This window comes from Lampetra planeri, chromosome 22 (genome assembly GCF_965212315.1).
Source record: "Lampetra planeri chromosome 22, kcLamPlan1.2.h2, whole genome shotgun sequence".
Classification (NCBI taxonomy): Eukaryota; Metazoa; Chordata; class Hyperoartia; order Petromyzontiformes; family Petromyzontidae; genus Lampetra; species Lampetra planeri.
Window position 1 is genome coordinate 7,165,259 of NC_136128.1, and position 243,793 is coordinate 7,409,051.

General features: G+C 45.8%; 5 protein-coding genes and 1 long non-coding RNA gene across 18 annotated transcripts; 5 read left to right on the forward strand and 1 right to left on the reverse strand.

Annotated features, from left to right (window-relative positions):
• The first annotated feature begins 26,370 nt into the window (after positions 1–26,370).
• LOC144725111 (protein phosphatase EYA1-like) lies at positions 26,371–89,643 on the forward strand. Its single transcript, XM_078604582.1, has 16 exons — positions 26,371–26,522; positions 29,935–30,047; positions 40,687–40,753; positions 45,536–45,672; positions 47,093–47,242; positions 48,625–48,719; positions 49,761–49,932; positions 50,736–50,884; positions 52,354–52,437; positions 58,433–58,522; positions 79,044–79,102; positions 81,041–81,204; positions 82,194–82,308; positions 84,610–84,731; positions 87,382–87,482; positions 88,991–89,643. Exons 1-16 carry the CDS (start codon positions 26,371–26,373, stop codon positions 89,069–89,071), a joined length of 1,851 nt encoding a protein of 616 aa, XP_078460708.1. The 3' UTR covers positions 89,072–89,643.
• An 8,608-nt stretch (positions 89,644–98,251) lies between these two features.
• Positions 98,252–103,469, forward strand: LOC144725112 (gametocyte-specific factor 1-like). The gene is made up of 5 exons (XM_078604583.1): positions 98,252–98,594; positions 100,535–100,667; positions 102,191–102,280; positions 102,380–102,452; positions 103,403–103,469. Exons 1-5 carry the CDS (start codon positions 98,352–98,354, stop codon positions 103,467–103,469), a joined length of 606 nt encoding a protein of 201 aa, XP_078460709.1. The 5' UTR covers positions 98,252–98,351.
• Positions 103,470–104,354: 885 nt separating this feature from the next.
• LOC144725130 (uncharacterized) lies at positions 104,355–111,586 on the forward strand. The gene is made up of 3 exons (XR_013586622.1): positions 104,355–104,431; positions 105,350–105,433; positions 109,998–111,586. It is a non-coding gene; the product is annotated as an uncharacterized LOC144725130 (long non-coding RNA).
• Positions 111,587–115,611: 4,025 nt separating this feature from the next.
• MYB (MYB proto-oncogene, transcription factor) lies at positions 115,612–145,987 on the forward strand. 5 transcript variants are annotated; one of them, XM_078604303.1, is made up of 17 exons: positions 115,612–115,960; positions 117,355–117,444; positions 123,225–123,345; positions 127,116–127,187; positions 127,442–127,534; positions 128,200–128,420; positions 129,627–129,852; positions 131,324–131,395; positions 133,007–133,114; positions 133,269–133,550; positions 134,611–134,934; positions 135,610–135,758; positions 138,129–138,237; positions 138,817–138,927; positions 139,774–139,902; positions 140,983–141,108; positions 143,462–145,987. In XM_078604303.1, the coding sequence occupies exons 1-17, from the start codon at positions 115,938–115,940 to the stop codon at positions 143,582–143,584; spliced, it is 2,379 nt and encodes a 792-aa protein (XP_078460429.1). In that variant the 5' UTR covers positions 115,612–115,937; the 3' UTR covers positions 143,585–145,987. The 5 variants fall into 5 exon arrangements, with proteins under 5 accessions (XP_078460429.1, XP_078460430.1, XP_078460431.1 ...); XM_078604304.1 differs by lacking the exon at positions 143,462–145,987 and adding an exon at positions 142,283–143,265; XM_078604305.1 differs by lacking the exon at positions 117,355–117,444.
• A 7,247-nt stretch (positions 145,988–153,234) lies between these two features.
• Positions 153,235–226,519, reverse strand: AHI1 (Abelson helper integration site 1). Of its 9 annotated transcripts, none has more exons than XM_078604311.1 (29): positions 226,340–226,519; positions 223,421–223,497; positions 222,764–222,906; positions 220,949–221,029; positions 219,892–220,110; positions 217,897–218,060; positions 217,014–217,294; positions 215,520–215,715; positions 214,082–214,274; positions 212,342–212,440; positions 211,986–212,171; positions 210,778–210,924; positions 208,730–208,862; positions 205,624–205,747; positions 203,647–203,885; positions 202,202–202,308; positions 197,255–197,373; positions 196,591–196,721; positions 188,012–188,152; positions 186,422–186,666; positions 182,235–182,277; positions 178,905–178,975; positions 172,551–172,677; positions 169,342–169,400; positions 165,757–165,825; positions 165,033–165,201; positions 162,874–162,968; positions 155,824–155,882; positions 153,235–154,180 (listed from the first exon to the last, which is right to left on the reverse strand). In XM_078604311.1, exons 2-29 carry the CDS (start codon positions 223,428–223,430, stop codon positions 153,961–153,963), a joined length of 3,870 nt encoding a protein of 1,289 aa, XP_078460437.1. In that variant the 5' UTR covers positions 223,431–223,497; positions 226,340–226,519; the 3' UTR covers positions 153,235–153,960. The 9 variants fall into 9 exon arrangements, 7 of the variants coding, with proteins under 7 accessions (XP_078460437.1, XP_078460434.1, XP_078460436.1 ...); XM_078604308.1 differs by having other exon boundaries at positions 162,859–162,968; XM_078604310.1 differs by having other exon boundaries at positions 162,859–162,968; positions 226,395–226,516.
• A 2,149-nt stretch (positions 226,520–228,668) lies between these two features.
• TBPL1 (TATA-box binding protein like 1) lies at positions 228,669–243,389 on the forward strand. The gene is made up of 7 exons (XM_078604316.1): positions 228,669–228,933; positions 233,252–233,439; positions 235,062–235,144; positions 235,855–235,918; positions 237,540–237,643; positions 238,762–238,856; positions 241,274–243,389. The coding sequence occupies exons 2-7, from the start codon at positions 233,299–233,301 to the stop codon at positions 241,348–241,350; spliced, it is 564 nt and encodes a 187-aa protein (XP_078460442.1). The 5' UTR covers positions 228,669–228,933; positions 233,252–233,298; the 3' UTR covers positions 241,351–243,389.
• Positions 243,390–243,793: the final 404 nt, after the last annotated feature.

A 243,793-nucleotide genomic window follows, 5' to 3' on the forward strand; every position in this document is an offset into this window, starting at 1 on the left:
TCTCCCCGTGGTCGCGTGGATTTTTCTCCGGGTCCTCCGGTTTTTTTGCCCTCCACATTTAGAAACACGCGTTTAGAGTATTTGGCTGCTGTAAATATCCACGTGATGAGCCCACTTCGTTGAGCCTTCATTTGTGGCCAGGTCGCTTCTGAAAAAATACCTATATAGCTGAGTGTGCCTTACCTGGTAAACAAAAAATAATAGTTCTTCTAAATAACCTTCAACAAAGTTTGTATTTCACGATGTTGCTCCCGTTTATTGAGAATACTCCACGTGAGAAAAGTATGTTTCCTCTTTCTAGATTTGAAGTTATCGTGACTGCAAGTATCCATACTCTTTGTTTTTTTCCGGTAAAGTCACGTAGGTGAAAACAAAATAAAATAAAAATAAAACAACTAAATTAAATATATATTAAATATGTATATATTTCCTCTTGCAAGAATCCACGCAAATCTCTTTGCATTTTCACAGTTTCAACCGTCACATCCCGAAATGTCTCTTAAGCGGAGAGAGCAAAACGCCAACTTGCTGTGAGTGGATCAGGCTCTCAGCCGACTCCGGGCAACTTTCCCCTCCAAGCCGACCCGGCGGTGACCTGAAGTTTGTAAAATTATCAGGTCGTAAGGAGGTAGGTTCAGAGGTCAAGTTGATGCCGCTACATGCCGAGCGTAGCCAAGACCGACTTTGAAGTCATTCTGCGGCATTGTTTTTTAAGTTGGCCAGCCATCCAAAAAATATGGTCACATTCTTAGGTTTTTTTCGGTAAAGTCACGTAGGTAAAAATTTAAAATTAATAAAAGTAAAATATAAATAAAATAAAAATCACGACGTTTCGGAGGCAACACAAGCTTCCGTCTTCAGGTGGAACCGTCACAGCACGATAGCTGCATCAAGTGAGAGAAATTCCAAGAAAACAGTCCTTCTTCTTGGTTCTTACGGTAAAGTCACGTAGAAGGGAAGTAATAAAATAATAAAAATACAAAATAATAAAATAATTCTCACGACGTTTCGGCCACAACGCAAGCAGCCTTCTTCAGGTGGAGAACAGGTCTGTCAAGTAGACAGAGTTTTTTTATTACTTCCCTTCTACGTGACTTTACCGAAAGAACCAAGAAGATGAATCCCTGCAGTCACGAAAGCTTTAAATCGAAAAACAGTCCTTGTATATATACTGGTGGAGGGTGGGAGGAGCCCACCCTCAACCCCATCGCACGCTTTCAGCTGCACTTCTGTGGCCGTCTAGAACGCTCTTCCTTCTGATATTCAAAAGCCACTGAAGCTATTCACTTTTAAGTCATCTAGATAGAAAACTACTTTCTTTAGTCTTGAGTTGAAGCTTTCGTGACTGCAGGAATCCATACTCTTTAGTTCTTTCGGTAAAGTCACGTAGGTAGAAAAAGAATAGATCACGACGTTTCGATCGTCATCAGGTGGGACAACCACAGCAGTGTTTTCTTGCTGTGGTTGTCCCACCTGATGACGATTGCTTGTGTTGCGATCGAAACGTCGTGATCGATTATTTTTCTACCGACGTGACTTTACCGGAAGAACCAAAGTGTTTGATTTATGATTGTCATCTCTACGTACCGTAACTTTTTTTTATCCAGATGTGCTTTGAAAAAATATCGTTTCTCGTCTCATTTGGGCTCTCACGTGGGTATAATTAAACGATATTATTCTCATCATCATCATAGAGAGTGAAATAAATGTGTGAATATGAAATTGGTAAGAAGGAAAGAAGCCAATACACGTGTGTATGTTTAACTTCTGTCGCACCGTACGTAGCCAACCGTGTTAATTGGTGGCTCGGAGCCTTTAAGCGCTTAATACTTATTGTTAGATTTTTTCGGTAAAGTCACGTAGGTAAAACATTAAAAAAGTTAAATAAAATAAAAATCACGACGTTTTTATTTTATTTTACTTTTTTAATGTTTTACCTACGTGACTTTACCGAGAAAAAACCTAAGAATATGAATCATTGCAGTCACGAAAGCTTCAAATCTACGCTTAATACTTCTAATACATACATAGACGAAGGGAGAAAATAAACATTAAGAGGAATATCCATCACGAGCTGAGAGAATCAAACGCACAATGTCGAGGAAGATTAAAAACTCGTACAAAACGCAGTGTCAAACGAACGTACGCGTAAATTGCGCAATACATTTTTTTTTGGTGTCGCGTGCAATTTTTAACGCGGAAACCCAAGGCGCGCACATCAGCAAGCTCATCATTTATTGAGAGGCGCAGTAGCGCTGTGCATGGGTCTGACGATGGCTGGGGATGCCTGACGACCCACAGTCGCACACGTGCGACTTCTTCTTCTTGTCGTGTGCCGATACAGCCTCCTGGCGGTTGTAGGCAAGTGGGTGGTGGTGGTGGTGCTGGTGGTGCTGGTGGTGGTGCTGGTGGTGGTGCTGGTGGTGGTGCTGGTGGTGGTGATCCGTTTGGTTGTTGTTGTTGTTGGTAGCGTAGAGGTTAGCGCTACGCTGCGCTGGGAACCCAGAGACCCGAGTTCGATTCCCGCTCGCGGCCAACGCCGGTGACGATTACCTGAAGCTGTCCTGGGCCTCCCCTAGGTCGACTCAGCCTCAAATTACTACCTGCTGTGGTGTGTTAACATCACGCCGTGCCCGGCCTTCATAGGTGCTCCCACACAGCACTTGCCCCAACAGTTTGTACAGGCTATACGGGAGACCTTTGTCTTTGCTTTGTTGTTGTGGTAGCGGAGGAGGGGTTGATGAAAGTTAATTGTTGTGGTGGTGGTGGTGGTAGTGATTGTTTGTGTTGGTGGTGCCTGTCATTGTAGTCATAGTTTTGGCAGTTGTCGGCATTCGTGTGCTGGTGCCAGGTTGGTTGTGATCGAGGTGGTGGTGGTGATGGTGGTTAATGATTGTTGGCAAGATGGTGGTGGTTCTTAGCAGGTTGAACGGTGTCGTGGTTTTCGCCTGGTTGGTTTGTGGTAGCAATTGTAGTTTGCTCATTGTGGTTGTAGGTTGTAGTTGTTGTTGGTGGTGGTGGTTGTAGGTTGTTGTTGGTGGTGGTGGTTGTAGGTTGTTGTTGTTGGTGGTGGTGGTTGTAGGTTGTTGGTGGTGGTGGTGGTTGTAGGTTGTTGGTGGTGGTGGTTGTAGGTTGTTGGTGGTGGTGGTTGTAGGTTGTTGGTGGTGGTGGTGGTGGTGACGGCGACGCTCGTAGTCGAGGGAGTCACGTGGCATCTGCCAGCACAGCGCCATGCATAATGCAGAGTCCATCAGCAGGGGATGCCAGCCAGGGGGATTGGGTTACTCGCACTGTCTCCCGCTCTGTCTGCAGACACTCCATGATCTCGAGTGCAAGCGGTGGGCCCGTTGCCTTGCGGTGACACAGCCCCAGCTCACACCCACCATTGGGAAAACTGCGACAATATTTTCATGAATACCCCTCGCGACTGTGGGCAAAGAAGCATTTGCATTTCGTATTGGGCGCTTAAAGCTCCCGACAGCTTAAACAACAATCTCTATTTACGTCTAAATCTTCAGCTAAAAAAAGCACCCACCGATGTGTAGTACATTACCTTTAAATGCACCGTAATTGCAGAGATTTTACCAGACTATAAAATATGGTTTGGCATAAACTTGCTGGTTGTACGTGTGACTTTCGCATTGGTTTATATGCTATGAATACTGTATTTAACAGACTAGTTTACTGGCTGCATATATCATTTATCTGTCGTGTTATTTACAAGAATACAGGAGACCGATATATGAAATCACATGCGCCTGGCTGTAACAATCATGCCCTCTAACCAATTGAGATGGTCATTGTTTACACTGAAGACTGTAAACACATTCCTGCGGAGGGAGCTGGTAGGAACGTTGGGTTGCTCGTTCAATGGCCAGAGTCAACGGCGGCGTGGTGTATTCCGCAAATATGCCCGACTATGAGGGCGAGCACAAGCCGGCGTGAGTAGGTTAAACGTTGAGTTTTATAAGGGCACCACGGGGTGACCAGCCCCTCCCCACCCAGCCCCACCCCTCCCATTTTTGGATGCACGACGGACGGACGGACACAATAATCCCCTGTGGGCTGGTGTAACCAGGAGGTTCCTACCAGTGTTATCCTTCACACCTGCAACAGTTGGCGATTATCAAATGTAAGTGCAGGCAATTTAAAAAAAACACCGCTGTTTCATGGGGTCGATTCGTGACCAGTGATATCTCCATCAGATGTGGCTATTCCCTCCTGCAACAATCTACACTGACCAGTCTGGTGAAGTATGGTCGAGAAACCCCATGTCAAACACCGTGGGGGACACATCCAGAAATTGGATGAACAAATGACTGAATGTCATTGTTATGCAACGTCGTCGCCTTAGACTAATCCAGCCCCATAGGGGTAACCGAAACAAGTGCCATCGGCGAGCACCTATTAAGGGCAGTAAAGCAAAACTAACATGCCTTGCCACCTTTGGTCAGTGAAGATGTTGTTTGACACTGTGCACAATTGTTTCAGCCAGATCGAGCTCTAGCCCCGAGTCCATGGATTCGTTTCCATGGGTGTTGAACGTGGCCAAGAATTGAATCTGGCACGCAAGGATCATCACGCAGTCAGGGAACCAGGGCACTGTTGCTCCTCCTAATACAGGCAAAGATCCCCCGTATAGCCTTAACCGACGTTTGGGGCAAGTGCTGTTCGCAAGCACCCATGAAGCCCGGCGGGGCACGGTAACACCACGCCCGGCCGCCTTTGTCTTCCCAGTGGCGATGTTTACACACTGCACCAGGTACTCGTTTTAGGCTGAGTCGACCTAGGGGAGGCCCAGGAACGGTTCAGATAATCGTCACTGATGTTGGCCGTGAGCAGGAATCGAACTCGCATCGGCGGATTCGAAGCGCAGCGCGCTAATCACGACGCTACCGCTCCTCCTACGACAAAAACAAAGATCCCCCAGTATAGCCTTAACAGACTGTTGGGGCAAGTGCTGTTAGCGAGCACCTATGAAGGCCGGCACGGCACACAAAGGGGTGGGTGGCCAGTACCACGCCCGGCCGCCTTTGTCTCCCCCAGTGGCGATGTTTACACACCGCACTAGGTACTCATTTTAGGCTGAGTCGACCTAGGGAAGGCCCAGGACCAATTCATATAATCGTCACCGGTGTTGGCCATGAGCGGCAATCGAACCCGTGTTGGCAGGTTCGTAGCGCAGCGCGCTAACCGCTACACTACTGCTCCTCCTACTGCAGACATACACAAACACATTGTATATGTGTTATGCATCTATACATTTCCATAAACTGTTTAATCCTTACTCCTAAAAGGAATCGGTGGGAGGGATCAGAGGGGGTGTGTTTGGGCTGCGAGGAAGGGTGGGTTACGGGTGGAAGAGGGGTGCATTGGGGATGGGCATGACATCGTTGTGTAACTAAAACCCAGTTGTCGACCGGAGATTTTATGCTGCATAGAATTTGCACTCTCTCACACACAACACACACACACAATAACACACCCACGTGTTTACACCAGTCCTGGTCCTCAAGATTAGTTCTTAGCCTCGCGGTCTGGCCCGAGGACATGTTCCCAAATCTCTCGGCCTTGGCCTGCGTGGCCACGGATATCCCTCAGTGGGAGGACGTTAAAAGAGATGATAGCAGCCCAATTCGTTAAGCTGCTATCATGTGTGGCCAGATCGCTTCTGAAAAAGAGCTACATGGCTCAGTGAGCCTGACCTGGTGATCTAAAAAAAATCTTTATAGTTTACTTTGGTGTGGTTCCAACCTGGTCACGTGCAATGTATCAAAATTATAACGCTCATAAAATGTCTAAATATCGACTGACTTCTAAAAAAATATATTGAAAAAAAAAATAACGCAAAACCTTTTTTCTTTCACAATATGCAATTGTTAGGAGGTGCATTAGCTGCCCAAACATTTCCAATATTGGGTCACAGCGTTTGGAGACATTTGGTGGTACCGGTTCTGGCTGCCTTGGCTGTGGCTTACCGCTCCTGCGTGCTGAAACTGCGCGCGCTGCATACGAATGATGCCATTTAAAAATATCAACATTGTTATTTCTCAATATCTCACTTGTCATTCAAATTGTTTTGGCGGTTACCGAAATGCAACCAGCCAAGAGGATCCAGCCTTGACACGGGCCTCAAGCTTATTGGCTTCCGGCCTAGGCCTCAAGGGGTCCCAGCCTTGAATCCAAGACTCGTTTACACTTTCTAGATTTGAAGCTTTCGTGACTGCAAGGATTCATATTCTTAGGTTTTTTCCGTAAAGTCACGTAGGTAAAAAATTTTAATTAATAAAAGTACCGAACCTCACAAAAATAATATTCAGGGCCTACCTTGGCTCCTCCCACCCTCAACCAGTATATATAAAAATACGGGTTTCTTGGAATTTCTCACTTGATACAGCTATCGTGCTGTGACTGTTCCACCTGAAGACGGAAGCTTGTGTTGCCTCCGAAACGTCGTGATTTTTATTTAATTTTACTTTATTAATTTTAATTTTTTACCTACGTGACTTTACCGAAAAAAACCTAAGAATACTCGTTTTCACTGCCCGCTAGCATCCACACCATTCAAATCTGGCCCAGAACCCAGGACGATCCAGCCAGCACAATCATACAAAGGGGGCTGTGAAAAGGAATACATGACGTCACTGTAATCATGAGTGAGATCGAGAGGTTGATTGTGGCTTATAGTCAAGAATAATGAAGGAGTGTGAGCTAAAGGATGGAACGCGTCCGAAATGATGTCCACCACGGATATGGATTGATTGTTTCAGATGGTGTGCAGGTGCTGGATTGATCATTATAAAAAGCAGGAGCGTGGGAGATGCTAGTGGCTTGGGCAGGGCTTTGTCCAGCAGTGAGGTTGATCATGGTTGGTGAGGATTGGAAAATAAGAATGAATAGTATGGGACCTTTTTCGCAGTATCCAAAAATATGAAATTAATATATTATCAGAGCGTGTTTGTTTGCATGTTTTGCCACAAGTATGTGTGGTTAGTGCGAACTTGATACCTTGCAAAAGGTTATCTATTTCGTGTTTGAACATCTTAACACCTGTTTTTTTGCCAGAAAGTGTAACACCTATTCTTATTTTAAGAATGAAAAAGGCAAAACAATCAAGTGAATAACATCATTATATAATTACTCAAAGCCACTGGAGCCCATACACTTTTACATCTAGATTGAAAACTCATTTCTTTAGAACAGATTTTTTTTCGCTCCTAGTATGTTATCCATCCCCGCACCTCCGATTAGCACGGTTGGCTACGTACGGTGCAAAAGAAGTTCAGCAAACGTTGATACATACCTGAAAAAATACAACCAGGTGTAGTCTCACAATACAAACGCAGAACGCTTATATTATCAGAGCATTTTTTTTGTTTGCATTCTGACCACAAGCATTGTGGTTAATGCAGACATGATTCCTTGTAAAAGGTTTCAGTTTGGTATTTTAACATCTTAACACCTGTTTTGTTGCCAGAAAAAAGGGGGAAACCCTATTATCATAATTGTATTTTTTCACGTGCTATATAGCCAGATAATACAACAAATCGCTCACCTTAAACACCCAGTCGTTCATAAAAGTCGAAGGCAGTATAGTACTATAGCAGTAGAGCAAGTGCAGAATCACTGAACCGGAATTGATGGCTTGAAAGCATTTAGCGCTGGGCCCTTTAAAGTACGGGGCCCGTAGCATATGTAGCTACTTTTGGTACTAAGAAAAATCCGGCACTGCATGCCCCGGTGCATCAACTCGTCTGGCTTCTACCTCTGGACTGGCACCTTTAGTAAGTACTCTGTACATTTATGAAGGCGCAACTATTATAAGCTCGGGTATCGTGAGCGTGGAGTATGCTGGTCAGAGGCCATGTTTCTTCACTCGAGTAAACAATGCCGAGATGACATGGTGATGTGACTTGGAATGCTGTAGCCTTTCCCTTCTCAAGTGGCCACCGTCCAGGCAAAGCAAGTGTCGTCATGCGTTCACGTGAGGTTCTTGACAGCCAGGTGACACGACGGGTTTACCCCTCGTGGTTGATCTGCTCCAGAGTGCTATCTGTGTGTCTGGATTAAGGCTCTTCGTGTGTTCTGTCAGCGACGCATCCTCTGGATCAAGTGGTCCGTACACACAACATATTCTGGTTATTAGTCGCGTGCAGGATATATCCCTGCTTTCATTTTGTACAACCCCCGGCAAAGCTCTCCCTTCCCACGTAACATGCTTGCTACCATTGAATGAAAAACAAAAAGAACCGCTTAGCTCCATAGGCTTCGATCTGAAATCAACTCAGTGGTTGAGATGTGTTTTGTCCATATGCTGTGCACGTACAAAAGTTATCGGACGGCCCACGAACTTATAATAATCTACAACAAGCTGACTGGATTCTTAACGACGCTATAGAGCCCTGTAACCTCATGCCACTCCCCCCACCGCCTCCCACCACCACCTCCAAAAGGAAAATCAACCTCCGCCCTTCATTCTTGCCAGCTCCCACCCTCCATCCTAGCCTCCTCCTCCTCCCCCCGCACCTTAAAAATGTGTTTCACTTCTGGTCGTAGACGAACAAGCTTTCCATCTGCACTCAGCGGGATAGAGAGAGAGAGACAGGGGTAGCAAGCTGCAGGCGGAGATAAAGCAAGCGACATAAGCGAGGCGAGAGGATAGGGGGAAAACGAGACGGGTCCCAAATTTGTCGCTGTGAGGAATGGAAGAAATGAGATATCGCTTCAAGAGAGGAGCAAGGGAGTGAGAGAGAGTGGGAGAGAGAGTACGAGAGAGAAAAAAAACACGTCGTGCAAAGAGTGGCATCACAATGTATGGAAGGAAAACACGTGAAAGGAGAATATACGAATGAATGGAGAAGACACGAGGGGCTTCAAACATTTCGTAAAGAACAGAGTGAGAACAAGAGAGCGATTAATGGGAACGAATACCATGGATGGATAACGTTTGTGAAGTCGCTATCTCTTCGTCAACTCGGACGAGCGGATCAAGATTGACAAGGCGACTTTGATCGTTTTCTACGTTTACATTACGAGCGTTCTTCTTATTATTTTGTTTCTCTTCTTCCGATTATCATTCCGTAATCAAGGTCTTCGATCTGCCGTCTACTTGAGTAAACTGAAGCACAACTTGGAGGAACTCTTCCACCCGACCCCTGCCCCCCAAATGGGCCTTCTTTGGACGAACCCGCGGATCTGACACCACGTCCGACATTGGTAGGCACATGACCACGCCTCTTCAGAACTTACTCTATTCTTGCTATTGCAGTGCTATTTTGCGAGCGGCTATGCCCTGATTGTAAGGTAATATTGTATATACGTCTGACAATAAACACTGGAGTCTTGTCCGTAGTGCGGGTTTTTGGAAATTGAAATTCAGTAACAAGCCCGATCTCTCTCTCTCTCTGACGGTCAAGTCAACGTGGTTCCAATGTTGCATGCGGATATTGTTAACCTGTAGGGAGTCAAATTAAACTCCAGATCCTCAGCTGAACGGATATTATAATATTTGTTTGCCAAATGGCAATTTGTGCTCGGTGAATGCGGTTAAATATGCGTGTGTTACGATTGCTGTAATGTTTAAATGTTTGCAATGTTACCGCATGGGCATGTGCCTCGATGCTTTGCGTTATCGTCGTATGTTGAAAACTAAACATTGATCAGCCGATATTGAATGACACAGTATTATCGATATTGAAGTTAACGTGAACGTGCAAGTAGCATTTATATACCAAATGCTCACGTCACTTACACCATGATGATGATTTCAAAGGCTACTTTATCACGATGCAGTGTGCTCCGCTAACCAGTGGGAAGGCATCATCACATTTTTGCTTAAAGGTCGTTCTACCGTTAGCACAACTATACATTAACGTGTACAAACTATCCGTCAAGAGCCTTCGCACTGAGCATTGCGATTGGCGTAGTTGTAGTCGTGGTGTAATGGGAACGTTTACAATCTTGCAGCGTCTACCTTGTCGCGTGCATCGTAGAATCGCCATGGACACGCGTGGAAAGTAAATTGCACTCAAGTGCAAATTCTGCTTTGGTAGAGAAATGTTGCAGTGCGCTGTCACATCGCACGGGCGGGTATTTTAAGGTCAAACGGCACGAAGAACAAAACGCGTTTGCTTATCTTTGCAGACCGTAAAAAAAAAACATGTCAATCATTGCCGGATTATCCCAGTAGCACAAGTAGCTACATCTGTAGCAGCTACGGGCCCCGCACTTTCAAGGGCCCCGCGCTAAATGCTTTCAAGCTATCCATTCCGGTTCAGTGATTCTGCACTTGCTCTATTACTATAGTACTATACTGCCTTCGACTTGTATGAACGACTGGGTGTTTATGGTTAGCGATTTGTCGTATTATAAGGCTGTATAGCAAATGAAAAAATACAATTACTTTACTATGCAAGTTACAAATTTGTGTTTTAATATGTATATGTTTATTTTAATTTATGACCCCTTTATAACATATGCTACAGGCCCCACACTAGCTTAATCCGGCACTGATGTCAATGCAATCGGGGTCGTAACCGTGCCTAGTTACGATTACGAATCAATAGTATGTAGATTACGAATCAATAGTATGATTCGTAATCGTTGTCTGCGTCGGGTGAATGAGGGTGTACAACGTACAATTTAGCTACGTGATCTGACCCAAAATGTATTGTAAATATCTTCACATTGTGTCGTTATCTCTTTATAATCTTGTAACTCAATTTATCTGCGTATTCACTGCTTATTTCCCCAAAAGAATATCATCTGTTTAGTTTTTATCTCCGTGAGCTCTAAAAAGGGATTTGTGTTATAAAGGACGTAGTGTACTTGAAGAGTACGTACCAATCTTACTTATATGTGTATATATCAACATGTGCTCTCTAGCGTTCAACGCCTAACGTGCAACAACTGCCCATTCAATGTAGCTATGTGCTTATTTATTTTTTAAACGACAAAGCGATTAATGTACCAGCATTAATCACGCAAATATGTTGTGCATTTTGCACACACAGCACGCCGAATTAATATATAAAATGTGCAAAGAACATAGCAATTGGAAGATGTTATCTTCAAACGCACGTGTGTGACCGTGTTACCATCAGCCAAAATATGGTAACGTCACACATGCGTGGATATATGTGAGTGTGTCTACGAACGTAACACGTTTGCATTTCACTACTGAGCACATTGCGATTTGCATCTACGATTAGCACGGATGACGACGTACGGTGCGAAAGAAGTTCAACGTACAATACAACGTTACTGCATCGCAGTTCCAGAAGTGTAATATACATGCGGGAAGCGTGTATTTGATTACAATGTTTGCACGTTGGATATTTATTTGATTAACGAATACCAATCTTTTGGCTGATAGGCGACATTCACATACGGTTTATACCCCGTATTCTTGTACGGGGGAATTGAGTTTTGCAGGTCCATACGGCGTACAGCCGTTTCAATACGGGCAAAAAAAAAATGTGTCCTATTTGTTTGTGTTTCTCTCTTGTGATGGAACTTTGTAGGATGAACGTTGCGATGTATAAGGGGCAGGGGGTGACCAATACGGTCTGAATTGGTCTGTAATAAGGTAGGGGTACTGATAAGGGGTTGACATGTATGCACTCAAAATTCTATATTTCCCAATGGAAACTATTGATCCCGAATAATACACTGATCATCCATCCACTCCCCCCCCCCCCCCAATTTAAATAACACTTATTCATAAATGAGTTAACATAGAATCGTCCAAACGTATGCATCACCAGCACACGCCTACACAACTCAACACACACATTGGCAATATTAAAAATACGGTATTGTCGTAAATTCTCACCGGGGCAAAGATTGCTTGAGACTGTTCAGACATTTACTATACTACCACAGTGCGCGTTGCATGTTAATTAATTCTAGATTTGAAGCTTTCGTGACTGCAAAAACCTAAGAGTTTGCATGTTAATTGTTTAGATCAGGTGAGGGTGTGTGGTAAACACGTTTAACGCGCACACAAAGACTAAGATGCCCCCCCCTCCACTCTCCGTATAGCCTTAACAGACTGTCGGGGCAAGTGCTGTTAGCGAGCACCTATTAAGGTCCGGGCACGGCACACGAGGATGAGTGCACATCGACATGCACGTACACGAACACGTTTGTTTTTTTTATAATAATTTTAGAATTATAAAACTGTGCGTAAAAGAGGCCGACCTACTGATGCTTCTGCTGTTGTGGAGTGACTCATGCAGCCAGCTATGGCTACAGGGTTTGGTGGTACATGTTGTTTTTGTCGTTTATTGTGAAATTTCGGACACAGTTCCTATGATCACTGTTACATTGCCTATGGCTTTATTTTGGTGATTTCGGAAACGTTTTTTGGGTTGGCCATGTTTGTTTTTTGTAGTACGGAGTTAGAATGATGGCTTTAATCTAAGTTGTCTTGTGGTTGTTGTTGTTTGACTTGCGTCCCACTGGGATTTTTGCACAGCGTTGGTGCTTTTAACTTTTAACTGGAAGACTTTACAGTTTTTTCCTGGATTTTTCTGTTTGCGCATAGTCACTTTAAGATGTTTTCTTGTTCATGTTTTAGTTTGTTGCGGTTGCACCCGATTCAAGAGCCGAATGGCTCACAGGGCTATACCTAATAAATGAAACTGAAACCGAAACCGAATTTCTGGTTTCGGCCTAAAGCGAAACCAGACCGAAAGTAAAAAAAAATATTTCGGCCGAAACAGAAACCATGCCGGAAGAGGCCATTGCCAACTTTCGGCACCGAAACCGAAACCGAATTTCGGTCGGCCTCGAGTGCGCAATATGAATACGGACCCGAAGTTGACGCTTTATTTGTATAAGCAGAAAAAAGGCATCACCAGCAAGGAAGGGACATTTATAATGAACATCTTGACATTACAGGAAGAAAGAACATCCACCTAACACACGGACAGGCAAAGGCTGGAAAGCTAAGCCGAAATGTGGCAACAATTATCCATAGTCTACGTTTATATCTAATGTGCGTATGTATGTTTAACTTTGTTCGCACCGTACGTAGCCAGTCACGCTAATCGGAGGTGCGGGGGGAAGCACAACAAACTAAACGCAAAAAGCAGTTCTACATAATTTGGTATCTGTGTGAGTCTATGGGTATCTGTGTGGGTATATTTGTCTCTGTGTGAGTCGTTTATGGATCTCTGTGTGTCTGTAGGTCTCTGTGTGAGTCTGTGGGTATCTGTGTGAGTCTATGGATCTCTGTGTGAGTCTATGGGTCTCTGTGTGAGTCCATGGGTCTCTGTGTGAGTCTATGGGTCTCTGTGTGAGTCGTCTATGGATCTCTGTGAGTCTATGGGTCTCTGTGTGAGTCTATGGATCTCTGTGTGAGTCCATGGGTCTCTGTGTGAGTCCATGGGTCTCTGTGTTCAGTTCATTTCATTTATTTGGTATAGCTCTGTGAGCCGTTCGGCTCTTGAATCGGGTGCAACCGCAACAAACAAAAACATGAACAAGAAAACATCTTAAGGTGTGAGTCTATGGGTCTCTGTGTGAGTCTATGGGTGTCTTGTGAGTCGTCTATGGATCTCTGAGTCTATGGGTCTCTGTGTGAGTCTATGTGTCTCTGTGTGTGTCGTCTATGGATCTCTGTGAGTCTATGGGTCTCTGTGTAAGTCTATGGGTCTTTGCGTGGGTCGTCTGTGGGACTCTGTGTGAGTCTGCGTATGTACTGCATGTCGAATTTCTTTCGCGCCGTACGTAGCCAACCGCACTAATCGGAGGTGCGGCGGGAGGGAAGGACGACAGACGAAAAGCAATTCTAAAGAAAAATGAGGTTTTCAAACAAATCTCTTTGGAACTAAGAGCAACATAAATAAACCACCACCACCACCACCGCCCTTCTCCGAAATGAGTGACACGGTCACCCGAGATGGAACTTCCAAACGTCGACGACGAACGTCAGTGGCACGTCGTGACACCTGAACCGCCGCGCTGTGGGTGAAGTATGATTATCAAACACACCCCCCCCACTACCAAAGACAAAGATCCCCCGTATAGCCTTAACAGACCGTTGGGGCAAGTGCTGTTCGCGAGCACCTTTGAAGTCCGGCCAGCACCACGCCCGGCCGCCTTTGTCTCCCCAATGGCGATGTTTAAACACCACGCACCAGGTACTCATTTGAGGGTGAGTCGACCTAGGGGAAGCCCACGACCGCTTCAGATAATCGTCACTGGCGTGAGTGGCCGTGAGCAGGGATCGAACTCGGGTCGCCGGGTTCATCCAGCAGTGGGTCGACAAAGGGCTTGTACATCATTACAGCAACGGAGCGTGACGCAGTGTAAATGCACATCCAGTACCATACACCAATTGGTTACATCCCTTCGTATAAATCCACTGCTAGGCGAAGCCCACGAATTCACGCCATTGTAGGTCATTGGTGTTGCTTTACCATTCTTCACCACGTGAAGTGTGATCAAGGCAAGACTGGTTCGGATCGCTTGCCACTGATGTTAACCGGGAATCATCCGAACTCGGCTTTTCGGGTTCGTACTTCACAGCGCAGTGTGCTAACCACTGCGCCACCGCTCCACACGCATCTCTAATGGAACACGCGTCGTGTATACGTGCACCGATACAAGCAAAGGACATCGTTAACACGCGCAGCGGACACTTATACAGCACGTACAGCTCTTCTATTAGCCCACTGCCGTAAAGGTCGTGGGGGTCAATTGACCATACTTCACCACGCTTCGTCAGTGTCGGTTGGGGAGCTTAGGCGAGGGGCATAGAGGGGCCGTGCATTATTGAACTGCAATAGCATCCACCGCCTCTACAGGCGAAGACAAAGATCGATTGTATTGCCTCAACAGCCTGTTGGGGCAAGTGCTGCTAGCTAACACCTATTAAGGGGGGGGGGCACCACGCGGGGCCGCCTTTGTGTGCCTCGTGGCGATGTGTGCACACGTTTGCACATCGCACTTGGGACTCACGTGCGCGCTCGTTTGAGGCTGAGCGGCAGGATAGGTTCAGCTAAACGCCAACTGGTGTTGGCCGTGAGCGGGAGTCGAACTAGGGTCGCCGGGTTCGGAGAGCAGCGTAGCGCTAACCGCTGCGCCACCGCTCCCCGCAACACACCAACCCACACACACCAACCCACACACACCAACCCACACACACCAACCCACACACACCAACCCACACAATCAATACAACCCATGCCACCACAGCCAAATGGAAGACTCTGGGATTTAAGCTTCTCCAACACGCCACGTACATTTCGATTTAAAGCTTTCGTGACTGCAGGGATTCATCTTCTTGGTTCTTTCGGTAAAGTCACGTAGAAGGGAAATAATAAAATAATAAAAATAAATACAACATAATAAAATAATTCTCTATTTTATTATGTTTTAAATAATTCTCTATTGTATTATGTTTTATTTTAATTATTTTATTATTTCCCTTCTACGTGACTTTACCAAAAGAATCAAGAAGACGCCACGTACAGTCCACACTCGGCTCCCAGCGATTTCTAAACCAAACTACGAAACATGTTTACTTTTTTTACACGCTTTTATTTAACTCTGTTGTTGTTGTCGTATCCTCAAATCTTGTAACTCAATTTTAACCCACTTTCCCAATGTGGTATCGACTGTAATCTTGGTATACTTATGTCATACTGATGACAATACTATATTCTATCATAAAAAATGTATATTTTAAAACCATCTTTTTTATATGTTATGTTTCGGCTTGGGTCTAATTGTCCACGCTCAACTGACGTTGCCTGTAAATCACCACGGCCCCCTTACGTTATGGCAAGCTTCGGGGCCACTTCCTGGAGTCGTGGAGTTCTTCCATTACTCGTACGGTACATTTCATTAAAGCGTGTTTTGAGAAAAAAAAATTATATTACTTATTATACCAACTAAGGCTCACCGAACTTTATAGTTCTTGTTCAAAACCGACATGGCCGCAGATGATAGCCCAACGAAGTGGCTTATCACGTTGAATTTTATAGTAGCCAGATACTCGAAACGCAACGACATTTTTTAATACGGAGGTAAAACCCGGAGGTCCCTGAGAGATATTCGCTCGACCACGGGGAGAGAGAGAGATGCAAACTCGAAATATACAAGCAGGCGCCAGGGTCGGGATCAAGCCTGACGACCTCCTGTATACCAGGCGAGGTAGTTAACATCTTCCCACCGTGGTGCACCTCTTAAGGAGGAGCACGTGGGTGGGCAACGACTCCAATAAGATGAGCAAGTGAAGACTTGCATACCTCTCAACCCGTACGGTTTACCCCGTATTCTTGTTACAGGGAAATTGAATTTTCAGGTCCATACGACGTACAGCCGTTTCAATACGGGCGAAAATTATCTTATTTTTATCTATTTGTTTGTGTTTCTCCCTTGTGATGGGACTTTGTAGGATGAACGTTGAGATTTATAAGGGCACGGGGGTGACCAATAATGTCTGAATTAGTCTGTTAATAAGGTAGGGGCACTGATAAGGGGTTGGCAGGTATGGCAAGCAGAGAGACATTTATTCCTTCCATGTTGCACATGGACACTCCGGCCCTTGTGCATGGCTGCGAGAAATGCGGGCTGACGATATTTAGACTGTGTTGAGAAATAGGCGAGAGCTGCCGTGATCCTGAAGTGAATACTCTCTTGTCTGTATGCGAAAATTCCAGGAAGGACTTGCACCAAAACCCCGTATATACACACACAACACATATAATCACCCCTTAACCACACTGACAATATGAATGACAATAAATGACATTTATTTTCATCAGCAGCTGTTGTGGGTCTCCCACAGGCAATACAAAATGTGCGTTACAAGCAGCCCAAGTGAACACACAACTTTGGTACATTTGCATATTTCACTGCTACGTGTCAACAAATCGTCTCATCACCTGCGCGTGCAGCAGTGATGGGGTAGAACACGTGAGACCTTATTTTGTACTTCTGGCAGCAATAATCATAACCTTGGCCTTAACCACAACACAACGGGAGAACAACACATCAACGCAGTACTCAGAACCATGACAACGGCATGCCACTAACTCTCTTGCACCTTCCGTGTTTTAGATGAGTAGCCTCATTTTGACAGGCAAAATGGATGATTGTCCTAAACATTTTGCAATTATTAAACAACAAAACTATATAACTGGCATATTTTCACTTATCCTTGACGCAGTTTTTTTGTTTCATGTAAAAATGAAATGCATTGCAGATGCTCAAGTGTCAAACTGAGTCAAGTTCAGTTCGCGTAAGACATTACCATTACCCGATTGTCGGGATTAGCAGTAGACGCAGCAGAAGGTAAGACAGGACGCACTCGCAAATGTCTGGGTCGTTTTAGAAAGAAGGAAACAACAAGAACAACATTGATACGGGTACCGTAAATACGAGGCGGCTGGGTAGATGTGCGATGTCACGCAAGGCCGTAGCCATGGAATCAACATTGGGGGGGGGACCAAATCTTCCAGGGGGTCTGGGCCCCCCCCTCCCAGAAAAAAATCTAAATTTGAAAACTAATTTCCTGCCTAAAATATTAAAAAATTCACAAACACATGGGATGGACTTTTTATTTATTTTTTACAATAATGTCTAATAGTGTCTAAAACATTTCTGTTTTTTCTTTTTTCAATGTTCTTGTTTCATTGTATGTAATGGCAGAGATTCCATAATCACAAACATATAAACAGAAATCTATTTTATAGCAATATATTGGGGGGGACATTTTGAGCATATTTGAACACGTTTCCCCCCAATATATATTATAATTATATATATTATAATTACGGTCTTGGTGTCACGCACATACGAATCGAAGTGCTCCACGTTGCCTCGTCTCGCAGACGGTGAACAACTCCGTGCTTTTGTCTCGACGAATACACGTAATGTGCGCGTGTTGTGCTATTATTGGTTTGTGAACAGTGCCGCTGACGCGTTTTTCTCCCCCAGTTACTCGCTAAATCTATTCGGTGGACTGCGTAACACGTACACCCAGTGGCACGTACACAGTGACACCACACCCAGTGACACAAAGACAAAGATCCCCCGTATAGCCTTAACAGACTGTAGGGGCAAGTGCTGTTAGCGAGCACCTATGAAGGCCGGAACGGTACACGAGGGGGTGGGTGGCCAGCACCACGCCCGACCGCCTTTGTCTCCCCAGTGGCGATGTTTACACACCGCACCGGGTACTCATTTCAGGCTGAGTCGACCAGGACTGGTTCAGATAATCGTCACTGGTGGTGTTGGCCGTGAGCGGGAATCGAACCCGGGTCGCCAGGTTCATAGCGCAGCGCGCTAACCGCTGTACTACCGCTCCCCACACACACAGTGTCACACACACAGTAACATACACAGTGACACACACACAGTGACAGTGACACACAGTGACACACACCCAGTGACACACACACAGTGACACACACCCAGTGTCACTACACACAGTGACACACACCCAGTGACACACACACAGTGTCAGACACCCAGTGACACACACACAGTGACATGTAGAATGAGTGGCACGTAGACTGCTTTTTTGTCAAGAATTCAAATCACTGGAACTGTAACCATAGCAACCCCCACCGTAATTCAAGCGATGGAATTCACTCAAATTACCCGAACCTCACTGTGTCGTACCAACTCGAAACGATTCTAGACCATCGTATTATGGAGGTTGTGTTTGGACGCCCGTCTGAGTTGCCCCATGCGAAACGGATTCATTCCCGAGTTAGTCCAAAAGCACAGCTGTTAACCCATCACGGTTTAGCCCCCGTATTCTTCTTACAGGGAAATTTAGTTTTCAGGTCCATACGCCGTGCAGCCGTTTCAATGCGGGCACATGTTTGTGTATTTGTTTGGGTTTCTCTCCCTTGTGATGGGACTTTGTAGGAAGAACGTTGAGAATTATAAGGGGTACGGGGTGACCAATAGGGTCTGAGTTGGTCTGTAATAAGTTAGGGGCACTGATAAGGGGTTGACGTGTATGCCAAAGAGACGTAAATACAAACAACACCAAACGTGGACCCCGAAAACGCCTCGCATGTACACATTTAAACCGAAAAAAAAAAATCTGCATCTTGTCAAGTTTCACAAAATACGGAAAACAATTAACACTTTAAATGATAGCGTTTTACAGTTCACCGCGAAACACCCACACGCACACGAGTCTAGCAAGGCGTGTTGTGTGTTGTGTGTGTTGGGGGGTGTTTAATGTGTTTTGCCGCACGGGTGCGAGTGAGTCGTGAGAGTTTGTGTTGGGTGCGTGCAGGCGCGTAGAGGAGGGGGGTGGGGGTTAAGCGTCGCCTTTAGCACCTCCTGTGCTCGGGGAAGCGGTGGGTGGTAGTGGTGGGGGTAGAGATCAAGGGCCAGGGGGGGTACGGAAGGTGAGTAAGGAGTACTGTAGAACTAGAACGGAGGGGGGGGGGCGCATCAGTGTCGGGTTAAGCTAGTGCGGGGCCTGTAGCATATGTTATAAAGGGGCCCGAAATAAATAAATAAAACACGTAAATATTCAAATACACATTTTTTACTTGCATAGTAGAGTAATTGTATTTTTTCATTTTGATATACAGCCAGATAATACGACAAATCGCTCATCTTAAATACTCGGTCGTTCATAAAAGTTGAAGGCAGTACAGTGCTATAGTCATAGAGCAAGTGCAGAGTCACTGAACCGGAATTGATAGCTTGAAAGCATTTAGCGCGGGGCCCTTGAAAGTGCGGGACCAGTAGCAGGAGATTCCGGCACTGGGTTGCAGTGTGGGGTCGGTAGGCAGGGAACTCGCCCCGTTTGCTTCTTGCAGCAGGGCCAATCGATCTGTTGGCTGCACTTGGGTCTCGCAGCCAACGTTTGGCGCTGACGAATGATTGCCCACGCGTCGTGGCTGGAAGCACTGCAAAAAATTGGGGCCCCAGGTGATGTGCTGTTGATATCATCATTGGTCGTATCGTCAGTGCAATGGTTGGTGCACTCGCACTGAGAACCTGGCCCTCTTGCTGACCGCTTTCAGATGCGCTTCTGCGGCCGTCTGGAACGCTCTTTCCGCACGATATTAGGACGGTACTGGAGCTATGCGCTTTAAAAATCTAGATTTAAAGCTCATTTCTTTAGAACTGCTTTTTTGTGTGTTTAGTTTGTTGTCCTTTCCCCCGCGCCTCCGATTAGCACGGTTGGCTACGTACGGCGCGAAAGAAGTTCAACGTACATACAATAGAATGATACTGTAATACATCTGAGCTTGATTGCCAGCTGTGGCTACCATCAGTGGCGAGTGATACCTGAGCTCTTCACCCCTCCCTCCCCTACTTTTGAGAACCCAAAACAACCGGCGTGGCGAAGTAGGATCAATCAACCCTCATAACCAGCACGACATGGGGAGGCCTCCGTCCAGCAGCGGATTGACGGAGGGGTTTCAAATATTTCCAGGATTTTTCTTCAAGATAGAATGTTGCCACTCTGCTGATCGGATACGCGATATTCGGTGCTCGGTTGCGGTGTTGAAGCATTCTAATTCCTGGTGGCAGACACAAGATATATACACAGGCTTTGTCTAACAGCACCTCAGAATCTTTACCAGAATCAGAAACTGTATTCATCCTGGAGAAATCCGATGAGCTATGAAGCTCTTTTTCACAGATGTCCAGCAGGGGCGTGTAGCAAATGTAGTGAATGACAATGGAATGTATTTAGCCAGGGAATGCTCCACTTAGTCCCAAGGCTCTTCAGTGTCTGCGTAGTCTCATCTGAGTAGATGCTCTCATATTTTATCTCAAAAATGGCAGCAAAAAGCATTGATGGCTGTACTGTTCTGATGAGTCCTAACAAGTTAACCTTGTGGCGGTACCACAGTAACCCCGGCTCTCGCATAATGTCCGTGATGCAGTCATTTGTAGTCTGTTGATGGTCGGCGATGCGGCAATCGACTCGTCTCGACGAGCTGTACACGATGCACTTTTCAAAGTTGCATTTTTCCATAACGGATTTTTTTCATGTTAATGTTTGGCGTTTCGACATCACGGAGTAGCACCACCGATTTCGGATTCATTGGTTGCCCCAGTCGCAGAGTTAAGTACACCCCTGGAAAAAATATTGTCCCAGAAATAAAACATTTAATTGCCTCGGCCTTTCTGTATCATTTGGTACCCCGGGGTACCGCCAAGAGGATCAAATATGAAACCGGTATGCAGCCAACCTGTTCTTTCCGCTGCCTAAATGTTTTTTTAAAATGCCACAATATCAAGCAGGTTTTTCCTTTCAGCTCGTGGTTTTCACAATGCTCTGTGCAGAATGTGTGCGAGCATAATTCTGGACACGTGAAGCATGCTGGGGTTACTGTTGTGCTGTGCTGTTCAATATCATCTCCTTTTTGTTTTCTTCTTGGTTCTTTCGGTAAAGTCACGTAGAAGGGAAGTAATACAATAATAAAAATAAAACACAATATTGTGTTTTATTTTTATTATTTTATTTTATTAAAATAAAACACAATATTGTGTTTTAACACAATATTGTGTTTTATTTTTATTATTTTATTACTTCCCTTCTACGTGACTTTACCGAAAGAACCAAGAAGATGAATCCCTGCAGTCACGAAAGCTTTAAATCGAAATCACCTCCTTTGTAGACCACTGCACGGTGTTACATCGCAAAATGGTCCCTTTTCAAACGCGTGCGTTCCTCGCTTTAAAATCGCGCAACCAAAAAAAAAGAACTCGCGTGCGAAACATTACACTTACGAGGAAATCTATTCCCTCGCTACAGTAATCATCAATACATATATGCGCGAAACAACGCGTGATGAGGGAACTTACAGCGGGCGATTTCTGTACTCTGTGTTATCGAATTGCTTCATGTTCCCTCGAGACCGCGGTGGTGGTTCTTACAAGGCTCGATGGTGCCACTTGGGCAGAAAAAGTGGATTCATCTTGATTTGAAGCTTTCGTGACTGCAAGGATTCATATTCTTAGGTTTTTTCGGTAAAGTCACGTAGGTAAAAATTTAAAATTTATAAAAGTAAAATAAAAATAAAATCACGACGTTTCGGAGGCAACACAAGCTTCCGTCTTCAGGTGGAACCGTCACCGCACGATAACTTGATACAGCTATCGTGCTGTGACGGTTCCACCTGAAGACGGAAGCTTGTGTTGCCTCCGAAACGTCGTGATTTTTATTGTATTTGTATTTTACTTTTATTAATTTAAATGTTTTACCTACGTGACTTTACCGAAAAAACCTAAGAATATGGATTCATCTTGCCTCAATATTTAAGAGAAGAAAATTCTTCAATCAAATTATCCCCTCCTGCTGCCACTAACAACCGAGTGAGCTGGATGGACCAAATCCACCAAACTCCCTCGTTTATAATCTTTCTCACGTTCTGATGTCCACTCGGCCTATACAATGTGCACTCGCCAATGGCGTCAATGTCACCACGATAACTGCTGGCCACATTCCCGCTTTGCGAGGCCCTGCCAGCCACGATGAAGTTCACAATCATCTCTAGTATTTCCCCCAACCCCCCCCAAACCCACCGCATCGCCAAAGCAGAGTTATAATATCAAAGAGCTTCTAATGTTTGCACTCAAATAGAGAGGGCGCACCTGCCCTGGCATATTAGCAATGGTCACCTGCTGCGTGCCTCAGGCGAGCGTGGCCGCAGCTGTATTTGCATCTGTGTTTGCATTCATCCACAGAGACAGAAACACAGCGTGTGCACGACAGCGAGCGCTAGAAATACTGGGTCATCATCTCGCGGCTATTTCCGAGCACGTGGAGTTGATAATCGAGCTGTTTGTTGTATGTATACGCGTGGGTCACTCAGCGTTGGACAATGTGCTTTTTTATTTTGAAAATAACAACAAAGTCAACTCATTTCTTGTCGATAGCGCCGCCTTAAAAATTGTAATAATAGCAGGCGACGTTTCAAGCAATGGCCCTTCTTCGTAGCATATAACAATGTTTTACTTTTTTGTTTAGAAGGACCATTACCCGAAACGTCACGTATATATTTTTATTTTTAAGTCCTTGTTATTTACAAATGTGTTGAGTTGTGTCGTTAATTGTGCGTGTGCACCACTGCCAATGCAGCAGCAGCATCACCAAATAATTTGTTTAACATTTTGTAGATTATTCTGACAATTGCATGCATCTACTGCCATGCACGTGAAGTGTGTGTGTGTATATACTCAACATGTTGTTTTTTAAAGGAAGATCTGTCAAAATACAAGGTGCAGGGTACAATGTTTTTAGATTTAAAGAATTGGGTACAACATTCAAAAAATTGTCAACATTTAATGTCTGTGCTTGGCCAAAATAAAAACATAAGATACTTATAAAAATATAAAATATTATAATTAACTTATATTTTTTCAGTAATAATAATGTACAGACCTTTGTCAACCTACTGTTGAGGGAAGGCCTCATCACACCATGTCAATCATGGGGGTTGTTTGACCATACTTCACCACGCTGGTCAGTATGATTTGTTAAAACTGACCCACGGGACCACTTCAGATATCACTTGCCACTGATGTCAACTGTGGCCATAAATCGAACTCAACATACACCGGGTTCGTAGGTGCAGTGCGCTAACTTCTACTGATCCACCCCGCGATCCCGCTCAACAAAAAGTACCATATACGTTGCTGAATGATAATTGTAAAATATTCGTTGAATATTAAACATTTACACACAAAGAGACGGAGACACACGGTACCCACAAAAGAGCAATCATTTTAAGGCGTTTATTAAAACTGAAATATATTTTGGCTGATAAATACATCGAGGCATCTCAAAAATATATCAACTTCATCTTCTTGGTTCTTTCGGTAAAGTCACGTAGAAGGGAAATAATACAATAATAAAAATAAAACATAATAAAATAATTCTCACGACGTTTCGGCCACAACGCAAGCAGCCGTCCTCAGGTGAAGAACAGGTCTGTCAGACGCTGTCTCCCCGACAGACCTGGCCTTCACCTGAGGACGGCTGCTTGCGTTGTGGCCGAAACGTCGTGAGAATTATTTTATTATGTTTTATTTTTATTATTGTATTGCTTCCCTTCTACGTGACTTTACCGAAAGATCCAAGAAGATGAATCCCTGCAGTCACGAAAGCTTTAAATCGAAATAGATCAACTTGCTCGCGACAAGAACAAAAACATTGACTTCAATTCTCAATCCTGATACTTTCCGCACATATTGGCCTTCACAGACACGCACGCACACACACTTGACTTCTTCGAACTTTTCAAAGGGAACAGAAGCAACAATGAAGCGTGTCCACAAACAAAACAGGTAAAGCGATCCACGCGCGGGGGGGAGAGGAGGGGTGGAGAGAGTTTATTGTCCGCGATCACTTCTCGGGGTCAGCTGGGGTCAGCCGGCCCAGCGAGTTGCCACCCCACCGCATGAAAGGCATTCCGCTGAGTTGACCTGAACCCTGGAGAATCCACGCCAACCGATCCAATCCGCTCCGGTTACCTGTTACCGATGGCCTTCGGTTTTTTTTGGTGTTTTTAGCGTGCACGTCTTGCCCATCGCAGCAGTGTATACGTTTCGTGAAATTGCGAGTGTGTGTGTGGGGGGGGGTAGTGTAGCGGTTAGCGCCAGTGCCGGATTAAACTAGTGCGGGGCCTGTAGCATTATGTTATAAAGGGGGCCCTAAATTTAAATAAATATATATTTAAACACGTACATTTTTTACTTTCATAGTAAAACAATTGTTTTTTTCATTTGCTATACAGCCTGATAATACGACAAATCGCTAACCTTAAACACCCAGTCGTTCGTAAAAGTGGAAGGCAGTATAGTACTATAGTAATAGAGCAAGTGCAGAATCACTGAACCGGAATTGATAGCTTGAAAGCATTTTGCGCGGGGCCCTTGAAAGTGCGGGACCCGTAGCTACTACATATGTTAGCTACTTGTGCTACTGGAATAATCCGGCACTGGTTAGCACGCTGTACTACGAACCCGGCCACCAGAGTTCGTTTCCCGCTCACGGCCAACGCCAGCGACGATGATGTGAATCGGTTCTGGGCCTCCCCTAAGTCGACTCAGCCTCAAATGAGTACCTGGTGCGGGGGTGTAAAACATCGCCACTGGGGCGTTGGCCGCCCACCCCCTCGTGAGCCGTGCCGGCCTACACTGGTGCTCACTAACAGAACTTGCCCCAACAGTCTGTTACAGGCTATACAGGGGAGCTTTGTCTTTGTGTAAATAAGTGTATTTGTGTGTGTGTGTGTGGAGCGGGTGGTCTGACGGTTAGCGCGCTGCGTTACGAACCCGGCGACCAGAATTCGATTCCCGCTCACGGCCGACACCAGCGATGATTATCTGAACTGATTCTGGGCCTCCTCTAGGTTGACTTAGCCTCAAAATAAGTACCTGGTGCTGTGTGTGAACACAGCCACTGGGCGTGGTGCTGGCCACCTACCTACTTATGCACCGGACCGCCCTTCATAGGTGCTCGCTAACCGCACTTTCCCAAAAAATGTTGAGGCTAAAGGGGGGATCTTTGTCTTTGTGTGTGTGCCACAGATGCCCGTCTCTCAATCTTTGCGACCACCTTGCTCATTCTATTCCTATGTAAGAGTTGGAGCCATATCAGTCGCTATACCGATTCAATGGCCTGTTAATAAGACGGGGAAATGCTCATTAGAAATCAGCGGGGTATCTATAAGTGGCTCAGCCTGTGTATTTATAAAGGAGTGTATTGGTAGCTTTTGGAGGAGCGGTTTCGCGTAGTGACCTAAGTTTGAGTCCCGGCCACGGCTAACATCAGTGTTGATGTGTGAACCTGTCCTGGGTTCCGCCCCTTCACCAACTCACACTGGCCAGCATGGTGAAGTATGGCAAAAAAATATCCACGACCAAAGAGTCTTTTATTCAGCAATGAATTGACAAAAGGTGTGAAAATTATAATTTATTATAATAATTATCTGAGACAGAATAAGTGTCTACATGTCATTCAATCATCATTGTCATCATCATTATCATCATCATTATCAACTATTTAAAGCAGGTGAGAGAGCCCATTAAGACGAAATGTATCTTTTCCAATGCAGACCTGGGTAACGGATCAGAATCAGAATCTTTATATATCCCGGAGAAAATCCGATGATCTCCGAAGCTCTTTTTCACAGACGTCCAGTCGGGATGGGTGCACATCTAAAGCAATAGTTCAAACATCGTCAGCAACCCCCAAATAAAAACGCAACGTGCAACAACTAGCATCCGTGTTAAATGATAACGTATAACTGAAATTAAATTACGATCCGTTCTATGCGACACAGGGCACAGTTCAAAAGCACTTGATATCGGGATATCAGTCTAGCTAAGTAAAGGATTGCTGCTCGATCAATCTAAGACATGGCTAACACCCCCTTTCATCCCATTCCAAATGGCTATCCCCAACCTCCCCCCACCTCTTTCTCTCCTCGCTACCTCTTCCCTATCTCATCCCAGGCCACGTCGGGAAACGCCAGCAGCCAAGCCAATGACCTTCACGACAGCTCCTTCTGGTAAGAACCCCGGCTGCACCTCTGCTTGAGCACGGTACGGCGACGAACGGTGCGAAGCAAGTCAAGCGCACGTACGGTGGACGTACGAGGTGACCATCTTCTTGGTTCTTTCGGTAAAGTCACGTAGAAGGAAAATAATAAAATAATTCTCACGACGTTTCGGCCACAACGCAAGCAGCCGTCCTCAGGTGACCTGTTCTTCACCTGAGGACGGCTGCTTGCGTTGTGGCCGAAACGTCGTGAGAATTATTTTATTATGTTTTATTTTCATTATTTTATTATTTCCCTTCTACGTGACTTTACCGAAAGAACCAAGAAGATGAATCCCTGCAGTCACGAAAGCTTTGGTACGAGGTGACGTCGCCAAAATAATGCCAACCCGTAGTTTGCTTTTCCTCGGTCACCTTTATGTCAATGAAACTGATGCAAAGAAAGAAGTTGAATGTTAACGTCGCGAAAAGTCATGCCCCTCTTACACCGCACAGCCCAGAACAAGACCACCCCACCCCGTCAGATTTCTATTTGTTAAGCCCGTGGAAAGATATTGTATTTGCTCCACGGGCCGCACTTTGACAACGAGTACAACACACGAAAACAACTCAACACATTCCTCAATAACACTGTGGCTTTAAAAGGGGGGAAGATATCAGAGGCGACGCATCAGGCAATGGCCAATCTTCATCGCACAACACACAGTGCGGTGAAACTTGGCCCATTGTATACTTTTCCCTTTATAGCACAAGTGTTATTCACGAATGTGTTGAGGTTTTGTGCTTGGTAATGTGTGCTTGTGCACCGCTGCCGACGCAGCATCACCACCGAATAATGAGTTTACTTCCGTAACGAGATGCCGATTGCACTTGGTTACACGATGCTGATGTTTTTTGTTGCCGCGATGGAATGCTATCCCTGGTTGCAAGTTGGATGCAAGTAAATCGAAAGAGGCAAACCGTGTCGAAAGACGGTCAAATGTCCCCGATATTGGCTTGGACACCCACAACTCTGTTGTCAGTTCAATGAAAAGTTATTGGGTTCAAATAAAATAATACAAATATTTTGAGGTCTCTTTCAGACATCATGTGCTCTCTGCACTGGTAGGATGCTCAAATAGCAGGCCAACTAATACACCACCCACCCAATCACACCACCCACCCACTCACACCACCCACTCACTCACACCACCCACTCACTCACACCACTCACTCACACCACCCATTCACTCACACCACCCAATCACACCATTCACTCACGAAACCACCACCAACTCACTCAACCCACTCACACCACTCACTCACTCACCCCACTAACTCACACCACTCACTCACACCACTCACCCCACTAACTCACACCACCCACTCACCCCACCCACTCACTCACACCACCCACTCACCCACACCACTTACTCACCCCACTCACTCACTCACCCTACCCACTCACACCACCCACTCACACCACCCACTCACACCACCCACTCACACCACCCACTCACACCACCCACTCACGCACCTTAGCGCAGTTTTCTCTCCGTGGGCTAAAATGCAACACTGCCACCATATAATGTTCTAACTTCACACACACACACACAATTCAATTCGTTGGTATGCTTTGCGAGCGTGAAGAATCCAACCGGATTGATGCATCACTCCGTGCCTTTATTATTAGCAGATGAAAGCGGCACAAACAGCAGCGAGATAATATCGGAGAGGCCCCGTAGGAGCAAGGTCACGAGGGATTATGAAAACAATGGCACAGATTTCGTCGCAATGCCCAGCGTGTGCATGAAAAGCCAGGAGTGCGATTCAAGGACCGGTATGATTTCCATTTTATAGCTTGTTATATCAACTTGTGCGTAAACCCGCCGCGGTGCATTACTTTATTAAAATCAATCATTACGCTTAAGGCACACAGCATGGAATCCGCTACCTGCGTTCATCATTGACCTTAGACGCGGGGTTTGTCTTGAGGAAACGTGCCTCACGACTGGCACTCATCCCGGTGTGTCCAACAAGACAAGAGTGTGTGTGTGTGTTTGACTTCTTTCGCACCGTACGTAAGTGGCTTCATCGGTCACTGTTACGTGTGTTCATTGGAACTCTTTGGGGAACGCAAAGTGAGCCACTGTGGTCTGCGCTCCTTCAACGGAGGAAGAACAGCTTCGGCTGTTCAGTTAACACTTTACTATAAACTGGAAATATAATTTTTTTTAAAGTGTGTTATGGTAACCGTAGATTAGACTTGTTTAACTTGGCAATGTTAGGCATCATGTGTTTGTTTGGTCAAACCTGCTGATTTTTAACCTGGCCATTTCATTTCTTGAAATTGTGATGTTACATTGACCGAAAACCAAAGTTTGGAATGTATTGATCTTAAACAATTGTACGACACTCTCTAACATCGTTACAAATATCTTATTATTTTTTAAAGCTGTTATGGTGGCGAGTTTTTAGGCCATTTCAAGTCACTGCTGTGAGTGGAGTACATCAGTGACTTAAATGTTTGACTAATATTCGGTCACTTGTTATTAAAAACTCAAAACACAGACATTTCAACCAGAGCACTTAAGAGTTATTATAATAAACCAGGTGCGTATCTAAAAACAACGGTGATATTTGTTGTTGAAAGAAAGGAATTGGCAAGTAATCAAATGTGACACGGTACATATATACAAAAAAAAACATTATAACACAGGTGGCAAAGAAACTTTCTTTAGCTCAGTACATGAAAGTAATTCATACATATCTGTGGGAGAGAAAATATATAATTAACATGACCCCCATTTATCATGGCCGCGTACATGTTTGCGAACATTCATCCAATGTTCGGTTGGCACAGAATACGTTCACCACACCAGATTTAACTTTTTTTGGGTAAATTCTGCATTTCCCCTGAGAATGCTCTGAAAGGCGTAAAAAAACATTTTCTCTCGTGATTTTTTTTGTAATCCATTGGGCAAGCGTGGAGAGTTTGGTGGCATTTCTTTCTCTCCCACTCTGGGTGCATCTGTCTCGGTCACGCTTGGCCAGTCAACCACGGAATAGACAAATGGTTACTGGGAACTTAATTTTATTTTATACGAGGTAAGGCCCACTAGAGCTAGAGAGCTCTTTTTTTCAGAAGCGACCTGGCTGTCACAAATGACAGCTCAACGAAGTGGCTTATCACGCGGCCAAATACTCTGAATGCACGTCGATTCTATACGTGGAGGAGAAAAATCCACGCGACCACGGGGAGAACACGCGAACCCCAAATATGCAGCAGGCGTCTGGGTGGGGATCGAACCCGCAACCTCCTGCACACCAGGTGAGGTAGTTAACGTGTGTCCACCACTGCGCCCCTTTAACGGCTCTTCTGCCTTCCGTGCCAACACTGGAAATGAGGACACCAAAGGCACTTTTTGTCCCTGTCTGTGCAGTATGGTCATGCAGGAGCTGCACATCTCCCAGGGTCAAGTGAGCTGCGCGGAGTCGCCCCCGGGAATCAGCCTGCAGTCGTCCAGCCTAGGAACGCCCACGCAGTGCCCCACCGGTAAGAGGGGGGGGGGGGCGACAGCGGATGCACCCCCGCGATCGACGTGGATTTGCGAGCGAACTGAACGCAGCCTCTTCTTGGTTCTTTCGGTAAAGTCACGTAGAATGGAAATAATAAAATAATAAAATATAACATAATTAAATAATTCTCACGACGTTTCGGCCACAACGCAAGCAGCCGTCCTCAGGTGAAGACCAGAATGATTTTATTATGTTTTATTTTATTATTTTATTATTTCCATTCTACGTGACTTTACCGAAAGAACCAAGAAGATGAATCCCTGCAGTCACGAAAGCTTTAAATCGAAATTAAACGCAGCCTGTTGTCAAGATGCTGCAAAGCGAATGGCGATAACAAAACATTGGCGTTGTGTGGATCACTGGAATAAGAGGTGGCTCATACTTTCAGCGCGTTTTTTTTTCGTGTGATACTCCACTGAAGGTGGCACGCAAACACGGCAAAAACTCGACACGCTTGTCAATAGCACTGCCCTAAAGGGAGAATTATATATAATAGGAGAGGTTTCGGGGAGTGGCTCCTTCTTCATAGCAGAGAGCACGCAGCTGCGAAAGTCAGTCATAGGTAGAGGAGAATCTGAAGGTCTTGAGTGTGGACTTGAACAGAGGCAGGGAATAGGCAGCACAGATGGCTGGGGTTGTGGGCAGGGGGGGGGGAGTTGCAGGCTACAGGGGCAGCCGATGAGAAGGACGAACTTCTCACTGAGCGAAGACCGACTGGTCGGCTTCGACAGAAGACTTTGCTTGCTAGAGCAGAGGACACTGGAGAGAAGACAGCGGAAGGTGGGGGGCAAGTCCTGTAGAGCAATTTGAAAACGGTGAAGGGCGATCTTTACGGCCGAGTAAGTGTCGCAATTGTGTGCGATGAATCGCACGCGCGATTGAGTCCCGAGTCAATGTGCTCGCCGAAGGCCTCCTGTAAAGGATGCACTGGGAGCTCGGCCTGGGTCCCTGTACATTTATTTTTATTTTACCAGGCAAGGCCCACTGAGCTGTATCGCTCTTATTCAGAAGCGACCTGGCAAAAAATGAGAGCTCAACAAAGTGGCTTATCGCGTGCAATTTTCTAGCAGCCAAATGCTCGAACACGCGCATTTCTAAACGTGGGAGGAAAAACCGGACGACCCGGAGAAAAATCCACGCGACTGCGGGGAGAACTCCAAATATGCACGCGTCAGGGTCGGGATCGAACCCACGACCTCCTGTATACCGGGCGAGGAAGGTAACATCTCCTAGCCACCGTGGCGCGCGGATGATGGCGGTGGTGAGAGGCGGCCGGGTCGCAGGGTATCACGAATTAACGAGCCGCGTTGACGTATCGGCAAGGGACCGCGTCCCGCCGTTACGAGCAGTGCCGTGACCCAGAGATCTTCCTGCTGCGTGGCGAGGGGGGTGCACGTGAGCCGTTGGAGTGGAGCGAGCGAGGAGCGGGTGGATCAAAATCGCTGGGGGTTACAAAAGTGAAAAGATTTTTTTTTTCCTCTCAAGGGACCACAGAGAGGCACATTGATGATTGGGATGTTTTTTTCTTGCAGATGAACAGAAAATGCTTGACCGTTTCTCTATTACTGCGTGAATGTTGATGAGCTACACGCCGAACGACTGCGCCTTGCCCACTTTCTGTCGGCCTTAGAGTTGCATGCCACGAAAGGCAAATTACATGGTTCAAGCGAAGCCGCGGATCGTATATCTGTAAGTGTTTAGCACAAGACTTAAAGAAATGTGGAACTTTAGGCTGACTGCAATTGGAGTAAAAAGCAATCATCCTCTGCAGTCATATCTGGTGACCACCCAAAGCAGTGACTCAGCCATTTATTTATGTATAGCCCCTTCTAGAATATCACGAGAAATGCATCAGCGGGCCATGATCTCCAACGTTTAAATGTAGGAGATCTTCCTGATTGAGTAATATATATATCACTAGAAATGCATCAGTAGCTTCATGATCTTCAACGTTTAGATGTAGGAGATCAATGACCCACCGATGAATTTCTAGTAATATATATATTACTCAATCAGGATTATATATGTGAAACCACTTTTTGATGCTGTTTAGGCCAGGAAAAAATGGCAAAATTAGTGGTACCATTTTAGAAATTTTTATGCCAAATTTATGTTGCAGAGAGCATTTGTCGTGGTATAAAGTTATACAAATTTGGAAAATTACCTCTAAATTACTCGGTTGGGATGATATACATCTGTCATCGCCCCCGACTGCAAAAAATTGGCAGGACCTTCCTGAAAAAAGTCTTCAATCAATAAATCACTCTTTAATTTATTCGCCAATATCACCCTCAATAAAGTAGGCATCAGTGCACATTACAGCAGAACGGGGTCGTGAAATGTTAATTACCTCGCCTGGTATACAGGAGGCTGTGGGTTCAATCCCAACTCTGACGGCTGTATATTTGGAGTTTACATGTCTCTCTCCCCATGGTCGTATGGATTTTTCTCCGGGTCCTCCGGCTTTTCCCTCCACATTTAGAAACATGCATTTAGAGTATTGGGCTGCGATAAATGTCCACGTGATAAGCCACTTCGTTGGGCGAACATTTGTGGCCAGCTCGCTTCTGAAAAAGAGCTACAGAGATCAGTGCTGTCCAAGGATCCTGGCAGAGTACCCGCAAGAAGCAAGCGCTGCGTTAATGACATAATTCAAACTGTTAAGAGTTGGCTCGGGCAGGGAACATCACTTCGATGGGATGATAGCCAATGGTCAAGAATAATAACAGTGGCAGCCAAGGAACAAAATACGTCAACAAGAAATCTTCTCACCGAAGAGACGGAACGGTGAAATCAGATCACGTGCAGGCGCTGGGCAGATGATCATGAGAGCTTGCGTCAGCCCGAGGAGGCCATCATCCAGCAGTGGATTGCCCCTGGCTGATGGTGATGATGGTGATGATGATGAAGACAACGCTGAGCATGACGCCAGTCCATAACACAGTGACAAGCCAGACTCCGGCAAGAATGGGCTTCCCACGCACGCTTGCGTGCAAGAAACTGAACTCTCTTTTGTGCCGTCGGCTTAAAATATTCACGAGCAGATCTTTGGCCGAGAGGGCATGGCAGACACGTGGACCAGGGCTGGGACTTGACAAAGGGGGCCAGAGGCAGAAATGAAATGCGAATCGTCAGTAATTGAGTGGAATGGCGGAGAGGAGAGGGGGGCGTGCGGGTGGCGTTCGGGCTATTAATCTAGCGGCAGAATAAAGAGTCTGATCATAAATTATGCACGCTCTGCGTCGGGGTCTGTGTGCACACGGAGGAGGCTGAGATACAGGGGGGTGGGAGGAGAGGGGGTGCTAACTGAGAGGTGGGGCTAGCAACGGAGGGGGGCGTGCGGGTGGCGTTCGGGCTATTAATCTAGCGGCAGAATAAAGAGTCTGATCATAAATTATGCACGCTCTGCGTCGGGGTCTGTGTGCACACGGAGGAGGCTGAGATACAGGGGGGTGGGAGGAGAGGGGGTGCTAACTGAGAGGTGGGGCTAGCAACGAGCTCGGACATAACAGACGAGAGGTGTGACCGAACCACGTCGCACATGCGTGCGACTGTAGAAGCTGAACGGAATCGGGCCCAGTTCTCGTATCTGCAATGGCAAGGAGGGAGGCTCCCCCTGGGGGCACGCCACGTGTTGTTGTAATGGGGGTTTCGGGGGTGCTGTGTGGCGAACAGAAGATGATGTGGCTTTGCAGCAGAGGTCGCAACCGGGTACCCGATACCCGTACCCTACCCGATACCCGGCTACCCGTACCCGGCCGGTACGGGTACCCGTTTGCGACCCTGGTGCGGCCGGGTACGGGTACGGGTAGGCCGTCAGTCACTGGTGAGTCACCGTTTGTCAGTCATTTCCCAACGTCTTGTCTCTTCTCACAATTCAAGTTCCTAGAATCAACCCACCCGCGCCTGCACATGGCTTCATCCCAGAGGTCGCAATCAGGTACCCGATACCCGTATCCTGCCCGTACCCGGCCGGGTACGGGTACGGCCGGGTCCGGGTACCCGTTTGCGACCCTGGTGCGGCCGGGTACGGGTAAGGAATCAAAACCCGTTTGCGACCTCTGCTTTGAAGCAGGGCTGTCGTTGTCTGCTTCTGTGCTTCGTTTGAGCGTCATTCCCCTCGCACGCTTGGGGGTTCTCTCTCTCTCTCTCGAGTAATTCCGCTTTCCTCCCCACGTGCCACTCACAGACGGGAGGAAATTGACACCAAATATCTCAAAATACGAGACGGAAAACCAAAGGTCTTGAAACTCAATTGACGCTCACACCCTTACATAAGTGATATACAGTGCAGTATTTATCACTATGATTATTGTTAGGCAACGGAGGCAAACCATTGTCACGGGAGTGGGAACAAAGCAAGAGGCTGAGTCGACCTAAGGGAAGCCCAGGACCGGTTCAGATAATCGTCACTGGTGTTGGCCGTGAGCGGGAATCTAACCCGGGTCGCCAGGTTCATGGCGCAACGCGCTACACTACCGCACACTACACACACACACTACACACACACACCACACTACACACACACACCACCTACACACACTACACACACACACACCACACTACACACACACACCACCTACACACACTACACACACACACCACACTACACACACACTCCACACACACACACCACCCACACACACCACACTACACACACACTACACACACACACACCACCCACACACACCACACTACACACACACACTACACAGACACACCACACTACACACACACTACACACACACCACCCACACACACCACACTACACACACACACTACACACACACACCACACTACACACACACTACACACACACACACCACCCACACACTACACACACCACACACACACACTACACACACACACCACCCACACACACCACACACACACAACACCCACACACTACACACACACTACACACACCACACACACCACACTACACACACTACACACACCACCCACACCACACTACACACACCACACTACACACACACTCCACCCACACTACACACACACCACCCACACCACACTACACACACACACCACCCACACCACACTACACACACACACCACCCACACACACCACACTACACACACACACCACACACACCACCCACACCACACTACACACACACACCACACACACCACCCACACCACCACCCACACGTGGACGGAGTAAGCGTGAGAGAAAGAGAGGGGGGGGAGAGGGGGGGGGTGAGGGGGGGGGGTGAGGGGGGGGGTGAGGGGGGGGGGGGGTGAGGGGGGGGGGAGAGGGGGGGGGGGGTGAGGGGGGGGGGGGGTGAGGCGGGGGTGAGGCGGGGGTGAGGGGGGGGTGAGGGGGGGGGTGAGGGGGGGGGGTGAGGGGGGGGGGTGAGGGGGGGGGGGGGGGGGGTGAGGGGGGGGTGAGGGGGGGGTGAGGGGGGGGTGAGGGGGGGGGTGAGGGGGGGGTGAGGGGGGGGTGAGGGGGGGGGTGAGGGGGGGGTGAGGGGGGGGTGAGGGGGGGGGTGAGGGGGGGGGTGAGGGGGGGGGTGAGGGGGGGGGTGAGGGGGGGGTGAGGGGGGGGTGAGGGGGGGGTGAGGGGGGGGGTGAGGGGGGGGTGAGGGGGGGGTGAGGGGGGGGTGAGGGGGGGGGTGAGGGGGGGGTGAGGGGGGGGGTGAGGGGGGGGGTGAGGGGGGGGGTGAGGGGGGGGTGAGGGGGGGGGTGAGGGGGGGGGAATGCCGAGCGGCTCCTGCGCCTTGGAGGATTGTCGCGTATCGCCTTACCCCCGTCCCCCAGGCCCCCATTCCCCCTCCCCCAGGCCTCCCCCCCCAGGCCTCCCGACCCCCCAGGCATCCCTCGCCTCTCCCCAAGCCCCCCCCCACGCCTCCCTCCCCCTTCCCCTACCCAGCTTCTGTTCCCACTCTGAAGGGGGGTGGAGGGGGCACCACCACACCACCAGCACCACCACACCACCAGCACCATACCACCAGCACCACACCACCACCACCACACCACCAGCACCACCACCACACCACCACCAAACCACCAGCACCACCAGCACCACACCACCAGCACCACCACCACACCACCACCACACCAGCACCACCAGCACCAGCACCACACCACCAGCACCACCACCACACCACCACCACCCCACCACCACCACCACACCACACCACCACCCCCACACCACCACACCACCACCCCACCACCACACAACCACCACCACCACCACACAACCACCACCACCACCACACAACCACCATCACCACCACCACCACACCACCACACCACCACCAGCACACCACCACCACACCACCACCCTTTTCCACCTCCACCAAACGCGAGATTTCGTGAGCTCCGTGGCACGGTCACGTGATTACCCCCCCCTCCCCCCGCACGCTCTGCCGTGAGATCTCTCGCAGCACTCTGCGCTGTCCATCGGAACCATCTCAAATCCGCCCCCACCAACCACAACCCACCCACCCGTCACATTAAAGCGCCACAAATCATGTGTTGCACACGTGTGAACAGCACTGCCGGATTATCCATGTAGCAAAAGTAGCAAATGCTACGGGGCCCCGCGCTGAATGCTTTCAAGCTATCAATTCCGGTTCAGTGATTCTGCTCTATCACTATAGTACTATATTGCCTTCAACTTTTATGAACGACTGGGTGTTTAAGGTTAGCGATTTGTCGCATTATCTGGCTGCATAGCAAATGAAAAAATACAATTACTTTACTATGCAAGTGAATATTTTGTTTTAATATTTACGTGTGTTTTTATTTATTTGGGGCCCCTTTCTAACATACGCTACAGGCCCCGCACCAGCTTAATCCGGCACTGGCTAACAGGCGTGTGTTACGCATAGCGTCCGTGCGATTGAATGCAGATAGCAAACGGGTAACGTGCGGTAACGTGATTGAATGTGAAATTGTGATGTGTTCGCCATGGTCAATCCACTGCTAGACGAATGCCTCCTCGGCCAAGTCGCGCTGTCACTCCTGCCACATTGTGCGAAATGTAGCAGCCTCAAGTGGCTGGAGGAGTCACTTGAACCCATTCTCTGTAATCAGTTCTAGGCGTATTCTTAACATCGCAAGATCACGAGAGGCAATCCCAGCTTGGAGAGGAATTCATCCAGCAGTGGATTAGCCATGGGCGATCATCATGATGATGGTGGCTGGAGATCAAAAAAACTCACAATCACCAGAAATTGCTAAAGAAATGTAAAACATGAGTGGAAAAATATTTCCGCTTAATAACAAATCCTTAGGGACTGGAATTGTGTTGGAATGTTAAGCAATAACATTGACTCGAATCAAATTACAATCCAGAACCTTGACAATTCATTGAATCTTTGGGGGATTCCTCATTCCACCCCATCATCATCGTCATCATCATCATCATTTATTACATAGCTGTCAACCCATGCGGTTTACCGTATTCTTGTACAGGGAAATTGAGTTTGCAGGTCCATACGGCGTACAGCCGTTTCAACACGGGCAAAACATTTTGTTTTGTCTATTTGTGTTTCTCTCTTGTGATGGGACTTTGTAGGATGAACGTTGATATTTATAAGGGCACGGGGTGACCAATAAGGTCTAAATTGGTCTATAATAAGGTAGGGACCGATAAGGGTTTCACAAGTATGCTGTTTAGACTGCAGCCTCCATGTAGTACATGTTCAGGGCACGAGGATAAATGAGTATTTGAGATGATTACTCAGAGTGGAAGTGACTTCAAACCAAACATGATGTTCAAAAACATAGAGTGGTTTCCAGCTCGAATTAGCATGGAGGTGGTGCCAATCTCCCGTTTACAGCCCTGAGCCATTGATGGAAATTCCACTTTCCTATGCCGAGGGCGAGTATATCCATCTGACAGCCACTGTTGACTTGCCCATAATGCGGTACCTATCTTATCGAAACCCGGAGGGATAATGGACCAGGTAAATCCCCAACCAGGAGTTGAACTGGCAAACCTTCAAATTGTGAGCCGTATGCTTGACCACTAAGCCACCGCGCCAAGACAAACCCATGGAGCTATGGGCGATAAACACAACAACAATTGAGACTGAGCACACGATTGTGACGCTTAAACTGTGCCCGCACCTCCGATTAGCACGGTTGGCTACGTACGGTGCGAAAGAAGTTCAACGTACTACCAGATATAGTTCTCACCAACTATAACTGGTAGTTATCTGGTCTGCACCGTGCGGAGACTGGCAAAGTCGTCTCTTTGCTAAGCAGAAGTGCCATTGCCCTACATTTCACCTATTAAGGATGTCGTCTTCCTTTGAGGGCAGTCTTATTGACGAATGTGTTGGGTTTTGTGAAGCGATGCTAGGCCGGCCGGGCGATAATCGTTCAATGATTGCCCGTATATGTGGAGTTTGCGCGTTCTCCCCGTGGCCGCGTGGATTTTTGTCTGGGTTCGTCCGCCGAATTTTCCCTTCCACATTTGAAATCGACGTGCGTTCAGAGTATTTGGCTGCGATTAATTTCCGCGCGATATGCCGCTTCGTTGACCTATCATTCGTGGGTGGCCAGGTCGCTTCTACAAAATTAGCAGTACAGCCCAGTGGGTCCTTGCCTGATGATAAAAAAAAAAAAAAATTGTTTATCTCGCCTTGCAAATTTTCGTGGGGCGCACTCGGATGAAATCCCGGGGCCCATCTGCGAGCGGCACGCCCGCGGTCTCCCCCCATGGCCATGCGCTCTCGACACCCGGCGGCGTTGACACGCGGTTGACGTCGATCGTGGTCGACGCCCGTCGCCCGAGCGTCGCGCCTGACGGAGGCCCACCGCCGGCGTCAGGCTGCCGCTGGGTTGGTGGTTTTTTTTCTTCTTTTTTTCTTCCACCGAGCGGCTCCTTCGTCGTCTTGCGCCGGGTGTGCGTGTACGGGCAGGCGCTTGAGAAGCGGCGCATTCCGAAAATAAGTGAGCGGAACACGCGCAAATTAACGCGCGAGCAAGACTCGCTCGCGCGCGTGCGCTCGTAACCCCTTGCGGGGACAGACTCGGTCGACCTCGGCTTTGGCTTTGTAAATTCGCTCGTGCAGCCGGTCTCGCTATTGCTACATCAGTCGTTGCGAAAAGTTGACGATCGCCGTATTCTCCGGATTGTAAGACGCGCTCGTCTTCCCCCCCCCCCCCCCCCCCCCCCCAGTGTTTCAGCAGCAAACATTGGCGGGTGAGTCTTGTGATGAGGAGAATGCATCTCGTCTCGCGGAAGATGTGTTTTAATCTCGTTGGTAGGAATCACCTTCCTAGAAGACGGTTCTCCGTAATGTTACGCGGTCACCCCAGAGGCTGCAATATATCCCGATGACATCCCTACCCATTTTAAAGCAGCGCTACGATTGCCAACTTCTGGACGCTGGCTGTCCACAACAATTCCGTGTTCTCCCAATTATAAGACGCACGGTTTTTCTGCAACTTAAGTCAACAATGCTTGACTCAGGGAGGAGGACGCCCCTGCCATGCACAGTCCCATGTGATGTTGGCTATCAACAACAAGGCAACTCCTATGACTAATTGGGAATGGGACGCAAGCGTAGGATTGATCACCCTGTCGCTGGCCGCCTTTGGGGAGGGTGTATAGTGTGAAAGGCCGAAACACCCTAGGAACCAAAGGTTCACTACTGACGATGCGCTCCCCAAATTTCTACAGGCTCACTGTTCATGAACTCTTGGAAGTGCTTGCACAAAGGATAGTAACATCTCATCCTGTGTTCTTGGAATATTTTCCATATATGTGAAATTATGATGAATATATTCCTCTTAAATATGATTTAGGAGTCATGAGAAGCCATGAAACGATCTGTGTTCGCTTGAAATCAAGCCGTGTAATTGCATTTCATATTCCCCAGCAATAATTGCCATACAATCGACGAATGGAATTTGACCACCGGATTATAAAGGGGAACTTTTGCTAAACAAATGCAGTGGAGACGATGACGTTGACAGATACAGTTGACAATAGTAAAACATTCATAACACAGGGGTTTTTTTGGAGTTAGATCACATAAATATATAAATATGTCATTAAACCCGACACCACCCGACACAGCCAATTACTAAGCTTTGTTACCTAAACAGAACGTGCCAAGTACAGCTACAGCACACCAGAGAGCAAAGCCACAACATTTACAATCCTAGTGCGACGTTCCGCCAGTAATTCCAACAAGCTTCATCAGGCGGACAGAAATGCAACTTTCATTCGTAAAACGAAATTGCTCAGACACACCGCCGCGCAAGAAGAATGCAATGATTTTAATGCGGCACGTTCATGGCTCAGATGTTTTGCTGTGCAATGTGCACGAGCGGTCCCCGTGTCTTAATGACGCGACTGCATTTTCTTTATACTAATAGGGTTTTTCCCCTTTTTTCTGGCAACAAAACTGACACCTTTTGCAAGGAATCATGCTTACATTAACCACAATACTTGCAGTCAAATGCAAACAAAAAACAATACTCTGATTGCATTTGACTGCAAGTATTGTGGTTAATGTAAGCATGATTCCTTGAAAAAGGTGTCAGTTTTGTTGCCAGAAAAAAGGGGAAAAACCCTATTAGTATATTTTGGTACTGGCAAAGGAGGTCCCATGATGCATTTTCTTTGTTTCAGCTGCCTGTGAGGTTTACGACTGCGCCCCATCGCACAACCATTACACCCCCGCGCTCTACCCACCCAAGTGAGTGCTTCATCTCATTTCACGATTAACCGATGCACATGTACGCCATGTTTTATGTATGTATGTAAAATTGTCTTGGATTGCGAGCATAATTCATTCCGGAAACGTGTTTGTAATCCAAAGCACTCGTATATCAGTTGTGATCACGTGACGCTCGGCAGACAAAGCGTATACGCGTACTACTCGTATTGCAAGACCTCGCTCGTTTATCAAATTCATATTGATTTAAAATGTTTCCTCGTCTTGCAAAACACTCGCAGACCAAGTTACTCGCAATCCAAGGTTTTACTGTATCTTGTATGTTACGTATGTTGAACTTCTTTCGCGCCGTACGTAGCCACCCGTGCTAATCGGAGGTGTGGGGGAGGGACAATAAACTTAACACATAAAGCAGTTCTAAAGAAATGGGGTTTTCAATCTAGATTTAACAGTGCATAGCTCCATTGGCTTCCTAAAATCGTGTGGGAAGAGCGTTCCAGACGGCCGCCAAAGCGCATCTGAAAGCGCGCAAAGCCGGTGACCGTCGTTGTTCGATGGCCAGCCAGAAGCCGCTGCAAGGATGCCCGGCGAAGTCCTTTATGCTCAAAAAGACTCCAGTTTTTTTTGTCTGAGATGTATTCTATCGTGGGTTCATCTGCTCCTGTATCTCTCCAATGACATCATGCCACTGGACCCGAGTAAATGAAAGTCATCATCGGCTTCCCCTTGTGCATGTTTTTGAACAAGATACGTGAGCTCGTTTTCACCCATGTAAAATTGTCTAATTTGTTACGCTCAAAAAATGGTTTGGGATTTCATCATAAGCTGTAAAAATGTATCATCTGTTTTCGATAGAGTGTGTTCCACTCACTCACTAATCCAACAGATCCATTAACCAGATTTTCCATTTTTATATTCGCAAACATTGCATGTCACAATAACATCCATGTTAATTAATCAAGAGACGAGGCTATCCCATTTGGCCTGATTTGACAGTGGGGTCTCGTGTTCACGATAAGCTATTTTGGGTCAGCGTGCGCCACATGAGTGTGCGTCGTTTGGCTAATCCGTACACACCTGTGTTCACATTGCCCCGGATAAAAAAAAAGTTAGGGGTCGAGTCGACACAGGAGACTTAGGTCAGGATTAACTCGTGATATCCGTGGACAGGATTTGCACTCGGGGTCAAGCAGGGATGTAGCGCGGTACACTGACCCCTATGCAGACACCGTCACGAGCCTGGTGAAATGCCAGAGGACAGGTTAGTTTTCATTTTCGATTTAAAGCTTTCGTGACTGCAGGGATTCATCTTCTTGGTTCTTTCGGTAAAGTCACGTAGAAGGGAAATAATAAAATAATAAATATAAAACATTATAAAATACAATTCTCACGCCGTTTCGGCCACAACGCAAGCAGCCGTCCTCAGGTGAAGAACTGGTCTGTCGGAAAGACAGCGTCTGAATGGGCACCACCAGGCTTAGCAGCGTATATTTAAGCTGGGTTGGAGGGGGAAGAGCGCCTTGACAAAAGAATTTGCATATCAAGAGGAATTTAGCAAATTTATGGGAAATGCAGATATGGGATTATTCACTATTTGTGGAATGCGTAGGAAAGAACCAAGAAGAGGTTAGTGTTGTCGTCAATTGATGGGCTTGTACTAGAGGCTGGGTGGCTAAGAGGTTAGTCAATGGAAGGGCTAGTATTGAAGCTGGGTGGCTCTAGGTGGTTAGAGTCACTGGCAGGTCTAGTACGCGTGACTGGGTGGCTAGTTGGTTAGGATCAGTCGTGATGACTGGATGGCTAGTCAGCTGGGATGTGCTCTACCCCAAACTCTTTGCCCCCCCCCCCGCTTTCAATCAATCAATTGCCACATTTTTGGCCTGCTCAGTTTTTTGGCCACTTTTTTTGATTTTCATGGCCACCGTGCACCACTCCACTTTATTGAAACAGAACGACGCCGCCAACACCGCGAACCGCAAAAAAAAAAAATGCAAGCTGGATTGAGCGACATGGCCTGTGAATTCTGTCGTGTCCTTTGCATCTTTCGCCATCCGGTAGCGGGCTCTGGCTTTGACCTCTTAAGCACCTCTTTCGTTGGCGGCTTGCGTAACACCCCACTCGTGGACTCGCTCACATCAAAGCGGGGCTCAATGCAGGAAGCCTCCATCAGTGCAGAGGTGTGTGGTGGTGGTGGTGGGGGGGGTGGTTGCGTGTTTTCCGCGCCCTCTGGAATGCCTCCTCCTGGCCCCTGCCTGCATGGTTTAAAGATTACGGCTCATCCCCGTCCCAATCCTTCTACCCCGCAATCAATCAATCTCGCAACAATTTTCCCACCGAATACCTGCTGGCTGCAAAACCCGGGTTTGGTTTCCCCCTGCCACTGGGGGGGGGGGGGGTCGCACCACTCGCGTGAGTGCTAGTGCGTGTGCGTGCGTGCGTGTGTGTGCGTGAGTGCTAGTGCGTGTGTGCGTGTGCGTGCGTGTGCGTGTGTGTGTGCGTGAGTGCTAGTGCGTGTGCGTGCGTGTGTGTGCGTGAGTGCTAGTGCGTGTGTGCGTGTGTGCGTGTGCGTGCGTGTGTGTGCGTGTGCGTGCGTGTGTGCGTGTGCGTGCGTGTGTGCGTGTGCGTGCATGCGTGTGCGTGCGTGCGTGTGTGCGTGTGCGTGCGTGTGTGAGTGTGTGCGTGAGTGCTAGTGCGTGTGTGTGTGCGTGTGCGTGCGTGTGTGCGTGTGCGTGCGCGTGCGTGTGTGAGTGTGTGCTAGTGCGTGTGTGCGTGTGTGAGTGTGTGAGTGTGTGCGTGAGCGTGTGCGGTAGTGTAGCGGTTAGCGCGCTGCGCTATGAACCTAGCGACCCGGGTTCGATTCCCGCTCACGGCCAACACCCAGTGACGATTATCTGAACCGGTCCTGGGCCTTCCCTAGGTCGACTCAGCCTCAAATGAGTACCTGGTGCGGTGTGTAAACATCGCCACTGGGGAGACAAAGGCGGTCGGGCGTGGCGCTGGCCACCCACCCCCTCGTGTACCGTTCCGGCATTCATAGGTGCTCGCTAACAGCACTTGCCCCTACAGTCTGTTAAGGCTATACGGGGGATCTTTATATTTGTGTGTGCGTGTGACACGCCGCGTCGGTTGCAGCGGTTGGCTCGCACGCTGTGCCAGGGTGCCACGGTGGCGAGGAGATGTTAACTACCTCGCCTGGTTACGCAGGAGGTCATGGGTTCAATCCTGACCCTGACGCCTGTATATTTTAAGTTTGCGTGTCTCTCTTCACCGTTGGTCGCGTGGGTTTTTCTCCGGGTCCTCCGTTTTTTCCTTCCACATTGAGAAAAGTGCATTTCCAGTATTTGGCTGCTAAATTTCCACGTGATAAGCCACTTCGTTGAGTTATAATTTGTGGCCAGGTCGCTTCTGAAAAAGAGCTAAATAGCTCAGTGGGCCTTACCTGGTAAAATAAAAATAGTTTAAATCTTGACTTAAAGCTTTCGTGACTGCAGGAATTCATATTCTTTGGTTCTTTCGGTAAAGTCACGTAGATAGGTTTTCCTGAAGACGTCCGCTTGTGTTGCGATCGAAACGTCGTAGTTTTTTGTTATTTTATTTGAACCTATCTACGTAACTTCACCGAAAGACCCAAATAAAAATAGTCTAGTTTATAAATTTAGTCTAGATTCCTGCGTACGATCCACATTGCCGGCAATTTGTGTCTAAAGCTGGTCTCAGATTTCTCTAGGTTGACTCGGCCTAAAATAAGTACCTCCTTGCTCGTAAGTTTTCACGGCCACTTCTGATCGATTCGTGGCATCGGACAAACGTCCCGATGCAGGACCCTCCTGAACGAAGAGGCTTGTATATTTTTCCGGATAAATAAATATCCGTACTACTATACAGTACATACGTAGTTAGCTCACTGGACTTTCAATCCAGATGTCGCAACTTAGAATTTGATCTCCCGGCACAGCATTTGAAACAATGGTGAAAGTTCATCTTCTTGGTTCTTTCAGTAAAGTCACGTAGAATGGAAATAATAAAATAATAAAAATAAAACATAATAAAATACAATTCTCACGACGTTTCGGCCACAACGCAAGCAGCCGTCCTCAGACTCTGTCTTCTCGACAGACCTGTTCTCCACCTGAGGACGGCTGCTTGCGTTGTGGCCGAAACGTCGTGAGAATCATTTTATTATGTTTATTTTTATTATTTTATTATTTCCCTTCTACGTGACTTTACCGAAAGAACCAAGAAGATGAATCCCTGCAGTCACGAAAGCTTTAAATCGAAATGGTCAAAGTTGATTACATTTTCTGGCCTCTGCCCACCCGGCAGCACGAATGGGCATCACGACCCACGCTGCTCGTCGACAGACACATGGCGTGCGATGGGGGGGGTGGGGGGATAGGGCGCGGGGTATTCCTCCCTCTTCGGAGACAACCTGGCTAATTAATTGTGGGGGGGGGAAATAAAAGCGAATGTGCCCACAGCACCTTTCTCTCGTGGAGCCCGATCCCTCCAGCAGCAGCAGCAGCAGGGGCAAGCGATTGCATGGCAAACCCGCGCCTTTTATCATTCCGATTTAAAGCTTTCGTGACTGCAGGGATTCATCTTCTTGGTTCTTTCGGTAAAGTCACGTTCTTTCGTGACTTTACCAAAAGAACCAAGAAGATTTTATCATTCCGTCGCCCGTCCGCTCCGCACGCGACCCGGTGTTTACCGCCGTGGTGGCGCGCGAGCTCCCGCGGGGAGAGGCTTGAACCCCGAGACCTTGGCCCGCGTCCCCGTGTGCCCGTTGCGACGTTCCCCACGCAGCTTATCGGCAGCCCCCGCCGACCCCACCGGCCACGCGATGGCCACCTACCCGAGCCAAGGCCACCACGCGTCCTCGGCGGCTCCCTGCGCCTACCCCTCCTACCTGCAGCACCCCTCCTACGAGCTGCACACCTACGGTGACTGCTCCACCGCCGCACCGCCACTCGCGCGCACCCACACGGCCGCCACCAGCAGCACCACCACTGGCAGAGCAGCACCAGCAGCAGCACCACCAGCAGCACCACCACCAGCAACACCACCACCAGCAACACCACCAACAAGAATAATCACACCAGCACCACCACCACCACCAGCACCACCAGCAGCAGCACCACCAGCAGCACCACCAACAAGAATAATCACACCAGCAGCACCACCAGCAGCACCACCACCAGCAACACCACCACCAGCAACACCACCAGCAAGAATAATCACACCAGCACCACCACCACCAGCAGCACCACCAGCAGCACCACCAGCAGCACCACCACTGCCAGCAGCACCACCAGCAGCACCACCAGCAGCACCACCAGCACCACCACCACCAGCAGTACCAGCAGCAGCACCACCACCAACAGCACCACCACCAGCAGCAGCACCAACAAGAATAATCACACCAGCAGCACCACCACTGGTAGAGCAGCACCACCACCAGCAGCACCACCAACAACAATCACGCCAGCAGAACCACCACCAGCACCACCACCACCGCCAACAGCACAATCAAAGACAAAGATCCCCCATATAGACTTAACAGACTGTATGGGCAAGTGCTGTTAGCGAGCCCCAGGTACTCATTTTAGGCAGAGGTCCGCCTAGGGGAGGCCCAGGACCACTTCAGATAATCGTCACTCGTGTTGTCCGTGAGCGCGGAATAGAACTCGAGTCCGTGAGTTCTAAGTACAGCACTCTAATCCTTTCACCACCGCTGCCCATGACAAAGACAAAGATCTCCCGTGAAGCCTTCACACAGTTCTGGAGGCAAGTGCTGTTAGCGAGTAGCACCTATGAAGGTTGGCACAGCAACACGAGGTGGTGGGTGGCCAGCACCACGCCCGACTGCCTTTGACTCCCCAGTGACATTGTTCACACTCCGCACCAAGTACTTATACAAGGCTGAGTCGACTTAGGAGAGGCCCAGGACCGGTTCATATAATCGTCACTGGCGTTAGAAGCCATGAGCAGGAATCGAACCTGGGTCGCTAGCCACTGCACTGCCACTCCCTGTGCACTCGCACACATATTCATACATCCGCGCACGGATGCACACACGCACATGCATGCACGCATCCACGCACTCACGCGCTCTCACACATGCGCACGGATGCACGCACGTACGCACACGTCCACGCACGCACTCATGCACGCGCACTCACACATGCACACGCACGCACGCACACGTCCACGCACGCATCCACGCACTCACGCGCTCTCACACGTGCAACACTCGCACGCACACGTCCACGCACACACTCACGCACACGCACTCACACATGCGCACGGATGCACGCACGCACACGTCCACGCACGCACTCACGCACGCACCTATGCACGCAGGAGGCGTGCTGCGCTCAAGCATCAAGGCGGAGGGAGACCTGGGACCATCAGAGACGCCCACGCACAGCGGATACCTGGGAAGCGGCGGATACTGCGGGGGGTACCCTGCCCCGCAGCCTGCACAGTCGCTGTACCCCTACAGCGTGCAAGGTACGTGTGTGGGCTGTACCCCTACAGCGTGCAAGGTACTTGCGTGGGCTGTACCCCTACAGCGTGCAGGGTACGTGCGTGGGCTGTACCCCTACAGCGTGCAAGGTACGTGCGTGGGCTGTACCCCTACAGCATGCAAGGTACGTGCGTGGGCTGTACCCCTACAGCGTGCAGGGTACGTGCGTGGGCTGTACCCCTACAGCGTGCAAGGTACGTGTGTGGGCTGTACCCCTACAGCGTGCAGGGTACGTGCGTGGGCTGTACCCCTACAGCGTGCAGGGTACGTGCGTGGGCTGTACCCCTACAGCGTGCAAGGTACGTGTGTGGGCTGTACCCCTACAGCGTGCAAGGTACGTGCGTGGGCTGTACCCCTACAGCGTGCAGGGTACGTGCGTGGGCTGTACCCATACAGCGTGCAGGGTACGTGCGTGGGCTGTACCCCTACAGCGTGCAAGGTACGTGTGTGGGCTGTACCCATACAGCGTGCAGGGTACGTGTGTGGGCTGTACCCCTACAGCGTGCAAGGTACGTGTGTGGGCTGTACCCCTACAGCGTGCAAGGTACGTGCGTGGGCTGTACCCCTACAGCGTGCAAGGTACGTGCGTGGGCTGTACCCCTACAGCGTGCAAGGTACGTGCGTGGGCTGTACCCCTACAGCGTGCAAGGTACGTGCGTGGGCTGTACCCCTACAGCGTGCAAGGTACGTGCGTGGGCTGTACCCCTACAGCGTGCAAGGTACGTGCGTGGGCTGTACCCCTACAGCGTGCAAGGTACGTGTGTGGGCTGTACCCATACAGCGTGCAAGGTACGTGCGTGGGCTGTACCCCTACAGCGTGCAAGGTACGTGTGCGAGGTGTCACCCTACAGATTATAGGATGCACCCCCAACTCTTATTTTAAAATACAGAGTGCTGCATATGACAACGCAGTGAATAGGGTTGATGATAAGGTGACATTTTGAGCGATCGTCCTGCATCAGAACTCCCTTGGGATTTAAGTTTTTTCACATTTGTAGTTCTATTCACGTGTCTCCTCTTCTCCCCTACCCACCCCACCCACACCACCCACACACCACCCACACACCACCCACACCACCCACACATCACCCACACACCACCCACACTATCCACCCACACCACCCACACACCACCCACACACTACCCACCCCACCCACACCACCCACACACCACCCACACACCACCCACACCACCCACCCACACACCACCCACACACCACCCACACCACCGCCACGACCCACACCACCCACACCACCCACACACCACCCACACACCACCCACACCACCCACACCACCGCCACCACCCACACACCACCCACACACCACCCACACCACCCACACCACCCCCACCACCCACACGACCCAGGAGGCAGCTACTCCCCGCTGCACTCATCCAGCCTCTACACCGGGGGGCTGGGCTGCTCCAGCGTCGCAGCCGGATACGGTGCAGCGCCGCAGCAGGTGACGCATCCCCCCCCTCATCCACACCCCCCCTCCACACCCCCCCCTCCACACCCCCCCTCCACACCCCCCCCCTCCACACCCCCCTCCACACCCCCCCCCTCATCTACTACCCCCCCTCCACACCCCCCTCCACACCCCCCCTCCACACCCCCCCTCTACACCCCCCCTCCACACCCCCCCCTCCACCCCCCTCCACACCCCCCTCCACACCCCCCTCCACACCCCCCCTCCACACCCCCCCTCCACCCCCCCCTCCACACCCCCCTCCACACCCCCCCTCCACACCCCCCCCTCCACACCCCCCCCCCACACCCCCTCCTCCACAACCCTCTCCCCACGAGAGACAGGAGCTCTAGAGAGCTCCTCTGTATTTTACTTTGCCCACTCTTGCACGCTGGCCAGACGTCTCGCACCTGACCTCCGTAAATGAACGAACGGGCAATGCGACTGCCCCACAAACTGTTCGGGCATGGAGCGCTTCCCGCTGTTGAGGAGCAAGTCAAGTGCCTTGTGCCGGTTGCTAATTCGGTGACTCGAAGGTTCATCGGGAAGCTGGGAATTGTTTTAGGAATCGATTTCCGATCCCAAACGTCGGGAGGCGGTGATCGTTTCCAGTGGGACACAGTCTTTTTTTGTTCATAACTCGAATTGGATATAACGCGATGAATCTATTAGGGAACGCATTTTTTTATCACGCCGATGCGAGATGGATCTGACGCGATCGAGCGAACGGAACTACGTCGACGCGAGTAGGAACAAGCGGTCGTACGGCCGCCTCGGCGTAGCAGCGTCGCGCAACAAGGCACTGGGATGCTGCTGGATGCTTCTAGATGCTACCCACGCGCCTCCTCCGCCTTTGTTCAGCCTGCGTACGCATCTCGCGTGTCATCGCGGGCTGCGCATCACCCAGCATTATATATAATTCATCGTAACCCAGCGTTCTTCAGGAACGCAATAGCAATGACTGCGCCACCACGGTGCGTGCGGGCGGACCGCACGTCCCGACCGCCAACGCGGAGTTCCGTGCGTCGCCCTCAGGAGGCGTCGGGTTACGCGGGCTTTGCCCCGCAGACCCAGTACCAGAGCTACTACCCCAGCGTGGGCTACAACCCGGCCTACGCAAGCGCAGGGACCTCGTCGTCATCCTCGGCCTCCGGGGGCACCCCCTACCCCGCGCAGGAGCACATGGGCGCCGTGCCCGCCATGGGGGGTGAGGGCAGCCTTCGTGTCCAGCTGTGTGTCCGACTGTGTGTCCGACTGTGTGTCCGACTGTGTGTCCGACTGTGTGTCCATCTGGGTGCCCGCCTGCTTGCCCCAGTTGCGTGGCAGCGTGTGTGCCGGACTGTGTGCCAGGCTGTGTGCCAGGCTGTGTGCCAGGCTGTGTGTCCATCTGTGTGCCCACCTGTGTGCCCCAGTTGTGTGGCAGCGTGTGTGCCGGACTGTGTGCCAGGCTGTGTGTCCGACTGCGTGTCCATCTGGGTGCCTGCCTGTGTGCCCCAGTTGTGTGCCAGGCTGTGTGCCAGGCTGTGTGCCAGGCTGTGTGTCAGGCTGTGTGCCAGGCTGTGTGCCAGAATGTGTGTCCACCTGTATGCCCACCTGTGTGCCTCCAGTTATACAGCAGCTTGTGCGCCCATCATGGGAGGTGAGACCAGCCTGCGTGCTCATCTGTTTGTGTCGGCCTCTATGTTATCCTATGTTGGGGAACAACATTTGGTGCATCTGCCAGCCAGCTCAGTAGTCAACCCGTGGCACTTGGGTCTGTTCCGTGACCTCCTGCCAGCGAGTCTTTGACTCTTCACGCGGCCTCCAAGTGCACCCAGCATCACGGCACAGGCGCCGTGGTGACGTCGCCGTCGCTTAGTGGCGAACGGCGCTTCTTGTTGTTGTTACCTTATGTGCCGGCCTGTGCACCCATTGACCTGAGGCTAATAAGAATAAAATAAAAAACTCGCCAGACACGGACTCGGAACCGTCCAGCCTGATCGGCGATTGTCCGTGGCGCGCGCCCAGCAGAGCTGGGCACGCCGCCGCAGCAGCAGCTGGTGGTGTCTCCGAGGGGCAGCAGCAACGAGGAGGAGCGCATGCGTCGGGGAGGGAGCGGCCGCTCGCGAGTTCGCGGGCGCAAGCAGAACCCCAGCCCCATGCCGGACAGCAACCTGGAGGTGGGCAGCAATCACCTCCCCCCCCCCCCCGCCTCCACCGCCTTAGGCCCGGGCCCATGTTAAACGGCCTCTCTATAAAAAAATATATATATATGACAAAGAACTCGTCTCACTTGGGCGCAATCGTTTGTCGTGATGCACGTACGTACGTTGAAGTTCTTTCGCACCGTACGTACGGAGCCAACCGTGCTGATCGGAGATGCGGAGGGACGCACAACAAACTGAACGCAAAAAAGCAGTTTTGAAGAAATGAGTTTTCAATGTGTGCATGTGTGTTGGAATTGTTTCGCACCCTACGTACGTAGCCAACCGTGCTGATCGGAGGTGCGGGGGTAAGGACAATAAACTAAACACAAAAGGCAGTGTCAAAGAAATGGGTTTTCCATCTAGATGATTTAAAATTGCATGGCTCCGGTGCCTTTTTATAATATCGTAAGGAAGAGCATTCCAGACGGCCACAGAAGCGCATCTGAAAGCGCGCGATGCAGTGACACGCCCACAGCATTTGTGATTGGAATATGCGCGTATAATAATTCAAAGCTCTAGGTGCCGCCCTGCAAATTGCTTGCTGAGCAATAAAGGGGCTCTAGAGAGGGGGACCCCTCAAGAGGGCATTGGTCCTACCCTTACACCCCCCGGCCAGACGACTTGGAAGAGGTGGAAGTACCCACACTTTAACCCCACCGCACACAGCCCTTCCGATCGACTAACTGTGGTGCGAATCCATCTGTGCCGCCGGGTTGGACTGAGGCGGTGGGGGCGTGGCCGGAGGATTTCAGAAACTGAGCCCCATTGCTTTAATTGCCGCGTCGGGAGATCGAAACGGCGCCCGCTGCGGTTATGGATCCGGTGTGCGAACCGTTTACCCCGCTTTATTTGAAGCTTTCGTGACTGCAGGAATCCATACTCTTTGGTTCTTTCGGCAAAGTCACGTAGGTAGAAAAATAATAATAGATCACGACGTGATCTATTATTATTTTTCTACTCTTAGGTTTTTTCGGTAAAGTCACGTAGGTAAAAAATTTCATTAAAATAAAATAAAAGTAAAATAAAATAAAAGTAAAATAAAATAAAAATAAAAAATCACGACGTTGTGGAGGCAACACAAGCTTCCGTGATCAGGTGGAACCGTCACAGCACAATACAGCAGTCGTGCTGTGACGGTTCCACCTGAAGACGGAAGCTTGTGTTGCCTCCGAAACGTCGTGATTTTTTATTTTACTTTTATTAATTTTATTTTTTACCTACGTGACTTTACGCAAAAAACCTAACAGTATGAATCCTTGCAGTCACGAAAGCTTCAAATCTATTATTATTTTTCTACCTACGTGACTTTACCGAAAGATCCAAAAAGAGTACGTTTACCCCCTGTTCGTAGCCCGGTTCCACTGTTTGCGTGAAGTGTTTCATTTTGTTACGTAACGAGTGGAACGTCGCGCGAGATGGTGACTCTGCAATGCCGTTCACAGCGGGTGTTCATCTGGGACCTGGATGAGACAATCATCGTCTTTCACTCGCTGCTCACAGGCTCCTTTGCAGCTCGGCACGGGAAGGTACGAGCCTTCACCGACGGACACTTCCATCCACGCTGCACCCTCACTGCCATCCACACGGCACACTCGCTCTCATCCAAACTGCACACAAGCGCACACCCCCATCGCACGGCACAGACCCGTGTGACGGGAGTGTGCGCGCGTGCGTGATTTGTTTTGTAGGCAAGTGTAAACTTGCCGAACCTGGCCTGGGACCGTAAAAATGTTGAATTGTGTTACCACACTTGCATTACGTTTGCTCGCTGGCAATGCACTCGCCCCATTAACAATTATGTCACGTTAACAAAGTAACTAACAGCACATGAGCTGCTATCCCCTCTGGAAAACACACACTTCACAAAACAGCATGCGCACCTCCTCAACGGCCGGCGCGGCTGACTCACGAACATGACTTTTGAAGGAGGTAGGAAGACCCCAGAGGTTACGGGTCTGATACAATTTTTATTTTATTTTGTTATTTATTTAAGCTGTTCCCAGTTTGGGAATGTACGCATACCAGAACCCAATATTGCCACCCATTTCCTACCAAATTTGTGTAAATTGCCCGGTGTCGGTTTCAAAGGCCGGCTGGGCATCGGCAACGACTGCCATTGGAGAAAGTCACACATGGTCCGCATTTAGCCAGCAGAGGACTGTCCGTCTCTTGTGTACCTCTCCACCTTCTCCCTCTCTCTCTCTCAACGTCTCAACGTCTCTACGTAGCGCGTTGTCCTCTCTCTGTCCACGCCGCTCGTTTGGCATCTGTCTCACGTGTTCTCTCTTCCCTGAGTCATCCGTTTGCTTAACAGAAGAGCAGAGTGAAGGCCCATTGAGACGCATCTAGCGTGGAGCGATAGACCTCAAAATGTCTAACATACAAGGTATTGTTGTTATTCAAGGTCTGGGTAGAGCAGTGGTGCAGCAGTTAGTGAACATTGCGCTGTGAGCGCTGGCAAACTGTGTTCACTTCCTAGCCATGGCCAACATTGGTGGCGATTGATATCAAAACCGGTCCTGGTTTCTCCTGCTCAAGTAACTAGCGCACTGACCAGCGTGGTGAACTATGGTCATTGTACAACATCCATGCCTAACAGCGAGGTGCGGAGGCCATCATCCAGCAGTGGATTGAGGAAGGGTGCCATTTAGATAAGACGAAAATATTCGAAAATAAATTTCGATTTAAAGCTTTCGTGACTGCAGGGATTCATCTTCTTGGTTCTTTCGGTAAAGTGACGTAGAATGGAAATAATAAAATAATAAAAATAAAATCTTAACCGAAAGTTACCAAATAATAATAAAAATAAAACATAATAAAATAATTCTCACGACGTTTCGGCCACAACGCAAGCAGCCGTCCTGCTTGCGTTGTGTGTCATTCAGACTCTGTCTTCTAGACAGACCTGTTCTCCACCTGAGGAGGGCTGCTTGCGTTGTGGCCGAAACGTCGTGAGAATTATTTTATTATGTTTTCTGTTTTTTATTTTATTATTTCCATTCTACGTGACTTTACCGAAAGAACCAAGAAGATGTATTCGAAAATATTTAAAGAGCATATTTTTTTTATTGTACATATGTGCAACGTCGTAAAGTTGGCTGACACTATACTGTATATTATTGTTTAGACACTTAAATCAAACTGAAAATATATCTTTTCAAGTTAGACAAATTACCAGCGAGTAACTATTACAATAAAAAAAACCGTGACAATGTTCTCATACAAGTTATAGGATATACCAATTCCCATAAACAACAATGCCATTTTAACGCGAAGAATTTCACGACCAATATCCATAATAGAGGTTTGTGGGGTTAGATCGTGTAAATATGTGTTGTTAAACCCGCCACCACCCGACACAGCCAAATCGTAAGGTTTGTCACTTAAACAGAACTTGCCAATTCGTTACTAGTACAGCACACCGGTGTGTTGGAGAGTAAACCCACCGTGTACTAGAATTGTAAATGTTGTGGGTTTACTCTCCAACACACCGGTGTGCTCTACTAGTGACGAATTGGCACGTTCTGTTTACGTGACAAACCTTACTAGTTGGCTGTGTCGGGTGGTGGCGGGTTTAACGACACATTTATATTCACGGATCTAACCCAAGAACCTCTGTTAACAAAGCCATTACCACAATTCAGGGTTTATAATTAGATCTCTGAACTGTTTATATTTTTCCACCGTGGTGCATGTAGATTGTATTCTTTGTGCATCTGTGGAATGCACTTTGATGTAAAAACTATACAACACCTACATGAATTAGAAATAATAAATGCTTAACACTGCTATTGAATACATCCGTCATGAGTATAAGGATCAATTTCAACTAATTAATTTATCGTTACGTCCTTTAAAACAATATCCGTAATATTAGTGAGTATCTGGGTTGCATTGTTTAACAACACACTGTGCCAGTCACCACCACCACTGTATCCATTCCTTTTCACCCACCGCTCTCTCCCATCTATAAACTATGATTGATTCATTTTATTTTACCAGGTAAGGCCCACTGAGCTACATAGCTCTTTTTCAGAAGCGACCTGGCCACAAATGATAGCTCAACGAAGTGGCTTATCGCGTAGACATTTACAGCAGCCGAATACTCTAAACGCATGATGTTGATTCTAAATGTGAAGGGAAAAACCGGAGGACCCGGAGAAAAGTCCACGCTACCACGGGGAGAGAGACAAATATACAGCAGCAGGCGTCGGGGTCGGGATCGAACCCACGACCTCCTGTAGACCAGGCGAGGCAGTTAACATCTCGACACCACGGCGCCCATCTCCACCCCCCCACACCGCCCGCTATCGCCCCTCACTCACAGCCTGCCCCCCCCCCACCGCGTCCACCAAACACTCAGCAATTTCCGCTCTTCGGTCCCCATTTCCTCCTCCACTACCGCCATCCGCTTTAATAGCCGTGACGAGGTGAGGACTGCCAGTTGCATTACAGGGGCCTCCTCCTCATGGACCCCGACCGGCGTTTGGTGGTGGCGCCGGTGGCGACCGGAGGCCGATAAACCCCCCACCCCCCCCCCCCGCCGCTCGCGATGGGGGCCACTCTCAGGAGAGTGGCTGTGACGTGCGGTGCGGCTGCACGCAAACGCGCTCTCCGCTGCCATACACGCTCAGCACTCGTACAGCGGCAGCGGGCCGCGATTCGAGGCACTTTTAATTGATTGTGCCATTGAAAAGAACCATCTGCCCAAACTGCTTGGGTATTGTACCCGTAATTGCTTTAGGTTCTCATTGCCGATGGCAGATGATCGAGGCCACCTTGGTCGTATAGTCGGGTGCGTGTGCGCGCGGGGAGTGGTGGCGCGGCGATTAGAGCGCTGCGCTACGAACCCGGCGACCCGAGTTCGATTCCCGCTCGCGGCCACCACCAGCGACGATTATCTGAACCGGTAGCGGGCCTCCCCCTAAATCGACTCTGCCTCAAATGAGCGCCTGGTGTGATGGTGTGTAAACAATTAGGAGACAAAGGCGTGCAGGCGTGGTGCTGGCCCACCCACACCCCTCGTGTGCCATGCCGGCGTTCGTAGGCGTTCACCAATGGCAATCGCCTGAAAAGTCTGTTAAGGCCATATGAGGGATCTTTGTCTTGTGTGCGTGCGTGTAGCGAGCAGCGGTGCAGCAGGTACCGTGCTGCGATGCGAACCCGGCGACCCCTGTGTGTGAGATTTCCGGCCACGGCCAACACCGGTGGTGACTGAAATTTGAACAGTTCCTGGGTCACCCCATTGGTCGGACGCAGCCTTAAATGAGCAGCCGATGTCGTTTGTGAACATCGGCGATGGGAACGCAAAGGTGGTCTGGCATACAGCTGGCCAACACCACCGTCCCCTGACCGCACTTGGCCTCCAACCGGTCACGAGACTATTTGGGGGTCTCCGTGTGTGAGCAAGTTCAAGTTCATTCATTAGGTATAGCCCTGTGAGCCATTCGGCTCTTGAATCCGGTGCAACCGCAACAAACAAAAACATGAACAAGAAAACCTCTTAAAGTGAATATGTGACTAAGTGCAAACAGAAATTCCAAGAAAAGACAGCAAAATATTGCAGAAAAAAACACCGTACACCAACGCTGTGTGCAAAAATCCCAGTGGGATGCAAGTCAAACAGCAACCACAAGACAACTTAGATTAATTTTCGACTTAAAGCTTTCGTGACTGCAGGGATTCACCTTCTTGGTTCTTTCGGTAAAGTCGCGTAGAATGGAAATAATAAAACAATAACAAAACAATAAAAATAAAACATAATAAAATAACTTAGATTAAGGCCATCAGTCTTACTCCGTACTACAACAAACAAACATGGCCAAACCAGTAAACTTTTCAAAATCAGTGATCATAGGAAGTGAGTTTGCATGAAGCCACAGCTCTGCGTGTTCGGGTTTTAGATGTCACTCGCCGTCAGTTGGCTGGTGGGCTCGTGCAGGGTCAACAACCCATTCACACAAAGTGGTGTGTACACATACAGCACGCTCTACATTGCCCACATGGTGCACGATCCCTGTGCTTTATGCTACGCCATGACAGACCGACGACACGTGCCCTCTGTGGCTTGTGACATCTCCGTGATCGTCATTGTACCAACACTCTCTTTAACACGTAGGCTTAACACGTGGGAGGCTTTCGCGACCAATATTATTCATAATCAACGTTTTTGGGTTTAGATCGCGTTATTTAAAAATGTGTCGTAACCCTCCACCACCCGACACTGGCGAATTGCCCGATGAAGCTGGATGCAATTACCAGCGAAACGTCGTACTCAAATAGTAAATGTTGTGGTTTCACGCTTCAACACACCGGTGGGCTAAAGTAGTGAACTATTTGTCTTTTGTCAACGTGACACTTTTTTACTGATTGGCCGTGTCGGGTGGTGGAGGGTTATGACACATTTATAAATAACGCGATCTAAACCCAAAAACGTTGATTATGAACACTCTCTTTGTTCATTTTCGTTAGCCCGGAGCCTCCTCAACACATACCCTGGCTGCTGATTGGCTGTGGGACAGTTCGCGGGAATTGGGCGGCACACATTCTGTTGGGATCTATTCGCGGAATTTCCGCAAGCAGATTGTTTTTAAGAGAAGAGACATTCACAGACAGAAGTTAATAGGCAGGTCTTGAGCCTTGACTTGAACAGCGGTAGGGAGCAAACAGCACGAATGGGCGGGAGACGAGCATTCCAGACAGTGGGTGCAGCAAAGGAGAAGGAGCGAACAGCCACTGAGCAAAGATTGACTGGAGGGGTCCGGCAGTCAGCGCCATGCTACCGACTCACGGGACACATCGTTCATAGCTTCCACCATGGCAGTGTTCTTCACTCATTTTCAGAGGGGGGCAGCCACTTTCGCCGATAAGACGTCAGTGTGAGGGCCGCCTCACCGCCTCCAAAGGGGTGTTTTCACGATTGCGTATTGTCGGGGGCCTCACTAAAGGCCACCGGGGGCCCTTGCAACGAAGAACACTGCCCTACACTATGAGATCTCCTTTACCAGTAGCAAAATATAGTAATATGTTTTTACCCTTTTATCTGGTACAAAAACTGACACCTTTATACAAGGGGTCATGTTTGCAACAACCACAACACAAGCAGTCAAAATGCAAACAAAAAGAAACAACTCTGATAATGATAAGTACTGTCCTTGAAGTTCATTGGTCCACACCCGAGACAGCTTTTCCTTAGAGCCTAGTCTCCATTGGTGTTGGACCAGATGACGCCAAAAGGCGTACAACTCAAAAACAGCGCACTATCAGAGTATTGAGAGCTCGGGTAAAGCATTTACACTATGAGACCTCCTTTACCAGTGGCAAAATATAGTGATAGGTTTTTACCCTTTCAACTGGTACAAAAACAGACACCTTTAAACAAGGCATCATGTTTGCAATAACCACAACACAAGCAGTCAAAATGCAAACAAAATGAAACAACTCTGATAATGATGATATGCTATTAATACAACACTGCCCCACGGTAACGACCACCCGTGTGGGCCACGTGCTCTCGTGCAGGATCACGCGGCTTCGATGGCCCTGGGGCTGCGCATGGAGGAGCTGATCTTCAACCTGGCAGACACCCATCTCTTCTTCAACGACCTGGAGGTGAGCTTCCCGTCGCTGCATCGACCCACGTTCGCTCGCTGCCCGATCCGCACCCGGACCCCGGGCCCAAACCGGATCCTCCACTGCCATCCAACGAAATGGAATCGACAGGCGCATTTGACGTTCGCGCAATTCTCATAGCGCGAGGCTGTCGCAAAGGTTTGCCGCGTTTCATGGGACGATTCTAGTCCGGAGTAGTGCGTAGCGGCGAAGGTGCCCAATGAAGTAATTGGCAAGTAAACTTAAACAATGCCAAGGCCACAACCATGGAGTCAACATTGGGGGGGGGGGGCAAATCTTCCAGGGGGTCTGGGGGTCCCCCCCCCAGAAAAAAAATATAAATTTGAAAACGAATTTCCTGCCTAAAATATTTAAAAAATCACTAACACATGGGATGGACTTTTTATTCATTTTTTACAATAATGTCTAATAGTGTAATGTATCACATTGCTCTGTTTTTACTTTTTTACCATTTCTTGTTTCATTGTATGTAATTGCAGAGATTAGGGATTAATAAAGTACCACCATAACCACAATTCTAGATTTGAAGCTTTCGTGACTGCAAGGATTCATACTCTTAGGTTTTTTTGTAGGTAAAAATAAATAATAGAAATAAATTCTTTTTAATACAAATAAATTATTTATAATAAAAATAAATTATTTTTATTACTTATTTTTCCCTACATGACTTTACCGAAAAAAACCTAAGAGTATGAACCATAACCACAATCGTATGAACAGAAATCTATGCATTGATTTATATGAAGACAAGTCCAGATATTGTGGCCAAGGTTTAGCAAATTGTTATTTTTATTTACATAGCATAGCAATTTTTATTTTTATAGCAATATATCGGGGGGGACATTTTGAGCATATTTGAATATTGGGGGGGGGGTGTATCCACCCCCCCAATATATATTATAGTTACGGCCTTGAACAATGCGATCATTTGGAGTTCGACTACAGCACACGTGGCCTACCATATTTCTACTAATGTCACGTGATCTCTACCGTCCACTGTGAAGCAGACGGTGCAAAGTATTTGCGGTGAATACGGCCGCAGTAAAAACCAGGACGGCCTCGAGCCCAGAACCTCGGCAACGAGCGTCGAGCATGCCCCTGCTTCTAGATTTGAAGCTTTCGTGACTGCAAGGATTCATATTCTTAGGTTTTTTCGGTAAAGTCAGGTAGGTAAAAATTAATTTTAATTTTTTACCTACGGTAAAGTCAGGTAGGTAAAAATTAATTTAAATTTTTTACCTACGTGACTTTACCGAAAAAACCTAAGAAGTCATGTAGGTAAAAATTAATTTACATTTTTTACCTACGTGACTTTACCGAAAAAACCTAAGAATATGCTCCTGCTTGGTCATGTCACTGCCCTCTATCGATGTCAATGAATTTGGATCATTGTACAGTGAGATGTTAACTACCTCGCCTGGTATCCAGGAGGTCGTGGGTTCGATCCCGACCCTGACGCCTGCTGCTGTATATTTGGAGTTTGCGTGTCTCTCCTCGTGGTCGCGTGGATTTTTTTTGTCCGCGTCCTCCAGTTTTTATCTCCACATATAGAATCAACATGCATTTTTAGTGTTTGGTTGCTATAAATTTCCACGTGATAAGCCACTTCGTTTAGCAATCATTTGTGGCCAGGTCGCTTCTGACAAAGAAGTTATATAGCTCAGTGGGCCTTACTTAGTAAAATAAAAACAATAGTTGAGATTTGTTTTCAAAGTTTCATTGTGTATTATATTAATAACTGGACAGATGGTTATCCGGTGGCTGACACGCTCAACACAGAAGTGGCACATTGCAAGGGTTCGCGTCTACCTGGTAGGGTCTAGAGACATTGCCGGATGATCTCGTCATATCTCAGCAGCTAAGCAGGGGGTTGAGCCTGCTTCGTGTTTTAGTCAATCAATCGATCTGTATTTAACGCGCCAATATCGCCCTCACTAAAGTAGGCATCGGTGCGCACGACAGCGGAACGGGAACGGTACCGGGGGGCACGGAGCAATAGGAGTGAAAGCAGAAAGCCGTCACACCCTCGGCGGCGGCCGACACCGACTTGAGCAAAGTGAATTGTAACCGCGCGCCAAAATCAAGTGCATCCGTGCACAACCCATGTGAGACTAGGCTCTAAGGAAAGCTGTCTCGGGTGTGGACCAATCAACTTCAAGGACAGTGCATATATTATCAGAGTTGTGTTTTTTGTTTGCATTACAGCTGCAGGTATTGTGGTCTATGCAAACATGACTCTTTGTAAAAAAAGGTGTCAGTTTTGTTGCCAGATAGAAGGGTAAAAAAACAATTATCATATTTTTTACTGGCAAATGAGGTTCCAATGGAGCATCAGAACAGTTAGTCGTAAAATATATATAATAAATTACAAATGAATAAAAAAAATTCCCCCCCTTATCAAATGTTTTGATTTTATGGGAAGGCGAGTCTGAACAGGTGCGCGTCGTCTTGCACAGACCACGGAACTGAGAGACGCTCGTCGCATTTAGGATGTCCAGTTGGCAGGGCTAGGAGTTAGGGGTCAGTGAAGCTGCGCTCGAGAAGGCTTCGTACCCCCCCCTCCCCAGCGTTGTCGGGTGAACAATCCTGGCTGGGCAAGTCTTGCCGTGCACGTGGAACGGAGTTTTAAGAATCTTCTTGGTTCTTTCGGTAAAGTCACGTAGAAGGGAAGTAATAAAATAATAAAAATAAAACATAATAAAATAATTATCACGACGTTTCGGCCACAACGCAAGCAGCCGTCCTCACCTGTTGTGGCCGAAACGTCGTGAGAATTATTTTATGTTATATTTTTATTATTTTATTACTTCCCTTCTACGTGACTTTTCCGAAAGAACCAAGAAGATTAATCCCTGCAGTCACAAAAGCTTTAAATCGGAGTTTTAAGAAGTTGAGACTGCCTGGGAATATCCATTGCCGTGAGATTTGGGCCATGAAATTAGTTATTTGTTTAAAAATGTTTCGGATCTGGACAGTGGCTTGAGATGGGAAAAGTCTCGTTTGCAAGGGTGTCCGGGGCAATCAAGAGATGTCAATGCAGCAATGCAGCCTCATGTCCCATAGGGGATGCAGAGGACTAACCAAGTAACTAAGGTTTCCTTTGATGTGAGCGGTTAGAGGTAATGTTGCATCCATGGTTAAGATCAGCAGATAAGGGGAGGTCTGTGTCGGATGTGTAGGATTATGTTAAGGGTTACATTTGGGATTTGGGTCGAGTTTTGTGTAGATTCAGTCTATCCGTGCGAAGCGTTGTTTGATGTTATCTCAGTGGCTCTACCGAGTATTGTTGCAAATCAGTACGGTGTGTAATATTAAGTTGACGTTATGTGAAGTTGCATTGGTTATTTTAGGATTATTGGATGTTAATATACGTATTAATGTTTTGGAAGAAAATAGAAAAGGTGAAAATGTGCACGAACAAGGATGGAGAGATCCTTGCTTGGGATAACACCGAGAGACGGAAAGAACAAACGGAAATCTGCGACGCCAATTTGGCTGTACGGGATGACGGTGGATGAACGAGACTGGTGACACGATAGAAGCCAAAGGAGAGAACGTTGCCGACAGGACGTCTAACGCATTGGCGGAGTGCTGCGATCGGCCCCTGTGCAGGAGTAAGATCGATTGTGCCATTGCAGCTCCGATTAGCATTGGGAGGACTTCTTCCAGCAGTAAAATAGATCATGGCTTACGGTAATTGAGTGACGTGCAGCTCACTTTGTACAATTGAGGGGGGTTGGGGGTAGGTCAGGTGAGAATCTGAGAGACCCAACCCAGGACACTGCTGTGATCACAGTTCACAGTCATGAGGACTCTGCCGTGATCGCAGTTCACAATCACGAGGTCACTGCTGAGATCACAGTTCACAGACACGAGGACGCTGATCACACTTCACAGACACGAGGAGACTGCTGTGATCACAGTTCACAGTCACGAGGTCACTGCTGTGATCACAGTTCACAGACACGAGAACTCTGCAGTGATCACAGTTCACAGTCACGAGGACTCTGATCACAGTTCACAGTCACGAGGTCACTGCTGTGATCACAGTTCACAGACACGAGAACACTGCGGTGATCCCAGTTTGTGGGTTCACATTCTTCCATGCGGGAGCCTCCGAGTGTTCGTCTAATTAGTGTTGGGGCCCTTTCAGTCCTTTCCAAGAAGTCTCGACCACAACTCCTGTTTTGCCCCACTCCCTTGACATTTCCTTAAAACATTATTTAGCCACTTCAATTATTGGAAATTGTTGCCATGAGAATAAATAAATGAGACGAGCGGAAGTGGGTTTTTTTGTTTGTTAAATTATTAAATAAATGCAACATTTCAACCATCACCAACGAGGTCTCACCAGGAGTACCAACATCGTCACTGCATCAACATCACCACGATCAGTACCATAACCAGTACCATCACCACGATCAGTACCATAACCAGTACCATCACCACGATCAGTACCATAACCAGTACCATCACCACGATCAGTACCATAACCAGTACCATCACCACGATCAGTACCATAACCAGTACCATCACCACGATCAGTACCATGACCAGTACCATCACCACGACCAGTACCATAACCAGTACCATCACCACGATCAGTACCATAACCAGTACCATCACCACGATCAGTACCATAACCAGTACCATCACCACGATCAGTACCATGACCAGTACCATCACCACGACCAGTACCATAACCAGTACCATCACCACGATCAGTACCATAACCAGTACCATCACCACGATCAGTACCATAACCAGTACCATCACCACGATCAGTACCATAACCAGTACCATCACCACGATCAGTACCATAACCAGTACCATCACCACGATCAGTACCATAACCAGTACCATCACCACGATCAGTACCATAACCAGTACCATCACCACGATCAGTACCATGACCAGTACCATCACCACGACCAGTACCATAACCAGTACCATCACCACGATCAGTACCATAACCAGTACCATCACCACGATCAGTACCATGACCAGTACCATCACCACGACCAGTACCATAACCAGTACCATCACCACGATCAGTACCATAACCAGGACCATCACCACGACCAGTACCATAACCAGTACCATCACCACGATCAGTACCATAACCAGTACCATCACCACGATCAGTACCATGACCAGTACCATCACCACGACCAGTACCATAACCAGTACCATCACCACGATCAGTACCATAACCAGTACCATCACCACGATCAGTACCATAACCAGTACCATCACCACGATCAGTACCATAACCAGTACCATCACCACGACCAGTACCATAACCAGTACCATCACCACGATCAGTACCATAACCAGTACCATCACCACGATCAGTACCATAACCAGTACCATCACCACGATCAGTACCATAACCAGTACCATCACCACGATCAGTACCATAACCAGTACCATCACCACAACCAGTACCATAACCAGTACCATCACCACGATCAGTACCACAACCAGTACCATCACCACAACCAGTACCATAACCAGTACCATCACCATAACCAGTACCATCACCACGATCAGTACCATAACCAGTACCATCACCACGATCAGTACCATAACCAGTACCATCACCACGATCAGTACCATGACCAGTACCATCACCACGACCAGTACCATAACCAGTACCATCACCACGATCAGTACCATAACCAGTACCATCACCACGATCAGTACCATAACCAGTACCATCACCACGATCAGTACCATAACCAGTACCATCACCACGATCAGTACCATGACCAGTACCATCACCACGACCAGTACCATAACCAGTACCATCACCACGATCAGTACCATAACCAGTACCATCACCACGATCAGTACCATGACCAGTACCATCACCACGACCAGTACCATAACCAGTACCATCACCACAACCAGTACCATAACCAGTACCATCACCACGATCAGTACCATGACCAGTACCATCACCACGATCAGTACCATAACCAGTACCATCACCACGATCAGTACCATAACCAGTACCATCACCACGATCAGTACCATAACCAGTACCATCACCACGATCAGTACCATGACCAGTACCATCACCACGACCAGTACCATAACCAGTACCATCACCACGATCAGTACCATAACCAGTACCATCACCACAACCAGTACCATAACCAGTACCATCACCACGATCAGTACCACAACCAGTACCATCACCACAACCAGTACCATAACCAGTACCATCACCATAACCAGTACCATCACCACGATCAGTACCACAACCAGTACCACAACCACGAGCAGCAGCAGCAGCAGCATCACCAGCACCCAGACTATTTTCAGCACCACCATCACCAACAACATCACCTACAATATCACCACCCACATCTTCAGCATCAACACCACCACCACCGTAACAAGTACGACCACCACCAACACCACTGCCACCGTTACCTCCATAACCAGTACAATCACCACCACCAGCACCCCGTCCACCATGACCAGCACACCACCACCACCACCACCACAACCAGTTCGACCACCACCAACACCACTGCCACCACCCCGAGGGGACAATGGTCAAGTTAGTCCATCCATTGAGGCAGCGATTGACTGCCGTGACTCCCATCGCATTCCACCTCCACGTGGTCTCCCCACCGCGTGGACGCAGCCCGACTCAGCTGGAGCCAATTCAGTCAATTTTTTTTTGTGTTTCGATTTACAGGCAACTCCGCTCCCCCCCCGTGCTACACGGCCCTCTCCTGTGGGCTCCCTAAGCTCGCGCACGAGCAGTGCAGCTGCTTTTATTTTACATTTGGTGGCTTAACGACGGCAGGGGGTGGGTGGGTGGTGGGATGTGATGGGGTGGGGTGGGGAGGGGTGAGCGACCGTTTAAGGCGGGGGGGGGGGCGGGTCGTAGGGGTCGTGTGGGAGCCAGGCAGCTCGCCACGGCCACCCTGGTTAATACGGCGCGGGTGTATTGACCATAAACTACGCGCCGCCTTGCCTCACAGTGGACGTTAAAAGGTCGCGTGGCATCGTCCGGACAAGAGTTGCCCACGTGAGTCAGTGACACGGTCCAAAATATTTTTTTTTCGGAAATTAAAAAAATTTAGTCAATTGAGAGTAGATGGCAGCATTGTCCCCGACTGCAAAAAACTACTGTCGACCAGCCGACCATACCCATCAGCGTGACATAACGACTTCGTGGGGACATTGCCTGCTCTAAGAATGGCGCAAATAGCAGTCGTTACGGAGGTTGTGATTCGATTCGATCGGCTTTCGCGTGCGCCACCGCAGGCGTCAGCCAGCAGCGCTTTTGTCCGTGCAATCTCAAGAGACTCGCGCAACCACAGCGCTGCAGATGACCGTGGCACGGGCCCAGAATTAACACGAGGTGCTGGCGATTTTACCCACGATGCTTCGAGACTTGGAGCTACATGGCATCGCACTCAATCGGATTCATCGCTTATTTAATTTGAGCGCAAATGCTTCTGATCGTTGTCTCTGCCTCATCTAGCCGGTGTATATCGTTGTGCTAATTTGTCACCAATGATTTAAAAAATGTGATTGTTTCAAACAAATTAATACTTTTTCAGTTGTGTTCTCTTGGTCTTTGCCCTTGCAATGTCCTGCAATCCAGACCTCCATTGTAAAACAACAGACATAGTTTTCGATTTAAAGCTTTCGTGACTGCAGGGATTAATCTTCTTGGTTCTTTCGGTAAAGTCACGTAGAAGGGAAGTAATAAAATAATAAAAATAAAACATAATAAAACAATTCTCACGACGTTTCGGCTACAACGCAAGCAGCCGTCTTCAGGTGACGGCTGCTTGCGTTGTAGCCGAAACGTCGTGAGAATTGTTTTGTTATGTTTTATTTTTATTATTTTATTACTTCCCTTCTATGTGACTTTACCGAAAGAACCAAGAAAACAGACATAGTCTCAAAAGGATCTCACCTGACTGAAAGAACAACGATTACAACAACAACAACAAGAACTTACATTTGTAATACGCACGTAACAAACGTTCTCAGGAGTGCAGGGAAATCAATGAATTAAATTTCAACAAATGAATCCCGGTGTTGTTTTACATGGCCCATTTCACCACTGGACAATTCGTGTTTTTTTGTACTTGTTTTTTTTTTCTCCGCAAGCACTTAAACCCCACTTAGAGGCCACAGACAAATCCCCGCTTAGAACGCCTCTGTTGTGCAAACGCAAAGGACTTAAGTGGGCGACCGAAAAACATAATTGAGTCTCTTTTTTTCGCCAAGATTTTTTGCGCCTCGCTTCACACGGACCAAAGCGTTTAACTCACCTGGCTAAGCATTCGGCGAAGGCGGCAGCAGCTCAGTGCGACCCCCTCCCCCCCGTGCAGACAACAAAGGAGGAAAGGAAACTGGCAGGAGGTAGCAAGGCAATGGCATCCAACTGCACAACAGTAATCCGCACCTTGTAGACCAGGGGGTCGGCAAGACCTACGGCTCTGGAAGAGCTGCATGCGGCTCTTTAAGGACCGCTTAGTGGCGTTGTTTAGCAACGAGCCACCGTCCTGTAGCCACCGTCTCGTAGCCACTGACCCCCTGTGGTAGACCGTAGGTCAACTCGTTGTGCCTATGACCTTCCGACTTAATAGTGCCCCACACAAACTCGCGTGGGGCACCGCAGTGGCTTGATGTTATTTACATCGCCTGGTACGCAGGAGGTCGTGGGTTCAATCCCGAACCCTGAGCGCCTGTATATGTGGAGTTGTTCTCTCTCCCGTGGTCGCGTGGATTTTTCTGCAGGTCCTCCGGTTTCTCTCTCCACATTTGGAAACGTGCATTTCCAGTATTTCGCTGCGATACATTTCCGCGTGATGAGCCACTTCTTTGGGCTATCATTTGTGGCCTGGTCACTTCTGAAAAAGAGCTCTATACTCGAGTGAATGTTGCTATGCAATTGGTTTCCCAGCCTCCTTTGCCTCCTTTGCATGATGCTGCGCAAGTGGTACAGGCTATAGTTTATAGGTTGATAATTACGAGATAAACATTTGGTTAATTGTATGTCTGAGTTTTTCATATCCGGAAAGTAAACACTTTAGTGACCTCTGGACATGTCAATGATGCATTCGATCAAGGTCGATTTTTCTTACACTCACGATACACACACCGTATGTGTAAGAATCCCTTGTTTAAAAGCAAAAAGCAATGCGTATTGAAGGAGACGGTAAGTAGAACGCAACAGTGCGAAAGAGACAATCACGTGAGAAATAACACGAATTGAGATGGTCAAAGTGAGCCAAAATGTGAATTCAAACCACGACAACTCCGACGTGCGACCATTCATGGGGTGTCCACGAGTAGCGATCCCCCAGTCGGGCCAGGGTCGCTTCTGATAAAGAAATTGGTATAACAAAAATAATTTGATTGTATCTTCTTGGTTCTTTCGGTAAAGTCACGCAGAAGGGAAGTAATAAAATAATAAAAATAAAACATAATAAAATTATATTATATTATTATATTATTATATTATTTTATTATGTTTTATTTTTATTATTTTATTACTTCCCTTCTACGTGACTTTACCGAGAGAACCAAGAAGATGAATCCCTGCAGTCACGAAAGCTTTAAATCGAAAAGTAGATTGTAGTTTCATAGTCAGGCTGCATGAAGAGCACGGCTGTCTTCCTCGCAGTGCGAAACCCACCGTGAATATGCATCCAACCTCATCGGAGACTCCACCCTGCCGGTGCTCAGCGCCGCACAATGGCCCAGGTTACGCTCAATTTACCCGGGTTTCATTCACCTGGCTGATCGCGGCGGAGGAATTCACTCAAATCTCCGAGCGGGTCAAACTGGGGAAGCCTATTATTAGGGGGGGAGGGGGGGGTGGTAGAGAACATTCGTCGCTTGCCCCAACTGCAGCGCTGCGTGCGCTCAATGGAGTTGCGTGCCGTAAGTAGGAGCCGGGCAACACGGTGTCCCTCCCCCCATGGCCACCAGCAATTGGGGATCGGTGGGCACAGGAATGGCCCCATGGGCCGTCCCGACACCGCTGGCTCGGATCAGTGTCCCCCACGACTCATGCGAGTCACGCGGCTCCGCGGGCTTAGCCGCTTCACACTCTGTGCTCCCCCCCTCCATACGACCTCGCCGATCTGGAGGTGGACAAAAAATGAAATGTGGCTATCCCAGGTTTAAAAAAAATAGATATTCTTATTAATATGCAATTGTTTTACCGATGGACACTATTAACTGACCCCTGAGACGTCACACCTGGTTCTGAGGGCAGTCCAGATTAAAGGGAGTCACGTGACCTGCTTAAAAAGCCCGTTTATTGTCAGATTTAAAAATAATTTCTTTTGAACTGCTTTTGTGTTTAGTTTGTTTTCCTTCCCCACGCACCTTCGATTAGCACGGTCGGCCCAGTTCCAAATGTCACTCGCCACTGATGTTAACCGTGGCCAGAAATGGAATTCGGGTCACCCGGTTCATAGTGCAGTCGCCAACTACTGCACCACCGCTCCACCCATGAGGAGTGTGTGTAGCCAACTAAATAGTCGGACCTTGGCCCACCGCGGTAGGCTCCAGCGGCAATGAAGCCCTGCGTCCATGTATGTCTGAACGTGTGTACGTAGGCACGTGTGAACATATGTATTATGTTGACCTTTTGAACCGTACATAGCCAACCGTGCTAATCAGAGGTGCGGGGGAAGGACAACAAACTCAACACAAAAAGCAGTTCTGAAGTAAATGAGATTTCTATCGAGGTTTTAAAGTGCATAGCTCCAGTGGCTTCCTAATATCGGGAGGAAGAGCGTTCCAGACGGCCGCAGAAGCGCATCTGAAAGCGCGCGATGCGGAGACAGTTTTGTTCGACGGTTAGCCAACGGCCGCTGCAGCGAGGATGACCGGAGTTCGCGCGATGGTTTACGCTCCTTGACGAGATCAGCGAGGTACCGTGGTTCATTTGTGGCAAGCACTCTTTGTGTGCAATGAGTGTGATGACCTCATCACGTGTTCGTTGGGCAACCAGAAGCCAGTGCAGCTCAGCGAGCACCGGACGGGCATGGTCGAATCTTCCATTTCCCGCAAACGAACGCGTTACGGTGGTGCACTGAGCGTTTGCTTCTGGTAACGAGCATCACAATAATAATATTTATTTATACTGGAGGAATGCGATGAGCTATAAGCTTTTTTTATTACAGATGTCCAGTAGGGGCGGACAGGAACGTTACAACAACAAACAGTACAAGAAAGATGAACAAATCACCCAAACACACACACACAAATACAAAAACTAAACCACCCCCATCTTACCAGGCAAAGCCCATTGAGGTATTACATTAATTATTCAGAAGCGACCTGGCCACAAATGATAGCTCAACAAAGTGGCCGATCGTTTGGACATTTATAGCACCAAAGTAATCTAAATCATCTCAACGCGTGTTTCTAAAATGTGGAAGGAAATACCCGGAGGACCCGGAGAAAAAAAAATCCACGCGACCACGGGGAGAACATGCAAAACTCCAAATATACAGCAGCAGGCGTCAGGGTCGGGATCGAACCCCCGACCGCACGCATACCAGGCGAGGTAATTAACATCTCGCCACCGTGGCGCCCCTTTATTAAATAAAGTATATACGTTCATTTTATTTTAATACATTTTTAATTTTATTTTTATTTTCTATCTACGTGACTTTACCGAAAGAACCAAGAATACACATGAGTTCAAATTGCATCATCATCGATTCCCCGAGCTTCGGAGAACAGTCGTGCCGGAGTGGCTGCACCACCTGGAGCAAACTGGCCAAGTGCAACGTGCCCCCCACAATCCGCTATTTTGAAGAGAAAAAAGGGGGGCTCAGGGCTCGGGTCAAGGGCAGGCCAACTCTCTTGGGAACAATTAAGTCCTTATGTTCTCATTGGACTGCTGGGGCTAGTTTCACCTCTGACCTCTGCGCAATCAACATGTGGTCGCCTGCTGTGCGTTAAATGGTTCGCTCGCGGTCACACGCTAATGCAATCAACGCTGCGTCTGTGCGCGTGTGCACACGTCGCGTACGTGTGCGTGTAAACACGGCACACACATATTAAGATCCCCCGTGTAGCCTCAACAAGCTGTTGAGGCAAGTGCTGTTAGCGAGCACCTATGAAGGCCGGCACTGTGGCACACGAGGGCGTGGGTGGCCCACAGCACGCCCGAGTGGCGCTGTTTTTACACACCGCACCAGGTAGTATTCATTTGAGGCCGAGTCGACATAGGGGAGGCCCAGGACCGGTTCATATAATCGTCACTGGTGTCGTCGTCGCACACACACACACACGCGCACGCACACACGCTCGTGCGTTTCTCAAGCGCGTCTCAACGGTGGCTTTTGTTCTTCGATGGGGAGCACGATTTTGGCGTTGCTCATTCACTGATTTATAACCGCGTTATACATTCGCAACGCTTTTTTCTTTTACACAGCCGCACGCATTTTGTTTGTCCGAACGTGATGAATGTTCATTGTGTACGCGCAAGCGCCCGTTGATAAATGCCCTCGCTGTGACTATTTGTCACAATCATGGCCCCCACCTTCCTGCGAAAGGTTGGGGGCCCTACACAATGCGGCGCTGTGAGCCGTGCGTACTCTTTTCTTTTTTGTTTATCGTGCACCCCTCCGCAGAATTGGGCCACCAGCTCGCCCCGACTTATTTACAAGCCTGCGTCCGTTGGGCACTCGCGCTTTCGGGGGAAGGCTCGGAGCTGATTAGACATCGCGACTAAATCGCGACCTCGTACGAAGAGGACAAGGAACAGTTTTTTTTCAGCCCCCTAACTTACCCGGTTTTTTTTTAGGTAAGGCAAAACTCGGCGGTTTAATCTTTTTTGTTTTTAAGTCGTGGCATTTTCAAGGTAAGGGCAAGGCTTATTTGGTCGTGTGGCGCTTATATTTCTCACCGGTAAAGGGGCAAGAGAGGTGAGCCGTTTTGGCTGCGATTTTCTTTGAAACGATCGAGGCAGGATGTTGGCCGTCTGGATGCCTTGTACCCGGGCCCAGACAACATCTGTTTCCAATGCAAGCGAGCGGAGAGCCGCGTGTGCCAGGGGGAATCCGCGTCTCGGGGCCCAGCGCTCGTGCGCGCGGGAATTCACGTGCCCTACGCTGAAGCGACCCCGTGCGAAATGCAAACAAACAGCGGAGTTGTACAAAGTTACGTTTTGAGGGTTGTTATTTTTTTTTCCCCTCGTCCCTCGCCGCAATCCCCCTACTGAGTTGGGGTTCCCCCCCCCCCCTCCTGTTTGTACACCATCGTTTTTATTTTATTTTTTTACAGGGCAGGGGTTACTTTAGGCAATCGCCAGCAATCCGCGACTTTGCCGTGGCGTGTGGCGTAAAAAAGTGAAACTCTCCGGCGGGATATGGGGCCATCACAACGTTGAGCTCTCAGCGGAGGCAGCGGATGAAAGGGCGGATATTGACAACGGCACGTGCTCACGTACAGGCACACGACCTGCACTTGATATCACTGCTCTTTAAAACAACTGCGGAATCGATGATTTCTTACGCTCCGGAAAGTAAGACGCACCCCCGTGTTTGTGTCCGGTGTTAGACAGATCTGGTCACACAACCCTTCTGGATTACGATTCGCCACTCCCCCCGCCGCCCCCTAACTTTTGCTGTAATAAATAGGGAAATAAAGTACGTCTTATAATACGGAGAATACCGCGTTAATATTAACGAAGCAATTTGTTTACGAGCACGGATTTCGCGGAACAGGACAAATTATTGTTGGCTCGTAAACTCGGAGGCGAGGATTTCACAAAGAGTCGCTTGTTCGCCAGCGGATTTTGAGCTCCGGCTGTGAAAAGCCGATTTCAAAGCTGAAAACTTAAAATTCGCCGATTTTAAAAGCAACGTTTTGCAAACTTCGCAATCAACCAAAGGTGTTGTGCTCCGTGTGTGTGAATTCACAGAGTTCATAGAAATTTTCATTTGCTTGGCACACTTAAAAAATGTAACGATTTGGAAAGCACGCGTCTGTGACTCCTTTACCCTCACTTGGCGATATCGTCATTTTGGGATTTTTCAACCATACTTCACCGTATGAGTCGGTGTGAGTTCAGATGTAACTTTCCACTGACTTCACCTTCGACCGGGTATCGAGCCTGCCTTCAACGGGTTCAGAGCGTTGGCCACTGCGCCACCTCTGCCCCAAGGTAAATGGCCTTCATTTATAGCCAGATAAGAGCTCTTTGATAAGCAAAGTTAACATTTTAAAGATGGATGTTTTTTTTTACATATTTACAGCAAAACAGCAAACACATTCCAACGTGTAAACAATCATAAAGTCAGGGTTTGAAAGACGGGCAATAACACGAACGATAATTTAATTGAAAAATATTGTGGGTTTATTTTCTAACGCACTGGTGTGCTGTACTAGTAACGAATTGGCACCGTTTGTTTACGTGTCGGGTGGTGGTGGGTTTAACGACAAATTTATATTTATGCGATCTAACCACAGAAACCACTTATGGATAATATTGGTCGCGAAAGCCTACCTGTTAAACCAAGGATAATTGATTTGAAGCTTTTGCCTCTCTCTGCTTGTGTGTCTGTCTGTCTCCGTGTCTGTGTTGTGTGTCTCTTAGTTGTCTCTCTCTGCTTGTGTGTCTGTCTGTGTGTCTCTGTGTTGTGTCTCTCTCTGTGTGTCTATGTTGTGTGTCTCTCTCTGTGTCTCTGTGTTGTCTCTCTCTCTGCTTGTGTGTCTGTCTGTGTGTCTCCGTGTCTGTGTTTTGTCTCTCTCTCAAATGTAGTTCTACCTGATGACGACGGCTTGTGTTGCAATCAAAACGTCGTATTCTATTATTTAATTTATTTTCTCTCTACGTGACTTTACCGAAAGAACCAAACAGTAAGGATAATCGAGTTTGACTTTTGAATGGCTGAGTCCAAATCACCCTCGGCACGCCCCATCTCGCTCGGTGGCTCTCTTTTTTTTTTACGATCAGTGGAAACAAGAAAATGCTCGGTGTAGTCGGCACTTTGCTTCGTTCATCATTTCGTAATTTTTTTTTTTAACTTTGCTTTATGTAAACCCCCACCTCTCGCTCAATCTCTCGCTCACTCTCCCGGTCACTCTCTCGCTCACTCTCTCGCTCACTCTCGGTCACTCTCTCGGTCACTCTCTCGCTCACTTTCACGCTCACTCTCTCGCTCTCTCTCTCGCTCACTCTCTCGCTCACTCTCTCGCTCACTCTCTCGGTCACTCTCTCGCTCACTCTCTCGCTCACTCTCTCGGTCACTCTCTCGCTCACTCTCTCGCTCACTCTCTCGCTCACTCTCTCGCTCTCTCTCTCGCTCTCTCTCTCGCTCACTCTCTCGCTCACTCTCTCGGTCACTCTCTCGCTCACTTTCACGCTCACTCTCTCGCTCACTCTCTCGCTCACTCTCTCGGTCACTCTCTCGCTCACTCTCTCGCTCACTCTCTCGGTCACTCTCTCGCTCACTCTCTCGCTCACTCTCTCGCTCACTCTCTCGCTCTCTCTCTCGCTCTCTCTCTCGCTCACTCTCTCGCTCACTCTCTCGCTCACTCTCTCGCTCACTCTCTCGCTCACTCTCGCTCACTCTCTCGCTCTCTCTCTCGCTCTCTCTCTCGCTCACTCTCTCGCTCACTCTCTCGCTCACTCTCTCGCTCACTCTCTCGCTCACTCTCTCGCTCACTCTCTCGCTCACTCTCTCGCTCTCTCTCGCTCTCTCTCGATCTGCACGCAGCCTGTCTCGCAGTCTGACGGCCTCCGACGGGTAGCTCATATCAGCATGCAGAGCTCCCCGTCATCTGCCACCGAGCACACGGCCTCCTCCATCACCCACTGCTCCTTGAAGGCCGGCACGGCGTGGGTCAGCCGCACATGGCGGAACTCCAGCCACACCCTGGCTCTGACCAGAGCGCGGAAGATGGCCAGGCTGCTGGCTGGACGTTTCCCCTCCAGGGCCACCAAGCCAAGCGGGATTTTAAGAGTGGCAAGCACTGAAGAGGAAACCACAGGGGATGATCAGGCATTGTAGACGCGGGGGGGGGGGGCTGCAGAGATGGCCTGGAGATGGCTGTGCTCAGCGTTACACCCCTCGGATGTTTGTGGGTTCTTCTCTGGGCACTCCGGGGTTCCCTCCCACGTGCGGAAACACTCACTCGATGGTTTTGGCCAATTGTCTCGAGGCGCCGTGCGGCGTTCCTGGATCCAAGACAGGGGGGCAGACTTTGCCGAACGCGGGGAAATTGCATTTCCCATGTGGGAATTGGCGTTTTTTATTTTTGGCGATGGACGCTACCAAGCCAAACCACGCACCAACATCACGTTCACCATTCACAAAGTGAACAAAACTGCACGAACCGGAGGAGAGAATACAAAAGTCTTCGACAAATGTCTGACAGTCCGTGGGGATGGAGAGGGTTGACGGGCGTCCATCAGTGTCTTCTCATCACTTGCCCCGACGGTCTGTTAGAGGCTGTACGGGGAATCTTTGTCTCGTCTATGGGTCCGAACGTGGCTGATGAGGCCGATCGAGGCTCGAGCACGAGCGGAGGACGGGTGGCCCTGGGCTACCGATTTGATCTGCGACCGCGCTGTAAAAGAATGTAAAACAATACAAACGCATAATGTGCGTGCTCATAATGTACGTTGACTTAGTAATCCCCCCCCCCCCCCACCACTTTGCGCAAGAGCGCAGAAGCGTGGTCACCACATCTACGCCTCGATATAACGAACGAAACAGGTGGACTTCTCCACAAATCTGGCTCTCGCCTGATGAAGCTAGTTGTAATTACTGGCGAAACGTCGTACTCAGATTGTAAATGTTGTGGCTTGGCTCTCCAACACACCTGTGTGCTGTACTAGTGACGAATTGGCCACGTTCTGTTTACGTGACAACCATTACTAGTTGGCCGTGTCGGGTGGTGGCGGGTTTTAACGACACTTTTATATATTTACGCGATCTAACCCAAAAAACCTCCATACGCAAGTCAGGAATATGAATGCCAATCTACAATCGTGTTTAGACTCGAATCGCAGCCACGGATTGCAACAATTCGTAGACGAACCATTGCAATCCCCTCGCAGATGGGCAGACGTAGAGGTTGAGGATTGCTGCCAAACCATCGACTCAGCACTGAAAGGGAGTTTGTGCCTCAACCCAGTAGTGCCACCTCTTGGCCAGTAACAATAACGCGGGGATTATTCCCGTCGCGTCCGAATGCGGGTGATCGCCTGTCACAGAAGTCGCAACCGGGTACCCGATACCCGTACCCTACCCGATACCCGGCTACCCGTACCCGGCCGGGTAGGGGTACGGGTAGCCGTTTGTGACCCTGGTGTGGCCGGGTACAGGTAAGGAATCAAAACCCGTTTGCGACCTCTGCTCTGTGAACACAACAAACCCCATTGCTCCCATTTCACTTCGTGGGCATGTTGAGCGATTCATCGGTTCATCAAAGCCTCGCCTCTTCTCTTCCTCTTCCCCCCCCCATACCCTTTCCTATCAACCTACGCACCCCTTCCCTCCATTGTTGGTCACCCATTCCTCCTTGCCATTTAAAACAAATATTTGTTTCATATTCTTTGGGGTTTTTTTCGGTAAAGTCACGTAGGTAAAAAATTTAAACTAAAATTAATAAAAGTTAAATAAAAATCACTGTAATTTTTATTTTACTTTTCTTAATTTTACTTTAAAATTTTTATAAAATCACAGTGATTTTTATTTTACTTTTATTCATTTTAGTTTAAATGTTTTACCTACATGACTTTACCGAAAAAACCCAAGAATATGAATCCTTGCAGTCACGAAAGTTTCAAATCTAGAAATATTTGTTCATCCAATCTTGATTTGTAGCTTTCGTGACTGCAGGAATCCATACTCTTTGGTTCTTTCGGTAAAGTCACGTAGGTAGAAAAATAATAGATCACGACGTTTTGATCGCAACACAAGCCGTCATCATCTGGTGGAACAGGAGAACTCCTCTTCTTGGTTCTTTCAGTAAAGTCACGTAGAAGGGAAATAATAAAATAATAATACATTTACCCGTAAAAACAACGTTTTTCACTATAAATCCTTTATATGCGTGTTCAATGGGCCACAACCCAGCCCACATTGGTCTTTGAAACGGGCGGCTAGAGTCCTCTCGTCCTCTGGCTTGAGATGGCTGCCACCTATGGGTCAGATGATTGCCTGCCACCATTAAGCAATTGGTAATTAAATATAATTTATTTTTTCCTAAAAAGTGTAAAATTTTGGAGAAAAAAATGTCACGAAAATAAATTGTCACGCACAACGAGTCTGTGTGCAAAATGTCAGCTCGATTGGATCACGGGAAGTGGGTTAAAAAACGACCGAAAGATTTGCACGGTCGTAAGCGCGCAAGCAAGCAAGCAAGTGAACTTAATATAAAGGATTTAAAAATAAAACATAATAAAATACAATTCTCACGACATTTAGGCCACAACGCAAGCAGCCGTCCTCAGGTGAAGAACAGGTCTGTCGGAAAGACAGCGTCTGACCTGTTCTTCACCTGAGGACGGCTGCTTGCGTTGTGGCCGAAACGTCGTGAGAATTATTTTATTATGTTTTATTTTTATTATTTTATTATTTCCCTTCTACGTGACTTTACCGAAAGAACCAAGAAGATAAATCCCTGCAGTCACGAAAGCTTTAAAAGGAGAATTCCTGTTCTATCTGTTCCACCTGACGACGGTGGCTTGTGTTGTGATCGAAACGTCGTGATCTGTTATTTTTTAGTTTATCCAGTTTTTTTATTAAATGAAAGTTAAGCGCCTCGATCAAAGGACGCGCTGTGAATATAAAATAAGATGCAATTTTTTTGTTTTACACTGAACGATACGCGCAGTGGCCCAACGGTAGCACGTCCGTCGCTTGTTGCAGCGGCGCGCGGTTCCATTCCGGCAGGCAGCCCTGGTTATTGCTGCGGCGTGCGTTAACCGTATCTTTAGCGCTCACTCACGGTGAGCGTTAAAGATCCCCTGGCGTCATTCGAAGCGAGTAAATCCATTGTGTGCCGAATACCAAACGTACAAAATCACTGCTATTAACAACAATTCAAATTTATAATGCGCATTCCATCCTACGATCCCAATGCGTGTTTGAGAACGCACGCGTTTGTAAATTCTATGCGTGGCATCGGGCACAAGGATGTCAATAGCAGTTCTGTGATGTAACGGCGCCATTTTCTGGCACAAGGTGGTGCACTAGTTACTGTGAGAGTTCTGAGTGTAAAAAAACATCTATCCATGGAACCTTTTTTCCAGTATCCAAAATGATAAAATAATGAAAAATAGGTTTCCCCCTTTCTGCCAATAAAACAGGAGGCGTTCAGATGTTCAAACACCAAATAGATCCCTTTTTTTCAAGGCATCAAGTCTGCATTGACCACACGTACTTAGAGCATCGATAGAACTGATTGACACGAGCTAGAAGTGTTCTGATAGTGCCTTGTCTTCGTGCTGTTCGCCTTTTGGCGTTCTCTGGTCTAACACTGCTGAGACTAGGCCATAGAGGAGGCTGTCTCTGGCGTAGGCCAATCAGTTTCAAAGACAATGCCCATATATTATCAGAGCGTGTTTGTGCACGTTATGTCACAATTATGTGTGTTTAATGCAGACTTTATGTCTTTGCAAAATATATTTATTTGGTGTTTGAACATCTTAACACCTCCTGTTTTATTGCCAGAATGGGGGGAAAAAATTCCGTCTCGCGCCACGACGCCTGCAGCACAATCGGAATGTAAGCGTGAGGAAAAACATCAAACAGAAGGAGCGTGAAAACAATTGTAGCTCTTCGACGCGTTGTCAGGCCCTACCCACCATTGGCGGAGCCAGGATTTCCAGGTAGGGTGGGGGGGGGCAACCCCTCCAGCAATGAAAAATGATAGAGGAGTTGTTAGGAAGTAAGGACTTGTCCCTTGACTTTTTATTCGACGCGTGTGCGGCGATGTCGAATTCGCGCTCGCTGAAGGTGAATGCCTTCAGGGAAGTCGTGTACTGTATACGCAACTGCACACAATTATGTGAGTCACTTATAACCGCTTTGCCGTTACTTATTGCCAATTATGGACGCAGACTATTGTCCTATCATCTCATAGAGTCCCTGGCACGTAGTAATATGCTACACAGTGGCAGTGGGGGTCGCAAAATGCCGATTTATTACTAATAAACCCCAATGATTCGATCGAAATGAGGGATTTCGATCGGATCATTGGGGGGGCACGTACCACCCCACCCCCCACTGGCTCCGCCAGTGCTACCCGCGCGTGTCGTTCGGCACGATGTCCGACGTTTCGCTCCAAGTTCCGCGACCTTCCTCGGGAACTGCTCGTGCCAAACGGCACGCGGTACAAACCCGGCAGCACATCGGAGCGCTGTGCAGCGCAACACCGAACACCGTGGCGGCCGTGAAGACGAGGAAAACAATTCTTGCCGTGTGTTTCATTTCATCGAAGTGATGCGTGCTGTGCTTTCTTTTCTGTCTTTGAGGAGTGTGACCAGTCCCACATAGACGACGTCTCGGCAGACGACAACGGGCAAGACCTAGGGTGAGTGAGGCATTCACCCCCCCATCCACAGTCCAGCGCCGCACATCCGACTTGCCAGAGAGTTATAGGCGGATATGTGAACGGGTCAGATGTGTGAACGTCAATACACGATGACAGTTACTGCGCTGCTTGTGGGCGGTTAATTGGTCAGGGCATACATGTGAATACGTGCCACGGTCGGATATGCGACGTACTGTATTAAAACTAACACGTAGGCTTTCGCGACCAATATTATTCATAATCAACGTTTTTGGGTTTAGATCGCGTTATTTATAAATGTGTCGTAACCCTCCACCACCCGACACGGCCAATCAGTAAAAAAAAAAGTGTCACGTTGACAAAAGACAAATAGTTCACTGCTTTAGCCCACCGGTGTGTTGAAGCGCGAAACCACAACATTTACAATTTGAGTACGACGTTTCGCTGGTAATTGCATCCAGCATCATGATGATGCTGGGCTAAAGCAGTGAACTATTTATCTTTTGTCAACGTGACACTTTTTTTACTGATTGGCCGTGTCGGGTGGTGGAGGGTTATGACACATTTATAAATAACGCGATCTAAACCCAAAAACGTTGATTATGTATTAAAACTATGAACTATTTTTTTATTTTACCAGATGAGGCCCATTGAGCTATAAGCTGTTTTTTTAGAAGCGACTTGTCCACAAATGATAGCTCACCGAAGCGTGTCAATGTATAGCAGCCAAATACTCTAGACACTTGATGTTGATTCTCAACGTGGAGGGGGAATCCAGAGGACACGGAGAAAAATCCACGCGACCACGGGGAGAGAGACACGCAAACTCCACACGTACAGGCGTCAGGTCGGGATGGAACCCACGACCTCCTGCATACGGGGCGAGGTAGTTAACATCTCGCCACCGTGGCGCCCTTGTTCCAACTGCCCGGCTGAACCTGCCCGAACTTCCGCTGCCGATTGGCCACCTGCGCCTTGGCGAAAGCCTCTCAACGTAGCGTAAACGTTCGGCGCGTAGTGATGCACCCGTGCACCACAATCCCGCTCGACGTGTGACGCCAGGCAGTCGAATCGTGACCCACAATCTCAGCAGCGCCAGCTCGGGCCAGTGAGCCGCTCTGCCACCTCAAACAGTGGGAATACATAAAAGTGTCTCGGTTGCGGCCACATTTTAAAACGCTGCGGTATTTATTATGCGTGTAGGATTTAATATCTTTATTGTGGTAGTAGTGGGAATAATAATGCTAAACAACGAACATTTGTTGATGATTGTATGATGGCTCTTGGTGGTGGTGGTGGTGGTGGTTTGGAGACGATGCAAAAGCGCAAGCCGTCTGGAACGCTCTTCCCTCCAATATGAGAAAGCCACTGGAGCTATGCACTTTTCAAATCTCGATTGAAAACTCATTCCTTTAAAACTGCTTTTTTGCATTTAGTTTGTTGGTCTTTCCCCCGCACAACCTATTAGCACGGTTTGCTACGTACGGTGCAAAACAAGTTCAGCATACAAGGTGCTTCAAAAAATGTTAACACTTATATGGGACGATCTTTTGTAATGGGAAAAATGAACGGCTAATGCTACACTTTAACACGATAACAAAAGTATTTTAATAGCTTCAAAAAGTCAAAGGGTCTCCACTTGTTCGTCATCATTGTCAACGCATGCCTGGAATCTTCTCCAGGTGGTCTCCAGAGCCCGGAGGCACACTGCTTGCGGCGTTGTTGCAAATTCTCGGAAGTGTTTTTTTTTAAGCACCCTGTACATTCCAGAGAGGTCACCCCTATTCAAAAAAACACTGCGCTCTGACAAAATGTATTTTTGCTACATTATGGCCCGCGATGTAAATGCCGGTATTATTATTCACACTTACTACTATTGACGGTTGCCGGATTGTAACGATGGAAATGAGAGTGACGGTGGTGACGATGGTGACGACGGTGATCCTTCCCCGCCGGCAGGACGTACAACTTTGCGACGGACGGGTTCTGCACGGCGAGCGGCAGCGGCGGGGGTCTCTGCGTCGCCACGGGCGTGCGCGGTGGGAGCGAGTGGATGAGAAAGCTTGCCTTCCGCTACCGGCACATCAAGGATATTTACAACACCTACAAGAACAACCTGCCAGGCGCGCACGCTCGCTCTCGCTCACCGCCGCGTTACCGCTCACCACGCGCGCAAACAGACCGTCGCACCTCCGAGTCGCGCGGTTCAGAATTGGAATTATTTATGCTGGAGGAATCCAGTGAGCTATACAGCTCTTTTTACAGGTGTCGAGTAGACATCTGTGAACCTCTACTGGTTGGCTACGTACGGCGTGAAAGAAGTTCAACATACATTCACTATTTTTTTTTAAGCTTTCGTGACTACAGAGATTCATATTCTTGGTTCTTTCAGTATATTGTTTTATTATTTTATTATTTCCCTTCTACGTGGCTTTACCGAAAGAACCAAGAATATACACACACTAAGTTTGGTTTCTCACTTAATTTGACTTATTGCAGCTCTGAGAATTAGGATTTTTGTTCAGTTTTTTTTTTACCTTGCACGGGGCTTGTGAAATGTGTGTCCTTGGTGTGTTCTCCCTCGCCGACTGAGTGGAGCCGCCTCGACACAAGACTCGGCCTCGTAGGATCATTCTTATCCAGTCAAACATCTCCTCCTCCTCTGTGTTACTCTCCACGCACGTGCGCAGAGGCCGGGCCGGCCAGCCACACCGTCTCCGGCATTGCTCACAGATTTCTCTTTGCGGCGTGTGGCGACGCACGCCCGCATGCACAATTTAAACGTTATTTTGCGGCTATAAATTTCTACACGATAAGCCACTTCATTGAGCCATCACTTGTGGCCAGGTCGCTTCTGAAAAAGAAGCTAATAGCTCAGTGGGCTTTACCTGGTACAAAAAAAAGTTTAGTTTTATGTGTATATATTTAAAAGATGTTTACCTTTCCTATACTTTGCACTCCTATTGTTATTGTATAATTTGTTCTGACGTTTTGACCTGTCCCTACTGGACAACTGTGAAAAAGAGCTCATCGGATTCCTCCAGTAGAAATAAATATTCCGATTCACGATTTTGATTAACGTAGAATTATGCTTCGCTTACTCCTGCTGCAGGTCTGCTTGGGCCGGTGAAGGGCGAGTCGTGGCTGCAGCTGCTGCCCGAAATCGAGAACCTCACCGAGTCGTGGCTCATGCTGGCCCACAAGTGCCTGTCGCTCATCCACTCCAGGTGCGTGCACAGTCACAGCGCCGCTGCGAGCGGTTTTAAAATCTGTCGTCGTTGTCGTGACGGAACTGGGGTTCTACACTTGTGAGTGTAGTTTGTTTTCTTTTTATTATGTACACCGCTTTGAGATAAAACCAAAAACTATTTGTATTTCACCAGGTAAGGCCTATTTATTTATTTATTTCACCAGGTAAGGCCCAGAAGCAACCTGGCCACGAATGATATCTCAATGACGTGGATTATCACGCGGAAATGTATAGCAGCCAAATACTCTAAACGCATGATTCTAAATGTGGAGGGGAAAACTGGAGGAGCCCGAGAAAAATCCGCGCGACCACGGGGAGAACATGCAAACTCCGATATACAGCGGGCGTCAGGGTCGGGATCGAACCAAAGATCTTCTGTATAGCAGGCGAGGTAGTTAACATCTCACCACCGCGGCGCCCCATATTATGATGTGAAAGGCGCTTTATAAAATAGATGTTACCATTATTATGATAGGGTTGCCAGGATGTGGAGATCGGAATAAGTTTTATTTCCACGAGTAAACCCCATTGAGGTCTTTGAGGGCAACTTGGTCAGCAGACAACAACGGGGATACTCCGGTATATCATACGGTGTAATGTCGACGATACGATAACCATCATATCCATTTTACAATAAATCATGACGTTGTGATTATCATTGCTCACCCCTCTTAGGGGCCGTCCATAAATGACGTCACGCGATTTTGGACGATTTTTTTACCCCCCCCCCCCCTTCGTCACACGGCGTCACAAAAAGTCAGACGTCACAAAGCTCTGCCCCCCTCCAAAAAAATAATATAAAACACGCTTCAAATCACTTAACTATTGTCATTGTAGTGCGTATTTAATGTGGCGCTGCACTCTGATGTTGTAGGAGAAAACATTTATTAAAAAGTATATTTAACTAAGTAGAACGTGTTGTCTATATTTATTTAAAGTTGCGCATTTTGATGTGACGTCACATTTCTGAAACCTCCCCCCCTCTCGTCACACATCGTCACAAATTTCTGACCCCCCCCCCCCCCCCAGGTGCAATACGTCATTTATGGGCGGCCCCTTACCTCTGACTCCTAACTCCTCGCATTATTTAATATACACCCAGCTTGGCAATAATGACTGAAAACATCCCCCGTGTAGCCTTTAACAGACTATTGGAGGAAGTTTCTGTGAGCGAGCACACGTGAAGGCCGGCACGGTGCATGAGGGGGTGCGTGGCCAGCACCACGCCTGGCCGCTTTGTCTCCCTCGTGGCGATGTTTACACACCACACCAGGCACTCATTTGAGTCGACCTAAGGAGAGGCCAACCTGCATCAGTTCAGATATGCGCTACTATGATTGCTCCGGAGCTGGAATCGAACTCGTGTGGCCGGGTTCGTAGTGCAGCGCGCTAACTGCTACACTACCGCTCCCAATGCACGCGCACACACACACACACGCGTACAAAAAACGATGACATTAACTTTGGTTTCTTAATTAATTTGCCTTTTTGCAGCTCTGAGAATTAGGATTTGTTTTTGTTTGCCCTTGAACTGGGCGTGTGAGAGGGTTGATCCCTCGCGGACTCAGCCACCACAACACAAAGATCGGCCTCGCAGGATCATTTGTGTCCAGTCAAACATTTCCTCCTCCCCCCCCCCCACCTCTCTATCTGAGTGCTGCACACATTTGAGAATGGGTATTAAGCAAAATAAAAGGGTCAACAATGCCTAACGTCCAGCCTCTGGTTCAATTGCCAATAATCATCGGCCGTGATCAATCCACTGCTGGATGAAGGCCTCCCCACAAGTCGTCGCCATCCCCTGCGTGAAAATAAAAAAAACTTTTTTCTTCTCAAAAAAATTAAGCATTCTCTGAAACGGACGTTGAAGAAGCCCCACAAAGGCAATGAATGCGATGGCTGTGACTTGGTCCTTGGTTGGAGGAGGAATTTACGGAGAGAGGGAACGAGCGTCAGAGGTCGCACGGGTTTTGATTCCTTACCCGTACCCGGCCGCACCAGGGTTGCAAACGGGTACCCGTACCCGTACCTGGCCGGGTATGGGTACCCGTACGCTACCCGTACTCGTACCCTACCCGAAATGAGTGACAAACGGTTACTCACCAGTGACTCACGGCCTACCCGTACCCGGCCGCACCAGGGTCGCAAACGGGTACCCGTACCCGGCCGGGTACGGGTAGCCGGTTATCGGGTAGGGTACGGGTATCAGGTAGGGTACGGGTATCGGGTACCCGGTTGCGACCTCTGAGGAGCGTCGTGTGCTTGTCGCGGGCCGCAGGAGTAACAGCGAGAACGTTCTGGTGACGACAACGCAGCTCATCCCGGCGCTGTCCAAGGTCCTGCTCTACGGCTTCGGAGAGGTGTTCCCCATCAACAACATCTTCAGTGCCACCAAGATGGGTAAGGCCCACGGAGCTACGTAGCTCATTTTTCAGAAGCGACCTGGCCACAAATGATAGCTCAACGAAGTGGCTTATCACGTGGAAATACATAGCAGCCAAATACTCTTCTTCTTCTTTAGTGCTGCCTAACGGCGTGTGCGACTTCACGATGATATTGGTCCCGGTCTAGCACGGCGTGTAGAGTTTGTGCTGTTGTTAATTGTAGCCATGTTTTGATGTTACTGAGCCATGTCGTTTTTGGCCGTCCTGGTCGTTTTTTCCCTTCGATTTTTCCTTCCAGGATTTGCTTTAATAGCTGGTATTTGTGGTCGTTTCGGGCAATGTGGCCTAGGCAGTAACACTTCCTGCTAATGATGGTCTTCAGCAGTTGCCTGTCAGTGCCCATATCTTGCAGAACTTGTGTATTGGTGGTTTTGGCTGTCCATGGGATTTTCAGCATTCTTCGATACAGCCACATCTCGAAAGCTTCGAGCCTTTTTGTTGCTGTTATTGTCAGTGTCGACGTCTCAACTCCGTACAGCAAAATTGACCAGATGTAGCATTTCAGTGTGCGCAGTTTCAGTGATGTACTCAAGTTGCGGTCTGCAAGGAGTGTTTTCCATTTAATAAATGCTTGCCTTGCTTGTTCAATTCTGCTCTTGATTTCGACTTCATGGTTCAACTGATCGTCAATGATTACACCAAGGTATTTAAATCGGTGTACTTGTTCCAATTTTTCGCTACCAAGCTTGATTGTTATTTCGCTTGTAGTTCGGCTGACCTTCATAACCTTTGTTTTCTTTTTATTAATTCGTAAGCCCCATATTTGACTCTCTGTGGCAACCTCGTCCAAGATTTGTTGTAGGTCTTGTTCCGAATCGGCCAGCAGTGCAGTGTCGTCGGCATACCTGATGTTGTTGATGTATTGTCCATTGACTTTAATACCAATGTTTTTATCTGCTAGTGTTCGATCAAAAATCTGCTCCGAGTAGATGTTGAAAAGACTGGGTGAAAGTGGGCAGCCTTGTCGTACACCTTTTTGTATTGGTGTTGGGTCTGTCAATTCGTTGTCATATCGGAGTTGGGCTGTTTGCTTCCAATAAAGGGCAATGATGAAGTTGATGTCGTTTTTATCTAGTCCCAGTTGTTTTAATAGAGCTGCTAGTCGGTCGTGGTCGACTGAGTCAAAGGCTTTCTCGTAATCTATGAAGCAGATGTACACTTCTTTCTGATGTTCGTAGCATCGCTGTAGTAGTATCTGTAGACAGAAGATTGCTTCTCTTGTGCCTAGTCCTTTGCAGAAGCCAAACTGTGTGTTCTTCAATGCATTTCGCATGTGGAGCGTATGCGCTGTTGGATCACCTTCAGGAAGACTTTCAGCACGTGGCTCATCAAGCTTATCAGTCTGTAGTCCTCGCATTTCCGGCTTGTTGCTTTCTTTGGTATGGCCACAAAGATGGATTGTAGCCAGTCGGATGGAATTTTATTGCCATTGTATATTTGATTGTACCAATTAGTCAGTTGTCGTATGTTGTTACTGTCTAATAGTTTGAGCAATTCTACATGGATTGTGTCGGGCCCGCACGCTTTGCCTGACTTAGCTGTTTTGATTGCATGTTCTACTTCTGATGTTAAAATGTGTAGAGCGTCTTTCGACATCTGTTGGTCTTTTTCTGCAGGTGTTCTCATGGCGCCATAGAGCTTGTGTATATAGTTTGTCCAGGTGTCCATTTTTTCTTGTTTATTTAGGATTGGTTGGTTGTTGTCCGCATACAAGGTAGCTGTTGGGGCTGGTCTGTAGATGTTACCAGCTTCTTTGAGCTTCTTGTGCAGAGTAAAATTGTCATGTTTTTTAATTAGTTCTTCAATCTCGGCGCATTGTTCTTCCATCCACTTTTCTTTTGCCTGTCGGATTGCTTCTCTGATCTTCTGTTGCATTTGTTTGTACTTCTCCAAGTTGTTGTTTTTGTACATTCTTCGTTGGCTCATTAGATCGAGAATACAATGTCATCCATCGTTGTTTCTTTTTCGGTGGCTGATGTCCCAGCATGACTTCTGTTGTTTCTGTGATGCATTGTTTGAACGAGCGCCAGTACTCCTGAACATCTGCTGTTTCTGTTGTTATTGAGCGGATGCTATCGTTGAGATGTTGCTGTACTTGTCTTTTATCGGCGCTGTTCTTCAGTTTCTCCAGGTCTGCTCGTCTCGTCTTTGTACATTGTATTGATCGCAATTTGAGTCTTATTGTAGCTGTTACTGGGTTATGATCTGACGATATATCGGCTCCAGGGTAGGTTTTTGCTGTAATCACACTGGACTTAAACCTGATGTTAATTAGGATATAATCGATTTGGTTCCTGACGATGTTGCATGATTATATAAATGTGGAGGAAAAAAACAGAGGACCCGGAAAAAAATCCACACGACTACGGGTAGAACATGCAAACTCGAAATGAACAGGCAATGCACCTCTCCATTGAGCTCATGGAGAGCGGGAAAACCCGCTGCAGGTTGCGATTCTTGGACGGCGCTTAAAGCAAGCCGCTTATTGTCCACACAGTTAAACTAAGCCACCTCATGCCCTATCCCTCGTCACTTGTGAGACAGTGGCGCTTGCCCTGGGGTACACAATTGTTGTGTCGTGCGTCCGCCCGTGTGCGTGCATACAGGAAAGGAGAGCTGCTTCGAGCGGATTGTGTCTCACTATGGACGGAAGGTGATTTACGTCGTCATCGGAGATGGAGTGGAGGAAGAGCAAGTGGCCAAAAAGGTAGGAACGCACAACGTGTACAGTCTGCAGAGAGACCTATCCAAGCTTAACGCTGGCATCGTGGAAATGTCACTGCGTGTGCCTCTCATGTCAAGCAAAGATGAATGGCACGCTTGAAATACGGCGTCACATCGTGGATACTTGGCGTAGACAGGCTCAACGATGCTTGCTACCAGATTGATGAAGGCAGTTCATCCCAAAGATAACGAGATGAACGTGGGAAATTCTACGTATGGCGCGATTCGAATCTACCGATCATCTAAACGCGACCACGACCACGTCTCAAGGTGCCGCTGCACATGAACGATGGCGCGCATTCAGGGATCGGTGTGGGTAGAGGAGTACAGTTATCCCTCGTTTATCGCGGTTAATGGGGACCGGAACCCCTCGCGATAGGTGAAAATCCGCGAAGTAGGATTGGCCCCCTAGGAATTTCCGTATATGTGTGTGTGGGTACCAGAATGTTTAAAATATGTATATTTATACTTTATATATATATTTTACTTAAATCTATTTAATTATAAAACCTTAATATTATACATTCACTCTCTCTCTCATACGATACGTATTATGGTGTTCTACACTCACCAATGACAATAGTATCTTGAGACTTGACTCCAGTAATGACGACGACGACGATGACAATGACGATGACAATGACGACGATGACAGACCTGTGCAGTTCGATGAATGTGATGATGAATGATGATGATGGTGTTACTGCACAGGTATAATGAGGCCTTTAAATCAGTTCGAAAAATCCGCGATGCACTGAGGCCGTGAAACTTGAACCGCGAAGTGGCGAGGGATTACTGTATTATTACTTTTTTATAAAAGGCAAAGGTGGTCGCAACGCAGGGAAGGGTTACGGGGAATGCAGTGGTGGTGGCGGCAGGAGAGAGGGAGTAGCACGATAAGCGGGGCAGCGGTGGTTATACTCCCCACGCCTGTAATCCGGCACTTTGGAGACGATGGGTGGATGGCATAAATCTCGCGAAACTCCTTCCCCGTGGCCGACGAGGAGCCATATCCTGGCTCGCCAGGGGAAGGCAGTACAGCAAAAATGTGGACACCTGTTCCGTCTGTATGGGATAGTCTCCCCCTCGCATGCGTAGGTTTTCTCCAGGCGCTCCGGTTTACTCCCACATGTAAACGCCAGTTAATTGGCTCATAACACACCTTAATATGTAGAGGACCGCAGAACATGGCCAAATTGTTTGTCACCGGCTCATCGCGTAGCTGCCGCCTTCCCACTCGTCTGCAGTTCCTCGCGCTTGAGTCGTGCCGTCTCTACCAAAAAAAGCGAGCGAATACTGTGCATCGCGTTACAAGTTTCAACTATTATTATTACAATGAGCAGAGACTGACTGAAGGTTTCGACATGTTTTGGTTGCTTGGGCAGAGGGGGCTGGGTTGAGCAGTGAGTCGGAGTGAGCTGAGAGTTCGTGCAGCACATGCAATGAGTAACCACTGCTTGTTTTTTTTTTTTCCATGGGTCTGGAATTCAGCTCCACATGCCTTTCTGGAAGATCTCCAGCCACTCGGATTTGGTGGCCCTGCACCAGGCCCTCGAAATGGACTATTTGTAGCGTGTTGACCAGGATTGAACTGCAAGTGGCAAGGGACCATTGGCTGCGGCATGTGGACACTCGTGGAGAGAGACTGAGAAATCCGCGTCCGGGAAACATGCGTGCCAGCCGGGCACAAAAACCTGACTGTAGTTGATTTTATAAAGTGACTGCAGGTACAATTAAATCAAGGGGAGTTTCTAACTTTGTAGTTAGGGTATTTATTTAAAAGTAACTCATTTTAGACGCTTTACACATCTGGAATGTGGCGAGGGCATTTATGTTGTGTTTTGAACTGAATAAAATTGAATGATAAAATTTTGCACGGTGGACTGTGAATATTCATAAACGCTTTTACGAAATCATGTTCTGTTAAAAAATAATCCCGTAATCTGACGATACATCCTCACTTTTACATCAGCATAGCACACACTCTGTCAATTAAAATGTTTACAACTTGAAAAGTTAAATTCTGAGCAAGATGTTAAGCAAAAGAATGAGAAAAAGGTTGTTAATAATCCACTTTCATTTGAATGCAAACTGCAGTACTTGAAAATAAATGCATAATTATGTAATAAAGCTTTTGAACTGTTGCTTACGATTTTTTGTTTTGTTTAAACGCATTTGAAATTACGTAAGACTGTGTTGTGTTGTTCTGGAATCATGTCACACTGTTCAGGAATTCAGCACTCGTCATACGATAACCTGGGCACCAATGACAACATGCATGTAAACGTCCAACAATAATCATGCAATGTATAACGCGCGCAGTATTTCACGAGACACACATCACCGTGACTCTTGTGGCACGGAACCCAGCTCAGTGTCGCTCGAAAGTCAGGCGAGCGATAGAGAGAGGGACGCGGGGGGCCTTTAAGGTTCCTCTTAGGAAGTGAAGTGTAGGTTCAACACTTCTGAAGGTACAGCGGGATGATGATAGCCACGTTGCAGACGATTGAGGGCAGCCACGGAAAAACGACGCCCGGCAGTGACCATGGTTCTGGTCGGTAAAGTCACGTAGCTAAAACATTTCAATTAATAAAAGTAAAATAAAAATCACGACGTTTCGGAGGCAACACAAGCTTCCGTCTTCAGGTGGAACCTCCCAGGGACGTCACCACCCCTAACCCAGCACACATTCACCTGGCCCCACACATCTAATGGTTACATGATGACCACCCCCCCCCCCAAATCCTTCCTACTCATTAAGTTCATCTCACAATTGCCGTTGATTGCATCACCCAAATTAACCGACGGAGATTGTGTGATGCCGCAGGCCACCCCACCTACGACCCCACCACCACCACCAAAGCGACGGGGCCGACGCTGCTTCCCCCTCACCAACCCCCCACACAAACAACAACAACAACCGCCATTCACCATTAAGTGGCGGTGAAGTCACCACGACGCTTGTGCCAGGCCATGTGCACCTTGAGGCCACGTGAAGTGTCGAACGCCCGCTGGCAGGAGGTCACGGGGCAGACCCAGGTGCCACGGGTCGACTGACCGAGATGACCACACAAACAAAGAACAAAACAAAGATCCCCCGTATAGCCTTAACAGACTGTAGGGGCAAGTGCTGTTAGCGAGCACCACACAAACACACACGCACACATTTCTTCTAGATTTGAAGCTTTCGTGACTGCAAGCATTCATACCCTTAGTTCTTTCGGTAAAGTCACGTAGGTAAAACAAGGAAATTAAAATTAATAAAAATAAAACAATAAAAATCACGACGTTTCGGAGGCAACACAAGTCTCCGTCATCAGGTGGGACCGTCACAGCCAGATTTGCTGCATCAAGTGAAGGAGGAATTCAAGATGTAAGCTCTTAAGTACCAGTTAAGGGGGGAGGGAGGGGAGGGGCTTATCAGAATGTGGTAGCCAATGAATGGAACGTATCGGGAGGGGGGGGGGCTAACAGAGGGACGGGGTACTCGTGGTCGTGGTCAACGACGTGTTTGTGCGCAAGTCACTGTGGATGTACATAATAGAAAAGGGAAACGAAAATGCCTATGTTTATACCAGTGTTGGCTGACAATAAAGAGAGTACTGTTAAACGTTAGGGATGTAAATACTCGGTAAAGTAAAATAGTGCCTGTCAGATAAGATTGTCCAAAAATGTGTAATTAAATCTTTTTTGTATGGTTGATAACATCTTTCCAATGATTACTAAGTTTGTACCCATCATCACGGTTGAATTTATGTCTGTGTTTGTATATCTGAATGGCTTCGTGTACAAACCTTTTATGGTAGCCAGAGGGTTTGCAGAGCACTTTGGTCTCGGAGAAAACAATCTCATGAGAGCCCACCGCGTTGTAGCAATGATCGGCAATGGCTGTGGTGACTGTTACATTGGGGAAACGAAACGTCATGTCTCTGATCGTGTCCGCGAGCACAAATCAGATTTGAAACACGGCAAAATTGAGTCTTCCACGAATAATCAGAGGTACGCGGAGGCCCGTGCATAAATTCCCACGGCAAGCTTTTGTGATGGGTGCCGCTGCATAATTGGCATGATCATCAGAGGTACGCGGAGGTCCTGCATAAATTCCCACGGCAAGCCTTTGTGATGGATGCCGCCGCATAATTGGCATGACAAAGGCATGCACCGGCGCAGTCAAGCCGACCACCCATTGTGATGGGGAGGCATGAGAATGGAGCTGATATGCGCCGCGCATAAACGCGGGAAGGAGCGAAGAGTGCTGGGGGAGGCGGAGCCCTGGGACGGGGAGATAAGATAAAAAGCGAAGGTAGCAAGGTAGAGGGGATCTCACTCCAAGAAGCCAGCGGTCAAGACGGCTCCCCGCTCTGCCCTCCGGACGTCCGTGCGACGGGTCGTGACGAGCAGCGAGGAAAACCCACGCGACGCTGAATACTTCGAACCGTGAGTAAGAAGGTGAAATAGTATCGTAAGCAGATAAATAGGGAATAGGTCCAGGGGTAGCAGAATAGGCCAGCCTCGTCGATTCATACTGATTTAGCAATAATTCCCAGGTAGCCGAGAATAAATCATTAATAGCTGATCGTGGCCTCGTGTGATCTCGCTGAGAAGTGTGAACGCGTGTGGTGCTGTGTACACAGTGGTTCGCCACGTGGGAGCGCTGCGCAGAGCAGCGCAAGAGAGGGTGTCACGTTTGGAGTGCACGGAGCTGCGTGTGTGTGCGTGTACGTACGTTCGCTAGCTACGTGTCTCATACAGGTGCGCATTGGTAACGTGGTTATTCGACGTGGAGGCGAGTGCTGCACAGGGCTGTAGACGGGCACACACTCGCAGCGTGCGAGAGCTGTACGTAGCGGTGTAGAAAGGGGGAGAATGGCGTTTGATTGATGATGCTGTGCGTACGTACGCTCGCAGCGTGGGAGCGCTGCGCGATGCTGTATGAGTAGGGGGCGTCGCGTTCGAATGCCGGCGAAACCCTAGCGGGTATTAGGGCGGTGCGGTAACGCAAACGGAATAGGGGATGCAGGCGGGGGAGACCCCGGGGGCCAACGGCCCCCACAGTTTGAATGCAACTGGGGCCGTTTATATGGTTTGGTGTGAAACCCTCTTGGTCGCAGCTGAAATTCCAATCACTGTTACGTTGTTTTTATAGCTTTGTTTTGGTGATTTCGAAACGTTTTTGGTTGAGCAATATTTGTTTGTTGTAGTACAGAGTTAGCTTTAATTAAAATTGTCTTATGGTTGTTATTGTTTTACTTGCATCCCACTGGGATTTTTGCACGCAGCGTTGATGTGCGGTGCTTTTTTTTTATTTCACACGCTTTTTATTTAACTAACTCCGCCTGTTGTATCCTCAAAAAGGAAATCTTGTAACTCAATTTTTATCCACTTCCCAATGCGCTATCGACTGCAAACTTGAAATACCTACGTCATACTGATGACAACACGATATTCTATCATAATAAATCCAAAAGATATATTTTAAAACGTTTTACACGCTTTTATTTAACTTGCTCTGTGTTATCGTACCTTAAAATCTTGTAACTCAATTTCAACCGTCTTCCTAATGTCGTATCGACTGCTAACTTCGTAGAGGTACGTCATACTGATGACAATACTGTATTCTATCAATAAAATTAAAAATATATATTTTTAAACAATCTTTTTCACGGCGCTAATTGTCCACGCAAAACTCGCGTTGCCTGTAAATCACCACGTGGTCCCTGACGTCACGGCAAGCCTTGGGGAGCCACGCCGAGGGGCGGGGGGTGTGGAAGGAGGGGGGCAGGGGGAGGGGCGAAGGGGGGAGGGGCGAAGGGGGGAGGAGCGAAGGTGGAGGGGCGAAGGGGGGAGGGGCCAACTCGGACAGGAACATTTCATTAAAGCGTGGTTTATTTTTTAAAAGTATTTTTTAAAAGTATTTTTTATATTTTATTCTGGAAGACTTTGCTGGGGGTTTCCCCCCTGGATTTTGCTGTTGTGCGTAGCCACTTTAAGATGTTTTCTTGTTCATGTTTTTTTTATTTGTTGCTGTTGCACCCGATTCAAGAGCCATTTGACTCACAGGGCTGTACCAAATAAATGGACTGAACTGAATTAAATTAAACAGCGGGGAGGCGCGCGTATAATTTCGCCGTCTGTTTTAACATTGGGTGGCGAGCGCTGTTCTTCTTTGCTTAGCGCTCGGCGCGTGCTAAATTTAATTTTCTCAAACTATTTCTCTCTTCTTGGTTCTTTCGGTAAAGTCACGTAGAAGGGAAATCATAAAATAATAAAAAAAATTAAACAATATAATAAAATATTATTTCCCTTCTACGTGACTTTACCGAAAGAACCAAGAAGATGAATCCCTGCAGTCACGAAATTTACCAGGCTTATCGTCGGGCCATTCGATCTTCTTTACCTGTGTCGCTTCTGGGTGCATTCCTTGTCATGCTAATTCCTCTGCTCCAGCAGGCCCACCTCTCTCTCTCTCTCTATTTAAGGCATCGACACAGAGGCATTGGGTCTCTGTGTCTCTCCCTGTCTGTGTTTTTGTCTCTCTCCCATATTTAATTCTACCTGCTGACGGGTGCTTGTGTTGCAATCGGAACGTCGTACTACATTTTTGAATTTATTTTCTTTCTACGTCGCTTTACCGAAAGAACCAAAGAAGAATTCCAGCAGTCACGAGGGCTTCAAATCAAGTTTGAACCATCTCTACGGGGAGGATGTAAGTTGATTTCTTTCTCTCTGTGTCTCTTTCAAATTTCACACTTCAAGTTTAGCAATCTTTGGAGATCGTAATCAACCAGGCTATGCGTTAACTGTGTGTCTCCGTGTCTGTGTTTTGTCTCTCTCTCAAATTTAGTTCTACATGATGATGGGTGCTTGTGTTGCAATCGAAAAGTCGTACTCTATTATTTGTTTTATTTCTACGTGGCTTTACCGAAAGAACCAAAGAGTGATTCCTGCAGTCACGACAGCTTCAAATCAGTGTGGTCCATGGGGCGAGGGAGGATGGATGCAAGGCCTGACTCAAACCAAAGACTGGCAGTGCTCAGATCATTCCCTTTGTTTGCATCGGAAGACTGCGATTCTGATCTCGCATTTTGTCACCGCACCCGTGTGTGTGTGTGTCACTGTGTGTGTGTTACTGTGTGTCTGTGTATTGCTGGGGAGCGGTAGTGTAGCGGTTAGCGCGCTGCGCTATGAACCTAGCGACCCGGGTTCGATTCCCGTTCACGGCCAACACCAGTGACGATTATCTAAACCTGTTCTGGGCTTCCCCTAGGTCGACTCAGCCTTAAATGAGTACCTGTTGCGGTGTGTAAACATCGCCGCTAGGGAGACAAAGGCGGTCGGGCGTGGTGCTGGCCATCCACCCCCTCATGTACCGTTCCTGCCTTCATAGGTGCTCGCTAACAGAACTTGCCCCAACAGTCTGTTAAGGCTACACGGGGTATCTTTGTTTTTATCTTTGTGTATTGCTGGTGGGAGCTGTAGCGTAGCGGGTGTAGCGCGCAGCGCTACGAACCTGGCCACCCGAGTTCGATTCCCGCTCATGGCCAACATCAGTGACGATTATCTGAACCTGTTCTGGGCTTCCCCTAGGTAGACTCGGCTTCAAACGAGTACCTGGTGTGGTGCGTAAAAACATCGCCAGTAGGGAGACAAAGGCGGTCGGGCGTAGTGCTGGCCACCCACCCCCTCGTGTACCGTTCCGGCCTTCATAAGTGTGTCATGCCGCCGCCACGAAGCCGTTCAGCAGGCGCCCCACCTACGACCTCGCCACCACCAAGCGACGGAGCCGACCCCGCGTCCCCCTCACCTTACCTCACATGAACACACCCGCACGCATCCCCCCCCCCCCCCCCATAGAGCTGGAAGGGAAGGTCACCTGATCGACCGGTTTTTATCCGAGAAACCCTTATCGGGATTAACTCTCACGGTTTCCGGCGATCAGGGAATTGGACGGCCTCCCCCGTGCTACGTTGCGCCGCGGCGCTGCGACCGGCCTTGATATGGTGTGGCCGCAGCGTGGGGCATTCGGCCACCGCGGTTGAGGCGCATTTCCCCCCACACGCGCAAGTATCGACGGGGCAGGCAGAGGGAATAAGCATTGTGATGGAGGAGCATCATTAGAAAACACGCAGCGCATCTGAACTGCAATAATAGCGAAGGCGCACGGTGCGTGAGAAAGGGATTGATTGGAATTTGCGCCGTGCAGGTCGCTCATTGATTAGCGGAACAAAGGCGCCGCGGAGCCGCCTGGCCCGGGCGAGGGGGGCGCGTGCCATTGTTTGGAGTTAATGCCGCGCGGACAGAGGATTAATTAGCATAGCGAAGGCGCACGGTGCGTGGGAAGGGGGTAGGGGCCCGAGTCCGGGAATCAGGATAAATGGGGAGCGCAAAGGGGAAATCGCTCTCTCTTACTCCAGCGCCAGGCGACCAGACGCAGCTCCAGCCAGCGACCCGGACGTCCGTGCGACGCACCGAGGTACGCTGTTAGCACAAGGATCAGCGGACCGCCGTGGACACTTAACAGTGAGTAAGAAGGTGAATTAGAATCATAGCAGATACATCGGGAATAGGTATAGAGGTATCAGCGTAGGCCAGCCTCGTCGACTCACTGATTTAACACCAGTCCCAGGTAGCAGACAATAAATCATTAATAGCTGATCGTGGCCTCGTGTGATCTCGTGTTATAAGTGTGAACGCGCAGGGCCGGCCCGAGGCATAAGCGAACTAAGCGGCTGCTTGGGGCCCCCTGGCCACCAGGGGGCCCCCGAATCGTTTTTTTTTACAATTAAATAACTTAAACAAGTGATATAAATGAATTAATGAATGAATGAATAAATGATTCAAGACAAGAAAATTCTGTCGACAACTGCTGCTTTGTCACGGCTCACGGATGTCACGGCTCATTGACAATTCGCGTGGGCGCGGGCGCGGGCGCGGGCAGGTGCGCGCAATTGTACGTCACGATAATAAATACGCCTAAGCCATGTCACAAAAAAGGACGTATCCCTCTGGTGCCGAAAAAAGAAAAAAGAAAAGGACCGAGGAGGAGAAAAAAGAGCGAGATAAAGGTATGTTTGCATTATTATTTACAGTATGTTTTGTGCAGCAGCAGCACAAATTGTGCTCACGTCACTTGAGGAAGCAGCTAGCTAGTCATGACTCATGATATTTTTATAAGCCATTTTTTATTAATACATAACCTCACTGTATTCGTTTATAATATTCGCTATAACATTATAGTGTGACATTTGTGTCAATAATCTTCTAGCACAGATGAGTCTGCGTGGTGGGAGGGGGGCCCCCAAATCAAATTCTGCTTAGGGCCCCCAAGAGGCTCGGGCCGGCACTGTGAACGCGTGTGGTACTGTGTGTGCGTAATCGGCGTACCCCAGGTGCGCGATCATAACGTGAGCGGCCAGCGGGCGGCGAGCGCGGCGCAGAGCGGCGCAAGAGTGGGTATCGCGTGTGGAGCTGTATGTGTGTGTGTGTGTGTGTGCGCGCACGTTCACGACCTGTATAATACAGGTGCGCGATCCTAACGTGAGTGGTCAGGGTTGAGTGAGTGCCGCGCAGAGCTGTGTGTGGGTGTGCGCACACGTAATTAACCATGTCTACTACGCGGACCCGCGGGGGAGGGGAATCATCGAGCGACGGCTCTCACCCCATGGGTGAAGAACCCAGCAGCGGTTCGCCTAGCAGCGAGGGGGTGAGTAATGAGGTTAACCCGGCCGTTAGGGGTACCGAGGGAGGAATCTCGGGGGCCAGCGACCCTCACAAGTGCTCGCTAACAGCACTTGCCCCAACAGTCTGTTAAGGCTATACGGGGGATCTTTGGCTCTTTGTATTGCTGCTGCTCAATGGGTGCTCACATGTTGTGTTTACATGGTATGGGGAATGAGTGCAGTTTAGAACACGGTCCACATTTTAAGCAAAAGGCTCCACATCTTTGTATGCCAATCACAGTGTCATAGTTTACCCATTCTTATTTACACTTCTAAGCCATACGTCTCATGTTGTGCATGACGGGGAAAAGCTTACAATGGGGTGCGTCTAATTTTTGATTTAAAGCTTTCGCGACTGCAGGGATTAATATTCTTGGTTCTTTCGGTAAAGTCACGTAGAAGGGAAATAATAAAATATTAGTTTTATATTTATTTTATTACTTCCCTTGGGGTGCGTCTAGTTTGGCGAGCTGCTCGATGGCATCCTGAGATGCAAAGTGACGAAATGAAGTGCCTCCCACAAAAGATCTCGGTGGGCAGCTTGATGGGATATGTGTCGTCGTCTGGGACTCACGGCCACGCCCGCACTTGGGGTCACATGACTCGCATCCCTCACCTTCCGCTCGTGAAGCTGGTGGCCGTATTGCCCCCGTGTGCTCTTGTTGTTGCGCCGGTTCGGTTTGAGTGCCGTCCGCGTTCTTCGGGGAGAGGTCTATCTCCGGGACCTTTGCTGCTGAGTCAGTCGGTTCTTTGCCCCACGCGTCCCACGATTCCGTCCCATCTGTAGAGTGGGTTGGTGCCCCGCTGCAGGGCTATTTGCTGCCGTTTCCCAGAATGGCCAGCGTGATTTTAAGCGCTTTCAGAAGGGCAATGGGGCAGTAGCTTGCGAGATTGTTGGCTGGTCTTCGTGGCTTTTAGGATGGCAACGATTTTGGAGTGGGGTACCACACTTCTGGGATTATCCCTCGGTGTCAATGATGATGGAGGCAAAGTTTGCAAGCTACATCCGTCCTTTTGTGTCCAGGTTCTCGATTAATTCTGGGTCGATGCCGCAAAACCCGGCGTTGAACCCCCAAGCCCCTTTTTGCCAAGAGGCACAAAGGTTACCACTGCGCCTGCAAATCGGGTGACAAATGCAAATCCTCATTGTTTGTCTTGTGTGTGTGTGTGCTGAAGACGGTCCCTCTGAGTTGTGCAGTGCAGGCACGCGTTCGCCATCCTTGGAGGCTGTCACCATGTCGCGGGACCTGGGAGAGACACGCCCCCTGCCAAGCATGACGGATATGGACCCTGACGCGCTCTTTCGGTGTCCCTACGACCCCAGCCACATCATATGCGCGAAGCGCTACACGTATCACGTGGCCAAGTGTAGCCTGGTAAGGACACCCAGCGAGAGGTAGAGCGTCGTGATGATGGTGATGAGCGTCGTGATGATGATGGTGATGATGGTGATGGTGGCACCGAATGATATCTGAGCCGGCTCTGAGGTCCTGAACCCACGCTTAACCAGTGTGGTGCGGTATGGTGAAATAACCCCCTTGGTTAGTGTACCGCTATACGAACGCGGTAACCCCAGTTTGATTACCGGCCACGATTAACATCGGCGGTGATATCTGTACCGGTTCTGGGCCTCCCTTAGGTCGACTCGGCCTCAAACGAGCACATGGATGTGGTGCGTAAACGTCGGCATTGGGGAAACTAAGGCGGTTGCGTGTGCGGTCCTGGGCCTAGCCACCACTCGGTGTGCCATGTCGGCCTTGGTAAATAATCTTGATTTGTTTTTGATGTAGCACGCTTCACACCGGGGTGTCTCGGAACGCTTGACGCGCGATAAGTGACTTGCATCTCAACACATTTGAAAGGGCGCATCCCCCAGTGGCACCTGTCCCTGCGCGCGGCACAAGGCGACTTGGGAACTTGGCCTGCAATCGGGCATTAGTCTGCCAGTCTCGGGGGGCCACGCTTGTTGCTGCTGTGTGTGATCTCGATGAGTAATGCCACCGCCCCACGATAAAAGCCGATTTGAAACCAAACCTTTCGATTTAAAGCTTTCGTGACTGCAGGGATTCATTTTCTTGGTTCTTTCGGTAAAGTCACGTAGAAGGGAAATAATAAAGTAATACAAATAAAACAAAACATTTTTATTTTTTTTATTTTATGATTTTCCTTCTACGTGACTTTACCGAAAGAACCAAGAAGATAAACCAAAAATTTGTGTTTTCAAATGAGGCATGATCTCACGAACTAATATATGTAGGAGTCAAATCGCACGGCCGAGTCGTAGCACGTTTGCTCGTTGTTGCAGAGATGCATGAGTTCAGGTCCCACAGCTGCCCTGGTTGATGCCAAGGGTATATGAACCATGAAAAAATTAACCCGTAAAAACAAAGTTTTTCACTATAAATCCTTTACATGCGTGGCGGCTAGAGTCCTCTCGTCCTCTGGCTTGAGATGGCTGCCACCTATGGGTCAGATGATTGTCTGTCACCATTAAGCAATTGGTAATCAAATATTTAAAAACAAATTCCCTAAACAGTGTAAAATTTAGGAAAAAAATTTTCACGAAAATTCATTGTCACACCCAACGAGTCTGTGTGCAAAATGTCAGCTCGATTGGATCACGGGAAGTGGGTTAAAAACGACCGAAAGATTTGCACGGTCGCACGCAAGCAAGTGAACTTAATATAAAGGATTAAACAAGTAAACCCGTAAAAACAAAGTTTTTCACTATAAATCCTTTAAATGCGTGGCGGCTAGAGTCCTCTCGTCCTCTGGCTTGAGATGGTTGCCACCTATGGGTCAGATGATTGTCTGCCACCATTAAGCAATTGGTAATTAAATATTTAATTTGTTTTCCCTAAACGGTGTAAAATTTAGGATTTTTTTTTCACGAAAATTAATTGTCACACACAACGAGTCTGTGTGGAAAATGTCAGCTCAATTGGATCACGGGAAGTGGGTTAAAAAACGAGCGAAAGATTTGCACGGTCCTAAGCAAGCACGCAAGCAAGCAAACTTAATATAAAGGATTTAAAAATATGCATCGACCACTTTACAGTGGGAGGGGGGGGGGGGGCGAAGGATCCCATCACATGATTCGGAAAAGGAAAATGTAGACAATGTACTGCACCGTCACTGTTCAAATTTAAGGTAACAAAAAAAATTCCACCCCCCCCCCCAAAATTGCACAACATAGCAGGACTCTTCCTGAAAAAGTTTGAAACTCTGTTAACGACTTTCTTCTTGGGTGAATAAACGTACGTGTAAATCACCGAGAGTGCGACGCCCCTCCCCCCACCCCCCCCCCCCCCTTCAGACGAACAAGAAGGTGGCGCAGAACATGCGCACGTGTCCATTCAACGCACGCCACCGGATACTGAAGAGTAACATGGCCGAGCATCTGGCACAGTGCCCCGACCGGACGGTTGGCCAGACCAAGGTGACGCAAGGTCAGTGATGCCGCCTCGCACGTTCGCAAGCCGGCGCGGCGCAGCGCACACGCGCGCACGGTCTCGGTAATCGCCTCGTCAAGAGTTCCGTCGTTATGCGCTGCGGTTATCGCTGCGATGCGTTGTTGTTTTTGATGTCCGGCGACGTGCCACAAGGCGAAGGCATTCCGATAGGGAAACTCTGCGCCATCACCTTGTGTCGGAGATCCAGACGACTTCGCAGAACTGCTGCCGAGGGTCCCATCATTTGGCACACGAGGTGTGGGATGCACCTTTTCACATTTCCTGCTATTTAGCCCCTAGCCGCCCCCCCGATTCGAGTGAGTTGACCAATACCACCTGGTTGGTGGGTGGGGATAATGCCACCAATCTGAGACCATGGGTAGTATCCGCCACGGGCAGAAAGCTTCATCAACGCACCGCCTGGTTCGTCCAGCTTGTATCTCTGTCGGTTTTACAAACAACGCTTTCTACCACTTAGATACGCTGGAGATGTTTCGCGTCACGTTCAGTTTTTAGTTGTTGTTTTTTCCCCCCCTTTACAAATGGTGTTCCCGATCAAACGTACTGCAGGTGCTAAGACCAAATATGCTCAAAATGTTCCCCCCCGATATATTGCTATAAAATGTATTTCTGTTTATATGATTGTGGTTATGGTTGTACTTTATTAATCCCTAATCTCTGCCATTACATACAATAAAACAAGAAAAGGTAAAAAAGAAAAAAACTGAGCAATGTAATACAATACACTATTAGACATTATTGTAAAAAAAAAAAAGTCCATCTTATGTGTTAGTGAATTTTTTTTTCTTATATTTTAGGCAGGAAATTCGTTTTCAAACTTTGATTTTTTTTTTCTGGGGGGGGGGGGACCCCCACACCCCCTGGAAGATTTGGTCCCCCCCAATGTTGACTCCATGGCTACGGCCTTGGCAGATGCCCTTCTTACGCGGCGCCGTTTATCTCTGGTGAACTTGCCGTCGTGCACATTTCAGATTTTAAATACAAAATTGCTTCCAGAAAGGTAATGTGAGAATTTTCTGCACCAAGCAGGTGCTACCAATAAGCCACCTTTAGGTCAATGGTGTCAGGACAAATCGTGAGGTGTTCATCAAACGGTAATGAGCCAAGATTATTCATCTTGAGTGACTTGATCAGAGGAATTACCTAGTTACACGAGAGGGCCCATTGTAATTACAGGTGGATTTGAACCCTAGAGTTCGAAACTATATATTTTATTTTACCAGGTAAGGCCCACTGATCTATTAGCTCTTTTTCAGATGTGACTGGCCACAAATGATGGCTCAACGAAGTGGCTTATGTGGCCATTTATAGCAATCAAATACTCTAAATGCACGTTGATTCTAAATGTGGAGGGAAAACCGGAGGAGTCGGAGAAAAATCCACAAGACCACAGGGAAAACATGCAAACTCCAAATATATAGGCATCAGGGTCTGGATCGAACCCACGACCTCCTGCATACCAGTCGAGGGAGTTAACATCTCAGCACCGTGTCTCACAGGGGCGGTGCGTGCGGAGAGAGGCGACGGTCATTCGTCGGTGCCGCAGAGCAGCGGGGAGGTACAGCCATGCCAGGAGGATTGGGACGCAGGTGAAATGAGGAATACATATCATCACTGAATCGATGACACTACCATCAATTTCGTGATTTGTTTTGTGAAGAGCGGTTACATTCGATTCTTTGTTGCAGAGATGGAACAAGATGGTGAGCAGCAGCCGTACATCTGGGGAATATCTGCCATGCCCCGCAGTAAAACCACAAGGTGCCCTGCACGTAAAAAAAAAACATCTATATAAGAATGCACACAAACCGTTGTAAAACGTCAAGTCGTTGAGTACATTTCGCACGCGCGCTATTCTTGTGGCACGGAGATGCCGTTTTCAACGCCTGATGAGGCTGGTTGTAATTACCGGCGAAACGACGCACACAAATTGTAACCGTTGTGGGTTTACTCTCCAATACACCGGTGCGCTGTACTCAAAACTAACTGGCAAATTCTTTGGGTCTACATGACTTTACCGAAAGATCCAAAGAATATGAATTGCTACAGTCGTGAAAGTTTTAAGTCAAGAACTAACTGGCATGTTTTGTTCACGTGACGAATCTTACTAATTGGCTGTGTCGGGTAGTGGCAAGTTTAACGACATTTATATTTACGCGATCTACCCAAAACCCCCACACTCCCGCTTGGGTCCACGTGGCCAATTGTCCCCCGGTTAGGACCACCGTACGCTGGGCGGCAGTTGTTCCTAAACCCGCGAGCTTTTTCATGTGCCCCCTTTGCCAGACCTGTCCGCCGTGCCCATCCTCCTACCTGCATGCACCGAAAAAAAAGTCAGTCTTTTCCAGTTCAAATGAGCAATTGAGGTTTAGCGAAAGGTTCATTGTTGCCCTCTAGTGGCGAGGAACGGTAAACCTCACTCGCTGGCCACGCGAGAAATGGCTTGTCACCCGTTATCCAGGTCAAGTCCCATGACCATCTCCAAGAACTCGTATTGGAAAGGGGGAGAGTTTGTTGGACAAATATTCTCCGTATATTGCTCGGCCTTGTACTTTGTCAAATCGTAAGCACATTGGGCATTCGCGCTGTTCTCACAGTGGGCTACCGAGAAAACGCCGTGTTGCTCTAATTGGGTGATTTGCGAGTAATTTTTCTCCGCGTGTAAACTTTGGACGTTGACGAATAACGTCACGGGGATCTCTCGCATACAGCCGTGAAGCAGACGGGGCACGTGCGTTTGGTGAATACAGCTGCAGCATTAACCAGGGCGGCCGCTGAGCTCGTACCACGAAGCTTTGCAACGAGCGGCAAACGCGCCACCGCACGGCCATGCATCACCACCCCCAGTGTCTATTGGTTTCTCGAGTTTGTATAGGTGGGAATACCTTCTTGCAATCGGTCAATATTGGTGTGCCAACGAGAGTAAGGGGCCGTCCATAAATGAGGTCACGCACCTAGGAAGGAGGGGGGGGGTCAGACATTTGTGACGAGGGGGGGGTCATCTTCTTGGTTCTTTCGGTAAAGTCACGTAGAATGGAAATAATTAAATAATAAAAATACAACATAATAAAATAATTATCACGACGTTTCGGCCACAACGCAAGCAGCCGTCCTCAGGTGAAGAACAGGTCTGTCGAGAAGACAGAGTCTGAGGACGGCTGCTTGCGTTGTGGCCGAAACGTCGTGAGAATTATTTTATTATGTTTTATTTTTATTATTTTATTATTTCCATTCTACGTGACTTTACCGAAAGAACCAAGAAGATGAATCCCTGCAGTCACGAAAGCTTTAAATCGAGGGGGGGGGGGGTTGAGAAATGTGACGTCACATCAAAATGCGCAACTTTAAATAAATATAGACAACACGTTCTACATAATTAAATAGACTTTTTAATAAATGTTTTCTCCTACAACATCAGAGTGCAGCGCCACATTAAATACGCACTACAATGACAATAGTTTAAAGCGATTTGAAGCATGTTTTATTTTTTTGGGGGGGGGGCAGAGCTTTGTGACGTTATATTTGAGGGGGAGGTCTGACTTTTTGTGACGCCGTGTGACGAGCGGGGGGGGGGTCAAAAATCGTCCAAAATCGCGTGACGTCATTTATGGACGGGGCCCCTAAGACACATACATAGACACGTCCGGTGCTTTTGTTTTTGCAGGAACAACTCTGCCGCTGGACCCAGTGGCAGGCAGCTCGCCTCCACGACTGATGCCACGGGCTCCAAGCACAAGACTGTGAGTACCAGCAACTTCATGCGCTCGGCTGCTTTTGACAACATCACGGAGCTTTTAGTGGAGTGGCCGAGATACCGATCTAATGGTTCGAATCCACCTCCCCCCGCTTTTCGATCCGTTCCGGCAATCGGAAAACGATGGTTGTGGAAATGGTTGTATTCATGTTCTGGATGGTTTTAAGAACCTGGTCACCGCGGTAGCTAACGTTTAAATGCTAAACGCGCTCGGGGCTATAAACAATGACGGCGGCGGTAATATTTCGCTGAAAGTGCCGGGTAAAGTATTTCATCATTGCCGTAGTGGGGGCGGCGGTGAAGGGGACAAATTTCCCCAGGGCGCCCCACCCACCAATAGCAATAACACTGGTCAACAAAAAAAAATTCTGGCCTGGACTTTGCAGCTAATTTCAGGGTGCTGATTCCAAATATGATCTCAGATTTGCTCTATCACATCTCATTTTTATGCTATCGGCATACCCCATTTTCATTGATTTTACCCGAAATTAACTCTGTCACTTATGATTGCAAGTTGTTGCGAGTCAGTGACTGCTTTAGTGTTAAAATATGGTGCTGTATTTTTAGGATAGTGTGTTTACAATATCATTTTATGTAGATATCCACATTTATTTAATATTTTTCTTCTGCAGTTTTTATTGAAAATGCAATATTTGATATCTCAAAAACCTGATGTGATAGACAAAAAATGATGCCAGATTTGGAATCAGCACCACAAAATTACCTTAAAACCGTTGGAATACCTTATGCCAGAAAAAGTGTGGTGACCAGTGTAATTCAACTCTGCAATAATTTGACTCTGCGATAATTCAGGGGTCAGTGGGTGACGACTACAAGGGGCAAGTTGCTGGTTAGGAGGGCCGTTTATGATTCTCCCCATCGCTACCCCCCCCCTCCCTCGCAGAGCAACGCATGGGCAAGTGCAAGCTGCAAGTCTCGAGGAGGCGCCGCTTGGCAATAAGACTCCCAAGGGATCCGAAGGAAAATGGTTAAGTTCGACACCCGCCCGCAGTGCTTTTGTGTCCACATCATGAGAAGGCATGGGTAGAATGACAAACAAAGCTTGAAATGATCCACGTTGAATTGTCACTAAAGTGTGAAGGTGATTTCTTTAAACAAAAGGAAGGAGCAGTAATGGGCTCTCCTTTGTCTCCTGCCAAAGCAAATCTGTACATGGAAAAGTTTGAAACAAGTACAGTAAAACCATCTTTTTGGTTTGGATATGTTAATGACTCTTTGCAACATTGGACAGACGGGACGTAACATCGGCGTAAGACTAAAAGAACACCAAAGAAATATAAAATTATCTCAAACACAACATTCGGCAGTGGCAGAACATGCTTGCCAACAAGGCCACACAATTGATTTTGAAAACGTTAAAGTGTTGTGTATAATTATTGATTACTGGCCAAGACTAATTAGATAATCCATTGAAATTGGGAGCAATACAAATAACTTTAATCGCTCTGACAGCTACAGGCTTAGTGCGGCCTGGAAGCGTATTATTAAATAATACATATTACAATTCCTTATAGGGGGAACACATACTAATTAATGGTTTACTATATAGTATATAATTACAATAACCAGATTGGGTATAGTGATTGGGTTCAGTTATTAAATGATACACATTACAACTGATTACTAATCATAACAATTAACTTATTACTAATCTATTATATAATTACAATACCCCCCCCCCTCTCCGCCTCTGATCTCTGCACCTGATTGGGTTAAATGATGACGTCACCCTGCTGCTGCACTACTCAAGACCGGGAGCAGGTGGAGGGCTTCACTATTCTGGCAAATTGCCCGACGATGCTGGATGATGTAATTACCAGCGAAACGTCGTACTACTCAAAAATTGTAAATGTTGTGGATTCACTCTTCAACACACCGGTGGGTTAAAGTAGTGAACTATTTGTTTTTTCGATTTAAAGCTTTCGTGACTGCAGGGATTCATCTTCTTGGTTATTTCGGTAAAGTCACGTAGAAGGGAAATAATAAGATAATAAAAATAAAACATTATAAAATAATTATCACGACGTTTCGGCCACAACACAAGCAGCCATCCTCGGGTGAAGAACAGGTCTGTCTGTTTTATTTTTATTATTTTAGTATTTCCCTTCTACGTGACTTTACCGAAAGAACCAAGAAGATATGTCTTTTGTCAACGTGACACTTTTTTACTGATTGGCCGTGTCGGGTGGTGGAGGGTTGAGACACATTTATAAATAACGCGATCTAAACCCAAAAATGTTTATTATGAATAATATTAGTCGCGAAAGCCTGCTACGTGTTAAACTAAAAAAATGTCTCTCCACGTGCTTTGCAATTCGCCGATAATTGAGTCATGGGGGGGGGGGGTCAGACCCTATCATTACCGGACAACCGCGTAGGGTCAGTGCAGATGGTTGGGGCTCTGCGGTGCTGGCAGGTGCTGTTTTGCAGAACTTAAGGATCTTATCGGCGGTGAAATGCGGTTGACAAGATGCAAGCTCTACTAACTCGTCCTGGATATGTTAAAATAACCTGTCTCAAGTATCTTCCTCTACCCAAACCGCTGTGTCCCTGCAGAGCGTACTATTTGTGGTCGCTGCCCATTGAGCACTTTAGCACCACATCTTTGGGTTTTCCCCACCGCCCCCACCACCCCGGAAAGTTTTACAGTGTTTGCTTTTCCTTGGTTCACCGTGTAATACGACACGACAGCCTTTGAACCACGGTGAGGGCTATCGGGGTGAGCCTCGGATGGTTTATTGACTCTCCAAGCAGTGGTCACATTGAGATTTGGCTGACGCTGTAAGGTACACGTGACTTTGCCTAAAGTGGCTCTGGGGGTGGCTTTGAGGGTTTATGGCATCACTGAAAGGGGCACTCGGCTGGCACCCATGGGGCCAGGGTACAAATCCGGGTGGCCACCCTTTACGAACAAAATAAATACATCACATCGGCCGCACAGCCTTCTGGGAGAGCGTGCTTTTCAGTGGCGTTGGTTTCGTATAAGCAAGCTCTGGTCTTGCTTTGACATTCACGTGTCTTATCAGCAGAGTTCGAGTTGCTGACTTCTCGTGTTCAAAAGCAAGGATTTATTCAGTATTTGCGACGCAAAATTATAATACCGAACATAAAACACGGAATAACCTTGCGTGGGCAAGAGGATGTGTAAAATAGATGTAATTTGTTTTTAATGTAGAGAGACAAATGTTTGGAAGAGGGACAAACAATGTCTGCTTATAGTTTTATCCATGATAAAAATAGTTCCTGAAGATTACACTATGCTGATAATACCACAATGACAATATTATAGAAGCCTGCTTTGGTTTTCCCTACGTGTGGACACTACTATCTCGTGCCCTCCGACTAAGAATGGCCCATTGTGTGCGCCGATGATGCTGCTGCAGCGCCATTTACAACCTGCCCTGCGATAAATAAGCGAGCGCTTGCCCTCCGCCCGTGTGTAGGTTTTATTATCCCGTTGAGAAAAGAAAGATTCAACATAATTTCCACTTTTTCTTCTTGGTTCTTTCGGTAAAGTCACGTAGAAGGGAAATAATAATATAATAATAAAACATAATAAAATACAATTCTCACGACGTTTCAGCCACAACTCAAGCAGCCGTCCTCAGGTGATTCATTCAGACGCTGTCTTTCCGACAGACCTGTTCTTCACCTGAGGACGGCTGCTTGCGTTGTGGCCAAAACATCGTGAGAATTGTATTTTATTATGTTTTCTTTTTATCGTTTTATTATTTCCCTTCTACGTGACTTTACCGAAAGAACCAAGAAGATGAATCCCTTCAGTCGCGAAAGCTTTAAATCGAAATATAATTTCCACTCCCCGCTGTGGCAGAGCGACTCTGTGGCACGGGGAGTGAACAAAGAAGCATGGAGAATTGCACTGGGACAGAAAGAGGAACACGTGGATCAGAGAGCGAGTGCACATTTTTTTGAAATATTTTCACTTGGAAAGTTAAGTGGGCTTGGGCAGGACATGTCGTTAGAAGAGGGGGTGATGGCTGTGGTCAAGGCTAGAGAGATTGAGCGAGATGGCGTGGATTGGAACATGCCCTGAGAGATTTACACCATTGGAACCTCATTTGCCAGAAGAAAAAATATGATAATTGTTTTTTTACCATTTTATCTGGCAACAAAACTGACACCTTTTTTTTACAAGGAGTCATGTTTGCATAGACCACAATACCTGCAGTCGTAATGCAAACAAAAAACATAACTCTGATAATGTATGCACTGTCCTTATCATATTTTTTTTCTTCTGGCAAATGAGGTTCCAATGGTGTAAATGCTTACCCTGAGCTCTCGTACTCTGATGGTACATTGTCTTTGAGTTGTGCGCCTTTTGGCGTCATCTGGTCCAACACCATGTGAGACTAGGCTCTAAGGAAAGCTGTCTCGGGTGTGGACCAATCAACTTCAAGGACAGTGCATACATTATCAGAGTTATGTTTTTTGTTTGCATTACAACTGCAGGTATTGTGGTCTATGCAAACATGAATCCTTGTAAAAAAAGGTGTCAGTTTTGTTGCCAGATAAAAGGGTAAAAAACAATTATCATGCCCTTAGAGGATGTCCATTTCGGACATGGAGTGATGAGTCGGCTTGTGCGTTGGAGCTAGATTGTTGGCATCATGAGACCTTGAGAGATGGCAACAGCTTGGAGGCGTGGCTGATGTTGATACCATTTATTTTTCCTGAGATTTAACATTTTCTGCAGCCAATCCTACAGCATTTAAACTACAGAATACATTTTGATGAGCAAAAGCTCATTAGAAATGCGTTGGCCTCACAACAGATACACTTAAGTAATGTTTGTCGGGGTTTTTCTATACTTTGGTTACGATCGCACACTACTAACATGCATTAAACATGTCTGGGCACTGAGCTAGCATCAGAGATCCCGAATTTAAATCCAGATGCCCAGGTTCTCACATGGTTTACGAATTTTCTGCACGCAAAAAAACATTCACCAAAAAAATTACTCGTCTAATTTATTTAACTTTTAAAAATCACATCTTTAAAACTTATGACGTAACTTTTATTTTAGCGCTTTTCTGAGGTGGTTATTGCTCATGTAACAGGTGAGAAGCTGACTCAACACCTTAGCAACTGGCGCAACCACATCGTTCTCGAAACCACAACTCAACCATTGCTCCCCCCAACTGCTTTGTCCACGTCAGGGCGAGTGGTTGCGCAGCGAGCAAATTTAACTGGTTCGCGAAAGTGCAACGAGTGGTGAAATACATCGATGCGTGACAGTTTTTATTCGACTGTAAGCAATCAGTTGCACAACCGCGTACAACTGGTTGCAGAGACGTCCACATATAATTATCAATTTAGTTGCATGCAACCAAGTTGAGACTAACAGTTATTTCCAGTACTGTGACTGCTCTTGTATATATTTTAAAGACTTGAAACAAGATGTTTTTTTATCTGCCAAATGTTTCAGCATAACTCGTTGCATTTCACCTGGATGTGTATTACAACATTTCACTGCAACAAAAACAATAAATTCATACTTTTATTTTTTGCAGGGCCTTGTCAGCATCCACGGTGATCAACGGTCGGCCTATCCTCCAGATGCCGTGACCCCAGCAGAAACACTTCTCCGGACCGCCACTCCACATTCACCTGGACCTTTAAGGCAGAGTGGGACTTTATTGCTTTTGTTCTGTACTTGGCCATTCAGAAGCTGGTGTGCTCACCGATTCTAAAAAAACTCCTTTGGTGGTGCCATGATGGCGAGATGTCTCCCTCGCCTGCTACGCAGAAGTTTGTGGGTTCGATCCCTACCCTTGACGCCTGTACATTTGGAGTTCGCTTGATCCTTTCCCTGCTGTGGTTGCGTGTATTTTTATCCGGGTTCCTCCGGTTTTACCCTTCACAGTGCATGTCAACCACAATTTGATGACATGCAACCACGGTCTTGGACTGTTCAGTGTGCCGACGTGCTCAGGATAGGGTCGACTGGCGGTGTTTCTGACAGTGTTGGCCCACTAAGGAGCCGCCGTCCATAAATGACGTCACGCGATTTTGGACGATTTTTGACCCCCCCCCCCCCCCGTCACACATCGTCACAAATGTCTGACCCCCCCTCCCCCCAGGTGCGTGACGTAATTTATGGACGGCCCCTAAGCCACCCAGGTACCTCCTGACATATCCTAAAAGATTTCGAAACGTGACTGGACTTGGGGTCATTTTTTATTTAGCGATTGCTTTTGCACGTGACCTTTTACACAGAGCACCAGATAGGCAATATAAATAAATGTATGGCCGTGTTATGTGAGCCATGTGACAGCCTCCTCGAGCACGAGCAAAGCAACACGTTAGTGCCACTGCCAGCGTGTTCATTCACGTCTTTGGATGCACATTCAACGGGCCACGATTTGCGACAATGATGAGTGTTTACATATAATTGGTTAAAGCCGCCTTTCACGTGGTGTCTCTTTTGGCAGTGCGTTCGACAGGTGTTTGTAAGGCTTCTTAATGTCAGTGCAATATTTGTAAAGGTACTCTATTAGAGGATTGCCACAAGGGGGCGCCACTGCATTGTAAATCCTCGGATGATCTCATCCGAAAGGCACACGCATACTACACAGGGCTTACACTTCTACCAAGACTGGACTGTATATTTTTTGACATTTACAGGAAATGACCTGTACATATACAGCCAAGTCATTGAACTGTAGAGCAGTGTTAGGGAATTATTTTTTTTATTTTTAGGGCGGTGCTGCTTTTGCATTTGAAAATTCGAGCGGTTCAAACGTCAAGCGTTTTTGTAATTCCGCGTTCCAAACGTTGAATGTAACTTTCAAATCCAATCAGACACTCAAGAATCCCACGTAGTCTAGGCGACTGTAGTGTTATTATGGTGCGTACTCGTTTTACTGCAAATCTCAGTCGTAATACCACTCGCTTGTTCTACTACCAAAGCAGGCCTCTTAAAGTTTATTCAACTGATGCTTTGGCTAATAGGCATACTATTTTACTTATGCGAGCATGATTTAGGTTATTTTGCAGAGAATGTTCAACTTCTGTGCTATTGTCTAATGTCTCTTCCTGTATTTTCCATTTTAACCCTTGTCACCTTTTAATAAAAAATGTGTTTTTATCCTGAATGAGTTCTCATTTGGCTGAAATAGGATATGACTGACCGACTGATATTCTTTACGGAAAGCCACATTACCCAAAATATTACCTTGTTTATTTATCAGTTGAAAGGTTTTTTTTTATTGAAGACTGAGAACATTTCTCACCCTGAAATTTAACAAAAAAATGGAGGGAAGTGAGCAGAGTGCGGGTGTGTTAAAAAATGACAATTCATCTGATTAAACCAGTGATTCTGTATAAATCAGAGTGCTGGACACGAACATTGATTGGCAGAGAAGAGAACGCCGTGATGGATTTGTGGCATCGGCAGAAAAGACAAATGAGAAAGGAGTGAGACGACATAGGCATTGGCCAGTTCCGGGTTAAGCTAGTGCGGGGCCTGTAGCATATGTTATAAAGGGACCCTAAATAAAAAAACATTAAAACATAATTGTTTCACTTGCATAGTAAATTAATTGTATTTTTCAAATTTGCTATACAGCCACATAATACGACAAATCGCTAACCTTAAACACCCAGTCGTTCATAAAAGTTGAAGGCAGTATAGTACTAGAGTAATAGAGCAAGTGCAGAATCACTTAAGCGGAATTCATAGCTTGAAATCATTTAGCGCGGGGCCCTTGAAAGTGCGGGGCCCGTGGCATATGTAGCTACTTTTGCTACTGTGATAATTCGGCACTGGCAGTAGCTTCGATTGTGGAGGCATTGAGGGAGAAAAGACTTGAGATGATTCGGACATGTTGCCAGAAGGGCCGGGAGAGGGCGTGATGGTCGACGGAAAGAGAAAGAAGGGGAGACCGAGGAAGACGTGGCAATAACTTGCCGACAAGGACGTGAGAACATGCTGCGTTACTTTGGGGAAGGCTGTGAAGAGAGAGGATTCGGAAAGAAGCCTCGACCGAACGGCGGTATTTGGATTGGTTCACCGACTGAAAGCATATAGAAGGGCCATGCCAGTGAATGCCTTGGGATTTAATTAGGAGTCATTGGATGAATTTGCAATTCAAAATCAACTCTGAAAATGCCTCGTACTTCCCAATGTGACTAATAATTACTTGAAATTGTGTTATCTGCACAACACCTTTTATTATTTAGCTGACATTCAATTTTTCATTTTGTGTGGTTATCACAAGTTGAATACACAATTCAATAAAGTTATCGAGGTGAAATACACAGAGTGGCTTTTGTCAGTGCTTTTTTGTGATCACAAAATTAAGCTTCCAGCACCAACAATAGGGGAAATATTTCCAAACAATTCCACCAAGATGAGAGTTTTCACCCATATAGCGTTCATAATGTTGGGCTAATGATGAGTGTATCAGTATCGCCACAGCATTTTCGGTCTTGATGAGTGATCATATGTCCTGTTCGCCACGCTGCTAGATAACGGGGATTTTTGTATTTTTCCATAGTATAAGCCATGGTTTAACCACGTATTACTTAGCCATGGAGTTTGGTAGTACATGTTGTTTACGTCGTTTATTGTGAAAATTCGGTCACAGTTCCTATGACCACTGTTTCATTGCTTTTATGGCTTTATTTTGGTGATTTTCGATAGGTTTTTTGGTTTGGCCATGTTTGTTTGTTGTAGTACAGAGTTAGACTGATGGCCTTAATCTAAGTTGTCTTGTGGTTGTTGTTGTTGTTTGACTTGCATCCCACTGGGATTTTTGCACATTTTTGCGTACGGTGCTTTTTCTGCAATATTTTAATGTCTTTTCTTGGATTTTCTGTTTGCACTCAGTCACATATTCACTTTAAGATGTTTTTTGTTCATGTTTTTTTGTTTGTTGCGATTGCACCCGATTCAAGAGCCGAATGGCTCACAGGGCTATACCTAATAAATGAACTTGAACTTGATGTACTAGTTTTTGAGGCAAACTACGCTGTACATCTAAAAGTGGGTTCCATACCTACTGGACATTGTGAAATCTACTGGACATCTGTGAAAAAAAAGCTTCATAGCTCATCGGATTTCTCCAGGATAAATACATATTCTGATTCTATAAATATGATAGCTCACCAGCATTTGTTTAAGTAAGCCCGACTGTTGATGAGACACTGAATCTGAAAACCAGCCCATAGTTTACGTGTATGAAACCAAAACTTCTGAAAAAGTACTCCCAAAAAGTAGTGTGGGTTGTGTAAAAATATATTTTATTTTGGAGACTGATATGGGAAGTAGACTGCGTATTTCATCTGCCGTGTAGGTGTGTTATGGCTAGACACACGCTCACATTTCCAAGTTGCAAAATGTGCATGTCCAGTAAGCTCCACTGTAAAAATGTCTTCTCCAGAGCCAGTCACCCACAGGTTTCAATTTCCCAAACCTAACGGGTAATGTATGTAGGGAATTAGTAAGATAGTAGTTTGCTGCATTGTGGGTGAGCTGATACCTTTATTGATAACTGCAATTATATTGGACAAATGCAAAGCTCTTCTTGGTTCTTTCGGTAAAGTCACGTAGAAGGGAAATAATAAAAATAAACATAATAAAATAATTCTCACGACGTTTCGGCCACAACGCAAGCAGCCGTCCTCAGGTGAAGAACAGGTCTGTCGGAAAGACAGCGCATTCAGACGCTGTCTTTCCGACAGACCTGTTCTTCACCTGAGGACGGCTGCTTGCGTTGTGGCCGAAACGTCGTGAGAATTATGTGATTGTTTTATTTTTATTATTTCCCTTCTACGTGACTTTACCGACAGAACCAAGAAGATGAATCCCTGCAGTCACGAAAGGTTTAAATCGAAATTTAAATGCAAGGCTGATTCATATCCACAAACAGATAAACCAGGAATGAGGCCATGGTAATTCCTGGCAAGATTCATACAAATTTGTGATAATTTAGAAAAACATGTTGGATATGAGCCACAAAAACACCAACACATAACAACACACGCTTGTAGCAAATCTTGACAATACTGGCTCTATAACATTAATTTTACAGCATACTTTGGATAATTAGTTGGTTACAGGATGGCGTTCACAGAAATAAACTTTCAAACGCTGGGTTCAGTGGCTCCGGATAGCGACGATACAAAAACTCCAAACTACTCTCACTGCAAGCTGGAAGTAGATCTATACTGGGAATACACTTTATAACTTAGACATCGGATATGTGAATCAATAACAGCATTGTCACTGCCTGACACCACATTGAACAATTACGCCACCACAGCCTCAACCCACTCAGCCCCGTCTATAAACCTGGCAGCACACGAGCCATTACCGCCACGACCCCAACTCGTTCGTCAATTATAAAAGTAGATAATAGGCGACGTTTCGGTCACTGGTTCTTCTTCATAGCACGTGCTAGAGAGATGGAGTGGATAACAGTCGGAGGCTGCACGTTGCACCACAGGGCTTGGTGTGAATTAATATCGTTGTATATTCCTGAGGAATATTTAGTTTTTAAATTGACGTGACGAGTTACCTATCAGTCGAGTTCGAGAGACAATCCCATCAATAACGAGTGGAACACAACCTCCATGAGTGCCAACGGCACCACAAAGTCACGCGCAGAATACATCGCCTCACCCCCCTGCCCCTCCCCCTCCCACTGCCCCCCCCCCACCACCCCCCACTGCCCCCCCCGCCCCTGCCCCTCCACACCACCCACCACCGCCGCCCCCCCCCACGACCGCCCCCCCCCCCACTGCCTCCCCACCACCCCCCACTGCCCCCACTGTCACCCCCCACGACCGCCCCCCCCCCCGCCTCTGCCCCACCCCGCCACCCCCCCTACCCCCCTGATCCCCCCTTCCTCCCACCACGCCCATCAGGACGAGCCCCCCCTCACCCCCCTCCTCACCCCCCCCCCCTCACCCCCTCCCCACCCCACCACTTAAGTCGCGCGCGCGCGTGTCCCCACATAACGCCCCGACGGCGCGCGCCCAGAAAACCACCCCCCCCACCCACCACCACCACAGTCCACGCCCCCAAAACAGCTCGGCCACGCCCATTCCGACTGACCACGCCCACCGCGCGAGCCCGCGGCGCCCACTGCGCATGCGCCACATTCAAATACGCCCTTGGGCGCGAGATTTGGCGCGAGCGCGGCGCAGTTCGCCGCCGACGTCGTTCGCGGGCATTTCGCGCTCCACTTTCTCTCTCGTGAAATAAACAAACATCGGTTAAAATATTTAACGGACTAACGTTTCATTAGAAACAAATTATTCCCAAAGCGAGACGATTAACGTTAGCAAGACGCTTTGTCGATTGACAAAGTTATATTTAGTTTTTTTTATTTGTCTGTTTTTTAGAACGATTTCTATTCGAATTTAAGTTTGGTAATTTTTAATTGTTTTGTCGGCGCGGCGACCGTTCCGTCTCCTCCTGCTGCTGCTGCCCCCAACCCCCCGTCATGTCGAGGCGCTCGCGGAACAGGTGAGAGGCGCAAGGAGGAAGGCCGCGTACCGGGTTCGCGCCCGCGTACACACACATACACGCGCGCGCGCACGTACACACACATACATGCACGCGCGTGCACACATACATGCACGCGCGCGCGTACACGCACACATACATGCACGCGCGTGCACACATACATGCACGCGCGCGCGCGCGTACACGCACACATGCATGCACGCGCGCGCGTACACACACATCCGCGCACGTACACACACATACATGCACGCGCGTGCACACATACATGCACGCGCGCGCGTACACACACATGCGCGCACGTACACACACATACATGCACGCGCGTGCACACATACATGCGCGCGCGCGTACACGCACACATACATGCACGCGCGCGCGTACACACACATGCGCGCACGTACACACACATACATGCACGCGCGTACGCACACATACATGCACGCGCGTATGCACATGCACGCGCGTACATGCACACACGCACATGCACGCGCGTACATGCACACGCGCACGTGCATGTGTGTACATGCACGCGCGTACGGGTCGAGGCGAATGAACGAACGGTCGAGAGCGCGCGCGTGGCAGGGAGAGCCGCCTGCGCATGAGTCGACTCGAGTCGGGTGCGCGGAATAAAGAGAGTCGAGCGTGACTCGAGACGACTGCCTGGGGGGAGAGCCTGCGTGAGAGAATCGGTGGCCGGCGACTGAATGGCCGCGTTGGTGAATGAGCCAGTGAGGTGGGTGAGTGAGTGGGGTGAGCGAGGTGAGTAATAAGAGTGAGCGGGGTGAGTGAGCCAGTCAGTGGGGGTGAGCGAGGTGAGTAAGAAGGGTGAGTGAGAGGATGAGTGAATAAGGTGAGCAAGCGGGGTGAGTAAGATGAGCGAGCGTGGTGAGTAAGATGAGCGAGTGGGTGAGTAAGATGAGTAAGTGGGGTGAGCGAGGTGAGTAAGTGGGGTGAGCGAGGTGAGTGAGTGAGCGAGTTGAGTGAGGTGAGTAAGATGAGTGAGTGGGGTGAGTAGGTGAGCGGGGTGAGTAAGTGAGCGAGGTGGGTGAGCGGGGTGAGTGAGCGAGGGCGCACGTGTCGGCCCCGAGACGACCTCGTGTCGAGCATCACCGCGTATCGTACAGTACGTACAGTATAACGCATGCTCTTTGCTGCTGCTGCGAGTGAAACTGCACCGCGTGAACTTGTGAAGGGGCGAGTGAGTGTGCCCACGTGCGCCTGACGGGTGAAGGGGGGCTATGTGGCATATGTTGTGCAGCATTGGACAGAGGAAAGTCCCGAGTTAGCCTTCATGGATCCCCGCTGCTACCTAATGTTGACCACCCCCCCCTCACGTGGCTAATTAGAGCACTTGCAAAATCGTCCCCACGTGTCTGCGGCTATGCTGTGTGCAGGTGTGTGAGTGCTGGGACTGCGTGGAAGCTGAGTGGTGTCGGAGCTGACAGTAGTGTAGAGGACTTGGAACGCCAAGGTCGCCGTCCGATGTAAGGTGGACGTTTAGCAGGCATCTTCTTCGCTGACGAATTTCCACTCTTAACAAAAACTCACCTCTTCCCCCCCACCCCCAAGCTCATCTCTCGACCCCTTAATCATCTCCCCCCTTCATCATCTCCCTCCTTCTCGAACTGTTTTCGTTCCTGTTGCTGCTTCACAATCTGTCTCCATGGCGAACCACTCATTTCCAATCTATCCAAATCCATCATTTGCTCGCATTTTTATTGTTTTACTTAATTCACGCATCACAGGTTCACCCATTGCCATGCTCTCGTCTATTTTGTTCACCACATCATCTTCACGATTACATTCTTATGTATCATTGTTAACGCTGTAAAATCGTCTTAGTCAAGGCGCTATGATAATTACGTTAATGGTATCGTGTAGTCCCGAGCAAAAATGCAGGACATGTTTGGTGTGCCTTGTCATTGCCCAAATAAATGCATCCTTGTAAAATTATCCGCGGCTGAGCGGTAAAACTGCTGCAATTATTGACCATATGTCACTCGCCCCCCAACATCGATCAAGTCCCGTGTGAATGGGCTCTCGTCAACTTTAATTCGGCGATATTCTAGGGTTCTGATGCCGCTCTCTCTCTCAAGAAGGAGCGCCCAATCGTGCAAGCCATTACCGTGATGTTACAATGCAGACCGTTACATAAATTGTCAATGCCTAATTAGCTCAACGCCCCCACCCCCCCAAGGCTCACCTGTTGGGCTATAGCTAGCTACATTATGGCGTGTGTGTGTTATGTACCAGTGGCGATTATCTTAACAGGTCTTGGGCCTCACCTAGGTCGACTTGGCCTCAAATGAGTACCTGGTGCGGCGTGTAAACATCGCCACTGGGGGAGACAAAGGCGGCCGGGCGTAGGCGCTCGCGAACAGCACTTGCCCCCTACAGTGTTGAGGCTACACGGGGGATCTTTGTCCTTGCGTGTTATGTCCGTGTGCGTCTTTGTGTCTAACTGGATCAATTAGCGTGGGTCGTTGTCGACAAACCCCTTAGATAATTATTAGGGGGTTGCATTCATTGCAGCCGATGTCTGGCTAGAGGCGGGCGGGGTGGGGAGTGATGGTGGTGGTGGTCATGCCTGTTGAGTGAAGAGGGGGCCATCCCCATGCTTAGTCAAGCGGGTGACCAAATTCATGAAGTTGGTGACCAAACTGTTGAGTTGCTTGCTACTGCTGACTGGACTGGCGCACAGAAGTGAGAGTCAAACGCTGAGCAAGCGAGAGCGGTGACCACCACCAACGTGTCCCCCCCCATGTACTACAGTATACAGTGCTAAGTCAAAAAGCACGTGTTGCATGCAGTCCCAAAGCGAGCATCGTGCCTGGCTGGGCTGGCGTGCTGGTGTTGTCTTTATTGTATAATAAACTCGCGCGATTATGCGGAGATCTCGTTCGACCGGCTGCGCATATATTATGGTGAAGATGTGGAACAGTCGCCTCGGATTGCCTCTGGCGTACAATAATGCAGCGTGTTTAAGTACAGTACGGCGTGGTTATACACACAAAGTGGGAATCCCTTGCTGCTGGTTTTGTAACAGCGCTTCGTTTGGGGGGGGGGGGTACTCACAACTACCAGAGCAATGCACTATTTGGATGTTTATAGTATCTAGATGCGAGCCGCCTTAGCTTTGAGGGGCAGGTCATGTTAAATTAACTGCAGTTTAACTTTAGCTGTATTCTTTGATCGCGCGCACACACTGGCGCAGCATTGTGTTGTTGTAGTAGTATCAGTACTATGTCGTAAACAGTCGTGCTGATGATTGACGGTGCGAGGAGATTATCATTGATAACCATCACGCTCGCCCAAGTTTGCGGGGAAAACTTACAATCGCCTCGGTGGGACGAGAAGACTCCACAAGTTCTAGGGCTTTACAACATAAACGCACAGCAGCCTGGTCACCCTTGGGGGAGAGAGGGGAGTGGGTAGAGAATAATAAACATTGTGGTTGTTAAACCCGGAACGGCGACTTTCACACTTGAACACGTGGCGCGAACAACAACCGAGCACAGTGATTGTTAAACGCCATAAGCACGTGGCGTGCGGTCACTCATCATCATCGCACAGTCATGTGGCCCATGATTAACTCTTGTGCTGCGTGATTAATTATTGTTGTAAATGGGTTTTTGTGTGTGTGTGTGTTGTGGGGTAGGCGGGTGGGGTACGCGTGATGTGGAGCGCGCCTTTAAACGTCCCAGAGAAAATGCACGTGTGTCTCAAGAGACGGCGCTTGTGCAAACATTCTTGGACACGTTGCTCATCGTCTGTCCATGTTCTTCGTGCGATTCTCTCGGCTCCGTGGACGGGGGGGGGGGTTGGTGAATAATGTGGAGTGAATGCTCACGAATTGACATCCGTAGAGTCATTACATCCGTAGTCATACCGCAATAGACATTTACAGCGTCTGCTATGAAATATGCGAGTTTTATTAGGTGTACCTTCGCGCAATGCAGCTATCTAGCGTGATATGACACTTGAAATAAATTACATTAAAAGTCCCAGCCTCCAGAATAGTGGCCACCTACGCAAAAAGTTGTGCGGCAAGTGAGTGAATTAATACATTGGGATTTTTTTTGAACAGCGATTAACTCACGCGAGTTTCGATGTAATGTATGACAAACAAAATGAGGAACTCGGCAGAGAGACGTATCGTAGGTTTTGGCTTTTACTGTCATCGTTGCACAATAATGCCGCCCAGTGAACGCGGCATGCCAAAAGCCAGTGGCGGGAAGAAAAATACGAAAAAACGTGCGTTTTATTTCAAGTGCGTTTACAGTAATTAATGCGAAGGAAAGCTGTTGGCTGGGCTCTCTTTTTTATGGCAGGAAGTAAAAAAAAACTGGCACGGGAGTGAGTACTTGTTGGCTCGCAATTTGTGAATTAAAAAAACTTGGTGAAGATGAGCGAGCGAGCAAGCACTGCAAACGCCCCAAACTCATCCCAGAGTAGAAGAGGCGACAATAAAACCCGCCGCGTTCACTCGCTGGGGTCTTTCGTATGGATTGGTAGCAGCGGATTAAAGATGTAATATTTAGATGTTGTTTATCCACTCAAATTGCCTACGATAGAAGCGGAGTGGATCTCGTCCGCCCCTCCTTTAAAGCTGTGTACAACGTGGTCGATGGTTTGAGATTCGCGGCCGCGTAAACGCGTGTCGAATCCGCTTTGAAGCCACTCGATTAAGAAACTCGAATCAAACAGCCACCGCAGCTCTTGCGAAGACGTCGCTTTTGCCGGGTGGTATTCTTAGGTCTTGACATCCAACGTCGTGATGGCACTGCGTTTTCGTTGCACGGGTGCCGCACCTAATTTAAATGGAGTGCTCTTGCCAAATGATGCTGGATAATGTTGATCTGGAAAAGCCAGAAGGCTTCTCGTACTAAACATTGTTTTCGTGTACGTGTGGAGACAGTAAGGAAGTGAGCTGTATTATCTTCTTGGTTCTTTGGGTAAAGTCACGTAGAAGGGAAGTAATAAAATAATAAAAATAAAACATAATAAAATAATTCTCACGACGTTTCGGCCACAACGCAAGCAGCCGTCCTCAGGTTGTGGCCGAAACGTCGTGAGAATTATTTTATTATGTTTTATTTTTATTATTTTATTACTTCCCTTCTACGTGACTTTACCGAAAGAACCAAGAAGATGAATCCCTGCAGTCACGAAAGCTTTAAATCGAAATTTGAGCTGTATTATTTTACCTGTAACTGTTGTTAGTATGGTTCAAAGACTGGGCCGGCTTCTTTGGTTTAAAATTGATGCATTTTTCTGTCAAGTTTTGAGTATGAATGAGGAAGGTCTTGGTTGAGGATTTGCTAACTGGTTTCACTTTACCTCGTGCGCATTTATGGTCGGTTTACCGAGTGCTGTAAAGTCGATAACATCTACCCCATATAACGTAGTTACAGCCCTTTGAAGGCAGACTTTGGTTTAAGCCAAGGAAAGTGATTGCTAATCATTATTAAATGCAAGCCACGCTTCCTTGTTCTCATTCACTTTTCTTACACCGACATGCATTTTTTTGTAATTATGAAGTTGCCTGCTGCCATGCCAAACCATGCACAGATATAGTCCGAGGCTTGTTGTCGGTGCTAGGTGTCTTCAGCAACCTAAACATACACAAAAGTATTGTCGAGTCTCGTACTAAGTTTTCGGTTGCTTTGCATGTCCACTGCAAACCCCACTAAGTAAACAACGCGCACCTTGTTTGACTTTTCCGTGGGTGGGAAGGACCATAAAACGTGATTTTTTTTCTCTCTTCACATTGCTATGCAAAGATGCACTGCGACAAGCATTATTTCCTTATGCAGAGCCATACACTATCTTTGCTGTGCATCTTGCCTGCTGCAAGCAGGACACGTAAAAACAAATATGTTATAGTGGCGGCAGAGTTTTAGTAGAAACTGAAAAGTTTCCAATGACAAGTTGCAGAGTAATTAGTTACATAAATAACTGTAAAACGGTTGTGTGCTGTGTAGTGTGTGTTCCGTATGTCGAGGCAGACACAAGACCAAAGCTGTGTACTGCAAATGTTGTGGCTTTCTTGTGCCAAGTTGTGTTTGCATGATCCAGAGTCTTAATTTGTAAATGATGTGCTCTTCAGTGACCCAAAGCTTTGTGAGCTGTAGGGATCAGTACACAGAATCCTATCCACCTTTTTTTGCATGTATTGACGCAGTAGACGACATTACATGTGCGTCTATTAACACCGCCGAGTGTATTGCATGCTCACGTAAATAACCCTATATGCAAAGCCCTTAGCACAAAGTCGTCATTGATGTTTTGATATAGGTGTTCCTGTGTCGCCTTTATGCGTTGAACGCTTTAAGTACACACACACACGCCGTCAGCGGCAAGTAGTGGGGATATTCTCGAGGGGTCGGGAGCGGCCGTGTTTGGTTTGTGTAATGAGTTTGGGATCGCGATAAATCCACCCACTTGGAGGAAGGGGTGCTGATGATGGGTGGGGTGGGGTGAGAGAGGGAGCCGGGCAAGTTGGTGGGGAGAGAGCCCGAGAGAGAAGGGGGGAGGCGGAGACGGTGATTGACCCCGATTAGTGTGCCTTTTGTGTCTTGAACGCGGCGTGTCGACTCGAATAAAGGCTGCCTGCACGCCGATAGACTGTACACAAACACACGAGGCACGGCTCATCCGCTTGGGCTGCCGCGACCATGAAGTTTACGTACGTGCACTTGTAATAATACGTGCAGCCGCGTTTGCTTCTTGCCCGTAGGCTTTTGCAAGATTCCTGTCTAAAAGTCATGAATGAAACAACGCGGGGGGCGCGTGCACACTTTATTTAGCATTCGTTTGGCGCTTGGAAAGTCTCGTTTAAGTGGGAAAGTAACTGAGATTAAAGTCACCGTGATATAGTTCGGTCACGCGCGCACTGTGAAATTCATATAGCCCGTATTTCGGCAATTTGTGTCGGCTGTCGGTGCGAATTTACGAGACGCGATTGAATTGGTCGCAGTGCCGTTGTCACCGATGCAGACAACTAACTGCCCGTTGAAATCGTACAGATGTTCGTGAAAAGTAAAGGTCGCCAAGTAGAACCTTCAACCGCCCAGCGTTTGACAGCCGAACCGATTCTTTAACGCACACATTTTACAATGTTTTTTTTTATATTGCAAATTCAGTCCGAGCTTAATCGTTTGTAAAGCGATGGGCAAAAGGGGGGGGAGGTTTGTGCCATTGAGGAGGTGTGCGATTGCCCGCGAAGCTCACGGCGCGCCGCGGGTCTGCTCTTCCCCTGCAGCACGTGCAGCAGTGACGAGGACGACGATGAGGTGGAGGTGAGAGACCACGACTACGAGACGAGCCTCCAGAAGGAAAGCGGCAAGCGGCCCGGCTCCAAGGCGCGCTGGTCCCGCGAGGAGGCAAGTTGCCGCGAGTGTGTTGTCTCGTGTCGGACTTGTCCCGCTGGTTTCTAACGTCGGGAGTCGAGAGCTTGAAGGAGACAGCCAAGGAGGCAAGTGCTAGTGTGTTCGTCGTCTTGTGTTCTGAACATCAGACTTGTCCCGCTAGTTTCTAACGTCGCGTGCCTAGAGCTTGAAGGAGACAGCCAAGGAGGCAAGTGCTAGTGTGTTCGTCATCTTGTGTTCTGAACATGAGGCTTGTCTTGCTGGTTTCTAACGTCGGGAGTCGAGAGCTTGAAGGAGACAGCCAAGGAGGCAAGTGTAGTGTGTTCGTCGCCTTGTGTTCTGAACTTCAGACTTGTCCTGCTGGTTTGTATCGTCGGGAGCCGAGAGCTTGAAGGACACAGCCAAGGAGGCAAGTGGTAGTGTGTTCGTCGTCTTGTGTTCTGAACTTCAGCTTGTCCCGCTGGTTTCTAACGTCGGGAGCCGAGACCTTGAAGGAGACAGCCGCTTCAATGTTCTTCTGTATGTAGCAGGTTTATGAAGTGCATTAAATCATCCGTTGCGATTGTTTATCACAGTACGTGCATTGTACTGTGCACGATGTGAGTATTTGCGAGTTGCGATGACGATATGGTAATGTTAAGATCTAGGATAATGGGACAGACGCAACTATAACAATTAGAAAAATATATATTCTTGAATTAAATTGTGACTCCAAGCATGAGGATTCATGCAATTGTTGAGTTTGGTGTTTAGTATGTTTTGATAGTTGTGTATTTGTTCGGTATTGGGAGAATATATGATTTACCTCAACTGTACCAATGGATTTCGATTTAAAGCTTTCGTGACTGCAGGGATTCATCTTCTTGGTTTTTTCGGTAAAGTCACGTAGAATGGAAATAATAAAATAATAAAAAATAAAACATCATTAAATAATTCTCAGGTCTGTCTGCACCTGAGGACGGCTGCTTGCGTTGTGGCCGAAACGTCGTGAGAATTATTTAATGATGTTTTATTTTTATTATTTTATTATTTCCATTCTACGTGACTTTAGCGAAAGAACCAAGAAGATGTACCAATGGAATTGTTTGAGCTTCATTTAGGTTATGAATTGTATTTCATAATTTGTGTCGACTTATTTGTGTATAACGTTAAGTCATATTTAACTATTCTGTAGTGCGCCATCTCTCAGTTGAATATAAAACTGTTAGTCTGAATGGGCTCTCATCTGGCTTTAAATGGTCACTTAGAAAGATCATCTGTGCTTTCGTTAATTAATACAGTGTGTTAGGTAATACATTGAATTTTAGTAAAAATCATAAGCAATTGCAATGTGAAAAATAACAAGCCTATAATATATCCCAGTGTATTAACAAATTGCAATTGATAGTTGTATAAAACTTGTATCAGTTACAGACTTGATTTGTTGTTATTTCCTTTTAAAGGTACGGTAAATAGAAGGCTTGACACGTGTTCTTTGGTTGTATCTGTGCAATGTGTGGAATGCAAACACCACGAGTAGCCGATATCCTGCAACTTTAATTTAACGAGTAAGACTGGAGGTTACCCCAAGAATCTGAACACTTCAATGATTGTGCTGCACTACAGAGTTGTGTAACCTCATGTCACGGGTACCTACAGTTGTATATCCTAATCTGCTGCTACAGGTGGTTGAGTCCACATCCTCTTGGAGCTTCAGATTGTTCCTGTTAAACACGTGTATCGATTAAAATGCTTGAAGTGCAATTGGTTGTTGAAAAGGAAAAGTGACGACAGAATTGCCTATTTAGCACGGAATCTTTCAGCAGTTTGTCACTTGCATGACATGCAACAGGCCACACCTATGGCATATACCCAGAGGCATATATGCCGCCCATGTTCTGCAGTGCAGTTAATGCAAATGTCACAACGGGACATTTTATGATTCGGAATAATATCCCTGCGAAGTGTTGGGGAGCTTCTCACTGTGGAAATTACGTGACATTTTTAGTCCTGTGGTAAAGTGTGATGGGAAAGTCCCTGTAGTCAAGTTTTCAGATTAAACTTGAAAAATATTTTACGATTTTGTCGTATTTATTTCACGTTTTATATTTGCACGTAATTTGAGGCTTTGCTTTATCATTAATTCTGTCATCAATTAACATCTTTAAAAACTTGCCTCGAGCATGGTTTAAGCGATCTGCGTGGTTATATTATCCATCATTTGCGACATGTGCAGAGCATTTTGGACAAACCAATCTGACTCCTTTTGCCAGCCTTTGTGAGATTTAAATTGAGCCCTGCAATGTTTAGCAGAAGCGGGCTTCAAGGCCATGTGTCATTTAGTCAGAAATGCAACACTGTATTGTATTTATATTATGCTCCTAAATAACCGCTCAAGGATCACGTAGATTTCGAGTCAGTAGTGTTCCTTGCCTAATACAAATAATGCAGATTGCCCAGTACTTTTTGAGTTTATTTGTCCCATTGTTGACACTCGCAGCAATGTCCTTGTAACCTTACCATCTAGAAAAATTTAGGAATGTTGCTTGACCCACCTCAATGTTGCTATTCGTATGCAAAACCTCAAAGAATGTAACGATAATATGGGATTTTTTAATCTACCTGCCACCCCAGTTTGTTGTATCAACTTGCCAATTGACCGCAGCAACCACAACTGAAGATCCCAAGATCTCTTGCTCCGAGCCATCTGAGGATGATAAACTGGATTAATTAACTAATAAATTATGAATGCATTTGTTGTAGTTAGTATCTTCATGAATTAGTCAAAATAACGCCTATTGATTGGTTTTGATGTGCTTTCATTGTGTCAATGGTATGCGATACTTAATTTTCTTGTTACACATTGCGTTGTTTCCTGATTTCCCCTGAAAAGGAGACTCGTAGTGTTGGACTCACTTGAATTAAGTAAACGTTTTGATCTTCTTGGTTCTTTCGGTAAAGTCACGTAGAAGGGAAATAATAAAATAATACAAATCAAACATAATAAAAATAATTCTTACGACGTTTCGGCCACAACGCAACGCATGCAGCCGTCCTCAGGTGAAGACCAGGTCTGTCGGGGAGACAGACCTGGTCTTCACCTGAGGACGGCTGCTTGCGTTGTGGCCGAAACGTCGTGAGAATTATTTTATTATGTTTTATTTTTATTATTTTCCTTCTACGTGACTTTACCGAAAGAACCAAGAAGATGAATCCCTGCAGTCACGAAAGCTTTAAATCGAAATTTAAACGTTTTGACTTGTAGTCGAATTGAAGTGCAAATAGATTTTTTGTTCTCCCTTCAGCAAAGACCTTTTGGCAGTACAGTAATTGTACATTGATGTTGTTTGTAAACTTGTAATTTGATAACTAAAGTTAACTGAACACCTTTTTGTAATTATACTATCTCATTAAGGCAATTGTCTTACCTTAGACCTTATCATGCCTCATATAAGCCAATGGAATTTACATTCAGTTGCAACTTGAGCATTACCAGGATGTAACATTATTTATATTTGGGTCAACTTATATAGTAGTTTAGATTTTGCAGTGATTTTCAAATCAAGTATACTTTCCACAACAACCCAGAGTATTCAAGATGGCATTGACAAACATATATCTTTAATGTACGGCACGAATAACATCAACACTCAAGCTTGTCTCTCAACACTTAAAACTGCGTGGTGGAATAGCTTTTAAGTCTCGATGTATCCCTCCAGTCAAATTTGCTCGCGAGGAAAACTATGAAGCTTCTCGTATTGGAAAGAGCTGCATTGTGCTAATAGCCACACTGTTCTCACACCCAGGACGACCTTTTGAAACGATTGGTGGAGAAACATGGGAATGGCGACTGGAAGTTCATCGCCAACTTTTTTACAGTAAGCACCCCCACCCCGTTGCAGTGACTGCATTCAATTACCTTTTCACCTTTCTCGGCAGTGGAAAAATAACCTTGACCACGTGCGCGGTTTGATAAGTTTCCGTGCTATTTTTTCCCGCAAGTGTTGTGGTGCATTCCGGTGTTCAAGGAACAAGAAGTCAATCGAGGCGTTGCGATATTTTCATTGGACCTGTCGGCGTGCGCTGCGTGTTTTGTCACGATTAACGGGACGCTCTCTTGTCTATTTGAAAGAATCGTTCCGACGTGCAGTGCCTACACCGTTGGCAGAAAGTGCTCAATCCTGAGCTTATTAAGGGGCCGTGGACAAAGGAAGAGGATCATAAGGTATGCAAGCGGGGCCTGTTCACTGTTAATGTAAAAGTAATAAAGTCTTGGTTCCTTTTTGTGGTGAAATAGGGAATTGTTCTACAGTGGGTTTATATATATTTCCCATTTTGTAGGGTTCAATAAAATATTATCAGCACATATCCTGTTCCTTACCAGATATAAGCTTTTATAATTTAATACCACTGCCTGTATTTTAACACGGCCTTAATTCCACGTCGTTATTTCCCGTGTCCCAAATGCATCGCTCCACCTTCTCTTTGGTTGTTTCCTCTTGGCCGATCTGTAACCTTTTACCCATTGTGTCTTGTTCCAGTGCTTTCCCCGCCCAGGTCCATCATTCTCAACAGCGAGTGTTCACATCTTGGATGCTTGTTTGCTTCTTGCATGTGTTTTCCCTTTTTGTCTCATTAACTCAAGCACGATTCGTTTTGGAGTTATTAAATTGGTTTGAAGATAACAAAAATAATGATATTTTTGAACCGAATAATAGTTTGGCAAGATGCTTTTTAGTTGAACGATTTCACTCGGAACGCTATTTGCCTTAAGCGTGTACTAATTTATCCGTGACGGGAAAATCTCTCCTGGTTCGCTTCAAAGAGGGCTTTCGTGTCGCATTACTAGCAGGCTCCGTCATTGACCTTTTCCCCTAACCCTCTGCGCAGGTGATTGAGCTCGTGCAGAAGTACGGTCCCAAGCGCTGGTCGCTCATCGCCAAGCACCTCAAGGGCCGCGTGGGCAAGCAGTGCCGCGAGCGCTGGCACAACCACCTCAACCCTGAGGTGAAGAAGTCGTCGTGGACCGAGGAGGAGGACCGTGTCATCTTCGAGGCGCACAAGCGCCTCGGAAACCGTTGGGCCGAGATCGCCAAGCTGCTGCCTGGCAGGTACGGGCTGCATAGCGGAGTGGCAATGACCGGTCGGCACGCTCGCCACCGAGGGAGGGGTTGCACGGTAGTCGATTTCATTTCCTCAGCCGTCGATTTCATTTTCTTACTGCAGGGTGATGTTTTCTTCAAGCGTTGTTGACCTTAAAAGTGTAATTAAAAGGTGTGGTGTTTGGCGCACCGCGCTGTGGAATCGGGTGATCTCACGTTGAATGAGTGATATCTGCAAACTGGGCCTTGGCAGTCCTCTTCACCATCCCACACTGACCGGCATGGTGGAGTATGGTCGAACAACACCTACAAACATGGTGTGGGGATGGCCTTCATCCAACAGAAGATTAAAAAAGCACCATAATTGTTGTGATATCGTTTGCAAGGGTGGGCTGTTGTGTGGTGTGAAGACATTTCCCCAAATTTTAAAATTACCCAAAATGTAAAAGTACATCACAAATAACATAAAAACTCCCCACTTTTATTATTGATGTTGCTTTATAACAGGAAAAGTAAGCTTTATAAATTTAAAGCCTACTTTACTTTAAACATGGACCCTGACAAAACTGGGAGATTCTAATAAAGTTGACAAATGAGCAATATCTGTTAGATAAATGAACACCAGCCACCGTGCATTCCCTGTTAGAAAGGAGTATTAACGATGAATGTGGTGAATTTGTTTTATTAGAACATTGGCAGAAATGCCAACGTAGTCCTTGAATGTTTAAATAATAGTCTCGATTTTCCTTTCAATTCAACATACTATAGTAATGCAACATAATGCTTTACACTCATTTGTGGACTGTTTAAAAATGTGTGTCTTTACACTGTAACCTTCCCCTGCTTTTTTGATACAAAAACATTTCTGGAAATAATGTTAAAGAGGAAGTACATTAAGTGATTAATTTATTCTGCAAATGTCCCTTTGGTCGTTGTGTTAATGGAGGCAGCATTTGGTTTATGGGAAGAGATGGGGATGATGGCAGAGAGTGGCTCTTAGTCATCATAACAATCAAGTTAATAAAGTGTTAGTACGAACTTTATTTCACATTTCGTTTCGGCACAAAAGCATGTTCTGAATGTGTGGTCGATCAGAGTGTTTAAAATGCAACATTCGTGAATAAAGTCACATGCAGTCCATGCCCCAAGACTCCTTTGAAGCCACTAAACACGAGTTGTTCATTTTAACTGGTGTTCATTCATTCTGCCCAAAAGGACCGACAATGCCATCAAGAATCACTGGAATTCGACAATGCGACGCAAAGTGGAGCAGGAGGGCTACCTGCAGAACTCGCCTGACCCGGGCTTCCAGCTGCCAGCGGCGCTGTACCAAACAACCTGTTCGGGGCCCATGCCCCCTTACCGTGACACCGTGCCCCATCGCTCCAACTGTCCTAACTCGGCCACCTTCCAGTACTACCCATATCCAGAGACCGAGGAGGTACGTGTTTAGCGCCTGACCAGGTAGATCAGGGGGCTAATTAACCCTCTCCCGTTCCGATGACGTAGGGTGTATGTTGTCAGTTTTTTTTCTGAGTCCATTCCGATTACGTACGTTTACATCATCGGATCGGAATCGATTCCGAATGGAATCTGAAGTAAAAGGCCATGCGGGAGGGAGTGTGGCACAGCTTGGCACCAGCAGTCATAGAGTGCGGTCGTGTCGCTACAGTTCTCTGCGGTGACTACAGTACAGTGTCTTTGAAAACAGCAACGCTACGCCTCTCTAAATAAAATTGACGCGGAACCGCTTGCGCGTTCTGAGATGAATCGGTGAATGGGACACCCACCCTGCAACTTGCAGACGTCTTGGAACGGGACAGGGTGAATGTGTGTTGGAGCACTGGGCCAGGATTACCAAGATGACAGTTTTGAACCTGGGTATTTCGAAAACATACTTCAAAGTACCGTGTGCTATGAAGAAGACCTATGGCCTGAAACGCCGTCTAGTATATATTTTTTTTCTTTTAAGGCAGCATTATTGACAAAGTTTGAGTTGTTTTCGTTAATTGTGCTTGTGCATCAATGCCAGTGCAAAATCATCACGTGATTTGCTTAATAAATAAAAAATAATTCCAGGTGTACCGGAATAAAATGGATTGACAGGTTAGTCAACATGTTTCCATCTGAGCACTAAAAATGTCAGGTTAATGTCCTTGGAATAAACATATGTGTAGCCTAGCTTGTAAGATGGTGCAGTGTTTTAGTGTGGATACAAATCAATTGGAAGTGCTGTAGTCATACATTTAAGAAGCAGTTCTGTAATGTGGGGCAATGTTACCACTGCTTTTTGTAAGTTTTTGGAATGGAAATGTATTTTTCTGATGACATCAAACTGATAGCACAATTGGAATATTCGGAAATAATTTGTCTCTCCCTTGTAAGGAGTTGTGCTGTTTGTTGGTTGTTTTCATCATGTGTGGATTCAAAAATCCCTTGGACTTAAGGTCATGGTCTTCAGATGATCTTGTTTTGCCTCAAGAATGCACTCTGAACAGGACCATTCGCACTTGATTGGGACAGAAAGTTAATACTGAACTGAATGCAGTGTGTAAAAGTGGATTGGACTTCAGTAAGTTCAGTGCAAACACTGGAAATGGTTTATTTGCCAAGCACAGGTTCTTGTCCATATATAAGAATAGGGCCATATTTAAGGAGCTTTTATTATTTCAACCAGGTTTAGTTAGTAAATGTGTGTAGCCAAATACTTAGTTTGAAGTGCAGTGTGTTCTTTGAAAGTCAGCAACTTGAATAGCCTATCTTGCAAATGTTGTTTGGCTTCAGTTTGTAGAAACAGGATTTGTAAGCACTCATATTTTTAATTAACGATAGCATTCATATAATTTAGGCTCTGTTACTCATAACCTTTGAGTCACGTGTGTGCTTATTTTTCTTGGATTGTTTGCTCGCAGATGGCCGCTCAGCGTCACAATTACCAGGTGTCTGTGCGTTTCAACATGACCGGCCAAGGAATGAACTTTCAGGTTATCTCTTCACACTGCACAGTGTGACCACGCACCCTTATACATGGTGGCATTTGCGCTTAATTTATATGTGTAAGTAGGAATTTATTTGCAAAAGAGTTAAAAGTCTCCTCGCATTGGTCGTCGACATGATCCCATTCCGCGTTCCAACACCACCGTAAATCTGTAAAAAACAAAAACTCGTGCCGCCTGTGCACATTACCACTACTCCCAGTGCCTCCATGTGATTTCCACTTTACGCCCTCCTTTAATGTTTGATATTTATGGCTCCGATCACCAATAAATGTTAGCTGCTCGCTCACCGAGAGTATATTTTTGATGATTAAAATAACCAAATTTGCTTAAAATTAGTCAAAACAATCCCTTTGTAGCCTGTAACCCAAGTTTCAGCAGTATTTGAGCCAGTGACGGGCATGAGTTTTTACTTCTGGTGACGCATGCTGGTCAGAGAAATGCACTAACTTGCTCCCCTTTTGCGACACCAGAGCCTCCGATTAGCGCGGTTGGCTAGATACAGTGCGAAAGAAGTTGAACATACATACAGAAGACATGGCCTCTCCTTCACGGGGGGTTATTTGCGCAGTGTCGCGTCCCCATCAAAGCTGCAACAAAATGCCCACTTTAAAAGTGCTTCTCGTGCCCGGGTCACGAACATGAGTCTACGGGGGGCTTTGTCCGCCGCTGCGAGGCCGTCTCGGGCAAGCAGCGCCAGGAGCGGAAAGTCAGGCAGGCAGTTTTGGTGGCCCGGCAGGGTGAAGGAAGTCGCCGTTTTACGGTGGTGACGGGGGGGAACCTGCGAGCCCTCGCCATCCCTAGGGGGGAGAACGCTAAGAAGTGAAGCGCTTAGCGGGGTTCGCCTGGGCCCCAAGTAATCGTGGGTGCCACGGTGGTGAGATGTTAAGTACCTCGTCTGGCACACAGGAGGTCCCGGGTTCGATCCTGTTGACGCCTGTATATTTGGAGTTTGCGTGTTCTCCCTGTGGTCGCGTGGTTTTTCTCCGGGTCCTCGAAATTTTCCCTCCATATGTAGAAACATGCTTTTAGGGTGTTTGGCTGCTATACATTTACACACATTGAGCTACTTCATTGAGCTATCATTTGTGGCCAGGTCGCTTCTGAAACAGCTACATAGCTCAGTGGGCTTTAAATTGTAAAATAAAAAAAACAGTTTAATAGTAAGAGCGGGCAGTCCCGCTTGCGTGCCATAACCGCAGTGGCCGCGGCCGCTGGAACTCCCTCCAAGAGCCTGGCTAAGGGATAAAAGTCTATGTGGAATCACAGTTCCACCCGGGAGGCTTGAGTTTTTGTTTTTAAATATTTCTGGTGGCGATGGAACACGCAAGTGGAGAGTGGAACATGTTGGTGGTCACCAATGGAAAGCTCAACATCATTGGGCAAAAACTTAGTTACATGTTTTAAGAGATTTTAGGGATTTATATTTTTAAAGAAAATTTAAGAAATCTAGCCATGTCCAGTAAGAACACAAGACTAATGCCATTCAATTTCTGAGGTAAACATCGCCTTTGCCAATTCCATTAATGCGTGTTTTGCATTGTTTTTCGAACCATTTCGCCTTTGCATAAAAATGTCCTGTGTTTTGTACCTGCACAGAATTGCTATGGGGAGGAAGAGGACCCAGACAGAGAGCAGCGCATAAAGGAGCTCACCATGCTACTGATGTCCACCGAAAACGAAGTTCGCGGAAAACAGAACTTCACGGTCAGCATCTCCGTGAATGAAATCCATGTTATTTTCAGTTTCTTCAATTTCTTCACCACCCAGTTCAAAAAACCCTCGGTTGCATTCTAGACATTCTCGAGCCACGCTTGTGGTCTTGCCGCACCCAGCAGTGACCGAGCGATTGTGTCTGCAGATGGAGTATGGTGGGGGCTGGGGCTCTGCCCTCCTGTCTGACCACGTCATCTTGTCAGACGGCAGCCTGGCAGGCCCGCTGGGTGGCCCCGAGGAGCCGCTAGCGGCCTTCGCGCATTCCCAGGGGCCCGCTTGCTCTCTCGCTACCAACACGAGCCCTCCCCAGCCTGAAGGCGCACTCACACCCCCAAGCTACCTCTGCCTGGATGGACAAAGCAACTTTGGCAGCTCGGAGACGGGTTATAATGTGCACGTGCCGCCAGCCTATCACGGCATGGACACAGTAAGTGACGTTATTTTCCTTCTAGAATGCTTACTGGCCAGTAGCGTCATACATAAAGAAAATAGGTCTGGGGGGTGGTGAAGGTGCATAACTGTTGATAGATAGTACAAACGACGTGTGTGAGATAGACACCAGCCTGAAAAATTGAGGTGGTCTATCAAGCCATCGGTTAGTTGATAATGCTGCATGGATTTTCTGAATGGTATCTCCCTCCTTTGCGTGGCTTTTCTCCTCCATACCCAGATGTCACCTTCCACGTGAAAATATTGTGTTAACTTTACTCTTGTATAATTATAAGGTGTGTAAGCGATTCATCGATTAGCCAATTAACAATTCTTGAATTCCTGCGTGTCTGAATCAATCATTTAAGCAAACAAGACAACAAAAAGCAACACACTACAAACGGCATACATAAACAAGACTAATAAAAATCGATTCTTGAATGCAATCGCAACCCCAAATTGTAACAGTAAATCACATTGCTGGGGAGTTGGAAGGGGTGTGACTCATTCTCTACCTAACAAAACACAAAGCTCTAAAATTGGTTGACTGACCGAGATAACCTCTCACTGGCACTGGGTCCAGGGTTGGGTGGTGGTAGTCGGGTGGCTACACTAAACTACAAACTATACCACTTTTTATTTTACCAGGTAAAGCCCACTGAGCTATATAGCTCTTTTTCAAAAGCTACCTGGCCACAAATGATAGCTGAACGAAATGGCTCCTCATGTGGAAATGTATAGCAGCCAAATAGTCAAAGCGCATTTCTAAATATGAAGGGAAAAACCGGTGGACCTGGAGAAAAATCTACAAAACCACGGGGAGAGAACATGCAAGCTCTAAATATACAGGCGTCGGGATCGAACCCACGACCTCCTGCATACCAGGCGAGGTAGTTAACATCTCGCCACCGTGATGATGAGAGAGAGAGACACGCAAACTCCAAATATACAGCAGCAGGCGGCGTCAGGGTCAAGATCGAAGCCACGACCTCCTGCATACCAAGCGAGGTAGTTAACATCTCGCCACCGTGGCTCACACGTTGCCCCCACGTGTCCAGGAGCCGTCCTGCCTTGGCGACCTCCACACGCTGGAGTTCCTGGAGGGGCTGGACCGTGGCCACGCTGACGGCGACGCCGCCGCCGCCGCCAGGTTGATGGTGGTCAAGGTGGAGGCGTGCGACTCGGCGTGCAGCTTCGCCGGAGACGAGGGACCCGGTGGCACGGACGGCGGCAAAACGGACGGCACGCCCGCCGTGGCGCCACCAGGCCTCCTGCGACGCGCCCGCAAGCGCCTGAAGAACGGTCTCCTCGAAGACTTGTGCTCCTCCGAGTTCACGCCAAAGGGGACGCCGACAAAGTCCATGCCCTTTTCTCCGTCACAGGTAAGGTTCGACCTTGTCCGGCCGGGGTTTCACCTTTGAGAATGTGATTCCCAAAAATATGTAGTTTTTTTTTTACATTGAGCAAAATTTGTATAATCTTGTTGGACAGGAGGTGTGGGTTTTGGAAATCCAGAATATTGAAGTGGACACTGTGAAAGAGTTGCAGCAGTATCGTCTTTTTTACTGTTGGGTATTATATACAACCTTGAAACATTCCATTTCCATTATTTTTTTTCGAGCCAAACTTTCTTGTGCTTCATTTTATTTATTTGTATGTGTGTGTTCGTATGTCTAATGTGTGAGTATTCTGCACTTGTTTGGATATGCATATGCTACATGCATGGCATATTCTTACCTTTTAGAAAGGGCCTTGAATTGTATAAAAGCACATTATATATTGTAGTGGCAATAGAAATGCCGTTCCTATAACACTCGCACGACTTCTCGAAAAAAATATGACTTGCATTTACACAACAAACAAATAGCAAAAAATCTAGCTACCCACCTTACATTCCACCCCAACAAATGCTTTACAAATCACACTTGACCCTCAAATTGCACCCAACCCATTTTACCGCCGGACGCACATAGTCAGATAGAAGGATAAGCGGTGCAGGCAATTACTGTTAGTCATCCCCTTGTCTCGCATTCTTCTGCTCCCCCCCCCACCTTCAGTTTCTGAACACGTTGATGCCGCTGGATTTGCCCTTGTTGACGGACTCACCAACGCTGACCTCAACGCCCGTGTGCGAACTCAAGGCGGCGGCGACCACCCCGACGACGGCGCGGGACCACGCGTCGCGCGTGCAGAAGGAGAACAACGGGTAATGGGGCTGCGCACGCGGCCGCACACAGCGAGCCAAGCCCAAGCTCGCTTGTCCTCACCTCCGCCGTGAACTCGAGGCGGGACAGATACCGTCGCCGTGTTTCGCGGCACGGCTTTCTCTCTCGGTGTTTTTTTTTGTGGCCAAACGCTCTTGGGCCCCCGATTCTTTTAGTCGCCGTCTGATCCGCATCACAGCAAAGGTGAAAGTGAGTTGGAGAAGCGTGCTACCGTGTAGTAGTAATAACAGCAACGTTCAACCCTTAAGTTCAGTCAGCACCATACAATTGTTGCAGCAGTTATGTATTCAGCAACTATGTATTCTACATGAATGGGTGTTGTGAACCATTTCATTACTTACGTGTTTATTTATGTGTTTGACTTGGTGCAATTTTCATTGTATGAATGCATAGCTTTATAAGTGATGCTTGCTATGCATGTGTCAATTGACACCCCTGAACACCCCTTGCAATGGTGTATCCAAATGAAATATTTAAAGAGGGTAGAAAAACAAAACTTCACAACTTAAAGTACTGAACCACAAAAAACAGTTCCATAAAATATTAAAGTAAATGAGAGCTTACTTTTTAAAGTTGGCAGCCATCTGTAAAAAAAATACCTTTATAGCTCATCGGATTCCTCCAGTATAAATAAATATTCTGATTGTGTACAGGCACGTGTGTTGACATGCACAGCACGCGAGCGATTGTTTAGTTTATTGAGTCGTGCATTTATTTAGTCAGTGCTTAACAGTTGCATCATCGCCCAGATCATTGTGCTCGTGGAGGCAGTGCAGTGCTATTATGCTATAATGGATGGAGATACACATTGCGCTTGTACAAAAGGTTTGTAAATAAATAATAAAATGTGCCTGCATAGCTCGTGAGGTTGGTTTGCCTCGTGCAAACATTGTAACGATGATGTAAAGTCACTGAAGGCACGCAGGATAATCAAACTATTACTTTGTGGTGCAAGTAGGTATATATGAATATATCACATTCGCACAATTCCAGTAAATGCCAGTAAAGATAATGTGCATTGTTCATTTTCTTTTATTAATACTGATGATTCTAATTCCGGTAAGGTTTTTTTGCGTGTACAAGTACAATATCGGCTTTTTAAAGTTTGCTCAGGAAAACAAAAACTTACTCCATAGGCTTTCTCAAATCAGGCAAAAGATCATCAGTGCAATGCATTATCATTTTATTGAGAATTGAAGGTGAAATAATAGCTGTCCTTTTAGGGTAACATTTAAACATGTTTGCTCTGCAAACGTGAGTTGATACAGGTGCTTTACATTGACAAGAAATGCTAGGGCAAATAGTTGATGAACCTTTTTATAACCCGCTAAGACCGTGGACCTTTCAGGGCGTGTGTGTACTCTCCTCGCTTGCATGAGCGCATGTTTTTCTCACGTACGGGATACGCAGAGGTGTGGCAGTCGCCACAGGTGGGCAGGTCGTGACCCTAGTCAATATTTCCCCCATCTCCTTCCCTCACCGCTGCGATCATTAATCTTCAGCTGAAAGTGAAAACACGACAAGCTTCACCGCCGCTGCTTTATAATTTTCCCCCGGCCACTAAACGTACACAATTTGCAGTTTTAAACACCCCCCCTCCGCCCGCCCCACCACCTCCTCCTTCTCCAAGAGTTGTGTACCGTGAGCAAAGGAGAAAAGAATATAAAATGAGAGAGAGAAAAAAACAACCCAGCAAAGCAAACATTTTTTGTCCAAAAATATATTTATTTTTTATATTATTTGCAATTGCCCAAAAGCGTTTTTTATTATAGGCATCAGCCGTGGAGAGTGGGGGGAGGGGTACTGTGTGTGGGCCCTGTCAATTGTCTTGGCCACCTGTGTGGAAAGGCTAGCGAGGTGCTGGTGTTTGCTCAGGGAAAGGCGGTGTTTGCTCTCCGTCCAGCACCACTCGAGTAATCTTCTCTGCTTCGTGCAATTGAGACACTGATCAAAGGACCTTTGGTCATCGAACAGGAGGAAATGGAGAAAGTAAAGGTGGGGTTTGTGGATGGGGCTGCTGGCCAAGGGTTACACAGGCTGGTTGATGGGCAGCCTAAAGCAGGCCTCGAGTGGCGTTCAGCCGTACAAATAGCCCGAGCCTTGTGTGCGCCTGACATGCCTTCAATTAGGGTTTTGGGTAGCAGTGTTTGTTGCTCTGCCTTACATGGAGAATCATCTGCACGTAATTGATATTTTTAAGAAAGAGAAATTGGGAAAAAATATTTTTACATTTCACTTTAAGAGCAATCAGAATTTATATATTTTTGCGTGACATGTTTCAACTCAAAAGCTTTTGAATCAAACGGACTTTCACGGTAATCGAGAGTTATTTTTCTGTTTCACCTTTTTAGATTCCGGACACCGAGGAAGTGGGTGGTGGAGGCGATTCCCAGAACCCCGACACCGTTTAAGAATGCACTCGCAGCTCAGGAGCGGAAGTACGGGCCTCTCAAAATACTGGTACGCGAGGAGGAGGCACGGAACAGGATAAAAGCACCTTGTGAAGTCATAACCCGGGTCACGTTGCAGCCTTGCTCTTGGTTTTATTGCCACAGATAAGGGTCCCACAGCTGTGGTGCATTGTGAATCGTGCTCCTTGGACCTAAACGTTACCAAGGAACCATTGCCTGAAAATGAACGAGGTTGTTTTAAAGGTCGTTTTTATAGTCCCCCATCAAGACCCAGGTGTGGTTGTACACACCTGTAATCAATCCAGTGACCTGGAAGTGGGGTTGGCAGATCATACAGACAGGGAGTTGTGACATGTGTGAGACACCAACGTACAGGGTAAAATAAGGTGCCTGCGTTGCAAAAAAACGTTGCTGACCAATCGTTTTTAATGTTTTTGAACACTCCTTTTTTCTTAACAAAATAAATTGCCTGTGCATCTCATGTCCATGGCCCCTCCTGAAAGTATGCATGAGACTCAGGCTTTCTTGGGCGAGCATATAACGGTTGTTTGAACTGGACGCGATTGAAATATCCCGTCAAAAAAATGTTTAGTTTGTAACAGGTGCCTTCCTCTGGGTTCTATTCCAGCCGCAGACCACGAGTCAGCTGTCCGAAGACTTGACCGATGTGGTCAAAATAGAACTTGAGCACGGGTCGGACTCGGAGGGACACTTTCTACCCGTCCACATCAAGCGCGAGGTAGTGCCTCCGTCGCCGCCAGCGATAGGAACCGTGCGCCACGCTCGGTGGACGTTATGTGCGATGGAACGGCGCTCCGTGGTGGCGGTGCAGGCAAAAGTAATGGGCCTTGTAAGGTTGAAGATTATATTTCTGCAACAGGGGTTTTGCCTGTCAGAAGAAAAAAGTGTCTGTGCCTGAGTCATAAACAAAGAGCACATCTGTATATGACACCTCGCCATGAAAGGGCTAGTGTTCTCACAGCTCCAATGTCTTTTATTGGCTTCGTAAACCGAGTTGTATTATAGCATGATGACAACACTGCCGTATAATGTAGATTGGCTAAGTTATCTGTTACGGTATTCTTCATTGACTAGAAATGTTATTTTACTCTTTGTAATCCACTGGAAGCTAAATAATGTGTTAATTGCTCGTGCGTTGCTGAATCGGCCATACAAGAATTAATTAACATGTATTCTGAAGCTCGTGAAACGTGCGATGAATTGCATGTATGAGAAATTATTAATTAGATGCATTATGAATGCCAATATTTTAATTTAAGCTAAAGGAACGAATATACCAGAACAACTCAGACTGGATAAATGAGACGGAATAAAAAAAAGGGTAGAAATAATGAGATAGACGATACAAAAGAGCGAGAGGGAAGAAACGTAAGAGATGGTGTCAACAATACACGTGAAATACTACAGATGAAACGAATGAGGCAAGTACGAAGAGCGGAAATTAGATGGTGGAGATGGAACTGGTTCTTGAACTGCGACCGCGCATCATGACGGTAGCAGCGTGACGCTAAACACTTGTTTGCGTGCGCATGTTCCCCTGCACTGCCGCTGCTGCACGCTACAGGCGGATTCTCCATCCCAGTCGGCACGCCGCTCCCTCTCTCTGGACGTGTGGGAGCGGTGCAGCCCAGAGCCGTCGCAGACCCTCTCCCTGCTGCCCGACGCCGAGGGAGGGGCGCTGTCAGGCGTGTTGGTGAGGAAGCAGCTTTGCAAAGTCCCCCGACACTACCACCATCCCGGTCTTTCTACGGTGGTGGGCGTGGAGGAATCGTGCAAATCCCTTTTGCCCGCAGGGGCTGAGACAGAACTGAATTAAACATAGAACTTAATTTCCGTTTATATTTGTGCAATAATGCTTGATGGAAGATTTACAATTTCTGGAAATGCAAAGTGTTAAACATGGGTTTTGCTTGTTCAGGAGTGATGACTAGATTGTTGCCTCCACCTTCGCTGTAACCCTGCAATGCAGGACATTACACAGTTGTACTTATTTCCATTGGATAACCTAGTCTAATCAATCAGAAGGGTAAAGGATGATGAAGTGCACTTGTATTTATAAATATGCACGAAAGAGTTGTCCTGCTGTCCCTTTAAGATAGTGTAGTAAGTCTTAAATGAAGTGCAAACAACAATGTTTACTGTGGTCATAAAACGAGTACAGCCTGCCAGGTGACCCAGTTGAGGTCACCTGACTCTGGTGCATGGGAAACCTTTGGGAGTGGTGTAAAATACATTTTACGTATTTATTACTTTTTATTGCTTACCTGGCAAAGAACTTGAACTAGGTAATGCATTGATTGGTTGACCACATTTGCAAAACCTGGTCATGCATTAAATATTCACTCACCAGACCCGGATCTGTGAGGTCACGTCACAAACACAGCTTTACCAAGGAAAACTTAGGGGAGGATTTGGGCCTCCCCTAAGTTGACTCGGCCTCAAAAGATTGTACCTGGTGCAATGTGTAAACCTCGCCACTAGGGAGACGCAGGCGGCTGGGCGTGGTGCTGGCCACCCAACCCTCTTGTGCTGTTCCGACCTTGATAGGTGCTCGCTAATAATGTCTTTGTAAAAAAAGTCATGCAAATAATATATCGAATGAGACTGATACGATCTAATCAAGTAATACTATGTGTTGTATTAGTAGGGATCGCTGCGTGGTTAGACAAATGCAATGTGCGTAAATCAGTGCTACTTACGATAACCCGTTTGTAAAACTTTGTTTACCGCCCCTGCTCTGCACGTGTGTGTGTTCATGTGTGTGTACATATAGACAAAGGGGCTGTTGGTCTCGGGGGTGGAGGCAGAGAGAAGGGAAGACCGAAGCGCGGGCTCCGTGCAGAGGTGGCGGCAAATTCCAGTGGTGCTACGAACGCGGACGGAGGGACACACACCCTCGGTGAGCTCAGTTCCTCCCCGCCCGCTTCCCCTCCACACTCGCGGTCCTTAGCGTCCACGCGAACTCTGGAGCGGTACCAACGTAAGCTAAGGGCATCGCGTGTCCTTGGCTTGCTCTTCTTTTAGAACGTTCACATTATTTGAAGACACCTGTGCAGTTGCGCACACTTGGTGTGCTGTGGTTAATCAGCGAGCCTCTAGCACATTAAATAAGCAGGTAACTATGCCTCCTTCACCTATCTTGTCCCTCCATGTAAAAAATAAGTTTTGTTTTTTTACATCCCATTCGCTGCACAGCCTTGTGGGTGTGGGTTTGGTTCATTGGTTCAACACAAGAAAACTGGACTGGTTTTGACATGCAGTGCCTCATTAGCAGCATCAGGCTTGCTTGTGTACTGCCAGGTGCTTAGAGGCACATACCATCTACGTTAGATGAGTCCTAGTTTGACGAAAAATAAGAATAGGTTTTACCCTTTCTACGCAAAAAAACAGGAGGTGTTTAGATGTTCAAACACCAAGGCATCAAGTCTGCATTAACCACACATACTTGATGCAAAACTATATAAGACTATGTAACACAATGCAAAATAAATTATTAGTGTTGTCATGGAGGGTATAAGTAACAAAATAAATCTCCTTTATATATCTGTGCTTCCACCTAAAACTAAAGTAGCCTTTACACATTGACTTATGCTTTCCCATGGACGTTGGCTAAGCTTTTGGTGCATGTCTATGAAAGGCCAACGCTGTCAGCGTCCAGGTAAGACGAGTGGCATACGAAAAGATTGTATCCCGTCCGTGGTTACTTTAAACTGGAGGCAGAATGCCGTTGCAAATTGAAGTCCATGGAATTAACCGCACAATTTCCCCAAAACCCGCATGTGATACCCGAGTGCCGAGCAGAGTGGATTTAATCGCATACGCTTACATCACAATTTACGCTGCCTGCCACTTTGTGATAACAAAGCTAAACATTTGCACAAGTGTCTGCTAAACTTTTTCTGCTTTTTTGTAAAATCGGGAACATTTTAATTATTCATAACAATCGCCGATCGCGTTTACGCATTCTAAATTTACATTGTAATTGCTAACGGAGTCTTAAAGGCAAGCATACATTGACTTTGTTTTAATTGTATTTGTTTTGGGAAGTAACGTTGTGCTCTTAACTCCCTCAGCACTTTCCTACGCTCTGCATGTCGGATCATGCGTGGACCCTGCCTGCCGAGGTCATATCTCAGTGAAACACCTCGCCCCAATCGCTCAAGCTCTTAACAGAACAGAGCTTAGACCACCAGGGCAGATTCGCCTCTGCTCATTCTTGCCCCCGTGCATTCACACACACTCTCGCACAAAGGCAAGCGCGGACGGTGAACACGGGACAACGCGTTTAGCCACACAAAAGAAAATCGCGTCCGTCAGACACGGTCGAACTGGTGCCCGTTGCGTCACCTGTATTTGCTTTAAGCGTGAGACTGAGAAAGCAGGGCTTTTCCAGGTGCTTCCATGCGTATCCGCTGCCTGCCTGCCACATTCTCATGCTGGCGTAGACATGAATGTACACTCATTGACACTCGTGTGGTTGCAAGCATTCCTGTAAGGACATGACACCTCAACTCAGACCGAGGGCATTCAGGGGCCAAAAAAAAAATGTTGTGCCATGAGGGCACGGCTTCCGCTTAATTTTAAATCCCTCTCCCATTTTTTTTTGTCCTTTGTGCTCATGTTTGCCTCTTGCTAACAGAATCTGTAAAAAAAAAAAAGTTACTAAAACCCCTGCACCGATCTGCCTGCGATGTGTATGCATCGTACCCTCACCTCTGTAAAATGAAAATATTTAATTGATTTGTACTGGGGTGTGGAAAGGAATGGTTTCCTCTTGCATACAACCTTTTGAATTGCTTATTTTCAGAAGCGGAGACTTTCCGGGTAATTTGAGAGTTTTATTTACTTTGTTCTGCTTTGCACTACTTTTGCTGCCTTTAAAAAAAAAAATGTGTTCTTCACTCTTGGTGTTGGTTCTCGGTGTGCTCATGATTAACAATTCCTTGTGTTTTTTTTTCCGCTCCCCTGTTTCACCCGACTATAACATTCTACCCAAATCCTACGTATTTGACCAAAATCCTGTCTGCTCCCACTCGGTCATTCCTCTGCCCCTTGCACGACTTCCACTCTTGTCGCTCCTGGCCATTTTATCTGCTTCTGCCGTCATCTCCCCAACTCACATCCCATCCTCCTTCGGTGCCGCTCTGCCGCTCTCTCCCCCTTTGGCTTCTTCCTCTCCGCCTCCCCCCTTTTCCCCCTCCACCTGCCACCCTCCTGTCGACCCACGTGACCCCCTCGCCCCCCTCGTGAAGCCGGTTTCCGCGGCGTCTTGGGAGATGACGCCGTTGGGCAAGACGGCGGAGGAGCATGCGGCAGTGACGGAGCAAGCCCGCAAGTACATGAGCAGCCTGGTTCCTCGCAGCCTTTACCTGTAGCCTCGTGAGCACTCCCCCCACCCCACCACCGAAGCCACTCGCACAGACGCCGCTTGGCCTGCCAGTTAGACCCGCGGAGCCTCGGTCGCTTGCAAGCTCGAAGGGCGCCGCTCGATTGTCCCGTTCGATTTTCAAGCAAATCTATCGCTTGTTTTCCCTTTTCTTCACCCCATGGTGAAATTGATTTAAAAAAGGCCGCCCTCTGCTGACGACCCGGACATGGGTCGCTGTGTGATTGGTGGTCATTGGGCGCTTATGCGAGTGATGTAAGGTTCTAGCTTGAAAGCAAGTTTTATACATTGTTGGATGCAAGAGTCGGTGGATGTGGTTTTTGTAAGCTCTTTTTTTTGTTTATGCACTTGTCGGTACGGTCAGGAAAGCCAAGAAATACTTTTTTACCAGGCTGGCTTTTTAAAAAAAAATAGACTGCTTGGGGGCATTTTGACACATTCTGGGTTAGTGAGGCAAGCATAACTTTATGCAGAAGTAAGCATATTTAATATACAGTATCTATTAATATATTACACTTAGTTAAATGTACTTTTTACTACTTTTTTGACAATTTAAGGGAGCGTTCATTGAACTGAAGTCTAGGAAATTTTAGGGTACAGATTTAACTCTAAATATACTCAACCATAACACTCACAAAATCGCCGAGGTTTGTTACATATCAATATTTTTACAATGACCGCCTTAAAATCTAGTGGCATTTACTTTAGAAAATTGTGTTATTTATTGTCAACATGCAGAAGGCATATATTTGTTTGGGCGAATTTAGCTCACCCCTGTATTTCCAAGTTGCGCTGCTGGTGAAAGTTGATCGCCAGTGGCTTCCCAAGACATTAAACATTAATTTTTGAAGTAATCACAGGCGTAATTACAAACTGCTCAATTCAATGAAAGTCTGTATAACGGACACCTGTTACAACAACAAAAAATATGTTTTTATAGGCAGTGAGAACGCATACATTTGATGTGTGCGTGTGTATATTTGTGTTGTCCATTGCTTCTGCTATTGGGCCACCTTGAATGTAGTTCCAGTGCTGAAAAACGTTCACCGTGATGAGGACATGGTCACACATCCCCTGGGGGGGTTTGTAGCTCCAGAGAGGCGAGCGCACAATGGGAGATGTAATAGGTGGTCTGGGCTAGGGCTCCCATGAGTGGCGTCCATCTACCCATTGTTTTAAATGTAATTATTAATATTGTTAACTTGCACTTATTCCAGCAATTAGTAGCAGTATTTTATGCCTAATAATGAAATCGGTGCAGTGTTGTATCCATTGGAGCGGGAATTCTTACGACACAGTGTTTGGGGCAAGAGTGGACATTTCCACATTTTGGCCAGAGGTGAGTCTTGCTGTTGATTTGTATCGGTTTACGAGACATAATCGTCACCCTTAAGGCTCCCCCCCCCAACTCACAAGTTGGGCAGCGATGCCCGTCTGGTGTTGGTTTTTTTCTGCTCCTGTAAAATTCACCTGGATTCATCTCTGCTTATGATGCAGATGGTTGAGAGGTTTAATTCACAAAGTGAATGTCAGCACTGCAGTCATTGCATTCCATTACAAGCTGGGTAGGCTGCATAGCAGACGGTCTTGTATATAAAAAACACGACCGATGTTTGCTACAACAGACTGACTATTTTGAAGAAACGATTTTCTTCATTGAGAAATGCCTGCGTTTCTCGTGTATTTGACTTGAAATCAATTCAAACTTTGGAGTTTTTATAAGTGTTCAACACTTGGCAGGGTTATCTTTTTGTATCCATTTATACAGAATGTGATGGTACTCATTCCAATTTTGACAGTATACAGATGTTGCTTGTAAAGGTATGGTAAATTAACTTTTCATATCAATTTAAATGTTATTTGGCTAAAAGCCAGTAATTGAGGAACTAATTTTGTACAAAATACTGATGTGCTGCTTTTACGAAAGAGTAAAAAAAAGTAATTTGCTGAAGAGTGTCCAGACCAGTGTGGTATTTAATGTAGTTATTGTATTATACTTGTTCCTTGTGTACAATGTAATTATTCAATGTATGTTCCTTTTAAAGGTCATTCATTTTTGTTTTTGTTAATGAGTAATGTTTTACACTCCTTAAGTTAACACAAAGGCAAGATATTTCTTTGTCGTTGTCGTAAATGTTTGTCCCCATCCAGTGGCGAGAACGTGTTGTCAAGAGTCTTGAACCAAAGTAAAAAATAGTGCTGCAGACAATTGTTTTTTTGTTAATAGCATAAAGAAACATGCACTCTTTCGATTTAAAGCTTTCGTGACTGCAGGGATTCGTCTTCTTGGTTCTTTCGGTAAAGTCACGTAGAAGGGAAATAATAAAATAATAAAAATAAAACAATAAAATAATTCTCACGACGTTTCGGCCACAACGCAAGCAGCCGTCCTCAGGTGAACAGGTCTGTCGGGAAGACAGCGTCTGGGGTGTTTCATTCAGACGCTGTCTTCCCGACAGACCTGTTCTTCACCTGAGGACGGCTGCTTGCGTTGTGGCCGAAACGTCGTGAGAATTATTTTATTATGTTTTATTATTTCCCTTCTACGTGACTTTACCGAAAGAACCAAGAAGATAAACATGCACTCGTGAAATTCGAGGCTTTCTAAAACAGCTGTGCGCAAGCACTTGGTCGTCGTGTTGCACTGTCAACGCTTTGGCTTGGGACTCGAGCAAGGATTGGGGGGGGGGGGCAATGATTGAAACGTTCCCGTGCGTAAACTTACCCGAGCAGCTCTACATTTGCTATTGCGAATGTACAAGCGGCTGCTCGTCAACAGATGCGTAAAGAAACCAGCACTTCATAGTTTACGCGCGCGTGTGCTGCATTTGGACCCCATGCTTTAGAATCCGCCCCCTCCCGCAACCTCCCCTCGACGGTGACACCTGAACGCGTCCCAAGAAGCAGTTAATGGATCGTTCTTTTAGCTTTCAGTCGCGTAACCCGCCTCGAAAGCGTGCGCCCAATGCTATCACGGCTCTGTAAACAAAAGCCTTTGTGGCGCAAACGACTCGCGTTGACTTGAGGTGCTGTCATTGTGGGCTTTAAACGTGGGGGTGGGTGCGTGCAGGGAGGGAGACACGTTATGACAAGCCGGAGTGGGCATTGAGCACTGACCTGGGGGGGAGGCAAATTGCCAAACCTGGAGACCGAACACAGCCGCTGGGAATGGCGAGCACACCCGAAAGGCAAAATGAAGGGAAACCGCACGGCACTGCGTGCACTGTACGACGATAGAATGTAGTTGATAAAGTTTGGAGTGTGTTGCACCCTTACTGGTGATGAACTATAAGGTTAGGGGGTGTGATTAGTTATTTTAGATGTGTGTTGTGACCTTTTGATTGTTGATAGTTTTGTATATTGTGCGTGGTGTTTTTTTTAAGCGTTACGTTTGCACCTTTTTTCCTCTGTTTCGCTGTACAAATGTAGACGCTACAGCATGATAGCACTAAGTGTTGTGAATTAAAAGTGAAAGCTACTACAGATTCCGAGTGTACGGTCACCCACTGACCCTAAATATGTTCGGCTGTTGAGGCAGTCTCCATTGCCAAACGCGTGCGACAGTGATCCTCATAATTTTCATAAATGCTGAACTTCAATGCTGTTCTTTTTCAAACACAACACTATCCGTAGAGCTCGTAACTTAGCGAATAAAAATAGGAGGAAATTTAATTGACCGATATAAGACGGTCTTTACGCAGACTCGTCAGCCATAACTATTGATATCTGCCATTTGGATTTCCTTGTGTTTTTTTTGTAACTTGCTAAATGTACCGGGAAACTGCCATGATGAAGTCATGTCTGTTTTTTAACAACAGAACTGGTGGTGTATTAGCCGCCGGTAGGTCCAGCAAGGACGGAGATGTAAACTTTTTATTTTAAAATAATTATTACCGTCGTTTGTCAACCCGACCGATGTCACGTTTCCTTCACAGATTCTCACGTGCTTAGAAACAGTTGCCATTGGGTACTGCACTCTCTACCATAGTTACTTTAAGCAGCAGCTGAGAAGGAATACAAGTTTGGTTCCTTAAAAAAAACACTTAATTTGTTTGCAAGTTAATATTGTTGGTTTGATTGCCAGTAGTTGTTTTGTGTGTTCAAACTGCCAGCGTGCTTTTTTCCTGAATGTAACGCACTGCCAAATAGGATTTTGTTAATTTTGTAATTGATAAGTGAATGTGCTTTGAAGGGACCATGTTTTGTTCACAAAACACACTGCCAAGGACGCTGCTGTTTGTGACACAATTTTTTTCGAGAGTATGTCAGACTCTAAATGCATATTTTCTAGTTTCAGATTGGAAGGACATTTTTAAAGTCTGATAAACACCTGTTTTAAGTCAACCATTTTCAGTGTCATTTGCAAAACAATGCTAACCTACATTTTACAAGTGAAAACAAAGTGGTGGATGTGGCTCAGTTGTCTTAATAAAGTGTGTTTTAAAAACAGTCGCTTTTGTGTTCATTCAAGATGTGTTCCCATTTTATTCTTCTCATCCCTGATGTCTGATGTGGATTAAGATCCGTGGAAGGAACTACACTCGGTAATGGTTCCGAGTATGTGGATTGTCAAAAAAAAGCTTTTTAAAATTCAAGGGTTTAAGATTAATTACTCGGGGAGCTGTGTAACACCCCCCCCCCCCCATTGAGGAACCACTTCAAAAAAAAACATGTGCCGAATATAATGAGTTTCATTGCAAAGCCGTCGTACACCCAAGAGCTGAAAGGAAAGCAGAAAAGGCGGGGAGCAGGAGGAGGAGCTGCGGAGTAATGAGGCATCCACCTCGGCGCGAGATGGCAGGCATCTGCCACGGGTCCTGTTTGCCATCTGTCTCGGCCGGCGCATTGTCTTATCCTCGGGCCAGGGGGAGGCCCCATCAGCCCGCTGATGAACCCAATCTGGGGACGGCGCGATGGGCGGAGAGGCAGCAGCAGCAGCAGGAGGCTCGGGGTGTTACGGGTGGCGGCGGGGTGAGTGGTGGCTTCGTTTGTGCACGAATCGATGCTGTATTATTTATCTCTCTGGCTTTCTCACCCCGTCTGTGGGGTGTCTTGTCAGGTCCACAGACTGGCACCTGCCAAAGCCGAATCGAATTAAAATTTGGTTTGGAGGAGGGGTGGTGGGACACAAGGGGGTGGAGAAAAAAAATCGCCCCGAGGCCACCTGTTTCTCCGCACGACAATAGGAGCACGCGTTTGGCTGTCCTTATGGTTTTTTTTATTGTGGTCTTTGTAAGGCAACCAGTCGCGTGATCGCATGAATGTTTAATCAGCGAGGAAGACCCAAGGATCTCAACGAAGTGGTCCGCGTGGAACACTTAACGTAGGTCTGCTAAGTACTCGGTCCCACGGGGACTTGGTTAAAGCGCAGTGGGACTCTACTCACCACCGCGCCCATCGTGAAGCAGGAACGAGTGTCGTCCTCTTATTAAACAGGCTGAAATAACACTGGTCAACAACAACAAAAAACATTTTCTGGCCTGGACTTTTGCAGCTGTTTTAGACTAATTTCAGGGCGCCGATTCCAAATCTGATCTCAGATTTGCTCTATCACATCTCATTTTTATGCTATCGCCATACCCCATTTTCATTTATTTTACCCGAAATTAACTGTCACTTATGATTGCAAGTTGTTGCGAGTCAGTGACTGCTTTAGTGTTAAAATATGGTGCTGTAATTTTAGGATAGTGTGTTTATAATATCATTTTATGTAGATATCCACATTTATACTGGTAGGAACGAAGTGGACCAGACCACCAATAGATTATACTGGTAGGAACGAAGTGGACCAGACCACCAATAGATTATACTGGTAGGAACGAAGTGGACCAGACCACCAATAGATTATACTGGTAGGAACGAAGTGGACCAGACCACCAATAGATTATACTGGTAGGAACGAAGTGGACCAGACCACCAATAGATTATATCGTCCGACCGTTTGTCCGTCCGTCCGCGTCCGTTTGTCCGTCCGTCCGACAAGATGGCCGCCCGCTCCCCCTGCGCGTGTGTGCGTGCGTGTGCGTGTGTGTTTGCGTGCGTGCGTGTGTGTGCGTGTGTATGCGCGTGTGTGCGTGTCTGTGTGTGCGTGCGTGTGTGTATATGTGTGACTGTGTGCGTGTGTGTGCGTGCGTGTGTGCGTGTCCGGCCCACTCGAGCGGCGTGATGAATGGGCGCTATTGGGCTTCGGATCGTTATTCACGGCGAACTGGAAGCGTAGCAACACAACTTCATTACGTGTGCGTGCGTGCATGTATGTGTGTGTGCGTGCGGTGTGTGTGCGTGTGTACGTTTATGCGCGTGTGCGTGTGTGCGGTCGATATCCCTGTACCTGTATTAGTATTATTCCTACCAGCCCACCCCGCAGGGTCCTGTTTTAATATTTTTCTTCTGCAGTTTTTATTGAAAATGCAATAATAGATATCTCATAAACCTGATGTGATAGACAAAAACTGATGCCAGATTTGGAATCAGCACCCCAAAATGACATTAAAACCGTTGGAATACCTTATGCCAGAAAAAGTGTGACCAGTGTAATCCTTGCCCGATGCTTACTCGGTATATAAACACAATACAAATACCGTTTGTCGACAGGAAACAAATGGAGACCATAACACAATTAGATGGAGCTCTACACGCACGTGTACTTTAGATGTGTTTATTCAGGTTTAAGTCAAAGCATATAGTCACATTGCTACAATAGCCTTGATCTGTGATACAAATATTACATTTACTGCTTTAGTTTTCTGGCTGGTATTTACCATTGACAGTTTTGTCGGCGCAATACAAACGCCACTTATTGCATTTTAACACCTCATTTCTGAAATAACTCTTGAGTGTCCTCGACATTACGTGGGGTGGATATTGCCATGTTTCCTATACAAAGGGGTTTTACAGGGCACAACCCAGCACACCATGCAGTGTCACAGCGAGACAACTACCTCGCCTGGTAATCAGGTCGTGGGTTTTATCCCGACGCCTCTAAATTTGGAGTTTGCGTGTCTCTCTCCCCGTGGTCGCGTGGATTTTTCTCCAGGTCCTCCAGTTTTCCCCTTCACATTTAGAAACACGCGTTTTAGAGTATTTGGCTGATATAAATTTCCGCATGAGCCACTTCGTTGAGCTATCATTTATGGCCAGGTGGTTTTTGAAAAAGAACAATATAACTAAGTGGGCCTTACCTGGTAAAATAAAAAAAAAGTTTATGGTTTACTGCCCAGCACAGGACTGCTCTTACCACCACTACAGACCAAATGCTTCTATTTGCATTTCATTAAAGACATTATACACTACAGTAGTTGTTTCAATACAAATTGAACAGTTGACCACTGAAATAAAATTCCAAGCTGTAAAGAGGCTACATTTGGAAATTAGAGGTTTGTTCAGAAAACGGATTTGACAAAATCCCCACCCCTGAATTACCCTGATATTTTCAATGACACTGTATTTGGCACTGTATAATCATAGTTTAATAGTCGACACAAACAAGGTCTAACGCAGTGGAGTCTCAATACCACGTCTGAAGTGTGAGTGAGGAGTTGCATCTCATGTCAACACGTGGAGACTAACATAGAGAAACACGTGCATTAACATACATAACCGTGTTACATCATTAGACCTCCTTTGCCAATACCAAAATATAATAGGGTTTTGCCCCCCTTTTTTCCCACTGGATATTAGTAAAACTCAATAAAAATAGGGAAAACCCCTAAATTTTGGTACTGGCAAAGGAGGTCTATTGATGTAGATGCTTACCCCGCGCCCTCATTACTTTGATAGTGCGTTGTCTTTGAGCTGTACGCCTTTTGGCGTCCTCTGGTCCTAGCACCAATTGAGACAAGGCTCAAAAGAAAGCCGTCTCTGGTGTGGACCAATCAGTTTCAAGGGCAATGCATATATTATCAGCGTATGTTTTTTGTTTGCATTTTGACCACAAGTATTGTGGTGAATGCAGACATGATTCCTTGTAAAAAGGTTTCAGTTTTGTAAAAAAAAAGGGAAACCCCTATTATTATAACTGTGTTATTTAATTTCTGCTCCCAACTTCATTCAAATTGTGCTTGTCAGCATGTGTCCATTCGCAGAGCAGGGCATGCCCCCCTTGCCACACCATGCGCTCAAGATCAGCCCACAGGAGGTGCTTTCGGAACTACGACTGTGCCCCCTTTCAATTACTCTTTTTAAGGCACACTTGTGGACGTACCTTCCCACAAAATCCTGGATACAGAAAAAAACGGTCATCGCATGGTGGTCAAAACTATACGTATATGCACGTGTTTAAGTCTAAGCGCTGGATTTTAGTAAAACTAAAAAAACTAAAATGTTATATTTTAGGTTTCTTTTCTTTAAGTGACCAGGCTTTGAGCTAATCAACTCATGACACTCGAGATCCAGGTTTAATCATGGATCTCAGCAACAACAAGTGGGTTATTAATAATAACATAATTGACACAAGTTACTGAGCACAATACAATAAAATAAAATATAAAATGGCTTTGGAATCAGCTTCACTGCAAAAATTATTAATACTGATTTTAGAAAAAATTTAAATCAACAATCCAAAGCATAAATTAGTTCCCACGGTGTAACAATAAGCAAAGTGCTGTTATATCTTTTAAAAGTATCGCTCACATTATTGTTTTTTTTATATAAATAACATTTTGAGGCGTACTGTGAATTAAAATACAAAAGTGTATAAAAGATACAGACCCGATGTCGGCTATAAAAGAGTTCACACAGACGGTACATTAACTGTACGGCGTTAATTTTGCGCAAGTTTGCTGGTTATCATTATTCAGACTCAATCTCATACTTTAGGGGCCGTCCATAAATGACGTCACGCGATTTTGGACGATTTTTGACCCCCCGCCCCCCTCGTCACATGACGTCATAACAAGTCAGATCCCCCCCCTCAAATATGACGTCACAAAGCTCTGCCCCCCCCCTAAAAAACATGCTTCAAATCGCTTTAAACTATTGTCATTGTAGTGCGTATTTAATGTGGCACTGCACTCTGATGTTGTAGGAGAAAACATTTATTAAAAAGTCTATTTAATTAAGTAGAACGTGTTGTTTATTATTTATTTAAAGTTGCGCATTTTGATGTGACGTCACATTTCTCACCCCCCCCCCCGTCGTCACACATCGTCACAAATGTCTGACCCCCCCCCCCCCTAGGTGCGTGACGTCATTCATGGATGGCCCCTTACATAGGGTACTTAAAATGTAACAAAAAAGTGATATGAATTAGCTTGTGAGGACATTTAACAAACGGTGTCCAGGTTAAACGAGACAATACAAATCGTAACTAAGTTAACAGTCGATGGTCTCGTTGAAAATCCACTCGGCGCAAGCGTCTCCCTCACCCTTAACCTCCCAACTAACATCGGTCACCCACAAAGGGAGCTTCTCCACTCATCGCAGTAACAAAGTCAGTCACAGGCCAACACTCTCCACGCTCTACGAGCCAGCCCGCGCAAGTGCAAACTACAATTGAGCAAACTCCCATCCAACTGCGTCTCTGCTACTGGACTTGTCAGCCGTAGCCCACACCCGACGGTCACGGCGTGTTGTTTGAATATGCTTCACCAAAGGAACCTCATTTGCCAGTAAAAAAATATATATTTTTACTGGCAAATGAGGTTCCCATAGTGTAGATGCTTGCCCCGAGCTCTCATACTCTGATGGTGCATTGTCTTTGAGTTGTGCGCCTTTTGGCGTCATCTGGTCCAACCCATGTGAGACTAGGCTCTAAGGAAAGCTGTCTTGGGTGTGGACCAATCAACTTCAAGGACAGTGCACATTATCAGAGTTATGTCTTTGTTTGTATTATGACTGCAGGTATTGCGGTCTATGCAAACATGAGTCCTTGTAAAAAGGTGTCAGTTTTGTTGCCAGATAGAAGGGTAAAAAACCAATTATCATGCTTCACCAAGCTTGGTCAGCGCAGGTTGGTTCACGGAGGACCCCCAATGACCAGCACAAGACATCATTCGCCACTCACGTTAGCCAATGCAGGGGACCGAACTCGGATGACAACGTTCGTAGCGCAGTGCGCTAATCGCACTGTCACCCACTCTCCACCTCTGGGATATTAAATCTTGATTTAAGGCTTTCGTGACTGCAGGGATTCATATTCTTGGTTCTTATATTAATATTTGTATTCATATTATTTTATTATTTCCCTTCTACGTGACTTTACTCTGGGATATTATTCGCTGAAACTGTGAAATGGACTTGTCGCCCAACAGATGAATACATAATCAGAAAGTGTGCGTGCGAACGCGTGTGCGTTACGTCTACGCGTAGCGTATACAGACATAGCGTAGTTAGCGTGGGAGCAGGGCTACGAAATGACACGGCATTTTACTCGGGATCAAATGCGCTGTTGGTTTTGCCTCCTGTGTCCATGCTCTCCTTTGCGACTTTCTTCCTGCGCGGTTTCTTCACCGCTGCTTCGAGGTTGGTGTCCTCGGCCACCAGAGAGTGACCGGCTCTTGTGATCACCTCTGGACCTTTGGGGGGCACGGCCGGACAATGAGAATCCGACTTGTCCACTGTCTTCTTCCGTCTCAGCTTAGCTTTCCTGGAGTGGGGGAGGCGGGGGGGGTGGGAGTCATTGACAAATCATTCTTCATGGCTACTGCCAGTCAATACCGCCAGGCTCTCACAAGCTGTGCGCATCGACGTGATATGGGAATCCGCTATCACACGCACGCCAAAGAGACTGTGCGATTGGCTGGGTGACCAGTAATTGCAACAACAACAACAACGCAATGAATCAAGGCGGAAGTGATAAGCTGGGCAATAAAAAAAAACGACTGTTATGAACTGGCATACAAGTTTCACTTTGTGCTCAAAGTGGAAAGATTATAAAAAACTAAATTCACTTGTGCAAACAAACTACCTGTGCCAAACCTCAGCCAGTCTTCTAGTATTGTTGTGTAACACTGCTGAATGGAAGGGTATCGTATCCAATCGTATCCACATGTGCAGCAAATAGTGCAAAAGTGGTTGTTCAATTTAAAGAGCAGGGTTGGTTAGCAAGACACCACCTGTAACGAGTCTAAAACGAGCCACCTACCAATGGCACACACAATGGGCAGTGCACCCTAAGATATAATGCATCTCTTAACACAGCACAGGCACACACAACCCCTTCAAAAACACCTGTTGAACAACAACAAAATCCTCCTGAACTTAAAAACGTCGAATATTAACTGATGAAAACGTCCGCGGCTAAAGCTTTCGTTTCCACTCACATGACGCATAGGGGTTTCTAATCAATCCAGAGCCTTGCGAGGCTCCTCGAAAAAAAAGTTTGCCGCCACAAATAGCTGCTCCTTCAAAAAAACACAATCGCCGTCTTTGTCGGGTGCCGACGACCTCCGGGCCCGACACCTTGACCCCCAACCAAAGTGCGCTTTGTGCTCTGAGTGAGCCGCCGCCGTGAATGGGCCCCGCGATGGCCGAGCTTGTCAGCGTCACGGCCGATTATTGATCTCGACAGCGAGACCACTTTCACGGCGCAAATTATTCACCCGCTCGTGCATTCATTAACCCTGCGTAGTGCACACACGGACGCACGCACGCGCAGGGCCATCCCAACACGGTGGGCAGGAGAGTGGCTCTAGATTTGAAGCTTTCGTGACTGCAAGGATTCATACTCTTAGTTCTTTCGGTAAAGTCACGTAGGTAAAAAAATTAAATTAATAAAAACAAAACAATAAAATCACGACGTTTCGGAGGCAACACAAGTCTCCGTCATCAGGTGGGACCGTCACAGCCAGATTTGCTGCATCAAGAGAGGCAGGGATTCAAGATGCAAGCTCTTAAATACAACTTCTTGGTTCTTTTGGTAAAGTCACGTAGAAGGGAAGTAATAAAATAATAAAAATAAAACATAATAAAATAAAATAATTCTCACGACGTTTCGGCTACAACGCAAGCAGCCGTCTTCAGGTGAAGGCTGCTTGCGTTGTAGCCGAAACGTCGTGAGAATTATTTTATTTTATTATGTTTTATTTTTATTATTTTATTACTTCCCTTCTACGTGACTTTACCGAAAGAACCAAGAAGATGAATCCCTGCAGTCACGAAAGCTTTAAATCGAAATCTTAAATACAAGTTAAGGGGGGAGGAGAGGGGGGGAGGAGCTTATCAGAATGTGGTAGCCAATGAATGGAACGTATCGGGAGGAGTATGGAAGAGTGGCGTTCGACGACTCACGGTTTGTCCGCCTTGCCGGCTTCCGTCTCGGCCTCAGAGCGGCCGGCAACGTCGCCCGTCTGGAACGGCACGGGAGGCGGGCGATCGTAAAGTATTGTCCCACGCACGGCACGCGGAGCCAAATTAAGGAAAGCAAAGCAGTGGTGAAGCTCACGGACAAGCGGTTAGGTTATGAAGAGATTGCGGAACATAGACAGATTGGTATACGTATTCATATTTGGAGGTTTGTGGTGAGGATACCTTTATTTTGGGTTAAGGATACCTCTATTCCGTAACTCCCCTGATATTCTGGAGACAGGGTAGCGTGATTATGTATAACACACCGTGAAAACTAAAATCTAAATCGCTACTTCCAAAACAATGTTTGAACAATTTGTAATAAAAAAAATAAACATCCACTGTAGTAAAAATAATATATTAAACAAAACTGCAATACAGATAAAATATATTCTTTGGGTCTTTCAGTAAAGCCACGTAGATAGAAAAATAAAATAATTATTTAAAAAAAAATTTCCATCTACATGGCTTTACCGAAAGACCCAAAGAATATGAATTCCTGCAGTCACGAAAGCTTTAAGTCAAGAAAAAAATATAAAAGTTTCAAAACCCAGAGTAATGATTATTTTTGAGATAAAATCGAAGATATGCGGCTCATTGAATTGCTGAAAACCTTTCTGGCGTTGTCGAAGTAACTGAAGGTGACCAGTGGTCAATGTCTCTGGTCTAGTGGTTCAGGATGGGTTCTATCTAAACACATGTTATGGCCATGTTATGAGACATTGAGACGATACAGCTTTGCCCAAACCCTTTGGTTTTTTCGGTAAAGTCACGTAGAAGGGAAATAATAAATTAATAAAAATAAAACATAATATTTTATCATGTTTTATTGTTTTAATTTTATTATTTCCCTTCATAAACATATTTTATCATGTTTTATTTTATTCTTTTATTATTTCCTTTCCACGTAACTTTACCGAAAGAACCAAGAAGATGAATCCCTGCAGTCACGAAAGCTTTAAATCGAAAATTAAAACTAATAGTTTTATTTTTATTTTATTCATAAATAAAATAAAACAACTAAATTTTTTCTTTTTATTTTATTTTGTTATTTTGTTTTCACCTACGTGACTTTACCGAAAAAACCAAAGAGTATGGATCCTTGCAGTCACGAAAACTTCAAATCTAGAATTATGCCCAAACCCATAATCTTGAACTGCCACGTTCATAATCGAGAAATAGCAAATACAAAAGTGTTGCACTGCACGAAAGCGCAAGTGTCTTCATGCGCCCCCCCCCCCCACCATTTACTTCCATTGAGAATAATTAATAAAATAAAAATGCTGAAGTTAGAGAGGTTCTATTCACACGCTCAAGAAAATCGGGGGGGGGGGGGTGTGGTGTGTGTGAGAGGTCTTGGTTGAAGGTCTTTTGTGCGCCTCCCAATAACGTCACACACAATGGGACGTTATGGGGAAGCAACTCCCACTGCTGAGATTGTCATCGTTTTTTGTTTTCTCCTTCGCGCTCGTTCACCCCACAAGGCCCCGAAATAAACCTGCAAAGCACTCGAGTGTGTTTCATTCAATTTTCGATTTATAAACGTGGTCCTTGCCATATGTTTGACCTCGGGTAGGTTGCACGCAGAATTTGGTGGCTTAACCTCAGGTGTGCTTTAAAATAAACTGGGCATGAGTGAAGAATAATGAGTTTGTCATATTTGGATTTAAAGCTTTCGTGACTGCAGGGATTCATCTTCTTGGTTCTTTCGGTAAAGTCACGTAGAAGGGAAATAATAAAATAATACAAAATAATAATAATATAATAGGAAATTTGTTATTATTTCCCTTCTACGTGACTTTACCGAAAGAACCAAGAAGATGAGTTTATCATAATCCACGACAGAGGTTTTTTGGGTTAGATCGCGTAAATATAAATGTGTTGTTGAACCCGCCACCACCCGACACAGCCAATTAGTAAGGTTTGTCACGTAAACGAGACAATTCGTTACTAGTTCAGCACACTGGTGTGTTGGAGAGTAAACCCACAACACATTCATATTTACACGATCTAACACAAAAGAACCTCTATGATGGATACTATTGGTCGCGAAAGCCTGTTTATCACCATAAAAAAATATATATATCTATCTTCTTGGTTCTTTCGGTAAAGTCACGTAGAAGGGAAATAATAAAATAATAAAAATAAAACATCATTCAGACGCTGTCTTTCCGACAGACCTGTTCTTCACCTGAGGACGGCTGCTTGCGTTGTGGCCGAAACGTCGTGAGAATTATTTGATTATGTTGTATCATTATTTTATTATTTCCCTTCTACGTGACTTTACCGAAAGAACCAAGAAGATGAATCCCTGCAGTCACGAAAGCTTTAAATCGAAATATATATATCTAATAAAGTCACGTAGGTAAAAAAATAAATAATAATAATAATAAATAATAATAATAGAACAAATAATCGAAATAAATAAAAATCTATTATTTTTCTAAATAAAATATTTTATTTCAATTATTTTTTAGATAAATTGTTTTCTTATTTATTTGCTTTTTACCTACGTGACTTTAGCGAAAACACCTAAGAGTCGTTAATCCTCGCAGTAGCGAAAGCTTCAAATCTTGAATCTATCTACTGCTGGATGAGGGTACCACCAGGCTGTTGTCATCCCCTCATGGTGATGCACGTCCGCACGCAAGTTGGTCTCATCACTCCATCTCCACGGCGGACGCTCCCCACCGTCAAGCTCCCCACCTTCTTGGTTCTTTCGGTAAAGTCACGTAGAAGGGAAGTAATAAAATAATAAAAATAAAACATAATAAAATAATATAATAAAATAAAATAAAAAAATTACATGATATAATAAAATAATATTATATAATATTTATTTTAATTATTTTATTACTTCCCTTCTACGTGACTTTACCGAAAGAACCAAGAAGATGAATCCCTGCAGTCACGAAAGCTTTAAATCGAAATTTAAGCTCCCCACCTTCAATGCTCTCCGATGCGTTTGCCGGTCGCGCCCCTCCCACCAGTTGAGTTTAATTATTTAGAGAACCTGTTGCACGTGACTTTGTTGTTGTTGAAGTTGCTCATTTTATCTTGAGCCCCGAATTTGCAACCTCGTTTAATGACGTGCTTCGAACCTGTCCCGTGGTTAATTTGAATCGGTTGCTTATGACTATGGTGATAGAAAATCCTATACGGTTCATATTTTTTCGCTTTGCGTTCATGCCTTTATTTCTTCAATGCGTTTTTCATAAAACATCGTCGAATGCCGCAGTGAACAACTGGCCAAAGCACGTCTCCTTGTCTGGTTCCCCTGTTAATTAGGATGTGTTACTTGCTTTGTGCTATCTCAATAGAGCTGTATAAATGTTTACAGAGGTTTGTTTTTTTGTAAAATTAGATGACTGCATCAATTTTCACAAATGTCTTGCATCATAACCTATAAAGGTTAGGCAATAACGGCATTTGGTATTGATTAGTCTTCAAATGAATGTGACTGATAGTATATATGTGGTCATGGTAGAGAAAGCCACTAGGCCCGTGCGGAGTCATTAGCCGCTTATCGCATGCATTTCAATTGTTCACTAATTTCACTGGGAGCAGTATAACTAAACATTTATAGGCCCATCAAACACATGAGCAAGCTGCATTTAATAAATCATAACAGCAATAAATATTTTTTTTATTTAAAGCTTTCGTGACTGCAGGGATTCATATTCTTGGTTCTTTCGGTAAAGTCATAAATAATATTATTTTATTATTTACCTTCTACGTGACTTTACCGAAAGAACCAAGAATATAGCAATAAATTAAGGCTGTCTCGTGTGTGCCGTGTGCTGTACGCTCGATCGAGTTTAACAAAGGCTGAATGGCGAATGTATTCACATGCTCGACAGATTGTGCCGAGTCTGTAGTTCAATACCCATAACCTCCCAGCAATGACTGAGGAACAACCAAAGCACGCAACAAAAGCGATAAGTCCGCATTAAAGACCCTTGCCTTGGTCAATATCACGTGCAAGAGAAGGCCACTGCGCATCAATGCCATGCTCCAAATCTTTAAACAAATTACCATTTGCGATTAATTTTGTAGAAATAAAGTACAGCGTGGAAATCAAATTACCCCCCCCCCCCAAAAAAAAAATATATACAAATGGGATGTCCGTTTTGATTAAATGAATATCAGTGCACGTGCACAATGCCCGTAAGTGCGGTGAGTTTTGAGAAACACACCGTCGTTGAATTGTGGCGTGTCATTTCCAAGCGTGGAAAATGTGAGGTGTGCGAGTGCGTGGGTGTTGAACATCCTACAGGTGACAGTGTTCTCGGGAACTTTTGCGAACTATGTAACCATTTCTTTTCAGTATTAGTCAGGCTGCTTGCGAGCGAGGCTTGGTGAACAATGGGTTCGTGGCGAATAAAAAACACACATTAGTTGGCACAGGCTCACTCTCATTCACACATCAACAACCTACGCTTCAATTCACTTTACCGGTGGAATTACCCGGCCCGTGTGCGGTGACATAAATCGTTAAGGAGAGCGGCGTTTCCAACACCTCTCGCTGCCGGCAAAGGGTGCTTTGACCACAGGGCACTCTTTCTGTTTAACCGCAAAACGATTGCAGTGGGCAGAAACGGAGTTTCGTATTCGCTGCCTATTGCTGGCTATCATTATGAACGGCAGTGTGATATTGTAAAACGATGGCGATGATAAAGGAAATAATACTATAATGAGAACCAATGTTCACGCTTTGCAATGATGGTTATCGACATTTTAATACTACGAATAATATCTGTGCGGATAGCAAACCGGGCAGGGTGCGTGGCTTGCAAGTGGAGATTGCGAGGTCAACATCTGGGGACTGATAAAATGGGTACCACTTTTTGGGAGTCGCTAGTGGTCGTTTTATGGACATAACCTGTCCCCACCATAGGAATGTGGATTTTCCATCATGTAAATGGGATAACGAGTTCCTTCCTATGCTCGTACGAGTGGGACACCACTTTGCATTGACTTTCAGCATATCAACAATATTGCTGGCTATCATTATGTCAAGGCGCTCTTCCCCCTCCAACCCAGCTTAAATATACGGTCCAAGCCTGGTTGTGTTTCATTCAGACGCTGTCTTTCCGACAGACCTGTTCTTCACCTGAGGACGGCTGCTTGCGTTGTGGCCGAAACGTCGTGAGAATTATTTTATTTCGTTTTATTTTTATTATTTTATTATTTCCCTTCTACGTGACTTTACCAAAAGAACCAAGAAGATATCAACAATGGTTATAAACCAAAGGGGTGAAGTGTGGGTGCAGTCGTTTGTACGTTGTTGCATTGGTGAACATTTCCCTTCGGAACCATTTTTGGCAAAACTGGACTGAACAGCTCCATCACCAGTGATGGGGAAAACTGCCCACGCCATGGATTTTGCCCGTTGTATCAACAGGCGAATGTGTACTGGTTCACATTCCCACATGCACATCACACGGACAGAAAGCAGCGAATATAAGGCTCATTAGCAAGGCCTTACGATTTTAGCCCGGACGTCACAATAATTGTGAAATCTTGGCATTGGCGGCAGAAACACACTGGATTAGGCGTTTACTTTTTATTTTTTTAAATGTCGTGTGTCACTCTCTGAAAACACAAAGCCGCATTTGCGTTACGAATTGGTGCATTATCTTTGACACGGTGAGAACACTTGTCGGGATGGAAGCGCCGAACACTCATCGCTCTGCAGGGTCTCCTCTCCAAACACAACCGGTGTGCTGAAGTAGTAACGATTTGGCACATTCTGTTTACGTGACAAACCTCACTAATAGGCTGCGTCGGGGTGGTGGCGGCGGGCTTAGCGACGTATTTATAGTCACGCAATCTAGATCTAGAGTCTGTTTATTTTAATTTTATGAACGTAGCGCATCCAGTGGCTGCAAGGGGTTGTGTTAACCCATGACATACAACCCACAATGAATCGAAAATACTGCAGTTGGTTCTCGCACGCAAGATTCGGTGCGTGTATCGCGAGTATAGCAATTGATATTTAATCAATGCGTTGTCACATGCTGCTTCCCCTATCCTGACATGAGATTCCCGGCAACCTCCCCATTCACCTGTATTCAACAACCAGCGGTCGTCGGTTCCACGAATTATATCAAACTCGCTTTACTAGCCGGCTTCGCCCGAGACTTGGATTCTTGTCTTGGATTAATACGCGGCCTCCGCGGAGGGCGGGGATGCGTGACGTCAGCAGGCACACTGCGTGACGCTGCCGCATGCGGGTGACATCACATATGTGACGTCACCACTCACTTGCCTTGCAAAATATATCCATTATTGCGCCCCTCCCCCCAACTACAAAAGTAAATTTTTATACTTTTTGCATTGTGTAGTCTGGAAGCTACTCACATGCCAAATTCCAAGTTTGTTGCATGTCGGGAAGTATGCTAAACATTTCGAACAGACACACACATTCACAAATTTCCCTTTTATATAAATAGATCAAATTATATTTTTTCCCCGTTGGTTTGCAATATAAGGGCGCCACGGTAGCGAGATGTGAACTACCCCGCCTGGTATACAGGAGGTCGTGGGTTCGATCCCGACCCTGACGCCTGTATATGTGGAGTCTGCGTGTTTCTCTCCCTGTGTTGGTGTGGATTTTTCTCTGGGACCCCCGGTTTTTCACTCCACATTTAGACTCAACATGCGTTTAGAGTATTTGTCTGCTATAAATTTCCACACAATAAGCCACTTGATTGGATTATCATTTGCGGCCAGATCGCTTCAGAAAAAAGAGCTATTTAGTTCAGTGGGCCTTACCTGGTAAAATCAAAAGTATTGTAGTTTAGTGTAGCCACCCGACTACCACCACCCAACCCTGGACCCAGTGCCAGTGAGAGGTTATCTCGGTCAGTCAAACAATTTTAGAGCTTTGTGTTTTGTTAGGTTGAGAAGTTTTATATTGGTGCGAACTACATTTCGTCAATCTAACCCCCCAACCCCTCCAAAAAATATATAAACCTTTATTAGTGTTACCAAGTTGGCTTTGTGCGAGCTGCGGCTGGAGAGGTCGCGACCCGCGTCCGAGTTTCCCTGCCACGTGTCCAACTTCTCCTCGTCCTCGTAGGTCTCTAGGGAGAGACGCAACGGAACGTCGTGAAGGCGGGAAGCCACGTGGCAACGCACGCAGCCGGGCTGTGGGCTCAACAACAATATTCCTCCGCGCAAACAACAAAAAACGTGCCAAAAAAATTGGTTACATCTACACGCTATTCATTAAACTAAACAATTTTTATTTTACCGGGCAAGGCCCACTGAACTATGTAGCTCTTAAATTTCGATTTAAAGCTTTCGTGACTGCAGGGATTCATCTTCTTGGTTCTTTCGGTAAAGTCACGTAGAATGGAAATAATAAAATAATAAAAATCAAACACAATAAAATAATTCTCACGACGTTTCGGCCACAACGCAAGCAGCCGTCCTCAGGTGGAGAACAGGTCTGTCGAGAAGACAGAGTCTGAATGTAGCTCTTTATCAGAAGCGACCTGGCCACAAATTATAGCTCAACGAAGTGGCTTAGCACGTGGGAATTTATAGCAGCCAAATACTCTAAACGCGTGTTTCTAAATGTGGAGGGAAAAACCGGAGGACCCGGAGAAAAACCCACGCGACCAACGGGAAGAACATGCAAGCTCCAAATATACAGGCGTCAGAGTTGAGATCAAGAACCCACGACCCCCTGCATACAAGGCGAGGTAGTTAACATCTCGCTCCAGCGGTGGCTCCATTGAGCTACATCAACCTGCGGTCTATCTGTTGATGCAAGAGGGCCTTGCTGTGCACATCGCCATTCGATCCAATGGGGGTGTGTTCATTTCACCATACTTCACTATGCTGGTTGGTAAGGGCTGGTGAAGCAACCGTGTTTTATCTCGCCTCTCACCAAGCACCCAAAAGATGCAGGTGCCCCTATCCAGCAGAGCTCCTCTGGTATGCAAAGCACTCAAGCCTCTACACCACATCCCCGGCGGCACCAAATTGAAGAGAGTGATTTGAATATATAAATGCTCTGAAGGTAAGAGTAGTCGTGTATTACAATGACAGCTTTAACATTTATAAATTCGATATGAATTAAACAATGGCAGGGAACTGATATGCCGTAGTTGGCTGCATCAGAAGCTGCTGAAATCTTTCGCACTGATGAAGGGTTATGGGGCACGGATGCACACACACACACAGTAGGGTGCATGCAACACGGGACTAATGTCAATCAGCGCAAGGTTAAACAATCATAAGTCAGTTCTTCTTGGTTCTTTCGTTATAGTCACATAGAAGGGAAATAATAAAAATAAAACATAATAAAATAATAAAAATAAAATAATAAAAATAAAACATAATAAAATACAATTCTCTGTGAGAATTCTCTGTGAGAATTGTATTTAATTATGTTTTATTTTTATTATTTTATTATTTCCCTTCTACGTGACTTTACCAAAAGAACCAAGATGAATCCATGCAGTCACGAAAGCTTTAAATCGAAACATAAGTCAGTTATTTCTGCTTGGAAGAGCAGTGAGGCTAGAGACCTTGAACTAATGATGGAACAATCTAGATTTGAAGCTTTCGTGACTGCAGGAATCCATACTCTTTAGTTCTTTCGGTAAAGTCGCGAAGGTATAAAAATGTAATAAAATGAAAAATAATATATCACGACATTTCGATCGCAACACAAGCGGTCATCCTCAGGCAGAAGAAAATGTGTGGGAGTCGAGGAGGAGCCATACACTGGCTCGCCAGGAGAAGGCGGTACAGCAAAATGTGGACTCCAACTTGTTCCTTCTGCATGAAATCAGCACGGTTGGCTACGTACGGTGTGAAAGAAGCTCAACATACATACGTACAGAAAGTGTTGCCCCCTCGCATTCGTGGGTTTTCTCTGGGTGCTACCATTTCCTTCCACGTGGAAACGCTCATTAATTGGTTGAAAACACCTTAATACATAGAGGACCGCAGAGCTTGAGGGGGGAGAAAATTTGGTACCCGGCTGCTGCTTTTCCAGCTTCTCCGTGGTTCCTCGCGCCTCCGAGCCATTCGCTCGCTTTCTCTCTCTTCGGGAGCGAATACCACCACGGCGCGTCACCACAAGTCGAAACGACGATTGAGACCATGAATCCCCCCCCCCCCCCGTCGCTCACTCTGATCGGCGACGTAGCTCGCCGGGAAGTATCCCTGAGCGCCGGCGGGCCCGTCCGCTTGCCCGAACCACCAGTTCTCGTTGTCCTTGAAGAGCACGAGGACGCGCTCGCCGCGGCGCAGACTCAGCTCGTCGGAACGCCGTGCCGTGTAGTCGTACAGGGCCACCACCTGGCGGGGGAGCCAACGCGCGCCGTCGGTACACGCGGGGAAACGTCGCCGGCGGGTGCGCCAGAGGTCGCAAACGGGTTTTGATTCCTTACCCGTACCCGGCCGCACCAGGGTCGCAAACGGGACGGGTATCGGGTACCTGATTGCGACCTCTGGGATGAAGCCATGTTTGCAGGCACGGGTGGGTTGATTCTAGGAACTTGAATTGTGAGAAGAGACAAGACGTTGGGAAATGAGTGACAAACGGTTACTCACCAGTGACTCACGGCCTACCCGTACCCGGCCGCACCAGTCGCAAACGGCTACCCGTACCCGGCCGGGAACGGGTAGCCGGGTATCGGGTAGGGTACGGGTATCGGGTACCCGGTTGCGACCTCTGGGGTGTGCCGGGGCTTGCGGTTCGCGCACGGCGGTGAACTGCCCGTGGTTCTCTGCGGTGAGCAACGACGTCTTCAAAAAAATCATGGCGCTACTACGCCTCTCTAAATTCATTCCTCAGTAGTTGGCTGAGCGCAACTCCGAGTGGAAGCTGAAGTGTCTAGGCCGAGCCCTCACCGTCTCCTGCACCGCGGGGTCACCCTCCGCCTCCAGCCTCAGGCCGGCCGCCCCCGAGCCAGACTCGTTCTGCGTCACCGTAGCAAGGGAAGGGAGAGGCAAGTCAACGGACGTGACATGCGGGCACTCCATCATTGATCACGTGGGCACTTCATCAATAATCTCGGCCTCAAGAGGCAACCGCAACCCCATCAGGCAGCTCTATTCCTCATCACCTGCACATTAAGGAAGTGTTAGTTTGTGTGTAAAGTAGGCAGATGCATGTAGGTTACATTTGTTTGTATCCCCAGGTCTCCCTTGCAAGAGGCACATCACGCCTCAGTGGGCTGTCACCGGGTGTAAATGACGCTTTCGGAAGGAAGCATTGTGCGAATTGCTCAAGAAATTGACAATTTAGTGATATGGTCCAATACCAGGTGTTGTCTACACTGGGCCATAATGCATTGAAACTGTTGACGCAAAGTCCAGCATCAAAGTGATGCATGTGATAGCGTTAGGCATTGTACACATTAGGGTCAGTGGGCTGAAAAATCCAGATTCTATCCTGTCAATGACAGTAATAAAACCCTGAAACTATTCTTAATAAGCCTCTTGTTTTATCATACCGGCATATGATTTGGTTTTGGGTAGCTTGTATAATCTTCATCATCAACAGCCATGATCACTCAACTGCTGGATGAAGACATCAGTGCCACCACACATCGTCTTTTGATGCCATAACCCATCTGGAGAATTCTCACGGGCAAATCTCATCGTGCTATATCCGCAGTGGTGACCATCTATGGCTAGCACAGAGTAAATTCTACGTATGTAAATTAAGTGGTACAGGATAAACTGAGTAATCATTAACATGAAAATAATGTGGTTATCTGTATGTAAATTGACATTGCGCATAAGTAAATCGAGCGACACATCATGCATATCATATTACGCACAATGTTATAAAAATGTGAGAATGATAACTATTTTCATGAAGTTCTGATAACATTTTCGGTTTCAATTGTGGCGGACAAATGATAACATACACATAACTGTGTTCCTCTTTGTGCACGTGACCATTAAAACACGGTCCTTGGAAGACCGAACACTCGAACCAAAATAATATAAAGAAACCAAAAAAATTTAAAAAGCGGCGACGGGAATATAAATTCCGAATCAACAGGTCAAGCGGGTCAGGAAGAGTGAAAGCTGTGGTACAAGGACAGGCCTCCCAACTACAAAAAGCCAAAAAACCTGTATTATGGACAGAAAGCAGCACGCAGATGGGAACGGATGTGGCTGCTGGCACGCCTCTGTGATACTCTCTGCAAATAAAGCAGCAACCCTGCTTCTTGACCCAGGCACCGAGCGCCCGCCAGGCGCATCCTTGGGAAACTAAAAGGTCCTTGGCAGCAAGTCGACCTGACCACCCCAATCGAGGCGGGTCGCGCGCGCGTTACAACGAGGCGCTCTGCCGCTGCTCGACTGCCAGCTTCGCCTTTGCGCGAGTAGCACTTGCACGGGAACTCGCATCGTTCAAGCTGCGCTTCTGACAGAGTGTCGCGAGTGTATGTGTGTGTGTGTGCATTGCTGCAAAAAAAAATCGGCGACCCGTGTTCGATTCCCGCTCATGGCCTTCACCAGCGACGGGCTATAGGAACCGGTTCTGGGACATCCCTAGGTCGACTCAGCCTCAGATGAGTACCTGCTGCGGTGTGTAAACATCACCACTGGGGAGACAAAGGCGGTCAGGCGTGGTGCTGGACACTCACCCCTCGCATGCAGTGCCGGCCTTCGTAGGTGTTCCCTAACAGCAGTTGCTCCAAAAGTAAAAGGCTATACGGGGGATTCTCTGTCTTTTTCGTGTATGTGGAGAGCGGTAGTGTAGTGGGTTAACGCACTCCAAACCCAGCCACCTGAGTTTGATTCCCGCTCATAACCAATATCAGTGATGAATATGAATCGGTCCTGGGCCTCCCCTAGGTCACCTCAGCCTTAAATGAGTACCTTGTGGCGGTATGTAAACACCAGAATTTGGGGGCGACATAGGTAGCCTGTGTTACCCATTCACCATGTTGTGTGCCATGCCGGACTTAGTAGGTGCTCGCGAACAGCGCTTGCTCCAAAAAGTCTGTTACGGCTATACGCTTATACATGTCCGTGTAAAATTCTGTGTCCCATGCTGTAATTCCATGACCGAGGAGATTAGGACCAATCTTGATGCCACAATCATCGACGAGAAAAGAGTAATGAGTACTTATTATTAAAGTTCGACTATGTCCTCCAAATAAGTCATAACAATCTATATCTGCGTAGTGCAAGGTAAAGTGAATTGTTGATACACCTGTGACAAGACATTAACACAGGTAAACATATGGCTTTCTAGCTGGCTTTCTGAGAAAATAATTTTTTTAGCCTTCATATTATTGCCTTTTTTTCTCTCCCTGATATACAAAATGTGGCTATCGGTGTAATATTATGAATTCAATGCAGTTTCAGCCGCATTACACAAGAAGACATCACAACACCACTTCTGAGTCCCTTCAATAAGCCTCTCTGTGCACACCAGGGAACACAACCTGTTTGTCACATGCAAATCACATTTTGATTTAAAAACAAATTCTCACACCAAGAATAACCAAAATGATATGAAAACGCTTTATTTAATGTGTTGTTTGTACAGCCATCGGTAACTAAGATTTAAACATCAGAATCCAGGTTAAACGCGGGTGGCTGACAGACAGATTGAAACTCAAGTTCTCAGCGGTAGCGGCTCTGTGCTCTGACATGGCATTGTCAGAATTATAATCTTTATTTAGAGACTCGAGGAATCCGATGAGCTATGAAGCTCTTTTTCACAGTATTGGCAGGTCAGCATTAGCACCCACGAGTCACCTGGTCGTCTCGAGCAAATAGGGACTCCGCCTAACAACGTCAGCTTTCTGTCAGGCAACACGGCCTAGCGGTAGCAAGTTCGTCGCTTGTTTGCAGAGGTTCACGGTTCGAATCCAGCGGCTGCCCTGTTTAATCCTGCGGGGGTAATAACCGTATTAATACTTTGCGCCATCTGCTTCACTCACAGTGGATGCTAACGAGTGTGTGATGTCATTGGTAAGAACAGGCCATCCTGTGCCCATCATCGGGCTGACAAATTTTCCACAAATTTTAAAATTACCCGCAAATTACTCAATGGGAATTATACATCACCGCCCGTCGGCAGGCCAGGTGCTGAGTCACCGTGTGCTTTTACAGGGACAGCTGCCACTGGGAGTGCCCCTTCAAATGTTCGAGGTGAGATGCGATTTAAAATGCTCTAGGACACCCTGGCATGTAGGGCGCATTATCAAAAACAAATCATTGTAATTTTTTGTAGGTTTTACTGTAATTATTGGATGCTGTACTAAACCTCTTACCTGTACTGCAGTGACAAAACTACAATGAAGAGATACTAAATGTTTTATCTGTCAACTGATACCAGGAACAGTTTGTTTGAACTCACAAAATTCCAAAAGTTCACCGCCATATCTAAAAAAGTGACCCCTTCCACTCGTCTTAAAATGTCCGATGGCAATTTTTTTTAATTCTTAAATGACCGACGGAACGTACCAGGTGCAGCCGCAGGGACGGGGGCCGCCCCACGCGCCCCACTGGGCTGAAGAGGCCACCTGGCAGACACAGCACCAACATCGTGTACCCTCAGAACATGGGCCTGCTTGTCACAATTGGGTTCCTGATCACAGTCGAGTTCACTCTCCCAGTGCTAACTGACGGTCACAGCAGGATATGCCCAGGTGTAGGCAAAGGTGTTTTAAGGATATATTTTGAGGGATGGGTGCGAACAGGTGTTGCACATTTAACCAGTGCTTAAATAGTGAAAACCGACCGTTACCGCCGACCACATAAGTGGTACGGGAAGAGGGCCGAGAGTGACGCTGCATGTCGCTGTCGTCGCTGTCGTCCCTCTCGGCTGTCGTTCCTGGCTCAAGCACCCTCTCCATCCCATCTACTACCATGCCCCTTATCCCCCCGTGCCAAGCTCGTAACACCACACTGCATACGAGGGTTCTTGGGAGCCACAGCTGAGGAAGGAGAGTGGAGGTGGGTTCAAGTTGTCTACCTCAGCACTTTTCGATTTAAAGCTTTCGTGACTGCAGGGATTCATCTTCTTGGTTCTTTCGGTAAAGTCACGTAGAATGGAAATAATAAAATAATAAAAATAAAACATAATAAAATACAATTCTCACGACGTTTCGGCCACAACGCAAGCAGCCCTCCTCAGGTGAAGAACAGGTCTGTCTTCCCGAAACGTCGTGGGAATTACTTTATGTTTTATTTTTATTATTTTATTATTTCCATTCTACGTGACTTTACCGAAAGAACCAAGAAGATACCTCAGCACTGTTTTTTAGGTGATGCCATCACCATAACAGACTGTTCCGTATAAAGGGATGAATGCACATTAGGCACTTACTTGGCAGCGGGATTTTTTTTAATGAGTAAACTAGACAATGCTTTGTTCTGGAAGCTCTTTAAAGGGGGACTGGCTATTCAGTGGGAACAGTGGCCAAGTTGAAAAGGATTGTGCGAGCATATGTATTAACTTTTTGTGTATATACACAGTTACAGCACACACACACACAAACTGCTACTGGCAAGGAGGTGTGACTCATGCATGACTCTTTAAAAAAAAAACATTTACAACTCTTTTGGTGAATGTCTCCCCATGATGTGGCAGTCACGTGGGTTCTTTGACCATACTTTACCCCACACTGATCAGTGCGGGTACCAGTTCGGATATTGCTGGCTACCAATGTTAGCCATGGCCGGCAATCAAATTCCGGTCACCAGATTTACCGTGCGGTTTGCTAACCACTGAACCACCACTCGTCGTCACCACAAGCTGCCCAAAATGGTACGTAGGAAGGATTGCGGCTTGCGACGTCAAGAAATATGCATGAACTCGCAGATTAAAAACAAGGAATTGTTTCAATACTCAATTATCCACAAGTAGTAGCGCCGCGGTGGCGAGATGTTAACTCCCTCGTCTGGAATTCAGGAGCTCGTGTGTTCAATACCGACCCTGACACCTGCTGTATATCTGGAGTTTTCACGTTTTCCCTGTAGTTGTGAATTTTTCTCCGGGTCCTCCGGTTTTTCCCTCCACATTTAGAAACAAGCGTTTAGAGTATTTGGCTGCTATAAATTTGAACACGATAAGCCACTTTGTTGAGCTATCAATTGTGGCCAGGTCACTTCTTCTGAAAAATAGCTTCATAGCTTAGTGGGCCTTACCTGGTAAGAAAGTGTCTTTTTCAAGTGCCTTGGGATATAAAACATATATTTGGTGTTGAATAAGCCAATGTTATCAGTAGGATGTGACGCAGAGACAACTGCCAATTATACCGGCATATTATAATAATAATAATAATTGAGACATATAATAGAAGAGTTTCCACTTCGCGGTATTCCTGGTAAACTAAAAATAGTAGTTTAATAATAGCCAGCGCTTGCCTGTAAGCCGATGCTTTAGTGGCAAGAGTTCATGGATCACGTAAATCATCCAAAAATGTTTCTAGATTTGAAGCTTTCGTGACTGCAAGGATTCATATTCTTAGGTTTTTTCGGTAAAGTCACGTAAGTAAAACATTAAAATTAATAAAAGTAAAATAAAATAAAAAACCACGACGTTTCGGAGGCAACACAAGCTTCCGTCTTCAGGTGGAACCGTCACAGCCACGACAGCTGTATCAAGTAAATGAGAGATTGCAGGAGCTACCACTCCGTTTATATAATGGTTGGAGAGGGGGGGGGGGAAGGGCAACCCATTATATAAACGGAGTGGTAGCTCCTGCAATCGCTCATTTACTTGATACAGCTGTCGTGGCTGTGACGGTTCCACCTGAAGACGGAAGCTTGTGTTGCCTCCGAAACGTCGTGATTTTTATTTTATTTTACTTTTATTAATTTTAATGTTTTACCTACGTGACTTTACCGAAAAAACCTAAGAATATGCATCCTAAACTTGCAAGGCTGCAGGGTGGTTCAAACGTGAACCAATCTGGACGAACCTTTGAGAATTAGCCTCTCACAATGTGATTTACATGTACGGGTTTCTCTGGGTCCTCCTGTTTCTTCGCACGTGCAAAATACTCCCTAAAAAAAATTGACCAAACATAATTTGAACTAATTGGAAGGCAACAAATAACACATTTCAATCACAGCCTATAATCATCTCTCTGTGGTCAATCAAATAAGTACGACTGTGCCAAAAACGAGAGTGATCATGTTATGGAGGGGGGGGGGGGGGTACTACCCTACACCATGAGAATGAGGAAACGTGGAATTTCCAGACGATGGAGATGAGCACAAAGACAAGTTTGACCTTTCACCTTAGAATCTGAGCATCAGGTGACACATCCAAAGCCGGTGCCACGTTCCGCTTTTTTAAATCCTTTATATTAAGTTCACTTGCTTGCTTGCTTGCGTGCTTACGACCGTGCAAATCTTTCGGTCGTTTTTTAACCCACTTCCCGTGATCCAATCGAGCTGACATTTTCCACAGACTCGTTGTGCGTGACAATTAATTTTCGTGAACAAAAATATGCTAAATTTTACACTTTTTAGGAAATTTTGTTTTATATTTAATTACCAATTGCTTAATGCTGCCAGGCAATCATCTGACCCATAGGTGGCAGCCATCTCAAGCCAGAGGACGAGAGGACACTAGCCGCCACGCATATAAAGGATTTATAGTGAAAAACTTTGTTTTTACGGGTTAATTTTTTATTCCCCCCTCCCCCCCACTGCCACCGAACCTGGCTGGTGCGCGGGGTTGGGCATCATGCGGGAGGCGAGCGACGCAGATGCCGGCGTCCACGAGTGTGGGGACAGCAGCGATGGCGCGAGCGACGCCGCGTGGCCCCGCTGTCCCTGGCCACCGCCCTGCGTGCGGTCACAAACACGCGGCGGTGCCTGCTTCAGAAGGTGCCGGGCAAGGCTCGTGGCGCGCGCGTGGTCAGCTATCGCTCGGGCCGCTCCCCGCGTACGCGTTTGGCTGCAAGTGGTATTCGTGTTTGTATGCGCTGTGTTAGCGGTGGCCCAGATTGTGTTGGGAGGTGTATGTGCGTGAGCGTTTTTGCGTGTACGTGTGTATGTGGGGAGCGGTAGTGAAGCGGTTAGCGCGCTGCGCTGCTACGAACCCGGCAACCTGAGTTAGCGATTCCCGCTCACGGCCAATACCAGTGACGATTATCTGAACCGGTCCTGGGCCTACCCCCAGCTCGACTCAGCCTCAAATTAGTAACTAGTGCGGCGTGTAAAACATTGCCAATAGGGAGACAAAGGCGGCTGGGCGTGGTGTTGGCCACCTACCCCCTCGTGTGCCGTGCCGGCCTTCATAGGTGTTCACTAACAGCACTTGCCCCATGAGTCTGTTAAGGCTATACGGGGGGTTTTGTATTTGTCTTAATGCAGCTTGTAATTGTGTTTGGGCTTGTGTAGGCATGTGACAACGGGGAGAGATTTGTGATGAAATAAATGTGCTAAATGAAAACGGTGCCAATTAACTCGCAACCATTTTACAACATTTTCATAACGTCAGTGTCAGCCCTTCCTGGGCATGACACTAAACTGTATCCGGCAAAGGTGTCACGTTAGTAACACTAGAGGAAGGCAATGGCAAACCACCGCTGCCTTCAGAACCCAAGTGTGGAGTCAGCGTCTGCGGTGTAAAGAGAGGGAAGCAGAATGGGATGGAGGGACCTTGAGCCGTGGACCTGCTCTTGGGCAGAAAACCTATGAAGAACTTTGCATTACAGGCAATTCCCACAACATTCCATACACTTAAAATCAATGTAACGTTGATAATTGTTTTTTTACCCTTCTATCTGGCAACAAAACTGACACCTTTTTTTACAAGGAGTCATGTTTGCATAGACCACAATACCTGCAGTCATAATTGCATTATCATATTTTTTACTGGCAAATGAGGTACCAATGGTGTCAATGTAACGTTGCTTCCTTTTTAAATAAATATAATGGATAAATTAAATGTAATCATATGTATGCATGTTGAACTTGATTCTCACCGTACGTAGCCAATCGTGCTGGGCAGCCAAGACATAAATACGACCATAATGCTAGAGAGCAGCGAAAATTATAAGCCCACTGACTCGCGTTGCTGCATTCATGTTTGCCAAGTCACCAACAGCCCCTTTGCACATTCAGCAAAAATTCCACTTCTTTTTCAGAGAAACCTCGTCGTGATATAGATCCTTATCGCAAACATCCCACACGTGCACTCGCAAAATTGTATCACCGCACACAGGCAGGTGCAGACTGGCACAGCGCATGGTAGGGTATGTGCTCTTTAGTAATGAGTGGTGGAGCTCTGGCCACAAATGAGGTGTGGTATTGCTGCAATGTCACTCCGCGTACAAATCGTAACCAGCAGCCCACGGCTTTTTAACGTGGAGAGTTTAATTTGTACGAGCTTAAATATGAATTATGATCGTACGACGCAGTGCAAATGTTCCTCCGACCGAATCGCCCCGAATATGCCCAACCTCGTTGGATCTCGGTAGCTCATCAGAGTTGAACTTGGTGAAGAGAGACTAAGAAGTTTACCAAGTGCTGTAGGCATTGGGGCTGTTGGCATTCCCTGGATGGCTTCAATAGATTGGGTGGTCTATCTATGGATTGATTTCTCTCCGGATTGGGGCACCGAATTCCATATCCTCATGGTTGGCTACGTACGGTGCGAAAGAAGTTCAACATCAGAATCATGAGAATATTTATTTATACTGGAGGAATCCGATGAGCTGTAAAGCTCTTTTTCACAGATGTCCATTATGCCGTGGGGGTTTTCTCCAGGTATGCTGGTTTCTTCACACACACACCAAATATGTATTTTACAGGAAATTGCCAACAACTCCAACTTTGAGATTTTAGACTCAGAAAGACTTTCCTCAGTTAATAGAGGGCAAATATATATGAGGGTGGTCAAAAGGCTTAGAGAATGAGAAATTTAAAGTGCACAGTGGTAAAGAATAGTACTTTATTTTATTATGTTTTATATTTGTATTATTTTATTATTTCCATTCTACGTGACTTTACCGAAAGAACCAAGAAGATGAATCCCTGCAGTCACGAAAGCTTTAAAATCGAAATTTACTTTATAGTACTTCATCAAGTCTATCTCAACATCCCTTATGTTCTATTGCTTGGTTAGAGCGATGGAAAAGAAATGTTGTATTAATTGGAACTCAGTCTTTGATTTTGGCCATCCCTCATGTAGACTATTTACACACGCAATGTGCCTGAAACAGTGTTTCAGAACAGTCAGAGGTTAACCGCAAACATTTATCATCCACGTTACTAAATGGTGTACCAGCAAAGTCTTAAGTGAAAATATTCGGTGCCTCGAAGCAACATCTGCACTGCTGCATTTCTTGCACGTTCTCACCACAATCGTGACTCACCGTGGGGAATAATATAGTCCACACCGCTGCTGGGCAGCCAAGTCATGGCTTAAACACTGGGTATCGATACGAACACTTTGGAGTTTTTGAATTTTGAGCAGGGCAAGAACGCTTTTTTGCAAGTAATTACAGTTACGCGACACCTGCCTGACTAAGTGTTCAAATGCTTTCCCGAAAGACGGATACCTTGTAAAAATGAATCATTGCCGCAGCGCTGTACAATCAGCACAAAAAAACCATTACGGTGCCTTATCGCAGTCTTCAGAATGGTGCGTGAGAATATTTTTTTTATCATGGGCAAGGGGATAACACTAATGAAGTGAAGTGCCAAGCAATGTTCTTACCGCCTGTGTTAAGCTGCAGGTATCATTAGGAGACTATGTCGAGTATTGCTGCATGTAAATACTTGACCCACACATTTTTTTCCGCCTGAGGATGACCGCTTGTGTTGCGATCGAAACGTCGTGATATTTCATTTTTTATTTCATTAAATTTTTCTACCTTCGTGACTTGACCGAAAGAACCAAAGAGGATGGATTCCTACAGTCACGAAAGCTTCAAATCAAGATTATGACAAATCACTTTCGCAGTATCTACAACATGATTGCTTTGACGTTCATGATGAGTGATTGAACGACAATGATTGGTGTAGGCGGGCGTCTGTCATCAAATATGACTGGGATCGATTGCGATTTGCATGGTTATTATGACTTTAGTCTGCCCACGGGGGTAGTGTATTTGGTCTTCCTTATGGAATGAGAAATGTCCCATTCAAGAATGTGCATGTGTGTGTATATATAGTATATGTGCAAGGATTAAACTGTCCTCTGGCTAAGTTAATACGTTTAATCTTTTAATTAACTTTAAGTTCAAAGAGATCGCATGGCTCTCTTCTTTGGAGCACAATATTGGCTTGGTCAGGCGATATGCCAAAGGTGGTGTCAGAACAAACGTGGGGACACGACGATCAGCACTCCCAAGCCCAGGGCACCCACCCACGTACGTGCACCCACCCACATATACACAAAGACAAACCTACACACACCCACCTACACTCACCCACCAGCCTATACATATACCCACACCCACGACACTCACCCACCAGCCTATACAGACACACACCAATCTACACACACACACATCCACATTCACGCACCCACGCTCACCCACATGCCTATACATGCACACACACACACACCTACAATCACCCACAAGCCTATACAAAGACAAAAGACACACACATCCACCTACACACAACAAAAACAACTGACATTCGCCACTAAGTGGCTAAGTGGCCGTGACATCACCGTGGCGCTTGTGCCAGGCTAGGTGCATTTTGAGGCCACGTAAAGTGTCAATGGCTCGCTGACAGGAGGGCACGAGACAGACCCAGCAGGTGCCATGGGTTAACTGAGATGACTGGCAGATGCCCCACCTGTGCTCCACACTGTGCCAAATTGTTGTGTTTAGCCGCCCAGCGCTCCACTTTGTTGTGAGCTTCACTCCTCTGCCCTTCGCTGTTGTTGGAGGGCGACTGCATCCAACTGCCTAGTAGCGTCCTGCAAGAGCCTCCTCCATAGAGGCTGATCTTGACACCGCTGGTACAGCATCAGTCCATCTCTTGCTGTGCCACACCCGTTTAGCCCCCTCTATCTGGCCAAGCTGTTTGGGCATGCGGTGGCTAGGCATGTGGACTACATAAGCCAGCCAACGCAGCCTCGCCTGCCAGAGGAGCTCACCAATGAGAATGTGTCCAGATCGTTCCAGGATTTGTGAGCTCCTCACATAATCCAGCCTGGTTAAACTCAGCATGGATCATAGGCAGGCCAGCCTGAATGTTTCAAACCAGCACAGATGTTCCTTCAGAGCGGTCCACGTTGTACAACTATATAAAAGGGAGGGCATAACTGTGGCTGAGAAGACCTGGAGCTTCATATGGCATGACAGATCAGGTAGCTTCCACACAGTGTTACACAGCTGATGAAAAAATGTCACTCGACTGATTCAGTGAATACTCCACTGCCAAACCAAAGCTGGTTATAAGCACACTATCCAGGTATGGAAACTTCTCCACTGTCTCAACAACTGCCCCATCACCTATGGGGAGCTAAGGGATGGAGTGTTTGGTGACAGTCAACCACCTATACACGCATCCACTTATGCACACGCAACTACACTCACCCACCCATACATACACACACATGCACCAACATGCACCCGACTACATTTACCCACCGATACATACAGACACATTCACATACAGGCATCCATATACACTCAAAACAAAGACCCCCCCCCCCCCCCCCCATAGCCTTAACAGAACGTTGGGACAAGTGCTGTTAGAGAGAGGCACCTATGAAGGCCAGCACGGCACACAAAGGGGTGGGTGGCCAGCGCCACATCCACCGACACACACAGACACCGATCTACACACACGCAACTAAATTAACCCACCCTCCTATTTATACAAACAGTCTCACACCCACAGATTTATATAGGCTTAGGGTTATAGACGACTTGGGGCAAGTGTTGTGGGTGAACACCGAGACCAGAACGGTGCATGGGTGGTGGGGGGGGGTACGTGACCAGCATCATGCCCGACTACCTTTGTCTTCCCCGTGATGATGTTTACACACTGCATCAGGTACTTGTTGAAGGCCGAGTCAACTTAGAGAAGGCCCAGACATGGGTTCAAATATCACTGTTAGCCATGACCTATACACACAAAAACATTGACTTACCAACCCACCTGCTTACATACAACCACACACCCTTATACAACTCACACACCTATACACACCAACCCACCTGCACACATTCACCCACCTATACACACAATCACAAATATCTACACAGTCCCCAACCACCTGTATACACACACCCCCCACACACCTACCCATCCGTGCACCTACCCACCCACCTAGACACACACACGCATACACCCAACGACTGACTCGCACATACACAAACCAATCTGAACCTGAAAAAAGCCTTCATCCTATTTCAAGTAAATATCGTGGATAATTACAGTGTGGCTACGTCTACTACAGCTCATGTTTAAAAATGTGTCCATGTATACGTTTCACTGCTCTGGAATTACAATTACTGGCATCACTATATTGTGCTGTCTCCAGGTCTCCCTTGAAGATACTTATGTGTTTGAAGTTTTCGTGACTGCAGGGATCCACACTCTTTGGTTCTTTCGGTAAAGTTGTATACCTACGTGACTTTACCGAAAGAACCAAAGAGTATGGATACTTCTGCGCTCAATGGACTTTTCCCCGATTATAAATAATGCTCATTTTAAACACCCACCTCTGCTGATGTTCGTTCAATGCATTGTCAATTAGCAATGCAACTCTCAAGACACCTCCCTCCGCCGTGCTCTAGACGTGTAAACGATGGTAAAAGTTTACACTATGAGACCTCCAATACCAGTGGCAAAATATAATAGTAGGTTTTTACCCTTTAAACTGGTAAAAAACTGACACCTTTATACAAGGCATCATGTTTGCAATAACCGCAACACAAGCAGTCAAAATGCAAACAAAAAGAAACAACTCTGATAATGATGCCTTGTATAAAGGTGTTAGTTTTGTACCAGTTTAAAGGGTAAAAACCTACTACTACGATGGCAAAAGTGTTGGTGTCAAGCACGAAGACGGGGCTGCGTGGTATGGTGCTGCTCACCTGGGCAATGTGACCCCCACCGGAGAAAGGGACTGGGCTGTTCCACGCCAATGACGAGCCAACTGTTCGTTCTGTAGGCAGCACACACCACGGAATCTCATTACCGCAATGCAACGATGCATCGTACAACACATGAGGCCAGGTATAAGCTGCACGAATCGGGCTCTTGTCATCGTCACGGAGCATAAACCGCCACGTCAACTCCAGTCATCTTCGCAGCAGCAGCTTCTGGTTGGGCCATCGAACAAAGACGACGCTCACCGCATCGCAACGCTTTCAGATGCTGCTTCTGCGGCCGTCTGGAACGCTCTTCCTTCCGATATTCGGAAGCCACTGGAGTTATGCACTTTAAATGTAAATTAAAAACTAGTTTCTTTAGAACTGATTTTTGTGTTGTTCTTCCCCAGCACCTCAGATTAGCACGGTTGGCTACGTACGGTGCGAAAGAAGTTCAACGAACATACATCATCAGCCATAATCTAGCCACTGCTGGATGAAACCCCCCCCCCCCAATTGCCATCGACATCCTTTACGGTGATAATTGGTTTTTTACCCTTTTATCTGGCAACAAAACTGACACCTTTTTTTACAAGGAGTCATGTTTGCAAAGACCACAATACCTGCAGTCGTAATGCAAACAAAAAACATAACTCTGATAATGTATGCACTGTTCTTGATGTTGATTTGGACAGTGCATACATTATCAGAGTTATGTTTTTTTTTGCATTACGACTGCAGGTATTGTGGTCTATGCAAACATGACTCCTTATAAAAAAGGTGTCAGTTTTGTTGCCAGATAAAAGGGTAAAAAACCAATTATCATATTTTTCTACTGGCAAATGATCCTTTACGGACTTGCAGACCTCATTTCTTCATCTCCAAGATGGTCATGCTCCTTAGTATGTTCTCTCCTTTAGCTGCCATTCAGCGACCAGTCTCATCATCCATCAGTCATCATCCCTTAGAGCGATGTAACCTGCCCAAGCCATTTACTTTATTGATCAGTCAATAGGATGTCTCCCATTGGTGTTAGTCCTTGGTAGCATGCATCTCTCAATGCTTTGTGCAATTTTTCAGCTTTTTACCCATTTTCCATGTTTGTGTCGAGGCAGGTTCTATGCACAAATTGAATCACTTCTTCTGTAGGTACCGCTACAGTGTTATGTTGCTCATCATTATCGAGTTCAGAACTTCCACTCATTCATTACTTTATTTAATAACTTTCATCCCGAGCCACATTAAATAATTGTTCTTGGTACACATATTCTGCGATTTGTTCCACTTGTGTTCATCCAACAATTACTTTATTTAGTTTTGCAAACTTGCTGCATATGATTTAAATTTTTCTCATATTAACCTTTAGCCCAACTATGCAACCACCATTTCTTCCACTGATCCCTGGAGTGCATTTTCATGGGGGCCGCTATAATATTGTCAGCATGTTTTCCTCATTTATTTTGAATTCTCCAGTGTTAATTCTAGATTTGAAGTTTTCGTGACTGCAAGGATTCATACTCTTTGTTTTGTTTTCGGTAAAGTCACGTAGGTAAAAAATTTAAATAAAATAAATCACGACGTTTCGGGCACAACACAAGCATCAAGTTGTCCCCACCTGAAGAAGGACGCTTGTGTTGCGCCCGAAACGTCGTGATTTAATTTATTTTAATTTTTTACCGACGTGACTTTACCAAAAAAACCAAAGAGTATATTCTCCAGTGTTGGCTGTGAATATCCTTGGTGACAGCGGATCTCCACATTGTACCAATGGATTTATTTTGATGAGCAGTAATTCCATTAAAAGGTATGATCCAGCTTAAAATGCACCTGATTGTGTTGACAACTGGCTGGGTGACAACAGCGGCTCTTAGCTAAAATCCGTGGTAGAGAGTTCACTCAGTTAACAGTGGTTATCCTTAGGATAGACTCATCTCCGACATAAAAACACAAAATATCTACCACTTGAAAAACAAAAACAAGATATGACCACTGCTCCATCCTGTAACGAGTTAACTGGTTTGTTACCTGCTGACGCTTGTCGTGTACACTTAACCATTTGAATAGCTGTACTGCATTATTTTTTTTATGCAAGTGAACTTTGCAAATCATGGTGTAAACATTACTGACCTTCGCGTTTTAAACAATTTGCCACAATAGAGGGATGCGATTCGATGTTTTCACACGATGTGGTGAACATAGCCGCCTCGAGTGGCTGTAGAAGTCGCACGAACCCATTTGGTGCACCAAATTCAAAATGAAATCAACAAGTTTCTACACGTGTCATTGCGTGCATTACGAACTGAGGAATCGACATTAAACGGAAGTAGCCGCGTGGCTAAGGGGCCAAAACACTGAGCGAGAATGGCTGAGATAATGGGTTGATATCTGGACTTTAGTCAGCCGTGGTGAAACTAAGTACTCAAGTGTAGGAGGGAGTAGATGCTCTCAGCCTCGTGTCCAATGAGTGCACAAGAACCGAATTACGTACGTTTTAGTTTCTCATTTAATTTGCCGTATCTCAGCTTTGAGACGTGACTGAGATGTGACAACAATATGCTGCAGGGAATAATAAAGTGTTCATACTCTTAGGTTTTTTCGGTAAAATCACGTAGGTCAAAAAAATAATAATAAAATAAAAGAAAATTTTTTAATAACTCAATTAAATCACGACGTTTCGGAGGCAACACAAGTCTCCGTGTTCAGGTGGGACCGTTACAGCCAAATTTACTGTATCAAGTGAGAGTATATTTGGCTGTGACGGTCCTACCTGAAGATGGAGACTTGTGTTGCCTCCAAAACATCGTGATTTAATTTTGTTATTTTCATTTTTTTTACCTACGTGACTTTACCGAAAAAACCTAAAATTATGAATCCTTGCAGTCACGAAAGCTTCAAATCTAGAAATAATAAAGTGTGTTTAACTCGTGTGGATATATTTAATTCAGAAGCAGTTCTTTGACATCAACTTCTGCAGTGATTCTCTGAACACAGAGCGATGCGCCGCTAATTGCAGAGTTTCGAATGGGAGATTGTTCGTTTCAGGAAAAGACACGGACAGCACGGCTGATATACAATGGAAGAAAACAAAGAAGCATTATCATACGATGCATCAGTACATCAATACACCCCTAATTCACATCTTCGTCTGGGTAAAAAAAAAAGTATTTTAACAAATTTAAATTCCTATACAAGACGAGAAAAAAAATTCTAAAAGTCCACGAGGGTTGCACTATCAAACAAAAAAGCAGTTGTTATTTGTAAGCTCAATGTGTGCTGCTCTGATTAGTTAGGGCTTGTAAAATCGTAAAGATAAACAAATAAACAAAAACCCACCGGTGCCGTAATCCGCTATTGTTGCTCCTGGCTTCAAAGAGTCCTGAGACACAGACCACACGAGTGAACCACAATGTGTTTATCTATGCCGAGGGTACCAACAACACGCAAATGTTGCATTTAACGGGAGAGGCTTATCTAGAATAACATTTAATTTATCGAGCAAATGCTTTCTTTTAAATCAAGCTTACATTTTTTTAACTTACAAGTTACAATTTTGAAACTTTTAATGTGTGTGTATACCGAACTGTAAAAACATTTTAATGAAACTTAATTTTGTTTTAAGTTACTCACTAAGGAAATGTATTTAAAATATAGGTTAGGCATTAAAAAATTAGCTCATACTCATAATAAAAAGTTAATCACATTTTAGCCTTATTTTAGACGAATGATAACCACAGAATAGGAGACCTTTCTTCATACGATCAGAAAACACACCTCTTTAAAACCAAGTCCAGAGTATTGCACTGCTAATCTTATCACTGTAGATACCACAGAGGTTCATACAACACAAAGCAAGCAAAGTGGGTTTGTGGATTTGTGGTTAGCCTCAAAACAATAAGGGCGTGGTTGCGAAACATTGCCTGTGGTAAGGATAACACATGGCTCATACTTGTCATATGCAAAGCAAAAGTGCTGCATCGATCTACTTCCTTCACAAAAAAATTCCATTCATGTCCGAGCAACGTACAACTTCAATGGAGCCAAAGATTTGTGTTTTTTAAATTTCCAAAGCCGATGATTTCCGATAGTCAAAACACATCGACGGAAGAGTTGGAGAAGTGACCGATCTATGTAACATTTCGACCCGCTCCGACTGGACATCTGCAAAATAAATTACCTTTATAGCTCATTGTATTCCTCCAGTATAAATAAAGATTCTGATTCTGGTGTTTTAATCAGCAGTGACCAATGCATAGACCATGTTTGGCCTGGCAGTGACAACAACACTTTGAAGAGACTGGTTCAAGCAAGCCTAACTCTGCTAATGTAACAAGGAATGTTGAAACTGCTCCAATATACTTGCATTAAACCAATACTGCAAAGATGGACCCCCCCCTCGCCCAGAAAGCTGTACGCCCGAGGGGTTTGTGTAAAGTCAAATGCGTAGAGTCAAATGTTGGAAGTAGGCATGATGTGTTGTCACTTTTAAGAGTAATCGTTATAGTGACATAAATTCAGCTGATGAAGCGTGGTGCGGGGGAGATGATGATTTGATTGCTATATTGAGCTTGCCTTCACGAGATAAATAAAGTTTCAAATATGTCTCACTGCCTGTAATGTACATTATGAGCAGAAAGCCAGGTCACAGCCAGAACTACACCTTTCGACTTGAACACAAACTTTCAAAGACTTTTAAAAAACTCGGCCAACATTTTAAAGCTATGGGTCGGGTTCGCAGGTTAGCAATTAGCATTACCTATTTTAAGTTAAGGTATAGAAATGATTCTAGGTGCGTTTAGACAGTTTTAAATTCATTACAGATTAGGGTTATATTGAATTCATTGAGGTTACGTTTTTTAACAGTTTAGAGATGGTTTTATAGTGTACGAGTTTAAAGTACAGTCGTAACATTCGAGTTGGTGTATATTTAAACTTAAGGCGTTTATTGTTTAGCTGTAAACATGGTAAGAATTTCAGTGAGTAAACCTCATGGGCTAATACTTTATTCATTTGCGGCAGTGCGGATGAAAGTTGCAAAGCAGGAAATGAAGGTTGTGTTGGAACACTCAGTGCAGATAGAGTTCGACAATGATGATGGATTGTGAGCAACAGCGCCACCCACAGGCATCTCTCACATAACGCGTGCTAAGCGCACGCACTCGTCCCACGGGCAGAGAGTAACGTGCCCTTTGGTTCTTTCGGTAAAGTCACGTATAAAGATAAGATAATAAATAAAAAAATAGCACACGACGTTTCGATTGCAACACAAGCAATCATCATCAGGTATAAATGAAATAGCAACAAAAATCTCAGCAGAAAACTATAGACAGAAAACCTTGCATTACATTACATTTCGATATTTTGCTCGGTTTTTTAATTTAATGTGTCGCTCTCCCGTTCTCCTAATTTTCAAGCTTGCTTACTTTACCACCCGTCGTCCTACCCATTGACATGCTAATTTTTTCTCTAACCCCCTCCCTCTCTCCGCCCCCGCCCCCTCTCTCTATTTAAGGCCTCGTCACAAAGACTTTCTCTCTCTTTGTGCCTATGTGTTGCTCTCTCTCTATGTATCTTGGTGATATCTGTCGGCTTATATGTCTGTCTATAGTTTTCTGGTTAGATTTTTGTTGCTATTTCATTTATACCTGATGATGATTGCTTGTGTTGCAATCGAAACGTCGTATGCTATTATTAAATTTATTATTTTATCTTTATACGTGACTTTACCGAAAGAACCAAAGAGTAATTCCTGCAGTCACGAAAGCTCCAAAATTAAGAGAGTAACGTGCCGTCAAGCAGGTGAAGGCGCGCACGCTAACCATCGAACAAATACGAAAAGAGTGCAATAATTAACTCGTACAGTTTTCATACCTATTCATAGTGGTGTGATATAACTGTGAAGACCGATCTTAACTTCTGAGCTCAGGCTGGGGTAGAAAGTGTGCTGTCCCCCAAAGACAGTCACTGCATCGCACGCTTTCAGACGTGCCTCTGCGGCCGTCTGGAACGCTCTTTCCTCCAATATGAGGAAGCCACTGGAGCTATGCACTTTTAAATCTACATTGAAAACTCATTTCATTAGAATTGCTTTTGGTGTTTAATTTGTTGTCCTTCCCCCGCAGTTGTGAGTAGCACGGTTGGCTGTGTACCGTGCGAAAGAAATTCAACATACATACACACGTCTGCTCTGAAATTGTGCATTCCGAGCGTAACTGTAGCATTGCTACAGTAACGCAGCACGGACTGAAACACGATTATTTTTATCTGTAAATATTTTTTGGATATACGGAACGTTTACAAATGGATACCCATTTGGATTCTACATGTGCTGCAATGGCGATAAATGGATTTGAATCGCGAGGGGTCGGGAGAGTTGAGTCGTTATATCCCGACAATGTAAGAACTTTGAGGAGCGTCTCACAAAGAGCAGGTAACAAGGTTAGATTGAGGTTAATACTGGTAGGAACTACCTGGTTCCACCAGCCCACAGGGGATTATTGTGTCCGTCCGTCGTGCATCCAAAAATGGGAGGGGTGGGGCTGGGTGGAGAGGGGAGGGTGGGGAGGGGCTGGGTGGGGAGGGTGGGGAGGGGCTGGGTGGGGAGGGGAGGGTGGGGAGAGGCTGGGTGGGGAGGGTGGGGCTGGGTGGGGGGGTGGGAGGGAGGGGTGGGGCTGGGTGGGGAGGGGCTGGTCACCCCGTGGTGCCCTTATAAAACTCAACGTTTAACCTACTCACGCCGGCTTGTGCCCGCCCTCACAGTCGGCCATATTTGCGGAATACACCACGCCACCGTTGACCCTGGCCATTGACCGAGCAACCCAACGTTCCTACCAGCTCCCTCCGCAGGAATGTGTTATATCGGTCAAAATAAAATCTCATAAGATTAATTTGAAAATAAAGTCTTCCGAGAGGGTGGTTTCCCTTTGATTTGTAACTGCTGCACACTGCACTCATCAACTCGCTAACATCTGAACCGCCTAGAAATGTTTGCCGACCAAACCTCAGCATTAAGGCTAAGGTTATAGAGATGAGGTTAAGTTAAAGTTAGGACAAGGGGGTTAGGAATACATTTTCTTGGACTTAAGGTTAAGGTAGGGCATGGATTGGCCTAGAGTATGGTTAGATACTGTGGTAAGTTTGGGGTAGGACTATAGTCTGGTTGGCAATGTGGTTATGATTAAAGCTAAGATTGCAGTTGGCAAGTGTGGTTAGCGGCTAGGGGTTGGGTTAGCGGCTGGTTAGATAGCCTAATGGCGAGGGCTAGTGGTAAGAATTGGTTGACAAGTGTGATTAGGGTTAGAAGTACGGCTAGGATCTGGTGGACAGTGTATGATTATGGGTCGGGATAGGGACAAGTTGGTGAATTTTACATCTGACGTGATTAGGGATAAGAGCAAGGCTCGGGTGCGGTTGGCTAACGCGATTCACTGCCAACAATGCGCCTTTCCAACGCATCGCCAAATCTTGTATTTGTTCGTTCTCTCTTCGCTCGCTTGCGGCGTCCGCAGCAGCCCCACGCTCACCGCGAGCACCGAGTCGAGTTTTCGGCGGACGCTCTGCAGCCGCGAAGGGAAGAGCGACGCGGCAGCGGCAGCCGCGTCGCCGGTTCCGTGGCCCAGCGTCTCCACGGCCGTCCACGAAGCGGGGCCCGCTGGTCCCGTGGACCCGAGCCACCGAGGGCCGCGCGAGTTCCCCGCCGCCAGGTGGCCCGGTGCGGCCGACGAGGGCTCCTGCACGTCCCGGTAGCTGCGGGCCTCCGTCTGTGCCACTGGGCGACGCAAAAAAAGACAAAGATCCCCCCGTATAGCCTGGACAGATTGTTGGTGGCAAGTGCCTGTTAGCGAGCACTTACGAAGGCCGGGCACGCGGCACACGAGGGGGTGGGTGGTCAGCACCACACCTGGCCGCCTTTATCTCCCTAGTGCCGATGTTTACACATTGCACCAGGTACTCATTTGAGGCTGAGGCGAGGCCCAGGACCGATTCAGATCATTGTCACTGGTGTTGGCCGTGAGTGGGAATAGAACTCGGGTCGACGGGTTCGTAGTGCAGCGCGCTAACCGCTACACTACCGCGGTGAACACGTAGATCCACGCGCGACTGGTCGGTCCGGAGTCGATAACCTCTATTCAAGAGCATGCGAAAGCCAAGTAGCCCTGAGTTCAAGTCCTCCTCGGCTATGTCTCAAACCATCATCCCTCCTCCTCGGACGAGAAGCACTTCGTGGTAAGTGAACAGTGATGTTGCTAAGGACAGACTGGCCTCTTGTCATGGGAATGTGGAATTCTTGGCACTGCCTCAAGGCCTGCAAATAAGAGGATGGCTGTCCATGTTCATTTGAATAGGGAGGCAGACTTGAAATACATTTTCATAATTAAACATTTGTATGGTGTAGAGAAGCCTTGATCCAGCAAGAGTGGACAGATCATCATAAAGGAGGTGACCATTGCACTCTGGGTTTTCCAGATCAAAATGTCTCAGCGACGTTGATTTACATGCGGACTATTTACAGGTACTGGAAACAGTAGCAGCATAATTAAATACTGCATATTAGTGAAGCATCAGTCTTCTGCCGTACCTTCTGCACACAAGTAAAATTGCTCACAGTGGAGTGAGATAGGTCACACTGCAGACCACATCTCTCCCCCTGTATCACGAGGCCAGTGTGGCAAACGATGGTAAGTCAACCTCATGACTGATATGGCATGGGGTGGGGCAGTGAACAAGCAGTTGACTGGCAAAAGGCTGAAAATCATGATTCATCCAGAAAAGCCTCATTAAATCTCAAAACTCTTTTCTAGAAGGGCTTCACATTTGGATATTTGGGAGGAAACCAGACCATGTGGATGAATCCCACGCAAAGGATGGGATAATGCTCAAAGACGGGTTCACAACCTACTTGCTGTACCATCTCCCGACTGCATCACGCAGCCCAGCGGGTGTGAAAGTTTCTCAAACCTGCAGGATCCATCAGCCCGTTCCTACAACAAAACACATCTCTGGACCACAGGTGTATGCCACCACACCCCGTCTGGCTCATAGATAGCTGGAGGGTTAGCTGGCACGTGAGCAACTGTTCTGACGAACGTCAGCGTCAACGCGGCGGGGCCCACCCTTGTGGTCGTAGGCGAAGACAAGAACAGGCTGCGCGTCCCCGTGGCAGCAGAACGCCACCATGTGCTCGTGTGGGTGGAAGTGCACGTCCCGCACGGGGGCCTGGTAGCCCAGCTCCGAGTACATGGCCACCTGGTCTCCTGCAGCCAAAACGGTGGCACACCAAGACGCGGGTCAGGCGAGTTCACTTCACCAATGCTGTTGGCTCCCCGGCTGCGGAGCGAGCGAGCGAGCGACGTCGATTGGAAACTCCGCCAGACGAACGAACCGAACGATTTTCCCTTCTACGTGACTTTACCGAAAGAACCAAGAAGATGAACCGAACGATTTCAAGGTTGTTATCGTGGCGCAAAAGCTCGCACAAGTCCAGTCACTGAGGTCTGACGGGCGTCATCTGTTTGCAACTGGAAAATACTGCCGGTGAGTCATGATGAAGCATGCCACGATTCAACCCCTCCCACCCACAGATATTTGATCGTCACAACTCCAGGTCGTTATTGCTTTTTTGTGCACCTCTTACCATCTCACTTATTCCATATTATTTGTACAGCTCATTTTCGCTCAATGAGCCGAAATGTAACATTTGCAGATTGTTTACAATCGTCATGAAATGTAAATCCTGTGATTCTTCAATGATTTTTGGGTTAGGCCAGGTAACAATCTGGTCAAATTAGTATCGCTACGGTAAGATGAACAATTCTCGCAATCAATTTTTCTTCAACTTAGCGGTGAGCTGAAACAATAGCAATTGACGGGTTAAACGCCGGCTCGTACACGTGACAATTTAAGTTGTGTGGCTGTGTCGTGTTTTGGAGAGTCTTAACGAGATGCATTTTGCTAGATCTCAATCACTATGTGGCCTAACCCAAAGACCAATCATGAATCATAATCTAGGCTGATAAAACTCAAATATTTAGTAAGCTCCTGCTGCATCTTGCAAACACGTACTGAAGCCGCATGTCCCGTCACCTCACGCTGGAGTCTAGCGCATGTGTAATGACGTAGTGACATCTACTGGTTGGAAAAGGGAAGCGCGGGTACAGGCACCACTATAAACATCATCCAATCCCAACGGGAGAGGTATCTGGGCCACAGGTGGAGGGCGGGGCTAGCCGAGATACTCCGGGAACTGGCTAGAAGGTTCCACGAGAGGGCGTGGCCGGAGGCGGAGCCTAGCCGTGCCTGCGGCTATATAAGCGGAGGTGGACTCATAATCAACGTTTTTGGGTCAGATCGCGTTATTTATAAATGTGTCGTAACCCTCCACCACCCGACACGGCCAATCAGTAAAAAAGTGTCACGTTGACAGAAGACAAATAGTTCACTGCTTTAGCCCACTGGTGTGTTGAAGCGTGAAACCACAACAATTTACAATTTGAGTACGACGTTTCGCTGGTAATTGCATCCAGCATCATCGGGCAATTCGCCAGAATGGTGAGGCTCTGCTGTGTCTCCCGTTCTTATATAGAGCAGCAGCAGGGCGACTCGTGGTCGGTGTGGGGAGCCTTGGGTCCGGACTGCGTCGCTGCTCGCCGTCATCTCTCTCCGTCGTTCGGCCACGTGGCGGATCTCCCGCGAAGTCCCACCAGCCTCGCCGGCACGCCGCCAACCAGCGGCGAGGCCGGGAGTGGGCAGACGGAACCACGCTGTGGGATCGACCATGTGTAGCCTGTAGGGATGCTAATATCTACGTGTGTACTCGGAGAAGGAAGAGGGTAAGGTTGGCCTGTGGTGTACCCGAATGTGAATCAAGAAGAGAGTACCCTCTACACGACGTGTCGCGGAAGTCGCTCATTACACATGCAATGACTAAGAGAGAAGATATTTCCTTGGTAAAAATAATGCAGACACTCTTGAACAGCTTTAGGACCGTTAACACTGTGAGCTTTCTGAAAAGCATGCTTACAGATTTGAGAATTGCAAAGGCCCAAAATATACATGGCTCATTGAGATTATAACCAGTATAAGAGCGTCAGCTTACTATCGATGTTTTCGTACGTGTCAACCTGTGATCATTTCTGTTACTCAGCATGCAATATATGCGAACGATCATTGACTAAAACAATTTATCAATTGTATTCGATTCCAATAAAAACTCTCCGTATGTCAGTAATTCAAACGACAGTTGCACTTAAACACGAATGAACCAGCATTTGGATGGATTGCCAGGCGTTATGGAACAAATAAAAGTAAAAGAATATCCAAAGCATGTTATTTATGTCAGTGTTACATGACCTTGGTTGATAGCTATAATCAACTTAGTCTACAATTACCATCCTCATCATCCCTTTCGGAACTCCCACTTATCAAGGCTGCTCCATCGAGTGCGTAGAGTGCCACAGTGGTGAGATGTTAACTCCCTCGCCTGGTATACAGGAGGTCGTGGGTTCAATCCCGACCCTAACGTCTGGATATTTGGAGCTTGCATGTCTCTCTCGTCATAGTCGCGTGGATTTTTCTCTGGGTCCTCCGATTTTTCCCTCCACATTCAAAAATGTGCGTTTTTGGCTGCTATAAATTTCCACACGATAAACCACTTAATTGAGCTTTCATTATTTGTGGCCAAGGTCACTTCTTAAAAATAGCTATATAGCTCAGTGGGCCTTGCCTGGTAAAATAAAATAAAAAGAGTTAAGTTAGTTATAAAATGAACAGCGATTGTACTATTGTACAGGAATGTGTCATTTTCACTGCTTGCTCTGAACCACTATAGAATATGAGCACCACCTCATGCTCATCTGGGCATAGGGACATAATACTTGTTTTGTTACTAATTAGTAATTTAAGCATTACTTGTATAGATTAGTCAATTAAATAAATGACAGGCAGCAGGACATATACCATGATGTGCTTCTGTTGAGTTGTTCTCAGCTGCAATCGGCTTCCTGTTGCATTGTGTACAATGTCTAACAAGGGAATATGATGTTTCTCTCTCTCTAAAAGTTTTGTATATACGGTCATACAAATAAAATTCAGCAAAAACTGAAATCCATCTATTGAAAAACAACATTAAAACGACACAAACTGTTGAGAACAACCTTCTCTGTCTGAGAACAAACTCAAGTTACAGGTCAAGGTCATGAAAAACTTCATGAAAAACACCACAACAACAAAATAACACTCATTTTAAAAATATTCTAGTTATTGTACTGAATTCGAGAAGCCAATAATGCACATGTCTTGGTGTACTTCACCCATGTGACCCAAAATTTGGGGTCTTTATTGAAATGCCTCAATAACAGCATTCAAGCAGTGCCATTCTGTGTACCAGGGCCACATTTTAATTTGATACAAGCAAATAATGGGCATCTGCACATACACACACACATCAGTATATCATACATATACGCATACACATTCAAGAGTGGCTGTGGAACTAAATAAATGCTTTTTCTACCAATAAGTCACATGCAACAAAACGCTGCATGACAGTGAATATGTTCCTGAACATTATTTGAAACTATGGGGTCCATCAAGAGAAAACATCGTGCAAAACACGACTGTCCTTAACCATTGTTATTTTTATATTTAATTTGTTTTATTTTTTATTATTTTATTATCTCCCTTCTAAGTGACTTTACCGAAAGAACCAAGAATATGTCCTTAACCAATTCATTAAAGACCTAAGGATGCTCCAAAATCTTACGGATGATCCAAATGCACATGGGCTCGGAGATCGAAGTCAGAATCAGAGCCTGTAATTATCCTGGAGAAATCCGATGAGCTATGAAGCTCTTTTCAGAGATGTCGAGTAGAGGCAGATCAGAAAGTTCCAACTATACAAAAACAATTACACTGGTCAACACACTTTTTTCTGGCATAAGGTATTCCAACGGTGCTGATTCCAAATGTGGCATCAGTTTTTGTCTATCACACCAGGTTTTTGAGATATCAAATATTGCATTTTCAATAAAAACTGCAGAAGAAAAATATTAAATAAATCTGGATATCTACATAAAATGATATTATAATCACACTATCCTAAAAATACAGCACCATATTTTAACACTAAAGCAGTCACTGACTCGCAACAACTTGCAATCATAAGTGACAGAGTTAATTTTGGGTAAAATCAATGAAAATGGGGTATGCCGATAGCATAAAAATGAGATGTGATAGAGCAAATCTGAGATCAGATTTGGAATCAGCACCCTGAAATTAGTCTAAAACAGCTGCAAAAGTACAGGTCAGAATTTTTTTTTTGTTGACCAGTGTTATAGGAGTGCAAGGTATAGGAAGGTAAGAAAATCACTCTAAATTATAAAAAAAACTAAACTATCTTTATTTTTCACCAGCTAAAAAAACCCACTGAGCTATTAGTTATTTTTCAGAAGTGACGTGGCCACAAATGATGGCTCAACAAAGTGGCTTATCACGTAGAAAGGCATAGCAGGCAAATAATCTAAAAGTCACCGGGACATCAAGGGCGCGACATCGCGAGCTCAAGTTCACACACCTGCACTGTGGAACATCGGGACGCTGGGGACGGGCTCAGGTGATTGGCTGTCCAATTTGTTTCTAACTCCCCCTCCCCCCCCTGTTGGCAACGTTAACCTAAGGGGGAAGGCCACATGCTAACGTACCTGTGAACCGGTAAGCACTAAGTGGGCATAGAGTGGCAATCCTGAGAAAGAGCCACTCACACCAAAGGGCCACCCAGGTACAGAGATGAATTGTGTTTGCCCCGTCTGGTCCACACAAACACACCCGAGCGGTGATGATGAGCTCAACGCGCCTGTGCTTTCTGCGTCCGTGCACGCTGGCCAAACAGCGCGTGTGCCAATGGATGAGAGAATTTCCACTGCTTTACTAAACTGAATATTTTTTTAAATCCTTTATATTAAGTTCACTTGCGCGCTTGCTTGCTTGCTTACGACCGTGCAAATCTTTCGGTCGTTTTTTAACCCACTTCCCGTGATCCAATCGAGCTGACATTTCCCACACAGACTCGTTGTGCGTGACAATGTATTTTCGTGAATTTTTTTTTCCAAAATTTTACACTTTTTAGGACAAAAATATTATATTTAATTACCAATTGCTTAATGGTGGCATGCAATCATCTGACCCATAGGTGGCAGCCATGTCAAGCCAGAGGACGAGAGGACTCTAGCCGCCACGCATATAAAGGATTTATAGTGAAAAACTTTGTTTTTACGGGTTAATTTTTTCTCAACTGTGGTGCAGTGCCATTTACCTTGGCAGTGCAAATACAGCTGTCCAGGAACCAGTAGCTCTGAGCCTAAGTCATTAAGCTTGGTGCTCATAATACGCACCTCAACGCATCACATTTGCTGCAGGAAAAATACATACAAATTCAATCCAATGCACATCCCAGCGCATTACGGCTCATCGCTTCCTTCCTTCCTTCTAAAATTAGAAAAATGCTGTTTTATACTATGGCCATGAATTTTACCAGGGTTATTACGATGTTAGTGTGCGCATTGTCTGTGTATGTAAACACAAATACCATAGGCCTTTTTGTCTCGAGAGACAATTCTTTTGCGCCTTACGAGGTCAGCTGTAGGTTTTGCAGCGCCTAGAATGACTTAGTAGGCCAATCCTTGAGTGGCAATCGTTGGCGCAAAGCCCGGGCAGGTTATTCTGGACATCCTGGATTGCCCATGCGTCAGGATCCCCCCCTCGGCCTTGCTGGTGATGTCCAAAGGAGTGCGTAGCACGACGTTCGGTACCAGTTTGGCTGCGGGGGCTGCCGGGAATGTGCCGCTGCGCGTCACAAAACCGCCTGAGGGGCCCCACTCCTGATTTTCTGTCGGGGTTTAATCCCTTAGCCATTGACTCTCCCGAGACATAATTGTTTTTTTACCCTTTAATCTGGCAACAAAACTGACACCTTTTTTAATAATAAAATAAAAATAAAAAGGTGTCAAAACTGACACCTTCTTTAATAATAAAATAAAAATAAAAAGGTGTCAAAACTGACGTCTTTTTTATAATAAAATAAAAATAAAAAGGTGTCAGTTTTGTTGCCAGATAAAAGGGTAAAAAACCAATTATCATATTTTGTTACTGGCAAATTGAGGTTACAATGGTGTAAATGCTTACCCCGAGCTCTCATACTCTGATGGTTCATTGTCCTTGAGTTGTGCGCCTTTTGGCGTCATCTGGTCCAACACCATGTGAGACTAGGCTCTAAGGAAAGCTGTCTCGGGTGTGGACCAATCAATTTCAAGGACAGTGCATACATTATCAGTTATGTTTTTTGTTTGCATTCCGACTGCAGGTATTGTGGTCAATGCAAACATGACTCTTTGTAAAAAAAGTGTCAGTTTTGTTGCTAGATACAAGATTAAAAAAACAATTATAATATTTTGTTACTGGCAAATGAGGTTCCAATGGTCTCCCGAGACACTCACAAGGCAGTGATAAAACCGCGTGACCCTGGGAGGGGTCCTTACCAGGTACTGACAGCCGGGCCAGCTGTGCCTGGGATTCGCGTAAGGCAGGGTCGTCACGCCCTGAGGCAGTTTATCACAAACTACCCGCTACCTAAAACACATGTGCTGTTAACATGCACCTACTAAGACTGGCAGAGTGCACGAGTGGATGGTGTGACCAGTAGCACAGCTATCCACCATTGTCTTGCAGCTCCCATCTTTTGTACACTGGACCAGACACTCATTTGAGGCTGAATTAACATACAGTAGGCCGGGTAATATTCAGATATCACTTGCCACGAGTGGTGCAATGCCAGGAATTAATTCCAATGGAGCTGGGATCACAGCACAGTTCAGTGGCCACTGCAACACCACTCGCACATAAAAGACAGAGACAAAGATCCTTAAAAGACTGTTGGTGCAAGTGCTGTTAGCGAGCACCTATGAAGGTCAGTAAAGCACCACACCCAGCCCTTTGTGTCTCCCCATGACCAATTCAGATATCATCACGGGTGTTGACCGTCAGTGGGGGAATCGAACTCTGCAAGGCGGCTTCACAGCACAGAGCACTAACCGCTATGCCAGCGATCTCCACACACACTCATACATGCACATGGCATTTAAAGAACTTGAACCCATTCGAAGAAAGGTCCTAACGCATGAGGTGACAGCAGAAAGGTGTGAACAGCGCTCACAAGTATACAAAGGGGGCAACGCTTAACAGCGCTAACTGCCAAGCACGTTGCACTCTGTGGGCTCAGCCGTAACACCTTGCAGGTGACTTTTAAAAAACGTGAGGACGGAGGGACCCCCCGCTTTGAAGACTGAGACATCAAGGGAAGACCTGGGAGCTCAAGCACACACGTTACGCTCACAGACTGCCGGCGTGGTAGGGCGTGCGGAGGAAGAGGGCGGCAGGCTGCCAGATGTGAGAGGGGAGGGGGGAGGACCCTGCAAGGAGACGGGGCTAAGCAGGTGCGCTTCGAGTGAGCTCTCAAGAAGCCTCATTCAGGACGGACTTGGAGAAGTGACAGGAATGTGGCCCAAGTATTGGCTGACAATTGACGGTCAGTCAGCCGGTGTCAACTGCCTCTTGAGGAGGTCAGCCAAGAGAGATGTAAACTATTGCCACACACACCTGCCTGAAACATAAACCGCTGTGGAGTGCTCCTAGCCGATGACTATGAATGGGATTTGCTGCAGAAAGACAACCCACATTTGACTACAGCACAATCAAGGGAAAATCCACACAGCTTTTACAGCAACGTACCGAGGTTAAATTTGCGATGCACTCCTAAAATCCCACAGGAGGGCAAGCCGTGTACAAACACCTGAGCAAAAACTTTAAGGAAATATGTAACCGACAAAAAACAAACAATTATTATTTCGTAGATACACACTCAGGATTTGTGTTGCACGCTGCCCATCAAGAGGATGAAACTTTGTAAGTGACAAAAAAAACTTAAAATACATTTTCAGTACTGCTTGAATGACACTGATGTGCCGATAGCAATTATTAAAAACACTCCAAAATATCCTCTTTCTAAATCTTCCTTTCCAATTAACAAAGCCTCAAAAGCATCTTGGAAGCCTGCGATACATAACACAGGTGTATATCTACCAAACAATGGCTATTTTACACTATGAGACCTCCTTTACCAGTGGCAAAATATAGTAATAGGTTTTTACCCTTTCAACTGGTACAACAACTGACACCTTTATACAAGGGATCATGTTTGCAATAACCACAACACAAGCAGTCAAAATGCAAACAAAAATAAACAACTATGATAATGATATAGGACAGTGCATATCATTATCATTATCAGAGTTGTTTCTTTTTGTTTGCATTTTGACTGCTGTGTTGTGGTTATTGCAAACATGATCCCTTGTATAAAGGTGTCAGTTTTTGTACCAGATGAAAGGGTAAAAACCTATTACTATAATGGCTATTTAGTTTTTTGGGCTGCGTCTTTTTTTAATAACATTTCCATACACTTAGTCTGTATGTTCCAGGTGATAATCGGAATTTCAGATTAGCATGACAATGTCGATATTACAAACCAAAGCACAACGATCACAGATCTTCCCGTGGACGCGTTGGCCAACACGCACGTGCCTGCCTTGATCCCAGGGTTAAAGGACACACCGGGGCACGCGGAGGCCAAGACCAGGAGCCATACCCGTGTCGATGTTCCAAACGTAAGCCACGCCATCCTCGCTGCCCGACAGCAGAAAGGTTCCGCAGGGGCTGACGCAGCTGTGCACGCGCTCGCGTTGATTTGAGGCCCCCGTGAACTTCCTGGTCACCTGCCTGCACAGACACGGCCGGTGCCACGACTCGGAACGCTGCGTCGAAAGCTGCCCAGAGTCTAACGGTTAGCGCAGCTTTCCGGGTGACTCATGCCTGCGATCCAGCGACTTGGGAGGTTGGGGTTGTGGATGAGGACAAGATTGTGCATGTAAGATGCCCACCAGCAAAGATAGCAAGGTAACCATAGGATGTATGTATGTGTGTGTTGAACTTCTTTCACGCCGTACATAGCCAACCGTGCTCATCGGAGGTGCGGGGGAAGGACAACAAACTAAACACAAAAAGCAGTTCTTAGGAAATTTGTTTTCAATTAAGATTTAAAAGTGCATAGCTTCAGTGACTTCCTAATATCGGAAGAATGCCTCAGAGTAAGTATGTTACCGATGTACATCTACACGCGTGTTCTCCGCTTGTATGTGCATGTATTTTATCGACACTCTGGTGTTTTATCGCATGCAAACAACGCTGAAAGCCCAATGAGGCGTAATAACATTCGCCTCATGCCGCGGATTACAAGGGGCATATTCACTCACACTCGGACGTCGATGAGGCGCAGGGCACTGTCTCGGGCGTGCACAAGCAGCCTGCGCCCATTGGGATGAGCCCATAGGTGGTTAATGGGGACCCCCTTGAGGTCTGGCTCTTTGATCTCCTATTTGGGGTGGGAGAAAAGCACAGGGACCATCAATCGGCACATGGCAACAGGACAACGCCAAGCTGTGCCTTTACAATCCAAACACATTTATAATCCAACAATATTTCATTGTGTGGTGACAATACGCAGCTCACAATAAGATGGTTCAGAGCTCTATCACATGGTTGGAGGTCGAATCAGCCCATCCTGAGTCTATCAAATGATTATAAGTCAACAATAGCCATTCTATAGAGAGTCTGGTTAACACCACGGAAATGTGAGATTTCCACAAAAGACTGCCAATATAAATTAGCAGCACCCAAAGCTCAGTGAGCAGAGAGATACTTTGAATTGACTTTGGGCTTTACTCAGGGAGGAATCACAAGAGTATGTTTTTAGCAGAGTTGTTCTTGGGGTGTTTGGTCAATTTATTTTTTTAATGTGATTTTACTCACGAGAAAAGTTTTTACTATTCTGAGAAACCCCGCACAATTGAGCCATACTGCCACCCATGCCAACTCATATCCCAAAAGGTGAGTGTCTCACACATTCAGTTGGTCCCGAGTGCTACCTCCAGTAACAAGGGAGGCGAGAAAATTCAACGCACACACAAAGCCATTATTTCTTCTCTTTTCACTAATTTTTACCAAATTATATTCCTATTATAACATCGGCATCATGCCATAAGGCAAGGACATTCTTATTCTGACTTCTCACAGATAACAGCACACAAATCTAGATTAGAAAATATGCCCCCCAAAAATTACATTAAGAATTAGCTTTAAAGTCACTTAAAATTGCCATCTTAACTGATAATGGATGCAATCCTTTAATATTATATGTCCCTTTTGTCTCGTGTTAATCAAACCAAATGTTTACATTCTCACAGTGGAAAAATGCGAAATAGCATGAAAAACTAGATTACATTATTGTTTATTTTTGTCGTTCACTGTTGACTGAGCCAAAACCACCCACTCGCTAAACTTGAGAACTTAGCTTAGCAGACAATTACCTGAAACTCGTATGAGAACCTAGTGTCTATATGATGACACTAAACTGCTGAGACATGGCATTAGTTTCCAGAATCAACCCGGACACTTCTTGCCAGCACACACTCTTGAGCGCCACTGGTCAATAATAACACATTCCTGCGGAGGGAGCTGGTAGGAACGTTGGGTTGCTCGGTCAATGGCCAGGGTCAACGGTAGCGTGGTGTATTCCGCAAATATGCCCGACTGTGAGGGCGCGCACAAGCCTGCGTGAGTAGGTTAAACGTTGAGTTTTATAAGGGCACCACGGGGTGACCAGCCCCTCCCCACCCAGCCCCACCCCTCCAACCCCCACCCAGCCCCACCCCCCCCACCCAGCTCCTCCCCACCCTCCCCTCCCCACCCAGCCCCTCCCCACCCTCCCCTCTCCACCCAGCCCGACCCCTCCCATTTTTGGATGCATAACGGACGGACAGACACAATAATCCCCTGTGGGCTGGTGGAACCAGGTGGTTCCTACCAGTAACAACACTCAACTTATAATGCTCACAGTACAGTATTTGCTTACTCTTGCAGAGAGCGACTCTTGGAGAGAACGACTCACAATCATGAGGAGCCACAGACAAGCGTCAAGGACAACCGCATGGGTTGTCCTTGACGCTTGTCAAATTCGACCCCCAAAGTACTGCGGTCTTCTATTTACTTGGGTGTAATCGGCCAATTAATGAGTGCTGACATGTGGCAGGACACTGGAGAACCTGGAGAAAACCTACGTGTACGGGGGAGTGGGGGAGGTGGCAACACTCTGTTCCCGTACAGATGGAACAGGTGGAGTCCACACTTTAGCTGCAGTGCCCTTTCCTGGCAAGCCAAGGTTTTGCACTTTGATGGCCACGGGCAAAAGAGTTTCTCAGACGCTGTCGCCTCGACAGACCTGGTTTTCACCTGAGGACGGCTGCTTGCGTTGTGGCCGAAACGTCGTGAGAATTGTTTTATTATGTTTTATTTTTATTATTTTATTACTTCCCTTCTACGTGACTTTACCGAAAGAACCAAGAAGAAGTTTCTCAGCATTCAAGTCATCATCTATCAAGTCCGCCTACACAGTGCTGGCTGACAGGAGTGCGCCACCATCGTCCTAGGTTTACATTTACTTTATTACATTAATGAGTTTCAATGAGTTTCATGACAAAGTCAAGAACAGCAAATACCTACAAAAAAAGCCCATGGGCAGTAGGGAGAAAATTCAGTCCACCGCAGACAATTTAAGGTCCCCAGTCAAAACCCATGTAAATTGCCCATTCAAGACCAATTTCACAAGGCCACATCACACAATGGCAGAATGGCTCCTGTAGAAATATTTTGCATAATAAAGATGGCCTTGAATGGCTGCACATTGGTGAATGAGTGTGATTAATTTCTACGCGTAACCCATGATGCATTTAGCAGCATTGATATGCGGGATTTGGGATGTGTGCAGCTGCTACACTGCTTTGAGATGTTCACCATATACTTGTCGGGAAGTTACATTTAAAACCCCAGAGTAATGTATTCATATATAGAGGCCCTTAAAGTGATTCATTGAATTGTCAAAATTGAGTGTCATGAGATTATTCAATCATTGTGTCACCTAAATGTAAACATTCGCATAAATTAACAAAAAAAATGAATACTCTATTCTTTCGTTCGTTTCTTAATTTGCTTGTCCTGGCAAGGGTCGTGGCGGCAGCATTTTGAGTGGTCCAGACCTCCCTTTCCCTGGCAACGAACTCTAGATCTTCCCGATGAATTCCCAGGCGTTCCCAGGCCAGCTGAGCGACATAATCCCGCCAGCATGTCCTGGGCCGGCCCCGGGGTCTTCGCTCAGTGGGACGTGCCCGGCAGAATTCCATGGGGAGTCTACTGGGATAGGGGGGGGGGCATCTTTCCCAGGTGCCAGAACTACCTCAACTGGCTCCTCTCGATCCGGAGGAACAGTGGCACGACTTGGAGGCTCTCCCAGATTACAGAGCTCCTCAACCGATCACGGAGAGTGAGCCCGACAACCCTGTGGAGAAACCTCATTTCGGCCCCTTGTACCTGCAATCTCATCCGTTTGGTCATTAGCCAAACGTCATGACCATAGGTGGGGGTTGGAACGCAGATCGATCTGTAAAACGAGAGCTTTGTTCAAGAAATCAACTCCCGCTTCACTTTTTCGATTTAGAGCTTCTGTCACTGCAGGGATTCTTCTTCTTGGTTCTTTCGGTAAAGTCACGTAGAATGGAAATAATAAAATAATAAAAATAAAACATAATAAAATAATTATCACGACGTTTCAGCCACAACGCAAGCAGCCGTCCTCAGGTGAAGAATGAAACACCACCAAGCTTAAATATACGCTCCAAGCTTGGTGGTGTTTCATTCTTCACCTGAGGACGGCTGCTTGCGTTGTGGCCAAAACTTCGTGAGAATTATTTTATTATGTTTTATTTTTATTATTTTATTAATTCCCTTCTACGTGACTTTACCGAAAGAACCAAGAAGATTCATGTCTATCGTTTATTGTTAACTTTACATTTGAATCACAGTTCCTATGATCACTGTTACATTGTTTTTATAGCTTTATTTTGGTGATTTCGAAAAGTTTTGGTTTAGCCATATTTGTTTGTTGAAGTACAGAATTAGACTTATAACTTTAATCTAAATTGTCTTATGATTGTTATTGTTTGACTTGCATTCCACTGGGATTTTTGCACACAGCGTTGTAATACGGTGGGTTTTTTCTGTAAGATTTGCTGGTATATCCAGGATGTTTCTGTTGCGTGTCGTCGCTTTAAGATGTTCTCCGTTCATATTTTGTTTGTTGCGGTTGCACCCGACTCAAGAGCCGCATGGCTCACAGTGCTATACCTAATTAATAAAACTTGAAAACATGAAACTTCAAATATCATGAAAAGGGGTGAAGACTAACAATGGGGTGGTGGGACAGCCAAAGGACAGAAAATGCCCAAGATAATGTCCACTGCAGAGTTAGAGCGATGAACTCAGCTTGCGTGGGAGCAAGATGGATCATGGCATTATGGGATCATGGTGAGCGGTTGAATTGTGGGAAGGTCTTAATCTACCAGTGGAGAGGTCAAGGCCGATGATGAACACTAAAACATAATTCAGCTCTAAGTAATGCTTAAGGAAGGCCTTCAATCTGCCGTGATGAACAGAGCTGCTACAATATTCTGACTTTTACAATAAATTTGTTAGGTTTCATCACAGATTTTCCACATCAACCATCCGACTCCAAAAAGTATTGTAAACTGTGTCACCCGGCGATGGGATAGGCCTGAATAATTTGAAATATAAAATTGAATAGCATTCTTTCTTTATACAGAAAAGCCGCAATCGGGATCTTAAGACTCGTTATAGCTGAGTCTTGGAATGAAATGTTTGACCAATTCCATTTTAATGAGTATGTTTAAATTTACATGAACTTGTTTCTGTGCATTGGTGAGATAATACCATCAAATATGCTACACACGAGAATCTAGTTTTATCATGGAATGTGCTAGCCAAGTGCACCAATATGACCATTAAGAATTCCCTGAGATCTCCAACTGCCAAGAGTAACATGTGTTATAGGCTGCGGGGGATATCACAGGAGAAGAGAATGCTGTGGCAAAATTAATTGTTGTCTGTACTTCTATGCTCCCATGTATATGGTTCGCGCCTTCACCAACCCGCATTGATCAGTGACGTGGGAATTTGGTGAAATAACCCTCACGACTCCACACGGTGTGGAGAGGCTCTCATCCAGCAGTGGATTAACTCAAGCGCTGGACTTGTACAACCGCACATCTTTACTCGACACGTTCCACTCGTACCTTGGTCACGGCCCAGTCGCGCACGGGGTCGCTGTTCGCTGTCTGACTCACAAAAGTTTGCCATACAAGAACAACACCCGTGCTGTCACCGCTGAACATCTGCAGGCCTGTGGTGAAACAAACAAGCGGGGATTTTGTATGGCGCAAAAATGCAAACACACCGCTCGAGACGCTAAACAAAGTCACACGCACACTCGTTTCCCAGGCACCTATTGAAAGAATTGCTGAAAAATTCCCCACCAAGGTTAAGTATGTCTGCTTTAGTTTCTAAGCATTCTGTTCATGGTTGTGAGATAGATGGAGTGTGCATTTTTTAAAATGCTGTGTATTTGGGTTTTTTCTCCTTTGCATCTATTATTATATAACCTTGACCACAGCGACCGGAGCATGCTGTTTGTCACATCAGCAAAAGGATTCAAATATATACATCAGTATTGTAAATGCATCATTCAGAATTATAGTATTCCTGAGGTTTTTGTGATTTGTGCATTTGCTATGAAATCTGGCATTCCACAGATTAATTCATATCACGACCATCAGACAATGGGTCAATCAACAACCAAATCCAGACAATGTAGAATGTGTGGGCAGAAGAAATGCATGAGTGCATCCACAACAGCAGGCTAATGTCTGCGGATGTGTCACAATCATGCACAATTGGCTACCCTTTCCACAATTAACTTTGAAAAAATGAGAATCTTTCTCTTACTAACACTACGTGGTGCTGAGCAAGTGGAGCACATGACACATTGTCACAGAAGGGACAAATTACACTTGATATTGTGTGGGGCGGCACTTAACGACCAGTAGATTGACGAAGGGATGTTGTGTTACTTGCATGATTTACAATGACCACTGCCAACATCCCAACGAGTGGCACAGCTCATAAGATGGCCAACATCAAATATAATTCCGAAACGTACATTGGCAGTCATTCAGAAGTGCACAGGCAGATTTTACCAAACCATTGATCACAATGATAATGACGCAGATAATTATGACAATAGGCAACAATAGATCATAGTAATGATCTTCTTGATTCTTTCGGTAAAGTCACGTAGAAGGGAAATAATAAAATAATAAAAATAAAACATAATAAAATACAATTCTCACGACGTTTCGGCCACAACGCAAGCGGCCGTCCTCAGGTGAAGAACAGGTCTGTCGGAAAGACAGCGTCTGAATGGGCACCACCAGGCTTGGCAGCGTATATTTAAGCTGGGTTGGAGGGGGAAGGGCGCCTTGACAAAGGAATTTGCACATCAAGATGAATTTAGCAAGTTGTGCAAATCTGATCAGAATATGAGCTTGTACTTGCAACTACGATTCTCCCACTTTCTCCACCACAGCACCAGCTTGGCTCCATTTCCTCTGAACCGAAACTGAAGTGGTTCAGGATGGTGGCGACCGATTGACGACGACGACCACAAGGACCCATCACTTACCATCCGCGTCGAAGCACACGGCGTTGACGTAGCCTCGGTGGCCGTCCAACTCGCGCAGGAGCCGGCCGTCGCGTGTGCCCGTCGCGCCGCCCACGTCCCAGGCTCGAAGCACGCCGTCGTATGCGCCCGTCACGGCCACCGCGGCGGTGGCGGCCGGGTGCAGCTGCCCCGCGTACGTGAAGCAAGGGTGGGGCAGCACCTTCTCCGCCGCACGCACGCGTCCCTCCACGTTCCACAGGCTGTGATAGCGGCAGGGCAGGACGGGCGAGAGAGTGTGCGCCGCAGTGAGCTGAGTACTTGGCTGCGAAAAATTTCCAAATGGTGATAAGCCACTTTGTTGAGCTATCATTTGTGGCCAGGTCGCTTTCCGAATAAGAGCTTTAATAGCTCAGTGGGCCTTGCCTGGTAAAATACAAAATAGTTAACAGTTAATTCTAGATTTGAAGCTTTCGTGACTGCAAGGATTCATACTCTTAGGTTTTTTGGTAAAGTCACGTAGGCAAAAAAGTTATAATAAAAATATAATTGAAATAATAATTATCATTTTATTTCTATTATTATTACAATTATTTTATTATTATTTATTTTTTCCCTACGTGACTTTACCAAAAAACCTAAGAGTAGTTAACAGTTCTGTGCACCCCAGCGCATTTCAGCACTTGCTGATCGCACATGTTCGTGGAGCTCCCTCCCTGCCTGTGACTGTAAAGTTTTCCGTCTCCTGGCTTGCAAGGGTATGGCAGTAAAGCAAGTGGATTAATATCTGTCCGTACAAGCAGACTTCAGTGTTACCACCCTCGCACACGTAGGCTTTCTCCGGATCCTCAAAATTCACTCGCACACGTATAAACAAGCATTAATGCAGTTGGTCATACGTCGGACCACACAGCTATGACAATGATTGGCAACGACACTGGCTGCCTTCCCGTCTGCCTCTGATTTCCCGCAACTGTGAATCATTCCCTCGCTCTGAGAGCGAACTAAATCTGTGCGCATTACACATTTATTCTTAATATTATGAAGCCATGGGAGCATGGTTCCTTTGGCTGAGAGGTAAAATATGGCTGCTGGTCTCTGTGAGCCACACCAGACGCGCTAGTCCAATACTGCAACGGGGTTTGTTGAATCGTGTAGACACCAACGCATGTGTGGGGTAGCCGACTTATATGGCTGCGAGGTGGCTGGTAGGAAGCAACACAGAAAGTAGGTTTCTGCAGCTAACCTATCTGTGTAGATTTTTGAGTGCTGTGACATAGCTAGTGTTTCTATGGATGCCCTTGATGTGCATAACAAGTCAATAAAAAAGTTCAAGCAAAGATTTCAAATGGAACGCTCATAACGCTTTCTTTAAAGAATAGATAATTATAATTTTATACCGAGTCTGATTGTTTGCAACATAGGGGTGTATTTTTTAAAATTAATTTTAAGGAACATGGATAAGCCATTGATGAGAGCCATTTCTAAATATAGATAAAAGCAAAGAGGCTAATACAATGCCATCCCAGCAACTTTTGTTCAATTCTAGGCCATAAACGCAGGTAGCAATTTGATCCTGAACCCTGCTTACCAAGTGATCATCTGGTGCATTGAAGAGGCAACATCAATACGAGGGAGACAAAGGCAGCCAGGGGTATGTGTTATTTTCAACACCACCTCTTCATTTGCTGGACGAGCCTCAACATGTGCTCACTAGCTGCTGCACCTGCTGAAAACAGTCTGTATGGCTAAATGGGGGATTTTCGATTTAAAGCTTTCGTGACTGCAGGGATTCATATTCTTGGTTCTTTCGGTAAAATAAAGTGGTTTTCACACCTGATCATGATTGCTTGTGTTGCAATCGAAACGTCGTGAAAAATGTATTTATTATTTTTTATTATTTTATTATTTCCCTTCTACGTGACTTTACCGAAAAAACCAAGAATATAAATGGGGGATGTTTGTCTTTCCTTGGTAGATGGCGCATAGGTGGGTGACTACCGTGCAGTTCCATCCGATGACGCTGAGAGAAGGTGTGAGCTGTCATGTGACCAGGAAAGGTCATACACGAGACCCAGATGTCCCGGGAGCTCCATCAACAGCTGGCCCGATGGCACCTCAAACACTGACCACATGGACAGAACAGAGAACATTAGCGTAAACAAATCGCATTTATACTCTCTGATTCTTTCGGTAAAGTAACGTAGGTAGAAAATAAAGAAAATATCTACGTGACTTTACCGAAAGAACCAGAGTATGAATTCCTGCAGTCACGAAAGCTTAAAATCTAGATTGAATCGCAATTACTCATTTAAGTTTGTCAATAGCGCTTCCTGCATCGTGATGCCAGAGAGGTAGAGCCAGATATTTTTTTGTTATTTTTGTTTGTGCACCACTGCCAATGCAGTATCACCAAATAATCAGTTTAAACTTGCCATAGCTTGCCTGAAAACTAGATGCTCCATGCAACAACTCTTGATGTTGACCTGCTTTTGTATGTACAATAAAACCTTGGATTGCGAGCATAATTCGTTCCGGAAACGTGTTTGCAATCCAAAGCACTCGTATATCAGTTGTGATCACGTGGCGCTCGGCAGACAAAGCGTATACGCGTACTACTCGCATTGCAAGACCTGATGAATATTAATTAAAAAATTTTGCTCGTCTTGCAAAACACTCGCAGACCAAGTTACTCGCAATCCAAGGTTTTACTGGAGGTTGAACTTCTTTTGCGCAGCGTACTTAACCAACCGTACTAACCGTGCTTTTGCCAAAATACACTGTCTCCACGCGATAACAAAAAATGTTTTTGTTTATTCTGTCAGCCTATTGTCTTTCCAGAGGAAGGTTAGGAAAGAAGCATTTGTTTAAGTAAGCAATTTCTGGACTGGAAATATATTCTACAAAAGTATATTTATCAATAACACCCGGTAATCTAGCGGCAGTTGTTTAACAAGCCTGGCTGCCGATGTGAATCAGATGGCCCATAATTTGATTACTTAAAATATCCTGCTTGGGATATTAAGACTAAAAATGTGTTTGATTGGTAGGTAGACACATAACTGAGCTATGGCTTACATCTGGTTTTCCCAAAATGTGTTTGTGTACGGTATTGTTTTTGCAAAACACATGTTTTGCCTGGGCCACCGTCATGTTATAAGTGTAGTTTACAAGCTAGCCTTAGGCAACAAATATAAACTCTCCAAAGCTGCGCTCCAGAGTATGCAGGAGTTCAAATTAAATCTGTTTCGCATGCGAGTTTTCACATAAACCACATTCCAGTAAACGCTGCCATTACTGGTTACTCATATTTTACAGAAAACGGCATGTACGTCCACAAAGCGTACAGATCGTGGTAGAGTGATAGAAGGTTATCTGCTCTACGAAGGAAATCGTGTCTCATCAAAGCGTCCCACGTGAGACGACCGTAAGGCCACAACGCCATCTACTGACGCAATCCGTGTCCTGTGGTGTGGTTTGTACTACAGCTGGAAGTCACTAGGGGTGGTAACGTTTCATTAGTTAAAGTTGCTTAATTACAATTCGTACATATTTAAAGATGTTATACCACTAAAGAATGGAAAGATCTTTACCACCATACACACTACCTACACCAAAATTACTAATAAAACCATTCCCAAGTGCCACTACCCCAATATTATGTTTCTTGCAAAGATCCGCACTCCAATCATCGCCGAATCCTAAAATTAATCGCTCTCCGCAGTTCGCGGCAACTCTCATAACCCGCGGGGGCGGTAATCCTTACATTTCTCAAGTTCACCGTTGCATTGAAAAATAAATTATTTCTCATCTTGTTCATATTGTCCATGTCACGGTCTGTCTTATTTATACTAATTCATTAAATCCATGAGTCTATAGGTAATATAACATTTTCATAGAATTAGAATAATCATAATCAATTCGTGTACACACTGCCATGAGGATCGTTTTCAATAGATACATTTAGACACTTCATGCAAAAGTCAGTGAATTTTTTATGAAATAAACATTGAGACGGCACGGCACGCCAATCTCCCGTTTATCGCCCTGAGCCAGTGATATAAATTCCACATTCCTATTCAAGTTCATTTATTAGGTATATCCCTGTGAGCCATTCGGCTCTTGAATCGGGTGCAACTGCAACAAACAAAAAACATGAACAAAAAACATCTTAAAGTGACTATATGACTGAGTGCAAACAGAATATCCAAGAAAAGACAGTAAAATATTGCAGAAAAAGCACCGTACACAAAAATGTGCAAAAATCCCAGTGGGATGCAAGTCAAACAACAACAACCACAAGACAACTTAGATTAAGGCCATCAGTCTAACTCTGTACTACAACAAACAAACATGGACAAACCAAAAACTTGTCGAAAATCACCAAAATAAAGCCATGAAAGCAATGAAACAGTGGTCATAGGAACTGTGACCGAATTTTCACAATAAACGACGTAATCAACATGTACTACCAAACTTTGCAGCCATAGCTGGCTGCATGAGTCACTCCACAACAGTAGGAGCATCAGTCGGAGTATCAAAATTTTTCAATGCATGGCATGGGCAAGCCTCTCCATAGGACAACCACTATTGGGAATCTCCCGCAAGGTGGTTCACTCATAGTAAGAATCAATTTGAACCGAATACAAACCTAGTAGGAATCCCATACAAATTTTCAGTGATGATTATAAAGCCTTGCAAATGTACGATGTGGCCACTGCCCACAACAGGTGCAGTGGCTGTGGTTTCACGACCAACGCTGCGGGTAGCCAATAACAATTAAACCATAATCTAAAACAATAAACAATTTTTATTTTACCAGGTAAGGCTCACTAAGCTATATAGCAGAAACGACCTGGCCACAAGTGATAGCTTAATGAAGTGGCTTATCACGTGGACATTTCTAGCAGCCAAATACTCTAAGTGCATGTTAATTCTAGATGTGGAGGGAAAAACAGGAGGACCCAGAGAAAAATCCACATGACCACGGGGAGAAAATGCAAACTCCAAATATACAGGTGTCAGGGTCGGGATGAATCCCATCCGCATCCTTCATACCGGGCGAGGGATTTAACATCTCACCACCGCGGCGCTGGGACACGCTCACCGAACACAGGATGGCTGTCGCGGTGCACGCACGCCGCCGCCAGCGCCCGCCCGTCCGGAGAGAAGCGCACGCGGAAGCAGCCGGCAGTGCCAGCCTTGAGCGTCAGTGCCAGCTTGTTGGGGATGTAGCAGGTCTGCCGGGGGGCGTGAGGTCAAGACACGAGGCGGGAAGTATGATACAGGCCAAGGGGGAGACGGCGTGCAGGATGGGACAAACACGGATGCGTTGGTGGCAGAGAAAGCAGCATATGGAGACAAAGCTGGGCATGATGCAAGTGGAGGTGTAGGCGAAAGCGTGTGAGAGGGAAGAGAGAAGCAAGGAGCTGTCTATTCAATAAACCTCTCGCTATACTTTCCTCCAGCACCAATATGAATTTGATTATGAATGCTGAAAGCACTGTACACCATGAATGAATGTTTATCAACATTAATTGAGAAAAACTGTGCAGATAATGACCAAGAATAATTAATTCATGAAACATGCAGCGGTCAATTCATTTTAAATGTGCTAACGAAAGGCCAGAAACTGCTAAATGCATCGTTATGAAAACAAAAAGTGTAAGGGACTGTGTTCGCAAAGGTGCACACACGAGAATTAAAAACACTCAGCAAGTTGGTTAATAATGCCATCCTGACTATAATAAAGGGGCCACTGCCTCTGCTAACAATATTTGTGTTATAAGGCAGAATTATGGCAAAAATTGGGAGTTATTTAAAATTGTAACTTCCTATATGGAGGTAACGCAACACGGATTATCCTCTAAAATAGGGTAACTATATCAATCTCCCATTCATGCAGAACATGCTCATCAAGCTCGGCTGCAGACAAAAACTGCTGTAAACTCCTCACTAGCCTCAGGAAGACAAATAACCTGAATTGAAAGCCAGGTAAGAAGCCTGAATCCAGAAGTCTCTTTTGCAAAGTGAACTTTAAATTAAACATAATTTAGCAAACTTGAGTATGAATCAAAAATAAATACAAAATTCGCATAATATAGAATAATTAAGTGAAAAGAAGCATCTAAGAAAATATTTCAAAAGTAACAACACGCAGCATTAAAGAAAGATTAAGGTATAGAACATAACATAGAAAAAGTAAAACACATATGAATAAATGAAACAACAATGCAATGCAATTTCATATTTACTCGCGCTGCCTAAGCATTTGCACGGGATACACGGCCGAGGTGGAGGGTGTGTGCAGAGGGGGTGTGACGTCATCACGACGCACGAACCCGGCTAGACGCTGTGGAATGCGGGATGACGTCATCATGCCCACGTGCGTGGTCACGTCACAGCAGGGCACTTGGCAGCCAGTATAGAGCAGGGGTTGGCAACCGATATAACAAGAGGAGCCATTTTTTTCGAATTCAGTCAAAAAAAAAAACACTCAATATTTCAAGAGCCGCAATGCATGTGAATACAGGACGGTGATCCTTAATAAATAACGTCACAAAGTATCCCTTAAAGTAGCCGCAGGTTGCCGACCATCCCCTCCGATTGATGCTCCTGCTGTTGTAGAGTGACTCACGCAGCCAGCTGTGGCTGCAGGGTTTTGGTAGTACATGTTGTTTATGCCATTTATTGTGAAAATTCCGTCACAGTTCCTATGATTGCTTTTTCATTGCTTTCATGGCTTTATTTTGGTGATTTGGAAAAGTGTATTGGTTTAGCCATGTTTGTTTGTTGTAGTACAGAGTTAGACTGATGGCCTTAATCTAAGTTGTCTTGTGGTTGTTGTTGTTTGACTTGCATCCCACTGGGATTTTTGCACAGCGTTGGTGTACGGTGTTTTTTCTGCAATATTTTGCTGTCTTTTTTTGGATTTTCTGCTTGCACTTAGTCACATATTCACTTTAAGATGTTTTTTGTTCATGTTTTAGTTTTTTGTTTGTTGCGGTTGCACCCGATTCAAGAGCCGAATGGCTCACAGGGCTCTACCTAATAAATGAACTTGAAATGAACTTGAAACTTGGTACAGAGGTACCTATACAGTGAGCGGCAGCACATTCTACAACTCCACCGGGCAGTAATGATCAGTGGCAGTACCTGTCCTGGCAGGCGGCTCCACTTGAGGGCATCACGACGCTGGGAGGCGCGCACGGGCGATGACGCAACACCAGAGCCCGGCTCGTCAGGTGCTCGGGAGCCTTGCTCCTGCTGCAGCGCCATCATGGAGCGTCCAAATGAATCCAGCTGCAAGCGACACACAACGTGGTGTTTCATTCTTCACCTGAGGACGGCTGCTTGAGTTGTGGCCGAAACGTCGTGAGAATTATTTTATTATGTTTTATTTTTATTATTTTATTACTTCCCTTCTACGTGACTTTACCGAAAGAACCGAGAAGATGAAGACACACAAGGGGTTAAAATACACGGGCAAAGCACGCGGTGCTGTCAAGCCGGGTAAAATGTACGTGCTAAAGTCATGACAGGCTTTGGGGAATTCGACTGCTGAAATCATCGCTGAAAATCGTTTTCTATCGTGGCAAATGTTGATGTCCAATCAAGCGAGAAACTCTTTGTGGGATGTCAAAAGTGGTCATACTAAGAAGAGATTAGAGAACAGTATGGGGATGTGGAATTTCTGACACTGGCTTAAGACCACAAATAGAAATGAGCACCATTCCATGCTTGTTTAACCAGACTTTGACTTACCAAGCAAAAACTTGCATGCGACTCTTTTCATGGGGACGCTGCTGGATATTTTTTGCCAATTAATTTCTCGTAGACTCCACCGGTTTTGTGAGTTAAATGGATTATGGCAATTATAAACCAGACAACGATTATAATCCATCGGTTCGTTCAACAGTGATCATAAGCCATCGGTTGGCTAGAGAGTGATGATTATAAACCATCGGTAAGCTAGTCCAGGGTTCAGCGACCTGCGGCTCTGAAGCCGCATGCGGCTCTTTGGCTCTTTTTAAATCCTTCATATTAAGTTCGCTTGCTTGCTTACGACCGTGCAAATCTTTCGGTCGTTTTTTAACCCACTTCCCGTGATCCAATCGAGCTGACATTTTCCACACAGACTCGTTGTGTGTGGCAATTAATATTCGTGAAAAAAATTTCCCAAAATTTTACACTTTTTAGGACAAAAATATTATATTTAATTACCAATTGCTTAATGGTGCAATGCAATCATCTGACCCATAGGTGGCAGCCATCTCAAGCCAGAGGACGAGAGGACTCTAGCCGCCACGCATATAAAGGATTTATAGTGAAAAACTTTGTTTTTACGGGTTATACTCGTTCACCTGCGAGGGCAGTCGGAGTCCCTTGACCGTGACGTAGATCGTAGCCGGGTAGCGCAGACGGGCGTGCTTCGCGTACCACTCGTACACAGGCAACACGCCCACCGCGTGCCGAAACCGAGCCGGCGGGTAGAACAACTGCAGGCGCATCTTTCCGCCCACGTTCACCGCACCGTTGGCACCGACCAGCTGTTTTAACGGCACACGTGCCAAACGGCACAACCAAAATCTCAAGTGTCATACACTCCCAAAGGTATAATTAAAATAATTGTCTCTTTGTCCCCCAATTAGATATACTTTGAAATGTTTTCTCATGTACTAGTCAGGTTGATTGATGGCAAAGTTTCAGAGGGGCACACCTTGAGGAAAGCCCAGGCCAGGCACCGCCGGCCACCGCTGTCTGTCTGGAGGGCGGAGTAGTTGGTCTGAGTTTCGTCCATGCTCACAAGATCCACCACCTAAAGCACAAAGGCCAGCATCACCAACACAAAAGCCATTTGTTAGGTGCCTTGCGCACATCTCCATTCATAGTGACATCCGCCTTTGTCTTCTCACAAAGCTGTACCTATTTTATCAACCATGCAACAATGAAGTAGTGAGTCAACCTTCAAACAGAATGTTAACTCGTGCTCTCATTTTGAACTCCACTCGCTGAGTCAATCACTCAGATCACAGAGCCACTGGGCCTAATGACACTGGCTTTATGAGTAACGTAAAACATTTTAATCACCAAATATCTGTTCCCAATGTGTACGGGCAGGTAGAAATAGCATTTAACCAATTAACAGATGTGTGGTCACCAGTCAGGGAGACAGAGATGATGCTGGCTCCTCCACCACTTCCCCTATAATCATGCACGTGTGCATTGTCAATCGGAATTGGTGCTCGCACATCAGTGCATTTCAACATCAATTAAGTGATATGCTCATCGTATATTTAAGAAAATGGACTTAACAAAAGTGTACAAATGAGACAAAAAACCCAATACAAATGAGATGGTAAAATCAAGACCACAAAATAATAATTTATTGTATTGAATCATTAGAATTCATCAATTTGCTGGCTCATTCATTACATACTAATTAATTAAGTACAGATGACCTTTATAACTACGTTAAACCTTTATAACCTTGATTAAAGAGTAGACCAAATTTCCTTCATGAAGGAGGCCTGGGTAACAAACAAAAAAGTACAGCAAATCAAAGCTGATACAAGTTCAAGCATAGCAGCAGTGGCGGCTCATTGCATGTCCACTAGGTGGGGCTGTTGTGAGTGACCTCTGGTGCTCTCATTAAGAAAAACTTCGTCATGTTATTGGCCTTCCGTGAAAGTGATAAAACTGTCTAATCTACCAACGGTCGGCATTTAGAAACAATACGAAACAAAACAACAAAACAAGCAAATGCTGTCCCCATGTACTTCCAAGTCCACACTACACAACCCCTTTGACACTGGCAAAAGCCGTGACCTGTTATATTTGCACAGTGCAACCTGGCGTTGTGACGTAGTAATTACAGCCATGGGTGCCTTTTTCACCGCCCTGAATGGGTCTCAAACGGCGTGGCTAAAATGTGAAGCTAATCGCAATGCACGAAGGGATATCTCTCACTCGGACGCCTTCACAGCTGCCCCGACACCTCCCCAAGGCACAAATCAGACTGTGGTTTTGCAGCGGTTTCTGATATGAACAAATACAAATGTTATTTTCATTAGGCAATTCAAGTTGAAAGAATCATTACAATTAAAACAAAAATTAACACAGAACTATTGATAGAAAAGATTTTTTTTCGTAGAAAAATAATTTCTCATCTCCAGCTGCTTGATGGGGCAGCGCCCCAACGCCCCTAGTGGACGAACCGTGCCTGCAGAGACCGTAGCAGAGACCTTACAACCAGTTGTATTGCCCACTAATAATCAGATTTAAATCCTACAAACCGAGCCAACGAGGGCGCCTCTCAAACTCTCCAGCGGTTGGGGCAATCAGTATTGAGGGGCCGGCTCGCAGAGGGGAGTCCAAGGCTTTTCCCCAGGTTGGCATCGCCACCACGAGGTACCACCACCATCACCAAAAGCCACCGGCTGCCACCATGCATACCCACCTCGAAGAAGAGTAACACGCGCGCAGCTCCGGGCTCGACGCGGAGGAATGGGCCGAGACGGTGGGGGAACACCAGCTGCTCCTCCCACTCAGGGAGCAACGAGCGGTGAGTGCGCACGTCGCATGGCTGCGTGGTCAGAGGATGCTCCGAGTCGGAGGAGCCCGGATGGCTGGGAGCTGCGGCAGGTTGCTCGCTGGCACGCGGACGCAGGAAAGGGAAACCGTGTTAGAGGTCGGTCGCTTGAGACTGCTTAAGGGAGGTAATGTACACTGATATAAAATAACAATTTCTGACTCTTTAATGTTTGTTAAATATCCAATGTTAACGTCTAAAAATGCTGTCTTGTATAAAAAAATCCTTCAAGTTGAATTATGTATTCAAACACATCACTGAGTAACAACACATGTATGTTATTTGGGTCTTTCGGTAAAGTCACGTAGATAGGTTCAAAGCAAATGACCAACAAGTAAACCCGTAAAAACAAAGTTTTTCACTATACATCCTTTATATGCGTGGTGGCTAGAGTCTTCTCGTCCTCTGGCTTGAGATGGCTGCCACCTATGGGTCAGATGATTGTCTGCCAGTATTAAGCAATTGGTAATTAAATATTTAATTTGTTTTCCCTAAACAGTGTAAAATTTTGGAAAAAAAATTTCACCAACATTAATTGTCTCGCACAACGAGTCTGTGTGCAAAATGTCAGCTCGATTGGATCACGGGAAGTGGGTTAAAAAACGACCGAAAGATTTGCACGGTCGTAAGCAAGCAAGCAAGCACGCAAGCACGCAAGCAAGCAAGCAAACTTAATATAAAGGATTTAAAAACTACGACGATTCGATCGCAACACAAGCGGTCGTCAACCCATCTACGTGACTTTACCGAAAGACCCAAAGAATATAAATTCCTGCAGTCACGAAAGCTTTAAGTCAAGATTTAACATATGTATGCGCTAACATATTTTGGAAGACACAACGAGAGCGATGATGACAATTAAGACGATGATGCTGGACCCGCAGTGTTGCGATGATTTTGATTATGGCAATAATAGTGATGATGGTAATGACAATGGAGATGATCTTCTTGGTTCTTTCGGTAAAGTCACATAGAAGGGAGATAATAAAATAATAAAAATAAAACATAATAAAATAATACAATATTATGTTTAATTTTTATTATTTTATTATCTCCCTTCTACGTGACTTTACAGAAAGAACCAAGAAGATGAATCCCTGCAGTCACGAAAGCTTTAAATCGAAAAATGGAGATGATGACAAATGTGATGATGACGATCATGATTGCGAGGATTATGACGATCATAACAATGATGATCATGAAGACAATGATGATGCCGACTGCGGTGGTCACGATGACGACAACAACAAAGACGACATGATACTGAGCTCTTCCCACCCCCCCACCACACTCCCTCCCCTCCCACCTGTCCTCCTTGCGCACGTACTGCCCCGTGGCAGCGTCCACCAGGTACACGCGCACCAGCGCACATGCAAGCAGCGGATCAGAGGCCAGGCGGTCAGTGCGGTGCACGAACACGCCCAGCGCCTGTTCGTCCTCCTCTCTCCGCTCTGCCTCCTGAGCCACCTCCGCTGACGAGGCTTCCTTGCCGCCCGCCACCGCTGCGTGTTACATCAAAGCGCCGCCACACTTTCCGTCAAACGCGCTTGTCAGCGACGGCAGATCGCCAAGGGCGAGGAGGGAAACGCACCGGGATTTGAGAGCTTGCCCACATTGCGCAGTGGTTATAGGTACGCAATAAGTATACATTCCTTTTTCTTGGTTCTTTCGGTAAAGTCACGTAGAATGGAAGTAATAAAATAATAAAAATAAAACATAATAAAATAATTCTCACGACGTTTCGGCCACAACGCAAGCAGCCGTCCTCAGGTGAAGACCAGGTCTGTCGGGAAGACAGCGTCTGAATGAAACAGCACCATGTTTGGAGCGTATATTTAAGCTGGGTTGGAAGGGGGGGAAGGGCGCCTTGACAAAAGAATTTGCAGGACGGCTGCTTGCGTTGTGGCCGAAACGTCGTGAGAATTATTTTATTATGTTTTATTATTATTATTTCATTATTTCTATTCTACGTGACTTTACCGAAAGAACTAAGAAGATGAATCCCTGCAGTCACGAAAGCTTTAAATCGAAATATAAATTCCTCGTTCCAAGTATTGTTCATGAGAAAAAGGGGATGAGTGGCATTGTGGTTAGCACTCTTGTTTATATATGTCACCGTATAGTTGGGCCTCAGAGATCGGCTCCTCTGCTGCTCATTCTAAACACTCCCTTTGTGTCTGGACGACCCAGTGTCCGTTTAGAGTATTTGGTCCCTATACAGGTAGTCCTCGACTTATGATGGAGATGCGTTACGACGACCCCATCGTAAGTCAAACATATTGTAAGTCAAAGATGGCCTAGCTTACCCAGGAGTCTTAAAGAATGGTGATAATTTAGCAAAACAGAGCAATTTACAGTACCGTACTGTATAAACTATATACTGTATGTATTTATGAATTACAATACTGTATTGCACAGTAAAATGTAAAGTAAAAAAAACAAGGTAAATTCTTAGCCTACCTATATGAACTGAAATTTAATAGAAAGTTTCTTCAGGAAACAATCCTATCTGCTATAAAAAAAACTTTTAACATGCATTGGAACGTATCGTATCGTGGTAACCCTAAAATGAAATCGCTAAAGCTAAGTATCATACGTACAATTTTGTCGTATCGCTATTGCCATCGTAAGATCGAAATATCGTAAGTCGGACCATCGTAACTCGGGGACTATCTGTACATTTCCACGTGATAAACCACGTTGTTGTCATTTGTGGCCAGGTCGCTTCTGAAAAAGTGCTCTATAGCTCTGGTCCTTACCTGGTAAAGTAAAAAAGAAATAGTTTAGTGTTCATCTTCACCTTTCGCGTTCTTCTTCTTGGTCCTCCTGGCGGCTTTCGGTCGCCTCGCGGCCTCCTCCCCCTCCTCGGTGAGTGCGACCTCCTCGTCAGGGCGATCTGGACTCATGACAGCCCTGCTCTTCTCGCGACCCTCCCTGTTTCGCCGTAGCCGAGGGACCGGTGGTTCGGGAGAGCCCTCGGCCGTGCGGACCTCCCTTCCTCTGGACGGCGTCCTCGACTTGACCTTTGCCCTCCGAACCGCTGGCAGGGGGCTATTGTCCAGGTCAGCTAGGGTCATGGTTCTAAAGAAAAATGCATACAAAAGCATAATGACGTACAAATTAACCAACTTACATTAGAAAAACATGCCTCGTTGTTTTTGAAAAAAGTAAATTCACATGTTTCAAGTAGTAATATGTATTTCAGCCATCACAGATGAGCTGTCGAATTTGTTAGAACTCATCTAATCCACAATTTTGTTATCTACAGCCCCTAATCCTTGGAAATTCCAATTACCCGTGTTTGTTCGTCATCCTATGAGCCAAGTTATTCCATTGACAAAGAGGCGCGCATCGCGTGATTAAAGCGGGCACTAAATGTATCTTATTATGTAATTGTTTTATCCCATAAGTGCTCCGATTTCCTCGTATAAACACTCATTAATTAGCTGAAAACATCTTAATAGAGGACTGCAGAGCTTGGACAATTGTTGATGCTGCCTCACTGCCCGGCTGCATTTCCAGCTGGTCTGGGATTCCTCGGCAATTGTAAGATGCAATTTGCATGAACGAAGGCGGCATTATGTAAAACTAGACATCATTATCATTCTTATTATACTTATTCTGTGCACAACATATAAATAGCAAAATGTGTCATTTTGTAAAACAAAAATAGCCATTCTGACCTGTCTGCTTCTATCGTCTCATTGTTCAGGGTCGGCTCCTTCTTGATTTTTATTTTCGTGACAACTTCTTCACCCTGAGTCATCGTTTCTCTTTTCTTTCTGGGCTTCTTGGGCTGGTCATCGCTGGGTGTGCTGGTTTCTAGAATCAGCTGCTGCTTATCCTCCTGGACAAGGGTGGAGTTTGGTGTTTATGTACCGATGTAACGGCAGACACACCGGTATACACGTAGGATTTCGCGACCAATATCATCCATAATAGAGGTTTTTGGGTTAGATCGCGTAAACATATGAATGTGTCGTTAAAACCCGCCACCACCCGACACAGCCAACTAGTAAGGGTTGTCACGTAAACAGAACGTGCCAATTCGTCACTAGTACATCACACCGGTGTGTTGGAGAGCCAAGCCACAACATTTACAATCTGAATCCATTTGAAGCTAGTTGCAATTACTGGCGAAACGTCGTACTCAGATTGTAAATGTTATCATAACCCGCTCCTTTTGAATTTAGATAACTTTTAATTATATTACGGATTTGTACGATTGCTGTTTGTCGTAAATGTATTTTTGCATCAAAATTTCTATATTACTTGACACGTTATAATCCCCCCCTTGTAAAGGAGATATTCTGCCTCATTAAGTTTTCACTTGACTTATGCTTTGGACACCTACCAACTAACAGTAATCATAATACATCATAATGACAGTTCACGCTTGGTTCATGCAAGGGTGAAGTGAAACGTGTATGGTTTCTGGAGCCAATAGTAACCACTTCAAAAAGTGTACATAAACATAACAGAGGCTGCCGTGGCACAAAATGAACGTACTAGACTTGCAATCAAAAGATAAAATGTTCGATCTCCTGGCATAGAATTTGAGTCTCTTGAATCCCCCTGCCTCTATTCGCCCAGCAGTATGAATGGGTACACCACACTTAGTTAATCAGTAGGGCGTGTGTGTGGCAGAGTATGAAGAGTTGCCAAAATTACCCGCAAGGCGGGACCTCTTTAAACTCCTTTAGTCAAATCAATCAAACTTTATTTTACGTGCCAATATCGCCCTCAGTTAAGTAGGCGTCACTGGAACGGGAAGAGTAGACGCCCTTCCATCAGTGACGGCATCAGCTAGCAATTGCCAAGCTGCACCTTTACTTTTAAGAAACTTAATAAGCGGTGTCAATAAACACAAGACCTAAGAGTTCAACTGAATTACAATTCTCCAGGTGCAGAAATTAGCATGAGCACTGCAACATAAATCACCTGGTGTACAACTCAACAAACGATATTGGTTGAGATGATACTTGGCTGCTGCAGCTCCTTACTATTAAAAATGTCCCTCCCTTTATTACTGCTAATCCTACTTCCTCCCTTTATGACTGCTAATCCTACATAATACACTAGCACAGGGGTCGGCAACCTACGGCTCCGGAGCCACATGCGGCTCTTTACGGGCTGCTTCTTGACGATATGTACGTATGTACAGTATGTACTCAGATGCATTGCGGCTCTTGAAATACTGAATTTTGTACCGAATTGTAAAGAAATGGCTCTTCTTGTTATTTTGGTTGCCGACCCCTGCACTAGCGTAATATGACTTTGAGACCCCCCCACCACCTACACATTCCACAAGTAGTGACTAATTCCCTATCTGCATTTTCCATAAATATGCTAAATTCCTCTGTTGATATGTAAATTCCTTTGTCAAGGCGCTCTCCTCCTCTAACCCAGCTTAAATATACGCTGCCAAGCTTGGTGGTGTTCATTCAGACGCTGTCTTTCCGATAGCACGGCTGCTTGCGTTGTGGCCGAAACGTCGTGAGAATTATATTTTATGTTTTATTTGTATTAGTTCATTATTTCCCTTCTACGTGACTTTACCGAAAGAACCAACAAGATGAATCCCTGCAGTCACGACAACTTTAAATCGAAAATAAATTATACTTGAAGTCAGAATTGGGACCAGAATCAGAGCTAAAAGAATTAGCAGTTTCCAATACCTTGATTTTGTCCGATATTGTAAAGACCTCGCTGGTGGTGTAGCCTCCGGGGTCATCCTCATCTGGAGGGAGCAACGGCAACTGCCGTTGCTTTTTCTTCTTCTTTTTGATCTTTGCGTCTGTGGCCTCTATGTCCTCGGCCATGACATTGCTAGATTTTTTGGCAGTGGGCACCCGTTCCCGCTGCTTGTTCTTGTTGAAACGTGGGCTCTGCTGCTCCTGGACAGCACATGACATAAAACAATGGGGGGGGGGGTGGAAACAAGTCAAGATATCTGTCTCTTGCCTAAAATACCAGGCAACCCAGCAGAATTTGTTAAACAGATCACACCCTCCTGATTGAGACTGAGATGTCAAAAACTGGTGCAGAATTTTCCTACTTAAGAGAATGCAGAGATACTTGTGCAAACATACTTTTTGGCTGATGAACCCAAATGTTATCCTGTATTATTTGCTCGTGATATTACATATTTTGTCCGTTTATTTATTTACTATATCATTACGCACAGTATGCCACGTTGATGCATATTAATGTTATGCAGTGAACGGATTGTATTTAATGAACACTGATGCGTATCGTCGTTTAAATAGTTCATTAACACAATATGCAGAGGAAATAGATTCTCCATCATCGCAAAAAAACGTGGTTATACGTTCATCTGTAGATAAATGAACTGAGAAACCCTTTCGATTTAAAGCTTTCGTGACTGCAGGGATTCATATTATTGGTTCTTTCGGTAAAGTCACGTAAAAGGGAAATAATAAAATAATACAAATAAAACATAATAAAATAAAATTATCACGTTTCGGCCACAACGCAAGCAGCCGTCCTCAGGTGAAGAAACAGAGCTGTTGGAAAGACAAGGACGGCTGCTTGCGTTGTGGCCAAAACGTCGTGAGAATTTTAATATGTTTTATTTTTATTATTTTATTATTTCCCTTTTACGTGACTTACCGAAAGAACCAAGAATATGAGAAACACTTTCTAGATTGTTATTGGATCGCCATCGTAACACCTGTTGTTGCTTGTATATGAGTCAACCAACTGCATGTCTACCTGGTTGTAGGTGTTGTGGAGAATGGTCTCCTCATTCTCGCTGCTCTTCTGCAGGTCCAGACTCCTGCGTAGATTTTCCAGCTGCAAATACAACGAACACAGTCAACACACATAAAGTACAGAGAACTACTTAGAAACTATTTTTATTTTAACAGGTAAGGCCCACTGTGCAATATAGCTCTCTTTCAGAAGCGACCTGGCCACAAATGATAGCTCAACGAAGTGTCTTACCATGTGGAAATGTATAGCAACCAGATACTTTAAACGAATGTTTCTAATTGTGGAAGGCAAAACCAGAGGAGCCGGATAAAATCAATGCGACCACGGGGAAAACATGCAAACTCCAAATATACAGGCGTCGTCAGGGTTGAAACGAACCCACGACCTCATATATACCAGGCGAGGTAGGTAACATCATAGCATGCATGTATGTTGAACTTCTTTTGCACCGTATATCGCCAACCGTGCTTATCGGAGGTGTGGGAAACGGACAACAAACTAAACACAAAACGCAATTGTAATGAAATGAGTTTCCAATCTAGATTTAAAAGTGCAGAGCTCCATTGGTATCCTAATATCGGAAGGGCATTCCAGACGGCCGCAGAAGCACATCTGAGAGTGTGCGATGCAGCGTCTCTCTGTTCCTTGGGGGACAGCACACTTTCTACCCCAGCCTGAGCTCAGAAGTTAATATGGGTCTTCATAGTAATGTCACATGACTATGAATAGGTATGAAAACTGTACGAGTTAATTATTGCACTCTTTTCGACACATATCTACCTAATTTCGAAATCCAGGGCACCGTTATATCTAAACACACGTACATTATAATCTAACAATTGTTGCATTCATTTTTAATTGCAGACGCTAATCATTATATTGAAAGCACCAATTGACATTCTAAATCCTTTACCAACCCTCCCTGCACATCTTATATTCCCATGTGGGGGTCACAAAATTAATCTTTTTCGCATCTTTTTACCATCTCATTTGTATCGTTTCATATTTCTTGTTTCTTTGACAGTTTGGTTTACTGCATTAGCCCGAGCAGAATATTACCATATAATCAGCTTGTTTTACATAACAATTATAACACACAATATTTCATGCATAAATTGAAAGCGTACAAATACATTTTAATCGGCAAATTCGTGCATTGTTATGCGCCTATTTCCCATGGCTGCATTATTGTCCAGTGCAGTGCCATAGTGGCGAGATGTTAACTACCTCTCCTGGCATATGGGTCGTGGATTCAATCCCGACTTTGAGGCCTGTATATTTGTTCTCCCCATTGGTCGCGTGGATTTTTCTCCGGGTTCTCCAGTTTTTCCCTCCACATTTAGAATCAACATCATGCGTTTCGAGTATTTGGCTGCTTTAAATTTCTACACGATAAGCCACTTCGTCGAGCTATCATTTGTGGCCAGGTCGCTTCTGAAAAAGAGCTACATAGCACAGTGGGCCTTACCTGGTAAAAAAAAAAAAAAAATGTTATTCTAGATTTGAAGCTTTCGTGACTGCAAGGGTTCATACTCTTAGGTTTTTTCGGTAAAGTCACGTAGGTAAAAAAAAATAGAAATAATAATAGAAATAAAATAATAAATCACAACACAAGTCTCCGTCTTCAGGTGGGACCGTCACAGCTAAATTTACTGTATCAAGTGAGGAAAAATCCAAGAGACAAGCTCTTAAATACAAGTTAAGGGGGAGGGGGGGGCTTATCTGAATGTGGTATCTTTTACCCCACGTGACTTTACCGAAAAAAACCTAAGAGTATGAAAACATGTTTAGTTTAGCATGAAAAGGGTCACTCACGACGAAAGCGTCGCTCTCCTCCGCTTTCTTTTTTCTCCTTTTCTTCTCGGTCGAGATTTGTCCGCCCGCGTACGACTTGAGGACATCCTCGATGCGCGTGCGCGTCGTGTGAGAGCGCTCCTCGCCTCCCTCCGCCGTCACCCCTGCAAATTGACGTTCAAAATCGCTCTCCTCAGCTCGGGCTATCACCGTCGCGCTTATTGGCAGTACATCGTAACGAGCTGAGGGTTTAAATTTTACCAAGGCATTTTGCTTTGGTCGCAGTGTACGTATGTATGGAGGTGGATTTTTTGTGTATATATTGGAAATATAGTAGTGAGTAAAGATAAGTGGGACAACTGCATTATAGTTGTATTACTATACAAGATGATAATAGCCCTTCGCATGGATGGGTAAATAATTTTCCAAATTAAAATTAAAAATAAAACAGCATTCTTAATTTTGGAGGTCATAACAGCATTGCGTGTTTTTTTTTATAGTTTACATTCACATTAAGCCAAAAATAGTCATACTTAAGTAAAGCTGAAAAATATGGACCTGTTAACATTACTGTACTCGACATTATTGTGTTTCATTGCAAAGTAAGTGATGTAAAAACATACAAAACGAACATAATTCACTCTTACAGTAAACGTCCTTAACATAATTCACTCTTACCAACAGGCATGGCATCAGCTGTTATGACCTCCACTCCATGGCGAAGATATGTCTCCAGTGATTACACCTAGAAAGATCTGAGTGACAACACATTTCCATATTAATGTAACAAGTATTGTGCTAATGGTAAATGATGGGTCTCAAACTCTCAATCATCTTCACCTTCAGTGGTAATGATGGTCATCTGCTCATTCACCATGTGAAGTAATTGCCGAGTAGTGTTAATTTTGTTTATAAAATTAGTGACAAATATTTAATGAAAACTTTATTTTATTTTAGTCCACAATATGACTGAGTGAACAGAAATTATTCAGCATGATGATGACTATGATCGCCCGCAAAATAACTCAGCATGACTATGATCACATTAAAGTAAGTACTGTAGCCTCAATGAAGACACAGACCAAGACAATTTAGTAATGTTATTAGTGACAGCAGTGCATATGTTTGATTTAAAAATTAACCCGTAAAAACAAAGTTTTTCACTATAAATCCTTTATATGCGTGGCGGCTAGAGTCCTCTCGTCCTCTGGCTTGAGATGGCTGCCACCTATGGGTCAGATGATTGCCTGCCACCATTAAGCAATTGGTAATTAAATATAAAAAAAATTTTCCTAAAAAGTGTAAAATTTTAGAAAAAATTTTTAACGAAAATAAATTGTCACGCACAACGAGTCTGTGTGCAAAATGTCAGCTCGATTGGATCACGGGAAGTGGGTTCAAAAACGACCGAAAGATTTGCACGGTCGTAAGCGTGCAAGCAAGTGAACTTAATATAAAGGATTTAAAAAGATAAACGGATAAATATACAAAACGATCAACTTAATTCACTAATTGGCCTTGATAATCTAGGGGGGTTACTGTGAGCCCCTCACACCAACGTTACATAACTAAGAGGAGACTACATTTTTGACTGCTTTAGTCACATAGAGCAAGAAAATAAACAAGTGAAAGCCACAGACTAAGACTCGACTAATATTTGACATGCTGTCGACTATAATAAAAGAAACTTCAACCAAAATGTTAATCGTTGACGAAAGTATCACTGGTCAAGTGCCTGTTGGAATGTGTGCAAGCGTGGTCTATTTAAATTCTGATTTATTTCTAATCCATTAAAACATTTCCCGTCTTTATCTTTACTCAGTCATGCATTAATTAGTCAAATACTGTAGAGGTGCGTTATATTGTTGCCTGTTTAAATCACATTTATAACTCTACGTGGACGTCATCCAACGTGTATTATAAATTCACTTGGTAGTTTGAATCTCAATGGACGTCCATGTGAAATTGGAATTAACTGCTGCAGTTAAATATGGATTAACATAGTAAACATTTAGTTGATATCGCAAAGTGATGTACATTTGCAGTGTATGTATTATATTTTAAATGAAAATATACTTAATAGCGTTATTGTTATACGAATATAGAACACGCACGGTCGATCAATGTCGATGTAAACATCGATAGCACGGGCTATCAATACTGGATAAAGCATACATGTGATTGAAATCCCATTAAATCACACACCATGTAGTCTAGTCTGGATGTTTCTTAATAATCATTAAGGTGAATCTAGTGTGGATTTTTCCCCCAAAACGTATTACCATTCTACTGTACAGTAGTAATACATTAACAGCACAATGTAACGTGTACTGCAAAAGAGCAGTACATCAAATATATAAAGGGTAAACAATATTTAAAATATACCAATGAAAAAATAAGCCCATGAACTTTAAAGAATGTGCAATGATTGCATGCTTAAATGCAACTTTAGAATGGTTTCTTCTTAATCGTGTGAAAAGACAGTGTGACATGACGGTTCGAAACCACGACCACCCTGGCTAATAACACAGGCGGAGGTGCATTAAACACAAATACGCTGCGTCTGCTTAAGAGTGTACGTTACTGGGAAAAAAAATAGCAGCCCATCGTGTGCCGGCGGCAGTCGAAATTTGCCAACTTTTGTTGAATCGCCAGCATTTTTTTATTGGGAAAACCACATAGCAACATCACCCCCCCCCCTCCCCTCATATGTTGGTTAAATACTGCAGATTACAAAATGTGACCTTTTATCCAGTATCAAAGTATGAAAAAAAGAGAATAGGTTTTACCCTTTCTGGGAATAAATCAGGTGTTAAGATGTTCACGCACCAAATAGAAACCTTTTGGCACGGAATCAAGTCTGCATTAACCACACATCCTGTTGTTATAACAATTCGATATTTATTTAAAGTTGCGCATTTTGTTGTGACGTCACATTTCTCACCCCCCCTCCCTCGTCACACATCGTCACAAATGTCTGACCCCCCCCCTAGGTGCGTGACGTCATTTATGGCCGGCCCCATAGAAGATTATGTGATTAACACACACGTTTCAAAACAATACTGGTCGACCCATGACAGTTGACTCCAGATATTCACAACAAATTCACGTGATGTATGACATTAAACACACACACATGTTTATATATATAAAGCGAAGAAAACAGTGACAATATTTCAACGTAAATGTTCCTATCCTTGGTTCTTTCGGTAAAGTCACGTAGAAGGGAAATAATAAAATTAAATAAATCAATAAAACAATAAAAATTATCACGACGTTTCAAACTGCAACACAAGCAATCATCATCACCTGCTTGTGTTGCAGTCGAAACGTCGTGAGAATTTTTATTGTTTTGTATTTTTATTATTTTATTACTTCCCTTCTACGTGACTTTACCGAAATAACCAAGAATATGAATCCCTGCAGTCACGAAAGCTTTAAATCTAAAAAAATATAAATGTTCCTATTGATAGCAATGGGGTTAGGCCTGGTCAATTCTAGCGCCCTGCCCGTTAGAGGCCCTCTCTCCCTCACGCGCGAACCAACCAACCAACCCAACCATCACACAAACAAACACGCACACGCTTATAAACCCACCGAACCACGTTTACCGTGCGCGCGATTCTTTTGGAAGTAATTCCTAAGCAATTACAATTAACGCTGAACCCGTTAGTCGAGTGGTCGTCGTCTCGCTGAGCAATGAGACGCCGTTACCCAGACGCCGAGCGCCTTCGCAACGGCGCGGGTGACACGTCACGTGCTCGCGGCTCAGCCAATGGGCGCGCGCCCCTTTGCGTCACGCGAGTGGTGGGGTGGGAGGGGCTCAGCCCGATTGTGCCCCCCCCCTCCTCTTTGTGTGAATGTGACGTCATGGTCCAACAGCTGGAGTTTTATTATTGTTTCTTATTTATTATTATGATTTAATTTTGTCGTGATTTGATTTTGTTATTTTCATTTTTTATTATTATTTTACCTACGTGACTTTACCGAAAGAACCTAAGAGTATGAATCCTTGCAGTCACGAAAGCTTTAAGTCAAGATTTAGTTTATTGTACTTCCCCCGAAACCTCTGATTATCACGGTTAGCTACGTACGGTGCGAAAGAAGTTCAACATACATACGATATGGTCAGTCTGATAGACCGAGTCCTCGATGAATTAAGGGGCGAAATTGTTTGGAAACGGTAACTTCGGTATTAGCGATGGAAGAGTGATAAGGAGCAAGTGTGACTGGAGTGGATCAATTACTCCTGGATCCTCGATCAAGCTGGCTGCTTTACCTTCTGTCAAATGCAGTGGAGATAGGAATTGGGTGCTCCAACTCAAATTTAACAAGAAAAAAAATTTACCCGTAAAAACTAAGTTTTTCACTATAAATCCTTTATATGCGTGGCGGCTAGAGTCCTCTCGTCCTCTGGCTTGAGATGGCTGCCACCTATGGGTCAGATGATTGCCTGCCACCATTAAGCAATTGGTAATTAAATATAATTTATTTTTTCCTAAAAAGTGTAAAATTTTGAAGAAAAAATTTCACGAAAATAAATTGTCACGCACAACGAGTCTGTGTGCAAAATGTCAGCTCGATTGGATCACGGGAAGTGGGTTAAAAAATGACCGAAATATTTGCAAGGTCGTAAGCGCGCAAGCAAGCAAGCAAGTGAACTTAATATAAAGGATTTAATTACACCTTCTTCCGAATGTGTGCTTTGTACAGTAGTAATAAATGTTCTCGCCCCGCCATAGGAACGAGGAACTTCCACAAGCGGTTGAGGGCTGTGGACAGGAGTTTGCACTGCCTCAATGCTCATTTGAGCAGGAAGTTCCTTTTACATGAATAAGTGTTCACAGATAAACAAGGCTTTATCTTCTTGGTTCTTTCGGTAAAGTCACGTAGAATGGAAATAATAAAATAATAGAAATACATCTTTTATTATGTAATATTTTTAATCCCTGCAGTCACGAAAGCTTTAAATCGAAATTTAAACAAGGCTTTGTCAAGGAAAAGCAAACCAAGCTTATTTGATGCCTTCTTAAGCTAAACTATTGATATAGCCATTTCATGAATTGGTGGGAAGAAGATCGCTTGTGTTGCGATCGAAACGTCGTGGGTTTTTTGCTTTTAATTTTTGTTTTCTGTCTACGTGACTTTACCGAAAGAACCAAGAAGAAGAATTTCTGCAGTCACGAAAATTTTAAGTCAAAAAATAATTCGAAATTATCTCGTAAATACCATAACACATTTAAATAAACTAAAACTTACAAGTCGATTAACGCGTATATTCATTTTTCGGACACTCTGTATATATCCATAATGTAGGTGTTTTTTTTGGCTTAGATCGCATAAATATAAATGTGTCGTTAAATCTGCCACCACCCGACACAAACAATTCGTAAGGGTTGTCACGTAAACAGAACGTGCCAATTCGTCACTAGTACAGCACACCGGTGTGTTGGAGGCCAAATCCACAACATTTATAATCTGAGTACGACGTTTCGCCAGTAATTACCACTAGCATCATCAGGCGACAGCCAGATTTGTGGAGTAATCCCGTGTTTTTATTTACGCGATCTAACAAAAAAACTATATTATGGATGATATTGGTCTCGAAAGCCTACGTGTTAAACCACCCGGCATATACAGGTTGCTTACAACAATGCCACAAAATGTGCCTCCTCCAGGCTCTAGAGACCACCTGGAGAAGATTCCAGGCCTGTGTTGACAACGATGGCGAACAAGTAGAGACTCTTTGACTTTTTGAAGCTATTAACATAAATTTCTTATCATGTTAAAGTATTATTATCCGTTCTTTTCCCATTAAAAACAAAAGTCCCATAAAAAAAAAAGTGCTAACATTTTTTTGAAGCACCTTGCACATTTAGCCGTATTTACCAAACGCCCAATGCGAGTGCCCCCGCAGCCACCGTAGAAACCGCCGTTGCCCCGGAAGTGAAGGCGGCGGGGCCGTCGCCCAGAGAAAAGCCTCAACGCGAGTTAAAGCGACGCGCAGAGTTGGACACAAACATCGCAACTAATAAACAACAACAACAATAACAGCAACAACAAGCGCACCAAACACACTAAACACGGCCCTGCCCGCCGATCCCGTCAATTGCTTCTGGCGTATCGACCCCCTCTATCACCACCACCACCACTCGCCGACCATTGGCAACCTACCAGGCCTCAGAGGAGCGGTGAGTAGGGAGACACAATAGCGGCGACGCTTCATTAATCGACTCTTCGTCACTTTGCGTGCTGAGTTGTGGTTATTTTAAGGGTTCGAGCAACGGTTTGATGGCGTTGCTTGAGGCGGCGGGGGGGGGTGGTGGAGATTTTTTTTTGTTAAGCGGCGTCTCTGGTGAGGCCTTCACTGTGGCGGCGACGGCGGTGCATGTAACCGGTCAGAATAGCCAACAACTTTCGCTTCTTTGCATGTGGTGTGCAGACTATGCGACCGTTCGGTGTGAATCATGTGAATGTTTTTGATGTAGGTGTGTTGGGAGTCGGTGTTTGTGTTGCTTACCAAGAGGGCTCCGTCGTGGGGATGTGAAATTGTCATAGCCCGCGTAAGCCAAATGATTAAATGCTTGAATCACAATTAATAACGGATGAATCACTGCTTCTAATATGATTCACGGTTAAAATTATATACTGAGTAATGGGCATTGAGTTGATGTGGGTAAGTACAGTCGCGGTCGTGCAATGGTCAAATTGGCCCCATCACAGGAATGTGGAATTTCCACCACTGGCCAGGGCAGAGGAACAACCAGCTGTGCGTGATTAAAGAACAGCGACTGTAATTGGGATATTTACATATTTTCACGATGATTGCTTATCGTAGGAATGTGTTTTGTTAGGCAGTACAGCTTCAATGGATATTAAATGGGTCACTGAGTCCATAGAGGCAGTTGAATGCGATCTTGCGAGTCAATAGGGACCTCCTATTGAGTAGTCGTAGGAATTTGATGTGAAAATGTTCAATGGGTTGTTATATTGGATATAATTAACATTTGTTAATGTAAATTAAAACAATGTTTTATGCGCAGTCGGACTTGAAGACGTGTTTTTGCCGAAGTTATTCACAGTGACGAGGTTTTATGAAAATTGGATTGGAAAAATGGACATAAAAAATTAACCCGTAAAAACTAAGTTTTTCACTATAAATCCTTTATATGCGTGGCGGCTAGAGTCCTCTCGTCCTCTGGCTTGAGATGGCTGCCACCTATGGGTCAGATGATTGCCTGCCGCCATTAAGCAATTGGTAATTAAATATAATTTATTTTTTCCTAAAAAGTGTAAAATTTTGGAAAAAATTTTTCACGAAAATAAATTGTCACGCACAACGAGTCTGTGTGCAAAATGTCAGCTCGATTGGATCACGGGAAGTGGGTTAAAAAACGACCGAAAGATTTGCACGGTCGTAAGCGCGCAAGCAAGTGAACTTAATATAAAGGATTTAAAAATTAATGTAGGAATGTTTGTCGATCAGCTTTACCAATGAAACATTGAACTGCAAATGTAAAAATTACTTAAACAACACTGCACAATTGAGCTCAAGATATGTTGGATCATAACTAAGTCACGTACAACTTGTTTATCAAACTATGTGATTTGAATCGCGGGGACACAGCTGAAAACAAAACTGAATATCTATTCCTGGGATAGTTATTGAAGGAGGACCACGATGAAAATGATGAAATACAAATTTGAACAAGAGAAGATTGGCGTGCATTTGTAAAACTGAACTTAAGAGTTTTGTCAACCAGATCAGAGCCATGTTTATTCGGTTCCGTGTGCACATCTGAATGTGTATTTTCCTTTTCGTTGATAGGACGATGTCTTAAACTGTCAATGAGAACGAAAGTACAGCAACGAGTGTACGGCCTTGTATAATCGCATACAACCAACGCATAGGGAACTTCCACATTAAATATTATAGTCCAGCACTATGAAGGTAATAAATGTCGTTGAACCTATCTTACTGATTGACAGCTTACTCATGGGTTCACGTTACAATATCATTTACACCACAAGACCACATGTACCACACTTCTCCACACGTGTCTTCATAAATATTCTAGCGTATGATGGGTGCAAAATTCATGCATAAATGAGACCCTTATCATTTTTGCACCATTGCCGCAATTTCCATAAGTCAATGAAGGAACACACATTGTGGATATGTTTATGTTGTGGAAATGTCCCACTTTTCCACCATAGTAATTTCATGCAAATAAGGAATTTTTTACCGTTCCTTCTCAGATGAGTTAGTGTTGTTTGTAATGTGGCATTAGCTGAAGGAACGATGCGCAAGCAATGGTTATATGAGTCGTATCCAGAACAAAGTACATAGTTTATAACACTTACGACTGGATAACTCAAAATAAATAATGCCACGTTTATCCAGGAAATACTGACAGTCTGTTAGATTTCTTCAATCAGGTTCTGCATTGGGATGTTTAACCAATAACTTAAAACATTTTGCACAAACTGGAAAGTGCCTTTATTGAGTCTCGTGTCGTTACCAAGATTACTAAATTAGATTGTTTACCATCAAACTGGCGATGACCATTCTGAACAAATGTATCCCATATTCTTTGGTATCCCAGCAGCATTTTAATTAGGCAGCTTCTCCACTTGTTTTAAAAGCAAGCGCAAAAGTGACTAGGTTTAAAGTTGAATATCACACTAAAATATGTGGCCATGAGAAAAATTTGGTAGATTTAATGCGATACCCATGTATCTGCATTCACCATTTAACCCACATCTGCCTATTATGTATCTCAATGGAATCACACCTGGTTAAGTAAAGATAACCTTTACATTTAATATTATTTAACAAATTATTTTATACAGATGACACGTCTCTAAAGATTGCAGAAACAGCAAGCATTTAAAGAGAATCATTGAAATAAACGTCAATGTCGGAATCAACTTGATCTCATACGCAGAAGTGAGGAGATGGTAATGGGAGGAGAGAAACACTCAAGGCGTGTGAAATGAGAAGCGCGCAGGGATGGAGATGCTGAGGGGGAGAGAGTGGGTTCTGTTAAGACAGTTGAGGGCAGGTTTTTCACAAACACCATCCGATAGGTCCCTGATCTCCTTCGGACATACAGCAGCACATCTTTATGGCTTCTCTGCTGCTCCCCATCACGATGAGCGCAGCGTTAAAACTAGACGATAGTGATCCCTTGACTGCTTTCACTCAATTAATCAACAGACAGAGCAGGTGGCTGCCTTTTAGCCCATGAGGTTTTAAGAGGGCAGGGCTTCAACACAAATATGCAGTTGGGTGAAGTGTGAAACATTGTCCCAGATTTGTTCTTACCAGCGATCATGACTCAACATCAAGTGAAAGGTATGACTTGCTAAACCATTACCCATCTGATAAGCTCGCTCATTAACTAGGTTCAGAATTTCAACATTGTCAAAGTAAATAGTATTTCAAAATGTAAGTTTAAGATGACTACTGAACATCACACCATCTATATAGAGCTACACACAGCTTAGCTCCTGACATCTGCAACATAACAAACCACGTTTTACCGTCAAATTTTATATTGCGCAAAGTTTCATGGCTTTACATATTCTGTGAATAATGTTGGTTATATATTTTTTCTCATTTTGCGAGTTTTACACAGTTGTAATTGTGCGTTTGGTATCCAATGCTGCTGTTTTCTCTACTGATTACTCTCAAGACGCCTGCGAAAATGAGATTTTTCATCTCACAGGGGATTTCTTGTGTTAAATATTTCCAATAAATAAGGAGGAAATCACATGCAGGCTAATGCTGTCTACTGCTGTCTGTACATTGGTATCCAGTCTGCCCAGTAAAATATGTACCCATTAGTTGCCATGTGCAATTAATTTCCACAGATGAAAGGTGGAAAGTATTGGGGATGCTTCAGTGGTTCTCACTGGATACTGCAAAGATACTCGGGATCACTCATGAATCTACTGCATAGGTTTTCGTGGTTGAGATGTTTAGTTCGGTCTTGTGGCTTCGAGTTGAATCGCGTCTTGTTCAGCATGACGCCCGACTTTTCGCTCCACTTGCTGAGGGCTTATTCAGGAACTTAGGCACGTATATCGAAACATCAGACAATTCTGAACAACACACGGTACAAACGATGACAGTATTTTCATTTGTACGTATGTTAAACTTCTTTCGCACCATACGTAGCCTACCATGCTAATCGTTATATGTATTGTATAATTTAGCATTTAGCTTTTTATTTAAAGAGAGGGTCGTCCCTGTCTTTGGCGTCTGGCAGTTCGTCGTCATTGATTCAAGTGAGCCTGACGACTGATGACACTTGTATGTTCAAACTGGTCCAAATTTGCTTGCGCTGAATTAATGCTGCTGAGATTATGCACTCCCAGAAGGCCGTGCTACCGATGGGTTGAGTAACGAAAATGCGAATTAATCCGTTCATTCTGATGAACCCAGTTTACTTGTGTGAGCCCACCACTGCCACGGTAACCAATGGCCTCTCTCGCCCGCCGCAGCTGACACAGCGAGCGACGCGTGCAGCACCTGGGTACGTCGCGACACCATGGACGCCCCTGGCGGGGAGCCCTTGTCTCTCGACATCCTCATCACCAACGTGGTGTGCGTGTTCCGCACGCGCTGCCACCTCGACCTGAGGCACATCGCCCTGGAGGGAGCCAATGTCATGTACAAGCGCGACGAAGGGGTGAGAGCACACGCCACGGGTTCCATCAGTCTTGTGCACATTCAGTCAGGGGGTGACGTCTTTCGTACTTTTGCAAGAGGTGGCGAGATGTTATCTCCCTCGCCTGGTATGCAGGAGGTCGTGGGTTCAATCCTGACACCTGTATATTTGGAGTTTGCATTTCTCCCTGTGGTCGCGTGGATTTTTTCCGGGTTCTCCGGGTTTTCACTCCATGTTTAGAAACATGCGTTTAGAGTATTTGGTTGCTATACATTTCTACACAATAAGCCACTTCGTTGAGCTATCATTTGTGGCCAGGTCACTTTTGAAAAAAAGCAAATAGCTCAGTGGGCCTTAGTGGCAAAATAAAAAAAAATGTTTTTAGTTGAACTACAAGCGCTCAAATGACTGAATTTTCATGATTCTGGGTGATGTTGCGATTCAGGAATCAATCATTTCTCATCCAATATTAATTATCATGTTTCATTGCATACAGTATTGTTCGACTCATTAGATAAAAAAGAACATTAGCTTTGAATTTTCATGAAATTTTCATTAATCTTTGTAATAATTTCTCACTTGCATAAGTCAAATAACATTAATTGATGAATTGTCGCATCACGATTAGCCAGGATATTTTACCACAGGGTCCTGCATTGGGCTGGTTTCCTTGATAAGGCTATTTTGCATTTGGGAAGAAACTGAATTTGCCTTAAGAAAACCTGTTGAAATGAAGACATAACAATAACATGTCTGCATGGGCAGGTTCACAAACCTACTTTCTGTACTGCCATATCCTAACCATGTGTCGTTATGCCCAGGCTTGGTTGTAGAGTAATATTGTGGCCAAAGGAACTTGCATTGTGGCCAAATAAACTTTATATTTAGCAGTAGTAATCTGTTATTTGCATGGGAATTATACAAAATAGGGCTTTATTTATTACAATTTATTTTTTAATACTATACATACATAATGGAATAAAATTTGCGGTGCATATATGCTTTAAAGAGGTTTACATCATGATGAATGTAACATTTTCCATTGATCCGTGTATGCACTGCAATGTATACAGCATTAATTGTAGCGACGTTTCGGTCTGCGTAAAGTATTTTTCAAATTGGAGCAGTAGAGTAATGGTAAAACTCAACAAAATCCTCAATAACGCTGCCCGAAAAAGATGCAATACGTGACGTTTCAGACAATGGTCACCACTTCATGACGCATATACGATGACATTGTTAAAGGTCCATTGCCCATAGCACATATCCTATTAAGAATGGCCACTGACAAAAATGTTGCCTATTTATACACAGTATTTCCTTTCGGGTAGTGTTACTTATGAATGTGTTGAGTTTTGGTTATTTGTCTTATGCACCATTGCCAATACAGTATCACAACATTTTTTGTTTTAATATAATGGTAGTGACTTAAAGCTTTCGTAACTGCAGGAATTCATATTCTTTAGGTCTTTCGGTAAAGAATATAATGTTAGTGTTTTGCATGAGACTTGCTTTAATCCTGGCTGGCAGCTATGCCCTTTGTGTGACCTCTGCGAAACCTGTGCTGCCACATTTGTCTTGGTCACAGTGGGGCCTGGCATGACCGTTTGTGTGTGCGTGCAAACCCCGACTGTGCACAACAGAAGGTGCTCATGAAGCTCAGACGACCTCGAATCACGTCGACCATCTGGTCTTCAGGGAAGGTCATCTGCACGGGAGCCACAAGGTAGGAGTGTGTTTATTCAAACGCAGGACAGCTGATATGAAAATGTGTATTACACACCACGTGAGGGAAACTTGGTCAAGTCCTGCGTCCTTAATAAAGCATAGGCGCATGCAGCAGTGTTTTTAATATAGACGTGGTGGCTGCCAAATAATTTGAGAATGTGTCACTGGAAACAGTTGAGTTTCCTCAATGACGGAATTGTTTTCAAAATCTGAGTGCCAATTGCATAACAGAGTAAGTAATTTGATGTCAGAGGTTGCTTTGTTTGCTTAATTAAGACGTAATGGTGTGATTGTGCCTGTGTCTGATATCCCATTATTAAAACCCTTTGGCTACCACCTTATCTTATCTATTGCATTTATCTAGCAGGAGTAGAAATGCATGGCGGTTGCCGTAGATTTTATAATTGCCTCATCACCTTTGGTTCAAATACCCGCTGTGTCTTAAATAACACATCTCCTTAAAGTTTCCATCCTCAAGCCAGAGTTGCACGAGGAGTCGCACGGTATATGTGTGGGCAAAATTCACCCTCAACCAATGGCTGGGTTAGTATTTCCTTTGCAGTTCCAGAATGAGGGTTGGACACCACTTAGGCAAGATGGGAGTTATGGAGAGAGAGTGGCCCGCGGTTTTCACACGCGCGCACGCGAATGGTTTTGCCGTTGTTACGCCAAGGCTGACTTCGATTTCCCCCCCCCCCCCGCGTGCAGCGAAGAGGACGCGAAGATTGGGGCGCGGCGGTGCGCCCGATGTTTACAAAAGCTGGGCTTCAAGGTGCGGAACTCGCGTTAAACTTTCCCGCAGGAAACGCTGTCCTGAGTATTCTTAGTGTGCGTTTGCAGAAGGTTATTCAAACGAGAGGATGCTGGCTTCCATCTCGTTTAAAGGTCGTGTTATGTACACTCCTTTGCATCTTCTCCTCGCCCAATATAACTAAAGTCTTTCTCTGCAGCTTGTGTAAGCCAGACTCGTGATCTCGCAATTTACTGAAGTGTTATTTTTTTTCTCCCAAAGCCACATGGTTTTCAGTCACAACTGACTGTATACCCAGCGAAATAAATTTCCAAACACTCAAGGAAATATGATTTAAAAGGTAGTTTTCTTTTCATAAATAGTCCTGGCATTCAGGCAGGAGGCTGTGATAATTCGTCATAACTGTGTGCTGAATAATTGCATTGTTAATGGAACGTTTAAGCCAAAAAACGAACAGCTCTGGTTAGTCGGCGTCTCATGCTGACAACACTAATTCATTAATTAAAGTAAATTCTTGCACGCAGATAAATGTATACAATCACACGTTTAAGAAGTGACTATTTACAACTTTGCTAATTATTTGAAAATCCGATACAAATGTTAGATTGGTGGTAATGCACTGAATTGAGAGTACAAATGACACGTAAAAGAATAAGGACTTGACTCCGACTCCAAATAATGGTGATGGAATTATTGGGGGAAAAATGTGTCAAACTGCAGTCAGGCATTCCATAGCACGGTAGTGATGTCACGTTAACGCACCGTTTCACACCGTTTCCGGCGGTAATATCTCTTCAATGCCATGGCAACACACTCGGTCGTAACTTTAAAGTGTTATTGCTCATCAATGAAGCTTTCAGCTCATATTGGACAGCCTCGGGCATAGCATGCAGCGTAGGTTAACTTCTTTGTATTTACAAGTTAATATCTTTCTAGATTTGAAGCTTTCGTGACTGCAAGGATTCATATTCTTAGGTTTTTTTGGTAAAGTCACGTAGGTAAAATTTTTAAATTAATAATAATAAAATAAAAATCGTTCCACCTGAAGACGGAAGCTTGTGTTGCCTCCGAAACGTCGTGATTTTTATTTTATTTTTATTTTACTTTTATTAATTTTAATTTTTAACCTACATTACTTTACCGAAAAAACCTAAGAATATGTTAATATCTTTGACACGCAGCCATTACTGTTCACATTTTATTATAATGGTCACTCTTTTTCCGTTTAACGTTTATGTAGATTGATTTGTAATTGTACTATGATCAGTTTGGAAGTGATCTGCCCTAGCTGGCTTGTGCTGAAGGGGATTTATTATTCAACATTTATTTATGTTCGTGCAATGTTTGGGATTTCTAACGTGACACATTTGACTATGGCACTGATTTCTATTTGTTTCAGTGCGGTACGTGATTTTGTTTGTTTTACTTTGTCGTTTTGGTGACCTCTTGCAAACGAGACTATCCTGGTCTCTTGAGTTGTTACGTGCATAAACAAAATGAAATTTAAATGTCTAGCAGGTGTTTGTTTTTTGTATCGGACCTTCCTGCGAGATATAACTCCACGACTTATTATTTTATCGACTTGTAATTTTATATATTTCTTAGGCTGCCCTGTTGATGCTTTTGTTTGTTTTCAACACAGGTCCGATTCTGCGCCTTCAAGGTGGTGAATGTGCTGGCCGTCTGCTCCATGCCTTTTGAGATCCGTCTTGTGGACTTCACCAAAACGCATCGACCAATAGCCAGGTGCTTCCTATGCATGGTCACGTGATTGACTAACTGGTATGCTGTTAAATTTCGATTTAAAGCTTTCGTGACTGCAGGGATTCATCTTCTTGGTTCTTTCGGTAAAGTCACGTAGAAGGGAAATAATAAAATAATAAAAATTTAACATAATAAAATAATTCTCACGACGTTTCGTCCACAACGCAAGCAGCCGTCCTCAGGTGAAGAACAGGTCTGTCGAAAAGACAGTGTCTGAATGAATTCACAGGTCTGTTGGAAAGACAGTGTCTGAATGAATGAATTCAGACAGTCTTTCCAACAGACCTATTCTTCACCTGAGGACGGCTGCTTGCGTTGTGGCCGAAACGTCGTGAGAATTATTTTATTATGTTTTTTATTTTATTATTTCCCTTCTACGTGACTTTACCGAAAGAACCAAGAAGATGAATCCCTGCAGTCACGAAAGCTTTAAATCTAAACTAAATAGATGCAGTTTATTCCATCACCCTATTTCATTTTGTTTATTTAAGTCACAATGTGGTTGTCACCTGCTGCTGTGTTTGTGTACAAGTAGCTCTGCGTGTGATGAGGCTCTCGAACTATTTTGGTCAATACATTTAAAAAAATGGCTCTTCTTCTTCGAAAGGTTGCCTACGCCTGACCTCGAGGGTGAATCTTGTGCGATGTGCTGTGTTACAGCAGGCTGTGTGTGTGTTTGGTAAACCTTCAACATAGCATGGGGTTTTATTGCAATAGCTGCCTGCGTTGACCTTCCCCGCTCTGCTCGTTAGCTTGCCACATTGACTTGAGTGTCAAGAGGGGCTTTTCAACCACACGTTAATTCTTTATAGTTATATACACTCACGTAAAATGCAAATATATATTAACAAATGTTTACGGTGGGTATTTTGTTGACGTCATGAGCAACCATGCCGGACACATTTTTCTATATAATTAAATTCCCTGGACATGAAGACGCATTTTTACGCCTAGGTGGAGCGGTGGACAATTCACGTCCGAACTATCTCACCTGCAGCTTGACCTCAGTTGATATGGACCACTGCCGTTAGTTTTACGGACTCGGAACCACTCGACAACAACGTGACAGGTCCCTTTGTTGTCTCGTGTGTGACCCATAGCTATGAGCCGGAGCTGCACCCAGCCGCAACATACAAGATAAAGTCGTTGTCAGCCACGCTGCAGATCTTTTCAACGGGCAGCATCACACTCACAGGTACCGCTCCGTGCTTGCAAAGCGTCTCTGTCGTCGCCTGAAGCGCCCGCTTGAAGCGCCCTTTCCTCGCGTTCCACAGCGGCACGCATTCCAATACCTTCCAACCCCCCTACGTTACACACTGCATGCGCCTGCTGATTGGTAACGTGTGACATAATCGGTTTTGAGTCGGAGATAGAGATGCCATGTGTATGTGTGTACACGGGTGTCCCAGTTGGATTACAAGGATACTTTTAAGGCTCTTTATGGAGAGATCCTGTGAAACATGTCATCCGTGACCGTTATCTGACACACGGAGTGCACTTCTCCGAGATTTCTGATTGGATGCTTCATCTCGTGACATCGTGCTGATAGCACAATTGGAATAAATTGGGAAAACGGACGAGTTTGTTTCATTCGGCCCATTTGCCTCTACGTTTGTGTGATTGTGATTTTCTCTAATTCTTCGTCTACATTACAACATTGTTATTATTTGCCACCCTATGTGATTAATAAATTGCCATTGTAAATGCTTGAAGAAGGCATTGTATAACCCCAGGTTAGAAAACCGTCCTCTGGAAGACGAAATCTCAGAATTAACCTTGACACAATCAACGATTTTTGGGTTTAGATCGCGTTATTTATAAATGTGTCGTAACCCTCCACCACCCGACACGGCCAATCAGTAAAAAAGTGTCACGTTGACAAAAGATAAATAGTTCACTGCTTTAGCAGTGAACTATTTGTCCAGAATGGTCTGGCGAATTGCCCGATGATGCTGGATGCAATTACCAGCGAAACGTCGTACTCAAATTGTAAATGTTGTGGTTTCACGCTTCAACACACCGGTGGGCTAAAGCAGTGAACTATTTGTCTTTTGTCAACGTGACACTTTTGTACTGATTGGCCGTGTCGGGTGGTGGAGGGTTACGACACATTTATAAATAACGCGATCTAAACCCAAAAATCGTTGATTATGAACAATATTGGTCGCGAAAGCCTACGTGTTAAACTAATTAACCTTGACACGTTCGAGCAAAACCATCTCAGATTTTGTCACACTCAATTGGGACGGCGTTTATTGTTCACGTGCTTTTATCCTTTCATAATGTTCAACACGGTTGCGATAACTACACTTGAAACTGCCAGCAAGGAAGAGCGTCACCTCGCCTGGCAGTGCTGAATGGTGGCCCATGCACGCGGGCCTGTAATCCAGCACTGGGGGAGGGGAGGTGTTATACCCTGGCTTGTCAGGAGACGGCAGTGCAGCAAGAATGTGAACTCCACCTGCTCAGTCAGTATGTGATAGAACGTTTCCCGTCCCCCGCACGCGCGGGTTTTCTCCGAAAGCTTCGGTTTCTTCCCACAAATTACAAATGTTGTGGATTTACTCTCCAACACACAACCGGTGGGCTGAAGTAGTAACTAATTTGCACGTTTTGCTTACGTGGTTTGGCAGGTTACGACGTTTATATAGTTACGGGTTCTAACCCAGAAACCTTTATTATAAATTCTTCCCACAAATAAACACGAATTAATTGGCCGATAACACCTTCATATATCAAGGACCAGAGAACTTGGGCAATTGTTGGTTGTGGCTCATCACGTGGCTGGCCTTCCTGCTCGTCTGTGGTTGTCTGTGGTTCCTCGTGACTTTGAGAGTGAACGAATACTGTGCGCATCACAAGTTGCAATTATTATCACCACCCATTGATAAATCAACTGCCTGGATCAAGGCTTTCCCAAGCCATCGCCATCTCACGGCCCTGCAAGTTAGCAACTTAACAGCGTCTACACACGGTGCTCGTCCTCTCGAGGCGTTTGCTCCATCGGCTGCGACTTGGTTGCGAGCCTCGCCTGAGCCCACTCTTCTTGACAGTCAAGGTGGCGTGTTTAACCCGCGCGATGTTCGCTAACCCGTGCGTTCCTCTTTCTGTCTGCCGCTGCGATTCTACGCGATTCCAAGTATGCGCACCTTTCCGTTCTTCTTCGGAAAAGCGACTTTCTGAAGAAAAGCGCCACTGTGGCTAGGAGATGTTATATCCCTCGCCTGGTATGCAGGAGATCGTGGGTTCGATCCCGACCCTGACGCCTTCTGTATATTTGGAGTTTGTATGTTCTACCCATGGTCACGTGGATTTTTCTCCGGGTCGTCCAGTTTTTCCCTCCAGATTTAGAAGCAACGTGTATTTAGAGTATTTGGCTGCTGTACATTTCCACGCGATAAGCCACTTCGTTGAGCTATCATTTGCGGCCAGATTGCTTCTGAAAAAGAGCTACATAGCTAAGTGGGTCTTACCTGGTAAAAAAAAAATATTAAATAGTTTATAGACTGCGAAGTTGTTATTGGGCACCACATGGGTGAATGTGAACGGTGAAGTTGAAGTGGTCGTGATGCTTGATCAGTGACGGCGATCTTTTGTGTTTCTTGCCGACAGCGCCGAACGTGTCCCTGATTGCGCAGGCCATAGAGCAGATCTACCCGCTGGTGTGCGCCTGCAGAAAGGTCACGTGATTGTGGTCTCTCTTTCGCTCGCCTGCAATGAAAAGGAGAGGAAACAAAAGTGACAAAAATAAAACTACGGAGAAGCAAAGACGCTAGAACACCGCACGGAGGGAAGAAATAACGACGAGACATTACACGCTACGGAAATATTCAAAAGCAGCTCGCGAATGCAAAACTCTCCCTACGAAGACAAATTTCAACCGCGTTCAACCCAGCAACCATGTGCGCAGTGACCCCGGAGCAGCATGAACATCTGTTTACTGACGAGCAGGACAGGTTTACATTCAGTATATAACTTGCATTGCTCGCGTCGTTAAATAACAAAACATATTTTAGGGGTTGTGGGGGAAATGTTTTAGATTTCTGAATGAGCCATTGCTTGTGGGTGTTTTAGTCTTTTGTCATTTGCCGCCGTACTGTGTTGTTTTTGTTTTAACCTCTTAACACGTGTATCTCATTGCATTGTAATCACCTCGCCCCCACCGTGTCTTTTAAAAGCATTTCGTCGTCGTTTTGCGCTTTCACACAAGGCGAAGAGAAGTCTGAAATTTTGAAGTTGCATTTTCAGCGACGCGCACACAAAACCGCTTCGGTGTGTAACGTGACACTTCTTTTTGAAGGCCCCTATCGAATCGAAAAATACCCTAACGCTTCGGAGCATTCGGAGTGACGTGTTCGGCTGCGTGTTGTTCCGGAAATGGGTTCCCCCCCCCCTCCCACAGCACAGCATCAAAGCATTGAGATACGGTAGATGTGGCCAAGATAAACCAGAGAATGTGGCTGTGGATACAGCAGAGAAGCGGGCTCCTAAGATGTTATAGTTTATTCAAAGAAAATATACGGAACGAGAGAAATATCATGTGATTTATACCGGCCGGTCGTGGAATTTATCCTCGGTCCGGAGATGAAGTCTTTATTTCAATCTTGATGGGGCTTAATTTTCTGGAAACGTTTTCAGCATTGGAATCTGGATAAAAACGGCTGGCAGTCGTGGGGAAACTTTTTTATGAGAAAATCGAGGTGGCGCTTGTCCCGAATGTTGTGAAGCATTCAGTCCACTGCAGGGATTTGGTGTAAAAAGTCAAGCAGCAAGGGACATAATCTCCTTGCGTGCTTATTAACAGTGCACAGCTGAACGATATCGGAGGTTGGCTTAAAGGTAAGGGATGGTAAAAACAGGGAGCCTAAAATGTGAACTTTTGAGTTTTCAGCTTCCCTTATTCTCTCCCGCATGAAGGCGGCATGTGTTGTGTTGCACTGACGCCTGTCTTCCCAGGTGAGAGGACCCAACCCACCAAATGAGGTCATAACCCCACACCCCACCACGTTGGCTTACAGAAAATAAACTTTCTCAAAAAAGTGGCTTTAAAAGAGCTACATTTTAAGCTTCGGCCAGTGAGCAACGAGAGCGGCCGTTGTAGCCTCCGATTAGCACATCTTTGCAGCCCCATCAACTCCTACGGTTTGGGAATTGCAGCTCAGCAAGAGGGCCTGTTCAATGCCGCCTTCACACGCGTGCGAGCGTCAATCATGAAGGCAACCCGCGCACGTCCGCCCCCATTGACTGTGGAGTCGACCAACTGCCACTTATTCCTGCCACCGTCGAAATGTCACCAATTCCGTGGTCATTTAAATTCGCGAAGCAATATTTTCGTTTCGGCCCTTGGGGCTGCACATTGAATCTAAAGCAATGCGAATCTATAGAATCTACAGGGGTATTGGCAGATACAAATCAAACATCGATTAGTACGTGCACAATTCAATGCGTTGTATTGTGAGTCTAATCCGTTTCAGTTGATATGAATGCCAAACGCTTGGCCATTTGAAACTATTTAATGATCTACGTTCCTGATCATGATCATGCGGATCAGCTCCAGCCCTTTGCCCAGCCAACACACGATTGTGCTGTGTTCAAAATAATACTTTAACTTGGATTGTAATAAAGTTGTGGTTAGTTTTTTCGTAGCAACTTATTGTGTTTTTTTTTACTTGCATCGTTCTTTGGGGTGACATCTGGTTCTGAGGAAATAAATTTGTGCTTTCATTTATGACGTGCATTACGTTCGTATACGTTGGTCGATGTGGAAGGGTGGAATGGACGTTATTCCGCAGGACTGGAGTTGTGAAAGCCGCTGAAGTCCGATTGAAACATTCATTACTTCAACTCCTGCAGTTAATGGAGTTGTCAAAACACAGAGACGTGAAAAAAAAATAACTGCCTTCAAATAAAACGATAGATGACGCTCTGGGCAATGATCCTTCAGAACACATCAATTATTGACGAACGTGTTGAGTTTTGTTAATTGTATCAGTGCACCGTTGCCAATACATGGCCACCAAATAATTAGCAATTTACATCGGAGCTGTGTAGCTGTTCAAAGTAGTTTTACTACCGGTCATTCCACTACTACCGTTACCCTGTTTCTTAATTGCTGGCAAGCGTGTGTGTGTG

What these genes read in the sequence shown, in the direction of transcription:
- LOC144725111 (XM_078604582.1), top strand. Translation starts at nt 26,371, where the DNA reads ATGGCTAACACCCCCTTTCATCCCATTCCAAATGGCTATCCCCAACCT. An exon ending in TGCCGGACAGCAACCTGGAG is followed by an intron (nt 50,885 to 52,353) that starts GTGGGCAGCAAT and finishes TGCCGTTCACAG; the next exon opens with CGGGTGTTCATCTGGGACCT. An exon ending in CTACAAGAACAACCTGCCAG is followed by an intron (nt 81,205 to 82,193) that starts GCGCGCACGCTC and finishes CTCCTGCTGCAG; the next exon opens with GTCTGCTTGGGCCGGTGAAG.
- LOC144725112 (XM_078604583.1), top strand. Translation starts at nt 98,352, where the DNA reads ATGCAAATCCTCATTGTTTGTCTTGTGTGTGTGTGTGCTGAAGACGGT. An exon ending in ACGTGGCCAAGTGTAGCCTG is followed by an intron (nt 98,595 to 100,534) that starts GTAAGGACACCC and finishes CCCCCCCTTCAG; the next exon opens with ACGAACAAGAAGGTGGCGCA. An exon ending in CCAGACCAAGGTGACGCAAG is followed by an intron (nt 100,668 to 102,190) that starts GTCAGTGATGCC and finishes CGTGTCTCACAG; the next exon opens with GGGCGGTGCGTGCGGAGAGA.
- MYB (XM_078604303.1), top strand. Translation starts at nt 115,938, where the DNA reads ATGTCGAGGCGCTCGCGGAACAG. An exon ending in TCATCGCCAACTTTTTTACA is followed by an intron (nt 127,188 to 127,441) that starts GTAAGCACCCCC and finishes TCTATTTGAAAG; the next exon opens with AATCGTTCCGACGTGCAGTG. An exon ending in CATATCCAGAGACCGAGGAG is followed by an intron (nt 129,853 to 131,323) that starts GTACGTGTTTAG and finishes GTTTGCTCGCAG; the next exon opens with ATGGCCGCTCAGCGTCACAA.
- AHI1 (XM_078604308.1), bottom strand. An exon ending in CAAGAAGAAGAACGCGAAAG is followed by an intron (nt 215,716 to 217,013) that starts GTGAAGATGAAC and finishes TGTAACACGCAG; the next exon opens with CGGTGGCGGGCGGCAAGGAA. An exon ending in AATAGCGGATTACGGCACCG is followed by an intron (nt 178,976 to 182,234) that starts GTGGGTTTTTGT and finishes TGCTGCCTACAG; the next exon opens with AACGAACAGTTGGCTCGTCA.
- TBPL1 (XM_078604316.1), top strand. Translation starts at nt 233,299, where the DNA reads ATGGACGCCCCTGGCGGGGAGCCCTTGTCTCTCGACATCCTCATCACC. An exon ending in TACAAAAGCTGGGCTTCAAG is followed by an intron (nt 235,919 to 237,539) that starts GTGCGGAACTCG and finishes TTTTCAACACAG; the next exon opens with GTCCGATTCTGCGCCTTCAA. An exon ending in GGGCAGCATCACACTCACAG is followed by an intron (nt 238,857 to 241,273) that starts GTACCGCTCCGT and finishes TCTTGCCGACAG; the next exon opens with CGCCGAACGTGTCCCTGATT.